The sequence below is a fragment of the Ovis aries genome, chromosome 18, assembly GCF_016772045.2.
Source record: "Ovis aries strain OAR_USU_Benz2616 breed Rambouillet chromosome 18, ARS-UI_Ramb_v3.0, whole genome shotgun sequence".
Taxonomy (NCBI): domain Eukaryota; kingdom Metazoa; phylum Chordata; class Mammalia; order Artiodactyla; family Bovidae; genus Ovis; species Ovis aries.
Window position 1 is genome coordinate 65,905,270 of NC_056071.1, and position 278,493 is coordinate 66,183,762.

Genomic DNA, 278,493 nt, shown 5'->3' on the forward strand with positions numbered 1-278,493 from the left:
TGAGCCCTGCTCTCTGCATCTGCTTGTTCTGGCCCAGAGGCTCTCGACTCCCTCGTGGTCTGGCTGTTCTCCAGGGCTTGCCTGCCTGCGTGAGCCCGGCTCCGGCTCAGTGCAGCCCCCGGGGCTCGGCCTTACCCAGTGGGGCCACCTCGGCTGTGCACATAGGGGCTGGGCTCCGCGAGGTGACCCTGTGCCCTCCAGCTTGACCTCAACTCTGCCTCTGAGCCCAGGACTCCTTGCCGAGGCTGAGATGACCAGGCCTCAGGGACCTTTCAGGGCTGTCCCCAGGCACCTTCCCTCCCCCAGCCTGGCTTCCCCGCCCCTGCCCTGCAGGGGAGATTTGGGATGGGCCAGGGGAGATCTGGGATTGGGCCTGGGCCCGGCTGGGGGAGATGGCAGGCAGGAAGGGCTCCCACCCCCTCCCCCGCCCGTCATCCCTGAGCCTAGGGCTGGCTCTGTAGGCGCCTCCAGTTGCAGAAGCCAGGACAGCCTCTAATTTTCTGTGACAGCAGCCCCCGCCCCAGGCCACTCCTTGTGGCTGGAGCTGTTCTGGGCTCAGCGAGCGCTCCAGCAGCTGCCGTGGGGAGACTCCACCCTGGCGCCAGCCCTCGGCCGCCAGTGGGGGTCGGGATGGCCGTGCCCGCTGGCGGCCCATGGAGTGAGGTGGTGGGCTTGGTGCAGGCGGCCCCTTCCACGTGGGCCCTGCCGGCTCCTCCGCTCTGAGGCCTCAGCTCCTCGTGGCCGGAGGGCTTGGCCGTCCTCGGAGCCCGGAGCGGGGTTCCGGGCGTCCACGCCTCGCACAGCGGCGTCCCTCCCCACACCCACTCCTGAAGGGGCCCGGCTGCGTCTCCTCTGCGCTGAGGTCCAGGCCACAGACCCCTGGGCAGAGGGACGCCGGCGGGGGCGGGTGGGGGTGGGCTCTGGGGTGGCTGGGGGCGGGGCTTGGGGACCCGCCCTCTGACCCGGCCTCTTGCTCCCCTCCCCCCCCTCCCCGCGCAGGTGGGCGCTTCTGCTCCTTCTCACCCTGCATCGAGCAGGTCCAGCGCACGTGCCAGGCGCTGGCGGCCTGCGGCTTCTCGGAGCTGAGCACCCTGGAGGTGCTGCCGCAGGTCTACAACGTGCGCACCATCAGCCTGCCCGCGCCCGACCTCGGCGCCAGCCCCGGCCCCGACGCCGGCCCCTTCCGCAGCGGCACGCCCATGAAGGAAACCGTGGGCCACACCGGCTACCTGACCTTCGCCACCAAGACTCCGGGCTAGGGAGCCGCGCCCGGAGCTCCGGGGAGCTGGGACGTGAAGCTCGGGCCAGAGACTGCCTTGTATGGTCAGCTGCCGCCTGCCGGGGCTGGTGTTTAGAAATGGACTTGCAGCGGGGAGGGTGGGGCGAGGGGGCCTCCCCGGACGGCTGGCTGGGTGACGGGTAGGGGGGCTGCCGCCGTGTGCAGCATCGCGGCCCTGGCAGGGAGCGCTCCCGCCTGCGGCCCCACGGGGTCAGCGTGCCCGCCCTGCCAGTTCGTGGCCTCGCGGTCTTCACTGCCGCGGGCTCCTCCGGGTGGGCACGTAGCCCCAAACAGGGAGGGTGGAGGCAAAGGCCTGGGACGGTGGCCTTGGGCCCAGGGCCCCCACCGCCCGGCTGCAAGCAGAGAGGTGGCCTCAGGCCCGAGCTCCCACTGGGCCGATGCCCAGGTTCCCTCCTGGCAGGCCCCACCCACCACCTGGCTTCTCCACCCGGGAAGCGCAGCCTCTGAGGCCCGGCCAGAGCCTCGAGTGCGTATCCGTGAGAAGACAGCGTCACGTGGCGGGGAGACCAGAGCCGGACTTGGGCCTGCCTCCTGGCGGGTGGCGGTGCTAGAGCTGGTCTGCGTGCCTGCCCGGAGGGGCCCCGAGGTCTGGCTTGAGCTCCGCCCCGCCCTGCCCGCCCTCCAGTTCCGTATGGCCTCCCCCTGCACCCTGTTTCACAAAGGGCCTGGGTGCCTGCTCTGGTCTCAGCCCGCCCGCAGGAGCCTCGGTCACCCTGTGTTGGCACAAGAGCCCCAGGGGCCCGTGCTGGCCTGGGGCTGCTGCCCAATCACGCGCAGCGGAGAAATAAATGCTGTTGCCACCGCGCCATGACTGGTCCCCTGGTGCCTCGAAGCCAGTCCTCCACTCCCTACAGCAGCATGCAGCTGGACCTCGCCACACGGCCGCCCGGCCCCTGCTCCTTCCTCTCACGGGGCCACCGCCACAGGGCTGTGGACTCCAGGACAATGGCCTGGGACATGGTGGACAAAGGGGCCAGTGTGTGGCCACCCCCATCCGGCTGCAGAGAGGGCCGCTTGTTCCTGGAGTGGGGGTGGGGGAGGGGAGACATCGCTCCGGGGCTGTGTGTGTGTGTCTGTCCATATCCGGCTGGGGTGTGTCCATCAGTCCGTCCATGTCCGGCTGGGCCCGACCTCCCAGGCCTGCTGTTCTAGCCCCAGGCCACCACCCAGGTTTTAGGGGTCCTTGGGGTTGTGCCAAATGAGGTGAACCTCCAAGAGGACCAGTCTCCTCTTTCATGACGGGGTGGGGGGGTGGACATCCTGTCTCCTAGGAAGACCTATGTCCCCTGTGAGACCCTAGGGTCCCCCGAACTCCTTGCTCTGTTCCAGGGGTCAGGTCCCCCTTTAAGAACCTGTGCTGACCTCTGATCACAAGCCTAATGTGGGGACAGGAAGGGCCTGGGCTCTCCTCGGCCTTCCAGAGAGGCCTGTGGGGTGTATGTGTAGGGGGACAGGCCCTGTGCTTCCTGGGGTGAGGCTCTGGGGCCTGCACCAGGGTCCCTGTGAGCCGGAAGGGAAACCAGCCCAGGATGGATGACAGGCGGAGGGCTACCAGGTTCCGGGTCAGGATTCCTGGCCTCCTGTCCATGCACATGGTTATGCTTGGCACAGAGCTGCTCTTTTAAGGATGGATGGTCCTCCAGCCCCTCGACTGGGCCCACATACAAGCCCCCAGAGCTCCACCAGACCTCGATCCCATCCCAGGGGCTTCAGCCTGGAGCCCCACCTGGCCCTGAGCCAGCAGTGAGCTCCCGCCCACCCTTCAAAGCCCCTCAAGCCTCTCACCCCCGCCCCCAGATGGTCTCCCACACAGCCCTTCCCTGCGCCCCCGCACCCCAGCTCGCGATCTCCCCTGCAGACAGATGGCCAGAAGCCAGGCGGTTCCCTTAAATCCTTCAAATGGGGAGCGTGCCACCCAGGGCCCCTGGTGAGTGAGTGACCGATGAGCAGGTCACTTGGTCACTCCCTCGAGGCAGCAGCCTGGGGCTGGTCACAGGACAAGGATTCACCGGGAAAGTCCCGTCCAGCCCCAGACGTGCACCCCTGACTTTCAGTTTTTCCTCAAAGTCCTGGACCCACGTGGCCCCGGCCCGAGGGGTGTGATGCGTCACCCTGCCCCCCACCCCACCCCTGCTCCTGGGCCCAAGCCCTGGAGACAGCTGGCCTGGGTATGAGACTCACCTGCCCGAGGGCCCCAGGTCAGGATCAGAGCCCACTTCTGTGGGGGCCGCCTCCAGCCAGCTCCCCTGGAAGGCCCCAGGCCCTCCCCTCTCAGCCCCAAGGTGAGCTGCCCGTGGCCCCCCGTGTCCCCCTCACCCCATCACCTACCTCAGAGGGGCTCATGCTCTATGCCCAACCTGGGGTGGTGCGGGGAGGGACCCTTGAATCAGTACCTGCCTCGCAGGGTGTGGTCAGGGCTGGGGTGGGCTTCCCATCCCCAGCCCCCTCCCCATCCCCTTCTCTCTGCCTCCGTGGCCTCTGTTCTCCCAGGAATGTATGGCGTCTAGCTTGTGTGGGAGACGGGGTGGGCTGCTTGGGACCCTGGCCCGGGATTGGGGGTGGGGATGGTGCGGCTCCTACCCCATCCCAGCCCAGTGTGTGGGGAGAGAAACAGGCCTGTGCTGCAGAGGCGAGACTTGCCAAGATCCGGCCCACCCGCCCAGGACCTCCCACATCTGACACCCTGCTCGACTGTGTGGTTGTCAGCGTGACCATAGACGCCAAAGGGCAGACATGGCTATTGTGATCCTAGAAGGCTCCTTGGAAGAGGTGACGGTCCTGCATGTGGAAGGGCAGATGGGACTTAGAGGCAGGTGAGCAGGCGGCCTCCCCAGGCAGAACAGCTTCCCACGACCCGGGAGAGGAAGTTGAAAGCGCCAGGAGCGACTGCTTTGGAGCAAGGTTGAATCAGAGCGCAGCCTCTGGCTGGAAACTGCCAGCCACGTTTGCAAGGCTTCTGAGCTCACGCAGGTTGCAGGACCAGTTCTCCGCTCTGCCCAGGGGCTGCAAGGCTCCCATGCCAGCCGGGGCGGGGTGGGGGGTGCGCCTTCCTTCCATTGGCGCCTCAGGTGAGAGGGTCCTGGGTTGGGGGGTTGCCCCTGCTGGAGGTCTTGGTTCCCAGTGCTCCCAAGAGGGAGCAAGCAAGATGAGTCCTCACGGCAACCACCTTCATCAGCCTTGGGCGCCCTCACCCAACAAACGGGCTGAGCACCCTGGGGCGCTGAGCACCCAGGCCTCCAGGGCAGTCTGTCCTGTCCTCAAGGGCTCAGGGGAACCAGGCACAGATGGTGCAGGCGAGAAGTGCCTGCTCTTAGCAAAGCAAGCAGTGGGGGCAGGGAGGAACAAGAAGGCCTTGCCAGGACGTGGCCTCCGCAGTCACAGGGGAACAAGGACTTTGGACAGGGCCCCACAGGCCTCCCGTCCCCAGCAGGGATAGCCAGACCCCACACTGCCCTCCCGAGGATGCACTTAAGGGTTCAGGCTTCCAGAACCACATCCTCCCTCCCTCCTGCCTGCCTGAGGGGTGCGGGGGGAGGGACAGCTGCCACGGGATGAAGCATCACATGGATGTGTGGACAGTCTGTGTCCACAGTGTCTCGGTGACGGTCAACACCCGTGGGAGCCACCACTGCCTCCAGGAAGACCTCTGATCTTGCATTTGCCAAGGCCAGAATTTGAGGACTGCTTCTGAGTCCATCTGAGACATGTCCTCTGCACTTTGTAGGACTTGAATAGCTTTTTGCACCTTCAGGGACACTTGCATGTGTATCAGAAGGCGTGACACTGAGACTCTTCTGGAAAATCCGGGTCACACAGTCCCTGTGCCTGTAGCCAGCTGTGTAACTAAACCAGGAACAGGCTCCTGGGCCGCACACAGGCAGGCAGCACGGCTGACCCCCAGGTTCAGAAGTAGGTGTATTAGTCAGCTGTCCCCACAGACGTGCTGCATAACAAATAATCACCCCCACCCCCCCTACCCCCGCTCCAAAAAAAAATTCAGGCTTAAAGCCGCAGCCAGCTGCTCTGGGCCTGTGGCTTGGCAGCGCTCGACCAGAGCCGGCTCTTCCCCGTGTGGGGCCCGAGCTTATGTAAACTGCCCCCCCCTTTCCTCCTGGCCCCACCCCCCCCCACCCCCCGCTCCTCTTGCGGCCCCAGGCGCAGCCCGAGGCCCAGGCGCGGTAGGGGCGAGCCAGGTCATGCAGGCGCTTTTCAAGCCTTTGGTCACATGGCCTAACCTCAGGTCCCAGTGGAGGGAGAGACCCTGTGATTTTAGGGGAGGAGCTGCAGGGCCGGGCCGGGGGGCACGCAGGGCCTCGCCCTCCCCCTGTGTGTGCGCACGTGTGCGTGTGTGTGTCTCCGGCCCGCCTCGGGACGAGGGCATTTCAAAGTCAGGCTGCCTGGGAAGCGGCAGCACCGGCGGGAGGGAAGCACTCACTCCCACCAGGCTGAGAATAGCGCGGAATTGGGTCACGCTCCCGGGAGCTCGTCACAGCTTCTAGCCCCGGACGATAATCAGCTTTCTCCCCGACAGCTGTCCCTTCAAAGAGCAGGGCAGGCCGGCTGCGGGCACCTGTTTAGAAGAAGCCGAGGGGGTCGAGACAGACGGGGTGGGGAGCCTCCGCTGACCTGCCCCTGCTTCCTTTGCCGTCCCTGCCTGGCCCGCCGCCTCCCTCCTTCCTGCTCTCCCCGCTGCTCCCCGACTCCTCAGGGCCCGGGCACTCCAGGGGCATGCCACGCCCCAGAGCCTGGCGCTGAGAGAAGGCTCCACGGTGCCCCCCACAGCCCCCCGCCCCAACTCCTTGCAGAATGAAGGTGTTGGTGGGCAGCGGGCGGCCCCACCCCTCCGAGAATGCAGGAGCCTCAGGTCTCTCTAGGCCCCGAGGCCTGGGCGGGCCCCGGCGCCCCCACACTCCCACCAAGCCATGAGTGTGCCGGCCCCTCACCGGCACCGGCGGGCCTCGGCCGGCCCTCTGCTCCCTTCCGGGGCGGAGTCCCCTCTTCCCGCACAGCCAGGTGTGCGCCCGGCCCTCCCTGTCTGCACACAGTGTCCCTCTCCTCTCGGGGAGGGCGGGAGGCGAGATGCTGGCCGGGCCTCGCCTTTGGCAGGATCCAAAGCTCCATCCGCCCTCCACTTCCTGTCTCGGTCGGTCCTCCCCAGGACGAATCCTGCCCCACTGCCCTCCCTACCCCCAAGAGGCAGAAGTGTCCTCCCACCGCCTGGCCTTTGGTTCTGTCTCTGCTGGCCACCCGCCCTGCCGACCGCTGAAGCATCCAGACGTGACCCTGCTGGAGAGGCAGAGATTGTGGGGCTGCTGCTGGGTGGGGGGCAGCCTCAGACTGCCCTCGCCTGCTGCCCTGCACAGGGCTGAGTCCTGCTCCCGCCACGCTCTTCCCCCCAGGGACACTGAGTTGTCCCCCAGATGCAGTCTGGGCAGCAGCCCCTGCGTGTCTGGTGGGGGTGGGGGTGGGGCGCACAGGACTCGGTAAGAATCTCAAGCTTGGCCTCAATCCCGAGCCTTGGTAAGAATCTCAAGGTGTGTTTTGGACAGATGTCCCAGGTGGTTCCAACTGTTAGCTACTCTTGTTCCCTCTGCTTCAGCCACTAGGACGTTCAGGGCCAAGTCTGCGGTCCATCTGGCAGGTGTGGAGAGAGCGTCACCCTCTTTCATCTTATTTCCCACCCAGCTTTTCCTCCCACAGTAGCCTTGAGAGGACTGAGGAGGGTGATGTCGCAGGTCCTCTGAGCCCACGTTCCCGTTGGCTCCTGGGGACCCTGCCACCAACTGGCACATTAAAATGCCAAACCCATCCTTGTAGCAATTCAGTAAGTCCCTCTGGCCTGCACTCGGTGGCTTCAGTCATGTCCAACTGTGACCCCATGGACTGTAGCCACAGACTCTTCTGTCTGTGGGATTTCCCAGGCCAGAATCCTGGAGTAGGTTGCCATTTCCTCCTCCAGAGGATCTTCCCGACCCCGGGATCAAACCTGTGCCTCCTGCTTCTCCTGCGCTGCAGGCAGACTCTTTTACCGCCGAGCCATCAGGGAAGCCCCAAGTAGCTCTGACTGAGATAGAGATAGAGATGTGACCCCCTGGAGGAGGACACTGCAACCCGCTCCAGCATTCTTGCCTGGGAAACGCAGGGACGGAGGAGCCTGGCCGTCCATCGGGTCACAGAGAGACACGGCTGAGCGGCTAATACTACGACCGTACATATATCGTGTCTTTCTGCTGTGGGCATGCCTGCCACTGTTTTTGGTTCTTGAATCGTTACAAAGGCACCAGGCAGTCATCACGTTTCAGGTGACAGAAACTTTCCTGAACGTAGACTGCGGGTGTGTTCAGGAAACGCTGGAGCTGCTAGGGAGCGGGGTGGGGCCTGGATCAGCTGCCCCCGCGTCACCTGGGAGCTCGGGGAAGTGCAGATTCCCAGGCCAGCACCTGACCACCTGCACCTGGAGCTGGGGTGGGTGGAGGGTCCAGGGACCCCCGCCAGAGGGACTGGGGCCTCTCACACTGCTCTTTTCTTTCTTAAACAGAACCTTGACTTCCATCAAACCTTGACGTGGTCACAACTCGGGAGCTTCCAACACCATCCACCTGGCTCTTTCCAAGGCCGTGCTGTTGTCAGTGAGAGGTTAATTTTGTTTCCTCTGGTTGGAATGTTTGTGCGCTCAGGCCCCAGGCCCCTCTGGGATCACCGAGTCTCCCAGCGGCTTCATCACACTAGGCCCCGAGATCCCGGAGAGCAGCAGGGACCTCTTTTGGTTCTGACTTGAACAAACCAAATGTTTTATTTTACAAAATAAGACAGTTGGAACATTGGAAGCCTGAGTGGATGTCTCCAAGGTTTGGGAACGACTTTCAGGCGTGCTAATGATACTGTGAAATGACAGGGTGGCTGCAGTCTGCCTCAAAATAACCTAGGTGAGGGAGGGGGGAGCGGAAATCCTGGTCCCCTGAGACCTGGCAGCCTCTGGGATTCTCTCTGCTTCTGCATTTCTTTGATATTTTCCATAGTAAAACATTTGTTTTCGACTTTTGTTTTTTTTAAGAAGCAATGCCCCAGGCAACCATTAAGCGGCCAGCTAGGTCAATGCCCAGGGTCACCATACTCCTCCTGAGTCAAAGGTGGTGGCGCGTCCGGGCTTCGCCAGCGCTGGGGCAGGGAGCCGCGGGTCACGCACTGTTTGCCACGAGAGACACGTACGGGGCTGGTGCCGGCCGGGCCCACAGTAAGACATGCACTCTGCTCCTCCCAGCACAGGTCCAGTGGCCGCTGACCCAGGAGCCCGCTTGCCGAGGAGAAGGGTGGCCCTCAGGAGCCGCCCCCCTGCCTTGGAGGGCGGGACGGGCAGGGCTGCGGGGACCCCTCACTGCCGGCCTCTGAGCTCCCAGGCAGCCCCTCTCCTGGCCCGTCCGACTCCAGATTCCAGCCCTGCTCCTCCTTCCAGAGCTTCCCGCCACCCTGGCCCCTGGCCCCTTGCTGCCACCAAGGCCTGACCTCACCCCTGGCCCCTGGAGAGTAGCTGAGGCCTCCACCCTCTTGCAGTGAGATCTGCATGCAAGGACGGACCAGCTTGGGGAGTCCTGGGCCCACACACGCACCCCTGGGCCCCGCCCCTCCCTCGTCGTCTCCTCCACGCCCACCCCCAACGCCACTTGTCTGCCTTCTGTCCCTGTCACTGCATTTGCTGAGAAGGTGAATCTGGGGGGGTGAGGGGGGCGGGGAAGGGCGTGAACCAGGGGATGAGGCGTCTACGGGCACCTACAGGGCCAGCAGCGGGCCAATGGCTGCCCAGGACCCAGGATGCACTGACGGGAAGGCTCAGAGCCACTTGACACGCTCAGTGAGCACGGCCTGGGCCCGCGGGGGCGAGTGCCCGGCTGAGGAATGCGGGTGGCCGGCTGTGGGGCGGGGGCGCAGGGCCCTCTGAGGCCTGTTGCTAAGCTACAGGCACAATGGACATTCCGGGCCCCGGGTGATGGACGGGCCGGAGACCTTCCTGGGTGAGAGGAGAGGGGACCCGGGCCGCCCCGCCCCCGCTCCCCTGGCCCCCAGGACACCGAGGCCCTTGGCTGCCTGGCCCTGAGACAGCCAGGGCTGTGAGCTGGGCACCCAGGGGGAGGGTGGTGGGCACGGGCTCCTGCGGCTCAGGCTGCCCCAGCCTCCTGGCTGGCCGCCTCCACTGGGCCTCTGCCTCTGCGGACCAGGCTTCCTGGCCGGTCCTTCCAGGTTCAAGCACAGGGCTCTCACCGGGTTACGAGCAGAGCTAGAGGCCTCAGTAGGACCCGATCCTCTGCCCTACCCGTCCCCAGCCTGGAGGCTTGGCACCCCACCTGGCCAGGGTCGGCTCTGCCAGCAGCCACGCCTGGCAGGGCCCCAGACCCCCAGCGGCTGGCCCCGGCGTCCAGCGCGGCTGCTTTTGTCTGGGACAAGACAGGGGCCGTGTTGGCTCCCTTCCGGCTCTGCTTCCTCCCTCCGTGGAGAGACTGCTAAGGAGCTCTGGGCAGGGCCCGCCGCCAGCTGGCACCTGGGGGAGGGGGCTGGAAGCCCCCGGCCCACCGATGGTGCCTGAGCTCCTGGTCCGGCCCGGCCCTCACCCTCACAGACCTGCCTCTACCTGGGCAGCTGAGACCCCGTGTCCCCCCCGCATCCCCCAGAGATGGGTGTCCAGGACCCCGCCCGGCCTGCCTTCTCCCTCTCCGTGGTGCCCGGGCTCTGCCTGAACTGGGCGGTCTTCGTGGGCCCCGAGGCAGCAGCTCCAAGTCCACAGGACCGGCATTGGTCCTGCCCTTTCTCAGCTTTTGTCCCTCTTCTCTGCTGAGCAGCGCCCCCAGGCCCCCCCACTGCTGGTCTCTGCCCGAGGAGGTGCCCAGGGCCGTCTGGAGGGGTGCCGCCCTCACTGTGGACGGTTGGCAGGAGTGTGGGGGTGTCTCTAGTCCCACCGCCCCTGGTGGCTGGGCGGTTTTGGACAAAAGCCTGCTAGCCCCTCCCCCCAGCTCACATATGTGCACACACATCACACACGCACACACACGCCGAGGTGAGCGCACACGCCAGGCATCATGGGATCCAGGGAGATAATGGACTCAGAGCCCCGACCCCCGACACCTGCCAGTCCTGGGGACCCAGACAGACAGCTGGACCCCCATCCCGCCGGGCCAAGACTCCCCCCAGCTGCCCACCCCAGCAAAGCATCCGGATGTGTCTGCACCTCAACAGGTGCTGTCACGGATCAGGAGCAAGGCAGTGGGGGCGCAGCGGGCAGGGAAAGGCTGCTCCTGTCCCCTCCCCGCCCCCCACCCTGCACTTCCCAGAGACCAGCCCGGGGCCTCCAAGGCCGAGCAGGGGCCCCTCGGGGTCTCTCCTCAGCCGAGAGTTGAACACAAAGAGGCAGCTGCCAGTGGGGCGGGTTGGGGGGCAGCGGCCTTTGTGAGCACGGGCCCCTCCTGGTGACCTCACCGCAGGCCAGAGAAGGGCCCTTTCTTCCCGAAGGCGGCCGGCCGTTGGGAATCTGCCTGGGGACAAAGCTGCCGCCCTGCAGGGGGCCAGCGAGTGGGGGGGGGCATGGGGGCCTCATGGAATAAATTAGGGGGGCAGGGGGAGGGGAGGGGAGGGCAGGGCGGCTGCAGCTGGTGCCTGGACTAAGACACACACGCCCTCGTGTGCAGACAAGCACCCCCCACGCACATGGGAGTGCGACCTGCCCCCTCAGGGCCTCACTCATTGCTTTCCGCTCCTTCATTCACTCCGCGACTGGGCACTGGCCCTGGGACGCAGGAGGGCATCTGGTGGATGAGGATGAAGGAGTGAGTGGATGGGGGGCGGGGCTCCCAGTCTTCGGGGGGAATCGGGACAGCGGGTCACGGTGGCCCCCAGGCTCCCGAGCTGGGTAGGGAGCTGCTGCCCCGAAGTGGGCGCTTGGACACCCAGAGGCACACGTCTGTGCCTGTGGGGAAGCTGAGGCCGGCCTGGAGAGGGCCCAGGCCTGAGGCCACAGAGCGGGCACTCCGCCCGGCGGCTCCGCAGGGGAGGCCGGGGAACACCTGGTTTTCAATTTGAAAACACACCTGGTGGGTGTCAGGTGACAGCCACCTTCTGTGGGGCCAAGGGCTTCCTGTCCCCAGGGCCCCGCGCTCCAGAGCTCCTTCCCTCTTCAGGGCACCTCCTGTGCACCAGAGATGACCCCTACATGAGGCCCTGCTGGGCGGGTTAGCCCAAGAAAGCCAGTGGTGCCGGCCACATGGATGTCACAGGCATGCCCCAAGGGTGCCCCAGATCTCCTCTGGGTTTGCTGAGCCTCCCTGGGCACTGGAGACACTTGTCCGCAGCCTCGAGGCTCAAAGTGCACCTGGTGGTCTTCCTGCAGGCAGAGGCAACCAGGGGGATGGCCCTGGATGTCAGACTGGTCCAGGAGGCAGGCCCGGGAGGCCTGGTACTGTCAGCAGGGCTGATGTCAGCCCTGGGGCTCTCCTTCAAAGAGTGACAGCCCAACACACCTACCCACCTGCTGTGCGCAGAACCCAGCGCCTGCGCCCTGTCTGCACCGAGGCCAGAGGCCAGGAGGGGGTCTGAGCAGGCAGAGGCACCAGTGTTCCTGGCCACCCCAGTGCTCCTGGCCGCCCCTCCCAACCAGACGCTGTCCTGACTTGGGGGCCTTTGCCCCAGTTGTTTGGTTGGGGTCAGAGAACTTTAGGGCTTGCGGTCACTCCGGCAGCACAGAGAGCTCAGAAATTTCTGGGCTGGAAACTTCCAAAGCCCTTTTGCAACCACTGGGGCCCAGCCCCCAGGAGACGGGGAGAGCCTTAGGGGGCTGAGCACCATCGGGTGCAGGACAGTTCTGTCCCATCACCCTGCCTGTGTATGAGCAGGCGTGGGGCTTCCAGGGCACTGAGCCCCCAAAGGCTGGGGCGCATCCTGGGAGCCGCGCCCCTCCCTGGGGCGGGCGCTAGCGGGCGGGGGCGGGGTGTAAGTAGGCCAGCGCTCCGTGCCGCGTTGCTATGGCGCCGCCATTGCTGCTGTGCAGGCTTCCTCCTGGGCCCTGTTCCCAGGACACCTCGAGCTGGTGGCCAGACATCCCTCCTCAGCCTGGCCCGGCCCGGCTCAGGGCCTGCTCCCAGTCTCCGAGCCCTCCTGTGTCCCAGGCCCCTCGAACACTCGCAGGCCTCCGGGGCTTCCGTGGTGGACTGTCTGTTTCACACACAACACTCATATGCATACACACACATGCACGCACACAGCACACACAGCACACACAGCACACACAAACACACAAATCACATGTATGCACGCACACAGCACTCACATGCACATGCAGAGCACACGCGTGTGCACAACAGCACTCACGTGCATGCACACACAGCACACACATGCACACACATGCACACACAGCACACACATGCACACACATGCACACACAGCACACAGTGCACACACAGCACACATGTACACACACAGCACGCACACAGGAACACACAGTGCCACACACCTGTGCACACACTCACAGCACACACATGCAGCCACACGAGGCGCCCTTCCTAACCCCAGCAGGAGCGAGGGGAGGCAGGCTGCAGTGCAGAGCTTCGGCTCCGAGATGCCCCTGGACCCTGAGGGGCTTCAGTGCCCAGGGTCGGACCCCAGAGGCCTTGGCAAGGGGCTGTCTCAAGGCCTCAAGGCCTCAAGGCCGGCGGCCCTGCTGATGGCGGGAGGGGCGGAGCTCCTCGGGCCTGAAGGGCAGACTGAGCAGGACCACAGCGATTCGCTTGGGGCTGCCCGGGCCCCTCGGGGCTCCAACACCACGGGCTTCTGCCGCGCCCGCCCTGGCCTCAACCCCACAGTGAAGTGGGCCTCACTGCCTGCTTCACAGACAGTGGCCCGTGGAGGCCTGTGGGCAGCTGCCTCGGTGGGGCCTCTGGCAGTGTCCCGGCCTCCGGGAGCTCACAGAGGCCCTGCAGCCCTGGGCGGCCCAGCTTGCATCAGCTGACGTCAAAGCCTCGGTGAGGGAGCTGACCTCGGGGCCCCTAAGGCCTGCCGGCCGGGACTCCATCAAGGGGAAGCGGTCAGGGCCAGGTCCCCTGGGGCAGGGCTGGGCAGGAGGAGCTGGCGGACTCCCAGGCCCCCTCTCAGGGTCACAGATGGGCTCATGGAGCCCCCGCCCACGTCTGACAGCAGGCCTGGCCCCCGGGGGCCCCACTCCCCCTTGTCTGTGGGCGTGCCGGCTCCTACCCCACAGTGGGGCTGCGTCCTTCCGGGCTACCTCCTGCGGTGCTCCCCCCTCCCGGGAGCACCTCCATCCTCAGGATGAGCTCTGCACCCATTAGAATCCCAAGGGCCCAGGGAAGGGCCTGAGCTCTTGGCAGTGGCAGGCTTCTGTGTAAAGGCCTGAGGGCCCAGGAGGCTGAGGCTTGTTCGTGGGGATCTTACCTCTGAGACCCCTCGGCCTCCCCAGTCCATGCAGCCTCTCTGGGTCACTCAAGACCCCCTCACCCCTCACGGTTCACTTGGGGCCCCAGGCCCCACGGGGCTCCAACCGCGTGGCTTCTGTGCAGGAGCGGGGAGAGGGGAACGGGGCGGGGCGCTAGAAGGGTAGGTGGGCCTGGGGCAGACCAAGTGGGTCTTAGGGCCGCCACCCCACGCTTCCTTGGGCAGGAGCCTGGTGGAGCAGTAGCAGAGGGAGGGGGTTTCATGGAGAGGTGGGCGGTGGGCTCGAGGCGGGAGCGAGCATCCCAGGTCCTCAGAGGGAAGGGCAAGGTGGGAGCGGCCGGTCAACACAGGGGCAGCGGAGAGGGCTTTGCTCCTGGTGCTGAGCTGGCAATGTCATCGAGAACTGCCTTGGGCACAGGTCAGTGCCACCCTGAGGCCAGGCTGGGGGCCAGGAGTTAAGGAACCCCTGCGCCCTGGGCCACCACCAGAGCCCGGGGGGCAGGGAGTGGGCAAGGCGGCTAGAGCAGGTGCCTCTGCCCCCACACCCACGGGCAGCACGGGGCCAGAGGCCCACCTCCCAGGGCGCAAGACCTCGGCCTGGCCCCCTGTCACCTGAGCTGCTATGGTTGCTGCGGAGACAGCCTGGGGAGGTCTGCAGCGGGGAGTGGGGCCCGGAGGGGAGCAGGCTTCCTTGGGCGCCAGGAACACAGGGGGATGCCCGGGCACGATGAGGACCAGCCTCCCCTCCCCAGTGCCCACAGCAGCCTCTCCAGACCCCGAGGGCCCAGGCCCCCAGCTGCGCTCACCCGCCTGCCGCTGGTCTTCCAGCTCCTGGGCCCTCCTGCCCTAGACCTCAAAATACAAGAGCCCCAGTGGGGGCCAGAGAACAGACTGGGATCACCCGGCTTGGTGCTGGGGGTGGGGGCTGTCTGCCCATGGCCAGAGCATCTGGGAGCCCTGAGGGCCAGCACACGGGGCACGGGGCAGGGGTGGTACTTGCAGGAAGTGGTGTTTGGCTTGGGTGTGAAGGTTGCCCTCAACTCCCCAGGAGGGAGGACCAGACTGCGTGGAGATAGATGCAGGCAGGGGGTGAGGCTGCCCTGCCTGCCAGGCCTCCCGGCTCCACCTGGCGGCATGGTGCCACGTGAGCCGTGGGTCGGGGGGCTGACCCCGGCCGGGGATGGTCCCGCTGAGCCCTCAGCTCTGAGGGGCGGGTCAGAGGAACCTGAGAGAGGCCTCGGCCTCTGCGAGGATTCGGCAGAGCTCAAGGTCGCCGTGAGACAGGTCATGGAAGCCGCAGGAGCGGCACGGCCAGCTTGCGGGCAGAAGCCGCAGCTAAGCGGCGCCGCGGCCACCTGTCCAGCATCCCGAGGGCGGGTGGGCCCGGCGGGGCCCCGGCCCGACAGCTGCGCGGCCGGCTGCTCCCCCGACCCGGCCCGGGCGGGTCCAGGGCTTCGCGATCCCGGCCCGCGGGCGCCGCGTGGCGGCCGCACAGAGAACAGCAAGCGGACGGGGCGCGGAGCGGGGGCGCGCCCGGCTCGGGAGGCCGCGCTCCAAGGGCCCGGGCCGCGCGGGAGCAGGTGCCCCGAGGTGCGGGCCCGGCTCTGTGGGGGCCCGGGACGTGGGGCGGGTCGTTCTAGGTCATCCCTTTCCACTCGCCCCAGCAGGCGCCGAGCAGTGGGGCTCACACAAGCGTCCAGGGGTTCATCTGGGGGGACCCCCAGCCCCAACACCCAGGGTCAGACAGCTGGCCCACACTGGCCCAAGCACACTCTGGCCCCTCAACGGCTGTCCAGGGCAAAAGTCCCCGGGCCAGGCTTGGCGGAGCTGCTGCGGGCTGGGCCTGGCGGGTCTCCCACCCCAGAGGCAACCCGGTCCCAGAGGCGCCTGAAAGTGGCTCTCTGTTCTGGGGTTGGGGGACTCTGGTCTAGGATGGAGTCAGGCCCCTCCAGGTGCCCTTAGCTCCCCAAGCCAGCGAGGCCCCGAGGGTCCAGTCTGCGGTCTCCCCCACTGTACCTCTGGGCCCGGGCACTAGCTGTTGGTTGGCTGGCAGCCTCTTCCCCCAGACCCACTGCGCTGGCCTGTTTCCTGGACCACCCCTAGCACACCTGAGGTCGGGGATGAGGGCCAGATGCCTTTTTCTGGAACGATGGAACCTGGGCCTCCCAGAGAAGACAAGGCCCCTGAGCATGGCCAGGGCATGAGGCTGCAGACAGCCGACAAGACCTCAGGCCCAGGAGCCAGAAACCGGGTCCTTGCTACCCCAGGACAGGGCTGGCTTCTGGGCCTGTTGGATTCGTTGATTTTTTTTTTTTTTTTTTTTGGCCACACCGTGCACCTTGGGGGATCTTAGTTCTTGGATGGGGGACCCAATGTAGGCTCCCAGCCCTGACTGCACAGAGTTCCAACCACAGGACCACCAGGCAATTCCCTCTTTGCACCTTTAATACCAGCCCACTTGGTTACTCAACTTGACCCAGGGGTCCCTGCACTGCTTATGTGACCCTGTCCCCTTGAGGAGACCCTCCTGCTGTTAGGCCAGAACGCTGGGAGCCCCTAGCCCCTGGTGCCACCTTTACCACCCCCTAAATCCTCCCCCAGGTCCCTCACTCTGCCTGCTTCTCTAGTCCCTCCTCCATGAGGGCCCCCCTTCCCTGGTCCATTGCTCCCAGTTCAGGCCCTTCTCTGCCACTGGGGCAAGCATTCAACAAAGCGCCAAGTCTTCAAAGACTCAAATCCTCCCACGGCTCACCAGCCCCCTGCTCCCTGCCGAGGTTCTCCCAGGCCCCCCGTTATGCCCGGCTCTAGACTTGGGGCCCCTGCACCGATGCTGCTTCGAGGTCCCCCACTCTGGGAGTCTCAGTGTGAAGGGCGGACCACCAGCACAGGGGCCCAGGGCATAAGCACACCCTCCCCACCAGCCTGGCCAGCAAGACAAGGTGATGGAGGAAGCCACAGGGCCCACCCCGGGGGGCCCCTCACATGGGGGCTGCCGTGTCCCTTTGGCATCTCACCCAGCTGGGTGCTCAGCCAAGTGTCGTTGCTCAGAGGCAAGACTGTTAGATGCCAAACTGGCCGTCCTTCCTGCCGCACCGGCGCTGGTGATAGCTGCCGGCGATACCAGGGTTTCAGCTGCAGGTGCAGGAGACCAAGGGTTGTGGAATCCTGATGAGCGAAAAAGGGTTGTTGATTTGATCTGGGTTTTTGGCCGCACCACGCAGCTTGCAGGGCCTTACTTCCCCGACCAGGGGCTGGACTGCACCCTTGGTAGTGAAAGTGCCAGATCCTAACCACTGGACCGCCAGGGGAGTCCCGATTTTAAACAGTTCATGAAGCGATGTAAAGATCTGAGACTTTCCATTTACCTGTGTGTTTTGGGGGACGCGTATATGTGCCAGGAGCCAAGGACACTTTCTAAAGAGGAGCGTGTCCAGAGGAGACTCGAGTGCCTCCCACAGCCAGGGCCTGAGGCAGCAAGGACGGAGAGACGGCTCTGCTGGGGAGGGCACCGCCTGGCCGGGGAGGGCACCGCCTGGCCGCGGAGTGATGGGCAGTGGGCCCTGGTGGGGGGCGGGTACCTGGCCATGCCCACTGGATGGGCAGGAGGCCGCAGAACCCACAGATGGCCCACCCTGGCGTCCTTCCCTCTGTGTCCTGAGTCCCCTGGAGGATGAGGTGGGACGCTCACGTGGGCGTGAGCACCAGGAAGCCGGAGGCTACAGAAAGGCTCAGGAGCTTAAAGGATTGTTATACAAAAGCAGCCTTCTGCTGTGACCCAGGAGTGGAGCCGCGGTGTGGCGCTCAGTGTTTCTCAAACAGGGAGTCAGGGGACCCGAGGTCTCAGGTCTGTGACTCCCCAGGGGGACATGCCAACCACCAGTTGCCGGGTCCTGACCCTCAGTGCCCCCAGCCCCTTCCTGCCCAGCTGGCCCTCGTGGATGACATCAGAGCCGGGGGTGGGCCTCTCTGGGTGGGCCCTGTGCTTGCATGGGCTGTGGGCTGCCCTCCCGGTTCACTGTGAGAGCTTGGGCAAGTGAAATACATTTAGTACCAAACCCCCCCTTAGGAGGGTTCCCAAAGTCTAACATGCATGTCAACTCTTTCTCACAGGGCCCAGCAGATGGAAAGGTTCATTCAGCGATGGCTTGAAGGATGAGGTAATGCAAAGATAGCAGAGGCCCCAGCAGACATGCTGACAGCCGGGTCTCCCCCCACACCTGCACCTGCCCCGCGCGGGCCCACAGCTGGCGCTTCTGCACCCAGAAGCCAGAGCCCGGCTTGGCTGTGCTGTGTCCCTCAGCCCCTGTGCAACATCGTTGCCCAGCCTGCTCTGCGGTCTCCGCTCTCTCGCTCCTGACCAGCCTCGGGGGTCCCTGAGCCCCAAACCTCAGCCTCCCTGGCCTCTGGTGCCCATGTTCTCTCTCCAACGCACCTGCCCAGTTCTGACCTCAGGTGTTTCCGCCTGAGACAGAGGCGGGACGACTGGTTCGCTGAGTTCTCCACCACCTCCGCGTCTGGTTGAGACAGTAGTCGCTCCGTTGGGCCTGACCCTTTGCCCTTTGCCACCCCATGGACTGTAGCCTGGAGGCTCCTCTGTCCACGGGATTTTTCAGGCAGGCAGAGTGGAGTGGGTTGCCATTTCCTCCTTCAGGGGATCTTCCTGACCCAGGGATCGAACCCATCTCCCATGTCTCTGGCATTGCAGGCGGCGTCTTTACCCGCTGAGCCATCAGGAAGCCTACAGGGCCGAGTGCATGGCAAGGCCTTGACAATGTTTTCTGACGTGTTGGTAACCCAAGCCTGATGGGACAGAGCACAGCCTGGCGGGTGGCAGGGGACGGAAGTCAAATCTCCCCCGTCTCTCTTCTGAACCTCTGTGACTTGCTTGTCCTCGCCCTGGCCTTGCACAGGCCACACATCCGCGGGCCAGGGCTGGCCACGTGGCTTCTCTGCTTCAATCACTGGAAGGAACATGGAGAAGACAGAGGAGGGCTTGCAGCAAGAGGCTGGGCTGAGGCAAAAGCAGCTGCTGCCCCCGGGTAATGAGCGAGGGCGACAGGTCCTCAGGGAAGCAGAGCCGGGAGGTGGACGAGGGGGCAACCGTCCGAGCGTCTTGGAAATGCTGGAAGGACTCACTGGTCAGAAGTGCCGCTGCCCAGCTGGCCGGGCTGGCGGAGCAGGAGACGCTTAAATGGTCAGAAGTAGGTCTCCGCTAATGAGTTTCCATAGCACACTAACTCAAACCTTTGCTCCAGGGAGACGTTCTTTCCAGAATGCTCCTAGAGGTTTCCCTCTTACATGTTAGGGCAACTCCTGTGCGCCACGGCTGGAGGGTACCCTCCTCAGGAAAGCAGGGCTGAGGCCACGCCTCCTGGGTTGTTTGAACGGGAACGGTTACCCCTTTACCCACCCCTCAACCCTGGTCGGTGCTCAGGGAAGCTGCCTCCCTGTGTCACTGCCCCCAACTAGAGTGAAGGCGCCCCCGGCTCCAGCCTGGCCCAGGACACACCCAAGTCAGACAGGACCTGAAGGTGAGAGCATGGGAACAGAACTCACACCTGACTCACAGCCTTTCTCCACTGCAAAGATAAGCTAAGAGATTTTTTGTTTATTTCATCAATAATTAAGGGTATACTAGTATGTATATCTCAAAATGATGCTGAATTATTTCAGACATGGTACTACAACAGTCAGATGGAGGGGGATGGGAACCACACACTGGAATGACACACCTTTATTACACATTGACATCAACGGCAAATATTTCTCCAATTATTCTTGAGAAAAACACTATGAGTTAAAAGCTAAAGAGCTTTGTTTAGAAAAACCTGTATGTACAGGATAAGCTTAGAGCCCCCCCCCCCCGCCAAAAAAAAAACAAACAGATTAAAAACTGGCCAAGTAAAACAAATGACAAAAATACTGGCTAAGCCTTTCAAATATACTAAACCATGTCAAATATCAATGTATTATACCAAGGCAGTTCAGCAAAATAGAGCATTAAATTGTACTTGAGACACATTCATTACACTTATTCTCGTAACTACTTCATTCCAGGCTGATCAGTCCACTTGGAGCAAGAATGGCCTGAAAGCAATGCTGAGGGAAGGTAAAGAAAGCAAACGTGGCCAGCCATTGTTTTTTGCATGAACACGTACAATACAGTTTAATGCAGGCCCAAGGCCAAACACTTTGAGGGGGTAGGTAGGTTTTACTTCTAGTACAGATTCTCTTCACGTAAGATCATAAAACACAATGCAGTGAGCCCAACGTAAACAAATTGCATGCAGCAGCCCATGGTCACACGCCGCGTCCCAGCAAGGGAGGAGAGCTAAACCCAGTGTAGCGAGGGCTCGTTAAGGGAAGAGGGTCACCAGGTGCAAGGAGCTAGAGCAGACTGAAGTCAGGAAACGTCACTCCTTAGCAGTCACTCAAGGCTGATCTGATTATCTCAGGGACCAAAATAATCCACGTGAGAAATCCGAGATGGCTGGACGGCTCAGTATCCTGGACTCACCCCGACGCTCAAAGCTGAGCCGTCTGAGCCGTCTCTGCGAGTCACGGGAAACTGCTGGAGATGAACGGGAGGGGAAGATGGGCTTTTAGGTAACGGTGGACAGGCAAAGGAAGTGCTGCCGGTGAACTTTCAGATCTGAAGTCACCGTGAGCAGGAGGCCTGGTGCAGGCTGTGGGTGCGTCTGAAGTGAGGTTACCGCCTTGATCGCCCACTGACATAACTCAAACTGTGCTTGAATTTAACAAGATTTCATTTGGTTGGAATGAGCTACCAATAAGGGGCATTGAGAGCCCACTGGATGTGCAGACGGGAGGTTCATCACCCAAAGACCTCCGACTGCCCTTTGACCCCACTATCGTATGAATCTAGGATATTTCTAGTAGGAAGGACACGTCAAGGCTTTTCATTATTGGGCAGTACTGAGACAAAGTGGAAATTCCTTAGGGCCACACATTTAATCTTTTAGGTATTTAGGGCTATTCCTTTATCCACCTTATTTTTTAGCTGTTTACAAAGTTAACAAATTAATATCTGAAAGAAAACAATGAATTACTTCAGAGTTCAAAAGATGTACTCTGATAGGATTGTTTCGTGAGGATGACTACAGAGCAGTTTGTTGTTATGATGCTGGGGCACCATGTTATCAAGGCACTTCAGAACTTTGGGAAATTCTCTTGTTCACATCAACAGGCAAGTGTAAAACTGGCTCCTCAAAATATACAGAAATATGTATACCCTTTAGTGGAAGAAGACCTTACTGGCCCTTTCAGGCACTAGAGAAACATCCATGTGCCAGGTACACGAGCTAAGGAGCACAGCAGGGGCCAGGAGCTCAACAAGCTGGCAGACCTGGTCCTGCGAGGCTGCTGACGGCCTCTGCTCTTACCTGCGTCAGGAATGTGGAGCAAGGCGGTCCATTTCGAGGAAGCCCATTATGCAATGTGCAGACTTTTTTGCTTATTTTAGCATAACCTGATAATTGGTAACTGATTCCCATTTCTCACTATCTTACTATGGGTGTGGGTGTTTTATCTTTTTTTTAAAAAAGTTCATTAGCTCATTTAAATGTTCTTACCCTTATTGATTTCTAAGGGATATTATAAGTTTAGATCTTATAAACGAAAACAACTTGGAAGTATCAGCTGGTGCTTCATCCCTTCTTCGCTGCAGTCTCAAAGGTGTTTTTGCTACTAATTTTCATAATTTTCTTATATTGCTCACAAAAATAAGACTCCCTCCCAAAGGCAGGGTATAGGGGAACATACAGACACTGTATTTTAAACAAAAGCATGTTTATCAAAGAACCAACCATCTAGAAAAAACATATTCCCACCCTATTAAATTGGGTGGGACCACTGGGTTTTATGAATGAAAAAAAATCCTGCTTTATTTAGCATAACAACAAAACATATCATTGTACTGTATTTGTGCTTGGACCTTACTTCTATTTAACCAAAAATTTCCTCCTTCCTCATAATTGTCTTAGTATTTATTATATATTTCTAGATTCTGAAATAGCTGTATTTTAATGCTTGAACCACCATTAAAAATGTTTTAAAAGCTAAAAAAAAAAAGGTTTAAAAGCTGCCCCATTTCATTTTCTGATTTTTAAAAAAACCCCAAAAACCACACCACAACATAAGGATAGCGATCCAAATGCAAAAGTTAATGCGCTGTAATATTTCTTTTGCAACATCAAAAGCAGCAGATACTGAATATAATTTGCTAAAATCATTAAATACTGAGATTGATAAACGCATGTATAAATCACATTCAGGCTCAGCGAACTGAAAGCTCTCTGCAGACAAACGGATGTGCGCATAAAGTGCAGAACCAGAGTCAGGAGCCGCGGGCTCTCTCTGGCTGTTCAGTACTCCCACTCGTCCGACTTCAGGTCCAGGTAGCTGAGGATGTTCTGCGCCAGCTTCACGGCCTGTTTCCGGGCGGCCTTACACTTCTCCTCACCCTGCGGGTCCACCGCATCCAGGGTGAGTAGCTGCTTGGTGAGCAGCTCTTCCAGGCGGATGTAGTTCTTGTCGGTTCGATTGCCGTCGAAGGAGAGCACTTCGCCCTGGATCTCCGACAGGTTTCCCAGTACGTCCCAGACCGCCTTGTGTGAGGGGTGCTCCTCACAAGCCAACAGCTTTCTTTTTTCCAGGGCTTCCTTCAAGTCAATGTAAGTGATGAGGGTCTGCACTTCAATCACTGCTCTTCTCCGGGCTTCCCGGATGCAGGGGTTTTTTTCAAGACTCACCTCATCCAACTGTCCGATCAGACCCTGTAGTTCTGTTTTGGCGCTCAGGTACAATTCAGGAGGATTCTGTGCTTGGAGAAGTTCAGTTTTGATTTCTCTCATTCTCTTGAGGACCTTTTCTATTTTCAGAATGGAATGGTTCTGTCCTAGGTCAAATGCGTACGTGGTGTCTGCTTCCTCTTCTAAGTCCAAGTATCTCAGTAACTGGTTGATATCTTCCACGACCTCCTTCCGATAGTTTCTGATCTCTGTGCGGCCGCACACATCGAGAGCATCCAGGTCAGCCATCAGCCCCGAGAGCACACAAGATAAGTGCCTGCATGTCTCCTTGTTGTTCACGCCCATCAGAAGGGCAATCAGTGTGCCTCTAGTCTTGTTCACTTCACACATCACAGAGTTGATCTTGGCCACAGAGGGGTGCGCGTCCTCAGAGAGCGGCAGGGAAGGCTGCCTCTTCGTGCAGTTCTCGATAATCTCCTGCACGGCACATATTTTGGTTAAGGTGTGATACCGTGCTTTCCGCAGGGAGACCTTACCTCCGGTCTTGACATGTGTCAGCCTCAAAATGACATCCTGGATGCCTTCCTCAAACTCATCAGTTACACAGTTGCCTCCACTATAAAACGGCACAACCTTCTCTTTCACCAGGGCCTGTGCTTCTTCAAAAATGTTCTGTATTTCGAGCCGGTGTGGGTGGTTCGCATTCTGCTCCAACTCTTTGAGAAGACGCTCTGTCTCTTGTGCCGCCCTCTTCCTGGCTTGCTGAATATCTCCTTTTCCTTCAGTATCTACAGAGTCTATTTCGAAAAGCTGTTTGGTGAGAATCCTCTCCAGTTTCTTGTAATTCTTGTCATCTGACAGACCACTGAAACCAAGTACTTGCTGTTCTATGCTTTTCACCTCCTTTTGAATTTCCTGAAGCCTGCTAATAGAAGGGTGTTGGTTTCCCATCTCCATACTTTTGTTGTGTTCAGTTTCACAAGCACTAAAAGATGACAAAAATAACTTGTTACACCACAAAGCCTGAAGAATGGTACTTGTGTATTAGTACCTCATTCTAAAAAGATATGCTTACGAAAGGGCCTGTTGTCACTGCAAGCCAAAGACCACACTTCAGGACAGAAAGCAGAGTCTATCAACCCCTCTCCCGCAAGCAACCTCCATATGGCAGTGACTGAGACTGGGTCATTGCAGTGTGGAAGGGAAGCTGGAGTGCTGGGCCTGGGAACCTCAGTTTTCCTCAGTTGTAAAAGAGAGCAGCGTGTGCCTACGTAAGTATGGCATGAGGTTGAGCTGTCAGCTTGGAAAAAGCACCAGCACCTTAGGTCTTCACAGTGGAAGCTGCTTCTTGGCAAGAGAAGGGCACCTTTGTGGAAAGTAAACCAGTAGCTCTTATAACCTTCCGGGCCTTTGGGGGGCATCTAAGCACTCCCACCCGGCCTGCTGCTGCTGCTGCTAAGTCGCTTCAGTCGTGTCCGACTCTGTGCGACCCCAGAGAGGGCAGCCCACCAGGCTCCCCTATCCCTGGGATTCTCCAGGCAAGAACACTGGAGTGGGTTGCCATCTCCTCCTCCACCCACCCGGCCTAGCTTCCCGTAAAAGGAACTGAGCCACTGAAACAAACAATGGGGTTCGCGGGCACTCGCGGAAGTCCCCGTTTCTACGTGCCTCTCCACCCGTTAGACACTTCCAGAAAGACGCCCTGTTTCTCGCCACACCCTTTGTGGACCTCATAAACTTCCTTGCAGAGGCTTGAATTCCACAGGGAAGGCGCCTGGCATTATGATAAAGGCACTAGCTTGGGCTTTGGAGGCCTGGTACCCCCTAGGCCCTGTTATGCTCCCCCCTCCAAAACACACCGCAAGACAATGCGACAACGATGACTAACTCATTCATCAGCCTCCCATTAAGGCTCGAGTGGCTTAATGCATTCCCCCCGCCCCACCCCCCGCCCACGTTCTTGGGTTTCTTTCAAACGCTCACGGGCGGGGGATGGATGCTCAATCGAAACTAATCCCCTGCCGGTGTCCGAGCCAAGAACGCGCCTCCGGAGAGGCCCGGAGCGGCGGGCTGCCTCGGTTCTTTCCTGCCCCCTCGCCCTGCCCTCCCGGCACTTTACCCAGACGCGGTCTAAGCGGGCTTGGTCTTGGCGTCCCGCGGGTGAAGTGGCCAGGTGGTAGGTCAGCCCTTTACGGGGTGCGGCACCGGCGCCGGGCCCCAAGCTGCATCCCTCTCAGCCCTCCCGGCTAGGTCTGGTCGGGGCAGCCGGTGAAGGGGCCGGCGGTGGCGGCGGCAGCTACTGGCCGCGGCGGCCGCTCCGGGCGTCTCGCCCGGACCCCACGACGCACCCGCCGGCCTGACCTCACAATGGCCTGCGGGGGAGGGGGCGGGCGCGCTCGGCCGGGCCGGGCGAGCCGACGGGGAGGGAGGGGACTCGGGCCCGGCCGGCTCCGGACCCGGGAGACGGGGATCGTCCGGGACCGCCCGCGCGGAGGGAGAGGGTCGCGCCGCGGCCGCCCGCGCTCACCTGTGCCGCCCGCGCCATGGCGCGCCTCGCCGCCGACGCCCTGCGACTCCGCAGCTCCCGCCGTCGCCCCGGGCCCGGCCGAACACCCGCCCCCCCGCCTCGGGAAAAACGTCCTCCGGCGTCCGCGCCGCACTTCTCCCCTGGCCGAGCCCGCCGCTGGCCGCCCGGCGCAGAAGCCGCCGAGGATGGCAGCTCCCGAGGAGCCGCGGCCCTGACGCGCCGTCAGTCCAACCCCTCAGCCTGTCAGACGCCGGGCGAGCGCACGGTCCGCCGCGCCGTGCCCTCCCGCGGACTTTGCGACGGTGCCGTAAGGTAGCGCCTCGCGACGTCGCGACTCTGCCGTGCGGCGCGGGAGTCGGCGGAGGGCAGCTATGGCGGCCCGGCGGCCGGCGAGGAGGCTCGTCGTCACGGCTCTCTGCCGCGCCTTCTCAGGCCGCGGCTGTCAGCTCGCCCCCGAGCGCGGCGCCGAGCGCAGGGATGCGGCGCCGAGCCGGGTGAGTGAGGTCCCTGGAGAGGCCGGGCCGCGCCCCCCAGGGACACCTGTGGTGGCGTCCCCCGCGTCGGCGGAGCTCCCCAGGAGCGGGGTCCCTGAGCCGGCGCGGGCCGGGCCCCCGGCGCCCCGCCGCGCGGACACAGGCGGCGGGGAGAGTGGGGCAGTCCCGAGCCTCCGAGGCTCCTGCGTCGCCGCCACCCCAGGGCTCTTGACAAGTAGGGGCAGAGTCCGCGAGCAAGTTGATTTGTGCCGAATTTCTCGTCGAGGATAATTAGTCTCTATGGTCAAAGAGCTCTTGATATGCACAGAATGTGCGCGCCAGCGCGTTTGGCTGCATGTAGACTATTAGTGCTTTTCTTCAAGTGGTGGCAGACTTTACTATCGCATTTCGTAGGCTCATTCAACACGTTGAACAGTTCTAGTTTGGAAACGGTGTGTGCATACATCCCTGTTCCTAACCAGAGGTCCCCAAAGATGAAGACCTGCAGCGGCAAGGAGTGGCAAGCAGTTTTTAGAAGTTGCCCCGCTCTGGGGAAGGATGTTTTAGTTTGAGGGAGCCCTAGACCTTCATTCCAGCTGTCATATGAAAATATGGGCTAACGGCTTGGAATGGGCTGCAGATAGAAAGTTTAAGCCAAGTTAAATCTAAATACTAACACTTCGTTTGCCAACAGGCTAAGGAGGGAGGCTGGAAAGCATCCTTTAAACCATCCTTAAAGAAGGACTAAAAAGAGCCTGTTAATTCCAAAGCATGCCTGCCTGTTAGCAGGGCAGCTGGTCACTGGGATCCCAAGCCTCTGGTTCAGTTCCCCGATTGAGTGGCCACAGCCCTTGACTTCTATTCCTAGAACATAAAATGCACTCAGCATCCCACTCTTTGGACAGAAAGATACTCAACAGGTATCTGAAAATGCTCCGGAAGGGCAGACAGCTGCCCGCAGGACGGGGCCTTAGCCCAGCTTAGTTTGTGAACAAGCACTGGAAAAAAGAAGAGCGCCCACACAGGTTTCTCCACTGACCCCCAACCTTTTGTTGAAGTAAGTCTTACCGTGGGTCTGCTCCTTGAGACGAGCTCCGTCTTAGGTTTTGCCGGCCGGGTGACAAGCCGGTGCACACCTGTGAGACTGCCTCCACCTGTGAAGGCGATGATGCTGAAAGGGAAGCAGCTGACCCATGAGTCACACCTTCCCAGTTCTAGCCTTATGACTTGTGTTTTTCTTGGGCTGTGTTCCCCATTATGCGAGGTATTGGCTGGGACATTAAAGAACAGTTCTTTCCTCAGGGAAATGTGTAATTCCTGTGTGTTTGGCCTCATCTTTCTATGCTTCCTGAGCACACGGCTAGTTCTCTAGGTAATTCAGTTCCTGCAGGCCAGAGAGACTGTTGATTTTAAATATGAGGTCTTCTTAGAAGTCACAGGCTGTAAATCTTTTTTTTTTTTTTAATCTAAAGAGATATATTTTAATCCTGTATTTCTACTTCATTCTGTGTATTTTTTAATTAATTCTTTGTTCTTCACTTGAGTTAGGGAGGTCTGCTTTTAGGATCTACAAGATTTATTTACCTCTCATCTCTAGCTACCAGTTTGTTTGTTAATTAGTTGATTAATTTATCTGACTGCATCAGGTCCTAGTGGCTTAGTTGCTCCACGGCATGTGGGGTTTTAGTTCCCTGACCAGGGATTGAACCTGTGTTCCCTACATTGCAAGGTGGATTCTTAGTCACTGGACCACCAGGGAAGTCCCTGGATTTTTTTGTTTTGTTTTTAAATTTTGTTTATTTATTGTCTGTGCGGGTCTTGTTACAGTGTAGGCTTTTCTCTAGTTGCAGCGAGTGGGGGATACTCTCTAGGTGACGGGGCTTCTCATTCCTGAGGCTTCTCTTGTTGCGGAGCGTGGCTTCCAGAGCACAGGCTCAGTGGTTGTGGCCCACGGGCTTACTTGTTCCACGGCACGTGGGATCTTCCCACAGCAGGGATGGAACCCATGTTGCCTGCATTGGCAGGATTCTTTGGCACTGAGCCACCAGGAAAGCCCCAGACTACCAGCTTTTTAAAAAATTATCATTATTATTATTTTTTGGCTGCACAGCACATCTTGTGAGATATCCGTTACCTGGACAGGGATTAAACCTGGGCCCTCAGTAGTGAAAATGTAGAGTCTTAACCATTGGGCTGCCAGGGAATTCTCTGACTACCAGTTTTCGTAGAGAAACAGTAGAGAACTCAGCGTCAAGCACCACTTTTCCTTCCAAATCCAACTTGAGCTCAGCTGTCAGATCACATGCTCCCCAGCTGTGCCATACCTGCTTATTCTTTGTCTTTGCTGTCTCTATCATTGTTTTACGCCTTTGCCTGCATGTTTGGAACCATCTGGAAGGGTAAAAAGTACCGGGACCCTCCCCCGGAGAGTCTCATGTGGCTGGTCTGGGCGTCAGGATATTTACTTATATTCTCCATTTGTCTAGTTGTTTTTCCCCCGGTTTTGTTAAGATTAATCATCAGGATTCTTTTTTAAATTTTAATTTATTTTTTAATTGGAGGAAAATTGCTTTACAGTGTTTTGTTGGTTTCTGCCATACAACAACGTGAACCAGCCGTGGAAGTGAAGTCGCTCAGTCATGTCCGACTCTTCGCGACCCCATGGACTGTAGCCTACCAGGCTCCTCCATCCGTGGGAACCAGCCATAATTATTCATATATTGCCTCCCTCCCCTCCCTCCCCTCTCTGTTTCCCACCCCTCTAGATTATCATAGAGCGCCAGGCTGGGCTCCCTTAAAACATCAGGATCCTTGGGTTCAAGTCTAATAAGTTCACAAGTTAAGAGAACCACGGCTACATGTTATATGTATCAATATTTGCTTATAGTCTGAATTTCATTGACATTTATACTTGTAGTTAACATTTCTCAAGCATTTGCATGCACTGTTCTGAAAGCTTTGCATATTTTAATTAAACGTCACAATTGTGTTCAGTAGGTGCTTTGATCATCCCTATTTACAGATGAGATTGGATAATTCAGTTCAGTTTAGTTGTTCAGTCGTGTCTGACTCTTTGCGACCCCATGGACTGCAGCACTCCAGGCCTCCCTGTCCATCACCAACTCCCGGAGGTTACTCAAACTCATGCCCATCAAGTCGGTGATGCCGTCCAACCATCTCATCCTCTGTCTTCCCCTTCTCCTGCCTTCAATCTTTCCCAGCATCAGGGTCTTTTCAAATGAGTCAGTTCTTCACATCAGGTGGCCAAAGTGTTGGAGTTTCAGCTTCAGCATGAAATTCATGTTCCAATGAATATTTAGGACTGATTTCTTTTAGGTTGGACTGGTTGGATCTCCTTGCAATCCAAGAGACTCTTAAGAGTCTTCTCCAACACCAAAGTTCAAAAGCATCAATTCTTCGGCGCTCAGCTTGCTTTATAGTCCAACTCTCACATTCATACATGACTACTGGAAAAACCATGGCTTTGACTAGATGGACCTTTGTTGGCAAAGTAATGTCTCTGCTTTTTAATATGCTGTCTAGGTTGGTCACAGCTTTTCTTCCAAGGAGCAACCATCTTTTAATTTCATGGGTGCAGTCACTATCTGCAGTGATTTTGGAGCCCAAAAATAAAGTCTGTCACTGTTTCCACTGTTTCCCTATCTATTTGCCATGAAGTGATGGGACCAGATGCCATGATGTTAGTTTTCTGAATGTTGAGTTTTAAGCCAACCTTTTCACTCTCCTCTTTCACTTTCATCAAGAGGCTCTTTAGTTCTTCACTTTCTGCCGTAAGGGTGGTGTCATCTGCATATCTGAGGTTATTGATATTTCTCCCAGCAATCTTGATTCCAGCTTGTGCTTCACCCAGCCCAGCCTTTCTCATGATGTACTCAGCATATAAGTTAAATATTGAGTAATTACTTTTCAGTAATTACTTACTTTTACAGTAAGATTGAATAATTTTTTCAAGATCATAATGCTTACACATAGGAATATGTATGTTTTAGTTCCTTTATTTAAAGGAAGATGAATTAAAATATTTCTTTTAGTAGTTTTTAGAAGAACAAGAGCAAAGGAACAGGCCCCCAGCAGAGAGAGGTAATGTGCACCACCGACAGAGAATGGGGACTTCTGGTGTCGCGTCTTGTGTCCCGTTTTCATCAAGGAGACTGAACTCCAGGACTTCCCTGGTCGTCCAGTGGTTAAGAATCTGCCTGCCAGTTCAGAGGACGTGGGTTCCATCCCTGGTTCAGGAGGACCCCAGATGGCGTGGGGCAACAAAGCCCATGCCCCACAACTGCTGAGCCTGTGCCCAGAGCCCGTGCTCCGAGACTGGAGAGTGGCTTCCTCTTGCTGCGGCTGGAGAAAGCCCGTGTGTGGCAGTGAAGACCCAAGGCAGCCAAAACCGAAGCAGAAGGGGCGCCAGGCTTCCCAAGGATAGGTCTGGAGCGAACTCCATGGGAAGAAGGTGAAACTCGGGACTCATGGGGAGCTGGTGAGAAAGCAGGCCATCGACTGTCAAGGTTAACGTGGCTATCTCTAGTACTTAAAAGACTTTCAATAAATAGTTGGAAAACAAGGCTGAGGTGGGAGGACTTTGAAGACCACGTAGTTTCACTCTCTCACCATGAAGGTGAGGAGACTGGGACCTGGAGAGGCAAAGGGACTTGCCTGGCATCCCAGAGTCAGGACTGAAGCCAGGGCTGGCCCACTCTTACTTCAGGGTCTAACGCTCCCAGATGCTTTTTCCTCACCTGTGGAGATGGTCACGTGAGTTCCCTTGTTCTGTTAATGCAGAAAATTATGTTGGTTTGTTGGGTGTCCCTTTTTTTTGTTACCAACGGAAAATTTAAAATGTGCGAAGGTAGAAGAATGTGGGTCTTCGCTGGTGGCTCAGCGGTAAAGAATCTGCCTGCGGTGCAGGAGACCCGGTTCTGATCCCTGGGTGGAGAGGATCCCCTGGTGGAGGGCGTGGCAACCCACTCTAGTATTCTGGCCTGGAGAAGCCCACGGACAGAGGAGTCTGGCAGATGGCAGTCCATAGGGTCGCACAGAGTCGGACACGACTGAAGCGATTCAGCAGCAGCAGCAGCAGAATATGAAGAATTGCTCTGTGTCCAGTACCTTGCTTCTGCAGCTACCCCGTCATGGCTGTTTATTTCATCCTTACCCCCATCCAGTCCCCACTTCCAGATAATTTTGTGGCAAACAGCAGACATCATATTTCATTTGTAAGTACTTCAGTATGTATCGTTAAAAGATACAGATATATTTCTATGAAACTTAATACCATTGTCACCTGAAATATTACAATAGTTCCTTAATCCCAGCAAATTTTGAATGTTCAGATTTCTTTGTCTTAGAAATATCAGAAATGTTTCCTTTTATAGTTTGCTTGTGTCAGGATCCACAGTAGGTCTACACACTACTATTGAGTAATATCCTTTTAGCTGTCTTTTAATCTGTAGGGTTTGCCTCTGTGCCTTTCCGATAACATTTTTTTAAAAAATTATTTATTTGGCTGCTCCAGGTCTTAGCTGCAGCATGCGAACTCTTAGTCGAGGCATGTGGGATGTAGTTCCCTGACCAGGGATTGAACCCCGGGTCCCCTGCGTTGGGAGCTCAGAGTCTTAGCCACTGGACCACCAAGGAGCCCTCCTTTTCCTTTTTTCAAGCAGTTTATCCGGGGGGCTCAGGGGATTTTGGATTGTCCTTTGGATTTTGCCGACTGCCTTCCCAAGGTGTAATGTAACTGTGTGTCTCTTGTAAAGAGACGGCTGTGTTCTAGAGCCCTGACTTCGTGCAGGTTTGACTTTTTTATTTTCAGAAGGCTACTTCATCGGTGACTGATTTTCTGATGTTAGACCAACCTTGTGCCCCCAGCGTAAACCCAGCTTTGGTTGCGATACGCTGGCCCTTCTGTGCTGAATTTGGAGTGCTGATCTGTCTAGCATCCATCTACAGTGGAAGGCTCCAACCCTCCAAAAGGTTTTCAGTCCCCACCCCAGAGGAGTTAGGACTCTAGGCCAGGAAACACACGGAAGCACACTGAATCTTGCCAATGTTTGTTCCTTTCACTATTGCCCGTCGATGTCCCCATGGCTGGCTGTGAAATGCTGACTCCGAGAAGCTTTGTGTTGTGTGCAGGCACTTCTGGGAAGGAGGGCGCCCTGCTCCAAGTCCTGGCTTCTAGAAGGTGAGGCCCGGGGTAGGAGTGTGCCGGCCAAGCTTAGGAGCCTGCTGTGATGCAGAGGGGTGGAGAGCCAGGCTGTGCCCGCAGAGCTGGACCAGAAGACGCCGGCGTGGGGCTGCTGGGCTTGGCAGTTTACAGCTGGAGAAAAAGCTGGAAGGTTCGCCTCCACCCCACCCCCAGTCACGAGAGCGCAGTGCGCCCAGGCGGAGCAGGCGGGTCTGACGGCTCGCGCGCGCCTTCCCACGCACAGCCCAGCCTCGGGAAGCTGGGCCTCGTGTGCTTTTGCTGTGAGAACTGTAAATTATGGTAATTAGTCAAACCTCAAAGGAATTCTTTTCCTCCCCGAAGCTGCTCGTCTCCTCCCTTTTAAATAGCAGTTTTGGGGGAACAAAGACAGAACGGATGTTTATAGGGGAGAGCAGGGGAACTGCTCCCACCAAAACTGAAGATGCGGCCTCTCCAGTCATAGTGGAGCCTGGGAATGACTGCAGGAGCCGGTCCACAGGGTTCCCAGGTGAACCGTGGGGCAGTGTGTCAGCCGCAACTCAGGGATGCCTGGGGACGGCCACCAACACGCCTGCGCCTCTTTGACCTGCTTCGTCACGTGTGGGCAGCTTGGGGTGGTTTCTTGAACATGTCTTCATAGGAAACCTGTCGGGACAAGTGGGGTACGGTTCTGCAAGGTAACCTTGAACCGTTAGGGTGGAACCTCTGCCCCGCACCGCCCCCCACCTGCCTGCTCCTCCCAGGCCTGCTCTGCAGCCTCCCCGGCCTGCTTGAAGGGGAAGGGAGCCCCCAGCCTGCGGGGGGAGTTCGCTGCGCAGGGCCCAGGCCTGTCTCTGCCTCCGCTCACTGGGCGCCTTTGTGTGAATCGCCCTTAGTTTCTGAGAACACCTGAGCATCACAGATGCAAAAGCTGTGTGGGAAAAGTCCAGAAATACTGGCATAAAAGTAGTTTGTGTTTTTTAAAGGGCTTTTTAAAAAGGAGAATGTGGTAACCATATATTGTTCTTAGAATAACGAACCGTTAAAGATCTGCGTTGCAGTCCCGCCTTTGCTAAAAAGGACTCTTTAGGCAGTCTGGTATCGAGTCGGCGTGTTTCGCCCCTGCTGGTGAGGAACCTAGTCTCGGTCTGAGGGGCAGATGCGGATGCCTTTCTGCCTGTCGGGGGCCCTGCTCCTTCCACACACGAACAATGAGTTCAGCCCTTCATGGGGACTGGCTGGGCCTTCATGTGAAACTCTCCACTCTGGCTGTGCCTCTTTATGGCTCAGCTTTGCTTCCCAGTGACACCAAGAGAGGAACCAAACGAAAATAAGAATGGTCACAGGTAAAGATGTCTTGAGTCTGCAAGAAGAAACGAATGCAGAGTGAAACAGCCGTGCCGAGCTAGTCTGGTGTGGAGGGCGCACCGGCCACGGGAGGTGACGGCTGTGCCTAGACGTGTCCTGGCTCCCTCTGCCCCTCGCCAGCAGTGTTCAGCCTGGCTTTCCCTCCCCCGCAGCTCTGACCTGCCCACCAGCGCCTGGGCCTCCCCGGACCTCCGCCTCACCTAAGCTGTCCTCCAGAGCACGCAGCTGGTCCGCGCGCTTCTGCGTCTGCGCTGTGCAGCCTTGGAGCGTGCGCCGGAGAACCCGCAGTTCCGTAAGGAGCAGCCTGGTGGCTGCGGCTTCCAGCCGGCTCAGAGCTGCTCAGCGCGTGGGCTCCTCACCGACCGCCGGGGCTAGTTACACTGGTTGGTTGTCTCTCCACCGGGCCTTCATACAAATCAGGCTTTTTGAAGATGAAGGGGTTTCTCTGTGTAATCGTAGAGCAAAGGAACAGACAAGATTTTTAGCAGCTGGGAAGAGCGTCCCTCCACACACACCTGTTCCTCCAGAGGGTGCAGTTCCTGCCCCCGTGGGCTTGCCGTCCAGTGGGAGACAGCTGTGTTTCCTCACCTCCCAGGGGGCTCAGGACACACTGGGGATGCACCCTGGAACGGACCCTGAGGCCTGTGGAGGGTCGAGGTCTGAAGTTGGCCCTGTTGTCATGAAGTTGCGTTCGGGCCGAGGAAGGAGAGGTGGGCAGGCCTGGCTGCTAGACCCAGGTGAGGATTTTAGACTTTGTCCTGAGGGGGATGAGTGGACACTGAAGGATTTGAAGGGAAAGGCTGGCACAGGTAGGGTGGGTGCTGCGGAGAGGTTGCTCTGGCTGCAGTCTGGGGAGTTGGCCGTGGGCACCTGCAGTCTGGAGGCAGTTGGCGCTGCTCCCGCTGGCTGAGCTCGGAGCTGGAGCCATCTGCCTGCTGCCCTGGGCCTGGAGACGCGGCCGCGGGAGGAAGCTGGTGCAGCTGGTGCAGCTGTTTCTGTCCCCACTGGGCCTGGTGTGAGGACGCCAGAGTTAAGTGTTGCTCGAGCCTGGAGTTCCGTAAGCTTATTCTCTGAGCCACAAAGAAGGAGGTTTCTCCAAAGATAGCGTGAGATTCCCTTTAACTTTCATCCGCTACAGGCTGTTACTGCTTCTGCAGCTGTGAGAAAAACTCATCTCAATAAAAATGCATCAATCATGAAGTCAGGTAGCATGAAATGGGTAGAAGGTTTTAGTTCTAGCAGCTTCATTCTCCAAAAGTCAGAAGATGATTAAAAAAAAAAAAAGTATTGGAGGCATTAGAACCTGCAAAGATTTAATATTCATTGCTCAGAAATTGAGGCTAATGGGACAATTATTATTCTTCAATGTATTTTTATTTATTTGGTCATGCTGTGGGGCATGTGGGATCCTGGTTCCCCATCAGTGATTGACCCCGGGCCCCCTGCACTGGCAGTGTGGCGTCTTAGCCACTGAACTGCCAGGAGCGTCTTAAGCTCCGTTACTTCTGGGTCAGTTTTGGTGAATTTTAGGCTGTATTCCACTTGTCATCAAATCTTTAACTTGTTACTCAATAATAGCTTCTTTTTAGTGATTGAACATTTTCTGTCAATCTTTTTTTCCCCACTCAAAAGCTTTTCTTTTTTTTTTTTACTTAATCTGTCAAGGGTCCTTAAAATTTTGAAAGTTTTTAAAAAGACACTTTCCTAGAAAACTTTGAAGGTCTGAGGGAATCCTATATACTTTTTAAGATTTCCTGCTCATTCACTTATTTTAGACTCAAAATAATTTTCTGAGAAGGACTGATGCTAAAGCTGAAACTCCAGTACTTTGGCCACCTCATGCAAAGAGTTGACTCATTGGAAAAACTCTGATGCTGGGAGGGGTTGAGGGCAGGAGGAGAAGGGGATGACAGAGGATGAGATGGCTGGATGGCATCACCGACTCGATGGACATGAGTCTGAGTGAACTCTGGGAGTTGGTGATGGACAGGGAGGCCTGGCATGCTGCGATCCATGGGGTCGCAGAGTCGGACACGACTGAGCGACTGAACTGAAGCATTCAGATGCTGAACTGAACCTACCACAGGTTTTAATAAAATACCATGAATTCCAGTGCCGTCCTAATACTGCATTCTCAGATGAGAGGGAAAGCTTTCCGCATGAGCAGGTGACCTGGGTGTTTTATAACCGGACCTGCGGAACCCTGGGTAGTGATGGCAGAGCAGACACAACCTCCTGCGACGCTCTCTGTGGTCTGAATTGTTCATGCTGAGGGGCTGCACCAAGCTTTGTAACCCACTTCCGACCAAACCTGATGCTATCCTGGTCGTGTTTTAAACTCTTCCTGTTTTTAGACTGCTTGGGAATTAGACGATTTAGGAAGGTCGTAGCTTCCGAGGGGAGTAGGATGCCGGCCGGTGGTGCTGTGTTTAGCTGTCTGCTTCAGTCAGTGCCAAGTTCTCAGGATGCTTGGTGTGGGTTGGTGGTGATTAGTGGAGGCCATCCAAGCGAAAACTGTCAGTGTTTCCTAAACAGTGACTTGGTTTCCTTTCTCAGTCTCCGCTTGGTCCTTTAGCTGTCAGGGGTTGAGTCTAGGGACCTAAGAGATGGTCAGGCCACTCCGTGGACAGAAGGCTGAGGCCCGCACGGAGAGCTGAGCTCCCCCGGCCTCGCCTCTCTCCCGCGCTGCTCCTTCCAAGGCGGCCGTTGCAGAGCACACGCGGCCCTGGCGACCTGCGCTAATCCATGCAATCACTGGCTCTGCTTGGGCAACAGACTCATCAGGGTGCGGCCTCCTGGTGCCGTTGAGAGCCGCCCATGCTGCCTGTGGCCTCCTCGCCAGTGGCCTCTGTCCCACCAACGCGCCGTGCTGTTTCCCCCTCATCAGCAGAAAGGCATTTGGGCTGCTTCCAGATTTTGGCGGTTATGCGTGAAGCCACTTTAAACAGTCGTATCTAGGTTTTAGTGTGAGCATATGTACTCACGCACCTTGCGTAAACAACCTGGGAAGGGGTTGCTGGCTTGTATAAGAGTGTGTTTAATTTTATAATGGAGTGCGGGCTTTTTTCCCAAAGTGGTTGTTTCAGTTTGCATTGCCACAAGCGATATTTAAGAGCTTGATTGTTCTACATTCTTGACAGCTCTTGTTTTGGCAGGTTCTATTTTTTTATAGCCATATTAATAGGTGTGGAGTGGCGTCTCGTGGTTCTGACTTGCGTTTCCCTTTTGACTGGTGATGCTGAGTGTTTTTGTTTTTTTTTAAATGCTTGTTTGCATCTTTATGTCTTCCTGGGAAGCTTTTATATATTTTGCCCATTTTTAAATTGGGTGGTATGTTTTCTTATTGTGGAGTTTTGAGACATCTTTGTATATTCTAGAAACAAGTCCTTTTATGGATTTGCATGTATATTCTCCCAGCCTGTGGCTTGTCTTTCGATTTTCCTAATAGTATCTTTAGGAGAAAAGACGATTTTAGCTTTGAAGTCCAGGTCCTTTATTCCTTGTTTTGTGGATTGTGCTTCTGGTGTTGTATGTGAGAAATCTTTGCCTAATCTAAGGGTGTAGGATTTTTACTGTGTTTTAGGAATTCTATGGATTGCATTTTTCGTTTTAGATCTTTGCTCCGTCTTGCGTTAATTTTTGTACATGGTAGAAAGCACAGGTTGACACTGTTTTTCGTCTGAGGTTGTAAACTCTTCCAGAGCCGTTGTTGAGCATGCTTGGTGGTATTGCTGTTCAGTCACTGAGTCGTGTCTGACTCTCTGTGCCCCCATGGACTGCAGCATACCGGGCTTCCCTGTCCATCACCATCTCCCAGAGTTTGCTCAAACTCATGCCCATTGAGTCGGTGATGCCATCCAGCCATCTCATCTTCTTTTGCCCCCTTCTCCTTCTGTCCTCAGTCTTTCCCAGCATCAGGGTCTTTTTCCAGTGAGTTGACTCTTCGCATTAGATGGCCAAAGTATTGTAGCTTCAGCTTCAGCATTAACCTAAAGGTTAATTTCCTTTAGGATTGACTGGTTTGATCTCCTGGCAGTCCAAGGGACTCTCAAGTCTTCTCCAGGACCATAGTTGGAAAGCATCAATTCTTCTGCGTTCAGCCTTCTTTATGGTCCAACTCTCATGTCCATACATGACTACTGGAAAAACCATAGCTTTAATTATACGGACCTTGTTGGCAAAGTGATGTCTCTGCTTTTTAATATGTTGTCTAGGTTTGTCATAGCTTTTCTTCCAAGGAGCAAATATCTTTTAATTTCATGGCTATAGTCACTACGCCAAAGCCTTTGTGTGGATCACAACAAACTGTGGAAAATTCTTCAAGATATGGGAATACCAGACCACCCGACCTGCCCCCTAGAAATCTGTATGCAGGTCAAGAAGCAACAGTTAGAAATGTACACGGAACAACAGACTTGTTCCAAATCGGGAAAGGAGTGCATCAAGACTGTATATTGTCACCCTGCTTATTTAACTTATGTAGAGTACATCATGCAAAACGCTGGGCTAGATGAAGCACAAGCTGGAATCAAGATTGACAGGAGGAATATCAATAACCTCAGATATGTGGATGACACCACCTTATGGCAGAAAGTGAAGAACTAAAGAGCCTCTTGATGAAAGTGAAAGAGGAGAGTGAAAAACTGGCTGAAAACTCAACATTCAGAAAAGTAAGATTATGGCATCAGGTCCCATCACTTCATGGCAAATAGATGGGGAAACAGTGGAAACGGTGAGAGATTTTATATTCTTGGGCTCCAAAATCACTGCAGATGGTGACTGCAGCCATGAAATTAAAAGACGTTTACTCCTTGGGAGAAAAGCTGTGACCAACCTAGACAGCATATTAAAAAGAGACATTACTTTGCCAACAAAGGTTCGTCTAGTCAAAGCTATGGTTTTTCCTGTGGTCATGTATGGATGTGAGAGTCGGACTGTAAAGAAAGCTGAACACCGAAGAGCTGATGCTTTTGAACTGTGATGTTGGAGAAAACTCTTGATTGAGAGTCCCTTGGACTGCAAGGAGATCCAACCAGTCAATCCTAAAGGAAATGAGTCCTGAATATTCATTGGAAGGACTGATGCTGAAGCTGAAACTCCCAATACTTTGGCCACCTGATGTGAAGAACTGAGTCATTGGAAAAGACTGATGCTGGGAAAGATTGAAGGCGGGAGGAGAAGGGGACGACAGAGGATGAGATGGTTGGATGGCATCACCGACTCGATGGACATGGATTTGAGTGAACTCCGGGAGTTGGTGATGGACAGGGAAGCCTGGCATGTTTTAGTCCATGGGGTCGCAAAGAGTCAGATGCAACTGAGCCACTGAACTGAACTGAATGAACTGTTTGTGTTAATGCTGTTTATTATAGTTCTTTTAATTTGGATATCTCTGGCACATAGTCTTAAAAAGAGGAAGCTAACAAGGGTCTTTAATAAATCCGGACTGTTCGTTTTATAATATGTTATATAATACTAGAGGTCCATTTAGTTGTATGTTAACTCCACGCTTTTTGTTGAAGGTCTCAAGATTCTGCCCTCCAAGAAAATCTCACCATGATTGGATAGGACCTCCGGATAAATATTCAAACCTTCGACCGATTCACTTTTACATCCCTGAAAATGAGTCACCATTGGAACAAAAGCTAAGGGAATTGAGACAAGAAACACAAGACTGGAACCAACAGTTCTGGGCAGACCAGAATTTGGCTTTTCAGAAGGTATGTTTAGGTTTCAGGTCAGAAAGTGCAGTAATACAGTTGGCCACTTGGGGGCGCTGGATCTTTAGTATCTGCTCTGCCTTTCAGTTCCTTGGTAGCTCCTCAGTCCCTCCCCTCCATACATACACGTGGGTATGTATACCTAGAGGTTTAAAATCAGTGTGTAACTGTAGAGAAGAAACATTGGTCCTTCATAGGCTCACAGGTCTTGAGACTCTCCAAGAACTAAAGGGAGTGAGTCGGAGGGCCAGAGCTCGGACCGTGTGCTCCGGTGCATACACGCCTGTGTGTGTGCGTGTTGATGACAGCCTGCGTGTGGTCTTTCTTCCCGAGAATTCAGAGTCCGTAACAGCATGCTCATCAGTAAGCTACGTGAGAAAGAAGTCTAACTAATCCGGAAGGGAGACTTGGGCGGTGTGTGTTTATCCATTTGGGCAGGCTAAGTCAAATGGAGTATATTTATTGTCTGTGGATTTCTAAACAAACAGTGTCTGCCTAAGTTTATTAAAGCTCTCATTTTCAAATCCTCTCTCAAGCCCGGAACTTTTAACTAAGCTGACATGGTTTAAAACGGGCTTTGAGATGGACTGCTTCTCAGGAGACCCACATCCAGACTTCTCCAGAGCGCTGAGAGCTTGTCCCAGCCAAGGGAACAGAGAGACGAAGAAAGGGAGTTCTGATAGCTGTCTTCTTTCAGGAAAAAGAAGAATTTGTTCGCTCAAGACTCGAAGCCAAAGGCCTGGATCTGAGAGCTGCATCAGGTCAGTCTGCTCTTCTCCTGCGCCCCCTGCCCTGCTGGGGTACCTGTACGGCAAGAGGAAGAAGAAAGGCTGCTGGGGGCTTCCGTGGCAGACTGCAGGGGGCGCCGGTCGGACCACTGGCCGAGGAACCGAGATCCTGCTTGTCTCTGCACGGCCGAGAAAGGAAGCAGGGGCCTGGGGGCTGTTGAATGAAGCAGCGAGAGCGCCGGGGACGGGTCTGGCTCCGTGGGGCGGACGAGTTCTCGGAGGGACGTGTGTCCGTCCTCCCCACGCTCCCTCTCCTCCCTCTGGGCGAGGTCAGCCCTCTCATCATTCTGGGTCCTTCCAGTCGGTGACTGCTTGCTGACCTTTGGACTTCCATCCTGAGGCCCCGTGGCTTCAGCAGCCTCTGTCTCCTGCTCTGGCCTCTCCTCCTGGTCCCACTGGCCGTGAGCTGGAGGCCACGGGGTCACCCTGAAAGCCTCTCCCCACCCTGTGGTCTGCCCCCCCAGTTTCCCTCTGAGGCGTTGCTCAGCGCTTTTGCTGCCCCCCGTCCGGGAGACAGGGCTGTGATTCAGGCCCCGGTTACTCTGCCTGGTGCAGGGTCTTCTGATTGGCTCCCTGGCCCCCAGGCTTGGAATCAGGGGTCTTCAAGCTTTCTGTAAAGAGCTGGATAGTAAATAGTTGAGTCCTTCCTGGCCATGATGGTCTCTCCTTCAACTACTCAGCTCTACTGTTGGTCTGTGAAAGCAGCTGTAGAAAATACATAAGTTAATGGGTGTGAACTTGCCCCAATAAAACTTTGTTTACAAAACCAGGTGTAGGCCAGGTTTGGCCTACAGGCTGTAGTTTAACCCCTCATGCCTGAAATCCATTCTTTGCAGTGTAGCCAGACTCTTCTACAAAACGCAGCTTTGACAGTAGCCCCTCAGCTTGTTTAGGCTTTTAGATTTCCTGTGGCGGCAGAAGGACAGCCATGTGGATCAGAGGCCGGCCCGGCCCCTGCCGTCTCGCCCCTCTCTCGCCCCCAGGCTGCGCCCCTGATGTGCTGGGCGCAGGCTGCGCTCGGCTCCCCCTGCTTGCTGTGCTGGCCTGCCTTTGTGGATGGAGAGTCTAGTGCTCAAAATAACCTTTCATCGTTTTCTCCAGATGTTGATGTTAGACCTGAGTGACGTTATGTACTGGTGGTTAAGCAGATGTCTCCTGCTTAACATTCTGATGGGAAACCTGAGACCACTGACCCCTAAAGCCAGGCCTGTGCTGGGCTGGAGCACCGTCACTGTCTGCTCACTGCAGGATCCGGGGCTGGGGAGGGTGGAGCCAGCCCAGGTGCGGTGTCCCAGCAGGTTTTATTTGTTGTTTGTTTGCTGGGCAATAAATGTATTTCTAAATTAATTTCTTTGGTTGCATCAGGATCGTCACTGTGGCATGAGGGATCTTCTGATCCCGTGCACAGGCTTCTCTCTAGCTGTGGTGTGTGAGCTTAGCTGCTCCTTGGCATGTGGGGTCTTAGTTCCCTGACCAGGGATCAAACCTGCATCCACTGTGTTGGCAAGCGGATTCTTAACCGCTGGATGACCAGGGACATCCCCAGCAATCAATATTTTAATTTTTGTTTTATTTTTTATGATGACAGTCTTCAAGTTTTTTTTCTTTTTTTTTTTTCAAATACAAAGCTAAACCACAAGCAGGTACAGCTGAGACGTTTTATCTCACATTTGCACACTCCCATCGAATCCTCCTCCAAGTGTGAGGCCAGGGCGGGGCCGTCGAGGTGAGGCGGGCTCTCCCAAAGCCTGGAGTGGTGGCTCTGACCCCAGGACTGCCCCGCCATCTGCACGCACTCTCTGCTGCTGCCCGCAGTGGCTCCTGGAGTGGGCACTGCTAGTCACTGTTATTCTCCGGAAGGACTGAGGGCGATGCTGAAGCTCCAGTGCTTTGGCCACCAGATGCAAAGAGCCAACTCACTGGGAAAGACCCTGATGCTGGGAAAGATCGAGGGCAGGAGGAGAAGGGGGTGGCAGAGAATGAGATGGTTGGACGGCATCACCAGCTCCATGGACGTGAGTTTGGGAGACGGTGAAGGGCAGGGAGCCTGGGGTGCTGTAGTCCAAGGGGTCGCAGAGTCAGACATGACTGACCGACTGAGCAGCAACAGCTGTGACTTTTACCGTTTTGTGGAGGAGGTGCCTGAGGGCAAGCTGCTTGACCACAGTCACACAGTGAGTAAGTGGAGGGGCCAGGTACCGTCCTGGAGAATGGGTCCCCGGCCACAGCCACGAGCCCTCTCCTGACAGACGGGGAGGTTGTTCTGGGTCTTTTGTTACTGTTGTGGATGGCGTGACTGAGTACTGAAAGATGGGCCTTAATTAGATTTCAGATTAGTCTGGTAAGAAAACGGGAAGGAATGTACTGAAGAAAGGCCTCGGGGAGGGGGCTGCCCGCCCTGTCGGCCGCTCAGACAGTCAGGAGCTTGCAGCGAGGGAAATGCGGTGTGTGTGTGTGGGGTAGCGGCTGTGTCGCCCCCTTGGGCCGGAACCCGCGGGTGTGATGCCTGAGTGTAGGGGTCCCACAGAACCCAGGGAAGAGGCGTTTGTGTAATACATGATGTTGGAGAAAGTAAGTGCTTTTAGCCCAAAAGGATCAATTTAGATTCATGCTCCCTGTAATTTGAGTATATTCCAAATGGATCAGGTTAATTATTAAGAATCAATTGTTCCTGGAGTAAAAAGCAAAGTGCATCACTCCCAGCTGTAGAGAGTCTAACAGGACAAAAGCTGCCGCCATTACTGGAGTGGCGGCGAGTCCCCGCGCTCATCAGTCAAGGCATGCCGCCATTACTGGAGTGGCGGCGAGTCCCCACGCTCGTCAGTAAAGGCAAAGGATTCTAGAAGGTCAGAACCAACAGTCTGGCTTGGGTAGCGTCCGCCATGGTCTCTCCTTCTGGAAGGAGAGTTTGCTGAGGATACAGGGAAGTGCTCAGACCCGGGCGCAGGCCTCACTGACCCCGGTGCCCCCTGCTCTGGTGTGCACTCCGCTCTTCCCCCGCTTCGGCCTTCTCTTGCTGTGAATGGGCTTTCTCTCCCAAGTCCAAGGAAGTCGCCAGCCCGAGGCTCCTCCCAGGCCACGTTCTGTCCATTGAGTGCAGCAGACTCGATGCCCAGGAGGCCTGAGGGCCGGGCAGGCAGACACGTTAGCAGTGGACAGCAGGCTGGGGGCATTTGTAGCAGAGGTGGGGAGGCAGTCTGGACTCTCTGAAATGAAGCCATAACAAATTCGCAGGAGTAACAGGACACCTACAGATGAATAATGTAACTCCAAGAAAAAAATTGGCTCAAACTCCGTATCTTGCAGTGCATGTTGAACCAGCAGCCAGCCCTCATTTGACACTTAACTGGACCCAACGCGAAGATGTTTTCCCAGCTCCCTTCCAGAAGGATTCAGCTGCATGGAGTATGCCTATGCTAGGAGGCAGGGAAATTATGGCCGCAGAACATCTAAGAGTTTACCCTGGAGAAGGGTTCTCCTGCCATGCAGCGTTCTCTCTCAGAGCCAACAGTGGGGAGTGTCTGCGCTGCGCCATGCTAAGTCGCTTTGGTCATGCCCGAGTCTCTTGCGACTGCAGCCCACCAGGCTCCTCTGTCCGCGGGACTGTACAGGCGAGAGTCCGTGAGAGTGGGTTGCTGTGCCCTCCTCCAGGGGATCTTCCCGACCTGGGGATTGAACCCACGACTCCTGCAGCTCCCGCATTGTAGGTGGATCCTTCACCATCTGAGCCAGCAGGGAAGTGTCTGATAATTTTAGATAAGGCCATGGGGGCCCACTGGCCCTGGGTGTTCTCTGGAATGTTCTTCAGCAGTAGAGAAAGCTTGTTGATTTAATTTCAAGTGCAGTAAGCAGAACACCATGACGTCACCTCGGCCTGTCCTGATTCTACCTCGTTTGTAGGGCAGGTGTGGCGGGACTCGCGCCCCTGGCTCCCTTCATTGCAGGAGTGTTTGTGCGGGTGTGGGGGTGCTGTCAGGATGGAAGCGCCCCCTCGGTCCTCAGTGAGAGTGTAATGAAGTGGGTTGTCCCACCTCCTTCGTTTACTAGTTCAGTGTCGCACTGCAGTGTTGATGGGCGTGGAATCCGAACGGCTCAGCAGTTACGGCGCAGCTGCTTTATGCTGAGCGCCAGCCGGGAACGTCTGGGCAGGACCCCAGCCTCGACAGTGGCTGGAGGGCGCCCTGTCTGCCCTCGGCGCCCTGCCTGCCCTCAGCGCCCTGGGGAACGTCTGGGCAGGACCCCAGCCTCGACAGTGGCTGAAGGGTTCCCTGCCTGCGCTCAGCGCCCTGGGGAACGTCTGGGCAGGACCCCAGCCTCAACCAGTGGCTGGAGGGCGCCCTGCCTGCCCTCAGCGCCCTGGGGAACGTCTGGGCAGGACCCCAGACTCGACAGTGGCTGGAGGGCGCCCTGCCTGCGCTCAGCGCCCTGGGACTCCTGCTCCTCGGCCAGCAGCAGCGATGGGTTTCCTGCCCGGCCTGCCTGCCTCGCGGCCGTGACTAACTTTGTTTCAAAGCAGCCTTATGAGGTGTGCTGTGGCGATCCGGGTCCTGGAGACGGGAGACGCCACAGGCCGGCCACAGGCCAGTGAGGGTCAGAACTCCGTCCCAGGGAGCTGCCACCTGCTCTGCCCGAACGGCGCTACCCTCCTCTCCGCTCCTCCCGTCCTGGGAGCGGCTGGGGACGCTGGAGGAGGGCGCCCACTCGCCTCTTCCTGGAGGACCGCTGGGGCCCCACCCCCTGAGGCTGCCAGCCCCACGCTCCCACCCTGCCAGCCCCTCCCACCGGGCTCCCCACTTGCTGTCTGCAGACCCTCATTTGCTCTGCCGGGGCCGCTCCTCTTTCTCTGCCCTACAGGATCCTATTCATCCTTCAAGACCCACCCAGCTTGACCGTCACCTTCCCTGGATCCTTCAGCTTCCCTCTCCTCCTCGGGCGGCTGTTTCCCCTCTTTCCCTGGTTAGCATCCATCCATTGGTTGATTTCCAGTATTTATCCAACAGCTGCCACATCCAGGCTAGTCTAGGGACTGGTGGGGACAAGAGAGCCGTGGCCCCGCCTCTGTGGGGCTGGTTTCCTTGGGGGGGCTGGGGCCCCACGCAGTGACTGTGCTCTGCACTCCTGGGTCGTTGACCCCTGGAGGAGAGGGAAGCTGGGAGGGCAGAGGAAGAGGTCGTTTGCACAGGGGCCTGGGGCGGCAGCGGGGGAGGTTGGGGAGGAGCTTCTAGATGGAGGTTTTGAGGAGCAGCAGGGGCCTGGGTCAGAGGAGCGAGGACTTCACCAGGGCAGGGGGTGTCCAGGTGGCGCACGGGCTGCTCGGCAGGCTGGCGGGGATGTGGCCCCCGTCTCCTGACTGGGGACGGCCACGATTGTGCTGTGCGCTCTGTGTTTGCCTGTGTGCTGTGTGGACACAGCGTTGGCCACGTCCCTCCTGTTTCTGTAAAGCTGTGCCCGGGGGTTGCCTTCCTGGCTCTGGCTCTGTCTCCCCCAAATCCTGGTGGGCTGGAAGCGTCAGCGTCTCCCCCTGGAGACGGCGCCCGTCAGGGGCGGGTGGGCTCGCCCTCCACGTGGGTGCACGCTGCAGGTACAGGCGCTTGGGCCTCCCAAGCCGGAGCGCCCCTCCCGCGCGGCCTCCTTCCCGGGCCCGGAGCCCCGTCTGCTGGGCCGTCCCGCGTCACGGGAGCGCCGCTGCGTGCCCCGGCAGGCTGTGGCCTCTGTCCTGAGTGGCCTTGCACGTCTGGTGAGCATGTAGGGGGGCAGGGGGATTCCTGAGAGTAGGCGCCACGCTGGGCATCTCCTCCCGTGAGGTGACCAGGGTCTAATGATAGAGGAAGATAGTCTTTCCTTCCTAAGTCTGTTTTAATCGCTGAGATGTGATCCTCACACCATAGAACACACCGTCTAGAAGTGTGCAGCTCAGAAGCTTCGCTGCTGACAAGACTGTCCACCCATCAGCACTGTCTGAGCCCCGAGAAGAGAGTCTGTACCCATTGGCGGTCATTCCCAGCTGCCTCCTCCCACTAACTCCCGGCAGCCACCGCTCTACTTCTGTCTCCGTGGATTTATCTATTCTGGACATTTCCAGATAAATGGCATCCTATACAGGCATCCCTTATTTGTACTTTGAGGATGCTGTGGTTTTTTTTTTTTTTTTTTACAAATTAGATGTTTTATGGAGCAAGTCTGTTGGCGCAGTTTTTCCAACGGCGTTATTTTGCAATTAAGTTTGTGTGTTTTTTGAGAGAGAATGCTGTTGCACGCATGGTGGAGCACAGTGTGGTGTGAACGTGCCCCTGGGAGGACGGCTGCTTGGCCACCTTATGTCTCAGTCGCAGCACCGGGGCCTCGTTGCAGCAGGCAGGCCCAGCTGCGGCTCAGGAGCTTAGCTGCTCCTCGGCACGTGGAGCCTTAGTTCCCGACCAGGGCCGAACCCTCGTCCCCGGCATTGCAAGGCCAATTCCTAACCCCTTGGACCACCAGGAAGTCCCTAGAATGGTTTTAATTTTATTTTCAAATGGTTTATCGCCCGTGTATCAGAATACAGGTGGTGTCTGTGTATTGATGGTGTACGCTGCAGCCCTGCTGGACTCCTCCGTTATCTCTAGTGATCGTTTGTAGAACCTTCCCCTTGGGTCTTAACGTTTCAGTTGTCTTCAATTTTCAGGTCAGAAAGCGACGCTGAATGCAGAAGAAATGGCTGACTTTTACAAGGAATTTTTAAGTAAAAATTTCCAGAAGCACGTGCATTATAACAGGTGGGTGTCTATTTTTTTCCTGAAAATCTGAAAATCACATCCATGTTGGCAAGGATTGTTTTGCTACCTGAATTTAACATTCTTGTCTATGTTAAAAGTAGACGTTGCTGTCAACTTGGTTTTTGTCCTTTTAAGTAAAGTGGCCGGCTCACAGTCACTGCGCGGCCGCCCCTCGCGGTGTGCACCGCGCGTGGACGGTGAGTTCTGCCCACACTCTCGCTGCCGAGCGGAGCACAGCCCGGGGTAGGGGCAGCCGGGGGGGTCACGGCATCTCGTGTTTGAAAGTGGGGAGGCTCGGAGCCCAGTGGGGTCAGGGAGAGCGGCCCAGCAGGCAGCACCAGGGGCTCCCGCAGGCCAGAGACGAAGCCGTTTCAGCCGTGCGAGGATGGCGGCTGCTGACAGAGAAGGGGCGGTGGGTCAGAAAGGGACTGCTTTCCTGGCGCAGCGCGAGATCTGGGCACCGTCACCTGCAGCCGCCGAAGGCACTGGGCAGCGAGGCCGACGGGGACCCCGCCGTGGCTGGGCCTGGCTGATGGCGCCTGGTCTCCCGGGGCCCCTTCATGCCGTGCGGGGCGAGGCCCTGGCCTGGGCGCGAGGCTGTGAGACGCAGGGAGGCCGCCAGCAGTGCCTGTGAGGTCCTCGCCCGCAGAGGGGCTGCCGTCGGCCCGGCCCTGGGTCTGACGCCAGGTTATTGGGAGGAGACCAAAGGGTGTGTGCGGAGAGTGCGGTTCACAGGCCGTGCCTCAGTCAGGGTTTGAGGACACAGCTCCCAGATCTGGAGGTGCTACGAGACAGCTGTTGCAGTTTCAGCAAGTAACTGGGATTGAGAAAAATGAGCGAGGAGGGGGCACCGTTACAGAATGAGAGAGACTTCATTCCGGCAAACCCCTGTACAGGGATACTCCTTCCTGACAGAGGAAAGCCAGCAGCGGCTGTGAGTGAGGTCGCATTAATACACAGGGACTGCGAATGGTGAGTTACCGTTCACTTCATCGGAAGGAGTGATGGTGTTGCGGTCCTGTGTGTTAAGCGTTTGGATGATGCACAGTGACACGTGTTCCCAGGCAGGGTGACAGGGTATGTTCCGGGGTTTGCTCTGGCATTCCTGGAGCAGTGACCATGCCAAGCAGGCAGGTGGGGCAGGGCCTGGAGAGTGGGCTGGTGGTCGAGGCTGGAGGAGCTCTTGAGTGACGCTCGGACGGGAAGCCCAGTCCTGCAGCGTCCAGAGGCTGTTGCGGATGCTGTCATGCGTCACTCTGAACTGGAAGAATTGCTCAGTCAAGCCAGGTTTCCCTGGACCTTTGATTTCTGGCCTGAACATAGCAGGCCGGCATCCTGCTCCCTCTCGGGCCAGCTCCCTCTGTTGTTGCCTGCGGCCCTCTGAATAGAGAGAGGAGCAGAGAGCGGGGTGGCTGTTGTGGAGCCTGAGCACCCCTCCCCGTGGGCTCACCTCCTTCCCTGCTTTCTTTATGGAAACAGGGAGCGCTTAGTCTGTCTTTCCCACTGCACTTTATCAGTCGGGTTGTCTGTATGCTGCAGTGGAATCTGGCTTTCCCTTAGCAACATGAGAACTTTCGTCTCCATGGGATACCAGTTTCCTTTTTCCCAGAAGCCTTTGTTATTTATTTCGGGCGTTGCTTCCCATTTATCGTGTCACTTGTGGAGAGGGATTTCTGTCTGGTCCTGTGAAGGCTCCGGCAAGCTAGCGTTTTCACCTCTCGCCTTTAAGCCCTTGGGTATTCTGTGTCTTCCATGCTGATCCAGTCCGCCCTTTGAGTCCCATGTGGCCTGGCAGTTCCATGTTCCCTCATTCGCTCATTTGGACAAAAAGCATTGGCGCTTGTTGCATTCTGCTTCCAAGGGCTCAGCACTGGGAGTCTGGAATGTGCGTGTTCCATTGTGGAAACCTGCCAAGTGCTGCCCATTCAGCTGCTGACCCCGTGGTGAATTTGCAAGTTTCGACATGTTCTGTAGAGTAACTCACAGGCGAGTGTGCCTGTGACTGCCTGTAACGCCATCCTAGTATTTCATTTCAATGAGAAGCTGTAGAGACACAAGTTGCCCCGAAGTCCAGATCACCTAGAAAAAGAAGACGCAGAACTCTATGGTGTTGGCATTTGCGACAAGCTAGTGTCTCAAGGTGGAGTGCTTGTGGCATCTGCGTCCTATGCACATAAGGGGCCAGAGCCAGGAGGGTCCGCACCGCTCCTGTTGCTCAGCGGTTGCGCCCGCATCACTCTGTGCTGTTTCCCGGAGAATGCCACAGGGCTCTGGGGGCTTCAGGGCTTCTGAAGGCTCTTCTGGAGCTTCTAGCAGAATCAGAGGAGGGCTGCAGCGGCCTCCAGGAGTGGGAAGGGGGGCCTCTGAGCACATCAGCCTGACGACAGCCGGGGTGCACGGAGAGCAGGCTTTTGTGGACAGTTGGACCTTAGTGAGGGTGGGAGAAGGCAGAGGTGGTGTGGTGGGGCGGGGCGGGGGCGGGGCGGTTCAGATGCCTGGTTGCTGGCCTCGGGTCCCGGGCGCATGCCACCTGTACTCATCTTGTTCCCCTGCAGGGACTGGTACAAGCGTAACTTTGCCATCACCTTCTTCATGGGAAAAGTGGCCCTGGAGAGGATTTGGAACAAGCTTAGGCCGAAACAAAAGAAGACCAGCAGTTAGGAGCCCACCCTCACCCATCCCGCCGGTTCCTCGTCTGAGGTGCCTCGAGAAGCAGCTGCCTCTGGGACTCGTTTCACAAGGGTGCTGAAACCTGTGAGCTCAGGGCAGGCTGGAGGACGCGGGTCCTGGTACTGACGCCGAGGCCCACGTGGCTCTGTCCTGACTGTGAATTCGACACTGGCTCTTGGCCACTGAGGTGATAGCAAATAAAACGCAAGCACTGTCTTCTGAGTTTTTGAATTACAGCAGTTTGAAAGAGAGGGCTTCCCAGGTGGCTCAGTGGTGAAGGAATCCACCTCTAACGCAGGAGGCGCACGTTTGATCCCTGGGTTGGGAGGCTTTCCTGGCGAAGGAAATGGCAACCTGTTCTAGTATTTTTGCCTGGAGAATCCCATGGACAGAAGAGCCCCCGGGCTGTAGTCCACGGGGTCGCAGAGAGTCAGACACGACTGAGGGCGCACACACAGTTTGGAAGGGAGCAGCGTAAAAGCGTTACGAACTTTCACACAGACGTTCGGCTTCACTGACGGGGACAATCTGGAGGCTGGGTGCGGCGTCCCCATGGCCTCCCCAGCCAGTGGGCCCTGGAGACTGCAGTCCCGGCTCCAGGCCCTGAAGACACGCAGCTGTCCTGGGAGTTGCACAGACCCCAGGGGCCCAAAGGGGTGCCTCGGAGTTTTCTCCCTTTACCCCGGTGAGACGGAGCCTGTTCCCCAGGTTTTCCAGAGCAGATTGCTATGGGTCATGTCCCTTTCTCTCAATCCTTATGAAAGCAGTATTGTTGGAAGTAGGGTTATGTGGTTATAAAATGATGAGGCTCCCTCTGTGCTGTGTCCTGGAGCCGTGGCGGTGGGCGGGGGGCTGTCCTCAAGGACAGACAAGACATCTGGATTTTACCGAAAGGCAGAAGTTTTTGTTCCAAAATGAGGTGTGAGAGTGGTCGACAGGCTAGGTTTCTTGTAGCTTACTAACTGCCACTGAAGATGGTCTCCAAGGAAAAATTCCGGAGACCAGGGGAAGCACACACATCCGCCCCCCTGTACCCCAGGCTGCTAAGGGCCCCACGGGCAGATGTGGGAATGTCGAGGTGCCAGGCGAGTCTTCGCAGTCCGTCAGCTCCGTGGGCTCTTAACCCAGTGTCCACAGAGCCCCCCACAGAGTGGAGCGCGTGCACCAAGCAGCCTGAAACACCAGGCCTCCCAGGAATAAGCCCATCTCATCATGCCACTGCGCAACACAGTCCGTTGCCAGCCCGGTGACACCGCCGGTCTGCAGAGAGACAGCAGCAGGGTTAGGGGGCCAGGCAGGGCCCTGGTTCCACGTGAGCGAGCCTGGAGGGGTGAACTGTTCTTCGGCTTTTTTTTTTTTTCGTTCTCTGGCTTTTAATTCTTGCTCCCATCCAGTCAGACTCACTGACTGGCTTTCAGATTATTTAAGTCTTAAATGGGAAAGATTGAAGACAGAAGAGGGCAGCAGAGGATGAGATGGTTGGATGGCACCACCGATTCAATGGATAGGAACTTGGGCAAACTCCAGGGGATGGTGAGGGACAGGAAGCTTGGCGTGCTGCAGTCCATGGGGTCGCAAAGAGTCAGACACGACTTGCCAACTGAACATAATCTCCCAGCAGCTTCAGTGATATGGTTCCTAATTCCTTTTGTGCATCAATTTTTAGAGATTTTTGAGGGTCTTTTCACAGTAACCAGTTGCAAACAGTTAAAAGATCCCTCTTGTTATGAGTTCCCATCTCTGTGAAGACGAGGGAGAGCTTGAGAACGGTCACCTGTGGGCTGTGAGTGGCCGTGCAGACGTGGGTGTGTCCTGAGACACTCTGAGATGCTGAGGTCCCGGCAGTTAGCCTGGACCTCCCGACAGCGGATTTATGGGCTCACTGAGCAGGTGCACTCTGGGCCTCAGCTGGTGGCCGGTGACCCACTCCCTGTATTTGTTTCGTCCAAGGACGTCTTCCCTCTACAGCTCTTGCTCGTGGGTCGTAACCTGCCTCCTCCGGGCAAGCCTCCTGAGGTTCCAAGGGACAGAACCTTAGTCAGGTAAGCTCTGGGCAAGGGTCAGGGGCAAGGCACAGGTAGGAGCCAGAGGTCTCCAGGAACGGGCCCCGTGGGCCTCCACACTGGAGAACACCCGACCGCCAGGGCTGCTGGGGCCTCGGGGTGGCGGGGCGATGTGGGCCCGGGCAGAGACTGAGGCTCTGGTCCCGCCTGAGCCCCTGGGGGCTGGGGCCAGGAGATGCTGCTGCCCCCATGGTCCTAGGATGCTTCAAGAGTGACTTCGTCACAGTGAGAGAAAAGCGCGTGCGCTTCATCAGAGAAGCCCGCACCCCCGGCAGAGAGCCCACACACCGAAGCTGAGACCCGCCACCGCCAGATAAAGAGGCTTCAGGATGAGCCAAAAGCATGTTCTGTGTTCAGACAAAAAGCGTGTGTGGCTCTTAGGTTTTGTAATTAAAAACTGTGAAAGGCAAGTTTGCTTTGAGAACCATCTGAAGCAGCAGTGGCCGCGTCCTGGGCCGGGGGGGTGGGGAGGGGACGACGGGTGTCTCAACACCCCCGTGACAGGAGGCCGGCAGCGGGGGGTGCGGTGCAGAGCACCCCCAGTCCTGGTGCCCAGAGTCCCGAGTGGGCTTCCAGGCATTTGCACTTGACAGAAATCACATGGCAGTTAGACAGTGGGGACTCGAGAGGCGCTTTAGCAACGCGGGTCTTAAGCGTGGTTGGAATGCAGTAACTGTATGTTGTCTTTTTGTAATAATTCCATGCCAAGTGGCTACTTGACTAATGGTGTGAACTGTATTGTTAGGTTCTTAAATGCTGAGTGAATTATCAAGAAATGTCAGTGCTATTTTCCTCTTTCTTCAGTTCTTAAACATTTAAAATTAAACGACTATGTTAAATGTTACTTTAGGTCACAAATAAATGCAAATAAAGTTTTTATTGAAGTCCAGTTGATTTCGAACGCTGTGTTAGTTTCAGGGATACAGCAAAGTGATTCGACTGTACATACATATATGTAAACCTGTATTCTTTTATTATTTCCCACTATAGTAAGTCCTTGTTTATCAAGCAAATTTTAATTACGTTTATTTACATGTGGCGCTAGTGGTACAGACTCCACCCGCAATGCAGGAGGCCCCAGGTTCAATCCCTGGGTTGGAAAAATCCCCTGGAGGAGGAAATGGCAACCCACTCCAGTATTCTTGCCTAGAGAATCCCATGGACAGAGAAGCCTGATGGGCTACAGTCCAGGGGGTCACAAAGAGTCAGACATGACTGAGCACACACACGAATTTGGCTCTAAATTTGTATGCTCAGTTTAAAAAAATTAGGTTGTTTTAAGATGATTCTGTCAGCCATATTTAAATATTTTGATAGACTTTTAAATAATTACAGAATAAAAGTTATCTCAGTGATGTATTTTATTCTGCTCTTCCCAGAAAACATCTCTGATAAGATTTAATGCTTCTGTTCTGAATTAAAAAGTCAAATAAAATTGTCTCTCTCCCCCTCTGTGTGTGGGTGCTGTTTGTTCAGTTTAATCGCTCAGTCATGTCCAACTCTTTGCAACCCCATAGACGGCAGCAGAGCAGGCCTCCCTGTCCATCACCAACTACTCCCGGAGCTTGCTCAAACTCATGTCCATCGAGTTTGTGATGCCATCCAGCCATCTCACCCTCTGTCGTCCCCTTCTCCTCCTGCCCCCAATCCCTCCCAGCATCAGTGTCTTTTCCAATGAGTCAACTCTTCGCATGAGGTGGCCAAAGTACTGGAGTTTCAGCTTTAGCACCAGTCCTTCCAATGAACATTCAGGATTGATCTCCTTTAGGTTGGATTGGTTGGATCTCCTTGGCAGTCCAAGGGACTCTCGAGAGTCTTCTCCAACACCACAGTTCAAAAGCATCAATTCTTCAGCGTTCAGCCTTCTTTACGGTCCAGCTCTCACATCCATACATGACTACTGGATAAACCATAGCCTTGACTAAACAGACTTTTGTTGGTAAAGTAATGTCTCTGCTTTTTAATATGCTATCTAGGTTGGTCATCGGGTGCTGTTTATAGACACTGGTTTTTTAATTGCTCATATTTGCTGCCCCCCAACGCTGGGCTGGAAGAAGCACAAGCTGGAATCAAGGTTGCCAGGAGAAATATCAATAACCTCAGATATGCAGATGACACCACACTTATGGCAGAAAGTGAGGAATTAAAAAGCCTCTTGCTGCAAGTGAAAGAGGAGAGTGAAAAAGTTGGCTTAAAGCTCAACATTCAGAAAACGAAGATCATGGCATCTGGTCCCATCACTTCATAGGAAATAGATGGGGAAACAGTGGAAACAGTGTCAGACTTTATTTTGGGGGGGCTCCAAAATCACTGCAGATGGTGGTTGCAGCCATGAAATTAAAAGACACTTACTCCTTGGAAGGAAAGTTATGACCAACCTAGATAGCATATTAAAAAGCAGAGACATTACTTTGCCAACAAAGGTCCGTCTAGTCAAGGCTATGGTTTTCCGGTGGTCATCTATGGATGTGAGAGTTGGACTGTGAAGAAAGCTGAGCACCAACAAATTGATGCCTTTGAACTGTGGTGTTGGAGAAGACTCTTGAGAGTCCCTTGGACTGCAAGGAGATCCAACCAGTCCATCCTAAAGGAGATCAGTCCTGAATGTTCATTGGAAGGACTGATGCTAAAGCTGAAACTCCAGTACTTTGGCCACCTCATGCAAAGAGTTGACTCATTGGAAAAGACCCTGAAGCTGGGAGGGATTGGGGGCAGGAGGAGAAGGGGACGACGGAGGATGAGATGGTTGGATAGCATCATCAACTCAATGGACATGAGTTTGAGTGAACTCCAGGAGTTGGTGATGGACAGGGAGGCCTGGCGTGCTGCGATTCATGGGGTCGCAAAGAGTTGGGCACGACTGAGCGACTGAACTGAACTGAACCCCACAAGGAACCAGGCTGATCATCGGAAGTGCAGGGGACTCGACCCATCTGGCGAGGGTCACTGACAGTGCGGCTGAGTGAACTGTCTTTCCCTGTCGTAACCCTTACCGCATACTGGACTGGCTGCCTCCGGAGACCCTGAGGAGCGGCTGTGTGCCGGCCTGCACTGAGGAGCCTTCCGGGGAGACCAGCCCGGCCTCAGCCTCCTTGGCTGCAGTGACTCACCTGGCAGAGCCCCCGGGCATGTTACAGTTGTGTGTGGGGGGACAGTGCCCAGCACTGACCAGGCTCCTCACAAATGCAGAAGTTAGCGCCTAATAACATCTGAAGGCCCAGTTCCTGAGCATCTCCTGCCTCCATGGGGGAGGGGGACAGGCAGCCGAGCCCCAGCACCAGTGGGAGTTTCAGCGGGAGGTGCCTGTAGGTAGCTGTCACGTACGGAGTCTTCCACGGTCACCCCTCCTTGAATGAGCCCGCGCTTTGATCCCCGCCTTCCCTGCCCTGAGGAGACACCTCCGTGACCTCCCTTGTTGGAAGCCTGACCGCTGTGCAGAGCACCCCCCTCCCCCGGAGTGGACAAGCCTCATCTCAGAGCTCCGGCCACAGCTGCGGGCACTGGCTTCTGACAGCGGGGCCCATCTGCTGGGAAAAGCAGGAGGCAAACAAGACTTCTGTTTTCGGAAGAAAGGAGCATCCTAGTGTGTGCTGGCTCCCCAGGCCTAGCCATAGTGGTCAGGCAACAAGTACAGCCCTGGCTGGGGGGGGGGTCCCCTCACAGGACACCTGCTGAGCCACCTGCACAGACGCAGCTCCCCCACCATGGTGGGGGCCCTCCCGTCAGCCAGAGCCCCGCTGCATCTGGGCCCAAACTCCAGAATCTGAGACGTGGGCCCAGAGGTCACCAAGGGACGTGACTGCCCCGTGCAGGGCAGGAGGCCTTCTTCCTTGTCGTTGTGCCCAGCCCCTGCCTGGCTCCCCACGCTGTCTGGTGCAGGGTCGGCTTTGGACACACAGATGTGCTAACGAGAGTAATGTAGCCCTGGACCCCTTGACTGAGTAATGACAATAGTGAGCCGTGTTACTTCCTGCTGGGCAGGGCTCTTGGAGCTTCATTCAGATGGCTGCCTGGCATCCTCGGAGCAGCCCTCGGAGGGCCTCAGCGGCCCCTCAGGGCACAGGGTCCAGGCGGGGCCCTGCACTCAGGGTGCTCTGGAATCAGACCTGCTCTGATTGGCCCGGCCAGGTCCTGGGCCCGCCCCCCAGCAGGGAGGAGGAATGCTGAAAGCCCAGGTTGGAGGTGTCCTGTTCAGTGCCTGGTGCACAAGGCTGCTGCGGGGAGGGGGGCTGTCCATGAACAGAGCTGGCAGGAACCCTGGAGGAGCAGACATGTATGCAGTAAGGTCACCAGATGCTCAGCGCTGGGAAAATAAGCAGGTGCAGGTTCGGGAGGGAGCGGATGGCAAAGACGCCTGACCCAGATCTGGGCAGAAGTGACAGGTCCTGGGGCTGCAGGGGGCCCAGCAGAGCCAAGAGCTGCAGGGTGGCCAGTGTGGTGGGGCAACGGAAACCACGGGGGGCGACGGTTTGGGGAGGTAGGCCAGGGCCTGGCAGGTCACCACACTGACCCGGGCTGTTCCCTTGAGTGTGAGAGGGGAGCCATGGAGGGCTCTGAGCAAGGAAGGCCATGGCCTGATCACTCTGCTGGTGGCCAGGGCCGAGACCCTGCTCAGCTCCTGCCAGGACTCGGGGTGGCAAGGACGGCGGCGTGAAGTAGCCTGTCCAGTCCAGGAGCCACCGGCCGTTCGTGGCTTTTTGTGTTTGTGTGTTCATTGCTCAGTCGTGTCCGACTCTGCGACCCCGCGGACTGTAGCCTACCGGGCTCCTCTGTCCATGGAATTCTCCAGGCCAGAACACTGGAGTGGGTTGCCATGTCCTTCTCCAGGGGATCTCCCTGACCCAGGGAGGGAACCCAGGTCTCCTGCATTGCAGGCAGATTCTTTACCATTTGAGCCACAGGGAAGGCCTTTGATCTTAGCCAAAAGGCGGAGAAGCGAAAAGTGTGGCTCTTTGCATTTCAGTAAATATAAAGTAAAGTTAAAACTCAGCCCCTCAGTTGCACTTGTTCAGTTGCTCAATCTTGTCTGACTTTGGGAACTCCTGGACTGCGGTGTGCCAGGCTTCCCTGTCCTTCACTACCTCCCAAAACTTGCTCAAACTCATGTCTACTGAGCGGGTGATCCAACCACCACCTCCTCTGTCACCCCCTTCTCCTCCTTCCTTCAATCTTTCCCAGCATCAGTCTTTTCCAGTGAGTCAGTTCTTCGCATCAGGTGGCCAAAGTATTGGAGCTTCAGCTAGTACTCGGTTGCCCCAGCCCTTGTCGGATGCTCCTGTGTCGAGCATCACAGCTTTGAAACATTTCCATCATCACAGGAAGTCCTTAGTGCCAGGCCAGGAGGTGCGGTGCGCAGTGTTCTTCCTTCTCTGGTCCCGGGGGCTGGCGGTCAGAATGTGTGAGTGTGGGCTCAGCAGCGTGTGGGGCAGGACAGAGCTGAGAACTGAGGAGGGGAAGCAAGAGGCTGTGTCCCTGGGAGGACAGGTGGGCTGCTCAGGGGAGTCAGTACCTGGCCGAGTGGGGCGGGGATCCAGGAGCTGCTCCGAGCCAGCCACAGCCACTCAGCTCTTCCCAGGATGTCTGTCTGGCAAGAAGCGCTGCAGCTGAGGCCACAGGGCCACGAGCATTTGGAGATGTGGCTTTCTGGGCTGAGCCTAGCTGTGCTCTGAGCCTGCGCTGCACCCCAGACTCCAGACTTAGCGTGAGAAAAGGAACGCAAACCATCTCGTAGCTTTTTATCTGTCCAGTAGATTACGTGCTGAAATGGTGCTCAGATATATTGGGTTCAGTCAGTCGTGTCAGGCTCTTCGCAACCCCCATGGACTGCAGCACGCCAGGCTTCCCTGTCCTTCATTATCTCCCGGAGTTTGCTCAGACTTACGGACTTACGTCTCTTGACTCGGTAATGCCATCCAACCATCTTCTCCTCTGTCGTCCCCTTCTCCTCCTGCCTTCAATCTTTCCCAGCATCAGGGTCTTTTCCAATGAGCTGGCTCTTTGCATCAGGTGGCCAAAGTATTGGAGCTTCAGCTGCAGCATCAGTCCTTCCAATGAGTATTCAAGGCTGATTTCCTTCAGGATTGACTGGTTTGATCTCCTTGCAGTCCAAGGGGCTATATTAAACAGCCTTAAAGGAAATTCTGGGACTTCCCTGGAGTTCCAGGAGCTAAGACTGTGAAGGTTGAAGGTCCCATGTGCAGCCAAATACATTAATTAAAATTTAGAAAAAGAGGAAATTCTGACAGAGGCTGTAAGATGGACAAACCTTGAGGACAGGGTATAAAGTAAAACACGCCAGACAGAAAAGGACACATTCTGTGTGATTCTGCTTATGTGAGGTGTGTGCAGTCTTCAAACTCCCGGAGACAGGAAGTAGAGCTGTGACTTCCAGGGGCTGTAGGAGGCGAGGTTATTGTTCAGTGGGTACAGGATTTCAGCCCGGGAAGATGAAAACGTTCCATGGCAATGTCATACAATAACGCGAATGTGCTTCATATTCCTGAACCGTACACCTACGGTAGCTAACAAAATATTTTAGTATGTCTATTTTTCAAGGAGATCAAATCAGTCAGTCCTGAAGGAAATCAACCCTGAATAGTCATTGGAAAGACTGATGCTGAAGCTGAAGCTCCAATACTCTGGCCACTTGATGCGAAGAGCCGACTCATTGGAAAAAGACCCTGATGCTGGGAAAGATTGAAGGCAGGAGAAGGGGGCAGCCAAGGACGAGATGGTTAGAGAGCATCACGGGCTCAATGGAGATGAGTTTGAGCAAACTCTGGAGCTAATAGAAGACAGGGGCGCCTGGCGTGCTGCAGCCCACGGCGTGTCAAAGAGTCAGACACGGCTGAGCGACTAAACAGCAACAACGTGTTTTGCCCCAATTAAAAACAATTATTTTTTCCTGATAAAATTTGCTGAAGAAAGAACAATAGTGTATCTATCTTAGTAAGGTTAGTTTCCCCTGCTTCTTTTCACCTTTTTTTTAAAATTTTTTTGACTGTGGCTGCCAGACAATTTTAAAAAACAGTGTGGCCCACTTGAGTTTCCTGGTTCTGTGAAGAGCCTGACTGTCCTGGTGGCCCCCAAAAGGTGCGTCCACCTCCCAACCTTTCCTACCTGGGATGGTGACCTGATTTGGAAGTAGAGGCTCTGCAGAGGTCATTAGGATAAGGATATCAGGAAGAGATCATCCTGGATTTAAGGGTGTCCTTAGAAAGGGGAGGAGAGGAAACCAAGACGCACAGGAAGGCTGTGCACAGACAGACGGACTCAGAAGCTGCAGTGACGCAGGGTCTTCAAGCAGGGGCCTCGGGAGCCGCCAGAAGCCGGGGAGAGGCCTGCGACAGAATGCGGAGGGAGGCAGCCGCGCCTGCACCTCAGTCCCAACCTCTGACCTTCAGAGAGCACATTTCCGGGTTTAAAGGCCCCCGGTTTGTGGCCTTTTGTTCTGGCCACCACAGAAAACGTACTCTGACGGGCTCCAGACTTATGGTGAGTAAGGAGACGAGCAGGAGAACGCACTGCATTTTGGATGAGATTGGGTCGATTTATAACCCTGAAAAGGACAGGGAGATTTATGTCTGATGGATCAGCAGCTTCTCGAATGAATCAATAAATGAAAATTTCCAGAGGCCCTACCAGAAGCCTCTTCCTGAATCTAATCTTCAGAGGCAAAAACGTGGGCAGAGGCTTCAGTCTTTCTGACTGCAGCAACCAAGTGGGCACTCGACTTGGGGTCCAGGAACTAGATCTCAGCTGAGGCTTTATGGCCAGTTTCCACTCTTGAGCCTCAGCTTCTCCATCTGTGAAGTGGGATCGTGCTTCCTGCCCTGGCTGGCTCTTGGGGAATGGGTGTGCCAGAACACGGCATGAGGTGGTCTGTGGTTTCTGAGCTTCTCTGCAGACGGGGTCACGGTGCTGGATGAAGCGAGAGGCCTTGGGTGTGGCTTAGAGGGGCCGGCACAGCCCAGCCCAAGTGAGCGCACCTCGGCTCTTCTGGAGGCCGGTGTGTTCCCTCGCAGCCCTTGCTGTGACGTGCCCCTTTGCAGAGTTCCCTGTTCAGCGCCCGTCCCTCCCCGGCTCTGTCCTGCAGAGCTGCGTGGGGAGGGGGCGGCTGGCGCAGACAGAGGCCCATCCCGGGGCTGAGAGTCCTCCATGGGCGCGGTGGCTGGGCCTGCTGGCTCCAGGGTTTCTGCCGGCCTGGGCTTCCCCTCTGCGCTCGGGACCAGCGCGGCGGCCATCGTGGAGGGGCGGGGGGTGCTGCTCCTCTAGGTCCACTCCGACTGGCCTCTGCCCCCCGTGCCCCATGCCCTTCGTCCTGGACATTTCTCAGGTCATGTGGTCCCAGCTGGGCCAACCAGCAGGTGACTCTAGTGGGACGGGATAACAGGCCCTCTTCTCCCAAAGGTGATGGTGAGTCCACCCGGTCAAGTGGGGACCAAGAAATCTACAAAGAGAGAAAACCTTCGTCAACGGCGCCTGCAGTCTCACTTCATACATAGTCAGGCACGTCTGGCAGCCAGGGGTTTGGGGATGGAAGGATGGAAGCCAGTCTGGAGGCAGGGACATGGGGCCTGAGGGTCCAACAAAACTGACTGGCTGAGCCAGAGCAGACGTCTGCTTGGAGGTCTGCTTGGCGGTTCCTCACTGCACCCCACCCCCAGAGGGAAACGCCTGCGTGAGCTCAGAGAGCCCCCTGCACAGAGGACCTGCCCCCAACCTCCATTCTGTCCCCCGTCTGGTGGCAGCAGGCTCCCATCGTCTTACTCTGCCTGCACTGCAGGAGACCTGGGTTCTCTTGCTGGGTCAGGAAGATCCCCTGGAGGAGGGCATGGCAGCCCACTCCAGCATTCTTGCCTGGAGAATCTCATGGCCAGAGGAGCCTGGTGGGATACCGTCCATGGGGTCGCAAAGAATCAGACGCGACTGACACTTTCCCTTTCAAGGCGAGGTGTTCTCCCAGAGGTTGGTACCAGGGAGCTTGGGACCTGGGAGGTGGAATCCTGCTGAAGCCTGGGCCAGGCGTTACGGGTGGGTGAGAGCCGGGGTCCAGCCCCGGTGGATCCAGGGAAATTCGAAGCGTGGACGGCATAGGCGAGGAAAACTCATTTGTTTATTAATATAAGATTAGATTAGGAAGGAATAGTGTAGTAGGAAAATTTAGTGGAGAAAGAAGGCTGAATAACTTGGCTTATGAGGAAGACCAATAAAATCTCAGGACAAGAGATTTGCACCATCTACATTGGGCCACTGGCGCCCACTTGAATATTGAAGGGTGCCCCGCCTTAGGCTCCCTTTCACGCGGGTCTTAGAAGCAAGACAAGTAAGTAGACATAGTGAGCCGCCCTGCTCCAGATGGGAATTCAGCCTGAAATTAGAGTAAAGAGGAGACACGGGGAAAACCAGTCCAGCGACTTGCCCGGCCTCTATTGTCTAGAAAGGCCTTTTATACCTTTTTGATGGTACATAGAGATCAATGGGTAATACAAAATTATGCAGCGTTAGCAGCCCAGACTCTTGTCAAAACCGGACTTTTCTCTCTGCATACCTAGTTGTATACACAAGTCTTAGGTAATTTACATCATCTTCCGGCCAAAGTCTGGTGCCACTCTCAGAAAGCACTAAATAAAGTTACATTCTTACATAGCAAAGATACAGCAATTTATAACAAGTAAAAGGACTACAGTGATTTATAACCAAAGAAAGTAATTAACTCAAAAGTCTAGCGTTGCTAACATCAAAACTACTATATATCTTTTTCCATATCCCGTTTACATTGATTAACATCCTCCCAGGTGCCTAAAAGATGAAGAATATGGAGGCCTGGCGGCAATCATTGAGTCAACAGTGAAAACCCGTCACCAATATGATCTTTAGCTCTTTAGAAAAGGCTCTGTATCTTGAAGATGTTTTAAGCTTTGTGCCTCTCGCGGTTGGGGGGCTGCAAGCAATTCACAAGCTGTAAGAGGTCCGGGGAACCTGTTAGGCAAGCTAGAGAGCTATCAGAGGGGGTTTAACTGAAACATCCCTTTCAAATGCGGAAGACTAAAGCCCTGATTTGACTTTTTCCAGAGAATATCAGAAGAGTGGAAAAGCAGGCAGATTCTTATTTTGGGGGCGTGGATGCTCAGGAAATTCCAGGGGAACCCCTGAAGCCTGATCACGTCCTTACATTTTGTCAGGCTTCCTTCCTTCCTCATGACCTTGTCACGGGTGGGATTCCTCACGCTGGCCCCCGGCAGATGAGAGGTAAGGGGCTCTTTCACGGCCACTGGTCAGCGGTGCCCAGGGATCAGGGTGAAACACAGGACTGGCACCCTTGAGACCTCTCCCACCCACGGGCTCCACCCAAATTTTGCAGGGGCAGGTGGGCAGCGTGATTATCTCCACCTCACAGGCGCAGCTGGGTCCGGATCTCTGGACTCCAGCAGGAATCTCCTGATCACAGAGGTGGGTGGGCAGCTCAGGACTCCTTGCAGCGCCTCCTCTTTCTCTCCCTCCCGCCCTCTGCCTTTAAGGCTCTGTGTCCACCAGGAGGGCCTCACCACAGCTGTGCGCAGGAAGGGGCCTTGTAGGCGGTGCTGAGGGCCCTCAGGGCCACCCCTGGCCGTCCCCGGGTGTCAGGGCTCCCAAAGGGCCGTGAGCACTGGAGGAACGGAGTCCTGCTGGGGGAACGGACCACCCCGAAACTCAGCGGCGCAACACAGTGCTCTGTGCTCACGGCCAGCCTGGCCAAGGGTCTGGTCTGGGCACACACACATAGGGTGGCTTGTCCATGCTCCTGAACGGCTCAGGGGCTGGGGGACACCAGCACTGCGGCCTGCACCGTCCGGAGGCCTTTGCACTCAAACATCTGAAGGTGATGCTGGCTGTCAGCTGACCGTCTACGCAGGCTGCTCTGTGCAGTCTCACCTGGGGAGCGCTCAGGCCTCCCAGCTGCATGGTGGCCAGGTGCTGAGAGTGAGCTTCCCAAGAGAGCCAGGCGGAGGCAGGATCAGCCCACGAGAGCTGGCTTCTCAGAGTCACACAGCGTCACTTCCACTGTAGTGCAGTTCAGTTCAGTTCAGTCGCTCAGTCGTGTCCGACTCTTTGCAACCCCATGAGACGCAGCACACCAGGCATCCCTGCCCATCACCAACTTCCGGAGTTCATCCAAACCCATGTCCATCGAGTCGGTGATGCCATCCAGCCATCTCATCCACTGTCGTCCCCTTCTCCTCCTGCTCTCAATCTTTCCCAGCATCAGGGTCTTTTCAAATGAGTCAGCTCTTCGCATCAGGTGGCCAAAGTATTGGAGTTTCAGCTTCAACATCAGTCCTTCCAATGAACACCCAGGACTGATCTCCTTTAGGATGGACTGGTTGGATCTCCTTGGAGTCCAAGGGACTCTCAAGAGTCTTCTCCAACACCACAGCTCAAAAGCATCAATTCTTCTGCACTCAGCTTTCCTTATAGTCCAACTCTTACATCCATACATGACCACTGGAAAACCATAGCCTTGACTAGACGGACCTTTGTTGGTAAAGTAATGTCTCTGCTTTTAATATGCTATCTAGGTTGGTCATAACTTTCCTTCCAAGAAGTAAGCGTCTTTTAATTTCATGGCTGCAGTCACCATCTGCAGTGATTTTGGAGCCCCAAAAGAGAAAGTCTGACACTGTTTCCACTGTTTCCCATCTATTTCCCATGAAGTGATGGGACCGGATGCCATGATCTTAGCTTTCTGAATGTTGAGCTTTAAGCCAACTTTTTCACTCTCCTTTTCACTTTCATCAAGAGGCTCTTTAGTTCTTCTTCACTTTCTGCCATAAGGGTGGTGTCATCTGCATATCTGAGGTTATTGATATTTCTACCAGCAATCTTGATTCCAGCTTGTACTTCATCCAGCCCAGCGTTTCTCGTGATGTACTCTGCATATATGTTAAATAAGCAGGGTGACAATATACAGCCTTGACGCACTCCTTTTCCTATTTGGAACCAGTCTGTTGTTCCATGTCAAGTTCTAACTGTTGCTTCCTGACCTGCATGTAGGTTTCTCAAGAGGCAGGTCAGGTAGTCTGGTATTCCCATCTCTTTCAGAATTTTCCACAGTTTATTGTGATCCACACAGTCAAAGGCTTATTGCCAAATTCAGGCTGATATTGAAGAAAGTGGAGAAAACCACTAGACCATTCAGGTATGACCTAAATCAAATCCCTTATGACTACACAGTGGACGTGAAAAATGGTTTTAAGGGACTAGATCTGATAGACAGAGTGCCTGATGAACTATGGATGGGGGTTCATGTCATTGTACAGGAGACAGGAATCAAGACCATCCCCAAGAAAAAGAAATGCAAAAAAGCAAAATGGCTGTCTGAGGAGGCCTTACAAATAGTTGTGAAAAGAAGGAAGTGAAAAGCAAAGCAGAAAAGGAAAGATATACCCATTTGAATGCAGGGTTCCAAAGAATAGCAAGGAGAGATAAGAAAGCCTTCCTCAGCGATTAGCGCAAAGACATCGAGGAAAACAACAGAATGGGAAAAACTAGAGACCTCTTCAAGAAAATTAGAGATACCAAGGGAACATTTCATGCAAAGTGAAAGTGAAGTCGCTCAGTCGTGTCCGACTCTTTGCCACCCCATGGACTGTAGCCTACGACGCTCCTCCGTCCATGGGATTTTCCAAGCAAGAGTACTGGAGTGGGTTGCCATTGCCTTCTCCAGAGGATCTTCCCAACCCAGAGATCAAACCTGGGTCTCCCGCATTGTAGGCAGATGCTAGAATTCATGCAAAGATGGGCACAATAAAGGACAAGAAATGGTAGGGACCTAACAGAAGCAGAAGATATTAAGAAGAGATGGCAAGAATACACAGAAGAACTGTACAAGAAAACCAAGATCTTCACTGTAGTGCAGGCCTGCCCTGATTCAAAGGGAGGGGGCAGAGACACTATCTTCATTGGGAGGAAAGTCAAAGTCAGTTGGTAAGAAGAATATGGTGGTAGTGGCGGTGGGGTGGGGGTGGGGGTGGGTAGAGACTGAGGCTGCCATCTTTGGAAACTGTAAGCTGGGCCTGCAGGGGGGCTGGTCCTAAGACCACCCAGCTGCCACCCATCTTCTCCCCTGAGATGATGGCTCATGCCCCTTCCTCACTCTGCGCCACACCACACCTCCAGTTCCCGCAGCTTTGGAGCACATGTTCCAGTGTTTATAATCATTTAAAAAATATTTACTTCTATTTGGCTGCATTGGGTCTTAGTTGCAGCCCTGGGGATCTTTCAGTTGTGGCCTGTGGACTCCTGGTTGTAGCAGGATCTTGTTCCCTGACCATCAAACCCCAGCCCCCTGCACTGGGAGTCTGGAATCTGAGCCATTGAACCACCAGGGAAATCCTTAATCGTTGGTTTTTAACAGCAGAATCTGTGGCCTACAGGATGTCTCATGAAGGGAATTTGCACCTGGGGGCTGGCTGTCCCTGAGGAACTATGGCCCTTCCCGCAGGAGGCCTGAGGCCTCCCAGCAGCCATCTCTGCTGGGCCAGCATCACCCCACCGTAATCCAGGTGGGGCGCCCCTGGGGATTCCTGCCGGGAGGTATGACTGCCCTCAGTTCCAAGCCATCTTTTCAAGGGCGCTAGACTAGCAGATTGCCACGTGTGGAATGCTCTTACACTGGGGTGTAAAATGGCCAGTCACAGAGGAAGGAGGTCTGGAAGTTTCTCATAAAACTAAACACGCCCCTTGCTCTGTAACCCAGCAGTTCCAGTCCCAGGTATTCACCTGAGAAAGGAAAATGTACATCCTCCATTGCTTTCCAACTGTGGTGCTGGAGAAGACTCCTGAGAGTCTCCTGGACTGCAAGATCAAACCAGTCTATCCTAAAGGAAATCAACCCTGAATATTCATTGGAAGGACTGATGCTGAAGCTGAAGCTCCAGTACTTTGGTCATGTGATACCAAGAGCTGACTCATTGGAAAAAACCCCGATGCTGGGAAAGACTGAAGGCAGGAGGAGAAGGGGACGACAGAGGACAAGATGTTTGGATGGCATCACCGACTCAATGGACATGAGTTTGAACAAGCTCTGGGGGAGAGTGGAGGACAGAGGAACTTGGAGTGCTGCAGTCCATGGGGTCTCGGAGAGTTGGACGAGCCTGGACGACAACAACATGTTCCCCAAAGACTTGCAGGGGAAAGGTTAGATCAGAGTCATTCACAGTAAACGACGTGGAAGTGGCCCAAGTCCCATCAACAGGAGGAAGGCAGCCACAGGGGTGCACACTACTCACTGCAAGAAAGGTGCCGGCACACAGGCGGACACCCTGTGGCTCCCTTTCAGGCAGAACGCTTGAGCACCCAAAGCTCATCACAGTGAAACCGAAGGAGACAGCAGAGCGCAGTGGGGCGATTGCTGGGAAGGCCCGGGAGGGCATTCTGTGCTGTGATGGGAGGCTTCCATTTTCCGATGGGGCTTTCAGTGGCGCAGCTGTGAGCATGTACTAGAACGCACCACATGGTCTCCTTAAGACGCGTGCGGGCACTTCCCTGGAGGTCCGGTGGCTAAGACTCCCCGCTCCCAGTGCAGGGCGTGAGGGTTTGAACCCTGGTCAGGGAACTAGGTCCCGCTTGCGCTTGCGTCAGGGAAGACCCCTTGTGCAGCAACTAAGACTGGGCAGGCCCAAATACATAGGCAAAATAAGATTTAAAAAACTATGTGCACATCCTACGTTGTATAGGTTTTTCCTAAAAAAAAAAGAAAGAAATCATGAACCGCACTCAGCATTCAGGAATGCTGGGAGCCCAGGGCACTCCCACGGGCTCGGACTTCTCCAGCAGAACCCAGGCTTCACATCAGAAAAAAACAAAACAAAACAAAAAAACAAAACGAGAGGGCGGAGCTTCTCCCTGCAGCTCCCCTTGCCTCCTCGCCCCCTGCCCCACCCCGGGTCCCTTCCCACCCGGTGTGCCCGCTGTTTTCCCATTTGTCTGAGCGAGCCGTTCCCAAAGCTCAATGAAGGCTGGCAGCGCCGGTTCTTTAAAGGAAAAGCCCCTGAAAATCTGATAAATACCATTTTCAGAACCGAAGCCCGAGAGGGTGTGGCCTTCCGCGGAGAGCGAGGCTGGCTGCTCAGGGATCAACCCGGTGGGTCTGGATGCCAGGCTGCCCCGCTGCACGGGGGCGCCGGCTGGGAGAAGGCCAGAGAATGCCCAGGCTGCTCCGGCCGGGCTGGCGGGCAGTGCCCAGGCTAGGGGTGCGCGCGGTGGGGCCGGCGGGGAATTGAGGGGTCCTGGCTGCACGGCCTGTATATACCCTCCCCGCTCCCTGTCCCTCCGGGGGAGCAACGCCCTTACGACCTGGGCCGGATCGCCACCCAAGTACCGCTTCCCGGCCCCTCCCAGGCAGGCTGGCTTCCTAACCCCTTCCTCCCTCCCTCCCTTCCTCCTTCTCAGGCCCTCACAGGACTGGGGCCGCTGCCTCCTCCCCCCACCTCTGAAGACCCCGCAGGATCAAAGGGAAACCCCTGATCCTGGTCTCCCCCAAAGGGCTGCCTCTGGACACAGACAACCACAGACATTTCCAATAAAAAGATGGATGCTTCAAAACCATGGTAAAGGCAGGTCCCACTGTCCACTGGAGACGGAAGGCTGTGTGGTGTGTTGGGTACCACGCTTCTCTTCCTGCAGTTCCTCCACCGGGGCGATCCCAGCTGCCATGTGAATGCCCCTCTTGCAGGGGTCCCCTGATCCCTGGCTCACCTGGTCCACCCTCCTCGCCTAGCTCCCTGTCTCAGCTGCTGCAGGCCCTGGGCTCCCCTGTGCAGGGGCGTTCTCCCATTGCCCAACCTTGCACCGGACATCGGTGGTTCTCAATAAATCCTGGCTCCAGTAGTCGTGTATGGATGTGGGAGTTGGACCGTACAGAAAGCTGAGCGCTGAAGAACTGATGCTTTTGAATGGTGGTGTTGGAGAAGACTCTTGAGAGTCCCTCGGACTGCAAGGAGATCCATCCTAAAGGAAATCAGTCCTGAATATTCATCGGAAGGACTAATGCTGAAGCTGAAGCTCCAATACTTTGGCCACCTGATGTGAAGAACTGACTCATTGGGAAAGACCCCGATGCTGGGAAAGACTGAAGGTAGGAGAACAGGGTGACAGAGGATGAGATGGTTGGATGGCATCACTGATTCAATGGACATGAGTTTGAGTAAGCTCCGGGAGTTGGTAATGGACAGGGGGGTCTGGTGTGCTGCAGTCCATGGGGCTGCAAAGAGTCGGACGTGACTGAGCGACTGAACTGAACCAAACCCTCCTAGCCTGTGATGCCTCAGTGACTCCAAATAGCAGGAGGTTAGCATTTATCGTGGTTCCCCCCGCACCCCCCACTTCACTGACCAGGGACCTCAGTCACTGCTCCATCTGGGCCCTGGGGGCTGTACAGCAGGCGCAGCCACATGGTCCAACTCCTCTGTCTCGACCTACAGGCTGCCTGTTGATGTCTCAGGTGTTAGAACAGGGGCGTGGAAGGTGGAAAGGAGACAGAAGCAGACGAGGGCAGAGGGCAGGGCAGGAGGATGAGGCAGAGACGGGTGGAGAGGAGGAGGCAGCGGCCAAGGCTGCCTTCCTGGAACAGATCACTCACCCAGGAGTGAGGAGGGAGGAACCCCTAGTCCTGCCTTTGGGGTGGGGTGCCTGCTGGCCCCCCAGGCACAGCTCCACCCCTCCAGGACCCAGGCTGGTCCGGCAGGCTGATGGCTACAGGGATGTGCAGATTTGTTGCCTGTCTCCAGGTTTATGGGAAGGACAGATGAAGGCTTCACTGCCCCTGCAGAGGCTCCCCCACCACAAAGGCATCAACTCCTGGCTCTGCGGGTGCGTGCACGCGGAGACCCAGGGCTGCCGTTTGTTCCTAAAGATGAATTAATGCGTCTTTCCCAGCAGCAGGGAGGCAGCAGGCAGACCTCAGAACATGCAGGGCCTCAGCTGCAACATCTGTAGAAGGGAGACAGCGGCACTTCTCTTGGGGGTCACTGTGGCAGGCAGAGGACTGAAGGAGATGGGATGCCCAGGAGCCTCAGCGAGGACAGACAGAGGGACAGACGGATGGACAGACAGATGGACAGACAGACGGACAGACAGATGGACAGACAGACGGACAGACAGACGGACAGGCAGATGGACAGACAGAGGGACAGACAGACAGACAGGCAGATGGACAGACAGATGGACAGACAGAGGGACAGACAGAGGGACAGGCAGATGGACAGGCAGAGGGACAGACGCTTGCTGGTCTCAGTGGGAGACCCTGGTGAGGATGGGTGCTCTGCCCCGCTGCCCAGAGGAGGGTGCCTCGACGTGCTTCCGGGAGGCTCCCCGGGTATGGTGGGTGATTGCTCTTTTTTCCTTATCGCTTCAGATTCATCCCCGCCTGAGGACTCTGGCCTGGAGTGGCCCCTGTGTCCGCAGCAGTTTTGCAGCTGGCCCCTTCCTATTGCTTAGATCTCAGCCCACTTGCCTGCCTGAGCTCACTGCCTCTGCCAGTGGTAATCGTGTGTGCCTGAGTCCTGAGTCACTCAGTCATGTCCGACTCTTGCAACCGCATGGGCTGTAGCCCGCCAGGCTCCCCTTGGTTGTGAGATTTCCCAGGCAAGAATACTGGAGTGGGTTGCCATTTCCTTCTCCAGGGGATCTTCCCGACCCAGGGACTGAACCCGTGTCTCCTGCTTGGCAGGCGGATTCTTCACCGCTGAGCCACCAGGGCATCACTGGGCACTGCACAAGCGGGGGCAGGTATCTTCTGTGTCCTGCTCACCAGTGCTTGTTGGCTCTTATGTTGACCACTGGCAGTTCCACAGGTATTTGCTGAGAGAATAAAAGAGCTAGATAATAGGGCCTGAACAGCTTGGCAGCAGTGGGGATGCGGGGGATGTGCTTGAGCAATTGCAAAGACGTCCACTCTTGGCCACCCATCGGAAAAGGGCGTGAGCAGCCCAGGTCCCTCACTTGCTTCCGTGACGGGTGAGTGGAAGGAACAGTCACTGAGCCTAGAGTCACAGACAGAGGGGAAGCCTTGCTCAGCCTGCTCCTCCTTCTCTGTAGCACTGTGGTCACAGCTGCCCAACAGGCCGAGTCTAAGGCGGTTGTTGAGGAGCAGATCACATCCAAGCTGCAGTGTGGCTGATCCAGTAAGGGAGTGTGGAGGGGTTGACTGATTAACTGCTGGTCTCTCTCTGCCCAGTGATTGCTGTCACCTTGGGAGCATCCCCTATTTTAGCTCAACTTCACATTTACAAATGAAAGCAAAGGAGCTGGACTTCCCTGTGAAAATCTAGCAGCATTTACTTCCTCCTGGGTGACTCAGTAATTGCAGGGTTAAAATGGCTGCTGGTGCTGGGGTGGTAACATCTGAAAAGCTCAGCAGTTCAAAAGCAAGTGTGTAGGGGGGTTGGGGGCAGGGTGTGGGGCTGGCACCGAAAGCCCTCCTGGTTAATCATGCCACTTGGGACCTGTGCAGGCACAGGGGTGGGGTTGGGAGGATGGGGTTCTCTCAAGCTGGTGGCAGGCAAGGAAAGCTGAGCCTTGCCCACTGAATCAGCACGTCCTCAGGGCTGGCTGCTGAGTCAGGCCCGCAGAGCCGCGATGCAGCAGGATGGGGCCCAGCAGCGTGGTCTGACCTGGAAGTACTGCCCTTCGGGCTGGGCTGGAGGTCGTGGCACCGCGCGGCCAGGGGTGTGCCCTGGCGATGGCTGCCGGGTGGGGTCCGACAGCAGAGGTGGCATCTCTGCTTTCGGCAGGAAGTAGGGGTTAAGTAAGCAGCCCACCCCGCTCGTGAGCCTGGGGTGCGGTTCCTGCCAGGACTTGGAGGCCGCGGGGAGAGCCTGGACAGTGCCTTTGAGCTCGGGCCTTCTAAGACGCGATGGCCCAGGGGCGAGGGAATGAGACCATGAGCAGGGCATGGGGGCTTGGGAGCCAGGTCTCCACCGAAGACTGGATTTTCCTGGCCGGCGGCCTCCTGGCTTATCCCAGCGCCTCTGGACCCTTTCCTTTGCTGTGGCTGGCGAAAGCTCCCCCAGCCCACCCCGCCTCGAGGGTTCTGGAAAGATTTAAATGAGCACATAAAGCATAAGAATAAACATTATTCCTGCTGCGTGAGCGCGCGAGCCGGCCGCGCCCAGGAGGGAAAGGCCCAGGCGTGGTGCTGACCGGCCGTACTCGGCCAGCGCCTTCCTCGAGCGCCCCTCTGCCCCGTGCCCCCGCGGGGCCGCCCTAGGAGGGCCCTCCCCGCCCCCCGGGCTGCCCACGGCCGCCGCCCGGGGACCGCATCTCCATCCCCGAGGCGCGCTCCGCCCGCCCCGCCCCGGGCTCCCGGGCCGCCCCGCCCCCCGGCGGCGGGGCAGGTGACGTCACGGCGGCGCGCGGCATGATGGGGCGGGAGCGCCGAGCCGGGGGAGGGACGCGGAGACGCCATTTTCGGCGGCGCGAGCGGCAGACCCGGAGCCGGCCGGGCGCGGAGCTGCAGCTGCGAGGAGCAGCCGCGGGAGACAGCGCGCGGGGGCGGCTGAGGATGCTGCGGGGCGGCCGCGCCAGCGCCCCTCGCTCGTGACCGCGGCGCCGCGCCTGAGGCGGCTGAGGCGGCGGCCCCCGGCGGCCCCGGCTCCGCGCACGCGCCCGCGCCCTCCCGGTGCTGACAGCGCGAGCGCGCGGCCCCGTGGGAGCAGCACGGTGAGTCGGCGGCCGGCCGCGCCCGTGTCCCCTCCGCCCGCCGCGGTCCTCGGGCAGGCGCGTCCGCTTCCCCCCCGGCCCCGGCCGCCCCGCAGGGCGGCTGCCCCCGCAGGCCCCGGCCCCTCCCGCCGCGGCCCCTGCGGGTCCCGGCGCCCTCCGCCCGCCCACCTCGCCCCGGCCCCGCCCGGCCAGCATCTCGGGCGCGGCCCTGCATCCCCAGCCCGGCCCCGCCGGGGGGACAGCTGGGGTCCCGGGAGCCGCCCCGGGAGGGGGCCGGGGGGCGCAGGGAGGGGGCGGCCGGCACGGCTGGCTTTGTCCGAGCCCGTCCCCTTCCTTCCGGCCTCCGCCCTCTCCCGCGGCACCGCCCTGGGCTGACGCGCCTGTCACGCTCTCGGGCGGGCGGCCGGCGGCTCGGAAGCGTGCGGGGTCCCTCCGGAGAGGCCGGCTGGACCCCGCCCGCCCGCGACCCTTTTCTTCCAGTGACGGACCCTCAGTGCCTCGTCCACAGCATCAGCCTAGGCTGGAGTTGCCCCTGCTTAACCTGCAGCATCCCTGCCCTGCAATACGTACTCGGGTCACATTTGCGGTACCTCTTTCTGTAAAAAATGAAAAGATTTGTAGAGGCAGGCAGTTTTGTATTAAAGATTATGTATTGTTGCTGGTTTTTTTTTTATTTTTTTTATTTTTTACTTAAGCAGCATATTCAGAGTTTTCGTATTAACCGTTTGATAAGGAGTTCTTGGAAAAAAATGTTTTTCTAAAAGTGTGAGAGCAGAACATTTGCGATACACCATTTAAATTGCTGTGTGAAGCGGCAGTTGGTTCTTTGATTCTTTGCATGAGTTAAATTTCTAGACTTTCTTTGTAGAGCATGACTGAGGCATTGATCAGAATAATTAGCTCAGTGTATACATTGTACTAGTTAAGTGAATAGTTCCATTAGAAATTGGAACAGCGTCCTTCAATCTCATAGTTTTATTTAGGATGACCCTCTTTCACAGACCGGCAGCAAGACTTGTCAAGGTGGGAAATGTGACCCATTGTTCTGTTTCCTAGGTACTCTAAGAGTACAGACATACTAAATGCTGAAAATTCCAGATCGTGTGGGAGTGTATGTGGGGGGAGGACCCTCTCTTAAGAGCCAGTTTCTCCGAGTCATCCAAGGATGCAACCTCATGTTGCAGACGCGTCTGACCGCCCTGTGCTGTCCTGACACGACAGTGGGGTGGTCACTTCACTGTGTCCTGGCTCGGTCACCTGGCTTGGCAGTGTTTTCTAAGAGCACTGTCGACCGTGCATAGTGAAGAAAGACATGCACGGGCATCACCAGCGAGGAGGGGGGAGGAGAAGGCAGAGGAGAGCCACATGAGTGAGTAAAAGCTCAACTGCAGTGACTTAAAGTTTACATTTTTAAAAAAAATTATACCTTCTTAAGCGTGTTTCATAATGTTGAAAAATAAGTCAGTGCATAGCTTTCCATGTAGGGCTATAAACTATCTCAGACTAGAATTCTATAAAAAGAAAACTAGGAATTGAAAAATGAGAAGTTAAATAAATTGTAGGATTTGTATGACCTGGAATGTAAGTGAAGTATGATAAGAAAGCAGAACTTTATTAACAAATATACCATCAGTACAGAAGTGCTGGGAAGTTTAGATGTCAGTTTTGTGGCCTGGGATAAACAGGATTAGCCTGTTAAGATGTGAAGGCACGGTCTTACAGGTCCACTGAGAACCAGCTGAGTGGTGTGTGCTCTGCTGAGGCGTCGCTGTCCTCGGGGGCAGCTTGAAGTCTGGACCACGGATGACAGTACGCCTGTGCTGAGTGCTCTGCGTGAGTGAGTCTGGCTGTGAGGCAGGCCTGGGAGTGGCGATGCTGCAGGTTGGGAAGGGGCGAGGTGGAGGGGCAGCGTGTCCGGAGCGCAGCCTCAGCGACAGGAGCCGGGAGCAGAGTTAGAGAGGGACTGGGGGCGGGTGGACTCGGGAGGGCTTCAGCCCGCCGCTCCTCTGCTGAGGCTCTCGCAGTGTTCTGGAAGTGCCACAGCTCGACTAGTCCGCTCACCTTCCTGTCTTGCACTCACTCGGGTGCGTCCAGGTGCGTCTGGGTCCGCTTTTCTGGGTATCTTCGTGCCCTCAATTGCCCGGCACTCCTTGGCACGACTCACTATTTCCGTTTTACTTATTATTTTTTTCTTTATTTTCTTTTGCCATACCGCTTGGCTTCTGGGACCTTAGTTCCCTGACCAGGGGTTGAACTGGGCCCTTGGCAGGGAGAGCATGGAGTCCTGACCAGTGGACCACCAGGAAATTCCCTACTTAGGTATTTTCTTGTTTAGTTTATTGTCTGTCTCCTCCACCTACATTTGCAGTCTCCACGAGGGCACTGGTGTGTTGTGTCGGTCCTTGGCATATAATGCGAAGGAATGCATCGATCATTTCCTTGTCTTTCTCGTGGGTGACTCACTGGCAGGTGACGCCCACCACGATGGGAAGAATGGGAGGAGGAGATGGTGAGTGTGGGTTTGGGTCGGTTTAATCCACAGTGCTTACGGTGGCCAAGCGGATTGGTGGTCAATCGGAGATCAGGTCTGGAGTTAGGCTGGAGATAAAGATTGGGGAGCATCTGACATTTGGTAGTGATCGCGGAATACCTGAGGGTAGGGAAGCCCGGGGACACGGAGGAGGAGGAGGGCAGTATCCCGTTGGCTAAGGGGCAGAGGAAGATTTGGACGGAAGAGTACTGGATTTGGTTCTGGAGGGCTATTAAGACTCTTCAAGTTTTCCTGAGACTGTCCTGCTTGCCGAGGCAGGAAGGCCGTTGGAGGGATGATGAGCGTTTTTTCTCCCAGGGTGCTCTTGTGCCATTCTGTCCGGTAGCTTACGGGCTCATGTACTCTTAGATAAAAAATGAACTATGATTTTGTCTTGTATTTAGATTTAAGAATATTTTTAAAACTAATTTCTATTTCTGAGTGCTCTGGGCTCGTTGCTGTGCTCGGGCTTTCTCTGGTTGTCACGAGTCGGGGCTGCTCCTTGTTGCCGGGCCCAGGCTTTCGATTCGGTGGCTCCTCTTGTTGCAGAGCTTCGGCTCTGGGTGCACGGGCTTAGTTGCCCCTAGGCATGTGGGATCTTCTCGGAACACAGATCGAACCCGTGTCCCCTGCGTTGGCAGGCTGATTCTTAACCACTGGGTCACCAGGGAACACCTCTGATTTTATTTTTAACTGATTTTTGCAGGCAGATGAGAGCTTTTAAATACGCTTGGTGTGTTGTGTTGTTGATAACTTAATAAAGCAGATGTAAGTGACTATCAAAAGAAGAAACAATTTAAGCTAAGTGCATCTGTAAAGTAGAAGTTATTTCCTTGGTTCTGAACTATCCCAGTCACCTCAGCTCCAGCCTTGGGTTGTCCCTCCGATGGTGGGTTGTGGAAGCCTGTGCTCCGCCTCTGAAGTTGCCCTGCTGCCGCTGGCAGAGCTGGAGTGGCGAGCGTGTCCCTGCACCAGGTGAACTCGGTGCGGTAACGCGTCCATCCTGTCACTGGGGAAAGTGAGGATTGGAGACACTGGATAAGGTTCCATCAACCAGAGGTCTACAGCTGGGAAGTCAGGCTTCTCACTTTCTTTTTCTTGCGTGTTTCAAGTTTTGAACCAGGGTCACAGCAGTACTAAGGTCAGCCCTCCAGTTGCCTTCCCTGGGAAGCGCCTGCCGGTTTCTTCCTTTTCAGAAGCCCAGTGGTGCAGAGGGGTCACGGTCACTCCTGGGAGTTGCTGTCTCAGGTGTAGTGCTTTGGGCCACCACGCTGGTGTGTTTGTGTTCTTCACAGAGGCTCACGCAGGCCGCGTGGTCAATGAGAGCTGATTGAGTCTTCATTCTTATGGTGATTATGGTGTTGTGTTTTCTCTTAAATTCACTTATTCTGTTTAAAAATGACTTGTGTTATTAACCAAATGGGAAGACTATGTTGATTTCTGTGTTTTTTAGATTGTGATTTTAACCCAATTTACCATCTTAGTCATTTTTAAATAAGTTCAGTAGTCTTAAATATATTTGCATCATCGTCCAGTAAGCCTTGAACTTTTCATCTTTTAAAACTAAAACTCTGTATCCATTAAATAACTCGCTATTTCCTCCGTCCCCTTAGCCCATGGCAACCACCATTCTGCTCCTGTCTCTGTGGCTTTCTCTGCCTTATTCTGCTCCTGTCTCTATGGCTTTCTCTGCCTTATTCTGCTCCTGTCTCTATAGCTTTCTCTGCCTTATTCTGCTCCTGTCTCTGTGGCTTTCTCTGCCTTATTCTGCTCCTGTCTCTATGGCTTTCTCTGCCTTAGGTACTTCACATAGCTGGAGTCATGCAGTTTTTGTCTTTTTGTGACTGGGTTGTTTCTCTTGGCATAATGTCTTTAAGATTCTTCTATAGTTTCTATCCTTTTTAACTAAAACATCATTAAGTTCTAAAGCTTTTTTGTGTGTGAAATTTATATTAGTTTTCTATTTACCATATAATAAGTTACTGCAAATTGAGTAGCTTAACATGATAACCGTTGTTGTCTCAGAGTCTCTGGGTGAGGGGTCCAGGCGTGGCTTGGCTGCAGCCTCTGCCCAAGCTCCCGGGGCTGCCATCTGTGCTGGGCTGTGGTTCTCCTCCGGAGCTCAGGGTGCTCTTGTAAACCCTTTTGGTTGTGGCACAGTTCCGTTGTTGTGTTTGTAGGGTTGACGTCCTGGTTTTCTCGCCGACTGGCTGTCTCTTGCTGAGGGCTTTGCTCTCTTAGCTCCTGGAGGTGGCCTGCACTCCCCTGCCAGCAACACTGATTTTCTGCTATAACTCCAGATTAGTTCTGTCTTTTCTAAAATAACATATAAATTGGATTAAACAGTATGTACATTTTGCATCCAGCTTCTTTCCCAGCATAACCATTTAAAATTCAGCACTTGGAAAGGCGTGTATCAGTGGTCTGTCCCTTTCTGTTCCTGAGTAGTGTCCCCGTGTACAGATCTGCCGCGGTCTCGCCGTTTTCCTCCTGGTCTGTGTCTGGGGCAGGGAGCACTCATTCTTGTGAGGATTGTGGACGTACATTTTCTTCTTTGTTTTGACCTGGTCATGTGGGGTCTTAGTTCCCTGAAACCCATGTCCCCTGCGGTGGAAGCTCTTAACCACTGGACTGCCGGGGAAGTCCCACATTTTCATTTCTTTTGCATAAATATCGAGGAGTGGGATCGCTTATAGGATAGGTGTAGGATTGATCTCGAAGACACTGCCAGCTTTCCAAAGCAGTTGTGCGCTTTACACTCTCCTCCAGCTTTTGGTGTTGTCTGCTTCATCATAGCAGCTGCTGGCTGGTGGCATCCTGTGATGGGTTTAGGGCGCCTTTCCCAGATGACTAATGATGGTGAGCACTTGTTAACATGCGTGCCTTTTATATACCTGCTGTTGTGAAGTGTCTGTTCAATTCTTTTGCTCATTTAAAAACAGTTTTTAAAAAAACAGTGACTGTAGGCGTTCTTTAGGGATTTGGATTTGTCTTTGGCCACGTATTGCAGACATTTTTTCCCAATCTGGGGCTTAGCTGTTCTTTGCTTGTGCCTTTAGAGAGTCTGCCTGCCATGCAGGAGACCCCGGTTCGATTCCTGGGTCGGGAAGATCCCCTGGAGAAGGGAAAGGCTACCCTCTCTGGTATTCTGGCCTGGAGAATCCCATGGATGGTGCAGTCAGTGGGGTCGCAAAGAGTCGGACACAACTGAGCGGCTTTCACTTTCACTTTCACTTTCACTTTTGAATAATCAGTAGTTCACATTTTGGTGAAGTCCACAGTATCAGGTGTTTTTCCTCATGGTTCCTGCTTTCTTTTGTTTCGTTTGAAAAGCATTTAAAATGTGTGCTCTTTAGGGGAACTTAGGATACAGAAAGATGTGAAGGTTTAAGTGAGTTGTCTGTTTCTCTTTTCCCATTTTCTTTCTTTCAAGAGAATTCAGATTTTTTAAAATTCTTTTTTTTTCAGTTAAGAAAGAAAATTATTCCATATGTGTGTTACTGATTAGCACTTAAGTACATAAACTTTTAGACTTACGGTATTATGCTAATAAGCTGACATTTTTCATTTTGAAATAAAAATGCTTTTTTAAACCACAGAATGAATACTCTGTATTTATACTTGTTTGGCCCGTCCCCCGTAACACCCTCCTATGTATTCTCTTAGTCACACTGTCTGGTGAAGTGGTTTTTCCTTTTCACTTGCTCAACCAAGGACTTGTAACAGAGACAGCCGCGTCGTTTGGGCTCACTCATCCTTGTTTTAGGAAAACACGTGTTCTCCTGTATTTTCATGTAGTACCTTTCCCTGTAGTTTCTCATGCTTAAAATTTGCATCCAGGGAGATGGGCCTGTGATCCCATGTCACACTGAACAACCTCGGTGCGCTCTCGGCCCTGGCCTGGAGCCCTGTGTGGGGAGAAGGAGGCACGACACCTGCTGGTGAGGGACCCGGCTGCATTGTAAAATTCTTTCTACAGGTGGTGTGGTTGGTTATCAGAGTCAGAGGGTCTCTGCACAGAGGTGGCCGATTGCGAAACAGAACCACACTCAGTCAGGTTCTGAGCAGGGCTGGGGGGATAAGTGCCCAAAACTCTAATTCTGCAGGAGCGTTTATGGTAGACTCACCCGGGAGGACCCCGCTCAGTCAGGTTCTGAGCAGGGCTGGGGGGGATAAGTGCCCAGAGCTCTGACCCTGCAGGGGCGTTTATGGTAGACTCACCCAGGGGGAAAACACATGCTTTTGTTTTATCTAGTGGCTTATAGCTTCTGGATGGAAACACGGTCAGATTAGATGCTGTAATTGTGGAGACTTTAATTTTAAAGCATTTCACTTTATAGGTTTTTCTGATTTTTAATCCAGCAGGGTTGATTCATTCAGTTCACCCTTGAGATTCAAGTTTGAAAGTGAAAGTGAAGTTGCTCAGTCGTGTCCAACTCTTTGTGACCCCATGGACACCAGGCTCCTCTGTCCGTGGGATTTTGTAGGCAAGAGTACTGCAGTGGGTTGCCATTTCCTTCTCCAGGGATTCTTCCCGACCCAGGGGATTGAACCCAGGTCTCCTGCATTGTAGACAGACGCTTTACCGTCTGAGCCACCAGGGAAGTCCAAGTGATTCAAGTTCAGCAGAGGAAATAAAAGGATTAGATAAAGTTAGATCAGAGGAGATGCTGTGGTTCTAGTAGAAAATGATGGAGTCAGTCAAGTCTCCATTCGGGAACACTTCAGACTCTGGACTCATGCCTGTCAGTTACCTCTGTCTTTTCCTTTCCCAGAGGTAAGGTTTCCTGGTAGAGTACCTCCTCCCGTGAGGAGATTACGGTGTTTCTTCATGGGTGAAGTGTAGGCCATGTAGAGCTGGATAAAATATGTTTATCGTTATAATGTGATATTATATTTAGGAAACAAATTCACTATTGTAATACAAACCGCGAGAGGGCGTGACATTTGCATTTTTAGCCATAAATGTCATGGTGTGAAAAAGATTGAGACCCTTCAGGAGACGTTTTTGAATTTTGCTTCAGTATGAACCTTAACTTTATTATATAAACTGAGAGGGACACACCTTCTCCCTGCTTATCCTTCCCTGCCCCCACCAAAACAAAACCAGCCATCCCGTGGAGATGCTTGGATTACTGTTTACTTTTCAAGTAAGTTCTATTCTCCCTTGACTCCACACTGTGTAATTTTCATTTTGAAATTTCAGAACCAAAAAGTTAATGTATATTTTCTGCCAGGGTCCAGCCCCAGTGGATCCAGGGTAATTCGAAGGGGAGACGGAGTAGGCGTCCTAGGAAAGAACTTATTTAATTATAGATATAAAGAGAGATTAGAAAAGGATAGTGTAGTAGGAAATATTAGTGGAGAAAAAGAGGCTGAGTAACTTGGTTTACGTGGAATACCAATACAACTCCAAGACAAGGAATTTGCACCACCTATGTAGGCCACAGGCATCTTTCCGTTCTTCCGAAGGAGAGGAGACACTGAGGCCTCCCCGGTCAGATCTTAGAAGCCCAGGCAAAATTAGCAGGCTTGGAGAGTATCCACGCTCTAGATGGGAATTCAGCCAGAAGGGGAAAGAATGACACAGGGGAATCAGTCTTTCCAGAAACTGATCTGTTTTCTTTATTTTCAGGTTTGCTTATATACTTTTTGTTATACATAGGGATGAATACAGAGTCACGTGGGGTCAGCCGACCTGACCTTTATCAAAATCAGGTGCTTCATATAAAAGTATACAAAGGTCTTAGGGGTTTTACATTATCTTCTGGCCATGAGGCCTGCTGGCATTTTATGGCCCTTTCTGATAACGGTCAGTCAACCAGAAAACTTACTTTTTCCAGGGGTGATTTTTTCTTAAACCAGGCGCCACCCTCCAAAGGTACCAGATAAAGTTGCATTCCTATAGGGTGAGGGTGCAGGGGGTTATAATCAAGAAAAGGAATTTACTTAGCCTAACGTTTAACATGATTAATGTAAAAGGTTAATACTTATTTCTCCCATATGCTAGTTATATTCATTATAAAGGCAGGGAATATGGAGATTTAGCAGCAAATATTGGCTCAACAAATGAAAAACCCTTCACCAATATAATTTCTAATCAACCCACTATACTATACTAATAATTTTCTAACTTCTCAAAAGAGTCTGTATTTAGGAAGTTTACAGCGTCTCGTGCCTCTCATGGTTGGGAGGCTGTAAACAATCACATGTGGCCAGACGAGCCTGCTCAGGCAGGCTAGAGAACCTTCAGAGGAGTTTGTAAGTTGGAACACTCTTGTCACGCCCAGGAATTTTTATTAACTTGGAGCTGCAAGTTAACTCCTTCCCTGAGAGAGGTGGTGGGCAGCCCCCGTAAAGTCAGACGTGTAGGTGAGAGCATAAAACAGTAAAGTAGGCAGACTCTGGTTTTGGGGGTAGATGCTCGGGAACAGGGGGTCTCCTGAGGCTCGATCCCGCCTTTGCGTAATGCCGAGCCTCCTTCCTCGTGACCTTTGCCACGGGCGGAGTTCCTCACGCTGGGTCCCGGCAATTTTTACCTCTAACATTACTGTTGATTACTTTGCTTTTCTAATAGCAGTAAGTAAGGAATTGTGTATTAGAAATTTAAAATACCTTGAAAAGGGCTTTAGATTTTTCTTGTTTGTCAAAAGAGGGCAGAGGATAAAAAGATTGAGAAATTACGCTTTCTGTGACTCCCTGACAAAGCTAAAGTAGGTGAGGTAGGTCTCAGAGTGGGGTTTTGTGTTTCTGTTTTCTGTGCTTTGTATCATTTAATTAAAAAAAAGTTCTGGTTGTCCTTGCCCTCCAGCCTTTGGCCACTACTGATCTGCTTTCCAGCCCCGTGGGCGTTTCATGTAGTGGAGTTAGGCAGCGTGAGGCCTTCTGTGGCTGGCCGCCTTCAGTTAGCGCAGGTTGGCTGTGTAGTAACATGTATCAGTGCTTTGTTCCTTATGATTGCCAAATAATATCCCTCTGTATGGTTAGACCACACTGTGTTTATCCATTCGTTAGCTGAAGAACATTTGGGTCGTTTCCACATTCTTACTGTTACGATTAATGGTGAAATTTTTGTTTACAAGTTCCACAGTGTCGGAGTTTTATTGTTTTGGACCATTCTGTGTAAGTTTTTACATAAACATGTTTTCAGTTTTCTTGGTATATACCCAGGAGTGGAATTGACGGGTCATTTGTGTATTTAAATTTTTTTAAATTTTGTTGCTCTGTCGGGCTATGTTAGTTTCTGCTGTGCAGCAGAGTGGATCAGCTATATGCATAGATAGATCTGCGCTCTTTCTATATCTGACCTTCCCAGTTAGGTCACCGCAGAGCACTGCATAGGGGTCCCTGAGCTCTACAGCAGGCTCTCATTGGTTACCTATCTCATATATAGCGTCCAGAGTGTACACGCGTCAGCCCCGGTCTCCCAGTTCATCTCTCCCGCGCTCCCCCTTTGGCGTCCATGCATTTGTTTTCTACCTCTCCGTATCTATTTCTGTTTTGCAAATAAATCATTTAATTTTTTAAGTTTTGACACTTGTATCATCTTACCCACAAAACACTGTAATCTTGGGTTCCAGAATACTGAAGGTCTTAGTCTGTTCAGGCTGTTATAACAAAATACAATGAACTGAGTGGCTTATAAACAACAGGAATTTGTTTCTCATAATTCTGAGGACTGGCAGGTGCAAGGTCCTGGTGATTGGAGGTTAAGCACCTGGTGAGGGCCTGCTTTCTTTCAGAGTCATCTCCCTTGGGCGTCACTGGGGAGGGGGGAGGGGGCCTCTAGGGTCTCTTCTGTGAGAGCGCTCGTCCTACTCATGCGGGCTCCCCTCCACCCTCAGGGCCTCCTGAAGGCTGCCTGTCCATGCCATCGCGGTCAGGGCTGGGTGTCAGCGAAGGATTTGGGGAGCACAAGCATTCAGATCATGGGACTGAGCTTCCCTGAATACCACTTGGGTTGTTTCTTCAGACCCATTAGAGGCTCCCCCCTGTTTCTCCCCATCCCCTCCCTTCCCCGCTCCCCCCTCCCCTCCCCGCTCCCTCCTCCCCTCCCTCCCCTCTGGGCTCCTCCTGCATCAGGACCTTCCTGCCTCCTGTCCCTCCGCTTGTGTAGAGAGATGGGCCATGGATCTGGCTGGCTGCCGGTTTCTCACCGGGTCAGCTCTTGGAAAGACATCTTAAATATGGTTTTCTGCTATCAGTCTTTGCAAGGCAAAGACTTCTATGTTTTCTCCTCCATCTTATTTTTATTTCTCTATGCTATCTTCTGTGTTTATAGGAAGTTCGGTTTGCACCCGAGAACTGTCAGACTAACTCACCTTTCTTGGCTGTGATTCACTCTGCATAGAGACCTGTTGCCCCCCCCACGCCATTTCTTTGTTTAAAAGTTGAGATATCAGTTCATAATAACATAAAATTAACCATTTTAAAGGGTATAATTCAGGAATTTTTTAAAAAGTATATTTTCTATATACTTGGGCAAATACTACCACCGCTAATCTAATTCTACACATTCCTTTTGGAGTGCTTGGGTGTCTTTGTTTATATTTTAACTTTCTTTACCTTGAGCTTTTTAACCCCTTCCTAGTGGAATTTCACATCGTAAAACCTCAGGAGGTGCGGTGACCAAGGTGGTGCTGGTTCTGTCTCTGGTCTTTGCTTGTCTTTATTAGTTTTTGAGAGGGGGGAGTTTGTGGTGAAAGTTGTTGGAATATTGAAAATTGTGTTGCCTGTTAATTGGTAGGGTATTTGTTGTGTATAAGCTCATTTCTGTGGTTCGAAGGAGGAGAGAGTGAATACATGGTCAGGTGGTAGAGGGGAAACAAGACTGTCGCATGAAAAATGATAATCTGGTGTGACAGAGCCTCCAGTCTGTGTGATCTGGAGTGGGCTTCAAAGAGTGGCTTTAGACTTTTTGGTCTTACGAAATATGCAGTGTGTTCACTGTTTCTGTTCTTGTCTCAGGGTTAGGTTGGCCTATTTTTACCGTGGCAGAAGTGTCAAACCCTTTCTGTTTGAGGTCTTAAGAAGTTCCATTGCCTGCGGCTCCAGACTGTCGGGGTAGGTATCACTGTTTCCTGAGTGGTGAGCCGCAGAAGCACGGCAGCCTGGTGCTGGAGCAAAGGCGTGCCTCAGCAGAGTGGACGGGCTTGGATTCGGTTCCTGTCCGGATAGTGTGAGCTTAAATCCCGTCAGCTGTCTCCTCCGTGGTGAATAGGAATTACAGTGTCAGTCGACTAAACTACCTACTGGCGGTTGATTGTTTTTGTTCTTTTAAAACAACACACATATGAAGATGCTCAAAAACGAAATTGCTTGGTTGATGTCAGTCCTTAATACACATATTGCAGATTTACTTTTTGGTTTTATTTTTCTCAAAGCTATACCTGTACTGTTTGTATTGCTTTGCTTACTGATTTTGAAAATAACCGCTTTGCTTTAGAGTAGTTCTGGGTTCGCAGGAAGGGAGCAGCGATGGTCTGGAGCGCTCCTGAGGCTGCAGCGTCCCTAGTGGGGCCCGTGCACTGGGCTCCCAGCGCTGACCTGCTGTGTCTTCTGCCTTTGTGCCAACTGAGGAATCAGCAGCGGTACATAGTTGCGAACCAAAGCCCACGTTTTATTTGGGTTTTACTAGTTTTCTTCTTCTGTCCTGGGACCCCATCCAGGGCATCATATCCCGTTGAATCCAGCTCTCTGACAGCTCTGAGTGGTGCGTGCGTGTGTGCTGAGTTGCTCAGCCGTGTCTGACTCTGCAGCTCTATGGGCTGTGGCTCCCCAGGCCCCTCTGTCCGCGGGACTCTCCAGGCAAGAGCGCCGGAGTGGATTGCCGTGCCCTCCTCCAGGGGGGTCTTCCCGACCCGGGGTCACACCTGCATCTCCTCTGTCTCCTGCGCTGGCAGGCGGGTTCTTGACCACCAGCGCCGCTTGGGAAGCCCTTGGAGCAGTACTGGCCAGCCTCTTACAGGGTGCCCCTCAGTTTGTATTTGCCTGGTGTGTTTCTCATGGTTAGATTGGGTTTATGGGTTTGGGACGAAGACCACTGGGCCCAGGAGTGGTTTCTAAACCATTCTGTCAAACAAACCGAGATTCCTTGGACTAATGGCTGATTCTAAGGCTGGGGTAGGGAGAGTACAAGATGGGCCTGGACCATCCTGTGGTGCCGGGTAGTGCTCCAAGAGCGGAAGGATGGGCATGTCAGGGGCTCAGAAGCACTGGAGCGCCCCGTGGCCAGAGCTGCAACAGTGTGAGCAACACAGTGAACAGTGTGGTATCTTTAATGATTAGTATTCTTAGCCGCTGCCCTGACCTCGGACACGGGGTGTCTCCTCCCGGCCGCCACTGACCTCGGGCGCAGGGTAGCTCCTCTCGGCCGTTCCTGCGCCGTCGCAGCCTGGCACTCTAGGCCGCTGCCCCTGACCTCGGACGTGGGGTAGCCCCTCTCAGCCGCGCTTAGTGAGCCGGCTTGCAGCCGCCTGCGCTTTATTGACTATGCCAAAGCCTTTGTGTGGATCACAATAAACTGTGGAAAATTCTGAAAGAGATGGGAATACCAGACCACCTAACCTGCCTCTTGAGAAATCTGTATGCAGGTTAGGAAGCAACAGTTAGAACTGGACATGGAACAACAGACTGGTTCCAAATAAGAAAAGGAGTACGTCAAGGCTGTATATTGTCACCCTGCTTATTTAACTTCTATGCAGAGTACATCATGAGAAACGCTGAACTGGAGGAAACACAAGCTGGAGTCAAGATTGCCGAGAGAAATATCAATAACCTCAGATATGCAGATGACACCACCCTTATGGCAGAAAGTGAAGAGGAACTAAAAGCCTCTTGATGAAAGTGAAAGAGGAGAGTGAAAAAGTCGGCTTAAAGCTCAACATTCAGAAAACAAAGATCATGACATCTGGTCCCATCACTTCATGGGATATAGATGGGGAAACAGCAGAAACAGTGTCAGACTTTATTTTTGGGGGCTCCAAAATCACTGTAGATGGTGACTGCAGCCATGAAATTAAAAGACGCTTACTCCTTGGAAGAAAAGTTATGACCAACCTAGATAGTATATTCAAAAGCAGAGACATTGCTTTGCCGACTAAGGTCCGTCTAGTCACGGTTATGGTTTTTCCTGTGGTCATGTATGGATGTGAGAGTTGGACTGTGAAGAAGGCTGAGCGCCAAAGAATTGATGCTTTTGAACTGTGGTGTTGAAGAAGACTCTTGAGAGTCCCTTGGACTGCAAGGAGATCCAACCAGTCCGTTCTGAAGGAGATCAGCCCTGGGATTTCTTTGGAAGGACTGATGCTAAAGCTGAAACTCCAGTACTTTGGCCACCTGATGCTAAGAGTTGACTCATTGGGAAAGACTCTGCTGCTGGGAGGGATTGGGGGCAGGAGGAGAAGGGGATGACCGAGGATGAGATGGCTGGATGGCATCACGGACTCGATGGACGTGGGTCTGAGTGAACTCTGGGAGATGGTGATGGACAGGGAGGCCTGGCGTGCTGCGATTCATGGGGTCGCAAAGAGTCGGACACGGCTGAGCGACTGACTGAGCTGGAGGGACAGCCTCTGTGGACGGGCTTTCCTGGGGGCTCAGTGCTGAAGAGTCCGCCTGCAGTGCAGGCACCTGGGCTGGAGAGAACCCCTGGAGAAGGACATGGCAGCCCAGCCAGCGCTCTTGCCTGGAGGAGCACACGGACAGCGGGGCCCACAGTCCATGGAGTCAAAAAGAGCGAGACGCGACTCAGCCATGAACAACAACAAAGCATAAAACGAGCTCCCGCGGTCGACACTGGCACCAAGAAATGGGTGAGGAAGGAGGCCCTCTCCCAGGCAGGAGAGGTACACAGAACTCAACACGGTCTCTGGAAGAGTCCTTAAGGCCCCTCCCCACCCCTGAGCTGCACTGAGGGACTTGCTGGCGTGTGGGGAGGTGACCTGCAGCAGGGGCCCCTGCAAGACGCCGAGACCCACATGGCTCAGGCGGGGCCCGGGCTCCTGTGGGATGCGCCAAGAGTGGTGCGGTCCGCTTTCAAACAGTCTCAGAGTTCTGTCGCGTTGGGTCTTTGTCGCGCTTCTTTCCCTCTCCCCAGAAGTAACTGTTTTCACTTGTGTTAAGTGAGATGATGGTTTTTCTGTGATGACCACCATTACTAAAGAACATGTTTCTATTGCTGTCGGATGGTTTTCTTTTTGACTTCCTGCGCTAGATGTTCAGAGCTTGCTGTGTTCTCGCCCCTCCTGACTACACAGGTGTGTCCTTTGCATTGCCACAGGCTCCCCATAGACAGTTATACTTAACTTGCTTAGGTCAGTCTTTACCTTTATCCGTATCCCTGTGGAAGTGCCGTAGCTGAGTCATGCGGTAAACTGCTTACTCTTCCCTCTCCAAGCTCTTGTTTTGTTCAGAGTTGATACTTGTTTTTATCTCCTTGCTCTTAACATTAGTGCCGACGTGCCCCCGGAGTCTTGAGTGTGGGTCCTTGTGTTGGGTTGCAGGGCTGTCTTCCTGGTGCTTGTGCCCTCCCCCTGCGGACCCCCCTCCCCGGGGTGCCCAAGCCCCCTCCCGTGCCGGAGCCCCCTCCCCGTGTGGACCCCCTCCCCGTGCCTGCGGAGCCCCGGTGTCCTCTGCTCTCTCGGTTTGCCTTTGTCTTGGTTGTGCACACCTCCCAGTAGCCTGAGGAGGGCTGCATGGGGGGTGACATGTTTTAAGACCTGTGACTGAAAATGTCATTCTTCTCACAGACTGAGAGTTGGCCGGCTGTAGAGTTCTGAATTGGAAATAATTTTCTTTCAGAGTGCGGAAAGCATTTGTTTATTGCCTTTTGCTCCCAGGGTTGCTCTCAGCAGTCTGCAGCTCTGGTGGTTTCGGCCTCTCCCCGGCCCCCCGGGCCCCGGTGTGTAGGACATTCCTTTGTCACCCGGTGTTTTCTTGAGCAAACAGCCCTTTGGTAAAGTCTGACCCCTAAGCCTAGAACAGCGGCTGGCGTAGAACTGGGGGCTCGATAGATGTTTACTGAGTGAAGGGCTGTTGCTGTCTTTGGGCTGGTTGGGGGCGGGGCCGGGCTGCCTGGTCTGCAGGCTGGCGGAGGCTGGGGGGTTGTCCTCCAGCGTCTCCCTGGTGTGGCCGAGCTCGGTTCTCACGTTCCCCTGCCAGGCTTCATTGGACCTGGCAGTCTTCCTCAGTTGAGAGCCCCGAGCTAATATCGTACCAGATTGTCCACTCTAAATTGTCCCATTCCCGTCGTTCCTAGCAGGAGTTAGTTGTAACTCTGAAGAGCTCTCTTCTTATCCCTGGTGTCTTAGAGAAAGTGAGAAACCACTCTTGTCATAAAGGGCAAGTTACGTTACAGAACAAATGGAAAGAAACAGTGAGCTGCAGGGTGTGGTGTGGGCTGTTTTCTGCTGTGCGTGTCACCTCTCAGATTAGTTCAGAGCAGAGGTGAAGGAGCGGAGTGTGCAGGTCAGTGTTTTGGTGTACTCAAAAATGTCTCTGTGCTGGTTACCTGGCTGGTCATCGCTTTCAGCTACTGTCGAGGCCCAGAGCCTCGCCCTGCCCGTGTTACATGAAGTGGGTGCGCTGCTGACGGCGGTGAGGCGGTTGCCTTGTCCGTCTCGTTTCAGGGTTGAGTGTGCAGTGACCTAGTCCCTTCCTTCTTAGTGAAGGGCCTGTGTTTTGGTTTCCTGTGTTTCCCAGGGGCAGGGCAGCCTTTCAAAAGGAGAACCTGTGTTTTTCAAGTGGCATTTTAAAAAGAAGTAAGAATTATTTTTAGGTTACAGAATGCTCCAGGCAGGATTTAGTTGAGGGTCTGAATGTGGAGATAAGCTAGATTCTTATTACTTCTCAATTTCTGACCATAGTGTGGTCAGACGAGTAAATGATTGCAATAAATCCTTGGACATGAGACTGGTGGTGTGTATGTGTGTGTGATTTACTGAAGTACAGTTGGTTTACAGACACACACACACTTCTCCACTGTGTGTGTCACAGGATGCTGAACGCAGTCCCCTGTGCTGTACCGGAGCGCCTTGCTGTTTATCCATTATTCTGTGTATAATCGTTTGCGTCCGCTAATCCTGAACTCCCATCCCCTGCCTCCCCCAGCCGCCTGACAGCCACAAGTCTGTTCTGCGCGGCTGCTGAGACCCCTCTGTATTAGAACTGCCCATCAAAGCTGTTATACTGGATCTTCCCTGGTGGCCCAGTGGTTACGATTGTGCTCTGCAATGCAGGGGACCCAGGCTTGGTCCTTGGTTGGGGAACTAAGTATTCCCTAACTCATGCCATGGGGCACCTAAGCCTGCAAACCACAACTCGAGAGTCAGTGTGCCACAAGGAAAGAGCTGCTGTGCCACAGCTAAGACCCGATGCAGCCAAATAAATAAGTATTTTAAAAAAAACTGTTACATGCACTATTGGATAAAAATTACAAAGATCGAATCAATGTTTCAAGTAATGGAAACAAAAATAGTTCTAAAGTCAAATAAAACTTATGCTTTAGGATTATCTTTGTCTTCATTATTTTACTTAGCGACTGTATCATTTGCAGTGAGAGTAGAGAATTTGTTGGGGACTTGAATTCTGAGAGTTGGAAGTTAGTAATAATAGCTTTGCCTGTTGAACTGTGGATTTAAGAGTTTTGATATGAAGAAGGGCTTCTTGTGTTTTAGGAACTTAATTAAGATGTTAGATTTCTCAGGTTCTGCCTTGGAGATCGTGCAGTTAAGTATTTAGTTCCGTTGCTTTCCCAGAGGAATCATGGGACTTTAAAGAGTTCTCTTTTTGGAAATAAAAGCACAGTAAACAATTGCACAGTGAGAGACTTTACTTTTTGGGCTCCAAAATCACTGCAGATGGTGACTGCAGCCATGAAATTAAGACGCTTGCTCTTTGGAAGAAAAGTTATGACCAGCCTAGACAGCATTTTATAAAGCAGAGACATTACTTTGCCAACAAAGGTCCATCTAGTCAAAGGTATGGTTTTTCCAGTAGTCATGTGTGGATGTGAGAGTTGGACTATAAAGAAAGCTGGGCACCAAAGAATTGATGGTTTTGAACTGTGGTGTTAGAGAAGACCCTTCAGAGTCTCTTGGACCGCAAGGAGATCCAACCAGTCCCTCCTAAAGGAAATCAGTCCTGAATATTTATTGGAAGAACTGATGCTGAAGCTGAAACTCCAATACTTTGGCCAGCTGATGTGAAGAACTGACTCACTGGAAAAGCCCCTGATGCTGGGGAAAATTGAAGGCGAGAGGAGAACGGGACAACAGAGGATGAGATGGCTGAATGTTATCACCAACTCAATGGACATGAGTTTGAGCAAGCTTTTGGAGTTGATGATGTACAGGGAAGCCTGGCGTGCTGCAGTCCATGGGGTCACAAAGAGTTGGACGGGACTGAGCGACTGAACTGAAACAATTTCACGTGGTTAATTAGAATAGCCTGAGGCCAGATGTTGTGTGTGTCACTGAGGGGAAGGGGAGGGGAGTATTTCTGAGCCCTTAACCACGTCCCAGGTCAAGTGTGTATCCGTGCCACTTGACATCGGAGTGAGATCGAGGCTCCGGTTGACAACGCAGGTGCGCGGAAGCAGGGTGTCTGATTGGACTTGGATGCGTTGGCCCTGAAGCTCGTCCCCGGGTGCCTGTGAGCAGTGCCAGGCCTGTGCTGGCCGAGTCCTCCTCCCGCGTAGTCTCCTCAGGGCACACTCCTCAGCAGGGCTGGAGGGAGGGCTGACAAAGAGGGTGTCTGAGATCGCCTGGACGCCAGTGGTTTTACCTTTTAGACGCCTCTGTGTCCTCTGCCTTACATCTTTGAGCTCTTCACTGTGATGGTCTGCAAAATAGTATTTGCTCAGAAAGGTGGTTTCCAGATCAGTCTTTAGCGGCAGATTTTTATTTTTTGGCTGCGTCGTGTGTCATCACGGGATCTTCGTTCCCTGACCAGGCACTGGACCCAGGCAGTGACAGCAAAGAACCCTGGCCACCAGGGAACCCCCTCAGAGCTTCTTAGTTGCATAGACTCTCACCAGTCTTGTTTTCTAGCTCTCTGCTGTTATTCATAGGGCGCTCTTTACCTTCACCTGTGTGTGTATAGATCTTTGCCTAAATTTTATTCTGGATTCTTGTGGGTTTTTTTTTTTTTTTTAACTTTTAATTCTTTATTCAGTATGGAATTTATTTTAGTGTATAGTGAGGGTAGGAATGCACCTTCTTTCCTCCTAGATAGACAGTGGCCTCATGTTATTTTTTTATATACCCTACCTTTGGTTATAATGGCCTGGCTTGCAGATGAGAGAGATACTGAACAGACTAAGTCCAGGCGCCACTGTGTGCTCTCCTGTGATGAAGCAGCGAGCAGGGCTGTGTCCATGTGATGGTGACCCTGACGGGAAGTATGGAGCTGCTGGGATAAAGGCGTGTGCCTGAGGAGTAGCGTGAGGTATGAGCTGGGGAGATGGGCAGTTTGGGGAGTCTTGTTCTTGTAACACAGTATTTGAAAAGTTATCTTCTGGATGAGGCAGTGAAGGTATTCTGTGTTTATTGTAGAGGGCAGAGGTTGGCTCAGTGGGTAGAAGTTACAAGGGGCGGTGGTATCAACGTAGCAGAAGGACTCACTTCCTAACTGAACTCTGGAGCAGTCTACCACGGAACTGCCCAGCAAAGCGCCGAGCTGTAGGCCTGTGTCTGCAGGCCTGGTGGGGTCATTTGTCAGGGGCGTTCCTGACACCTCCGCTCCCGGGAGGGGTGGTGCTGAGTCCTGCGTGGCTGTTCTCTGGCCACTGTCCTCAGTGCCTCGCCTGCCCCCCCTCCATGCACCAGAGCCTGCAGGGCCCTGCCCCCCCTCCATCACCAGAGCCTGCAGGGCCCTGCCCCTCCTCCATGCACCAGAGCCTGCAGGGGCCTGCACCCCCTCCATGCACCAGGGCCTGCAGGGCCCTGCCCCTCCTCCATGCACCAGAGCCTGCAGGGGCCTGCACCCCCTCCATGCACCAGAGCCTGCAGGGGCCTGCACCCCCTCCATGCACCAGAGCCTGCAGGGCCCTGCCCCTCCTCCATGCACCAGGGCCTGCAGGGCCCTGCCCCTCCTCCATGCACCAGGGCCTGCAGGGGCCTGCACCCCCTCCATGCACCAGAGCCTGCAGGGCCCTGCACCCCCTCCATGCACCAGAGCCTGCAGGGCCCTGCACCCCCTCCATGCACCAGAGCCTGCAGGGGCCTGCCCCCCCTCCATGCACCAGGGCCTGCAGGGGCCTGCCCCCCCTCCATGCACCAGAGCCTGCAGGGCCCTGCCCCTCCTCCATGCACCAGAGCCTGCAGGGGCAGTCTGCCACCCACAGCACCCAGGAGGGTTGGGCTTTGCCATGGTGTGGGGACGGCTTGTGGCAGAGCCAGGCCTCGGGCTGCCCACTGCACCGTGAGAACTGTGGGCCCAGGAGTGTTTGGACTCTATGCTTAATTTTCTTTTAAGAGTTTTAAAAAAACCTGCCTTAAGTGAGTTTTTTGGGGGGCTGGGGTGTGTGTGTGTGCACGCACGCCTGCATGTGTCCACGTGACACTTGTGCTCATTATTCTTGTGTGTGGTTAAAACTGTTAACAGGAGTGTGTGAGCACGCAGTGCCCTGTGGCTGGCTTTGTTACATGTCCCTTAAGGAATTAAAGTTGGGTTTCTTTAAGTGGATTTACTCAATTGAGGCATCTCCTTAATTAAAGTGGCCATTCTTTTCTTTCTGTTTTGTTTTTTTGCATTTTTGTTTTCTTCCTGTAGTAACGTCTACCTTGTGTGGTTTTCCTACTTTCATGTAAACACTGTGTTCCCCTTTCTCTTTTTCGTGAACTAGACTGTTCCCCCTTCCCTTTTCAGCCACTGCTACAACCTGTAGAGGTGCGACACTGCCCCTCCTTAGACCCCGACATGGCTTTCTGGGGAGAGGCCGGGCACCTGAGGCCGTCGCGGGCTGGGAAGTGAGCGCAGTGGGTCTGTGTGTGCCCCCAGTGTCAGTGAGGGGCGTCTCTGGCCTCTGCTCCTGCCCCACCCCTGTTCCTGCTGTTAGAGCGCAGGGGTCTTCGCGCCTCACTCCCGAATCCTGGAACGCCTGGTCTGTATTCCCTGCCTCCACACTGCTCCCTGGGAGTGCCCGTGGTGAAGACTCTGCTTCCACTGTTGTGCCTGAGTTAAGTCCCTGCTTGGGAACTGAAAGTGAAGTGTGTCCAACTCTTTGCGACCCCGTGGACTGTAGCCCACCAGGCTCCTCTGTCCATGGGATTTTCCAGGCAATAGTACTGGAGTGGATCGCGGTTTCCACCTCCAGGGGATCTTCCCAACCCAGGGATTGAACCTGGGTCTCCCGCATTGTAGACAGACGCTTTACTGTCTGACCCACCAGGGAACTGAGATCCTGCCAAAAAGCCCTTTCCCTGTACCTGGCATCTAGCAGTCCATGCATTCACAGGGTGGTCTGTGGGCACAGGAGCTGTCGTGGGTGGCGTGCACCCGGCGGGCCACAGGGTCGAGCCCTTCTGCCTTATAGAGAGCGCTCACATCCACAGGGACGTAAGATAACGAGAGAACAGAGATTCTGGCGTCGCAGGTGCTCTGCGGGAAGTCACCCTGACACAGTGGATTCTGATTTCCATCCCTGTCACTCTCCTGAACAGGCTTTCCTGATGGTCCCTGTTTATGGCCTTAAAACAAATGAATTATAGGGTTTAAAGGCAGACAGTGAAAGCTAAGAGACGGTAGAAGAAAGAGCCGCTGCTTCGTTCGCTTCGCTGACGTCGTGTCGTGCTGTGCCCTTCTTGTTTAATTGTTTGCCTTCTCGGCTGTGCTGGGTCTTGGCTGCTGCCGGTGGGTTTTCTCTGGTCGCAGTGTCTGAGCTGCTCGTGCTGCGGCTCCCGGCTCTAGAGCGGGCGCTCAGTCGTGGCCCACGGGTTCAGTTCTGCAGCCTGTGGACGCTGTGTCCCCCAGGTTGGCAGGCAGATGCGTATCCACTGGACCACCAGGGACGTCCCCTCCGGAGTCTTCCCAGCTCTGGTCACGCTGCGTCTCCCATGTCCCCAGGCTGCGGTCAGGCGCAGTCCTCTTGCCACTCTGGTTGCTCTGCGTTCCTTTGCTGGTTTCTCTTTTTGTAGCCATGACTCCTTCTCAAGGTTTTATCTGGTAAATATGTGATGGAATTTACTGACCCTCTGCATTTCATTAGGGAGAAAACAGCTGGTAAACATTCAAGGGAAAGTTTGTTCACTGAGGCCATGTGTCTTGGAAACGCCACGTGGATGCTCTGCTGCTTTTAATGCTTGTCATTACTGTCATTTCTGTAAAAGAAAATTCAGACACAAGCCAGAAAAGTAATTAATTCGGCCTGCAAAGGAAAAACCAGAAACAGTGTAGATATAGTATTTCAAGGGAACAAATCATAATATTCTTAGTTTTCACCTGTTAAAATGTCGATGTAAAAGTCTTCATATGTGTCCTTTGCTAAAGGTGTAACATAAATGGAGCCTGTAATGAGATGTCCAGCTCTTCTCTTTCTCCATTCTAGAATGCATGACGACATGTCCACAATGGTGTACATGAAGGAGGACAAGTTGGAGAAGCTCACGCAGGATGAAATTATTTCCAAGACAAAGCAAGTGATCCAGGGGCTGGAAGCTCTGAAGAATGAGCATAATTCCATTTTGCAAAGTTTACTGGAGACACTAAAGTGTTTGAAGAAAGATGACGAAAGTAATCTGGTGGAGGAGAAATCAAACATGATCCGAAAGTCACTGGAGATGTTGGAGCTTGGCCTGAGTGAGGCCCAGGTATGGCCTCATGACATGACCATGAACTTGCCAGTCTGGGAAGATGGAGACTTTGTTTGAAATATGAGGTTTAAACTAGAGGGCAGATACTCACAGGATAATCGAAATCAGCTTATATGTGGGTTGTGTATGCTAGGCAAATGATGATTGATTTGGGCATGCCTCAGTTTTAAAAAGTAGAGTGGAAAATTGTTCGTGTCAGTTAGGGTTTGATTCGGCTGCACAGAAAGCAAAAGCAGCGGCTCAAATGTCGAGTCGAGTGTAGACTACATAACCGAGGTGGGCCGTCCCTTTCCAGGAGCGGGCGGGGACGCCCCTCAGCGACACTGGGGACACACAGACAGGCCGCACTCGCTTTCCAGCCCGCGACCGCCTCAGGTGCCCTGCCTCTCCCCAGAAAGCCGCGCACGGCGCCAGCAGCTGCTCGGTCGTGTCTGTACAGACCAGCCCCCAGCTGAGCCCAGGCTCTAGGGCTGCGTGGCTGTCGGGTCCCTGCCCCTGCTGTCCTGCACGCCAGCCCGCCCGTCTCGTGGGCCAAGACAGAGTCCGGCTGCAGCCATGTGACTGTCCTGGGGCTGCGAAGGGCGCAGGAAGGTCGTGCCTCCCTCTGCTTCCTTGCACTGTGCCCGGCACTCTGCTTACATTTCACTGACTCCACGGGCTCATCTAGTTGTGAGGGACACTGGGGAATGGTGCCTCTCCCCTTGAACTCCCAGGTTCCTGAGCCGAGGGAAGCGGGATGAGAGAGAGTCAGCCCGCAGCTCGCTGTCTGTGAGTGGGAACCTCCTTGGTCAGGCTGGCAGATGTTGGCGTTAACAGGAGGAGGAGGAAAGAGCCCCCTATCCTAGACTTCCAGGTTTTAGACCTGGGAGGGTGATAAGAAGGCAGGGCTGGTAGACAGACTGCAGAGGACAGACTGACCGAAGCTAGCCTTCCTCCACAGCCCTTGTCCTCCCAGGAGCTTGTCTCTGCTCCAGGCAGGCCCTTCCCTGAGGCCCATCAGTGTACCTCCGCAGAGCCCAGCGGGCACCTCCGCCTGCGAGTGCATCAGGGCGCCCTGGCTCTCACTGTGGCCACAGAGCCTCCGTCCCTTCCCTTGCCCCGTCACCAGTCCACTCCGCACATGTATCTGGTGTGTGTGCATGGCATTTGCTCACGGCAAAGAAACTCTCTTGGCACCACCTGGATAAAAAGTGAGCACGGCTTCATCCGAACAGCAGCTGCCTGCCCATCGCCCAGTCCATTAGAGCTGCCTCCAGGCAGAAACAGTTGGAATTGGTTTGTAGATGTTCTGAGCACGCCAGGGTTCTTTTTTTCTTTTCTTTCAAGAGAGGAGGAAGAGGCGTTTAATTCAGCTGTTGTTTCAGTCAGATCCGGCCGCTAGAACAGAATGCCATCAGGCCAGGGCTTCAGCAGTGGACGCTTGTTTTCCACAGCTCTGGAGGCTGGAGTCCGGAGTCAGGGGGTCACATGGTCCACAGCTCTGGAGGCTGGAGTCCGGAGTCAGGGGGTCACATGGTGGCCTCTGGTGGGAGCCCTCTTGCTGGCTTGCCAATGGAGCCCTCCGTGCTGCGTCTTCAGCCGGCTGGGGAGCGGGGTGGGCAGCGAGGCAGAGGCAGGGAGAGAGAGGAGCGTGTGCCGTTCTTGGCCATGCCCTGCACGTGGCCGGAGAGTGAAGGGTGGGAGTAGTCAACGGCCAGCTGTGCTTGTGCGTGCTCTGGAGCGTGCGTCTGCGAGGGCAGCTGGAGCTGCAGCCCCAGGGTGCTGCTGGAGGTGGGAGGTGGCGCTTGTTAGGCTGAGCGCCGCAGTGCCATCAGCGTCTCTGTCGGTCCAGGTCATGATGGCGCTGTCAAACCACCTGAACGCCGTGGAGTCGGAGAAGCAGAAGCTGCGTGCACAGGTGCGGCGTCTGTGCCAGGAGAACCAGTGGCTGCGGGATGAGCTGGCCAACACTCAGCAGAAGCTGCAGAAGAGCGAGCAGTCTGTGGCTCAGCTGGAGGAAGAGAAGAAGCATCTGGAATTCATGAATCAGCTGAAAAAGTACGACGACGACATCTCTCCTTCGGTGAGTGGTCCCACAGGAGTGCGGGAGTGACGGTGGCGCCTTCCCGCCGCCCTGCTTGTAGTGGAGCCGGCCGTGGTTCCTTCCCCTCCAGAGCCTGCGTGAAACACGACCGGGGTTAAGGGTCCTGGGGCTGAGTCCCTGGGCGAGTCGTATACGTTCTCTTTGGAGTACTTTTCTCATACGTGTGTTTTTTGAACAGTGGTCAGAAAATGTAAAAGTGCTTGGTAAATACAAAATAAATGCAGAGAGGAGCCATGGCCTTCGGGGAGGGCTGTCCCGGCCTGAGATCTGCTGGGCGCCCCGGCGCTTGCCGTCGGCTCCCTGCCCAGCCCGCCGCTGGACGTGCCGTCAGCAGTGCCCGTCCAGCCCCCTGTCGTCCGGGCTTGAAATGCCTCTGTGGCCTGTGGTGGATCCTGGCTTTGTCTTTGAGACGCCCCCTCCCCCAGGACACCGCCTGCTCCTTCTGCTCGCTCGCTCGTGCGTCTGCCTTGGCCTGTCTTGGGGTTCCTGGAATGTGAGGGCTCCCTAGGGTCTTGGTCCTTTTCTCCTTCTCTTGGTGCTCTCTGGATGTTCATCCCAGTCTCTGTTACTGTTGTTTCTGATTCAGTTAACTTTTTAGACGAGTAACCTTTTTTATTTTGGAATGATGTTAGATTCACAGAAAAGTTGAAATGGTCCTGTGAAGAGAATCCCCATATACTCTTCACTCGCTTTCCCTGGGCTGGGAAGGTCCCCTGGAGAAGGAGATAGCACCATTCCAGTGTTCTTGCCTGGAAAATCCCATGGACGGAGGAGCCTGGTGGGCTGCGGCCCACGGGCCACAGAGCGTCGGGTGCGACTGAGCGCCTCCACTCTCACTCTCCTCCTGCTGCGTCCCGTGTCTCCCAGCACATGTCTGAGCTGACTCTGGCCGTGTGTCTCCAGAGAGCAGCAGGCTGCACACCTCAGACAGCAGATGCTTGTCTCTCCTGCTCCTGGAAGCTGGAAATCCGAGACTGTGCAGGGTGACAGCTTTGTTGGAGTCTTGGTGAGGGCCTTCCTCCTGGTGTGTCGCCACACGGCCTCGTTGGTGCTCGTCTCCTCCTGTTGCTGTCACGGCACTGGTGTTATCACGGGGGCCCCGCCCTCAGGCCTGCATCTGATCCACGTTACCCTTGGATATCATCATGTTGAGCTTTAGGGCTTCAGCGTATCAGTTTGGCGGGGCGGGGGTGGGGGGGAACAGACGTTCCGTCTGTAGCAGTGCCTGTGTTAAAAGCAAAACAGTGCTGTTGCCGCGTTGCTGTGGACGAAACTACAGCCTTTGTTTGAGTTCCCCTGTCCCTCGTTAGTGTCCCTTTTCCTCTCTAGGATCCGGTCCTGGCTGCCACGCTGTGTTCAGAGCTGAGATTTGCTTACTGTCTGTATAGTTCTGGTGTGATCTCTCTGTGATCTGTGTGCCGCTGAGAGGCCTGCGTCTGTGTCTCCAGTCCGAGCCCACGTCCCCTCTGTTAGAGTAGTCTGCATTGCCCCAGCAGACCTGCACTCACTCTGTGTCTTAGCCCGGGCTGCCGTGCAAAATGCCACGGGCTGGGTGGCTTAGAGCACAGACCACGGGTTCTGCCATAGGTCTGGAAGCGGGGAGTCAGAGGTGAGGGTGCCGCAGGGCTGGTTTCTGGGGGACTCTTGCCCGCTTTCAGACAGCTGCCCTCTCACTGCCCTCACACCGTGCGGTGGGCGCACAGGGCAGGGGAGCTCGCACTGGTGTCTCAGGGCCCAGCACCAGGGCCTCAGCCTGGTGGTGTTTCTAACCAGTTCCCTCCCAGAACCCCGTCTCCACACGCGTCACATGGGGTTGCGGCTTCACCGTGACCTGGGCCGTGGTTAGTCCAAAGCGCCCTATTTCATTAAACCTGCTGTACTTCTCTCTTGCATCTCTTAAGTCAGGAGCAGCTGATGTTTCGATTTAAAAAACACCCTCCTGTAGGCTGTTGTGCCAATAAGAAGAGAGTAGTTGATTCACCTGGAAAACGAGGTAGCGCTGAGCAGTGGAAGGCTGTCTCTCAGATTCAGAGACGTTTACAACTTTCTAATTTGGAAACATGTCTGGCATGGAGAAGAGATGCAGTAAGCCAGCCCCGCCTCCCCTTTCAGGGTGCGCCCGTGATGCCTTCCTGCCCTGTCCCTGCTCCTCCTCGCACTGCTGGTGCATCTCCCTGGCCTGAGGGGTTTCCTGTGGGGGCCAGGGCCACACCCGGGAGGCTGAGCAGGCCGCTGCGCCTCCTCTCCTCTGCAGCCCAGACTCCACTTCGCCCATGATCTCTGCAGAGGCCTTGGTGGCGTTTCCCACTCGTCCCAGGATCCCGCTCAGGACCACTCACTGCACGTAGTGGTCACGGCCCTTCAGTCGTCTTTCATCTGGAACAGGTCCTTTCACGGGGAGAGGAAAGTCTTTTACGACACCGGTATTCCTGAAGAATGTAGGCCAGTTACGTCACGCGTTGTTCCTCACGTGTGTGTTTGGGTTTGTGTCCTGGTCGGGAGTGTTGGAATGCGACGTGTGCCCCTCAGGATGTCCCCTCTGGAGGAGCCTGCTGTCCGCCTGTGCCAGGGTGATGCCGAGTTCTTACCTGCTTGATCTGCTGTCCGTTCACCCCATCGTCTGGTCGCTGTCTCTGCCTGAGGGCTCCTCTCTTGGGGACCCGGTCACAGGCTGTCACACGGCTCCTAGGGGTCCTGTGTGGTGCTGGGTGGGGAGGGGGTGTCCAGCCTGCCAGTTCCACAGTCTTCAGAGATTCGCCATTTTAATCACTTCCCTCCAAATAAGATGAGAAAGCGCTCCTTGCTCTTTGCACTTCCTGGGGCCCGGGTGGCGACTCAGGCACAGAGGTGCCTGCGTGGTCTGTTTGTGGCTCCAGCCTGCACGGGTGCTTTGAGTTCAGGTCAGCAGGCTTCCCACTGCTCTTTCCTAGACCAATGGATAAAGCAAACTGTGGCTAATCCTAGATATGATCTGGAAAGAGAACTGTCTTTTCTGTTTTTAATTAAAATGAAATTTATGTCAAAGATATCCAGTGTAGCTGTTATAATATTCGTGAAACTAATACTGTCCTGGGTTGGTTTCATAGGAGGACAAAGACGCTGATTCCACCAAGGAACCTTTGGATGACCTCTTCCCAAATGATGACGACGACCCTGGTCAAGGAAGTGAGTTGGGAGTGGTGGGTGAGTGGTGGCCAGTGGGCGGGAGGTGGCCTCTCCTCTTGGGGGTAATTGCTGTTATTAGTGGGTGCTGGCGTGCTTGTAGCCTGCCTTGCAAGAGCGCGAACATACACCCAGACTGCCTCGCAGGTCGCCCTCTCTGAGATACAGTCGCGGGCTCAGCCGGCCCCTAGTAAAGGGGCGTGTGCTGCCAGCTCCCCCCGGGATCTGGGTTCTCTGCGCGCGGAGGAGGGGGTTTTTCCTGGGGCTGCGGCAGCCTCGCTCCGCAGGGTGGGTGTGCGGAACCCCGGCCCGACAGCCTGCAAAGGAAGCTCTGGCCGGTGTCCCGGGCGGCCTCCCTGCGTCTGAACTGGCCTTTCTCCGCAGTTCAGCAGCAGCACAGCAGCGCAGCGGCGGCCGCGCAGCAGGGCGGCTACGAGATCCCCGCGCGGCTGCGCACCCTGCACAACCTGGTGATCCAGTACGCCTCGCAGGGGCGCTACGAGGTGGCTGTGCCCCTCTGCAAGCAGGCCCTGGAGGACCTGGAGAAGACCTCGGGCCACGACCACCCCGACGTGGCCACTATGCTCAACATCCTGGCGCTGGTGTACAGGCTAGTAGTCTCGTCTTTTCCTCTTCACCCCACCCAGACGGCGCTTCCAGTGAGCTTGCCCCGAGGGTGTGCTTCCATAAATTGCTCTGAGCTGCTTCTCCAGCCTGACCGTCCAGTTGTCTTCAGAACAGTCAGGGGTTCAGTTCAGAACACGGAGCTGCTGCCTGGCAGGAGGTCGCCCTGTAGAGCGGACGCTGCTTGGGACGCCCAGGCCAGCCTTCTTCCATCGGGCCACCCTAGACTGGTGGTTATTTTTCCCCTCAGTACTTGGCGTACCAGGCTCCCTTTGCCCAGAACAGCCTCCCACTCCTCCTGCCTGGCCCCCGACCTCTCTGATCCCCATCAGCCCTCCTTCCTGACTCCAGGGCTCCACGCACCCGTCCGCTGTTGGCCCTGTAACCCTCGGCCCCGCCTCTCTCATAGCTCCTGCTCTGTGCTTGGCATCCTCGTTTGAATTTTGTCGTCTCTTCTTCTGGAATCCTGATTCTTTGACGTTAAGGACCAGGTTGTCTCGTCTCTGCCTTGAGTTACACCCTTGAGCGTGTTTCCTAACTCAGAAGCCCTTGGTGAACTTGCTGAATGGAGTTCAGTAGTTTGCCTGTGGCCCTGGGCAGCGGTCCACCAGAGCCCTTTGCTGAACTGAGCTGAGAGGGAGCGGGTCGGTGAGTGGGGGCCTGTGGAGGGGCAGTCACTCCCGGGACGGCTGGTCTGTGGTGGCTGCTCCGCATGGCGGATCTCAGGGAGCTGCACCCTGTTCCTTCCTTGATTGTTTACAGTTCAGCAGGCATTTTTGAGACCCAAGTGTGTGTAAAACTTTGGGCTGGTTCTTGTGAAGCTGCACAGATGAATGCATAGCACCTGTTCTCAAGGAGAAGCAGGATACTGGACTGGAAGTCAAGTGGCCACTAGACTGAAGGTGTTGTCCGGAGCCCTTAGCTTTTCTGAGCCTCAGGAGGGTTGCAGGGGTTATGAAATGTGACGTTACCTGGCAGTGTGAAGTAGATAGCATTCCCTAGATGTTTCTAAAGGAACTTAGCCCCTTGTTTAGAGAATAGGCTGGTTATGTTCGTGTGTAATTACAGAGGCAAGGAGACTGTCATCAGTAGACTAGCACAGGCGTCGGGATCCCACGGCAGCCCAGGGCTCAGTTCTCAGTGGTTCCACTGCCGGGGCCCACGTTCAGTCCTTGGTCGGGGAACCAAGATCTTGCAAGCGTTGCAGCATGGCCAGTAAGTAATAAAATAAAATAACACCGAAGTGTTGATGGAATTGAGAGATGCCTTCTAGTTGAGAGGATTAGGGGAGGCCTAGTGGAGGGGTGCGAGTGCTTTCAGGGGCCTTGCAGGATGTGTTGGGGACTGACTCCTCCTTCCCACGGGGCAGAGCAGCGGGAGTGTGGTAGGAGTGGGCGATGGGGCTGCAGGGGACGTGCTTGAACGTGCCTGTGCCCAGGGGCTGGGTCTCAGAAGAGAGCTGTGGGAGAGTGGAGGACACAGAGCGGGGTGGGGGCCGGGCCACAGGATCTGCTGGGCTTGGAGCTGAGCACCTGAGTGGGGTGCAGACGGGAGCCGGCGGGTCTGTGAAGAGGAGTGAAGAGACAGGAGCGAACCATCGAGAGCGAGAGACTGTTTCTGGCTAACCCTGGATATTTTTCTTGTGAGTGAGTTAAGTGAAAAACGCACGTAGAAGGCATGGTCACGTGGATGTGCTAGGAATCTGATGGCGCCTCTTTCCCTTGGTGCTGTAGCGTGGAAATGTTTGGAACAGCAGCTGTGTCTGTGTTCAGTGCTGAGTCCCAGAGCTGAGCCATGACTCAGTATTTCAGCTTTCTTCTAGTAAGGGACATTTAATTTTAAGCTCTTTGTGGGGAGGGGTATTAATGTTATACTGATGAACATCTTTTGCTCAAGTTTTGCGCAAAAGATTGTGAGTTTTTTCCAGTGTCAGTTCCTAAGTGGTAAGATTCTACACCTTACACGCTTCCTGATACAGATTGCCCGGCAGCTCAGGAAGGTGGTGCCAGCTCACGCTCCCCGACCGTCGCCAGCCTGGGGCGGGGCTGGCCATCTCCTGCTCTTTTATCACTGAGACGCACAGCTTTGTGTGTTAATCTGTGTTCTGTGATTCTGCGTTCTTAGTTACTTGGGCCTTCTGTGATCTTGCCCACTTCTGTACTGGGATCTATTTTAATGCTGGCAAGGTGTGCATTGGTTTTCATTTGAGTTTGAGTTTTTGGATGGGCTTGTGGGATGCGTGCTGAACGCCCCCCCCCCCCCAAGTTTCTGATTCAGCAGGTCTGGGGAAGGGCCGGGTTTCTGACTGGTTCCAGCTGGTTTGGAGCACCTGCTCTTGGCGTGGCCGCCCTCTTGGCTGATTGTGGTCCCTGGCGTCTTATGACAGGCCAGTCTCACAACAGCGCCCAGTGTGCCTGCCTCATCTGAGCCGTCTCTCTCGGCATTGGGGGATGGCTGTGGCTGTGTTTAACTGGGGCTGCTTCATACCTGCTGACTTTCATAGGACGTTTGAGTCAGTTTAATATAAGATGTTAATAGTATAACATAGTATACGATGATAATATAAGTTTAATATAATAGAAAACCTTTACTTGGTGCAGTCAGTGCCCTTTGAGGACCCAGCAGCTTCAGCCGTCTTCCAGGGCCGCGCGGGCAGAGCCTTGCTGGGTGGCTGTCCTCGCGCGCTGGAGCTGTGTGTGCGCTCCGTTTCACACAGCGCATGACTGCTTTGCAGCCCTTCGGTCAGTCGGTAGCACTTAAACCCAGGGGGCCGGCCTGGGCCCCAGCTGCTTCTGTCTCCTCACCGTTAGCAGGCCCCTCCACTCCGCCCTGTGTCAGCGGGCACAGCTGTGTCTGTGTGCGCGTGCCCCATCCTGAGCTTCTGCTTTGGCAAATCAGTTAGCTTCTTAGAGCGGCTCTGTGAGTTACGTCCTTCCTTTGCAGTAGGCTGGTTGAGGAGGCCACGTGACACGCCAGGCCATGCGGCCGGCAGCTGGATCTGCTCTGCCTGCCTGCACTGTCTGTACGGCCACACTTAGCTGTGCGGGGCAGGGCACACGCAGGCCCCTCGGCACATGGGGCGGTATCGTCCCAGCGGTCTAGCTTAGCGGGTCTGATTCCCAGCTCTCCTTGCCAACGTGTCTGTTGAGGGAGTCTTTTCTCCTACTGTTAGGAGCGTTTTTAATAGTTGTAATAGCTAACTTTTAATTTTTTTTAATAATTGAAACTTTTATTTCCTTAGTTTCAGAATTACATTGTAAAAAGCTGTAGTAAGCTGTGTCTAAACAAATAATTGTGTGTTTCTAATTTAGAGACCAGAATAAATATAAAGATGCAGCTAGCCTGCTGAACGACGCCCTGGCCATTCGCGAGAAGACCCTGGGCAGAGACCACCCTGCGGTTTGTATACTGGCTCTTCCATCCTTTTCAAGCTTTATTGTCCCTAATATGTTTTTTTTACCCAACTCATTTCACTGTTAAACTCAACAGGGAAGATTTAAGAGCTGCCCTCTCACTGGATGGCGCAGGTAGGACTTGCTGGCTCGGAAGCAGTGCTGAGCCCCGGGGTGGGTGGCTCATACCGAGCAGATCTCAGTGTTCACCTGTGTTGTTGATCACCCACCTCAAATGGATCACGTGCGGTGATTTTGATCCTGGATCAAATTGCATGTACTTCTATAAATTTTTTCCTAAAGATTTTGTATTGTCTTTTTATCTATTTTGGTTGGTTTTGTGGCTTCCAAGTGAAATTAAAAAAAAAAAAATTAAGATCATGTTGGTGCTGCTTTGTTAATGGTCTATGGTGTTACTTTATGGCCCACCGTGGACAGCGATGTTGCTCTCTCACCTCTGAGTGGAGTCACGGTCCTCCATTGGCTGGAGAGCACTTCCGTCGCGCACTGGGGGTCGTGTGTGTGTGTGTGTGTGTGTGTGTGTGTGTGTGTGTGTGTGTGTGGCGTCTGACGCCCCCTCCGCCATGGCGCTTACCGTTCTTCCTGGTTCCCTCTGTTGGTAGGTGGCAGCAACTCTGAACAACCTCGCAGTGCTTTACGGCAAAAGAGGGAAGTACAAAGAAGCCGAGCCGCTGTGTAAGAGAGCTCTGGAGATCAGAGAGAAGGTGCGCCCAGGGTGGTCCTTGTTCCCCAAACGCCGCACTTTATGCTTTTAAATAATTCACTCTACGTTTTGAGATAGGACCATGGAGACACACCCTCACTGGCCAAGCACCAAAAATAGGCCCTTCAGTCCGGCGTGCAGGCTGAGACGCAGCCAACGGGCCCTGCCTGGGAGTCTCGGGGGAGTCGGGGTGCAGAGGGTGGAGCCTTGAGTTCTGGGCCCTCCCAGCCTGAGGCCTAGAGTGGCCTCAAAGTGACTCAGCTGAAGAAGGAATTTCTGAGGCCTGTGAGTGCCAGGCATGGGGCATTTCATTTACAGTGGGGCATGTGCCTGTCAAGAAGAAAAACATGAAAATTAAGTGGTCACCAAATACGCTTATAAAACTTAATGCAAACTAAAAAATAACTCAGAACACAGATGAAGGCACTGTCGTGGACGTTTAGTGTTGGTTCGTGCAGTGTATTGGAGAAGGAAATGGCAGCCCACTCCAGTCTTCTTGCCTGGAGAAGCCCAGGGACGGGGAGCCTGGTGCGCTGCTGTCTGTGCGGTCGCACAGAGTCAGACACGACTGAAGCGACTCAGCAGCAGCAGCAGTAGTACAGTGTATGGTGATTAGGTGTTTTTAAAATGGATCTTGTTAATTTCCACAGTACTCCATATAACTGTGTATTGAAATGTTGCAGACACTGGGCAGGTCCACGTCATGATATTTTCATTTGTGTGTGTCATTGTTATCAGATGTTGTCATATTATCAAATGTTACTTATTGAGAGATTAATCCTTTAATTTCGAGTCATAATGGCAAGGACTTGGGAGAGGGAAAATGAAAAGAAGCTCGTCATCAAGTCATACAGGAAGGTTTGTCCATGCTGTCATTTGCGTGATATTTATCAAGAAATGAGATTTTTATTTTTTATTTACCCACTCAGGTTTTGAGAGGGCTGGGGTTAGAATCAGGGAGAACCGCAGATGTCTCACGTTGTGGACTATGAACTCCGGATGATGGTCTGTTAGGCTCTTCCGTGTTTATTTGCTCTCATGCACTCATCTGGCAAACATGGATTGAGGACTTGGGACCCTCACTTGATTAGAGGGGATGATTTAGAATTAGCCACAGCCTCTTCCCTGGGAGCACGGTCCACCAGGCAGACGCTGGCTTCTGGCCGAGAGCTCAGGGAGAGCACAGAGCAGCGGCTTCTTCAGGTCCAGGGCTGGGGCTGTGCTCACATGGCCTCCCGACATCAGTCGGTCTGGAGCCGAGTCTTAGGGCTTCCCAGCCAGGGAGAAGAGGGCGACGCAGAGGGTCGGGAGGCGGCTGCCTCATGGGGGCGCAGGGCGAGACCGAAGGCTTGTTCAGGTCCTGAGCGGGAAGCTCGGTGCTTATTCTTTGCCCTGTGTGCCAGTACCTTCCTAGGTGCTGAGATAACATTGCATCTAGACACGGAGACAGAGCTCTCTGAGGCTTGCATTTTAATAGCGGAGAGTCAGGCGACAAACAGCTAAGTTGATAAATAAGGCAGTTTTGAGTAGTAATACTAGCAAAGAAGGAAAAAAACCGAAGTGGTGTACTTGTGAGTTAACTGGGTGGGGACGGACTCACTGGTCCCTTAAATTGGATATAAGGAGGTCCCTTCTGAGGGGACCTGAGGCCTGCAGGATGAGTTGGTGGGAGTGGGGAGCTGGGTGGGGCTGGGAGAAGACTTTTGGCTGTCTGAGACAGCACATTCGAGTTTGAAGAGCCCTGCAGTGAAGTTTGAAGTGTGAGGACCTGGTTTGTGATCACAGAATCTGATTTTAAAGAGGGGATGTGTAGGATGCTAGCTGAGGAGCTGGAAGTTCCCTTTGAGGCTGTTCTTCACAGGAATGCGTGTAATGCCATCAGAGTCAGAAAGGGCTGGGTATGAGTTTGGGCATGTTTAGAACTTGGCAGTCTTACTAGATAGCCTTTATAAAATCCGGTTTCTTCATCTTCAGAATGTCCATAATACTACCTACCACGTAGATTATTGTAAAGATTCAAGACTCCAAAGCTTGGGAAGGAAATCAGCACAGTTTCCTCCCTCCCCCAAGAAGAAGACTCAACTAATGCTGGTTATTTTTGTACTGCATGGGTGGCTGTTTAAGTATCATAAGCCTGGAAGCAAGGCACAGTCCTCTTGATGTTTAGGAAGAGCCTTCTCATGGTAGGGTAGGGAGTGGGTTGGATGGTACCCTGTGAAAAAAATAACAAGTGTTTCTAATGCTATTTTTTATTCCTAGGTTTTGGGAAAAGATCACCCAGATGTTGCCAAACAGTTAAATAACTTGGCCTTACTGTGCCAGAACCAGGGCAAGTACGAAGAAGTGGAATATTATTATCAGAGAGCCCTCGAGATCTACCAGACAAAACTGGGGCCTGATGACCCCAATGTGGCCAAAACAAAAAATAACCTGGTATGTTGACGGAAGGTCAGCTCTGTAGATAGATTCCTTTCTTCCTGAAGCCTCAGCGCTGTTTCATAGCCTGTAGATGAGAATGTGTGCTTCCCCGCCGTATGAAGAGTAGTAAGTGCTTTGTTTTATTTTAAGGCTTCCTGCTACCTGAAGCAAGGGAAATTCAAGCAAGCAGAGACCCTATACAAAGAGATCCTTACTCGCGCACACGAGAGGGAGTTTGGTTCAGTGGACGGTAAGAGATGCACTTTTGTTTCTAAGCAGATTAACTGTAGGGTGCGTTAAACATGGGGATTTCCAGTTTAAAACTCGGTAATACTGAGGTCATCACAGTCAGTGTGATGGCCCACTGCCTCATGTGTTTCCAGGTTGCCCTCACCCAGAGTCTGCGCTTGCTTTAGGCACAGCCTGGCTGCAGTAGCTCCAGAGAGCCTTTCTGGAGTCCTTAACTGCTTTCTTGAATTGTTCTGTGGTCCAGTGGCTCTCAAAGTGCCGGCAGGAACCCAGCAGCTTCAGCACCACCTGGGGCCTGTCAGAAATGCAGACCCTCCACCCTCCCAGTCCTGCTGGGTTGTCTGACGACCATAAGGAGCTGAGGCCTGTCTCCTTTATAGTCCTTAAAGTGCTGTAGGTGCTTAATACACAGTTTTGGAAAAAATATTTTGTCAGACTTAAATTGCTCAGTAAAACAGGATCTGATTACTTGAGGCATCTGCCCCCCTTCAGTGGCCGTGACAAGAGGGGCTGAGAATGTCGACAGTTGTTACCCGTGTGTTGGAAACCTTAGGATCCTTGGGGGAAGGAGGATGTGGTTAATAAATACTTTTCTTTCATGGAGAATTTCTGGAAAGCACTTTTGAGAGCCTTTTAAGAAGTGTCTTCGTTCTCCTCTGTCAGCAAGTGGAGCGGTGTGCCTATCTTACTGTCAGGAGATGGCGATGCCTCTGGCTTGTCGTTCTGGAAACGGACCCTGTCCTCCTCGGCCCCTGCTGGATCACAGCTCACCTCCCTGGGCTTCACAGTCCATAGGGGGCTTCCGTGTCCTCTCCCTGCAGAAACCTTGCTGGGTTTCGGTTGATTCCAGGCCATCAGCTTAGTGCTGCTTCAAATAAGTTTTACTCAGGGAAGTGATTTACTGACTTTCCTTGTGATTTGCTAACTTCTCTCTACTAAAAAGAGTAGCATGGAGTGCAGTTAATTGGGTTCTAGTTAGAAGCGGTTTTTCTGTACTTGGATTTATCCTCCACACGAACGTTAGGACACAGGACAGAAAGGTGCAGGTATGCCCTGACTGGCGGCTGGGGCGTGCCTCTCAGGCCACAGGCCGCCTTTACTGTGGTGCAGCATTGAAAGCGTGACATGGCTTGTTGTCAGGAAATCCATTTCTCCTAACTGAGGTGGATTCTTGTCTAACAATAGGCTAAAACCTCAGTAAACAACAGTGTTGGTTCAGTTCAGTCTCTCAGTTGTGTCTGACTGTTTGCGACCTCATGAACTGCAGCACGCCAGGCCTCCATGTCCATCACCAACTCCCGAGCTTGTTCAGGTTCATGTCCATCGAGTTGGTGATGCCATCCAACCATCTCGTCCTCTGTCATCTCCTTCTCCTCTTTTCATCAGTCTTTCCCAGCATCAGCGTCTTTTCCAGTGAGTCAGTTCTTCGCATCAGATGGCCAAAGTATTGGCGTTTTAGCTTCAGCATCAGTCCTTCCAATGAATATTCAGGACTGATCTCCTTTAGAATGGACTGGTTTGGTCCCTTTGCTGCCCAAGGGACTCTCAGGAGTCTTCTCCAACACCACAGTTCAAAAGCATCAATTCTTTGGCACTCAGCTTCCTTTATGGTCCATCTCTCACATCTGTACATGACTACTGGAAAACCATAGCTTTGACTAGAGGGACCTTTATCGGCAAAGTAACATAATATCTCTGCTTTTTAATATGCTGTCTAGGTTGGTCATAGCTTTTCTTCCAAGGAGCAAGTGTCTTAATTTCGTGGCTGCAGTCACCATCTGTAGTGATTTTTGAGACTAGGAAAGTAAAGTCTGTTACTGTTTCCATTGTTCCCCAGTCTATTTGCCATGAAGTGATGGGACTAGATTCCGTGATCTTAGTTTTTTGAATGTTGAGTCTTTCCCTCTCCTGTTGCACTTTCATCAAGAGGCTCTTTAGCTCCTCTTCGCTTTTTGCCATTAGGGTGGTGTCATCTGCATATCTGAGGTTATTGATATTTCTCCCGGAAATCTTGATTCCAGCTTGTGCTTCATTCAGCCAGGCATTCCACATGATGTACTCTGCATATAAGTTAAATAAGCAGAGTGACAATATACAGCCTTGACGTACTCCTTCCCCAGTTTGGAACCAGTCCATTGTTCCATGTCCGGTTCTAACTGTTTCTTCTTGACCTGCATGCAGATTTCTCAGGCGGCAGGTCAGGTGGTCTGGTCTTCCATCTCTTTCAGAATTTTCCACAATTTGTTGTGATCCACACAATCAAAGGCTTTGGCATAGTCAGTAAAGCAGAAATATGTTTCTCTGGATCTCTTGCTTTTTCAATGATCCAGTGGATGTTGGCAATTTGATCCCTGGTTCGTGTGCCTTTTCTAAATCCAGCTTGAACATCTGGAAGTTCACGGTTCACGTACTGTGGAAGCCTGGCTTGGAGAATATTGAGCATTACTTTGCTAATGTGTGAGATGAGTACAGTTGAGCAATAGTTTGAACTTTCTTTGGCATTGGCTTTCTTTGGGTTTGGAATGAAAACTGACCTTTTCCAGTCCTGTGGCCACTGCTGAGTTTTCCAAATTTGCTGGCATATTGAGTCTCCTTGTGATGATAACAGCATCATCTTTTAGGATTTGAAATAGCTCAGCTGGAATTCCACCATCTCCACTAGCTTTGTTTGTGATGATGCGTCCTAAGGCCCACTTGACTTCGCATTCCAGGATGTCTGGCTCTAGGTGAGAGATCACATCATCGTGGTTATTGGGCCGTTAAGACCTGTTTTGTACAGTTCTTCTATGTATTCTTACCACTTCTTCTTTGTAGCTTCTGTTAAGTCCATACCATTTTCTGTCCTGTATTTGTATCTTTGCATGAAATGTTTCCTTGGTATCTCTGATTTTCTTGAAGAGATCTCTATAGTCTTTCCCATTCTGCTATTTTCCCCTATTTCTTTGCATTGTTCACTTAGGAAGGCTTTCTTATCTCTCCTTGCTATTCTTTGGAACTCTGCATTCAAATGGGTGTGTCTTTCCTTTTCTCCTTTGCCTTTTGCTTCTCTTCTTTTCTTAGCTATTTGTAAGACCTCCTCAGACAGCCATTTTGCCTTTTTGCATTTCTTATTCTTGGGATGGTTTTGATTACCACCTCCTGTACAGTGTTATAAACCTCCATCCATAATTCTTTAGGCACTCTGTCTGTCAGATCCAGTCCCTTGAAACTATCTGTCACTTCCACTGTGTAATCATAAGGGATTTGATTTAGGTCATACATGAGTGGCCTAGTGGTTTTCCCTACTTTCTTCAGTTGAAGTCTGAATTTGGCAATAAGGAGTTCATGATTGAGCCACAGTCAGCTCCTGGTCTGGTTTTTGCCAACTGTATAGAGCTTCTGCATCTTCGCTGCAAAGAATATAATCAATCTGATTTCAGTATTGACCATCTGGTGATGTCCATGTGTAAAGTTGTCTCTTGTGTTGTTGGAAGAGTTTTTTTTTTTTTGCTATGACCAGTGCGTTCTCTTGGCAAAACTGTTAGCCTTTGCCCTGCTTCATTTTGTATTCCAAGGCCAAACTTGACTGTTACTCCAGCCATCTCTTGACTTCCTACTTTTGCATTTCAGTCCCCTATGATGAAAAGGACATCTTTTTTTGGTGTTCTAGAAGGTCTTGCAGGTCTTCATGAATCGCTCAAGTTCAGCATTAGTGGTTGGGGCATAGACTTGGATTACTGTGATACTGAATGGTTTGCCTTGGAAACGAACAGAGATCATTCCGTTGTTTTGAGATTGCACCTAGGTACTGCATTTTGGACTCCTTTGTTGACTATGATGGCTACTCCATTTCTTCTAAGGGATTCTTGCCCACGGTAGTAGATACAATGGTCATCTGAGTTACATTCACCCATTCCAGTCCATGTTAGTTCACTGATTCCTCAGATGTCAGTGTTCATTCTTGCCATCTCCTTCTTGACCACGTCCAATTTATCTTGATTCATGGACCTAACATTCCAGGTTCCTATGCAGTATTGCTCTTCGCAGCATTGGACTGTGTTTCCATCACCAGTCCCATCCATATCTGGGTGGTGTTTTCACCTTGGCTCCATCTCTTCATTCTCTCTGGAGTTATTTCTCCACTGATCTCCAGTAGTTTATTGGGCACCTACCGACCCAATAAATAAGGTGGGGAGTTCATCTTTCAGTGTCATATCCTTTTGCCTTTCTACACTGTTTGTGGGGTTCTCAAGGCAAGAAGACTGCAGTGTCAGTAAGTTTTAAATACTCTTCAGTCTTTTTTTAAAAAAGATTGAGATTTAAAATGTTTTTTCAGATATTTAAACAGTTTTTGTGCCAGCACCCCTAACTGAATAATCCATCTGTTCCCACCACTAAGTCTTCAGGTCTTATTGGTCATATTCTAAATTCTTTATCGAGTCAGAGGTTTTATTGCTGCTGTTAATGGTGGGGGTGGTTTTTGTGTTGAGCTGTTTCTTTCCACTGATGCAGATACTGCTTCTTGTGTCTGTCACACATCTTCTTGGGCGCTGTGGTGTGAAGTGAGGCAGGTGTGGGGGGGTGAAGGCAGAGTGTGTGATGTGTCACGGGCTCTCTGGTTAATCTTCCTTTGCAGAATTTCCTTGGCTAGTCTCACCGTCTTTCTTTTGCTTTATTTTTTTAATTGAAGTATAGATTTAAAATATTAATTACTGCTTTACAACAAAATGATTTGGTTATGAGTGTATGTACATTCTTCTTAAAGTGTTCTGCGCTGTGGTTTATCTCAAGACGCTTACTGTCTCTGTGCTGCTCAGGGCCTCGTGGTCTGCCCATCCTCTGTGTGGTCCTTGCGCCTGCTGACCTGGGCCTTCCTGTCCGCTTCCCCCGCCCGCCCGCAGCTCCCAGTCTGTTTTGTCCCCGAGTCTTGTTTCTGTGTCATGGGTAGGCTCCTTTGTGTCGTAATTTAGATTCTCCACACACGTGGTAACCTGTGTTATTTGTCTTTCTCTTTCTGACTTCACTTAGTATGATCCGCCGAGCTGCATCCATGTTGCTGCAAATGGCATTATTTCATTCTTTATTTTTTCATGACTGAGTCGTATCCCATCGTGTATACGTTATCCGTTCATTTGTCGATGGACATGTGGTTTGTTTCCAGCTCTTGGCTGCTGTGAAAGTGCGGCTCTAAGCGTGGGGGTGCCTGTGTCTTTTTGCGGCGGCGTCCTCTCTGGGCGTGGGCCACGGCGTGGAAATAGTAGGCGTTCAGTAAATGTTTGGCGAGACAAGTCAGCGAACAACAACAGAAAGTCTCCTTACAAGGACTCGAGCGTGTGTCCGTGTTTTTGACAGTAGCCTCCCTGTCTGGGTAGGCACCTTTGATTCCATGTCTTCTGTTCCCAGAATGGGGTGTAAATGGCCATTTCCTCCTTGTTTCTTGGGTCTGGTTCTGCCGTCAGAGTCCTTATTCTCCAGTGTGAAGCCTAGTCTGTCCTAGTTGTGAAAAGTAATATCTGCGAGGAATCATATGGAAAACAAAACGGAAACCTTGCGAACGCTGGAACTTGACGGCTTCTGCGTAGTGGACTGTCTTGTGCCTCAATTCATAGCATGTTATTTTTTCTTCCATAGATGAAAATAAGCCCATTTGGATGCATGCTGAGGAGAGAGAAGAATGCAAAGTAAGAGCACTTTATTTTGTGAAGTTTTCTAAACTGAATATGTTGCTTGATAATTATCTACTTGAAATTCTTTGTTGCAATTTAGGGAAAGCAGAAGGATGGGACGTCTTTTGGAGAGTATGGTGGCTGGTACAAGGCCTGCAAAGTTGACAGGTGCGTCTGCTTGCCTGGGAAACAGGCCTCAGCTGTGGGAGGCGCTGGTGCTTCAAGGGCAGCCTGTAAACCACCTCGTGTGTAAAGTTCCGCAGGGTGGTGTGGCTGCACAGGCCCCTATTTGCCCCAGATTCCAGTAAAACTCCATGACTTTGTAAGTGAGATAATTTATACAAAACCCACCTTAATAGGATCCCATGGGCAAAAACACGGGCCCTGTTCATTAGTGCTGTGTCTTAAGGCTAGCTCCCAGGTTGCAGGAGGAGAGATGGCTAAGCGGAAACATAGCCTTTAAGGCCACAGGGTGGACTCGCAGGAACAGGCCGGCAGCCTTGTGAAGCCCCCACTTGGCAGCTGTGTCCAGGTGCACAGCCCATCTCCTGCAGCCTCAGGGCCTCCTGTCTGCAGAGGGCAACGTGGCTCCTCCACCAGCAGCCCGCCAGCCTGGCCCAGTGCTGTTTCTTCTTCTGACTGGAACGCTTTTCTTGTCTGTGGTTTTTTCCTGTTTTAACTTTCACTTATCCTCTAAGACTCAGTTTACTAGTCTCCCATTCAGTTCAGTTCAGTTCAGATCAGTCGCTCAGTTGTGTCCCACTCTTTGCGACCCCATGAATTGCAGCACGCCAGGCCTCCCTGTCCATCACCAACTCCCGGAGTTCACTCAAACTCACGTCCATCGAGTCAGTGATGCCATCCAGCCATCTCCTCTGTCGTCCCCTTCTCCTCCTGCCCCCAATCCCTCCCAGCATCAGTCGACTTTTCCAATGAGTCGACTCTTCACATGTGGTGGCCAAAGTACTGGAGTTTCAGCTTTAGCATTATTCCTTCCGAAGAAATCCCAGGGCAGATCTCCTTCAGAATGGACTAGTTGGATCTCCTTGCAGTCCACGGGACTCTCAAGAGTCTTCTCCAACACCACAGTTCAAAAGCATCAATTCTTTGGCGCTCAGCCTTCTAAACAGTCCAACTCTCACATCCATACATGACCACTGGAGAAACCATAGCCTTGACTGGATGGTCTCCTATGACTCTTTCAGGAAAACTCTTTTATTCTGAACTCCTAGTTTGGAATAAATCCCTCCCCTGACTCCCGGTAGCACTCACCATACGTTCTGAAAGTCACGTGCTTCCCCCAGCACCGTGCACACTGTCTCGAAACACGGAGCATAGCTGCTCTGCCATTCGTTGTTGAACTGCTGCTGGCGTCTTTTTGCTGCTCTGGGTCTTAGTTGCAGCGCACATGGAACCTCTTTTGGATCCTGCAGTGTCTTTTTGGCGGCACACAGGTTCTCTAGCTGTGGCCCTCTGACCTAGCTGCAGTGCAGCATGTGGGATCTAGTTCCCTGACCAAGGAGCGAGCCCAGAGCCTGTGCATTGGGAGTGCAGTCCCAGCCGCTAACTGGACCACCAGGGAGTCCCCAGCTTACTTCTAAAGCTCCAGTCATCGATAAGAGAAAAGGCTCCTGGAGCATATCTGTAGTGACGTGAGCTGGGTTCATTTCTCATTGTTAACGAGGCTGCTCTGTGAGCAGCACAGCAGTGCAGTCTGTGTCACTCCGCTTGGCCTTCTTTGGCACACACAGCCGTCATTCTCTGCCTCGGGTCCCGCTGGTGATGGTTGTGGCTCCGCTCTGCTCCCCCTCCTTGAAGGGGAAGGGGGAGGGTGGAGGGCAGCGCTAGAGCGCATGTCCTCCGCGCCGCCTGGCACAGTCAGCTCTGCTTCCGGGGGAAGCCGATGGCCACCAGGCAGCCCCAGCGCAGACCTTCCTGCTGAGACGCCCAGGAGGCTGTGTGAGTGGAGAGCACTGGGGTTTGTCCCACCAGCCGCAGGCCTCAGTGCCGTAGGGAGGGGATGCATGAGCTAGAAGAGCCTTTTAGAGTTTTACAGTTACAAAGTACTGTAGAAATGTAACTGTAGCCAGGCCTAAGTATGTTTGTCCTTTAGATGAGGTGCTGTTGATAGTGGCTGCTCCGAAACGTACGTTGAATCGGTTTGTGAATCATGTGCTTTCTCGCAGTCCAACTGTCACCACTACTTTGAAAAACCTCGGGGCGCTTTACAGACGTCAAGGCAAATTTGAAGCGGCAGAAACGCTGGAGGAAGCGGCCATGAGGTCGCGCAAACAGGTCAGTCAGCAGCCTTCTGCTTGTAGCTTTGAGTTTGATTCTGTTCCATGAGACTTGTTGAAACACTGGTTTAGAGCGAGGAAACACTGACTGTTTTAGTTTGCACAGATAAACTTGGGCTGCTCAAGTGACGTAGACATGACACCACAGGCGCAGGCAGCAGGAGTGGGAGCCAGTCAGAGCCCCAGAGCCAGAGACGCCTGCGCCTTCGGGGACGCTTCCAAGAACACAGAAGGGCGCCCACAGAGTGGGCGGATGGGTTTGCAGACCACATCTCTGACGCGGCCTCACATCCAGAACGTACAAGAAGGAAAGGAGCAGCTCACGGCAAAATGAACACAGGCCCTAAGTCGACATTTCTCTGAAGATGCTGCACAGCTGCCAGCTGCACGTGGAGGGACACTCCAGGTGGTTAGCCATCTGGGGCTGCAGGTGCACACGGCAGCGAGGCGCCGCCTCACGCCCTCCAGGATGGCTGGAACGAAACCCAGCAGAAATAGCGGGTGTCGAGGAGGGGGTGCAGGGACTGCAGCCCTGCGCGCGGCTGGTGGCGGCGTGGACGGCCCAGCTGCCAGAGAGGGCAGTTGGGAGGGTCCTCTGGGATCGAGGCCTGGAGCTCCTGCCTAACCCCGCGCACCCACCCCTGGCACCTGCCCGAGAGAGGGCAGCCGGGTGCTGAGGCGGATGCCGCTGGCTCCCCTCCCTCCACACCGGGTTCCGTGAAGCTGCTCTAAACGCCTGTCCCCGGGAGGCACAGCCAGGTTCCCGCGAGGCTGGTCACAGTCACCAGATCAGCACACAGCCTGTCTCCGCTGGGCTCCTGTTCAGAGACACCCTCTTTAGTGTGTGTTGTTGACTCAGTAATGTTGACGTCATGGCCGGCAGCACTGACTCCTGCCTGATGGGAGCTCGGTGTCTCCATAAGGCACGTCCAGAGGCGCCCTGAGCACCACTCGAGGGGCCACCGACCAAAACGCAGACAGCACGGTTCTGAGTAACTGAGGCTGGGGGCAGGGCACTGTCTGCAGTGAGGGACGCAGCAGGAGAGCAGTGTCGCCTTCTCCCGTCTTAGTGCGGACGTGCGCGTCGACTGACTTGAGTTTTCCTCCACTCCGCGTGTGTCAGTGAATCCCCACGGAAGCACTGAGAGTGTGGATTTGGGATGACAGATCCATTTTGGCCAGTGGGTGAATTGGCAGGTATGGCCTCCGTGAGTGATGAGGAAATACGTTCATGGCAGCGTTGGTTTCAGTAGGTTGAACGTCCAGACAGCTGCACGTTCGTCAACAGATGAATGGATACACCATGTAGTATATCCATGTGATGGAATGTTATTTGGAAATAAAGAGGACTACTGAAGCACGTTGCTTCATCATCTGAGGTGTTTTAGTTATGCTGAAACACGGTCTGTAAAGCACATACAAGGAAAGGGCCTGTTTTGTGCGCTTTAATTGCCAGTTTTCAGACGTCAGAGGTTAGCGTGTCACTGTGCCCGTGTACGTGTGCAGTACAGTGCGGATGGCAGGTCTTGTTTCCTGTTTCTAGGACGGGAGGGGCTGATGTGGTTTTTTCCCCAGAATGGTGTATGTGCAGGCTATCATGCAGTTGTTGGTTTATGGCGACTTTTGGGCTGGGGTGGAAGTTACCTGTCGAGATTCTGTGCAGAGGGATTAGAGGAGGCCTGGCAGAGGGCCTGTCCATGGTCCTCTCCCTGCCTGTGCCCCTGCGGGCGCCCCTTCTGCTGCCCTCCCAGGGTCTCCGACTGAGGCGCTGGTGTTCTGTGGAGGGGGACTCTGAGCACGCGCCCTGAGCATGCAGCGTGGGATTCTGGCTCTTGGTCTGTGGCGCCCTTGGGTCATTGGGCCTTGCTGTGATCAGCACTGTTGTGAGCCAGCAGTGTTGTGAGCCCGGAGCTGAGCTGCAGACGTTTGAGGAAGGGGTTGCCGGTGTTTTACTGAGAACGGCCTCTCCTGCCAGGAAGGCCAGGGTCCACTTCACTGAGGCCGTCACAGCAGCGTGTGGTCTGTTTGGGGTTGTGCCCCTCGAGGAGGAAACTGTGAGGGTCAGTGAAGGGATGGTGTTTGTGTGCGCCGTCTGGGTGGAAGTTCCATCTGGAACATCAGGTGGGCGCTACCTGGCCATCAGGTGGCTCTGGAGCACACGTGGGAAGCTTGCTGCCAGGCGCTGGCGCAGGGAGCTGCCCTTGGGTGTGCGCTGGTGATCCTGAGGGTAAGGTGTGTGGCCTGTGCGTCCAGTCTCTCTCAGGAGCTGGAGAGTTTGCCCGGAAAACGCCTTTCATAAGCCAGGGGCTAATTTCTTAAAGCGTTGTACTGAGAACAGTGTAATCCGTGAGTCTTCACCTTATGCTTGTTTTGGAGTTGCGGAGCACCAAGCAGTTGACGTTAAAGTGTTAGAGCCTGGGTGTTTCCCCAGCACTTTGCGATGAAGCTTCCTAGACATCGTCCCCGTGCGCTCACCAGCTAGACTGAGTATGAGCGTCTCTCCCCATCCGTCCTTCAGGCCTTTTTTCTGGATGCCTTTCAAAGGTGTATACCTCGGTACACTTTCTTCTGAATACGTCAGCATGCACCTCATTACCTGAAGCTCAGAGTTCGGTCATGTTTTAAAATTTGAGGTAAAAATCTATATATGGTGAAATGTACAAGTCTGCACGTTCTTGAGAATTATTGTTCTCACTTCCCCTCCAAGGTTTAAGAGCTTTTCCCCCCTACTATATGTTTAGTCATCTCAGAAATCCACAATAGACACTCAAAACTAGAGTCAGACGGTCAGAGTCCCAGGATGCGTGGAGGACAGAGAAGGCCGGTGCAGCAGTTCAGCAAGAGGAAGGTCGCCTTCCCCCACACAGGTCTCTGAGGCTGGGGACCGTCTTCCCAGTGGACGCACAGACAAAACCCATGGCCCAGTGCTGGTGGGAGGAGGGGAGGTCGGCAAGAGGCCAAGCCCTGAGCCTTTGGGGTGGGAGCCCTGACTCCAAGACTAGACCACCAGAGAACTTGCCCTGGGGAGCATCAGGTAGCGAGAACTCACACAAAGGAGAGGCCGCTTGAATGCACGACCTGGCATCACCCATGCACCAGTAGTACCCTGTGCGGGACGCCTCGTCTAAACAGCAAACAAAAAGCAAGCTGCCGTCAGCAGACAGGACTGCCGCCTCACTCAGCCTCGCCCAGCGGAGGAAGAACAAACGAAAAGCTCGGCACAAGTTTCACCCCACGAAGCTTACACAGACCGCGGGACCCCCATAGGAGGGCAGAGACAAAAGGGAAGGAAGAGCTCAGCCTTGAAGCCTGGGGAAAGGCGACCTCAAACACAGTAAGTAGAAAAAAGAAAAGAACGTAAAGGCAGAGGAATACTACACACAGGAAGGAACAAACGGGAAACACAGAAACCCAAGTAAATGAGGAGGAAACAGGCAGCTCCCTGAGAAAAGAGTCCGAATAATGACAGTAAAGATGGTCAAAACCTTGGAAACAAAATGGAGGAAAATGCAAGAATCAGTTAACAAAGAGCTCGAAGAATTAAAGAATAAATATGCAGAGACAAACCACACAATTGCTGAAATTAAAAATATTCTAGAAGGAGTCAATAGTAGAATATCTGAAGCAGAAGAACAAATCAGTGAGCTGAGAGGTGAGATGGTGGAAATAACTTCTGAAGAGCAGAGTAAAGTAAGCAGAATGAGAAGAACTGAGGATGGTTTCAGAGCCCTCTGGGACAACATCAGACGCACTAACATTTGAATTATAGGCGTCCCAGAAGAAGAAGAGAAAAAGAAAGGGTATGAGAAAATTTTTGAAGAGATTATAGTTGAAAATTTCCCCAGCATGGAAAAGGAAATAGTCTATCAAGTCGTAAGAGGTGCAGAGTCCCATACAGGATAAGCCCAAGGAGAAACACACCAAGACACATACTAATCAAAGTAACAAAGACTAAACTCAAAAAAAGAATATTAAAAACTGCAAGGGAAAAGCACCAAGTAACATATAAGGAAAACCTCATATACTTAACAGCTGATCTTTTAGCAGAAACTGCAGGCCAGAAGGGACTGGCAGGATATATTTAACGTACTGAAACGGAAATATCTACAACCACGATTACTGTACCCGGCAAGGATCTCATTCAAGATTGATGGAGAAATAAAAAGCTTTTCAGACAAGCAAAAGTTAAGAGAATTCAGTACCACCAAACCAGTTTTACAATAAATGTTAAAGGGATTTACACAGTCAAGAAATACAAGAGAAGAAAAAGATCTACAGAATCAACCCCAAACCATTAAGAAAATGGCAGTAGGAATATGTTTATCAATAATTACTATAAATGTAAATTGATTAAATGCTCCAATCAAAAGACACAAAATGGCTGAATGGTTACAAAAACAAGACCCATATATATGCTGTTAACAAGAAACTCACTCCAGACCTAACGATATATATAGACTGAAGGTGAGAGGATGGAAAAACATACTCCATGCAAATGGGAAGCAAAAGAAAGCTGGAATAGCAACCCTCGTATCAGACAGAGTAGCCTTAAAATAAAGCAGATGACAAGAGGTAAGGAAGGACACTGCATAATGATCCAGGGATCCCTCCAGTGGGAAGACAGAGCCGTTGTAAATATCTACGGACAGGGAGGCCTGGCGTGCTGCGATTCATGGGGTCGCAAAGAGTCGGACACGACTGATCGACTGAACTGAACTGATGAACCCAACACAGGAGCACCTCAACACATAAGACAGACACTGATAGACATGAAAGAGAAATTGGCAGCAACACGATAATAGTAGGAGACTGCAGCACCCCACTCGCACCAGTGGAGCTCGTCCAAGCAGAATTCATAAGGAAACACAGATCTTAGATGATACTTTAGATGAGATGGATCTCATTGATATCCTCAGGACATTGTATCCAAATGCAGAAGAATACACCTTCTCACATGCACATGGAACATTCTCCAAGATAGACCACATCTTGGGTCACAAATCAAACCTCAGTAAATTTAAGAAAATTGTCATAAAAAGGAATGCATTTGAGTCTGTTTTAATGAAGTGGATGAACCTAGAACCTGTTATACAGAGTGAAGTAAGCAGAAAGAGAACAGTAAATGTTGTATTCTAACTTACATATATGGGATCTAGAAAAGCGGTACTGAGGAATTTATTTACAGGGCAGCAGTGGAGAAACAGAACAGACTTAGGAACGTGGGGAGAGGGGAGGAGAGGTGAGAGGCGTGGAGAGAGTAACAGGGAAACTCACATCACCATGTGTAAAATAGAGAGCCTCGGGAGTCTGCTGTGTGGCCTAGGAAACTCAAACAGGGCTCTGAATCAGCCTAGAGGGGCGGGATGGGGCAGGAGACGGGAGGGATGTTCAGACGGGAGACACGTGTACCTGTGGCTGATTCGTGTTGAGGTTGACAGAAAACAGTGGAATTCTGTAAAGCGGTTATCCTTCAATAAAAAATCTAAAAGAGGAAAGAAACCCGCAGTAAAACTTCAGCGCTGATGGGTCAAACCCTTGTCCCCCTGCCTGCCTCCAGGGTCTTGACAATGTTCACAAACAGAGAGTGGCCGAAGTGCTGAACGACCCTGAGAACACGGAGAAGCGGCGGAGCCGGGAGAGCCTGAGCGCGGACGTGGTCAAGTACGAGAGCGGCCCTGACGGAGGGGAGGAAGTGAGTATGAGCGTAGAGTGGAACGGGGTAAGTACAGTGCACAGCGCGCCTGCCCGCCCGGCCGCGGCCCGGCCTCTCCCGGCTCACCTGTAGGCAGCCTCTCTTTCTCAAACTAAGTACAAATTAAGCCTTTTGTGAGTCCGAATCTTCTGCTAATACTGCAGTCTGTTCCTTGTTTGAAGAGATTGTCTTCTCTTTAGGAATCTGTGAGAGCTGTTGGCTTTCTTCTGAGCACGTAATGCTGATTGAGTGTCCTGGTTGTTTTAAGCATACTCCATCATCTGGTTTGATTTTAATGTTAGGATTAGTGTGGCAGAGAACTAACTCGCTTTTTTAACTTAACCCATTTTCATTGCTAACTTCAGTGCTCCTAATTTCACTGACGAGGCTGCTGTAGATTTTGTTAGAATTAATCAAGCCTTCAAAGGAAGATGATGATCCAAATAGAACTTGTCTGTAGAAGAGAACAGGACAGGGCCTCCCGCGTGGTGCTGGTGGTGAAGAAGCCGCCTGCCTCTGCAGGAGACGCAAGACACGCAGGCTCAGGCCCTAGGTTGGAAGATCCCCTGGAGGAGGGCCTGCCGGGGCCTTTGGGTCGCGAGCTTGTGCCTGCTTCGGACACCTGCCACCTCCCTGGCAGACTCTGCCTCCGTGGGACGTCTGCCCCTTGCTCTTCTCCAGGGCTGTCAGAGAGCATGCGGCCTTCTGCATGTTTTCCAGTGAGGTGTAACATACTGAGCTGGTGTTTTTGAAATTTCACTTTTATGGGAGAGGGCTGAATGCAAGTTTACTTCTAATACAGTCAGATGTGGTGTTCATTTTTGGTTTTGGACGTCATATAATGCAGTTTGATGAGGGTTTCCCAGGTTGCTCAGTGATAAGAATCTACCTGCAATGTGGGAGACCTGGGTTCTGTTCCTGGGTCGGGAAGAGTCCCTGGAGAAGGGAATGGCAACCCACTCCAGTATTCGTATTCTTGCTTGGCGAATTCCATGGACAGAGGAGCCTGGTGGGCTACAGTCCATCGAGCTGCAAAGAGTTGGACTAAACAACAACAAAGAGTACAGTCTGACCAGTTACAGCTGTGCAGATGTTTTGCCAAATAGTTCAGGGTCTTTCTTACAGTCTGTCTTTTTGAATCTATTCTTTGGGATTTTCTCTGGCTGTAGCAGTTGGGCAAGGGTCAGCATTCTAGGTTGACGTTTTACACGGAACATTACTGGCCAGACTTTGCGAGAGAGCGCCTTTTACTGTCTTTATCTGGCAGCTTCCTGGCTGTGGTTCTTCCTGTGCCAAGACAACCAATCAGCATGTGCTTTGGCCACGCGCCCGGTGGGCCTCGTCCGGGGCGCAGCCCTGCGGGCGTCCGCGTCCAGCCGCGCTGTGTACCGTGCTCTCCCCGCGCTGGCTACTGTCCGCGCGCTCTGTGTGGAGGGCCCGCCCTCCGCTAGTCCTGAGAAGCCGGGGGCGGGGTTTGATCCTTCAGAGTGAGGTTCTGGGGGAGCTTTCTCTTGAGACAGTATTTCTAGGTCAATGTTTGAGTGACATCATGGGATGATAAAATCATTGACACCTCAGGGCTCTCTTAGAGTCTTCCAGACTGAGACCCGGGCTGAGGAGAGCTGCTGCTCACTCCCCATGGGGGTGAGCCGTGGAGTCGTGATGCAGAGGGTGGAGGCTCCCCCCTCCCCGCCCAGTGCCTGCCCGCTCCTGCTTCCGTGTCACGTTTCCGTTCGCTGGGACAGGCTGTCACTCAGGACGTGCACACAGTGGGCACTGGGTACTTTCTTACTTAACTCCTAGACACCAGCAGCTCTGTGTCTTTGACGAAGTCCATTCCAGGGCGTCTGGCGTGGCAGTGGGTTCCCTGGCTGAAAAGAATCTAGACTTTAGGTCATCCAGTGCAGTGCCTAAAATCACTTTGGGCATAAGGACACACCCCACCCCCCCACCCCCCCGCAAATGGGGTCTTCCGAGAAGCAGCAAGTAAGCAGAGGGTTCACCAGGGCGGGGACAGTGAGAGCCCGCTGAGACCACCCCATTCCCGTGGGCCTCGCTCTCAGACTGGCTCCCCCCCGGGAGTGCTGAGGTTCGGGGGCCATGCTGCTTTCCCAGCAGTTGGCTTGTTTTAGTTTCACTGCATATGTTTTAAGAAGAGGCGAGAAAGCCCTATGCACCCTTAGGTGTTCTTTCATTTCAGCTTTGCTGAATCAGATGAGCCTGTTGTAAGTGTCACCTGGGTTTGGGGCTCACACACGCTGTCCCCACCTTCTCTGCCCAGGTGTGAGGTTAAGTGCCTGATGCCATCTCGGCGTGAGTGCAGGCTTCCCTGGGGCTCCAAGGCAAACAGATGCAGAATTGTTGCTGTTTGCAGCCACTTTCCTGCTGGCATTAAGACTTTCTCAGTGTTACGCGGTCAGGATAGAAGATAGAAATCGGTTGAGAGTTGAGGCGGCGCCGAGGCTGGGCCTGTCCGTCACTTCACGCTTCAGATCACAGGCCCTGCGAGCCGCCGCCTCTGTCTTCACCGTCATAAGGACTTGGCGCACACTCCCAATGAGAAAATGCTGTTTAGGTTTCATTTTATATTGGGGTTCTACGTTAGACTTTAATTTTTTAAAAAAGGATTTCACGGGTTAAAAGAATTTGTCCCCTAATAAATAAAGAAATGTGAGCCAAGTGGACAAAAACAAAAGGGTTTCAGTGCTCCTTAAAACGTTTGGAAGGCAGCGGGAAAGCGCTGGGCAGCCCTCACTTGGGTTTTCACAGGAGCCCAGGCCCAGGCCTTCTCCGCACCCAGAAGCAACACTGACCACGAAGGGCAGTCACAGAGGACGAGGGGGCTACGGTCACGGCGCCTGCAGACACTGCCCGGCTGGCTCAGCGCCCAGCTGAATTGCATGCTGTTCAAATGCAAGAGCAGCAAGCCTGCTGGACATGTTTTAATAATTCCGGTAAAGTTTCTGGATCAGATTCTCAACATGGTAGATAGTTTGTTTAGAGAGGTACAGTTCTTTTCTTTTTTAATGTACCATAAAGATAATAATTGAAGTACCTGGAAAGGTAACTCCATCAGGCGTTGGTTTTAGGTAGACTCTTCAGGTCTAGCAGTCACTCTCAGGATAAGTCTCTATGGCCCTGCCTCTGAAGACACAGACGGTCCGTGCACAGAAGCCCTCCCTGGGTGACGCTGGCCTCGTGGGTCTCTGCGGCCCACGTGTGTCCGTCCTGGACCGGTTCCCCAGCGGGCCATGCAGAGCTGCAGGGCTGCGCTGTGACTGAGGGCTAATTGCATTGGCAGTGGCCCCACCAGGCTTCCAGGAAACCCCGCACGCCTCCCTTCTGGGTGGAGCGCCAGCATGGGGGCCGGGTGCTCGGCTGGGGTCCTTGTGAAGGAGCCCCGCTCCACATCAGCATTCTTGTCAGGCTGCCCCCCGTGTTAATGATTCCGAAAGATGCTCACCCAGTAAGCTTTTCCCTAGGATTACTGGGAATGAGATATACTGTCAATCACAAATAGTTTAATTTTTATTTTTAAAAAATGACATTAGGAAGACAACGAGAACATAGCAAAGGAAAAGAGTTTAAAAGTTTAAAAGTCACCTGAGTCCGTAGCTAATATGCACTGCTGTGCAGCTCTTGACCCCTTCCTTGTTCTGTTAGTGTCTGTTCAGAAGCCCACTCTTTGATGCAGGTACCCTTCCGTGGCAGAATAGAGATCCAGACTGTTTTCCAGGTTGAATGCAGGGCCACTTCCCACCTGTCAAGTGTGTGCTGAGTAGAAACCCACTCAGTTTGGGTGGGTTGGTTCTCTCAGGGGAGGGTCCCAGGGGGTGGTCCCAGGGGCTGAGAGCAAGGAGGGCGGGCACCCCTCCCCAGGTCTGTCCCCCCCAGCCTGCCCTGTGGGGGCCAGGGAGAGAGTGTGTGTGTGCGTGTCTGGGAGAGGCACTTCTGGAACCTGAGTGAAGTGACTCTTCCGTACTCGAGTGTCTAGGACAGGAGTATTGTAAATGACACTCTGTGTAGCGTAGCACTGAATTTTGAAGTGAACAGAACTTGTACTGTTTACAGAATTATATTAACATTTTAATAACATTGTTTTTCTGAAGAGCAGCAAGAACTGATGTTTTCTTGTCCTCCCAGCACTGATGGGGAGTTGGTAACAAGTTTTATTTTTCCATTTTAAAGATGAGAAAGATGAAGCTCGGGCTGGTTAAATGACTTGCTCAGCATCGCATGGTGAGTCAGCGCGGGTGGGCGGGCGCAGGTCCCTGCGGGCGGGCTCCCCGCCAGCCAGGACCAGGATGCGCGCTGCCGCGGAGATCCGCTTCCATAGTTACTTTAACTTTGGATTATCAACTGCATGTTTAAAATGTGCTATAAACTTTGAAAGCCAGTGTGTCTTAAAATGTCTGAAATGCCAGTGTATTTTAGAGGAAGTCCTGCCCGAGTTTAGGGGTCCCTGTGTAGCGCAGGGCTGCAGGGTCCCCGGGTCACGGCTGGCGTGAGTGCACTCCTCGCCCACCTCGGGGGCTTCCTGTGGCCACTGTGCTTTTCGTTTCGGAATCTCCTTATGCACAGTAACTCGAAAGACGTTTCATGGTTGCATATCAAGGGGATTTCTGCCACGGTGCCAGTCCATGCTGTAAACTGTTGGATTTTATTCTGATGACGATTCGCCGTGATGAGTAGATGAAGCAAAGGTAGCCTACAGAAGGCCCAGGGCCTGCTTTCCCCGGGGCTGGCGGGAGCAGGCAGCAGGCAGTCCCAAAGATGGGAGCTGCTGGAACGCCACCCTGGAGCTGTGACCTAGAAATACTGTGGGCCGGGCCGCGCTTCGAGGGCGTGCTCCGCCCGCTCACGGGCTCTCTCTCCGTTTCTGTCTGACAGGCCTAGCCGCCCTGCGCGACACCCGCTGTCTCCTGCATGACGGGCTCCTCCTCTCTCTCCAGTGCTGACCGCTGTCTAGCATCCCTAGGATTCTCTCTCTGACTGGCCACTCCTTCTGGTGCTGCTGTCCTGTCGGGGGCTCCTTATCTCTGTATACATGTAGCTTTGCCAGATATGTACTTAGTAATGCAGACTGTATTAATACACCACCTACTGTGTGACACACGAGTCAGACGACAGAGCGTGGCTCGCCGCCCCCTTTGTGAGAGGTAGTTGGTAGTCCCCTGTGTCCCTGCCATGGCATGAGGTGCCCGTGACCCTCCTAGGCTGTCAGAGTAGGGCATGTGCTCTCCCGGGCGCTCCCCTTTGGATCGTGCTCAAGTAGAATCTGCTGTGTAGTCTCCATGTGGAATTTTGGCAATTCTGCTTTTCTCTACTAATCTTTAAGTGTTCAGTGATTTGTGTATTTGTGTCTTTCTAACTTCTAATAAACTCACTCCAACTGACCTGTGTCTTGGTGTCTGTCTGCCTCATAGAACTTCTCACGCTTTCCATGGAATGCGGCCTTGCCGGAGCTTCTAGAGGGGGAGGGATGGGGCTCCTGTACATCTAACCAGGTGGTTCCTTCTGAGAATAAAAGTTGCTGTACACATCTTCACTCTTGAGTGTTTGATTTTCATGTCCAGATACTGCCACGTGTCTCGGTTATTACTGTCTGAATCGAGAGTGCGAACGCTGGGCGCACTTTCCCTTGCTCCCTGCACAGGCCCACGGGCTTTTAGTCGAGTGTGTAGGGTGAATGTTTTGTTTCCTTGTCCCACTACTTTCTAATCTCAGGTAATAGAGCAGTCCTTTAAGCTGAGCGAAGGGGCAGTGTGTCTGCCGCACGCAGGAGGCGCTGCTGGAGGCACTGCCCGTGTCGGGTCCAAGTGCTTTGGGCCCTGCTCCGTTCTGTGGACCCTGTGCCTCCGTATTTATTACACATGGAGTTTGATTTTGGTGATATTTCTAGAAGCTGCCTTAATTTCCTTGAGACTTTCTGTGTATCTTTTGTTTTAAAACAGTAATTAATTTTCTTTTGGGGATGTTATTATTTTTGTTTGAATAAGCTTTTTCATGTTCAAAGGTTTTCATATTCTTTGGGTTATCTTTAATGAAATTTACAATGGGAAGACTTTGAAGTGTATTTGCATACCTGGTAAATTGGTAATTTCCGTAGGGGTCATAACCAGCAGGTCACAGACCGGCAGGTCGACCGTGATGTGGATTCTTGGAAGGAGAACCCCCTGCAGCTTCACATTTGTTCACGTTTCTTTCAGGACGGCACCGGGTCTTTAAAACGCAGTGGTTCCTTTAGCAAACTCCGGGCTTCAATTAGACGCAGCAGCGAGAAGCTGGTTAGGAAGCTGAAGGGAGGAAGTTCACGAGACAGTGAACCAAAGAACCCCGGGTAACTATCTCCAGCCCCGCCCCCCCCCCCCCCGCCACGCCCTCCTCACCCCACCCCCCCCCACCCCCGGCCTCGGCGCACACTCCAGCCTGCGCCCCACATGGTAGCCATGCAGGTTCAGTAATTGCAGTCTAATTATTTGCCAGGACAAGTTGAGAAATAATTGTTAAATTTCCTGTTTAAAGGCTAAAAGAGCTGAAGGCTTTAAAAGAAATTTATGGAATCCTTTAGTTTTGTTACATGCTCAAAGAAAGCCTTAGCAGTGAAAAGTAAGAATTTAATATTAAAATACTGAGTATACTAACTTCTTTTCTTTTATCATGCATTATTCAATTTTAAAGCTAGTTTTAATCTTTTGAAATCAACTGCCAGCTATGAGTATATTAAATCCCATCATACAGGTGTTACTGTAAGAAGAAAATGGTTTGACAAGACTTTTTGTTATAATGAGTTTCTTTTGGAGATTTAAAAAACCTTAGCTTTTGCCATGCGTTTAGAAAAGGGTCTCAGTGATGGACCCTTAGGGTCTTTTGAACAAGAGCTTTTAAATTGTCCGAGGACTTTGTTTCTAGGGTGCCCCTTGTCGTGAGGGTCATCAGGGAGGGGCTCACCGTCCTCTCGTCACTGTTGGCGAGCCGCCGGGTCTCTGCGTTCTTTCTGGTGTAGACGGTGTGGGGTGTTTCTGGTGTAGACGGCTCCCTCTCTCTGGACGCGCCTCTTGCAGAAGCACTGTGCTCTGCTGTCAGCTGCTCTGTGAGACTCAGCCTCCCTAACACGATCCCTGCTGTGTGAACGTTGGTTCTTAGTGTGCCTCAGTTTTAAAGCATTTCACGCTGAGTGCTGTAGTAACTCTGACCCGTTACTCGTTTGGGTGATGTGTGGGAATGTAAAGCTGGGTCCCTTTGCTGTCGGGCATGTCCCGTCTCGTTCCTCCGTCCTCGGGGAGGGTCCGGGTCCCGAGGCCCCTGGTGTCGCCAGCCCCACCCTTGGGCCCAAGCTTCACTGGTCGGGAGAGGGGCCCGCCTTAGCTCTGCCCCGCCGCGGCTCTGCCCCCGCCTCAGCTCTGCCCCCGCCTCGGCTCTGCCCCGCCGTGGCTCGGCTGCCGGAGGACTTGCTTCCCACTGGCTTTGAGGCCAGAGGCCAGAGGGACGGTTGGACGTCTGGATGCTGCCGTCGCCCTACGTCCAAGCTTCTCAGAAGTGTCTGCAGCCGCGTCTGCACAGGGAGTTGCGTGAGCTCCACCGACAGCCACTGGGAAGCCGCTGCAGGGTTTGGACGCGGGGGTTGTCGAGCAGATGGCGGTCCTGCCTGGAGGAGACAAGCGCGGTTAGGGAAGGAGGTCCTGAGGGGCCCCTGTTTGAGTTCCAGAATTAACACGGTGGGGTGCTGCCTGCCCCTCTGATGTTTGGAAGATTGAACCTCTTGTTCCCAATGCTGGGAGAGCTGAGCCACTTGCTGGGCGCCTGCCGAGTTTCCACTCCTTCCGCAGCCGGCTCTGAGGCGGGCGGGGGCCGCCCAGCACGCACTCGGTGTCTACAGGCCGCCCCCTGGGGTGGCCACGTGTCGGCCCGCCTGAGGGTCTGGGCGTCTTACAGCCTGTCTACAGTGCGGAGCCCAGTCCCGAGTCCCTGGCTGTGGCTGAGCTCATAGTTTGTCTCTGGTGCGGCCTGTTCATGGCGTTTAGGGCCAGGCAAGCCCAGGCTGAGGCCTGATAAGGATGAAGCCCGCATCGGAACAGACCAACAATATTCATACATAGTATAACTTGGGATGGCATCTTACCGAGCTTTTGAAAAGTAAAAATTTAGAAGGTTTAGTCCATCAAATCCATAAGACAAAGTAATCTTTCCAGATAAGAGTAACAATCTTAGTTCACTGGGCGGGTAGCTCTCCAACCTGAGCGGGCCTCAGGGTTTCCTGGGCCAGGGCCCGCCCCTGCGTTTCTGATGGGCCGGGGGCACACGAGGGGGTCTTGCCCTTCCAGCAAGTTCCTGGGTCGTGGCAGTGCTGCTGGTTGGGCCACATTTGACAGAGAGGCACCGAGCTGGGGCTTGTGGGAGCAGGGTCTGTGGCCTGCAGTGGGCACAGTCCAGGAGGCCCAGGACGCCTTGGCATTGCAGACCCCGAGGGTTTAAGTCAGGGTGAAGATGGGATTCAGAGGAGGTGTGGACAGGCATCAAGTCACTCTTTCATCTCATCTTGTAAAGAGAAGTTTGAGCACAAAGGTGGTGTATCTTAGAATCATGAAGCTTGCCCAGATGTCCGCGCTTTGCTCCTGAGAGGTTCTGGACAGAGGAAAAGCCGTGCAGGCCTCGGGGTTCCTGGGGATGTTTCTGTCCTGTCCTGGGGGGAGTCTGGGGAGCGAGTTTTACTCTGTCCTGTCCTGGGGGGAGTCTGGGGAGCGAGTTTTACTCTGTCCTGTCCTGGGGGAGTCTGGGGAGCGAGTTTTACTTGGGGGATAAGTCAGTTAAGGCTTTGTTTCCGGTGTAGTTTGTTCGGTGAGCTGCCAGGACGTGCCTGCTGTGTGCCTGGCACCCTGCCTGAGCCCCTGGTGGCCACTCGGCTGTCCCTGGGCTTCCGGTGCACTCAGCCTCCACACCTGTGCTTCAGCCTCATGGCCACACGCTCAGCACAGTGGTCCCTGTTGACGTCAACAGGTCAGATGCAGAGTTACTGATCCTATTAAAAACACTTAAAAATCACCCTTCCTGTTGGTCCTTTTAGCTTTTAAAGCTAAGGTGACTTTCTGTTTGAGGTCATCCATAGTGGCAGTAAGCAATGCATTATTTTATAACTATCCATAATTTAAGTTTAGATTGTAGGTAATTTGCAGGATACATTAAGTACTTTAAAGGTGTCAAATCGAAGAAAAAAGTAAATATATGCACAAAGCACTATGTTTTGTGTAAATCCAAAGCCATGAAATTTGTTTTAAATTTTGGTTTCTAGGCAGAGAAACCCTAGCCTCAGAGTTTTACTAATAAAAGATTATTTGTTTTTCCTTAGATTTAATGTGGAAAAATCTATGAAATACATAGTATGTTCATGCATTTGATCTCAGTAGTGAGTTTCGCGGGGCCCTCTTTGGCCTAGTTGCTCAGGGCCGCGTTTGTGGGCCCACGGGCGGCACTGGCAGGGCCTCTTGGCTCCCGGAGGAGCTGGGCTTCAGAAAGGGAGGCTCTGAGGACGTTGAGGTTTATCCGAGACAGGCTTTTTGCTGAGGAAGTCAGAGAAACTGCAGTTTTTATCTAACGGGTACGGAATACGGTATATCTGGGGCATTCGTGCTGGGAACTGGACGAGCTGCAGGCCTGCTCCTGGTCAGGGACGGCCCAGGCCCCCGTGGTGACAGGCCGTGCAGGGGTGGCCTGGCTGCGCTCCCCGCTGCTGGCGACTCACACGCCGATGGTTTGTCCTTGCATGTCCGCCGGCCCGGTGCAGCAGGAAGCGAGCCAGTTCTCTGAATGTCCTTAACGTGGGTGGCAAAGCGGCCAAAGACCATTTCCAAGTAAGGAGCCCCACCCCGCTCTAGCACGCTTGGCCTTCCGGCCCATGCTGGCCGGGCCTTGCTCCGCACCGCTGCAGTCTCAGCACAGCCTGTCAGCGTTTAGCCTTCCTGATCCCAGATGAGTGGGCACCATGGTGCCGCTCTCACCGTCGGCGTGGACCGAACTAGTGAACTGTGGCAGGGCTCCCTTTGGGCACATTCTTGGCGCATGAATGGTCTTTGGAATGCCGATTGACAATTAAAAGCCAAATGATAAAGTAAGAATAAGGCTTGACCAGGTGTTGATGTGTGTTATTTATGGTTTTAGCCTCCAGCAGTGCCGGAGTGTGTAACTAATATAACATCTGGCTAAGCTGCTCAGTGTTTTAAAATTGCCTGAAACTTTATGAAGATGAATAGTCACTATGTCACCTGTCCACGCCTCACGCGAAGCGGCCATCTTTGCATTAGAGACTGTTGGCACACCCCTGTGCATCAGACGTGGCTTCTTTGTCTTCCATGTGGGGCCGGGCCCCTGGCCCCTCTGTGACCTGGGGTGGGCAGCTGTCCCTTGGACCAGGCGTCCTGGGCACTGCACCCAGCCCCCAGTTGCCTCAGTCCCCTGGTGACTGTGATGTCCTTAGGCGGTGGAGGGCCAGCTGGTGTGCTGAGCCCCGCTCCCCCAGCACCCGGGGTGGCTGTGTACAGGCCTCTGGTCAGGGGTGCTGACCCCCCACTCCCCCCAGCACCCGGGGTGGCTGTCCACAGGCCTATAGTCAGGGGTGCTGACCCCCCGCTCCCCCCAGCACCCGGGATGGCTGTGCACAGGCCTCTGGTCTGGGATGCTGACTCCCGCTCCCTCTGGTCAGGGGCTGGGGGCCTGGAGGATACGTTCCTGGTGAGGACGTGAAGGAAAGACCCTTTGTTTTCACAAGGTTGGGAGTTGATACAGTCCTTTCACCTGATTCCTGCTTCTTGCACATACACGTCTGAGCGGCAGGACTCCTGTGACGTGAGTCAGCGCCAGGACCACGGAGGTTGGGGTCTGTGAGGTGCTGGGGAGAGTGACCTCTCCTCTTGCTCTCATGCAGGAACGAAGGCGTTGTCTGGCAGGCTCGAGGGCTCTGAGTGCCAGGCCCCCGGGAGAGGCAGAGTTAAGCCCCGAGGCTGATGCCCAGACCCTCAGCGCTTGGCCAGGGCCCTCCCCCTTCAGGGCCGCCTCCTTTCCTGAGTTATGTTCTGCAGCCCGTGCCCACGAGCTGCCCAGCCGACGGCCAGGCTGCTGTCCGCCGACTCTGCCCGGCTCTGAAGCCTGCTTTCAGCTGTGCTGTGTTAAGGCTGTTCACTGAGACGGGAGCCTTAAACATGCCCTTGGAGAACAGGAATGGCGGCTGGTGGCTGCGGGCAGGCCCTTCGCAGCCCTTGCCCCTCCTGGGCCCCGGGTACGTGGAGATTCGTGTTCCCCTTTTCAGAGCTTTTCTTTGGAGGCTTAAGTAACACAGGGTGGTTCTGAAGCGTTTTCAGATCAGCCCTGAGATTGCTCAAGGGGATCATGAGGGCCAGCTGGTTCGCTGAGGGCGACTCCAGGTGATGCCCACTGAGCGCGGTGTGCGTGCTCGCTGAGGCGGGTCTGGGGGGTGGGCGTCCTGGTGCCATCAGATTCCAGGTGTGGTTCATCTTCTGTTGACCAGGTGGGACGCTCCCAGCCGCTTTTCCCTCATGAGCCGCCTGGGTCAGCTGGTGGGCCTCCCTGGGGCTCTCCTAGGGCTCCCTCTGGGGGTGTCCTTCACCCCAGCAGGGGAGGGGGTAGCAGCAGCCCCCTGGGGTCTTGTCACAGCGATGTGGGGCTTTAAACTTGGGGAGTTTCTCTTACAGAGGAACAGGCCACCCTGCACAGAGCCTGCTTGTGAGTGCCTCTGCGTCCCCGGAGGCTGGGGCTCCTGACCCCACTGTGCGCTGCAGCCGCTCAGGGGTCAGGGCGTTCCTTCTGCGTGCTCCCCAGAGGTGCTGGAAAGGAGAGGACGAGCAGGGCCGTGACCCCACGTGGGCACCGTGGCCCTTTCAGGTGCCTGTCGAGGTGGGGGGCGATGTGTCTGTCACCTCACAGCCTGGAGGGGCCACGGGGCCGTCACAGCCCCTGCCTCCACTGCGTTCATGCTTTCTCCCAGCCGCGGAGCTGATTCAGGATGTGTGAAACCCACCCAGGTTCCCTTAGTGACCGCGGTCTCTGGAAAAACAAAGGGTGTTCAGAAAGAGCGAGCATGGGGCTGAGGACAGAACGCTCCCAGCTGGTGGAGACAGACCTCCTCTGCAGGGCCCTGGGGTGACCCTGGCCTGGCGTGGAGCCCGCTGGCCCCTTTCCTAAGGGTGTGGTGGCTTCTGCAAGGCTGCGTGGAGGCAGTGTTTGGGTGAGCGGGCCCGGGCTGCTGAGAGCGGCTGTTCAGTGGGGGGTGCCCTGTTCTGATCTTTGAGGGAAGCCCCGTGTAGTTCTCAGAGGGCAGCGGGGGGGCCGCCCGCCCGCCCTCCTTTCCTGGTGAGGGGACCCTTGAGGGCCAGCACCCAATTCTACATCATTTCTGACAAGTCAGACTCGCCCCAGGCTGTGGAGGAGCTGAGAATGTCCGCGGGCATGTGAAGGCAGGCGGGTGTCAGGGCGAAGGTCGGGGGACCTGCCTTCCAGCCTCCTGCCCCTCCCAGGGGGCTGCAGGGATTCAGCTGGTTACTTTCTGAAGCTTAAAAGTATTCCTGTCTGTTGGGTCAGAAGACTGCTAGGAATAGTGCATCCCCAGGCGGCGTCCCCACAGGGAGTGGCAGCCTCCTCACAAGGAGTGGCAGCCTGCCTGAGGACTGGGTTTACAGCGCGTCAGTTCCTGGGAAGGCCTTCTGTGTGGGGCCAGCCTCTGGTGGGTTTCTATTTGCGCTTGTGTTCGAGCGATATAGTGATCCTGGGGTTTCTGGAAACTAAAGCGGCACTCAGCGCCAGCCCAGGTGAGGTTCAAGTCAGCGCAGTCACTGGACAGGCAGACACACCCTCCGTGGGATCCCCGACCCAGAGATGTGCGTGCTGTTCCCCTTAACTCGCCAGCACGTCGGGGGACGCGGGTGGTTCCCACGGTGGTGTGGGGCCACCCCTCGGGGTCGTGGGCCTGTGAGGGCCGTCTGGCTGTCCCTGGGGTGTGGGCGGCTGAGGGCTGGGGACAGGCGGGCTCCCTGGGACGTCCGTCAGCTGGGCGGATGGATGTGGTCCCCGGGGCGCGTGTGGGTGCGAGCGTGCAGGTCCGCACCTCTGCAGCGTGGGGCGGTCTGTATTCCGACCGGGGCGGCCGTTCCCGTTCTTTTTTCTCACTGTGGCTGTGACTTGCCTAGGAAATCATTTGGAACTGTTCATAGTTAATTACAAACACTTTTATTTCCTGTTGTAAAGTCCCTGTACTTGGCAGAAAGGCTCTTCTGTGAAACTCCAACCCTGAAAGCAGCTTTTCGTATTTAACACTAGCCACTCGGCCTTTTAGGGTCACAGGCTACTTTGAAAACATGATGAAAGCTGGAAATGGATCGTCCTGTCCTAGAAAAACACACAACAGTGCTGGTGGCCCAGCCGTAACCCTGAGGGGCGGCCCGTGTCGGGGCAGAGGTCGGCCTGCACCCTGCGAGCAGAGGAGTGAGAGGGTGGCCTTCGGGTGAGGGAGTCCCAGCAGAGAGCCAGTGCTGCGGAGGGCCCGGGACGGCGGGCGCCTTCACCCGGTGTGCGTTCGTCCGCAGCCGCTGGGCCGGCTGCCTGGCGGAGGTGGGCAGAGGCGTGGTGAAGGTGACTCAGCCCTTCCAGAACTGGGCCTGCGTGTCCTCGGTGAATGTGGGGCCTCGTGCTTCCAAACCGGATGGTTGTGGCCAGGCTGAGCAGAGGACCGTGTTGCAAGCAGAAGCGCCGGCCGTGGTGGGGGAGGCAGGTGCGTCTGGGCAGGAGTTCCTGCCGGAGTGGACCCCCTGCCCCCAGCAAGGCCAGGGCCGAGGCCCCAGCCACTGCAGCACACTGGACTGGCTGCCCTTGTAGATGAGTCCTCATGGGCCCAGAGGGGGTTTCCGCAGACGGGCCGAGCCAGCTTCGGCAGCAGGGGCAGCTCCCCACTCCGAGGGGTGTCCTGGACCCTGCGGTCAGCTGCACACAGTCCCAGGCGTACCCCGCACGCCCTCGGCGGTGATCGTGTAGGAGCAGGATGAGGGTGGCAGGTGGGGGGCAAAGACCACCCTGAGGGTGCGGCCAGGCGGGACAAGAGGCACCTCTTCAGGGCACTGCCGGTCGGCCAGCAGCCTCACGAGCAGCTGGTTGGCCCAGGTTATCCCCAGGGCTGGGGACGTCCTGAGATGGGGAACACCACGTGTCACCTGTGGCACCAGCACCTCCCGCCCCCCGAGCCCCCCGTTCTCAGGGCATCGCTCACCCTGGCGGCCCAGCCACCGAGTCCTGCTCCTCTATGGCCTCCGTCACCTGGAGGGTGCAGAGCAGTCAGTGACGGGACCCCGCCGGCCCGGCCCCGCGGGGGCTGGGAGGAGGCCCACCTGGTTGACGCACAGCACGGGGCTCCGGAAGGCGCAGCTCAGCCGCCGCAGCTCAGCCCCCAGCGCCAGCAGACGCTGGGCCCTGAGGGCCAGGGCTGCCCCGTCGAACTCACAGCGGAAGGGGGCTGCCACGGAGTCGATGACCACCAGGCGGGCCATGCCCCGGGCCAGCAGCACCGGCACCTTCTCGCTCACGCACTGCAGCAGGGTGTCCTGAGGGCCGGGAGGCCCGTTAGCGCCAGCTCAGAGGCCCCCTGTCCGCCCTGCCCTGCCCCTCTCCCCGCCAGGGCCGTCTGTGGCCCCGAGCCAGGCACGGCCTGCCGCCTGCACCCAGCGGCATCACCAAGGCTGACCTGTCGCCACACCCAGCCAGGGGGGCGCGGCGCAGGGCCTGACCACCCTGCGTCCGGCGTGCAGACCCCCGGGCTGGGCCCAGCGACGCACCAGGACGCGCAGCGGGGCCCTTGGCACTGTGCCATCCTCGGGGGCCAACCCCACTAGGACTGCCGGGAGCTGCGTGCCCGTGTCCCCGCCCCGAGTGAGGTCCGCTCTGTGCTTCACCCGCAGGGCGCCGCCGGCAGAGCCCCTCGCTGTGGACAACGACAGCAGCAGCAGTGGCCTAGAAGACGCCAGCCTGAGCGTGAGTCCCGTCACCCAGGGGGCGCGGGGTCGGGACTCCCCCGAGCGGCCGGGCACGGAGGCCCTGTCCCCCGGGAGGCGGAGGGGCCCTGGGCCCGAGGCCGCTTGTGCAGGGGTGTCGGCCCGGGCGTGTACAGGGCAGCGGCTCTGCCTGAGCCACTGCCAGGCGCAGCCCCGTGGGTGGGGGCCTTGACCCCAGCCCTGACCCTCCGCCCCCTCTGCAGTGAGGCGGCCATGGAGGAGTCCAGCCTGAGCTGCTGTGTGCACCCCGAGGGCCCGGTGACACCGTGAAGGTCACGAGGCTGGAGGGCCTGGGGCAGTGCCTGCAGTGCTGACCGACACCCCATCCCAGCGCCCTGCCCCCGCTACGCCTCACACTGCGGGGCCCAGGACAGCCCGCATGCCCGCCACCTGCCCGGCCTGGGCCGCTGCTCTGCCCCTGCCCCGGGCTATGTGTGATCATGGACTTTACTGTAAATTTCTAAAAATTAAACTTTATACATCTTACCCTTTACTTGACATTCTTTCTAGCGGGGGAGGGCCCGGGGGGGCATGCTGCTCTGCTCTCCACCGCCCGGCTCCCTTCTGAACCCTCCACCTCGTTACTCAGCCGCAGATGACGGCCCCATCTGGCTGCCCGCCCCCTCTCCAGGCACGGCTTCCAGACATGGTGGCACCCTGGCAGCCCAGCCCGGCGGCCAGCAGTCTGAGGGGCTTGTCCGGCTGGGGCCCCAGGGCTGCGAGGGGGCCTTCACCTCCTTCAGAGGTGTAGAACTCCACTCGACTCCGGCCGGGGCAGCGGGCCCCATTCTGCGGGCAGTGGGCATCTCTGCAGCCGGGTGAATGGGAGCCGGAGGCACTTGCCCGGTGGGGACACGGGGGTTTGCTCAGGGCAGGAGGTGGTGTGTCTCCTCGGGGCCAAGGTTGGCAGCAGCACAGAGGATGGCCAGTTAATCCCAAGTCCAGGCACTGCGTAACGCTGGCCTGAGTGGGACCCATGGCCCCAGGCTGTGACCCCCCGCAGGCGGGCATGGGGCCTGACCGTGGTTCCGGGCTTTGTGTACACGACCCGCCGGCTCCCCCTCAGACACTCACCACGTCGGCCGCATGCTCGATGAAGATCTGGTGGCCGAACTTGATCTTGGAGATCACGTCCGCCGGGACGTCTGCCCGCAGGCGCTGCTGTTGGGCGATGAGCTGCTGCAGACGGCGGCTGGGGAAGGCGTCCTCTGTGCACACGTACACCGCCCCTGGGAGGCGGCGGCGCGGTCAGCGGCCAGCACACGGCCCCCTTCCTGCGCCGCCCTGTGGGCCTTCCCTCTGACCCAGGGCCGGGCTGGCCGGTGCCTGCCTGCCACCTGGCCAACAGGATGTCACCCTGGGGGTCTGCCCCCTAGCCGTCTCAGGTGGGAGTGGGTGGCGTTCTCAGGGGCCTGCACTTTCAGAAACACCCCTTCCTGCAGACACGGGGGGCCCCTCCCAGGCCCCGTGGATCAGAGGTTCCCAGATCCCACTGTCAGGCTGCTCCCACAGTTCCAGGCTACGTGGAGGGAACTGTCTTTGCTGTGCCTGGAAAAGCCAGTCTTCAAAATGCTGGCGATACATCGCCGGGGCCTGAACCCTCTCCAGAAGATCCAGGCTGAGTCCCGCAGCTGGAAAGAGCGAGGGGCCACGGGTGCTCCACAGAGGCCCCAGGATAGTCCAGTGGGAAACAGCAGTCTTTTTAAGAAAGGGCAGCGGGACAGATGGACAGATGCCCACATACAAAAGGACGAGATCAGACTTGTGCTTCACACCACATAAAAAAACGGAATCACACTGGGTCAGCTACAAGGGCCCAAAGCACAGCACCGTTAAGAGAAACTGCAGGCGTGAATCTCAGACCTCAGGTCAGGCAGTGGGTCCTTGCCCATGACACGAAAAGCGTGGCAAGAAAGACCAGGGAAGCTGGACACCATCAAAGTGAAGAACAGCTTCAGAAGTCCATCGAGAAAGTGAGGAGCAGCTTCCAGAGAGCACTGTGAGCTGTGTATCTGATAAGAGCCTAGTGTCCACGTGACACAAAGATCACTTATCAGTTCAGTCACAGAAAGACAGATCATCCAAGGGTTCAGATGGGCAGAAGACGGGAAGAGACATTGCTCCAGACACGCGGGTGAGCGGCAGCTCGTGGCGAGACGCTCAGCACCACTGCTCACTAGGGGAACGCGGCTGGGGCCACAGTGACGATGCTCCCATGCTGGGTCAGAGGGACAAGGGCCAGCTCGGATGCGGGGGGCTGGGGACCGCCTCCAGCCTTCCTGGGAAGGGAGACGGCGCAGCAGCTGCTAAGAGTCTTTGGAACCACGGAGCTACCATGAGACCCAGCACCACTCCTAGGCATCCACCCGGAGCCACGTGCTAACAGAAGGCGTGAACAAGCCACGTGACCGTCGGATGGAAGGGTGGTAACTAAGTCAGGGGCTTCCCTGGTGGTGCAGTGGCTCAGAGCCACGCCGGGGACACGGGTTCAAGCCCTGGTCCTGGAAGACCCCACGTGCCCTGTGCTCTGGAGCCTCTGAGCTGCTGCTGCTGTGCCTGAGAACCACAGCTAAGGAAGCCCTGGGCCACAAGGGCTGAGCCCAGGTGCTGTGTGCCCAAAGCTGCGTGCTCACAGCCCACACTCCGTGGCAAGATGATGCTGCGGCCAGAGGCCCTCGCGCCGCAGTGAAGACAGGTCCCTGCTCGCTGCAGCTCGACAAAGTCCGCCCGTCTGTGAAAGTGCAGCCCGCTGTGACCTGGTCCTGCTCCCACAGAATTTCAGACGGCAGGGGCTGAGGAGCCAGGAGAACTGCCCTGAGTGGTCAGGGCTGCCCATGCGCCCTGCACCCCGGGTCGTCCCGGAGCCGTCTGTGCGCTCCCCACACGGCCGAGCCCCTGGTGCCCACATGGTGCCTGTGCACGTCCAGAGGTGGGTACATCTTTCAAAATTAGGGCTTTTGGATCTGATTCGGGGAAGCCGCTTTCTCAGCAAGACGTCCAACAGACCCATGTTTAACGTGGTCACGGCGGCCATGGGCCAGTCCCCTGTAGGGGACGCCCATTTACAGGCACTGCAGGCCCGCTCATCCTCGTGGGCAGGTCCCGGGCTCTGAGCTCAGCTGGCAGGGGGGCCCTCTGGGCGTGAAGAGATGGGAAACGTGGGAAACGGCCCCCTGGGGCCAGCAGGTCGGGACCCCCACCCCTGGCACTCACCAGCCCCCAGGCCTCCGTGGCACTGCGGGAGCTGCACAGCCAGGCAGAGCTGCAAGGCCAGCTGGGTCTTCCCAGCCGAGCTGCGTCCGGCTAGCTCGGTGATGCCGTCCAGGGGCAGCCCACCGCGGAGCAGCACGTCCAGCACGGGGCAGCCCAGGCTCAGGCGCTGGCACTGCTCGGGGAACGGCCCCTCCTGCCGGAGCAGGCGCAGCGCTGGGGGCAGAGGGGGCGGAGACAGGTGAGCCCAGGGCCCCAGCCCCTCAGGCACCCCGTCCAGGCCCCCACGCCGGGGCCCCAGCACCTGTGCACATGCTGTGTCCCCGCAGGAGCACGGCAGCCGCCCTCAGGAGGAGCCGCACGTCAGGGCTGGAGAGGTGGGTCCGTCTCTGCAGATCTGGCCCAGAAAGATGCAGGACCTCTTTCACTGATCTGAGTTTGGCTGAAATCACAGAACCGGTCACAGGACGCAGTCAGACGCGGTGCCCGTGGCAACAGTGACGCGGGGACAGTGGGTGACCCTCAGCTCTGGGGGCCTGGTGAGCAGCAGTCGGCCCACCTGCTCCCTGAAGCTGTATGGACCCCTGGACTACAGGTCAGGGAGGAAGGGGCCTGTCCCCAGGGCGGGGAGCAGTGGCCTCCAGACACATCTGAGACAGGCCTGCGTGTGCACTGCCAGGGAGGGGCCGCAGGAAGGGACCCAAACGACGTCCACTGCGCCCAGCGAGTGAAGAGGGAGACTGAGCAGCACCATGCGGGGCTTTACGGGGTGAGGCCCGAGAGCTGGCGTTTGGGAGGAAAGGGAGTAATTCTGAGTTTAGATCAGTGTAATATTTTTAAACTAGCAGGAAAAAACCCCGCTAACAATCCATCCAGTCGATCCAGAGAAAGGCAAAGAAGAGCACACACACACACACGAAAGACAAACAGCACAGCATACGGGGGCGCGAAAGCCGGCTTTCCTGAACGGCCTCAAAGACACACCCTGCTCTGCTCTGCTCACTGTGGATCAAAGGGAAAGACGTGGCCTCAGGAGTGAGGAGCAGCCCAGCCCTGTGCACTGCCCACCAGTGCCGAGTGCCTGACCCCCCAGCATCCTCACAGCCATGGGGGGCGGAGATGGAGGGCGTGCTGGGACGGGATGGGGGATGGGGGGGTGTGGGGACCACCAGGCAGTGGAGGAGTCGGTACAGCCTGGGGACGGATGTGCCCAGACGCCAGCAGACTGGGTGGGCCGGCCTGACAGACATCCTGCGAGGTGTGGGAATGACTGGAAGGCACAGGAAACGCGCCCATGAGAAAGGAGGCAAGCACTAACTTTGGGGAAAACCAAAGATGGTCAAGAAAGGAAACGGCCATGAGCCCAGGTTCTGTGACAGCTGTGATGTCCCGGTGACAAGTCTGATGACTGATGTGGCCCAGGCTGCGTTCCCACACGGGGGTGGGTGGACCAAGTCAGGGGAGAGGGGGCACAAGGAAGCCAGCTCTCACCCCCGAAACGGAGGCCTGTGAGGAGCCGAAAGTCAGACCCAGCAGAAGCACAGCGTTCGGAACCGACGCAGATGCAAACGCAGTGCTGAAAGGCTCACGAGGGGTAGCCAGCCCCGTCTCACTGCAGACGCCGTGTGCGCCGCTGCAGCGAAAGTAAACTAAGACAGCACCCGCACAGGCCAGCCTCGGGCGCCGTCTGGGGCCGGGAGGCAGAGGGCTCCCAAGGCTTGGACAGGCCACCCCGTAAACCGCTGACCATAAAGTGTGCGCAAGTGCACGGCACATTCTCACAATCACATAAACATAATCACGCCACATAAACAGTGGCAAACACACCTTTCTTAACTGCAGCGATGATTCTGGGATTCAGGTCGAGCCGATCCAAATCCATTTCTTCAGCAGGGACAACCAGAGAACTGGGAACTGCCCTGGGAAACGAGTTCTGACGTGCCGGCCTCCCCCTAGAGCGGCTCGGGAGGCCAGTGCAGCAGATCCACTGAGCCTGGGGGCAGCGGCCAACTGTGGGGCCCGGGGCTCGGGAGGCCCCCCATCCCAGGGACAGCGCTGAGATCAGCCCCAGGTTCTACTCAACAGGAACTCAGAAGCCTGGGCTCAGCCCACCCTGGCGTGCATTTCAGGAACCCCCGAGCACCACCCCCCCGAAGGTCACCCTGCTTCATCCACTTTGGGAAGGTGAGAAGCGGGCTTGTGTCCCAGCCCTGGCCCCCCTGACCCACCTCTCTGGGGCGCGGGTGCTGGGCCCACGCCGCACTCCCTGGCGTACGCTCCCCCCGAGCGCGTCTCCGTGGGGATCTGGAGAGAGCAGGAAGGCGAGTGGTGGATCCTGCGGGCGCCCGGGAGGTCAGAACCGCCGTGACCACTGAGCCGCTCCAGAAAGGACAGTGGACACCTTGCCCACCTGGCCTGCAGCTCACCCTGGCCCCCGGCCCAGGGCTGCATGGTGGGCGGGGTGGCAGCAGGGCGGCCATGCCAGGCTGTGGCCACTCGGCTGAGGCCGTGCCCAGCGGCCAACAGCAGCAGCAGGAAGGGCCCCCCGGGGCTCCCGACGCCGAGGGGTGCAGCACAGCGTGGATTTGGCCTTCCGCACGGACACTGCTGGCCCTCACGGTATGGGGTTCCCCCGAAGGTTCGAGAGACGGGCCACCCGCCCCCTCATCCAGTCTGGTCAGGGGCGAGGGCCTGGCTACCCAGCACCCATCAGCTGTCTTGGGGTGGCCCCGAGCCCTTTGAGGCAGTTCTGGGAGCAGGAGGTCCAGATTCTGAATGACCGTGGGAGGCAAGCCTGTGCAGGGACTCGGCCGGGAAGTGCCTGGATGTAAAACCCGATCCCGAGAGCAGCTGGACACACAGGAGAGCCAGCAGTGACCACCCACGGGGCCTCGAGCCCAAGTAGAGTGCCCGCTGACAGAGCGCCTGCTGCTGCCTGACACGGGCCCAGGAGCCCCACCGAGGGCCCTGGGAGGGGCCCAGGCGGAGCCGCCAGGGACACGCGTGTGCCCTGCAGCACCCAGCGTGGGCACGGGCGGGCCTGGGCAGCCCCTGGAGCCTCGCGTGCATGGGTCTCAGGGAACAATCAGCAGCAGGTGCTGCTGCTGAGCGAGCGTGAAGGCATGTGAACCCCTGGGCCAAACACGAGACTCCTCCCCAGGTGGAGCCACTCTTGAGTGCCTCTGGGGCTCTCAGGTGGCCTGAGGACTTCTGTGCCGCCTAACAGGCTGGGATGGGCCCACCCCAACTCTGGGGACAACAGTCAGGTTCCTGGCGTCTTTAACTGATTCACACTAAGAACTCAATGGGAGGAGGAGGGAAGATCTTTCTGAACTGATGCACTAAGCGCCTCTCCCACTCCACCCAGTACCAGGCGGGGTTGGGTCGCGTGGGAGGAGCCCTGGGGGAGGCAGCTGGCCAAATTCTCACAAACTGAAACTGTTATTCTTTCTCTGAATTCAGGCAAAGGATCAATACACACAGCTCCAGGCTGTTGCTCTAAAATCATCAAAGGTTGAGGGCTGACATTTACCAAGCAGTCCAAGTGTGTGACAGGCATGAACGTCACACCAGAAGTATTACAACCCCTGTATTGCTGGCAAGAAAACGGAAGCACAGAGTGGTTAAGCAACAAGCTTCAGGTCACACAGCCAGCAAGTGGGTGGCCTGGGGTGCAGGTCCAGGCCTGGGCTCTAAGCCCCTGACCCTGCGTTTGCACTGCCCATCTGTTAACTCCAAAGGGAACTGTTTGGACCGCAGAACTCGGTAATCCAGAGGCTAACCCGCCTGATGGTGTCCAGCTCCCTCTCAAGACGTTTTTTTCTTTTCTTTTCCTGCTCCCCTCCCAGAAAGGGCGCCAATGAGCAGGCCTTCATCCCAGGGCTGCTGGAGGGAGCTTTCACCGGACCCCATGGGCGGCCACACAGGTCCTCCCCTGCCTAGGCCAGCACTGTTGTTTCTCTAGAGCCGGCCAGCCTGGACTTCCGGTCCCGCTCCCTTCGCAGGACCCTCTTGCTCATCTGGGAACCTCTCCTCTTTTCAGCCCCTGCGGCTTTGAGCACTCATTCATTCCCCAGTCCCCCGGGCCTGCATGTCCAGCAGGCCCCCGCCCGGGCCGTCCTGACAGACCAGGGGACGCTGCAGCCGCGCCCTGCCACCCACGCACACCTGCGCTTCCCACCTGGCACGCTCTGAGCCCGACCCGACCCCACCCTCCGCGCCCCACCCCGCGCCCCCGGCGCGGACGCACAGCCCGAGCAGGCCCTGCAGCTGCGCGGGCTCACCGCCCCGGGACCGAGGCCCTCTGTCCCATCCCTGCTCGGCATCCGCCCGGCCCCCTCCCACCGCCCGGGACCCGCGGGGGCCCTGGCTCCGCGGTCCCTCCTGCCAGTCCGCGGCTGCGCACCGCCGATCGGGGCACTGGGTAGGCGCCAGCCGGCCCCCGCCGCGAATCCCAGCAGCAGGGCCGCGCGGGCGCCCAGCCGGGCCCTGCCCGCGCCCCAGCGGTCTCTGTGTCCAAGGCCACCCCGGCCTCCGGCAGCTCCGGGACCGCAGCGGCCACCCCGCGTCCTCACCTCGCCCGCGCTCCGCGAGCTCCTTCGCACCGCCCCACCCCTTGCTGCCTCTCCTCCAATGAGCGCAGGGCGCCCCGAGCCGGATGCGCCAATCAGAAGAGAAGAGGAGCCCACGTCGCCGACTGACTGGCCAATCCGAAGTCTCAGTCGCCCCGAGGGGGCGGGGCGTGCTTGGGAGGGTTCTCGCTGACCATTGGTGGCCGGCCGCAGGGGCGGAGGAGGTGCCCTTGCCCCGATTGGAGCACGCGGCGGCGGGGCGGATCCCGAGCACCGATTGGCCCGTGCTCTGAGCCTGGCTTGGCGACTGGACGCGGGCGCTGTCAGCCACGCTGGCGGGGCGGGGCGGGGCTCCCGAGGGGCTCGGGCCGGGCTGCGGGCCGCGGGCGGCGGGCAGCGGGCGAGCGCTCCGGCGGCGTCATGTCCTCCGAGGTGGCCGCGCGCCGCGACGCCAAGAAGCTGGTGCGCTCTCCCAGCGGCCTGCGCATGGTGCCTGAGCACCGCGCCTACGGCAGCCCCTTCGGCCTGGAGGAGCCGCCGTGGGTCCCGGACAAGGAGGTAGGTCGCGGCCGCCCGCCAGCCCCGGGACCCCGGCCGCTCCCCCGGCCCTCCTGGAGTCCGCGCCGACTCCCCGGGCCCGCGCAGTGCGCCCCGCCCTCGGCTCCCCGCGCCCCCGGCCCCGGCGGACCGCCCCGACGGACTCCCGGCTCCACCCCCGCCCGGGCGCTCCGCCTGGCCCTTTTCGCGGGTGCGCGGCCCCCCCACCCCGACATCCCTCCGTGATTCCGCCCGGGCCCTGACCCCTGCGCCGTCGTCTGTGGACCGGCCGCCTCCCGCGGTCGAGCTGCTGGGCTGGAACTTTTCTGACAGTTGCCACCCTCTCCCCGCGCGGGGACCGGGGGCGGGGGGGCAGCGTTTCTCTGCGATCGGCGCTCGGGCAGGGCCCTCGCCGTGGCCTGCGGTGCTGGGGGGTGCTGGGTGCGAGCGGGCGTCGCCAGGCGGCGTGTCTGCAGGGCGTCCTGCCTGGGGAGTCGCACCTGCTCCCGCAGAGGCGGGGCGGCACCCCTGTGCCCTTGTGTGCTGCGCTCAGGAGTTTGGACCGGATCCCTTAAGCTGTGCGAAGGCTGGCGGAGAAGCCTGGTGCGTTCCTGTCAATCTCGAGCGTCTAAGAGACGGGAAAAGACCACGCTTTGGAAACAAGCTTTAAGTTACAGCCCCTCGTGTTCTAGCTGACCGCTTTTCCTCCCTGCCCCGGGAATCGCGGTGGCAGGTTTTCCGCAGGGAAGGGTGGGGAGGTACGGGAGGAATGCGATCGGGTGTTTTCCAGGCACGGGAGAGCTCAGAAGCTAGGGAGGGCCGGTTGGCCCGCTGGGAGGGCGGGGGGAGGGTTCATTCCCTCCGCCCCCTGGTCACCGAGCCCAGCCCGCGGCGCTCCAAGAGGGCAGGGCGTTGGGCGAGGGCCGCGGGGGTCCCTGGGCCGCGGGGGTCCCTGGGCCGGGTCGTCCCCTCTTGGGCCTCTCGTCGCCCCAGTTTCTCTCTTCCCTTTCTGCGTTTGTCCTCCGGGTGCTTGTAGGCTCTGAACTCGCGGAATGTGCTTTTCCTCACACGGTCCGCTTGGTTAGTGCCGCTGAAAGGTGGTTAAAGAAAGAAGAGGGTACCATCACAGCTCTCATTCTCTAAGCCAGCGCGTGTCCGGGAGCTCGTTTAACTGAATCGGCGAGGGAGCCTGGCGGGTGTCATTACGGCTCAGAGGGAAGTCACAGCAGCACCGCCTGGCCTGGGAGGCGGCAGGTGAAGGGGCCGAGGTCCAGCCGGATTGATCGTCTCCACCGTGGGGGGCGGAGCCAGGACGGGCCAGTCCCGGGGCCCAGAGCATCTCCACCCGCTCAGCCCAGGCCAGCGAGTCAGCCTCTGGTGCTGTCCCCGAGGGCCATTTTAGACATTTCTTCCCTGACTGATCCCCATGAAATGCTCACAGCAAGGACGGTGTGTGAGTGGGAGCCGCCTGGCCGCCCTGCACTTTGGCTCTTGAGTTCGCTCTGGGGCCCCACTGTCCGTCTTCCGGGCCCTTTGTTCTTTCCTGAAATGACCCCGTCGCTGCCTCGGGTGTCCTCTCAGAGCAGTGGGGCGTGGGGGCCTAGCCTGGGGTCTGCAGGCTCCCGGGAAAAGTGGAGGAGTCAGGCAGAGGTGCTGTCCCCCTTGGCGCGCCCTCCCCAGTGGAAGTTTCTCGTGCTCTCCAGAAACACACCCGTTTGCCGTCTCAACAGCCAAAGAAGGCGGAGGGAGCTCTGAGGAGGGGAGGAGGCCTCCCACGGGCAGTGACCCGAGTTTGAGGAAGTGTGTGTTGACATGTACTGGGCAGGGGCCCCGTCTGCAGTGGCCGAGGGGAGTGTTCTGGAGGAGAGCTGGCTGGGGTGGGGCAGCGCGGGCTGGGAGAGTCTGATGGAGGCTGGCTTCGATCTGATCTGAGGCAGCTCGGGGGAGGTGGGGGTTCCCCTGCTGCCCTCCCGGCTCAGCGGCGCTCAGCCCACCCTGTGCTTCCGGGGCCACGATCCCGGTGTGTTTGTGGTTTGGAACACAAACAGGGGAGGGTGTAGGGAGAGCGTGGGGGGGACATGCTGTCCCGCTTCACCCGCCTCCACTCGGCCTCACGGGGACGAGAGTCCAGTCGTGTGTGGAGTGACAGGCCCATCGTTCCTTGGGGTCTGTCGACTGTTGACTTGGTGCTCGGCCCACGGGGCCTCCCCTTATAGATGCTGGAGAACCTGGGGCTGTGCGTTATCTGTGACTCTTGGCTTCTCAGAGGGGTTCCTGCCCCCAGAAATAACGGACTCGCTCTTCTATGTGCCTCCAAGAGCTTGTGAGGTTGGGGGGGCAGTGCTGGGACATGGGGGGAGCGGGAGGAGGCCTGGGCCTAGCTCGGGCCTCCTGTGACTGTATCCGCGTGTCCCCCAGCAAGGAGAGTGGGTGTGCAGCCGTCGGAGACTGCTCTGAGCCGTGCACACATGCCCTTTCCTGCCGTCCTGGGTGCTGGGTGTGGCGGCAGCGCCGGTGGCTCCGTACTATTGTTTCGATGTCAGCTCTGCCTCTCATTCGTGTCCAGCTCTTTGTGGCCCCATGGACCGCAGCACGCCAGGCCTCCCCGTCCATCACCAGCTCCCGGAGCTTGCTCAAACTCATGTCCATTGAATTGGTGATGCCATCCAACCATCTCATCCTCTGTCGTCCCCTTCTGCCTTCAATCTTTCCCAGCATCAGGGTCTTTTCAAATGAGTCAGCTCTTCGCATCAGGCGGCCACAGTATTGGAGTTTCAGCTTCAGCATCAGTCCTTCCAATGAATATTCAGGACTGATCTCCTTTAGGATGGACTGGTTGGATCTCCTTGCAGTCCAAGCGACTCTCAAGAGTCTTCAACACCACAGCTCAAAAGCATCAATTCTTTGGCGCTCAGCTCTCTTTATAGTCCAACTCTCACATCCATACATGACCACTGGAAAAACCGTAGCTTTGACCAAATGAACCTTTGTTGGCAAAGTAATGTCTCTGCTTTTTAATATGCTGTCTAGGTTGGTCATAACTTTCCTTCCAAGGAGTAAGCATTATGGCTGCAGTCACCATCTGCAGTGAGTTTGGAGCTCCCCCCCCCCCAAAATGAAGTCTGTCACTGTTTCCACTGTTTCCCCATCTATTTCCCATGAAGTGATGGGACCGGATGCCGTGATCTTCGTTTTCTGAATGTTGAGCTTTAAGCCAACCTTTTCACTCTCCTCTCTCACTTTCATCAACAGGCTCTTTAGTTTCTCTTCACTTTCTGCCATAAGGGTGGTGTCATCTGCATATCTGAGGTTCTTGATATTTCTCCTGGCAATCTGGATTCCAGCTTATGCTTCATCCAACCTGGAATTTCGCATGATGTACTCTGCCTGTAAGTTAAATGAGCAGGGTGACAATATACAGCCTTGATGTACTCTTTTCCCAATTTGGAACCAGTCCATTGTTCTGTGCCGGTTCTAACTGTTGCTTCTTGACCTGCATACAGATTTCTCAGGAGGCAGGTCAGGTGGTCTGGCCTTCCCATCTCTTTCAGAATTTTCCACAGTTTGTTGTGATCCACACAATCAAAGGCTTTGGCATAGTCAGTAAAGCAAAAATATGTTTTTCTGGATCTCTTGCTTTTTCCATGATCCAGTGGATGTTGGCAATTTGACCCCTGGTTCCTCTGCCTTTTCTAAATCCATCTTGAACATCTGGAAGTTCAGAGTCATGTACTGTTGAAGCCTGGCTTGGAGGATTCTGAGTGTTGCTTTGCTAGCATGTGAGACGAGTGCAGTTGTGCGGTGGTTCGAGCAGATAGTAGTAGTCTTGACGTCTGCAGAGGCGAACGGGGGACACAGGTGTGTCAAACAAGAAGCGAAGGTGGGCTTGGGTGGGGAGAGACTGTGTTTCAGAGGGCCGTTGTGGGGTGGTTCCAACCAAGGGATCTGCAGGCTGTCCAGGGGCAGACGGCAGGGGGCTTCTCCATGGGGGCGCAGCCCAGGCTTTGGGGAGCAGGGTGGGAGGGGCAGGCGGGGGCGGCTGGTGTGATCTGACCGTGGGCCGGGCGCATCACCCCTGGACTGTCTCAGGCCAAGAGGTGGGTCAGAGTTCAAGGGCCTGAAGGAAGGAGGGATGAATGAGCGTTGCTCAAGTGAGGTTCGTGCGCATGTGGGTCAGGGAGGGGACAAGCAGGCCCGGGGGCCCCGCCTGCGGCCCGTCCGGCTTGTGGAGGGTGGCCGGGCTGTCTGTGCGTCTCCTCCAGGGCACGTGAGGAGGGGGCTCTTTGCAGGACGCTTTCCGAGAACACTGCCCGAGGGGTCCCCGTCTCTGGCCTCCGGGATCCCGGGTGGGTCCCTCGTGGCGGGGGCGAGGCCCTGCAGGCCCGCCCGCTCACTCAGGAGCTGCCCTCGGCCTCCGGGCCCTGCAGCAGAGGCGGCCGTCCTGGGAGGGGCCCGGGCCTCTCCTCAGCCCCGCCCCGTCAGCCGAGCTGTCAGGCCCACCTCGTCCCTGCGGCTGCTGTGGGTCTGCGCCTCAGATTTCCCTGTGAGCTTGTTTTTTTAATATTTCATTGCTTGCCTCAGTTAATTGAGTTAAATCTTTGACATGGGTTTACTTTATATTTGTCGGAGTTTTTTTACTCTTTAAAAATGGTTGCTTTTCAACAAAGATGCTTTAATACATGTAACTTTGAAACTTACCTATATGATTTACTTCTTGAGGAGCCTGAGAAGCTCTCCTGTGGGAGCCTGGCATCTGGGAGGACAGTGTGGGCGGCGGTCCTGTCGCTCCAGCCTCAGAGGGCCGCCGTCCTAAGGCTCCATCCTTCCCTGTCGCTTCTCTCGAAGCTTTCCTTGAACCTCTCCAGTCTCTGTCTTTATTGCGCTTTGAAGGGGCCCCCTGAGCACCCCAGGGCTCCCGGGGCAGCCGGTCGGCACAGACTGCCGTCTCCGAGCAGTCCACCAGGGCCTCTGCGCTGGGCTGCCGAGGGGCGGCCCACAGTCCCCGAAGGCCTCCTCTGTTCCGGCCTGGCTTCCTGTGGGCCTTTCTGGTTTCTTCCTTTATCTTCCTTGTCGCCTCACTTACCCCCCGCGTTGTCGGAAGTCTCCTGCATCAGCAGGGTGGGCGCCAGTCAGCTGCTGGCTTCCTGGAGCAGCGAGGGGACTGGTCGGGGCTGCCCGGCTCTGACCCCTGGCCCCCCACCCCGTCCTCTCGTGGGGATCTGTGGAGACCCCTGCCCCTTACCACCGGCTCCCTCCCCCGTCTGTGGGGTAAGAGTCCTGGGGGGCAGCACAGGGGCCCTGAAGGTGGCTGGCGGCTCGATGTTGACCTGGGGGGGGCGCAGCCCAGGGAGGATCCGGCAGTGGCCGCTTGCCCGTGCATCTGTGTGTGTCTGTGTGTGCACAAGTGTGTGTCTCGGCTCACCGAGCTTCTCCCCTGTGAGACTGCAGCCCCCCCCGCCCCCGGGGGCGCTGTGGGGACAGACCTGGTGCGTGGCCTCAGGGGCAGGTGACTCCAGGGCCTTTGGCCTCGCGGGGGGGACAGGGGGCAGGCTGCTGGTCCCTGGTTTTCGGACGTCTCCTCGGATGGCGGTCCCCCACCCCGGGGCCTCTCCTCTGGGTCCAGTCAGCTGCTCAGGCCGCAGAGCTGGGCCCCAGCCTGGGCTGGCGTCTCCTTTCGGTGTAGCTGGTCTCAGACCAGGTATGAATTCTTGACTCATGTCTTCATCCGCTACTCTTATTCATTTAACTTTATTTTCATGTCAAATCATTCTCTTCATAATTTTAAAAGCTTCTTTTCTCTTATATAATCCGTAGGAAAATTACCTTATTTAAAAATCTGTTTTCTGAATAACCTCATTGGTTTATTTAGACTAATACAAAATGTCTAGCTCACTAATATTTTTCAGGGAGTGTATTTTACCTTCTGCTGTGGTCTTAGTTTAGAACTTGCTCTCTCAGTTGCTCAGACATGAGCCTCCTGGCAAGGGGGGAGCAGGGTCAGCCTCCACGACTGCACCCTCATCCCGCGGACTCTGCGGCGGGCGGATGTGTGAGGTCATGGGAGAGTGTGGCACACAGAGGCCCTGCCCCAGGTGGAGGCCTGAGTGCCAAACACAGAAGGTTCCAGAAGTGACGGGGAGAGGCAGTGGCGGGGCTGGTGGGGGCAGCAGCCCTGGGATTCGCCAGCTCGTGCCCGAGGTGGGCACTCTGCGGGTGATTCTGGAGGGCCAGGCCCTGTGTCCCGGGAAAGCCGCTGAAGAACAAAGAGAAAACAAGAAAACATCACGGGATCACGTAAAGCTTAGTCGGGCGCTCAGCGCAGGGTCCTGGCAGCCTGTGGCAGGGGGCATCTGCAGACTGGCCTTGCCTACCACCCACCCCTGGAGAAGGCCGACTGGGAATGGTGGGCCGGCGGCCCTGAGTTGGGTCTGGGGGGAGGGGTGCGGGTGTCACGGTCAAGCCCTGTCTTGGGAGCAGGAGCAGAGCCCGCCTGGGTTCTGGCTGCCCCGAGTGAAGCCGGCAGAGGACGGCAGGGTTGGTCCTGCTGGCCAGGACCCACGGGGGGCGGGTTAGGCGAGGGTCACACGGTCAGGGCGCCTGGCCCCCTGCCCGGTGGCGGCATTTCCCGTCCCCCATCTTTGGAGTGAGCGGCTTTCCCACTGCAGAGGCCGGGCCTTGCCACGTGGGGGCAGCCCGTCCCCACTGCCAGGCGACCCGTCTGGGCGCTCCTGTGGTTGTGGCTGGGTGACGACGTGGCCGTCTCCAGGCCGGTCCCGGGAGCACTGTCCCCAGGCTCCCCTCCCGAGCCCTGGGCGGCTGGGCCTGGCACCACCTCCGCCGGCTGGCCGCCGCGCCGCTGCGGTGTCTCCTGGCCGGCCCTGGGTGCGGGCGGCCGGCCGGGCCGCGCGGCCTGACCCCTGTCCCCTTGTCTCCTAGTGCCCGAGATGCATGCAGTGTGACACCAAGTTTGACTTTCTCACCAGGAAGGTGAGCTGGGCGGGGCAGGAGGGCGGCCCCGGTGCGGTGTGTGGGGGGGTCCCTGGAGGCGTTGCGGCGGCCGCTGGTGCCCGCGGTCTGTCTGCGGGGTGCTCACGCCGGTGCCCGCGTCCCCAGCACCACTGCCGCCGGTGCGGGAAGTGCTTCTGCGACAAGTGCTGCGGCCAGAAGGTGGCGCTGCGGCGCATGTGCTTCGTGGACCCGGTGCGGCAGTGCGCCGGGTGCGCGCCGGTGTCGCGGCGCGAGGCCGACTTCTACGACCGGCAGCTCAAGCTGCTGCTGAGCGGTGAGCGCCGGGCGGGCGGGGTCGGTGGGTGGGACTCCGCCGGGTGTGGTCCCAGCCGCCTCGGGGCTCCGGGCGGGCGGAGCCCCCAGGACCTGGCAGCCCTCTCCCCGACCCCCCGCCCGCAGGCCCGCCTGGCAGCAGCGGGCCGGGCTGCCCTGGGGGTTCCCTGGGGGCGGGTCTGCGCCCTGCGATCCGGGCCTGGGGGAGCCCCAGGCGGCGCTTCTGGCCTCCGGCGTTGCACCCCGACCCCGTCACACCCTTCCCGCCGCCGCCTCGCTCCTTTCTGTCCTCTGCGCGTGTCCCTGGCCTGGAGAGGGCGGCGCGGGAGCTGCCGCGTGCTCACGTCTGGTCCCCTCCGCAGGCGCCACCTTCCTCGTGACTTTCGGTAACTCCGAGAAGCCGGACACGATGGTCTGCCGTCTTTCCAGCAACCAGAGGTGAGGGCGGGCGCTTCCGCCTGGCACTGGGCGCCCGGAGCCTCGGAGGGCCGTGGCACGGACGCCTCTGTCTGTTGCAGGTTCCTGCTTCTGGACGGGGACGGGGACGATCACCGCGAGGTGGAGGTGGCGCGCATCGCCGCCGTGCAGATGCTCACGGAGGGCCTCCCTCCCGGAGGTAGGCGCCGCGGGCCCGGGGGCTCCGGGGCTCCGCTCGCGGGCGTGTGAGGCCGAGAGGAGGTTCCCTGGACGTGCGCTCCGCGCTCTTCCGTCCCGTCCCTCGTGGCTGGCATCACCTGGCTCCCCAGGGCCTGCAGTGGGGCTCCCATCGCCGCCGCCCCCCAGGGTCTGCGGAGACGGGCCTCCTCGGGGAGCTCGGCCCGGCCCGGCCCTCTGCCCTGAACCCCACTCCTGGGCCTCGGGTCCGAGCGCGGAGGCTGACCCGAGCCCTCTCTCTGATTTCTGACCGGCCTTGCTGTCCTCTTCTGCCTGCCTGCCGGACGTAGACAGTCTCTCTCACACCAGCCTCCCCGCCAGCCGGCCCGCCGCCGAAGGTCAGCGTGTCTGCGGGGCGGGGAGGGGGGCTCCCCGTGACACACTCGGGCCTGAGGCGGCCAAACCGTGAAGCCGTCTGTCCCTGGGCTCGGCCGTCCTCTCCTGAGGGGGAGCCCTGCTCCGCGGCCAGTGTCCGCCGGGCCCGGCCTGGGGAGGAACGGGAGCGGGTGGCGGCCGCTTGGGGGGCGGGCTTCCCCGGGGCCGGGGCCGGGGCTGCTGGCGCCGCGCCCCCTTGTGGCGGCTCCGGGGGCGCAGGGAGCCCTGCTCTGCCCGGTTTCCTGGAACCGGTCAGTCCGTGCCCAGAACCGTGTTCCGGAGCGGAGGTGCGCGGGGCGGGGGAGGGCAGGGAGGGTCCCCGCGCCTGCGCTGTCCGCAGCAGGGTCGCCCATTTTCTGTCCAGGGTCGGGCTGAACGTCGATTCAGCCCTGCCGGCTACAGGCTCTCAAAATTCAACAGTCCCAGGAATCGGGAAAGCCCCCTTCCAGGAGCAGGTGGTGGGCAGAAGGCAGGGGGCTGCCCCAGAGCGGGGGTGGGGGTGAGGGTGGCGCCCCTTCAGAGAGCCCAGGCCGGGGTAAGCCGGCTGACACAGCTGGGACCGCGGCTTGTGAAAGCCTTGGAGGCATGGCACTTCGGGCTGGGTTCTGAGCTGCGGGGACTGGCGTCAGGCGGTCCCCCAAAGACAGCCGTCCAGGAGCTCGTGTCCTGCGGTGGCCTGGCTCCTCCACTTTGACCCTGGCGCCCAGCGGTGGGGTGGGTGTGAGGCCAGCACGACAGGCAGGTGTAGCCTGGCGCAGGGTCTTAGCCATGGGGTGCGAGTGTTTGACCCGGGCTCCTGCCCACCCTGTGAGCTCAGGGTCGGCCACCAGGCAGCCGCTGCCCTGACACAGGCCCCCTGAGAGGCCAGCACCAGGGCCAGGGAGGGGCGCCCGGGCCGCTGCTTTGGGGCTGCTGACACCCTGGTGTTCAAGGCCGCTCGGGGCATCCTTACCTTGTTCCCACTCCAGGAGGCAACGCGAGGGCCACAGGCATGACCCTGCAGTACACGACCCCGGGGGCGGAGGGGCTGACGCAGCTCATGCTGACAGCCGGCGAGGACGCCGAGGGCAGCAGGAGGCAGGCGACGGCGTGGCTGGCGGCCATGCACAAGGTACCTCCTGTTCCACGCTCCTCCCCCGCCCAGCCGAGGGGCCTCCTTCCGCCTGAGCCAGGCACACGCCTTTCTGGTCACTTTGCAGGCGGCCAAGCTCCTCCACGAGGCTCGGGACCAGTAACCCCACGCGGGCTGGACGGTCCGCTTGGGGCAGCAGCACCTGCTCACAGGCGCACAGGCACGACTGACCCTGCAAGCGCTGGAGCCGCCGCCGAGCCCTCGGAGCCTGCCTAGTGCAGTATGCACACACCGGCCAACGCTCCAGCCATTCACGCTTTAGAACCTGTCACTTGGTGATCCCTAACTGCGAGGGAGAGGCTGAGCTACACTACTGCTAATGCTCTCTGCCTTGTTTTTACGAGTGCCCATGTTTACTAGAAGGTTCTGGTACCCTGGTTCTGGTCCACTGGTTCTTCCACAGATGTGATCCGGGCAGCGGTCACCTGGCCTGATTTGACCTGGTGCGCTTCTCACACTGCCCGCTCAGCATGTCACTAACCCAGGGCCACGAGCAAACCTTTGATGCTTCACCGGGGAGGGAGCAGGCTTTACCTTTTCTACTTTTCACTTTAAAATAACTGTACAACAATTTGTATATAAAGCTTACAATTAAAACTTATTTTGAAAGTAAGGGTCAGGCCTTGCCTCTCTGTGTCCAGACAACCCGAGCTTCCCGCTCAGCTCAGCTCCGGCTCCAGAACACAAGACTCGAAGCCGCCTGTGAGAGACAGCGGTTTATTGCGTGCATGCACACAGCCTCAGCACGGGCTGCCCGCGGGTGCTCCTTTCTCGTGAGCACGCTGTGTACAATCGGTGCCCCAAGGATATATACATGTCTATACGTAAATTACACACGAGACTCGTACATGGAAAATAAAGCTCAGGGCCTGGACTTTAATGAGAAAAAAAAAAAATTTCCAACATGGTTCTGATAGTTTCGAGTGGTTTAGTCAAAAAATACTTTTGGTATATAAAAGCCTGTACGTACAGTTCAAACCTCGGGGAAGCGCCTCACTGTAAGTCTGGAACCGGGACAGAGGGACCGGGGATAAGTCTGGAACCGGGGCAGAGGGACCGGGGAGTCTGGGCCCTGCCCTGAGACGCACTGGCGGGCGTCTCCCATCCACCCGCCCCCCGCCCAGGCCTTCAGTGCCGGGAATGGCAAGGGCGCTGGGGCATCGGGAGGCTGCAGGAAGGCGGCGCCGTGTTGGAACTTCTGACCCGGTGGTGTCACTTGGTCCTAAGGTTCCTTGTGCCTGTGGCCTGTTGGTGACCTAGACCGAGGCCTGGAACGGGAAAGGAGCCCACACCTCAGACCCCCCGCCGCTAGACAGGCCTCCACACAGGGCTCCTTTGGTGAGAAGAAATGCACGCGAGGACGGCGCCGGGCTTCTGACTTCCAGGGGACAGGAGGGCGGGCTCCAGCGAGGGGCACACCTCACAGCGGGCAGGCTCTCTGGGGAGGCTGGGGCAATGCCGGGGGCGAGGGGGCCTTGGGGCCCACGTCCGTAAGAGCATCGTCTTCATCGGCAACCAATCGGGGGTCAACGACAGGGCTTCTTACTGGCAACAAGGGTGGTGGTTTAGAAAGCTGGGTATTTATTTGGATTTACAGTAATTAGCAAAATTCAGTCTCCTTGGAGGTGAAGGCCTCTCTCTGAGCCGAGGGCAGACCCTCACCCGGGGGCCCTCACACCGCGGAAACGGTCTGCTGCGGGAGCCCCTGAAGCTGCGTCCAGCGTCCACTTCCGGGAGATGGCTGAGTCAGCCCGAGCCGCTCCCCGCCGCCGGCGGACCTGTGCGGTGCTGCAGGGGGCGCTCAGGCCAGCGTCCGCTGTCGGGGTTTGATCCGCGGATACAACTGGGAGGCAATGGACAGGGCTTAGGACGAGGGGACAACCGCTGGGCAGGGGCCCTGTGCCAAGGCCAGGCTGACGCTCAGAGGCCGCCCTCTGGAGACACCCCCCTAACACCCAGAGGCCCCGTGCCTTTTTCTCTCAGGGCACTCGGGACCGCCTAAGATACCGGTACTGTCTGTAAGGCCCCCAAAGGTGCCTGGCAGGGCGACAGCAGCTGCCAGCCCACTGGGCGTGGGGCAGAGGGCAGAGGGAGGCCCAGGGCCTGACGGGCCATCGCTGCAGAGGGCGCAGCCTCAGGCCCCGGGAGCAGCTCACGAGGGAGCAGCCCCCATCGAGGGGCTCCAGCCTCCCCACAGGCCTCCCCCAGAGCAGATGTCCCCGCTCCCCGCGTTTCCCAGGAAGCACGGAGAAAGGCAGTCTTGCCCCCGGGGTGGGGTCTGAGCCGGCCCCCCCCACCCCCGGAAGTAGGAGGGCCCCGCCCCCGGCAGTAGGAGGGCTCCACCTCCGCCTTACCCCCAGCAGGTTCCTGGGCACGTAGCCCTCCCGGTCCCCGAGGCGAGCCCACCACCAGTCGGTCTCGACCTCGTCCTTGCGCCGCAGAATGGTGAGCGCGTCCCCTTCGCGGAAGGACAGCTCGTCGCTGTTCTGGGCCTCGTAGGCCCACAGGGCGTACACCACCCCTTTGTTCATCACGCCCAGCTTCTCCTGCACGCCTGGGACAGGAGAGCCGACAGTCAGGTCTGCAGGGCCGGCTGCTGAGGGCCGGCCCGCGCCAGGCTCGGAGACGCCGCTGGCCTCGGGCAGCCCGCTGGGGCCACAGCAGAGCGCTTAGAGGCTGGGCCGGCTGCCACCCCTCCCCCCCCATAACGCCACGAGTCCCTTCCGTGTCCCAGCAAGAGGCCCGCAGCAGAAGCTTCATGTCCAGAAGCAAAGGTGCATTCATGCTAAGTTGCTTCAGTCGTGTCCGACTCTGCAACCCTAAGTAACTTGGCCCACCAGGCTCCTCTGTCCACGGGATTCTCCAGGCAAGAACACTGGAGCAGGCCACCATGCCCTTCTCCAGGGAGAAGAAAAGGTGGTGTTTCTTAGGGTGAAACTTACAACCCACAAGCCCACGACTGAAGGCCTGTGTGCTGCTCTCGGGGGTGGGACGCATACTCCACCAGAACGGCCGGCCACCGCCCCCCAGCACAGGCGTCCCCCGCCCCCTGCCCTGGGGACTGGGCCTGGGGCACTGCCCTTCTGTGCATCACTGTCCACAGAGTGGGGACTGAGCCCACCCGGGACACCGCCCTCAAGGCCTCGCTCTGGCTGCGTGCCCAGGGCATCCTGGCCGCCCACAGAGAGCATCTGACAGAGAGGGGAAGACTTTGTTTTGAGCAACCTGGTATGGAATCCTGACCATAAGATGTGACAGGTCTTCAGGGATGAGCCCAAGGGCTGGGGTGACCTCTGGTCCCAGGAGACAGACTGGGCTTCCCCAAGGGTGAACTCGGGGCTTCTCTCGGGCCAGGCAGTGGCATGGCGCACGCCCACCGTGGCCCAGGAACGGCGCCCAAGGGCGTGTGCCCACGCCCCTACCGTATAGAAACTGGGAGCACTGGATGTAGCCCTCCTCCATCTCCTCGCACTTGTCCGCGGCCGTCTCGATGTCGCTGATGGTGGAGGCAAAGATGGCAGCGCCGCTCTCCACCAGCTGCTTGCAGAGGTGGACGCTGTTGCAAGAGGCGGCACAGTGCAGGGGTGTCCTGGGGGGACACAGGGAGGCCTCACGCCCTGCCGGTGGCCCGGGTCCCAGGCGGCCTGCAGGGTGCGCACTCACCGCCCAGCCAGCTGCTGTGTTGCTGCCTTTGCAGGGGCCTGATTCTACTCCCACTTTTACGACGGACACACAGACCATACACACACACACACACCGCCCCCCCCACACCACACCCACACCTCAAAAGGCTGGGTGGTGAGTGGACCAAGAAGCAACCTGTAAACTGCGTGTTCGTGGTGTGACATGAACACGCCCTCACAGCAGCTGTGATGGTAACGGCTGTATGTTACCACAATATAAAGAAACAGATGTTCACAGGCGGTGGCGAAGACCGCGGCCTGAGGCTCACAGTCAACGGCACGGGTCCCTCCACACAGGCTTTCTGGCCGCTTGAGAACAAACGGTTCCGTGGTCAGCCGTGTGACAGGCGTGATCACAGCAGCGCCTCTGGCAAACCCAGCGCGAGGACGGAGGTGGCTGGGAGGAGGCGCGGCCCCGGTGCGGCCGTCCTGTCTCCTTCCCTCCTCTGCCCCCACCCACCCCGGGGCCTCACCAGCCGTCACTGTCGGCGGCGTTCACGTTGACCCCGAAGTCCAGCAGGAACCGCACGATGTGGTGGTGGCCGGCGCAGACGGCGTTATGCAGGGGGGTGATGCCCTCGTCGTTGGGCTTGCTGGGGTCCTCCACCTACGACACGGGACACGGCGCGTGAGCCCCGCCGGCCGCCGCCGGGGCCGCCGCCCCACACAGGCATGCGCTCACCTCGTAGATGACCCTCTGCACCAGGTCGAACTCGCCCTCCAGAGATGCGTCCAGGAGCAGTGCCAGTGGGTTGAAACGGACCCGCAAGCCATGCCCCGTCCGTTCTGAGTTGGGCTTCTTCAGGTTGGTCCGCTTGCTCTATGGGGAGGAAGCGTGCTTTGCATTTCAAAGCGACCCCACGCAAGCAGGCTGGGAGCGGAAGAGAGGAGGCAGGAGGAGGGGTCCCTAGAGCCTGAGGCGGAGCTGTACCCGCAGCGCCTCCGCCTGCAGCCCCAGTGAGCAAGAAGGGGGCCCTGCAGACCAGCCTGCGCCTGGCTCTCACGGGTGGCTCTGCCTTGGGGGCTGGGCTGTCCCTGCAGGTGCCCGAGGGAGGCAGCGAGGGGGACCTCAGAGCTGAACTGCCCCTGCCCTGCCAAGGGGCTCAGGGCAAGAGGCTCCCCCCTCCCTCTGCTCCTTCAGCACCACTCTCCCCCCAGTGCTCTTGTCTAGAAGGGTCTCCTCCCCTAGCTGCCTGCCCTGATCCCAGCGACGCCCCCTTTCCTCAGGAACCCTTGGGCCCCCAGGGCGAGGCTGGCTCCACTGCCCGGCACCACCCGACCCAGGTGTGTCCCCGACCAGCTCTGGTTGGCTGGCCAGGAAGCCGGTGCTCTGGTCTAGGGCGACACCCACCGTAGAGGCCGAGGACAGTGGCACAGCTGGGGGCGCCTGCTCCTCCCCTGGAGAGGGGGCCTCAGCCCCAGGGCTGGGGACCTGCTCGGTGGACGGGGCTGTGGCCACGTTGTTGTTGTCATCCTCGGCCGGCTCAGCCATCTGGCGGGTGTTCGGAGGACAGAGCAGGCCCTCGGGTTCAGGGGAAGGGAGCCGGTTGTCGTTGGCGTCGGAGGCTGGGGGGGGCTCTACGGGGAGCGGGGCGGTGGGCGGGGCGGGGCCGGCCTCGCCCAGGTTCCCGTTGGCAGTGGCGTTCCCATTGTCCACATCAGCCAAGGAGCCCAGGAAGTCCTGCGAGGGGCTGGGCTGGTAGAAGGGGGCGCCCTCCATGCCGCCAGCCAGCGTGTTGAAACGCTGGTACAGCAGCTTCTGGATGTTGGGCCCAGCAGGACCCTCGGGCTCTGTGATGGAGCTGCGCTTCTTCAGGGGCCGCGGCGCGTTGGCCAGCTTCCTGCGCAGGGCCTCCAGGTCGGCGTCGCTCTGGTAGCGCAGCGGCGAGTGCACGATGGGCGTCAGCTTGGTGGGGCTGAGCGGCCGCGGCAGGCTCTCCACGGCCCCGTCCCCAGGCGGCGCAGGGCTTTCGGGCTCTGGCTCCTTCTCGGTGCTCTCCCCGGGAGGCGGGGGCTGCGCGGCACCTGGGGCCAGCGAGCCGTGGAGGAAGGGCAGCGGGGACGGGGACGTGGAGCCCGACGGCAGAACCGGCTTCCCGTATACTGGGGAGACAAGCCTAGCGCTCAGAGGCCGCAGGAAAGCCACGGGAACCCGCCAACTCTTCCCTGGGGAGGGGGACTCTCTACTTGATTGGTGTGTAAGGAATCAGGGCTTTTTCAGATGCAGAAAAGAAAAAGGCTGCGAAGTGGCCTACCGACTGTAAAGAGGCACTCGCTGTTTGCTAGCCGAGGAGAACCACGTGACCCTGGGGCTACGCCACATGGCAAAGACCACAGGCTGCCTCAGGAAGGAAGGGCCCTGGTGGCCCTGGTGTTCCTTGTCCCCAAGGCCAGAGCCTGCCGCAGGTCAGGGCTGGCATGTCCACCTGGGGCCCCCTGGGCCCCTGTGGGGACCCTGGAGAGTCTCAAACTAGATTCTGGAACCTGCAGCCCACAGGGGAGAACTCTGAGGAGACCCCAGACTTCCCTGAGGCCCAGATCCTGCCGCCCAGGAGGAACCACCATCAGCCTCCACACGCGGGAGCCGAGCTCTGTTCTCACACCTGCCTCCCCAGGAGACCAGGGCGGACTTCCCTGCACCCAAACCAGAGCTCTACGTCCCTGTGGGCTCTGCGAGAGGACCCCAAAGCAGCAAAACCCTTCCCTCATATCACCCCAGGGGCCTGGTTCGGCGACTGCTAGGGGGCCAGGGTATCAGGTCCAGGCAGACCCCCACGACACCAGCTCCTAGATAAGTCCTGCACAAGTGACTACAAAGCAGGAGAAAAAAAGAGAGCAAATTCTGAGATGTCAGCCTTCTACAGCCTGGATTTCCGGAGTAACGTGGGCAGGTGGGCGCTCAGACGGGAAGTCAGGGAGCTGGGGTCTACCGGCAGGACCGCTCTGTGAACGTCATCTTTATCCCCGCTCACATAGACGCCCACAGCCACATGTCACTAGGAATCAAGTCTAACCCTAAACAGCCTGTGGCCCAGAACTCAGGGTACAGACTGGCATTTTCTGAAAGAGGATTTCCCAGCCCCAGGAGGACACGCCCCCCATACCTGCTTTAACCGACTTATTCGCGGTGCCGTGCGCGGCCGGCTGGTAATTCTTAGGTGGTGTGGCTTGCTGGAGGTACATGGAGTATATGGAACTTGAATTCACCGTCTGGGGTCCTTTCCTGGGGGACTGTGGCCTCGACCCTTTATCAGCCAGGAAGGGCCTAATGGCCACAGTCAGCGGGAGTTCGGGTTTGCCATCTCCGGCTGGAAACGCAGGCAGCCCTGCAGGCGGGTATGTGGGACTTGGGGGCACAGAAATCCTCTGCTGAATCTGCTGCGAGGAGCCCGGCTGGTGCGGGCCGCCCGCAGGGGGCAGCGGGGCGGGCTTCTGCCGACCGGGAAGGCCTGCGCTGGGCCTGGGCAAGCTGCCCTCCTTCCTTCTCTCCAGGGAGTTGGTCGAGCCCGGGCCCACAGGGGCAGGACTTGGGTACGTCCCATAGCTTGGGGGCAGCGGCTTGCTTACACCAGGCAGAGGGGGCGGCACTTTGCCAGTCTCCATGCCCTAAATCAACATATTAGAGAGGAACACAGAGTCAGCTTCTGACAAGCTCAGCACGTTTCCACCCCTGGTCACAGGAGTACAGAGTAGGACTGTCCTTCCAAGGGGCCCGTGAGCAGGTGCGGCACGCTGAGAGGGTCGCACAGCAGGGGGACAATCCTGACCACAGGCCTCCCACGCACGCCCAGCCCACGTGCTCAGGGCCGTGAACTCCTTCAGACTTGGGTATGACGTGGACACTAACAGGATTAGTTTGCCTCATGACACCTCATACCCCTTAGATGAAGACGAAGGCTGAAGAAAGGTGTGGTCAGCTACAGGCTTGTTTGTGTTCTGGACAAAGACGGATGACCTACCAGCTTCTCCGGAGCACTCAGGGCTGACAGGGGCATGGGCTGGCTAGAGACGGGCCCCTGCTTGAGCGGCCCCTCGGCACTCGTGTCCTTCCAGTCCACGCTGGCAATCTGCGGTGGTCTCACCGAAGAGCTAGAATTCTGTTTTAAGGTTGGCCAGTTTCCATCATTGACTTGAAAAGAACACAGAATTTAAGTAAAATTTTTCTTGAAATTAATTGAAGCAATGTAAGAATAACCCTCTGCCAGAAGCAAAAAAATCACCTCTGAGACAGCACGCTCTGATGGAGCCACACGGGCAGCCGCAGAGACTGCCGAGGGGCCTCGCCAGCACCCACGGGGCTCTCAGGTGCGCAGAGACTCATCGACCGAGCACACAGATGCGCCAGCCCCGGCGAGGGGCCGGGGGGCTGGAGAGACATTCTCAGCTCCCATCGAAATACAAGTCAAACCCACTACATCAACACCGACAAGCAAAGCGAGGCTGGCACAGGGCTTTCAGACACTGTTCACAAATACAGTGACACGCAGCAGTAAAAAAGATCTATCTTTTGACTTCCTAACAGGTTTGACTTGTACTACTTCTGGGATTAGAAGAAAAATTTGGCTTTAGTCTGTTAGAAATTTCCATCCTCTGAAAATAATTCATGATCACAGGAGAGCGGTACAGTTCCCAGTGATTGGAGTAGCGGGCCATCAATCCGCTGCAGTGATGAGAAAGCCAGTGAGCCCAGGTTCTCAGGAAAGCCACCGAAAAGGCACACCGTTCAACAGCGTTTTCCAAACTGAGAGAGGCTGCAGAAGCATCCCCTGGTGGCACAGGCTGGCTCTCAGGGAGGGAGGGCCAGGCCTCCCCGCAGTGGCAGGGGCTGGACTGCAGGGGAAAAGGGACGCCTGGGGCACTGTCCAGACCCTCCTGCCGCCTGCCAGCACAGCGGGGGTGGCTGAGGGGCGGCTGGCAGCGCCCCTCCCGGACAGCTGCTCTGCTGCAGCTCACACCGCCCCTGGTGAGGGGGAGGCCTCGCGCGTCCTGGAGAGGGCCAGAGGGCGCCGGGCAGCGGCCCCTCCGAGGCAGAGCCCGCCTGTGGCTGCAGCACTGCGCGCCCGCTGCCTCCCTGCTCAGCCCAGCCCGGCTGCCAGCCCTGGCGAGCACGCCCAGGCCTCAGGCCAAGCCACCCCTTTGCTCACTGTGGGCCATGCCGCTCCCCGTCTGGAGGTGTGTGCGCTCTCACGCCGCCCCTTGGTGCTCTCAGGCTGGGCCGTGTGGGCCACAGACGCACAGTCTCACCAGGGATGCACTGAGAGCAGACCCCAGGCTAAAGGGCAACAAACAGAGCTGACGCAGGAGAGGTGGCTGGCCTCGCTAAGGGTCTCAGGAAACGTGGCTGCCAGCCGCTCCTGAGATGGCAGACCCACAGGAGAGTTCATGGAAATCAGGCACACAAAGGCACTGGAGAGGGACTAGGACTACTCTTTCTTCAGAATGAGGCAGAAGATAAAGAAGAAAGACCCATTCATTCTTGTTAGCAACGGTCAACCATCTGAAAGTGTGATGGGAGATTCCTGCACGAAGCAAGAACTCAAAGCCTCATAATGAACTCAGAAAATCATCTTCATTCTGTAAAAACAGAACCAGAACAGCCCCTCTGGGCTGACACCTGTCAGGCCCCTCCTAGGCGCCACTCCTGCCCGGGAGGTGGTGGTCGGGTCTGAGCGGGGAGCAGCCTTTGTCAGTTTGGAAGGACTGCAGATTTGGCAGGGTCACCAGAGCTCCCCAGCGGGCCTGCCGGCCGACATACGCTTTGCAAACGGGCTCGCGGGGCGCTGCGATAGGCCACGGCCAGGCCCGGCGTCAAGGTCCGACACTGTCCACAGACGGGTCGCTCTGGGTTGACCATGGCCATCTGTGCGACACGGAACCAGAAGGACAGCCGAGGGCACGTTAGAGTATCCTGGGAGCCTTCTCGCTGAGGCTCTCCACCCGGGCTGTGGGCTGGCATGGGGCCCTTGCGCCCACTCACCCTGCAGCACGGAGGGGGCAGGGCTGCAGCCGAACCCTGGGGACACGGCCTCCCAGCCCCTGTGAGGGGCTCCTCCTGGCGGCTCTGGCCAGGCAGACCAGCACATGCATGCCCATGAAGAGAAGGGAACTGCGAGGCACCAGCAGCTCGGGCGGGCTGGCAGCGTTTAAACTGAGCAGGACCTGGCTGTGCTAATTACCTGCCACTGGACCCGATGATCATCGACCCTCACCATCGGGTGGGTCAAACGATAAACAACAGCTTCTCGATAAAAGCTGCAGCTCAAGTCTCATGCAGATTACGTGTGCCATGTGGCTTCTGAGACACGGCCAAGAAGGGACCTGTGCCAGGGCACGTGGCCCAGGAAGGCTAGGGACGCCTCATCCCGCCGGGGTCAGGGCGAGCCCCAGGCCCTCCAGCGGCGTGGCCACTCAGCCCAGGTGCCAGGCAAGCGACCGCCACCCGTGAAGCCCCCAGAATGGAGGCCCGGCCTGCCGGCGGTCCTGCTGTGGCAAGCGACGAGTGGCAGCTGCACCTGCGCTCCGTGACCCCCGTGACGGGCAGCCCCTGCCGTGACATCTCCCTACCCGGCACCGGATGCATCAGGGTCAAACGGGGCATTCTGAATGTGCTGTCTTCCTCTGAAAAAGGAGTGTGGCCTCTCCACGGAGACCAGGGCTGTGCTCGGCTGGGAAGCCGGGGTGCTGCAGGGACCCCATATCCTCAGGGAGGTTATGCACCGCATGGAGCCGGAGGCCTGAGTCTGGTCACACCGCCAACTCAGGGTGGTGAGGGCCAAAGGGATGGTTTGTGGACTTTTTGATGGACGGAGCCCGTGCTGGCGGGGAAGGCAGAGCAGCTGCAGCACCGATCCCCGACCTTGGCAGCACCAGGGACCAGTGTGTGGGAGACAGTGTTTCCATGGACCAGGAGCCAAGAGGTGGTTTCGAGATGATTCAAGTGCATTACGCTGATTGTGCACTTGTTTCTAATCTCATGCCACCGCTGATCTGACAGGAAGTCCCGGCCCATGGCCCCGAGCTTGGGGACCCCTGAGCCACAGGGCTCTGCCTCTGGGGAGGCAGCTGGGTCAGGAGGACGAGCAGCATCCCAGCTGCAGGGAGGCGCCCTGCTGGCCACCGAGTGCCCTCAAGGGAAAGAAAACCTTGGTGGGAGAGACCCAGGTCTTAACTAAGCTGTGTTTTCAGAAACCAGAGTTAAGGATGCTGAGTCCAAAAGAGGGCCCCTCCGGTCTCAGGATTGTTGTTACCGTGGTGGCGCACAGCTCCCTAAAAGCTGCCTGAGACGACGATGTGCCTCAAGGGACACTTCACCGGGGCTGGAGTGTGAGGTGGGGCCCTTCTGAGGCCTCTGCCCCCCCAGTTCTCCTCCCTGCCCCCTGTTCTCCCTGGAAGAGGGCCAGGGCCACTCACCAGATTTGGACCTTCCGTGGGCAGCACTCGAGGCGCCGGTGAGGGACTGGGGCTTCGCTGGGTCTCCGGGCGCAGGGCAGCTGCCGGTGCTGGGCACCTGGATATACGGCCCCACCGCCGCCACCCTGCCGGGCGCGCTCAGGGGTGACTGAGGCGACGACGTGCCGTTCACGCGGCTCAGCTGCAACACGGAAAGGAAGAGTCAGGAGAACTGTCAGCCTAGTATGACGGACGGCTCAGACCCGAGCCACACGTAGGAAGCTCCACCAGCCTGGGAGCCCAGCGCCTAGAAAGGGTGAGACCTCCGGAAAGGGCCCTGGCCCAGCCCTGTATGGGCGATGCCCTGATAACACCGACCTGGGTGGGAGTGGTAAAGGCCAGGAGCTGAGTGGAGACACCTGGGCGGGCAGAGAGGCACCGTCCCAGCCTGAGCTCTGGGCCTGGCCTCTCCCACTCAGTCACTGTGCTACCTCGGGCAAGTGACTGACCGTTTCCGAGCCCCTGCGGCCCTGTCTGGAAAGCTGGGGGAAGGGCTGTCACAGGACTGAAGGAGACGCGTGGGACACAGTGACAGGGTCTGGACGGGCAAGACTCTGAGCAGCTCCCTGAGGCAGTTCTGCCCTTCTCAGCAAGGACACAGGTCTCGTGACACTGCCCCACCACAAAAGCATGCCAACCAGAGATCTGACGGGAGACGCAGACCCTCAGAGCTCCCCAGACAGGCTCAAGGTGAGACACCCATGCCTTTCCTCCAGCTGCTCGCAGAAGCCCACATGCGTGAGCACTGGTCCCCTGGAGACACGGTCCACGAGATGAAAAGCACCCTTTATCTTTGTTGCTGCGTGTGGGCCTTCACTCGTGGCATGCGGGCTCAGTTCCCTGACCAGGATCGGACCTGGGCCCCCTGCACGGGAGCGTGGAGCCCTAACGCTGGGCCACCAGGGAAGTCCCAGGGTCCATGATTCTGACAGCTGCTCAAAGGTGCCAGAAACCTTTGGGTTGGAGACGCATCTCTGCAGGAGCACCAGCCTCTTCAGGGAGATGCCCTGATGTATCGGGTTCAATAAGCAGTAATGTCTGTATAGCCATTTGGGATGGTTAATTTTACCCATCAACATGGCGCGGCTGTGGTGGTATTTTTAACATTTAAATCAACAGACTGTGAGTAAAGCAGATTGCCCTCCATAATGTGGCCGGGACGGCCCATCAGTTGAAGGCCCTAGAGGAAAAGACTGAGGCTCTTGGAAGCAGAGGGAGTTTTGTGGGCAGACAGCCTCAGACTCAGGCTGCAACACCAGCAACTCCCTGGGTTCTTCAGGCCGTAGGCCAGCTGCCCAGAGCTGGGGGGTGCCAGTCTCCACACCCGCATCAACAACTCCTTACAATGAGGTGACTGACTGGTCCATCTCCACACAGGTTGAACAGAGGACTGGCCCACCATCACTAAGACTGAAACGTAAGCAAGTGTGGAGCAAGGGCACGCCTCCTCTCCCATGGTCTCTGGGAGAAAAGGGAACCATTATCTGAAATCAGGGCGTTCAGAGAACCACTGACCTCTAGGCACCCTGGTTAAAAGAAAACAGTGCAGCTTTGTAGCCAAGAGCCTCTGCAGCTGAGAACACTGAGCTGAGGCCCCTGGCACCTGTCCTCCTCTGGGCTGCCTCCCCCACCCCACCAGGGGAGCCCCTGACGCCCAGCCCTCGCCTCCTGAGCTGCCCCAAGGATGCTGGCCCACTGCCAGAGCAGCGTGCACTGAGGACGAGGGACTCCTGGGGCACTGTCCCAGCTGCCGGCCCCCGCTCCCCTTCCACTGCTGAGGGGCGGGGCCAGTCAGCTCTGCACTGAGGCCCTGCTCCCCCGGAGCCCGAAGCACCGCTGGGGGAACATGGGGCCAGCCAGACGCCCCACACAGCAGTGCCCATCCCCCCACACGTTCCCTGTGATACAGACACTCATGAAGTGCTGGGAGTCACATCAAGACTCGGGGAGCCCTACTGACAGCAGGGCTGGAAAACGGGGACACGGGCCTGGGACACAGAGAGCCACCAGAAGTTACACAAGGAATGAAGTGCTGACCGGAAATACACCCCCGTCACAGTTAAACAGAAAGAGACCAGCCGCAGAGCAGTGCAAATGATGGGAGTGAGTGAAAGCGGCTCAGTCGCGCCCGACTCTGCGAGTCCATGGACTATACCATCCATGGGATTCTCGGCCAGAATACTGGAGTGGGTAGCCTTTGCCTTCTCCAGGGGATCTTCCTGACCCAGGGATCGAACCCAGGTCTCCAGCATTGCAGGCGGATTCTTTACCAGCTGAGCCACAAGGGAAGCCCAAGAATACTGGAGTGGGTAGCCTATCCCTTCTCCAGCTGATCCTCCCAACCCAGAAATCGAACCAGGGTCTCCTGCATTGCAGGCGATTCTTTACCAACTGAGCTATGATGTAATTCCTACAATTCCATTTTCAATTAAACACTGAATACTTTTCTGTCTATATTAAGCAAAAGACTGGCACCACTAACAAGTGTCATCCCTGGAGAATGAGGAGGCCAGCATGCTGTCCAAGTCTCCCTAAACATTTCTGTTCTGTTCAGGGGGCTTCCCAGGGGGCGCTGGCGGTGAAGAACCCGCCTGCCAATGCAGGAGGCGTGAGAGACACAGCTTCGACCCCTGGGTTGGGAAGATCCCCTGGGGGAGGGCACGGCAACCCACTGCAGTATTCTTGCCTGGACAATCCCATGGACAGATGAGCCTGGTGGGCTATAGTCCACAGGGCTGTAAAGAGTCAGACATGACTGAAGCGACATAGCATATACTGTTTTAACTTTCTTCCAGTGAGTATTCATTACCTTTGAAAGTCAAAATACTAAATAAAGATTTTTAAAAAGCACTAACTCCTTATACAGCCCTTTGCTCAAGAGTTTACAAAGCCCTTCCACATGGGTTACCTCTAAGAAGCTTACAGCGGCCCTCAGCTCACAGTAAGTGCATCAGGCACAAAAGGTCAAGGACTCCAGGGCCCAGGGCTCCCCAGCGGAGGGAGGCAGAGCCGCCTGGGGAGGGCGCACGGTGAGCAGCAGCAGTCTGGGGTGCAGACGGGCTGGCCTGATCCCACACTCCAGGAAACAACTGTCTTTGGGAACAAGAACTTTCTTCTACTGTCATTTCTTATGGTTTACGGCCAATTCGTGTTCTACCAGCTACGGCAGTGCTGGGCAGCAGGAGGGCCTTACAGCAAAGACGCACACTCTGAGGGCGAGCCACTCTCAGTGTTCCATCTCACGGAAATACTCCCTCCCCCACATGCCTGGAGCGTCTTCCCGTGAAGCCGCTCCCGCAGCGCGCTGATCCGCTTGTCCATCACGGCCACCTCCATGTTGCGCTTGCTCAGGAGCTCCTTCTGCTGCTGCAGCTTTGAGTTCTGCTCCTGGTTGAGCTGGTTACGAATCTGTGGAACAGAAAAGACAATGCTGATGATTTGTATTCATTAAAAGGTCAAATTCTCATTGTTAGGGGGATTAAAAAAAGAAGAAAAAAAGCAACATTTGGTTCTTATGTGTATTTATATACAAGCATCATCCCAGATGCTAAATATTTTACAGGTACAGCATGGATGAAGCCGGAACGTACTTCTTACGGAACAAAAAAAGAGCAGACATCTGCAAATGTGTCTTCCGAGCGTACAGAGGACTAGCGCCTGTAATGACAGTGGGAAAGAAGCCTGTGGTCCTGGGGAGCTGGGGTGGGAGGCCCGTCCTGGACACACCAAGGGACCTGGGGAGAGGCGTCTGGTTCTGTCCCACGCAGGAGACCCATGGACAGTCCGAACACCAAACTGAATGTTCCTGTATCACTTTTTAAAAATTGCTGCACACAAACTCTAACTGCGGCATGTGGGATCTAGTTCCCTAACCAGGGATTGAACCCACGCCCTCTGCACTGGGAGCTTGGAGTCTCAGCCACTGGCCCACCAAGGAAGTCCCTTTTATGCTGTTTTAATGGGTTAGCCAGAACTTTAAAAATGTGAAGCAGAGAACAGAAAGCGTCACAGTGCACCGTGCACGGGAGGTGGACGCGCGCTGCCACGTCAAACTCTTTCAGACGCACACAGGCGCCCGCACACACGCCGGCACCAAACAGGAGGCGACGTGTGCTTTTTAAGTCTGACTGCACTCAAAGAGCTAGAAATGCATGTAAATACATACAACACACTCATCACATTTCACCGAAAGAATTCTTAAAAACTGCACTTTCTAACAACTGCTTAAAAACAGAAAAAGTAAAAATTCTTATAACACTTTATTTCATGCCATTTTAATATTGTAATATTTATATTACAGACCTTAGCGGCAGCCATCAGCCGGTTTACTCCCTGTGACTAAAAATCCCCATTTCGTAGAGTGACAGAACCCTTTTCCTGGCAAGTGCTAACAGAAGCACAAAGCTCGCTTCTGGCTCCAAAGCACCTGCAGCACAAACACCTCCTGAGGGCCGCTGACGACTGTCCTCCCGAGACCCACCCTGGCCCCGTGCGACTGATCAGTCAGGAGGCTGGGGCCTGCACGCTGGGGTTGTAGGAGGAGGGAGAGAAAGCAGAGCAGGCGAGGACACAGCAAGAAGGCCGCCAGCAGGGCCCCGCCCCCACCGCGCCCCCCGTGAGCGGAGTCTACCAGCTCTCTGCTCTGGGGCTTCCAGTCTCCAGAATGGAGAGACGGGCCTGTCTGCAGTGTTAAGGCAGCCCATGCTGACAAACACAAGGATTCAACAACAGAGATCTATCTTGTCAAAATACAGTTTACACAAAGGCCTTAGGTATTATCTGAAGCTTAGTTCTTTACCTGTTCATTACATTGCCAATTAAATTCATATCAAATTTCTGTACTAAAAACATGCTAAGTGAAAGAAATCCCTCACAAAGAACTACAACTGCCTGATTCCATTCATATGAAATTTCCAGAACAGGCAAATCCAGAGAGACGGAAAGTAGAGTCATGGTTGCCTAAGGCTAGAGGGGTAGGGAGTTGTGGGGTGACGGCGAAGAGGCGTGGGGTTTCTTTTGCAAGTGGTGAAGATACTCTAAAATCGACTGTGGTGGTGGACACAGAACTCTGTGAAGATACTGAAAACCACTTACTTGTAAACTTTAAATGGGTGTGTCATAAACTGTATGAATTATAGCTCAAAGCTGCTCAAAACACGCTTTTGTACTGAATACATCTGGTGCCTACTATTAAATTAGAATTCATTCATTTTCCATTTCTGAGGTTTACAGCCTACACCGAAAGGACACCCGAAATGAGGAAGTTTTAACAGAATCATTCCTCAGACTCAGGGGAGTCACCTGAAGCTCCTGGTACAGTCTTTTTAGCTCCACTGCTGCCGGTCCAGTCAGCTTGCCATTGTAAGGCTGGAACCCGTTCAGTTTTCCCTTCTTTAAATCTTCCAATTGTTGACTGAGTTGATCAACTCTTAAAATCGCAGTCTGTACCTCCTGCTTCTTTTCCTGGAACATGGCACTGAACCTTTCTATTTCAGCAGCTGTAATTTCCATCAGTAAAGAAAAAAACATAATTAGTTGACTGAGTTTTTCACGGTATTTTGCTCTTTTTTGGGTGACATTTCTTCATTTCTACACCTTTAACTCAACTCTTGCATCATCCTTGGAGAGAAAACCGCAAGGGGCATAACCCAAAGCATATCTCAACAAGCCTGTGGAGCACGCGGCTACTCAGAAGACAGTCGTGTGCACGAATTATTGAATATTTTGATTTTGGAGAAATTCCTTATTTCATTGGCTGTGCTGGGTCTTAACTATGGCGTGTGGGATCTAGTTCTCTGACTAGAGCTTGAACCCAGGCTTCCTGCATTGGGAGCGAGGAGTCTCAGCCACTGGACCACCAGGGAATGTTTAAAAACTTAATGTCTTTAAATTAGGGCAATTGTCCCAAAGCTACTTTGGTCAAGCCACTTGGGAAGCTCAGTGCACCAAAGATACCACTCTGTGAGGGCGGGCACCCAAATCTATCTCGCTCATCACTGTAACATAAAGCAGGCACCGAGCTTCCCTGGTGGCTCAGAGTTCAGTTCCTGGGTTGGGAAGACCCCCTGGAGAAGGGAACTGCTGCCCACGGCAGTATTCTCGCCTGGAGAATCCCACGGAGTCGCAAAGTGTCCGACACGGCCGAGCGACTAACTCCACTCCTGCCAAAGTGGGCCCTAACTGAACTGAACAGTAAGGTGACAATCCACGCGCACACACACAGTGAGCATCTGTGGGCTTTAGCTTAACACACAGATAAAACTGGCTGTCCAGTTAAAACAGAACCTCCCTCGTGAGTTGAGTCTTTAGAGGACCCGAGTCTTAAGCCAAAGGGTGGCTGCAAGCGCGGTAACAGACGGGTCTCCCTAAAACACTACTCCCTAGAACACTACTGAGGGGGGTCTTAGAAGACCCCCTCATCTCACCACGCATCCCGGCAGCTGCAGATGGCAGAGCAGAGCTCCAGTGCTTCCCTAGAGCGAGCTCTGGCATCAGCCTATGGCTGAGGCTCCTGGAAGCAGCCTGTCTCCCCAGGCCTGCGCCCTGGGAGCGTGGGCACCCTGGGCCACGGCACGTACACAGATTGCCATTCATGATCTTGCTGTAGTCCACTTGTCCCCTCATGGCACGGATCTTCTTCAGCTTATTTTCCTGGGCTTCAACTCGCTCTTTCAGTTTCTGAAGCTTTTCATTTTCAGAAACAGACTGCTGCTGACGGCGCTCCTGCTGCTTCAGGAAATGTAAACGCTGTTCCTACCGAGAGAGGAGAATAGCTAGCTTTGAAAATCGAAATGCACAGTCACTTCTGTACACTACAAACAGTTTAAGCGGAATCCACAGGATCTCCTGTCTTCATGAATATTAGAGAAGCGCTGGACACCCCCTCATTGCCGCCCTGTGTGTGAAGCCCAGCAGCCCAAGCTTCCTGCTGTTGCTACAGGTTTCCTACACCTACAAAGCAGCTTCCACGGGTCCCTTGTTTAACCTCCTAAAGGAAATGAGCACTGACCAGCGGATTTTATACTGAAAAGAGAGAAGGTGATTAGTAAGGAGATGAACCTCTAATCTGCTAAGTGGCAGGGACATTGGAAGAAGTGCTTGTTTTCTTTAGGATTAGCTTCTTCAAAAGGAATCAAACATTTTCTCATCAAACAAGAACAGGACAGTCCTGCAGTACAAGCATCTGTGATGCTCTGCCATAGTTTTCCACCCGCTCATGGGAAGGCACACCGGCAGGACAACAGTACTACCTGTGGCGCTACCCGTAGGCATGAACATGCCTAAGGAGAGGCTTAAATGTCACTGCAGGCATGACACGTGCAACCTACGGAAGGGAATATGAGCTTAAATATGGAATAACCCGCATTAACTTGAGTTAATGCTGAAAATATCAATGATTCCTTTCAACAGCAGTACCCCTGAATCAATATTTGGAGAGAAAAAGAAAAGCAGAATTAGGAAAGCTTATGATGACATAATACCATGTACATTTCATCTTAGAAACATTATTAACGGAATGAATATATCTTCCAGTTTACTTAGCTTTTAATTGTTCTTTATCCTTGTATTATTAAAAAATCCAATAAACTTTGCAAGACTACTATCAAAAACAAGTCCAACTTAAACTGTTATTAACACGAGTGTGGACAGTCACATGGTCATTCAATACATGAACATAAGCTGAGCTGGACATCTGGTTGCTAAGATCTCTCTACAGAGAAGTCAGTAAGAACTTGGGCAGTGGCGTCTGCACGTTCTCTGTGTAGCACTGTCAGGGCATTTAAGATCATTACAGAGAGATGTTATGGGGAGGGAGGTGGGAGGGGGGTTCATGTTTGGGAACGCATGTAAGAATTAAAGATTTTAAAATTTTAAAAATAAAAAACTAAAAAAAAAAAAAGAATTCATATGTTTGTTTAAAATGAAAAAAAAAATAAAACAACATTATTTATTAACTGCTAAAAAAAAAAAAAAAAAAAACGATCATTACACCAAGAATCCTTCTCAGCAGGCATGGGAGATGGGTCTGATGTTTTAGTCCATGACTAAACCATTCTTCAGAACAGTTGCGAAACCAACCCATCAGTGTGGGGCCATCCCGGGTACAAAAGCCCTTCTGTGTCCCCCTTCTGGTTTATAGTTTATAGGAAAAGGGCTTCAGACTCCTACACCTTCCCTGAGTCCAAAAGGCAGACTCAAACAGTCACTAACCAGGGCATTGAGGGAACGCAGAAACAAAGCAGGAGCTGTCAGGAAACAGGGTCCTGGCCCCTCCGCCTGCCTCCTCGCTGCCCTCGGGGATACACTTCACAACGTATCTTGAGCTCCCCTGGTAATTCCAGGCTGAGCACAAGACTCCTGGACACTAGCCTGTTATCTCACCACCAACCTATCAGAAGATAGTCACACACTGCAGTCTTCACCTCAAATTTTGCCTATTAAAAAAAATACATTCCTGAGAACCATCAGTGAGTTTGGATTTTTTGAGCATGAGCCAACTGTTCTCCTTGCCCGGCCCTGCAATAAAGCTCTTTTCCAAACTCCAACATTTCCATTTTGGTTTCTTTGGCTTCACTAAGGGTGGGCAATAGTTTCAAATCCTGTGTCAGAGTTTCAGTGGCAAATCGAGCCCTCAGTGTTCACTGTGAGTGCCTACCATGCCCCAGACAGAGTCCCTGCAGGCTGGGGTACGGGGAAGCCACTGTCTTCGGGGCCCATGACTAGCGTCTCATCGAGGGTCGCTGGCTTCCTCCAGAACACTAATGCCAACCACGCCGGCTGAGCACACACCCAGAGGAAACAGAAGGGGGTGATGGAGAGCATCTTTTCTTTCCAAATTTTATCTACAATTGGGTTAAGTTCAACCGCTTCCTGTCCTGGGGTCTGAGTGTGCAAGTCAAGGGTCAGATGCTCTTGCCCAATGCCCCCCAATGTCAAGAAGCCACAGTGAGCACCTACTATCACAGGAGAGACCATGAGGAAGGACCCTGTCTGCCACTGTGGCAGTATAGTTCTACTTACGCTGATCGGCCACGGAATCTAAAATAGTGCGGAAGGACACTCGCTGGCCATTCCCCGCTGCTTAGTAACGTACCTTGGCCACCAACATCTGCTGCTGGTTTTCAATCTGCTGTTGCTGCCGAGCTGCCATATCTTGCAGTTCTGAGAGGGTAAGTTCAACACGTGGATTCCCAACCTATAGAGAACAAAACATGCTCAGAGGAATGGATGCTCGTCTGCGTCATCATTCTTCTCTAATGTCACAATGCACACACATCGAGATTTTTAAATAGGTTCCCTAGAAGTTAGGGGGCTTCCCTGGTGGCTCAGAGGTTAAAGCGCCTGCCTCCAATGTGGGAGACCCGGGTTCGATCCCTGGGTTGGGAAGATCCCCTGGAGAAGGAAATGGTAACCCACTCCAGTATTCTTGCCTGGGAAATCCCATGGACGGAGAAGCCTGGTAGGCTACAGTCCATGGGGTCACAAAGAGTCGGACACGACTGAGCAACTTCACTTCACTTCACTAGAAGTCAGAGGAACATAAGTCAGTTTACTTTCCCCTAAGAACCTCTCCTCATTGTTGACTGCTTCTATTAAATTCATTTGAGTAAATGGGGATGCCAAATGTTTAAGAGTACACAAACTAAAACACAAATGTGCAGGTGACACCTAAAGGCAAATGCCATTTCACTGCCACCGGGTCTCGAGAAGCTGAAATGCATCAAAGGCCCTGAAATATAAATGTCTCATTAGAACACCACTGGTGTGGCCTACACTGAAGACTGACCCACGATCGACAAAGCATCATCCACATCCGCAGGAGTGGCAACTGATGGGATCTGAAAGCATGTCCCCATCCCGTTCACGACAGGGTGCATTTTTTTGTGCTCATCATGAACCTTCAGTTCAGTTCAGTCCCTCAGTCGTGTCCAACTCTTTGCGACCCCACAAATTGCAGCACGCCAGGCCTCCCTGTCCATCACCAACTCCCGGAGTTCAGACTCACGTCCATCGAGTCAGTGATGCCATCCAGCCATCTCATCCTCGGTCGTCCCCTTCTCCTCCTGCCCCCAATCCCTCCCAGCATCAGTGTCTTTTCCAATGAGTCAACTCTTTGCATGAGGTGGCCAAAGTACTGGGATTTCAGCTTCAGCATCAGTCCTTCCAATGAATATTCAGGACTGATTTCCTTCAGAATGGACTGGTTGGATCTCCTTGCAGTCTCCAAGGGACTTTCAAGAGTCTTCTCCAACACCACAGTTCAAAAGCATCAATCCTTCGGCACTCAGCCTTCTTCACAGTCCAACTCTCACATCCATACAAGACCACAGGAAAAACCATAGCCTTGACTAGACAGACTTTGGCTGGCAAAGTAATGTCTCTGCTTTTGAATATGCTATCTAGGTCAGTCATAACTTTCCTTCCAAGGAGTAAGCGTTTTTTAATTTCATGGCTGCAATCACCATCTGCAGTGATTTTGGAGCCCAAAAAAATGAAGTCTGACACTGTTTCCACTGTTTCCCCATCTATTTCCCATGAAGTGATGGGACCAGATGCCATGATCTTCATTTTCTGAATGTTGAGCTTTAAGCCAACTTTTTCACTCTCCTCTTTCACTTTCATCAAGAGGCTCTTTAGTTTCTCTTCATTTTCTGCCATAAGGGTGGTGTCATCTGCATATCTGAGGTTCTTGATATTTCTCCCGGCAGTCTTGATTCCAGCTTGTGCTTCTTCCAGCCCAGTGTTTCTCATGATGTACTCTGCATATAAGTTAAATAAGCAGGGTGACAGTATACAGCCTTGACGTACTCCTTTCCCAATTTGTACCCAGTCTGTTGTTCCATGTCCAGTTCTAACTGTTGCTTCCTGACCTGCATATAGGTTTCTCAAGAGGCAGGTCAGGTGGTCTCTGGTATTCCCATCTTTCAGAATTTTCCACAGTTTCTTGTGATTCACAGAGTCAAAGGCTTTGGCATAGTCAACAAAGCAGAAATAGATGTTTTTCTGGAACTCTCCTGCTTTTTCGATGATCCAGTGGATGTTGGCAATTTGATCTCTGGCTCCTCTGCCTTTTCTAAAACCAGCTTGAACATCTGGAAGTTCACGGTTCACGTATTACTGAAGCCTGGCTTGGAGAATTTTGAGCATTACTTTACTGGCATGTGAGATGAGTGCAATTGTGTGGTAGTTTGAGCATTCTTTGGCATTGCCTTTCTTTGGGATTGGAATGAAAATGGACCTTTTCCAGTCCTGTGGCCACTGCTGAGTTTTCCAAATTTGCTGGCATACAGAGTGCAGCACTTTCACAGCATCATCTTTCAGGATTTGAAATAGCTCAACTGGGATTCCATCACCTCCACTAGCTTTGTTCATAGTGATGCTTTCTAAGGCCCATTTGACTTTACATTCCAGGATGTCTGGCTCTAGGTGAGTGAGCACACCATCGTGATTATCCGGGTTGTGAAGATCCTTTTTGTACAGTTCTTCCGTCATGAACCTTGCTCTAATGTGATTACTTTCCACTTATCAACTCATGTAAGCCTTAAAATAACACTATCAGGCAGAGATAATTGCAGCTCCATTCTATAGATGAGAAAAGTTCAAATAATGTGCCCCAGGTCAGTTGCACGGACAGAGAAGGATGCAAAGGGTTTGTTCCTGACCATCTCCTACCGCACCCCCTTCTAGACTGGCTGTGTGACACGCACTGTCTCACACATCTTCACAACAAACCTGTGCAGGCAGATGAGCCCGCACTGCGGGGGAATCCCAGGGAAAGGCAGAGGGATGTGGCCGAGGACACAGAGCTGGCAGAGGGCCGGAGCTCCGACCCCAGCCTCGCCTGTCCTGCTCCGGCCTCCTCCAGCCCCGTGGCCAGCCACGCAGGTGCACAGGCCCTCCCTGGAGCTCCACGGTCCATCTCTGGGCTCCTGTGTACTCTGGGCCTCTTGTAACTTTCCCCAAGGGTACCAAGCCCTGTTCCTCCGACTCCTGTCCTCCCCAAACCGATCATGTGGCAGTCAGCCCATTCTGGACTGTTTGTTAGAAAGTGGAGTCAGGGTTTAACAAACTGGAGCCCCCATTCTGTTTATCTAAAGTCCTGAGAAAGCAATGTGGGCAAGTTCCTTTTCTAAACCAGATTCTGTAAACTGCCAAATTACAGAAACTTCATTTGAGATTTGTTCATTCTATAAAAATGCCCCAACTGTCACAATGCACTCAAATTTCTGCTTTAATATTAATAAAGTGTTCTAATTTCCATCTACTGAGATGTTTGCAATCACCACAACAAGGAGTTTCTAAGCCACGGATTTACTTCGGTGCGCTGGGTCCTGGTCGCTGCGAGCCTCCTCTAGCCCGGCGAGCGGGGCCACCATTAGCTGCGACGCGCGGGCTTCCCCTGGAGGAGCCCAGGCTGCAGGTGCGTGGGCCACAGTAGCTGCGACTCGCGAGTTCAGTTTGTCCCGTGGCCTGTGGAAGCTCCCCAACCAGGGACTGACCCATGTCCCCTGCACTGGCAGGTGGGTTCTTAATCAGGGAAGGTCAACAGAAGGTATTTTTGAAACTTTCAGAAACATATTCTCGATTAGAGAAAAATGCAGTTCCTGTAACAAATCTTTCAATTTACATTAATTTCATAATTTTACAACTTGAAGAAAAAAACCAAAAACTTAGCTCTTTGGTCTCACCTCCTCACCAAGGGCTTAAAATAACATGAAAAGACGGAGGAGAAACTGAACGGTTGCGTATTCTGATATTTACACTGTGAACAAGACAGAGCTCTTTGTATGTGTTCTGTGTGTCTCTAATTATAAAACTAAGATATATTCTATTGACATAAGTAATTCAGATATTATATCTTAGGTATATACTAATATATATTGTACTTTAATAGAAATTTTCCCTGGTGGCTCAGACGGTAAAGCGTCTGCCTACAATGTGGGAGACCCAGGTTCAATCCCTGGGTCAGGAACATCCTCTGGAAAAGGAAATGGCAACCCACTCCAGTTCTCTTGCCTGGAAAATTCCACGGACGGAGGAGCCTGGGAGGCTACAGTCCATGGGGTCACAGAGTCGGACACGACTGAGCCACTTCACTTTCAAAACATCTGTATGTCACATGGGCTAGCCCAACACAAAGCTCTTAATCTGAAGTTGAATAGAAATTTTATTGATGTAGATATTACAGACAGAAACCTGTATAAATCTGTTCAGCTCAGTGAATTATTTCAAAGTGAACACACCTGTGTAACTTAATTTTATTTTAAATGGGTTATAAACACACAAGCCACCACAAACTTGTAAGTCAACAGACAGGCGACGTTTTATACTTTAGTAGAGATTCCCTAATTTGTTCAATGTGAAAATTCAGCAGAAGCATCTTTTCAGGGCTTTTTTTTAAAAGAAAACAAAAACCCCTGATGCAAATTTGATCCTTTTATGACAGGCCTAACAGCATGTATTCTCTCCATGTAAACTAAACCCCAGAGGAATAATTTTAAATTCTCCATATGAACTCAATTTATTCAGACAAACCTATGACCTAATTCCTCACTTATTTCTTTCCATTGCATCTAATAAGAAGAAATCAAATCCTGCTCCCTTGGGCACTTTGAGGTCCCTCATTATGGTAGTTATCTGATGAGTTCAACTCCAGGTTACAGAGAGGACAAGTCACTTCCACGACCAGTAAAATAAGTGGGAAAGTTCTCTGGGGACAGCTTGGCAGGCCTGTGGAAAGGACGCAGCTCCCCAGCCTTGACGTGGTGGAGGGGTCAGGGGAACCGGAGTTATTTCTTTGTTTGAGCATTATACATGTTTGAAGTCATGGTGAGTCACTTACCCTTGAGATGCCAGATAGAATCCCATACACTGTGAGTGATAAAAAAGTAAAATGCAGTTGCTCCCTGGTTCCAACAAGCGAGCCTCTCTTCTGCCGAATGAGGTAAGACTCTCACATGGGAAGAAACTAGGTTACCCATCAAGTTCAACCATGAGGAATGGCACCTGCGCTCAGTCCTCGATCCTGATATTCTCGCTGGGAAATGAAACGAGCATTCTCCCAGCGCAGCGGTGCGGGCTCACACGTCATCGTGCACTCCTGCGCAAACTGCACTGTGCGGCCGGCTCCATCCTGGAAAGCCTGCGAGCAGCTCAGAAAAGCAGGACCACAGTCAGCTACCCTGGTCCACCGAGACCTGCAGGTCTGAGAGCACAAAGCGCCTCGTAAAGCCTCCTACCCCAAAGCGATGAAGGCAAATGAGAAGCCGAGCCCTCTTTACATTACTGTTCCTGACTTTACAGAAATTCCGCGTAAAAATATTATCTTATGGGCTTGAAAACAGATCCTCCAGCCCAGTCAAGCTCTGGATGACTGTGATCCTGGCCAACACCTTGATTGCAGTGCCGCAAGAGACCCTGAATCCAAGTCACCTAGCCAAGCCCTGACTTCCTGACCCCTAGAAACTTCGTAGATACTATAATGTGCTGTTTAAATATATATATATATATATACATAAAATTTCACAACACTGTTAATAAAAATCCCATGATTTTCTAATTTTTTCTCTTAATGTTCCTAAATTTAAGATCAGCAACTTTAAAAAACTGATAAGTATATATTCCAATCCATTTCTGATACAAAACTTCAACAACATACATAATGGTAGTAAGTTAACAAAACGAAATGGCAGGCTAGTATATCAAACACACAGGTTCACATTTACTTTACCTGAGGCGTAATCCGCAGATCATAGCACACCGCCTGAGGTACACTGCTGCACTGGCCGACCACTGCGCATCACAGTCTAACCGCCACCCCAGTCAGCACCGTGCTCCCATCATCCCAGAGAGCGCCCCACTGAGCTTCCCAGTCAATTCTATCCCACCTGTGGGGATGGGGGTGGGTGAGCCACGATCTCCAAGTCCTGTGTGCTCAAGAAGTTCCGTGGACAGGGTCACTTCCTTGAGTCTGGCTTCCTTCCCTTGCGGCAGCGTTTAGAGGCCCATCCATGCTGTTACCTGCACCAGGAATCCGTTCCTTCCTGCTGCAAGCAGTACTCACTTGTATAAACAGTTTTATTTTCCCGCTCATCTGCTGATGAGCATTCAGGTCATTTCCACTCCTTAGCTATGAGGAATTAAGCCATCTTGAACATTCATGCACCAGTATTTATGTGGACAAATGTTCTGGCTTCTCTTGGGTAACTGACGTCAAGAAGTGAAGCTGGGGACCGAGCGTTGTGTGGTTCAGTGCTCGTTTCACTTACACAAACTGACAAGCTGTTCTCCAAAGTGAAGCATCATTTTACACTCTCGAGCAATATACAGAGCTCTAGCTTCACCTCATCCTTGCTGACATTTGGTGTTGTCAGGGTTTATATTTTAATTATCCTCTTTTTAAAATAAAATGTTAACCTCTTGATGAAGAAAGAATCTCATATAATGGTATTTTATTTTGATAAGAATGAAAAAGGTAAGCATAAAAATGTTATTAAGCCATCAACCCCAAATGCACTATAACCAGGTTTCCAGTAACTAAGCTAGCTCAAGTCACTAAAAGCTAGGCGTAAAGGGGGACGTGTTGGCTAATGTCTCATGTGTACTAATTATGTTGAATCACAACTAAGAAAGCTGACAAAATTAAGTATTCTTGACAAACAGGCTATCAGAACTGTATTTTCAACATATTAACTGCAACTCACTTGATAGTTATGGTTAAAAGCTTAGATCACAAGTCAGTTGATGACACGGCTTTAGTCCCATGTGTTTTCATCTCCTCAAGTAATTTGTTTTATACATAATTTTGAAATCGGTGCTGCAATAATTCATTTATTAAAAACATATAATAAAGTTTCTCAACACAAACCATTGTAGACAATTACACAATACACTTGTCTTCCATCTTAAGCCTCTAATTATATGTTTTTATAGATATTTAGTCTTTCAAATATTAGTAAAAAGACTTAGCTTTATATCCCACTTATTGCACTATGAAAACATTCTGCCACCATGTGCTAAATGCAGTTTTCCAGTATGTGCCAAAAACTATCAAAGACCGCAAATCTGTCTATGAAAACAAAAGGATTCCTCACCGCACACAGTATCTGCTCAGTTAACGACTCCTCACTACCATGCTGCTGCTGCTGCTAAGTCGCTTCAGTCGTGTCCGACTCTGCGCGACCCCATAGATGGCAGCCCACCAGGCTCCCCCGTCCCTGGGATTCTCCAGGCAAGAACACTGGAGTGGGTTGCCATTTCCTTCTCCAATGCAGGAAAGTGAAAAGTGAAAGGGAAGTCGCTCAGTCGTGTCCAACTCTTAGCAACCCCATGGACTGCAGCCTACCAGGCTCCTCCCTCCATCCATGGGATTTTCCAGGCAAGAGTACTGGAGTTGGGTGCCATCGCCTTCTCCGCCTCACGACCATAGTTCCTAGAAAATGACGCCGTTTTCCAGACAACTTTCTTTTGGTATAATGACTCGTCCAGAAACACACTAATAAGCACTGCGTTGCTGCTCAGTCGCTAAGCGGTATCCGACTCTTTGCAGAATAAGAAGCGATACTGTGACTCTAGTCTCAAGCAAGCAGCTGGTTTGGACGCAGCGCGTCCCGTGTGACTCCGCTGGGAGGGACCCCTGGGAGCTGGGCAGCTTTCCCCAGACGCCACGGCCCGCGCCGCCTCTCCCCTCAGCAGCTCCTGCGCTGCCTGCTCTGGCTGGGGCCCCCAGCCGTGACTACGCCTCATGCTGAGTCCTGTGAGTCCTCCGGGCAAACTGCTGACACTGAGGGTAGTCCTGGGACCCCCTGATGCAGGCACGCACAGTAAGGATAAATGAATTTGCCTTTATACCATAAAGGCAAACCAGATCTTCAAAATTCTATTGGACAAGAGAGCTCCGAATGCTTATGGCAGTGTGTACATATAACCTGGACGTTCCCAGACTGGCAGAGCAACAGTGTCACACGAGGGTCTTCCAGGCCCACCTCACACTTACTGAATGAAAAGTTCTGCCAGTGGGGCCGAAGCCTTTATTTCTTAGACAGCCGAGTCTGTGACCCGCACTTCGGGGAGAGCAGCCGCCTCAGCAGGTGCCAGCAGGCATGGGGCACACAGGCTCAGGCGCTGTTAGTCTAGGTCCAGGGTGCACAGCAAAAACATTTTTGGAGACGGACATTTTTAACATCCTATTAACTTTAAAAATGCACATAAAAGTGCTTTGTAGACAATAAAGTGCTTCACAAAGGTAACATATTATTAGGCTTAAAAGGCAGATGTGGGTGTCATGAACACAATAATCTCTTAGATGTCACGCTTCCAGCACAAGAGTCACGCCTCCTCACCAGCTCTCAACCTTCCTCTAATTGCAAGCTCGCATACAGGATGCAAACACAGTTTCAATTTAGGTCTCAGGTTTCAGTTTTGTTGAACTTGACATGTAAACATCATCTCCATGTTAACAATAAACAACTTCATCCTGGAAAGATCAAGGACCCACTGCATCGAAACTCACCATACTGTTACTGGTCTCCGTTCCTCCTAAGTCCCTTCCGTTTATACACACACACAGTCCCCGCCTATTTGATATACTTATTTCACTTCCCCTGAAGTTCAGGGGAAATCTTACAAGACAAAGGGATCTTCAAGATTCTGTTGGACAGGTAAGTTCTGAATGCTTTGGACAGTGGGTACATGCATTCTGGAGGTTCCCAAACCTGGCACGGCAACAGTATTATATGAGTTTTCCAGGCCCATCCCAGCCTTACTGAATCAGAAGTTCTACCTATGGGGCCTGGGCCTTTATTCCTTCAGACTTTCTGAAGCACATACGCCTGCCAGAACCCCACAGAGGCTTCAGACTCAGAGCACCAGCAAGTCAGAAGGCAGGAACAGGAAAAGGATTTGTGGAGTGATCTTTAGCGACTGGAGGGTAAGGAAGGAGAATCCTTAATCCTGACAGGAGGAGGAGTTTTCCCTGAGTGGCGCTCAAAAGAAGGAAATATAATCTAGTACACCACTTGGCCCTACAGTGGCTAGCATTTGAAAAACCTAAACACCATTAAATGCTTCCAACTTTATAACTAGCGTATAAACAAAGTATTCAGTTCAGTTGCTCAGTCATGTCCAACTCTTTGCCACCCCATGAACCACAGCACGCCAGGCCTCCCTGTCCATCACCAACTCCCAGAGTCCACCCAAACCCATGTCCATCGAGTTGGTGATGCCATCCAACCATCTCATCCTCTGTCATCCCCTTCTCCTCCTGCCCTCAATCTTTCCCAGCATCAGGGTCTTTTCAAATGAGTCAGCTCTTAGCATCAGGTGGCCAAAGTATTGGAGTTTCAGCTTCAACATCAGTCCTTCCAATGAACACCCAGGACTGAGCTCCTTTAGGATGGACTGGTGGGATCTCCTTGCAGTCCAAGGGATTCTCAAGAGTCTTCTCCAACACCACAGTTCAAACGCATCAATTCTTCGGCGCTCAGCTTTCTTCACAGTTCAACTCTCACATCCATACATGACCACTGGAAAAACCATAGCCTTGACTAGATGGACCTTTGTTGGCAAAGTAATGTCTCTGCTTTTTAATATGCTATCTAGGTTGGTCATAATTTCCTTCCAAGGAACAAGCATCTTTTAATTTCATGGCTGGAATCACCATCTGCAGTGATTTTGGAGCCCAGAAAAATAAAGTCAGCCACTGTTTCCCCATCTTTTTCCCATGAAATGATGGGACCTGATGCCATGATCTTCGTTTTCTGAATGTTGAGCTTTAAGCCAACTTTTTCACTCTCCTCTTTCACTCATCAAGAGGCTCTTTAGTTCTTCTTCACTTACTGCCATAAGGGTGGTGTCATCTACGTATCTGAGGTTATTGATATTTCTCCCGGCAATCTTGATTCCACCTGTGCTTCATCCGGCCCAGCGTTTCTCATGATGTACTCTGCATATAAGTTAAATAAGCAGGGTGACAATATATAGCCTTGATGTACTCCTTTCCCAATTTGTACCCAGTCTGTTGTTCCATGTCCAGTTCTAACTGTTGCTTGCTGACCTGCATGTAGGTTTATCAAGAGGCAGGTCAGGAAGTCTGATATTCCCATCTCTTTCAGAATTTTCCACAGTTTATTGTCATCCACACAGTCAAAGGCTTTGGCATAAACAAAGTATAAAAGTCTTCAATTATACTCAGATAAAAGTACACAAATATTATCAGCACTGACAACATAGAAGTACAGCTGAAAAAACTAGAAGGTAGGAGGGAGAGGGAGATGGAGAAAAGGGGAGGGGTGCTGACAGCTTCGTCTTACGAGAAGGGAGGTCCAGAGACATGGTTTCAAGGTGATTGTACAAAGAAACTGAGATAGAAGTATATCATTTAAAGTCACAATGGTAACTGATAAAAGCAAGCCAATAACATGAAGCTGGAAAGTAGAGGGGCAAAGTGACTTGCTCAAATTCAGCTAGTTAGAAAGTTCTGGAGCCAGTGTCTGAAGATGGGCCCTCCGCACTGAGGCCCGTGTCTCTCACCCGTGTGTGGTCGTGCCAAGCACTGTGCTAGGCAGCAACCTGCCAAAGCTACACATCCAGTGAGGGCAGAGCCAGAAAAAGAACTATTCTTCAGCCTGAAAACTATTTGGAGAAGTTGCTACGAGAGTTTCCAGAAAAGATCATGATGAAATCTCTCTCCTTCTTTATTCTCCTCTCATTCACTCATTGTCATTCATGCATTTCTGCTCTTTCAACACAGATTTCTTCAAAGAATCCATCTGCTTGGACAAACTTCTTCCCCTATAACCGATGTTAGGCCTTTTCTCCAACTCTACACCAGATGACAAAGGAAGCCCTCTCTCCTGGAGACACCTATGATGACTTCAGCCCAGCAGCCCTCTTGTCTTTTCAAACCTGATGGAAGGCTCAAGACATCAACACTGAAGACACAAAGCAAGTCTGCACGCCCGCCTCTCAGTCCGGAGATGAGCCCATCTGCCTCCAGGGGACCGAGGCCCGCGGCTGCGGTTCCAGGATCAGCCATGGCAGCAGCACGTAAAGAGCACTGGAGGGCACTGCTCTGCCGGAGCCCACCCAGTGCACGGGCACCGTGAGGACGATGAGACCATGGCCGCTCAGGCTGCCGGGTCACACCTTCACAGAAATGAGTGAAATACTCGACAAGGATGACAACTTCCCCTGTGAAAATACACAGGGAAACCCAAGGAAATGGGGCTGAGGCCACAGCGGGGCGCTCTCACACACACAGCTCTAGACACCAGTGCAGATCCCAACCCAACAGGAAGAGGCGTACTGGGTGTCCCCAGAGGAGGAAACTCCACCACTCACGGCCACCGGCAGAAGGAAGACCCACCTCCCCCTCGCGGCAACAATGCAGCTCAGGAAAGGCCACCAAACGTCAAACTCCCAGTTTCCTCCAAAAGACTTCTTGTTGATAACAGCCCCTCCCAACCGCCCCTTCTCCTCTACAAAAGTGTTTCCTCTTGTCGCAGAGTACTTGCACGTGGCTGTCCATAGCTGCCTGTCCTGAATTACAGTTCTTTGCTGTTCCCAAATAAACTTGTTTCGCTGGTAAATAACTGGTAGTTTTACTGTTTTAGGTTAGTACTAGTCAAAAATAATTCTTTAAAAATAGATCACACAGCTTCTCTGGTGGTCCAGCGGTTAAGAATCTGCCTTGCAACTCAGGGGACACCGTTTCCATCCCCGGTCCAAGAAGAGTCCACAAGCCGTGCAACAGCTAAGTGCGTGAGCCACGCCTCCTGAGCCCTGGTTCTAGAGTCCACGTGCCCCAACTACTGGCGCCTGTGTGCCCCAGAGCCCGCGCTCTGCAATGAGAAGAGCCACCTCCACACCGGAATGAGAGCGCAGCCCCGACGACTGCAAGCAGAGAGAGGCTGCGCACAGCAGTGAAGACTCAGCACAGTCAAAATGAATATTAACAGTTAAATCATAACCAAAACGCATCAGTGCCTATAAAAAGCAAGTAAACTTGTTCAGTAAAAGCCACCATCACTCACCCCATTTTCAGTGCGTTTTTCTCCAGGTACATTTGTTACATTTCTCTGAGTCCTTTGCTCCTGGGTCTGACGGCCACCTAGAGAAATGAGAGTGCCAGACTTACTAAAAGATGTCGTGCTGCTGCCAAGTCGCTTCAGTCGTGTCCAACCCTGTGTCCAACCCCAGAGACGGCAGCCCACCAAGCTCCCCCGTCCCTGGGATTCTCCAGGCAAGAGCACTGGAGCGGGTTGCCATTTCCCCCTCCAATGCATGCAAGTGAAAAGTGAATGTGAAGTCGCTCAGTCGTGTCCGACTCTTCGTGACCCCATGGACTGTAGCCCACCAGGCTTCTCCGCCGTGGGATTTTCCAGGCAAGAGTACTGGAGTGGGGTGCCATTGCCTTCTCCGATATCCTAGAAAAAAATATTTCATAATTTCTTCACTTATTCAAATACTGAGCACAAGTACAAAATACTAGGCTGGTCAGCTCAAAAATTAGTACAGTTGAAAAAATGTTTTATAATTAACCCGTATACATAAAGTTGTTTAAATGAAATTTTTTTCTATATTCTATTTCAGAATATTGAAACTGATTTATATCAAAAAGTTTCTAACACTTAAACATGGTCAAGATGGTAAATTTCATGCTGTGTGCATTTTATATATCTTATCTATTTTTATTAAAAATTCGAGCTCTTATTATTTTAGGAGAGACTAAAACAATGACCTATATGGGAGAATAACCCATAAAAAGAATGGATATATGTATGTATATAACTAATCCACCTTACTGTGAATCCGAAACTACCACAGCACTGTGAATCAACTATTCTTCGATAAAAATTTTAAGAGAGACAAAAATAGAACTTATAATATCCAGTCATTCAAAGCCTGATGCATAAAACTGATCTTCACTACTAGGGTTAAAACTGAGATGGGACACTACCTTCTGAATTCTCCTTTGTTCTATAAAAAAATATATATTTTTTTTAATTTTTAAGGGTTTCAAATTTAAACTGGCAAAATTCTCCTGTCATCATTTTATTAAACCGAGTGTGCGGCACAGTCCTGTGGCAGGTGAGTCTCAAGTCACGTAAGCGGCTGCGCTGGACGCCTGCTCCTACTCTGCTCGTCGCCCACCTGACACTGTTTTGAGAATTTCCACACCCCAGAGCCTGCTTCATTACTAAGAAAACATGGCTTCAAAGGGTCATTAACCTAATGTTAAAATGAAGAGAAAAGAATACCATGTTCTCTTCTATTTCTTTCCTGCTACTTTGAAAATTTTGAAGAAACATTATATTATGGAAAATACTGCCTCACCTTGAGCCATACATTCTCAGAGAGTGCTATCACCCCCAAGGAAGCAAAGACTGGCTCTTAGGAGATTAAAAAGTCTTATTCTTTTTATGTACAAAGCAAAGCTACTGAGGACATAAACAGACACACAGTGCATCTGATGGGGAAGACAGGGCAAATAAGAATACAATATCCAATCAGGGCCCTTGGGGAGGCCATTAATGGAAAACGAGGTTAAATGAAGAGGAATGACAGCGTGCAACCACACACAGTCACATGACGCGCAGAAGGCGCTTCACAGAAGCTACTTTCTGTTGGCAGAAATTCCATGGACACACATTCTGGAGTATGGTACCTACCAGTTTACAGGAACAATTAAATTCTTTACTAAAAGCAATAGGACTTTTATGAAATAAGGTGCTCGGGTTAATTTAATATTGTATAATTGCTGCTTCTTCCAAACAGTAAACAATCAAATTAGAATACCATAAAACACAGAGAAATTATATCCAGTGTCACTTAATCTTTGGTGGTGAAGAAGAAACGTGATGATTTTGCACTCCAAAGTCAGAAAGCAGTGAGAGCTGACATTTAGTGAGCACCGCACCAGGACATCTCATTAACTGCCACCACAGCCCTGCGAACCACACACATAGGGAAATGGAGGCACAGCGACGTGAAGTCAGGCACCCAGGGCCCACACTGAGCAAGCAGCAGGACTAGTGTTGAACCCAGGCGGCTCCGCTCCCAACTCCATTCCATCAGCTCCGCACTCTTGCTAACGCTCTGCACACGACCTGCGTCGACTCCTTCACACACCAAGCTCCTGTTCCCCCAAGGGTAAAGGTGACGGGAGAAACGTCCTCCACGCTCCCCTTTCGCCTCCACAGACAGAATTCCGACTCTGAAGCGCGGGATGTCCTCTACTTCTGCCAACGCTGTCATCACACTCTAACTTTGCTGACCTGATAGGTGAGATACAGTATCTCGCTGGGTTCCCTGCACTGCTTTCTTTAGGAGTTTATGGATGAACGTCTTTCCATATATTCCCAGGCCATATATATTTCTTCTTTGCTATGAACTGCATGTTTGTATATTTTGCCCATTAAAAAAAACTGGTTTTAAAAAAACTCACAAATAGGGACTTCTCTGGCAGTCCAGTGGTTAAGACTCCTTGCTGCCAAAGCCAAGGACCTAGGATCGATCCCTGGTCAGGGAACTAAGATCTCACGTGCTCCATGGCACGGCCAAAAACAAAACAAACAAAAAGAAACATACTGGGGATAATCTGCAATAAAATAATCTTCTTTTGACAAAAAGATGTCCTTCCAATTTTTTTGTTTTAATACCAGAAGTAATCCACGGTCACTGTTAAACAACAAGGATTTTTTCTTAACTGTACAGTGTATATGCTTTCCAAAAAAAAAAAAAAAGATTCCCTTATTTAAATTTTCATTAAAAAATGAGAAATTCATGGGAGATTGGTATTAGCATATGCACACGCCTGTATATAAAGCAGGTAACTAATAAGAACCTACCGCATAGCACAGGGTGCTCTACTCAGCGTTCTCTACCGGCCTATACGAGAGAAGAATCTTCAAAAAGCGGACGTGTGTACATGCACAACTGATTCACTCTGCTGTAAAGCTGAAACTAACAATAACATTGTAGTTCAACTATACTCCAATAAAGTTTTCAAAACAAGCAGTATATTCCCATTGTTCAAAATTCAAAAGGAACAAGAAGGTATACTTGACCCGTTTTCCCTCTCTCCTTCCCCCGAGGCTTGCTATGTGACCAGTTTCCTACTGATGGTTCCAAAGATACTACTCACACACACACCAGCCGACGCAGAACACGCCACTACGCTTTCATCTGTTACACAGAAGGCAGCACGTGTGTACACTGTGCTTACTCAGGGGGCAAGTGTAGGAGGTGGTTTGAGGCAGGGCACGACGCAGACGCACTCCGGTCCCTTCAGCCGACACCCCTGGAGGCGCTGGCGGCTGCTCCCACCAGCAGCGCCCGTGGGCAACACTGCGGATGCGTCATCCCATACGTGTGCAGACGCAGCTATGGGAAAATTCTCAAAAGTGAAGCTGCCGGGTAAAAGGTTTCATGCTTTCGTACGTGTAATAGATATTGCTAAATTGCTTCTACAGAAGCTGCCAACAGTGTGGAAGACTGCCTGCTTCTGAGCGTCCTTGCCAACACTTCTTAAATGCTCTAATCTTTGCCGATATGACAGGTGAAATACAGTATCTCAGTGTTTGCTCTGCATGCCTTCTTTAGGAGTATGGCTGGACACCTGGCCATGTGTATTTCCTTTGCTATGAACTACATGTCTGCATATTCTGCACATTTCATTTCACTGGCCTTATCACTTCATATAAAGGTAACTAACCCTTTGCAGTCTGAGCTGTAAACGCTATTTCCCGGTTTATAACCTCCTGACTTTGCTTTAGGGTGGTTACTGCCATGCAGGTTTTTGCTGTTGTTTTTTAAATAACTGTCTTTTCTACTATGGTTCAGCGTCACACTGAAGTCTCACATATCCATACATACATATATATACCTTAGTTTTGTTCCTGTACCACGAGGCTTGCAGGGTCTCAGCTCCCTGACCAGGGAGTGGACCTGGGTCATGGCAGTGAAAGCCTGGCGCCCTAACCACCAGGCCACCAGGGCACGCCCCACTTAGGTGGTGGCTCTTGCTCTTTCTTTCTCTCTCTTCAAATGCACATATAGGCATTTCTCAGAATTTTTATGATGCTTTCATGGTTTCATTCATTCTTAAAATCGAGAGATTTCAACCATGTGATATTTATCAAGATCAGTCCCTTCTGGCAGCAGGTCCACGCACGTATTTCACGCATTATGTGACTGACTCAGGATCCTGAGGAGGCAAGGGCTGGGAGGCAGTAACAGGGGTAAAACCCCTTGAGACACCAACTCTCCCTCTCACCACTTGCAAGTGAACAGGGGGATAATTTAGCATCTATTCCTATTTTCCTTGAAGTAGCTTATTTCACGGCAAAAAGTAAAGCGCTGATCTACCTTGCTCACTGCTCTCTGTTGGGGAATCTTCATGTCGAAGGAAAAACTTCACTTCTTCCCTTCGTGGCCCCCACTTCTGAAGATGTTCATACATCATATAATCAAAGGGTATGGGACGCTCTAGGAAAAAACAAACAGAAAAATTCTTACTTTTCCCAGAGACAAACAAAATGAATCCTATCAAAAGTAAAAAATGAATAAAAATAAATTTAAATAAACATACACATATATATACATCAGAATTCAAGGATATTACTAGCACTAAATTTTAACTTTAATGAAATAAAAGCAAGACCATAAACACAAAGAAGTAATCATAAAAGCAATTTTGCAACATTAAATAGGGAACATTGGAAAAAATGTCCTTGATTATATTCATCATGAAGCAGTGTACCTCCCACTCTTTCAAAGGAACACATTAACAAACTGCCCAAATTTTAGTATTCACTAAAATGTTACAGGTGGCAATCAGATGCACAAAGGCTTGATACTCACTTCCTGGCAATGCAGCTAGCCCACACAAACACTTGCAAGAGAATGCTCACACCAGCCAAAAAGGGGAAACAAACCAAATCTCCACTAACCGATGAAAGGATAAACGAAACGCTGCGTATCAGACAGTGGGCAATTTCAGCCAGAGAGGAAGTAAGTACTGCTGAGTGCTACAACAGGGATGAATCTTAAGCAAGCTGAGTCAGAAAAAGCCAGATCAGAGTCACATACTCTATGATCCAATTTCTATGAGGTACCTAGAGGAGTCAAACACACAGAGCCAGACAGTAATACAGTGGTTGCCAGGGGCTGGGGTGGGAGAAACGGGAGGCAGCGAGTTCAGAGACGGCTGCACAACACTGAGAACGTCCTAAAAGCCACGAAGTTGTACCCCGCAATGGGGATGTCTAGGCTACGTGAATTTTATCTCAATGTAAAGGGAAAGAAAGGAAACCTTGAAATGTTCCCACTGCTGCTTGTGCTTGAAAGTGAGGACGGATACTGGCAGGTCCCGAGGCTGGTGCAAAACGCCTGCCCTGGGAGGAGCAGGACAGAACTCAACCGCACTTCTCCTCTCAACGCAGGAGCAGGGCTGGTGAGAGACACCTGCTCAGGCCAAGTTAGGAGAAAGAGCCGCGCGTGTGGCAGCCTCATCACACACACAAGATGTGATTTAATTTTCACCCTGAGAGAAGGGCCAGACTTCCACAAGGAAGAAAACCCCGCCATTCGCAGAAACACAATGCACACTACGCTGCTGCCGTTTCATCTTCCTACATGTGTAGGCAAGCCCTGTCTTATTCAACAGACCTCAAGGGCAAGGACGTAAATCGTCTCATCTCGGTCAACCAACTCAGAACGGAGTATCTGTACAGCAAGAAGCAAGCACAAATTGAACACTAAAGAAGTATCCAACGTTATCATTCCACATTTGGTGGGGCTTGTTTTTTTTTTATTGAAGGATAATTGCTTTACAGAATTTTGATGTTTTCTGTCAAACCGTAACATGATTTACTTTTTCAAAGTAACAATTTTTGTGTTATAAAAATTTTTTTTAAAAACATGTATATTCTAAAAAAAAAAATGTATATTCTAATGCTATAGCTGTGGAATTTAAGATTAACCATGTCCATCAGTTTAACATAAAATTTTATCTTAGGCCATATTTTTATTAGTATTGCTTTGACTTACAAATTTGTTTCACGTTAATTAAAGTCAACTTATAATCTTCACTTGGGCTTCCCTTGTGGCTCAGCTGGTAAAGAATCTGCCTGCAATGCGGGAGACCTGGGTTCAATCCCTGGGTTGGGAAGATCCCCTGGGGAAGGGAAAGGCTACCCACTCCAGTAGTCTGGCCTGGAGAATTCCATGGACTGTATAATCCATGGGGTCCCAAAAAGTCGGACACGACTGAATGACTTTCACATAATCTTCACTTAAATCTGAGCATAACTTCACCAAGTCTGAGCATAACTTTATAAATATTAAATCTAATTTTCCCTTAAGCCAGTTATTAAAAAAAATTTGTTTCCTTTACAAATAAAAAAATTTTTAAGAAAAGATTAACTTTAAGAAAAGCAAACTAAGCTTCAGTAGCTTTTTAAAATAAAGGTTAACTAAAATGTTATTTCTGTTTTAAAGTGAAAACAAAACTACCCTGCACATACCATGTAATAAATACTAACCCTCATCAACACTGTATGTAATGGAGAAATCTATAATACGACTTTCAGGCATTCTTGGAAAAGGCAACAAAAAACACCAAGTAGGAGATTTCAGAAAAAGAAAAACTGAAGGTCTTGCCTGATTTGCATTAAAGCTGACACCCTGTGTAAGGAAGGGGCCAGACGAGAGCAGGGTGGTGAGCGGGCCAGATGAACAGGCTGTTATGGGCTGGCCTGGGTCCCCTCACACAGGAACCCACATGCTGAGTCCTGAACCTAGTCCTCCATAAGAACAGGACCTTATTGGGAGACAGGATCTTTAAGGAGGTAGAAAGTAAAAACGAGGTCATTGGAGTGGGCCCCAATCCAATGTGCCTGGTGTCCCTTTAAGAAGAGATTAGGACACACACACACAGGAGGAAGGCCACGTGAGGACACGGGGAGAAGGCATGGCCATCCACACACCACGCAGAGAGACCTCAGGAGAGACCGGCCCTGCTGACACCGTGAAGTCAGACCAACAGCCTCCAGAACTGTGAAAAGACAGGTGCATTTCTGTTATTTGAACCGCCCAGTTTGGGGTGCTTTGTTATTTGCCTGAGCAGACCAACACACAGATCCACACAGAAACGCTCTCCTCTCAACAGGGGACTGACAGGGACTTCCCTGGTGGTCCAGTGGTTAAGAACTGCCTTGCAACGCAGGAGACTCGAGTTCGATCCCTGGTGGGAGAACTAAGAGCCCACGTGTGGTGGAGCAACTAAGCCCTCGGGCCACAACTACTGAGCTTGTGCATTCTGGGCCACAGTGAAGATCCCACATGCTGCAAGTGAGCCCCGACGTGGCCAAATAAAAATTAAAATTTTAAAAAAGCATTGACAATTATACTGGAGTATTCTATTTATGAACACTGATGACATGAGTATATTGTGAGTAACGGATGCAGTAATTTTATGCAAAGGGTTCTCCGAAATCTGAAAATCACTTGAATCGCTCCTCCAGGGTCAAAAGACTGAGAAAGGCCGTGCTTTCTCCCTTCCTTTGGAGCTCATCCGCCACCATCTTGCCAAGACTTCGCTCTGCAGCCCCAATCTACTCAATGATGCGTTTACTCAGGGCCTCTATGAGCACCAGGCTGGGCACTGCATGTGTGACGGTGCACAAGTCCCCGCCTTCACCAGTTTTAGTCCAATGAGAGAGGAGGGGATGAAAGCCACTGTCCTGTTTTGATAAACACAATGACAGTACTGAGGCAAAGAGGAGAGACACGTAACACCCTCCAAGATTCGAGGAGAGTGAAGGCTCGGGGGCCAGGTGCTCGGGACTGCTCCAGGCAACAGGAGCGGCAGGCTGTGACCATCTGCTCTGCGGGGAGGCAGGCCTCATTCTCGATGAGGTAAAACCCTGGGTCACGCTTTCAGATGGCCGTGGAGCCAGGGACAGCACCAGCTCAAGACTCACGTAAGAGACTAGCATCCTCCAGCAGCTGGGACCATGGGGGCTCTCCCAAGCTACTGTATGAGGCCAACCAGGAATCAGTAGTGATAACAAGCAACAAAGACAAGAGAGCTGAGAGGCTAGAGATGATGGAGCGACCAGGCTCTAACAGTCACCCCCTAAAACCCCCATTACTTCACCCCCCTCCTGTTGGTCAGACTGACGCCTGAGGACCTGGCCTCTTCCTGCTACTTTGGTGACGGTCCATCCACCATTTATCAAAGCCAAGTTTCTCTCAATGTGTCCTTAAAGTTTTTACTCCAGATTTGAAGGATAACACAGACAATATTTATAAATCATATACCTGATTAGGGACTTGTATCTAGGATACATAAAGAGCTCTTACTGGGGATGTTGCGTACAGCATGGTGACCACAGTTAACACTGTAACTGCAGGTGTGAAGTTGCTGAGAGCAGACCTTAAAAGTTCTCATCACAAGAACAAATGCTCTGTGACTGTGTGCAGCAATGGAAGTGAGCTAGACCTACCGTGGTGATCATTTCACAACACACAAAAATAAAACCATTATGGGGTGCATTTCAAACAGAATGCTGTACGCCAATTACACCTCAGTTAAAACACTTCTTAAAAACCTGTTTTTAAGAAGCGTTAAGAATTCACTGATTATCCCTGAGAGTCCTTTAAACACATCCACCTGGACACCTATCTCAAACGCAACATGTCCAGCTGGCTGCTCTCTTGCTCCCTGACGCGGAGTGGTGAGTGCACACCGCCCCTTCTTCCACTCGCTGCTGGAGCGGAGGCCTTGCCCATCTCAGCGACCCACCCCCCCACACCACCACCACCACAATGCTGTCTGAGGGGCACACCCTGGCCATTCTCTTCTCCAGTCCTTCCCTCACACTGCTTCTCTCACCGAGCATATCTCATCCCAGCTCAATTCAACCCCTCCGTTAGAGTCTATGTTATTTTGCAGATTTTCTGCATTCAGTAATCATATTACCTGCACTGATCTTCTCTGCCCAGCTAGCATGACAAATCCTTAAATGTAAGAGCCAGCCTTAACTCTTCTCAATTTAATAAATATTTATGAAGGGCTTACTATCAATACTTAAACATACGTCCCCTTCCTCTTAAACGTCCCTTCCAACCCACCCCTCTAGGTTGTCACAGAGCACTGGGTTGAGCTCCTTGCTGTAACACATTTTTTTGAAAACAGCATTTATACCATCCTATCCCCATGTGATATAACGAGTTTTTAATTTCCCAGTTCCTTATTACCTCAGATAACAAAGAACCAGAAACAAAATTCTGCATTCAACAAACATCGGATTTCATGTACTTGGTCACTGTTATAGAGCCTAATACATACCATTTCCCCTCCACACTTCAGCTAAATGGCAACTGCCTTCTCCAGGTTCTTTGCAAAATTCGACAACATCACGACATGTTGTTTCTGGTGTTATAGGAACCTCTGTTAAAATCTGTTCATTGTTGCTCAAGAACACGGTTAATATCATCTGTAAGAAAAAAGATTATATTAAAGCTACAACTTACAGTCATTAAGCAATAAAAAGATTAACTTGCAAATCAAAAGTGATTGCCCCACCTTCCTACCACCAATCCATCCCCATCCGGCCAAAATGCTTACAGGACAGGTTAGGCTCACTCTAAAGTTCATGTTGAAAAATTAACATGTAAGACAAGTCAGGAAAATGCCCAAAGAGGATTATTAGAAGGGAACCAGCACTGCTGGACATTATAAAGCCTCAATCCGGTAAGGCGCCAGAACACCAACAGATCAGTGGCACAAACTATGGAGTCCAGAAACACAAACTGGCCAATGATGAAGGAGGCACCTCAAAACTCACGAGGGGAAAGACTGTTCAGTGAACGCTGCTTGAATAATTAATATGCCCAACTGGAAAAAAAGGAATTTATATTGCATATTACACATAAGCAATAAGTTCCTAATCAAATATCTTAAAGTAAATCACAAAATTATAAAAATTCTAAACTAAAACTGGGTAAATTTTTTTGTAACCTTGGAGTAGAGAGGCCTTTCTTAACTACGACTGAAAAGCCATTATAAGATATATTCAAGTAATTAAATACAAGAATCTTTTACAAAGCAAAAAAGACAAACTGGGGGAAAATATTTGCAACTAGCACTACATGTAAAAAGTAAATCTCAATGTCTAAAGGGAAAGTGACAGTCGCTCAGTCGTGTCCAATTCTGTGACCCCACGGACTGTGCAGCCCATGGAACTCTCCACGCCAGAATACCGGAGTGGGCAGCCGTTCCCTTCTCCAGAGGTTCTTCCCAACGCAGGGATCAAACCCAGGTATCCCACATTGCAGGTGGATTCTTTACCAGTTGGGCCACAAGGGAAGCCCTCAAGATCTAAAGAGCTCCTAAAATTTGGTACTAGAAAGACCAAAAATCCAATTTATTTTTTTTAATTGAAAAAATAATATAGCAAAGTAAAAAAAATGAAAATGGTTCTTAAATGAAAGCACATTATAATTTCAAAAAATAAAAATTGTCCAGTATTTTTTTTTAATCTTTTAAAAAAAAAAACACCAAAAACCTATCACTTTGACCTAAGAATTCAAGAGGTCCTTTGAGAATGGATTTTTAAAAATATTACTCCTAAAGTAAAATTTAAGCCAAAGATTTTCTTTAATCAGACAATATCATAGAATGTTTAATCTTTGATCAAAGTCAGAAACAAAATCTGTATTTGTCCCCAAATTCCCTTCTCAAAATCTCAGCTGTCAAATGAGCGTCTTAGCACAGCTTACTGGTACAGTCTCTTCTCTTAGCAGTGCCCTGCATTCCTGTCTATTGAGATTCAAGCATCTTTGTGCTGGCGGCCAGGTTCCATTCGACCCAAACCAGCCACAGTTATGGAGCACTCCCTGGGCCCCGACTCCTCTCACCCCACCTGCCCATGGCGGTCACCAGCTCCCTCTCTAAACGTGAACCAAGTGAAGTCACTTCCTGGCTTAAAACATCCAGGGGGCTCGTACCGCCTAACAGCCACCCTCCCCAAACACTTCTTCCGGTGTATAAACAGGAAACTGGCCTCTTCACGGGGCACTCAGAGGCTATCGTCGCCATGCTCATGCGGGTCTCTAGCTTTCCCCTGCCAGGGACTCTCACGGGGCCTGGGTCGCCACAGAACAGCCTTCGAGAAAGCCTGGACGGCGGGACAAGCTGCAGGCCCCTACCAAGGGGAACGGGCCTCACCGCCTTCCTGGCCTGCCGGCCCTGGCGTCTTCCTGTGCTCCCCCTCGCTCCCCCTCCCCAGCTCTCTCAGGGCCCCGGCCCTCTGCCCCAGTGCCCTTCCTGTTTGCCTATCAACTCCTGTCCATCCTTCAAAACTCAGCTCAGATGCTACCGCCTTTGCAAAACCTCCCTTCACCACCTTCTCTCACCAGGGAGGCCACGTGTTCCTTCCTCTGTGATCCAGTAACCCTCCACACACATTATTACATCACAGCGCCAGCCTGTCTACCTCCCTCCCCAGGCTCCAGGCAATTCACTTTGGAATCTTTCACTCCACTTCCTGATCGGGATCTGACGCCTGCGAGGCTCCCTGAAATCTGGTCGACTCCAGGAATGGCACGCAAAATGCAAAGTCCCCGCCGCACCCCAGAACCGGAGAAACACTGTCCAAGTGCTGAGTGAGACACATCCAGTCTGTTCGGTAAACACGCATTTTCACGCAGTTCTTCTGGAAATTATAAACACAGCTCTATTTTACAAGAAATAAAACAGTTCTTTCTGATCCTTGATCCAGACAAATTTTTTTCCTGTCGGGGGTCTTAAACACATAACTGGTTGGAATCTGTATAATTTGGAATAAAACAGGTAAATCCTGGATCTACTACAAACAAGTCCAGAACTTGAAGGGCCTTAATGCTATACCAGTTTCACAAGAACAATCAGAACAGATTTTTATTTTTATTTACACATTTATTTTACAATTCTAATGATAAATCTGGAGTGGGAAATGGCAAACCCACCCAAGAATGGAATATTCTTGCCAGGGAAATCCCATGGACAGAGGAGTCTGGCTACAGTCCACAGGGCCACAGAGCTGGACACAACTGAGCACGAATCCACACGTGGCAAATGTCCTCCCATGTGGCGTCACAGGCTATGCTTTTTAAGGTCTAACAATAGATTTTCCCAAGCCACAGTTTATAAATCGAAATTTCAAGGCAGCGAAAAATTTTTTAAAAATTATCTTCTGCTATAACTACAGCTCACTAATGACCAGGAGAGGGTCCCGCTTCTCTCTGTTCCTCAGCCCTTGCAGCCTCATCCTACAGCCCCACATCCGCTACAGGGTCCATGGCTTGTTCTCCATACTCTGAGCTAGTGAAGGTTTGCATGACCATGTGCTTCGCGAAGCCGGGCCTCTGGCCAGAACCAGTCTCGCGTGCTCACACCCACCACAGGCACAGGGTGGCGTCCATAAAGACACGGATTGTGCTCCTCTGCTCAGAAAGCAGATTTCTTTAGGAACCTGTTGTCAGAATGAATGATGGCGTGACACTCTGGGGATGCTTTCTGAATTACCGAGCCGTGTGAATAAGTTCAACATGATGGGAGAAGCAGAGGAGAGGCAGAATGGCCAAGTTGTGAGTCTGAACACTAATTCTTAAAAGTTAAGAACTCCCAGATAACTGATCCAAAAGTCACTACACATTCTTTCGGTTTTTAATTCTATTTTAAAGTCTTTACTAAAGCCTATCTTTCCTAACCTTAGCACAATCCATTTCCTCTAATCTCTATCACTCAGTCAAAGCTAACTTTATTACAGTCATGAGAGTTAAAAGCTTTTGAGATACATTAAGCTGGCATTGACCTGGATGCCATACTTCCTAAAGCATCTTCTAAAAGTAGAGCTGGAAAGGCATGGGGCTGCTGCCATTATCACAGCAAGGTTTCCCCAGATTAAGAGAGGTGGAAGGATGCTCAACACAAGCAGCATGTGCATCCACTTTTAAAGGTGTCTTCAAAGAAGCCACAAGGTGCCTTACAGCTGGCAGCATGTCGCAGTCTAAGGGGCAGCGCTGTTTCTTTCTTTCTTAATAGTATATATAGAGATGAAATCCAATAGAGTTAAGGGTTAAGAAGACAAAGAAAAAAAAGCTATTGCTCATTCTTCCTAGAAGGTTAATCTATTGAAAATAACAGGTCTGGCCGAGCACACTTAGAGAAGCACACGGGTTCACACTGCGCTGCCACAAGCAGAGCGGAGCGACCGGCGCTCTGCATGCCTCTTCTCACCCCGCCCCCTCTGCCCAGACAAGCCTCGCTGCCAGGCTCCCCGGCCTGTCCCTCCCCCTCCATCATCCGCAGTCATCCACCTCCTCGAGGAGCATTTCCTGACACACTGTCTCCCCATCCTGGCCTGGTGAGAGTCAGAGCTTCCTCCTTTGCTCTCCTGTAACAGACCGTGGCTATTTCTGGCACAACATTCTTGCACTAAATTATCAATGGTTATCATGATTATATCCTCTACTAAAATAGTGTGACTCACAGGGGTGAGCTGTTGACCCCATTACTTGCTCTTAAAATTATCTAAGTGTGTCCCAAGTTGCACATATTTTTACGTTTTAAAAACTTGTTTAAAAACCCCAAAAAGCCACAGGCCGCTGTGAGCAGCACCTGTGTTCTCAGAGCTGGTGGACTATTCTGATGAGCGGTGCCTGGTAAGTGAAAGACAGAGGCAGCCTAGCAGGCAGCCACCAGCATAACCATATCGAATCCCGCAAGAGGGCACCTAATCCTCACTCCTAAGGTCATCTGAGCTCCATAAAGAAAGCCACTAGGATCGACCACTGATGTAAGGAACCGCCTGGGGGGAGCCTGTAAGGCCTCTGTCCGCCTCACCGGCCCGTCTGAAGCGGCCTCCCTGTCTCACTGCAGCCTCTCACCACTTCGTTCTCTTTGCACTCCCCACCACCTACACACCTGTGTAAGCTGTGTATTTATTTGTTTATCCTCTGTCTCCTTCCACTAGAACTTAAGCTCCTGAAGAGTAGGGATTTAGCTAATTCACTGCTGTATCACTACTGCCTAGAGCAAAGCCTGGCACATAGTAGGCACTCAACCAACTCCCCCAAGTATATGAAATAATTATTTTTAAAGTAGGTGGCGTCACAAAGTCTGCCTTCTTATACTATCTTCAAAGTCTCAAACAGGAAAAAAAGATCAATACTATATCCCTCTAGTAGCCGAGTTACTCCACACTAGGAGGAGGAAAAGAACCTCTTAAAAATGCTAGTGTGAAAGTCAGAAGCCTGTACACACGTATGTGATATTTGGCAGATTCCACTCAAACCCAGACATCGCAACCATCCCTGGGTAAAGCCTTCCCGCTTTCCACAGGTGGCACTGCAGGGTGCCAGGGTGCGAGCTCCACCTCTCCCCCCACACACACACGCCTGCAAATCTGGGGGAAAAGAATTAACTCCAAAGAAGAATGAACAGTTTAGTAAGATCATATTAAGTTCAATCCCCATGACTAGAACTTGCATTATTTTGGCAAAGAACTAGAACTAGCCTGTGAACAATAATGAAAAATTTTTTCTAAATAAGTGAGAAACATTTAACACTCTTGAGAGGACAGATACATTTAAATATTTGAGTTGCATCTACTTATAAGAAGAAACTAATACAGCTACTGCTGCTGCTAAGTCGCCTCAGTCATGTCCAACTCTGTGCGACCCCACAGACCAGGCTCCTCCGTCCCTGGGATTCTCCAGGCAAGAATACTGGAGCGGGTTGCCATTTCCCCCTCCAATGCATGAGAGTGAAAGTGAAGTCGCTCAGTCGTGTCCGACTCTTCGTGACCCCATGGACTGCAGCTCACCAGGCTCCTCTGTCCATGGGATTTTCCAGGCAAGAGTACTGGAGTGGGGTGCCACTGCCTTCTCCATAATACAGTTAAGTGACCTTTAAATTAGATCCTCAAAAACCATATCAATTATGTTTAGTTCAAGTCACCGTTTTTATTTGCTTTAATAATTTAGCTTTTTAAAATATATATATTCCATCATATGAAAACTTCCTCTCAATAGCCTGAACTGGTGAAATCTGGTTATACACTATTCCTGGGAACACAAAATACACATCTCAGCTTCCCTCCATCTAACTTATTTAGTTCCTCCAGTATTTAAAAGCATATGCATTTGGGGGGAACCTGTCTAAAGCCCTCCAGAAATGCAAAACTCATGAGCCTTCTCATAAAGACTAGGTCTGCCGTAAGTCCATAGCGCGCGTGGGGGTGAAGCAGCTGAGCAAACCTAGTCTCCAAGACTTAAAGGGTCCCTGAATAGGAAAAGGGCAGTACCGACCCTCGACACCCCTACTCGTCGATGTTGGGAACCACTGCCCAGAATGTCTGCTGCTTTACTGACTCTGTTCATGGAACATTATGGAAACAGAAGAGACACTGATTTTCAACCACAGCTTGTGACCTACTAACATGCTGTGTAATCAGTTAGTGCCCTCGGGGCCAGTTTTATTTTTAATGGAGCAGAACAATATAAAACAGTATTGTAATACACTGCAAATCCACTATACTTCAGTATAAAATAAAAACTTAAACACCACCCCCCCGCCCACACACAAATTATTAAGAAAATGAAAAGACCAGCCTGGGAGAAAATATTTATAAAACACATAACTGATAAAGAACTTGTATCCTAAATATACACAACTGAAAATTCAGTAATATGAAAACAACCCAATCAAAAAGTGGATAAAAGATCTACACACCTCATCAAAGAAAGCACCGCCCACCTAACAGACGGTCCAAACTCCAGAACACTGCCGATGCCAGGTGGTGGGGAAGAAGCCGAGCACCGCGGCACAGCCATTCTGGAAGACAGCCTCACAGCTTCTTCCAAAACTAAACGTACTCTTACCATGGGGTCTAACAATGAAAGATTCTTGGCATTGATCTAAGTGAGTTGAAAACTCATATCTAGACAAAAAGCTACACATGGATGCTCACAGGAGCTTTATTCATAACTGTCAAAGCTTGGGAGCCACCAAGACATCCTTCAGTAGGTGCATGAATGGATGAACTGTGGTGCATCCAAAGGACACCAAGCGGCGATAGAAACAGCTATCGAGGCACAAAAAGACACAGGAAACAAACCCATACGGCTAAGCGAAGACAGCAGTCTGCAAAGGCCACACGCTGTATGGCTCCAATGAAATGACATTCTGAAAAACAAAACACTGTGGAGACGTTAAAAAAAAAATCAGTGGCTGCCAGGAGTTGAGGGCGGGAGGAAGGATGAGTAAATGAAACACTCAGAATTTTTTCGGGCAGTGAAACGACTCAGTATGATCCTCTACTGGAAGATAAAAGATGCTCGACATTTGTCCAAACCCACAGAACTGTACGACAGACACAGTGAACCCTCATGGAAACTACGGTCTTCAGTTGATCGTGTCTGCCATCTGCACTTCACACATCCTCAATCCTCACACCAACTCTATGGGACAAACACCGCCCTTCATTTTACACATTAGGGAAAGGAAACCTGGAGAGGTTAAATAACTTGTCCAAGGTCACCGAGCTAATGAATGCCAGGCCAGGATTTAACCCTGATCTGACTGACTTCAAAGCTACAGTCTGAATCACTACTCTAAACCACTCCAAAAGAAAAAAGAAAAACAGCGAAATTTTAATAAATACCTTCGTACTTAGAATATACTTGCCATTACTATGTAACTTCTCAATTAACCAAGTTTTATCTAGTGTCTACAGTTGAAAGAATCTGAAATGTACAAGTTAATCATATAAGGGAACCAGAATAAAGAATCATGCATTTTTTTCTAATTATTCAACTATAAAGATGATCTCCTAATAGATGTTCTAATTACATTTTACTGACCTTACAAAATTTTAATTCAGGTATATTAACAATTCTCAGAATAAGGCTTCCTTTTCCTACATATTTTTTTGGAAAATTCAAGAAAATATATTCCTATATGTATTTTTGAAAAACACTGATCTAACCCTAGGTATATACCCTAGAGAAGTATGTCTACACAAAAACGTGAGCAAAAAATTCTAGCCTAACTACAGTCACAGTCATAAAACTCTAGCCTAACTACAGTCACAGTCATAACAGCAAGAAAGTGGAAGCAGTCAAGACCAATGAATGGATAAACAGATGTTGCATGCCTGTCTTCACCACGGACTATTACTTGGCCATGAAAAGGAATGAAGAGAATGCTGCATTCCTTAGATGACGGATAAATCTTAGAGCCACGATGCCGAGTGAAAGAAGCCAGATACTGAAGGGCATACGCTGTTGTGACCCCACCTGCACAAGACGCCCAGAGCCGGCAAATCCACACAGAAAGCGGATGAGTGGCTGCCAGGGGATGAGAGGAAAGACGACGAGGAAGTGACTGCTAATGGGCACCAGGGTTCTTCTTGGGGTGATGAAAACATTCTAAACTTAGCTAGTGGTGATGGTTACACAAATCTGTGGATATATTAAAACCACTAAATTGTATACTTCAAAGGCATGAATGTGATAGCATGTGAATTATATATCAATAAACTTATTTTTAAAATATCTAGCTATACCAGTTATTCAACCTATTCAATCAGTATTTTTCCTAATGGAAATAACTTTAAATAAATATTAAATCATTTCTTTGTATTTATTTTTCTTCTCTCTAGTAATAAAGATTTATAATTAGACAAATCCTGTTTTTTCATGTCTGCTAATACCAGAAGTCAAGTACCACTAATCCTCTGCCAGCAGGAAAAACTCAAAACAGAAATAATAATTAGCAATGTCTCTGAAGAGCACTTTAATATAATCATGTGTATTGACAATACTATCTATCTGTACAAAATCAGAACACAATTTACACAGAAAAGTAAGTCCAATAGCCCTCATATCTTTTTACAAATGACTCTATTTTGTCCTTCAGGTTTGAGCCATCTCTCAAAAACCATGATGCTACTTTGAATTTGCTTATAATGCTCTGAGTTACCATTTTCAAAATGTTTCTCCTCCTTAGAAAACTAAGCAAAACTCAAGTGTAGAAAGCAAACGTCTCAGTGCCTGGAGATTATCTATGCCATTTACAAAGAAAAAAAATACTTCAAAAGCTGTCTCTTGGGCTTCACGGAATCTAAATTCAGGCTCTAATGGCACGGACCATGATAAGACGTCCTAATGAAACAAGACAGACCACAGTTGGTACAGCAGAGTGATATGGTGGATAGGGTTCCACCTCATCAGGGGAGGCCCACGGAAGACAGAGTTCAATGTTAGCACCGTTCAGTAACAACTGTAACCAGGATCTGGAAATCACTATAAAAGGAAAACTAAACATTAAGTTACTAACTTCCACACAAAACCCATTATTTTTTCTAAAGGCTTGCCTAAGTTTTGTCGGTAAAAGACCAAGATCTCAGGGTTTTTAAATAAGTTTTCATAATAAATGCCTTGTCTATAGCCTATGGTTATGGAAACTGCTTGTTGGAAGTAGGAGACATACAGAGGTCCGCTGTTTCTTTTTAAATTCTGCTAGTACTCACATAGCTCAGAGGTTAAAGCACGTGCCTGGAATGCAGGAGACCCAGGTTCGATCCCTGGGTGGAGAAGATCCCCTGGAGAAGGAAATGGCAACCCACTCCAGTCCTCTTGCCTGGACAGCCCCATGGAGCGAGGAGCCTGGTGGGCTGCAGTCCACGGGGCCGCAGAGTCGGGCGCGACTGAGCCTCATTCACTTTGCTTAGTACTGACGTATCTAGGTGCTTAAAGTGAGAACTGAAGTTTCTAGCCAGATACTTAACTTCAAAGGACTTTCACAATTTGTTAATAGCAAAAACGGCTATGATTTCACCGCTTACTATGTTCGCAGACAGGCTATTTACCCACATCACATCACTGACCTCTCCCAACAGTCCATGGAACTAGGTGCTGGGATGACCGGCACCGCAGACAGAGTAAAGGACTGCCCGAGGTCATGTGACTAAGGAGCACCAGAGTGTCTGACCCAAGAGTGTCTGACTCCAAAGCTTAAGTTGCTACCTGAAGAGTTCAGGAACAAAGCAGTGAACACCTAAAACAAGAAAAAGCCCAGAACCATTCAAGCTCTTCTTCCCTGTGAAGCTGTAGGAGACAATCTCCATTCAAGAGTTACAAGATAGTGACAAACCATTGTGTTTGTAACTGAAGAACTCAAATGCATGACGCACGTTTCCTTGGAAAGCAGAGCACTGTAAGTAAGAGCCCAGAGGAGAAAATCAGCAGAGACTCATTACAGAACCCAGAGGTCAGCCTACTCCACAGCCTGGATGGCCTCTGGGCAAAAAATCTTATTGCAAAATTCACTTATGACTGTACAGTGAAGTGACTCAAGGGATTAGATCTGACAGAGCTCCTGAAGAACTATGGACGGAGGTTCGTGACACTGTACAGGAGGTGGTGACCAAAACCATCCCCAAGAAAAAGAAATGCAAAAAGGCAAAACGGCTGTCTGAGGAGTCCTTACAAATAGCTGAGCAAAGAGAAGCAAAAGGCAAAGGAAAAAGGAAAGATATACCCATCTGAATGCAGAGTTCCAAAGAATAGCAAGAAGAGGTAAGAGAGTGTTCCCAAATGATTAATGCAAAGAAATAGAGGAAAACAATAGAACGGGAAGGCCCAGAGATCTCTTCAAGAAAAATCAGAGATACCAAAGGAACATTTCATGCAAAGATGGGCACAATAAAGGACAGAAACAGTAAGGACCTAACAGAAGCAGAAGAGATTAAGAAGAGGTGGTAATATTACACAGAAAAACTGTACAAAAAAATGTCCTAATGACCCAGATAACCATGATGGTATGGTCACTCACCTAGAGCCAGACATCCTGGAGTGTGAAGTCAAGTGGGCCTTAGGAAGCATTGTTACAAACAAAGCTGGTGAACGTGATGGAATTCCAGTGAGCTATTTAAAATCCTAAAAGATGATGCTGTGAAAGTGCTGCACTCAATATGCCAGCAAATTTGGAAAACTCAGCAGTGGCCACAGGACTGGAAAATATCAGTTTTCATTCCAAACCCAAAGAAAGGAAATGCCAAAGAATGATCAAACTACCGCACAATTGCACTCATCTCACACACTAGCAAAGTAATGCTCAAAATTCTCCAAGTGAGGCTTCAACAGCATGTGAACCGTGAACTTCCAAATGTTCAAGGTGGATTTAGAAAGGCAGAGGAACCAGAGATCAAATTGTCAACATCTGCTAGTTCATTGAAAAAGCAAGAGAGTTCCAGAAAAACATCTATTTCTGCTTCATTGACTATGCCAAAGCCTTTGACTCTGTGGATCACAATAAACTGCGGAAAATTCTTAAAAGAGATGGGAATCCCAGACCCCCTGACCTGCCTCCTGAGAAACATGTATGCACGGCAAGAAGCAACAGTTAGAACCCTGTATGGAGCAACAGACTGGCTCAGGATTGAGAAAGGAGTCTGACCAGATTGTTTACGGTCAGCTGTTTATTTACCGTATATGCAGAGTATATCATGAGATATGCTGGGCTGGATGAGCTACAAGCTGGAATCAAGACTGCCAGAAGTATCATCAACCTCAGATATGCAGATGACATCACTCTAATGGCAGAAAGTGAAGAGGGACTGAAGAACCTCTTCATGCAGGTGAAGGAGGAGAGTGAAAAGGCCAGCTTAAAACTAAATATTAAAAAAAACTAAGATCATGACACATGGCCCCATAGCTTCATGGCAAATAGAAGGGGACGAGGTGGAAGCAGTGACAGATTTTCTCTTCTTGAGCTCTAAAATCACTGTGGATTGTGGGATGGTGACTGCAGCCATGAAACTGAAAAGACAACTGCTTCTTGGCAGGAAAGCTATGGCAAACCCAGACAGTGTGCCAAAAAGCAAAGACATCACTTTGCTGACAACGGTTCATATAGTGAAGGCCAGGGTCTTTTCAGTAGTCACGAATGGTTCTCAGAGCTGGATCATAAAGAAGGCACAGTGCCAAAGAGTTGATGCTTTTGAACTGTGGTGCTAGAGGATCCTGGGCAGCAAGATCAAACTAGTCAATCTTAAAGGAAATCAACTCTGAATACCCATTGGAAGTACTGATGCTGAAGCTCCAACACTTAGGCCACTTGCTATGAAGAGCCGACTTACTGGAAAAGACCCTGATGCTGAAAAAGACTGAAGGCAGGAGGAGAGGATGACAGAGGATGAGATGGCTGGCTGGCATCACTGTGCAATGGACACGAACCTGGGCAAGCTCCAGGAGACGGCAGGAGGGAGACCGGGAGGCCTGGCGTGCTGCGGCCACGAGGTCAAGAAGAGTCGGGCACGACTCGGCAGCTAAGCGATGACTAGAAGCTCTTGTAGGCCTTCACAGAGGCGTTCAGCCTCAGCTTCTCCAGCATCAGAGGCCGGGGCACAGGCTCGCTTCACTGTGACACTGAATAGTCTGCCCTGGAAACAAACTGAGATCATTCTGTCGTTTTTGAGACTGTACCCAGGTGCTGCATTTAGGACTCTTGTTGACTATGAGGTCTACTCCATTCTTTCTAAGGGATTCTTGCCCACAGCAGTAGACACAAAGGTCATCTGAATTCAATTTGCCCATTCCTGTCCACTTTAGTTCACTGATTCCTAAAATGCTGATGTTCACTCTTGCCATCTCCTGTCTGACCACTTCCAATTTACCAGGATTCATGGACCTAACATCCCAGGTCCCTACGCAAGACTGCTCTTTACAGCTTCAGACTTCACTTTCACCACAAGACACACCCACGACTGGGGGTCGCTTCCGCTGTGGCCCACCGTCTTCATCCCTCCTATAGCTATTTCCCTCTTCTTCGCCAGCAGCACACGGGACACCTACTGACCTGGAGGCTCACCTTCCAGTTTCGTATCTTTCTGTCTTTTCGTATCATTCTGGTCCCATCACTTCATGGGATGGGACACAATGGAAAATGCGATAGACTTTATTTTCTTGGCTCCAAAATCACTGAGGACAGTGACTGTAACCATGAAATTAAAAGACCCTTACTCCTTGAAAGAAAAGCTATGACAGACCTAGACAGTGTATTAAAAAACAGAGACATTTCTTTGTTGACAAAGGTCAGTATAATCTAAACTATGGTTTTTCCAATAGTCATGTAAAATATGAGAGGGGGACAATAAAAAAGGCTGAGTGCTGAAGAATTGAGGCCTTCAAACTGTGGTGCTGGAGAAGATTCCCGAGAGTCCCTTGGACTGCAAGGAGATCAAACCAGTCAATCCTAAAGGAAATCAACCCTGAATATTTATTGGAAGGACTGATGCTGAAGCTCCAATATTTCGGCCACTGGACTTGAAGAGGAGACTCATTGGAAAAGACCCCAATGCTGGGAAAGATTGAAGGCAGGAGGAGAAGGGGACGACAGAGGACGAGATGGCTGGATGGCATCACCGACTCAATGGACATGAGTTTGAGAAAACTGGGAGATGGTGATGGACAGGGAAGCCTGGCGTGCTGCAGTCCGTGGGGTCACAAAGAGTCAGACACAGCTGAGAACTTACCATCAACAATACCGTTCACGGGCTTCTCCAGGCAAGAAGGCTGCAGTGGTTTGCCATTCCCTTCTCCAGCAGTGCACGTTTTGTCGGAACTCTCCACCGTGACCCGTCTGTCTTGGGTGGCCCTGCATGGCATGGCTCACAGTCTCTGAGCTCCGCACGGCTGTGGTCCGTGGGGTCATTTTGGCTGGTTTTCTGTGACTGTGGTTTGCTCTAGAGGCCATGGGGCTGCAGCCCTTGCTTCTTCTGTGTCCTCTGATGGGTAGAAAGCTTGTGCGAGCCTCCTGATGGGAGGGACTGGCTACTGGGGAAACCGGGTCTCGCTCTGTCGTGCAGGGCCATGCGCATGCTTTCGCGCACGTGTGCTAAACTGCTTTCGTCCTGTCTGACTCTTTGCGACCCTGTAGCACCAGGCTCTTCTGTCCATGGGATTCTCCAGACAAGAACACTGGGGTGGGGTGCCATTTCCTTCTAGGGGACTGAAACTGAGTCTCTGCATGGGCAGGTGGGTTCTTTACCACTAGAGGGCTCAGTACATCTTTAATCCAATTTTCTGCTGACGGGTGGGGGCTGTGACCCCTCCCTGTAGTTTGGCCTAAGGCGGCCCTGTCCTGCAGTCTGCAGTCCCTATGGTAGCATGCCAGGCTCTGTGGAAGGGCTAACCGTAACCTCCTCAAACAGGACTTACTCCAACACGCTGTGCCCCCCAGGCCTGCTGCTGCCAGCACCCTGGCCACAGGGCAGGCCACCGGTGACCCACGCCTCCCCAGGAGACTCCCAAACACGCGTGGACAAGTCTGGCACAGCCTCTTACGGGTCACTGCTCCTTTCCCTCAGGTTCTGGTGCGCACAGGGTTTTGTTTGTGCCCTCCAAGAGTCTCCTTCCCCTAAGCCTACGTAGCGGAACTCTGCTGCTCCATACACTGCTACAGAACAGTCTCCTTCCCTCTGCTGCAAAAACAGTTACAATTGCTGGCTCAGCACTCGGTGTCTCACAAGAATCCATATTTTAACACAAAAATAAAACAATGTGTCCCCTAAGGTAATATTCACGCCAGTCCTGTTAAACGCATACATTTTAAGCTGCAAATCTGAGAGGACGGTACACAGGTGCCTCCATTTTCTTTTCAATAGTCACTAAAATTGTTTTGGGAAAAAGATAAACAATATTTTTTGGTAGTCTGAGTTAGCATAAGTGACCATTTGCTTTTTAATCCATTTGTAAAGGCATTCAATTCAATTAAAAGAAATACATTGAGAATTTAAAATTTAAGCTATCAGAAAGATCAGTCATCAGATCCTGGAGCCAGAAAGGAGCCTTATCTATGTTAACCACCCCTCTTTCCCCATTTACAGATGAGGAAGCAGAAGCCCAGAGAAGGAAATAATTTGTCAAGGCTAATAAATCTTGTTAGTAACAAAACCAAGACTGAAATCAGGTCTCTTGATTCTCAGCCAGACAGGCTTCCTCTCCCTCAGCAGTTTATTTAGTTACACTGTTGACTTAATATTGAACGAGAAGGTCTGTGAACTGTCCAGCAAGAAGTCTGACATACAATATTCTCTCAAATCTAATTTCCTCCCCTTTTATTTAAATACCTGGCAACAGCTTTGGGCACTGTGAAAACCAGAAAAACCCCAGAACTTAAAAAATTACAGAAATGAACTGAAATTAAATTACAAAAGAGAATCATGAAACAAACTGACACTGGAATACACCACCACGAGCAAATGATAAAGGGCAGCTGATCATAAATCAGCCCTGTAATAAAATTTGAAAATGACTCCATGACCATCAACAGGATCCTGAAAAAGAAAACTTGGTGACCCTATTAGTTAAAAATAATGAAGTCCAAGGAATTCAACTGGAATGTAACTGAGGTGACCATTTAATTAAACACATGGCCACTGCGAATGAAAATAAAGGCGCTAACAAAACAAACCGCCAGGACAACAAGCAACAACCCAAGGCTTTCTCTTGTACACCTGGATGTATAGGCATCAGTGTAAATCACACCTAGGGAACCACACTGTTTCATCGGCAACAAAACCCTCTGAAGGGAAGAGTGCCACGAAGCAGCAAGTATTTTAAAAATCAGGACTAAAGAAAAAACAAAAACTACAGAAACAGATATATATATATATATTTTAGTGAAGATTCATTCCAACTACCTACTTCACCAGCAAGTGAAAAGCAAGCCTTATAAGATGACTCATCAATCCTACCTCAAAAAAATTCATATCCACCCTCATCCAACAGAAACAAGGAAAAGAACCATTTATGCCATGTCAGTGAGAGCAGCGGGAGCTTCATCCCCATTCTATGGGAGGAGGAGCAGCGTCCAGAAAGGATTATATTGCTCAAGGTCGGAATCTAAACCCAGGGATGACATCGAAAGCCAGGCTCCCAGGTCTCTTTCAGGATAACTATCATAGCTTGGCAGGCCACCTTTCTCCTTCCCTTCAAGATGAGGCAGGCACTGTTCTTATCCTCAAAAAAGAGAAACAGGTGTGGAGAGGTCTTCACATGGGCTTAGCACACTTAACCCTTCTGAGGGTCCTCCTCTTTCAGGACCACAAGGACCCTCCTCCCCAGATCTGGGCCTTAGGGGACAATCAAGGACCCCCACACACAACCAAGATCCTACAGTCAAGCAATCAGCTAATCTTGGAAATTCAAGCCACAGAACCCAGCTTCAGCCTTCAAGGGTTCTGCCGCCCCCCCCCCCCACTGGCTGCTCTGTCCAGCAACAGTGGTGACGACACCCGCTTCCTGACCGACACTCACCATGCGCTGGACCTCGCCTGAGCATTCTCCGGGCATGATACCATTCAGTCCTGCCACATATCCTGGGGAAGAGGTTTTTCTTTTTTCTTTTTGCTATTATTCTTATTTTTTAGGTGGTAAATTAACACACATGTAATCTTCTTTAATCTAACAACAGATATAAAAAGACCGCTCCCCTAATGACTCACACTTTTAAACAGCTGGTCAGATGGTAAAGGGTTTGCCTGCAGTGTGGAGACCCGGGTTCGATCCCTGGGTCGGGAAGATGCCCTGGAGAAGGAAATGGCAATCCACTCCAGTATTCTTGCCTGGAAAATCCCGTGGATGGAGGAGCCTGGTTGGCTACTGTCCATGGGGTCGCAAAGAGTTGGAGACGACTGAGCGACTTCGCTTCACTTCGTATACCCTTGCAGACCTTTCCTTCACCACAAAACTCTTTTCTTTTTCCCAGTGAGACCACATGGAGTAGAAAATCGGTTTTCCACCAACAATTCATTTGAGGCATTTTCCACAATTTACACAGTTCTGCCTGTTTTTTAAAAAGGCTGTATATTATTTCTCCCTATGGCCACAGCAGAATTGACTGAGCGAGAGGTGCTGTTACTTTCAGATGAGCAGATAAAGCTCTGGCAGGTGTGTGACTTAAGGTCACACAGTAAGCGGCAGGGACAGGGCTAGACCCAAGCCTACCTGATTCCAAAGCCTGTGTTCTCAAACACTGGGTCCCACAGGACACCTGTTTTGAATGTTTCTGTCAACTAGACTATAACCCCTTTCAAGATAGTGAATTAGTGTCTTTGAGTCTCCAATGCCCAGCACTGCATTGGCATATAATCAAAGTTAGTGCATGCTTGTATAAATAGCTGCTGAATGTCAGTTTTCTGGTGCCACGTTTACCTTCCCTCCCATGCCATTCTTACCCTGCACAGGGCCCTGGCGCATCATGGAGGCACGAACGTACCTGCTGAAAGCACAGCTCTCCTGCCCAGAAGAGAACTGCCTCCTGTTCTCGGCTGGGCCACTTGGCCCCTCTCCGCCTCAGAATTCAAATGCAATGCAAGCTCAGAGCCCACCTGCTTCTCCAGGAACTTCCCTGAGAGGGCTTTCACGTGCAGACCCCTCTGTTCAACTATCACAACACCGCCAGAAGGTGGCCCTAGAAAGGACCTCAGCAGTTATTCATCCTGGACTGCTCCTCACTTCATAGTAATGGGGAGAGTAATCCACAGTTTTATGACAAACTGGTAAGGCTTTAACCTACAAGAAGTTGAAAATTTCAAAATAAAAGGAAAGGCACTTAAAGGAGAGTTTGCTACGTACCACTCAGGGAGGGAGATGGCAAGATAAGAAGGCAGTGAAATTTTATTTAATATAAAAATCTAAATGCGCATTTGAGCCTCCAAAAAATTACGGCTCCTAAGTTTGCAGTCTTGACTCTTCAGTGGTGCAGAATTCTGACCTTGGCAACCTCCAGCATCACACTGCTCTGAATATTAGCCAACACCTCACTGCCTATTGCATCACTAACCATAGAGCTGCAGACTAAGAGGCTTTAATGACAGTTCTGCATAACAAAAAGCTGGCAAAACAAACACAAAAGATAACTTTCCATCACATTTAGTCATGGGACTCAGCTACTTTGACTTGACTACTGACAGCGTAAGTGGCTGCTATCACTGATATAAAAACAGCCCACCTTTCCCCTCAGTTTGAGCGTTCTTTGGCACTGTCTTTCTTTGGGAATGCCAAAGAATGCTCAAACTACCGCACAATTGCACTCATCTCACACGCTAGTAAAGTAATGCTCAAAATTCTCCAAGCCAGGCTTCACCGATACGTGAACCGTGAACTTCCAGATGTTCAAGCTGGTTTTAGAAAAGGCAGAGGAACCAGAGATTAAATTGCCAACATCTGCTGGATCATCGAAAAGCAAGAGTTCCAGAAAAACATCTATTTCTGCTTTATTGATTATGCCAAAGCCTTTGACTGTGTGGATCACAATAAACTGTGGAAAATTCTGAAAGAGATGGGAATACCAGACCACCTGACTTGCCTCTTGAGAAACCTGTATGTAGGTCAGGAAGCAACAGTCAGAACTGGACATGGAACAACAGACTGGTTCCAAATAGGAAAAGGAGTACGTCAAGGCTGTATATTGCCACCCTACTTATTTAACTTATATGCAGAGTACATCATGAGAAACGCTGGGCTGGAGGAAGTACAAGGTGGAATCAAGATTGCCGGGAGAAATATCAATAACCTCAGGTATGCAGAAGACACCACCCTTATGGCAGAAAGTGAAGAACTAAAGAGCCTCTTGATGAAAGTGAAAGAGGAGAATGAAAAAGTTGGCTTAAAGCTCAACATTCAGAAAATGAAGATCATGGCATCCGGTCCCATCACTTCATGGGAAATAGATGGGGAAACAGTGGCTGACTTTATTTTTGGGGGCTCCAAAATCACTGCAGATGGTGACTGCAGCCATGAAATTAAAAGATGCTTGTTCCTTGGAAGGAAAGTTATGACCAACCTAGATAGCATATGAAAAAGCAGAGACATTACTTTGTCAATGAAGGTCCATCTAGTCAAGGCTATGGTTTTTCCTGTGGTCATGTATGGATGTGAGAGTTGGACTATAAAGAAAGCTGAGCACCGAAGAATGGATGCTTTTGAACTGTGGTGTTGGAGAGACTCTTGAGAGTCCCTTGGACTGCAAGGGGATCCAACCAGTCCATCCTAAAGGAGATCAGTCCTGGGTGTTCATTGGAAGGACTGATGTTGAAGCTGAAACTCCAATACTTTGGCCACCTCATACGAAGAGCTGACTCATTTGAAAAGACCCTGATGCTGGGAAAGATTGAGGGCAGGAGGAGAAGGGGATGACAGAGGATGAGATGGTTGGATGGCATCACCGACTCAATGGACATGGGTTTGGGGGGACTCTAGGAGTTGGTGATGGACAGGGAGGCCTGGCGTGCTGCGATTCTTGGGGTGGCAAAGAGTCGGACACGACTGAGCGACTGAAGTCCCTTTCAATTACCTCATATAAGCCTTCCTATCTGATTATCAGCAATTCTGCAGGAGGACTCCTACCAGAAACCCACTGGACCATGAGGTATTCACTGTTAACAGCATTTGAGGATCTGTTCCATTCTAGAGGCAGATAACCATGTAAGGAGATTAAAACTAGACTCCCGAGTTTGTTTTATGACGAGACACTGCAGTGTGATAAGACACACAAAACAAAAACCGAGTGTAAAGCAAAGGCTGACAGCACATATAACACAGATTGGACACACTTACAGGATCACTCACTCATTCACGAGTATCTCACTGAGACCAACAAGGCGCTGCACCCTGTCAACACTGCCCCCTCAGAACCTGGAGCTGAGACAAAGAGATACCTGGAAACTCCAGTGGAAAACTGCAGGTGCCGCGAGACCCACAGGAGGACTGCCTGATCTGGATGGCCAGCTCGGCAAAGACCTGCCGAAGGAAGCAACGTGCAGGCTTGAGACTGAAGGAGTCAGCCATGACGGGAGTGGGAATGCCTGTGCGAGGCAGGAGGCGGGCAGATGATTGGTTCTTTATTCTTCTTTATTATTGGTTTTTTCCCCATTTCTTTAACTGGAGTGCACACTCAGCTGCACCCGACTCTTTGTGACCTCAGGGACTGCAGCCCACCAGGCTCCTCTCTCCATGGGATTTTCCAGGCAAGAATGCTGGAGTGGGCTGCCGATTCCTCCTCCAGGTTACTGAAATGTAGCTGATTTTCAACACTGTGTTAGCGTCTGCTGTACAACAGTGAGTCAGTGATACATAAACACACAACCATCCTTTCTGGCTTCTATTCTCATGTAGGTCATTAGAGTACTGAATAGAGTTCTCTGTGGTGTTCAACTGGTTCTTATTAAAGACCTACGGTCTACATAGCAGTGTATATATGTCAATTCCAACCTCCCAATTTATCACCTTCCCCGCCGTAACCACGTTTGTTCTCTACATCTTGACTCAACTTTTGTTCTGTACATTTGTAAACGTGTACCGTTTCCTTAAATTCCGCATATAGGCAGTATCATAAGGTGTCTGTCTGCCTTCACTCAGCGTGACGATCTCCAGGTCCACCCACGTGGCTGTGAACGGCACGGGCTTGCCCTTTTTTATGGCTGAGAGATCCCACTGTAGTTGCGCACCACATCTTCTTACCCACTCCTCTACTGATGGACATCTGGGCTGTTTCCAAGCCCTGGCTGTTGTAAGCAGCGCGGCAGTGACCACGGGGGTGTATGTATCCTCTCGAATTATGGTTCTTTCCAGATATATGCCCAGGCACGGCACTGAAGGTTATGGCAGCTCTGTTTTTAGTTTTCTAAGGAACCTCCACGCTGTTCGCCGTGGTGGCTGCACCAGCGTACATTCCCACCAACGGTGCAGCAGGGTCCCCTCCTCCACACCTTCTCCAGCACTTACTGCCTGTAGACCTTTTGATGACGGCCTTTCTGACCAGTGTGAGCTGATGCCTCATTACAGGTCTGATTTGCACTTCTCTAATAATGAGTGAGGTTGAGCCTCTTTTCTTGTGCCTCTAGGCCATTTGGATGTCTTGTTTACAGAAATGTCTACTTAGGTCTGCCCATTTAATTGAGCAGTTTGTTTCTTTTATTTTGAGCATGAGCTGTTTGTGTATTTTAATCCCGTTGGTCACTCTGACTACGAATATTTTCTCCCATTCTGTGGGCTTTCTTTTTGTTCTGTTGATGGGTTCCACAGTTGTGCAAAAGCTCCTAAGTTTAATAAGGTCCCATTTGTTTTTATGTGTGTGCTAAGTTGCTCTGTCATGTCCAACTCTTTGCAACGCCATGGGCTATGCAGCCCACCAGGCTCCTCTGTCCCTGGGATTTCCCAGGCAAGATACTGGAGTGGGTTGCCATTTCCTTCTCTAGGGGATCTTTCTGACCCAGGAACAGAAACCACATCTCTTGCACTGGCATTCTTTACCACTGTGCCACCTGGGAAGTCCACTCCATTTGTTTATTTTTGTTTTATTTTCATTACTCTCAGAGGTGGATGAAAAAAGATCTTTCTGCGATTTATGTCAAGAGAGTGTTCTGCCTATATTTTCTGCCAAGAGTTTTATAGTATCCGGTCTTACATTTAGGTCTTTAATCCATTTTGAGTTTATTTTTGTGTATGGAGATTACGTTCTAAGCAGAGAGTCTGCTTAACTGTTCCACAGACCACCAATCAATGGCAGATGAAAATGGCCATGATTAAATCGCCCCCATTAGGCACTTCTCTCTTCTGTGCCAAAAACCTGGCATTTAAATAGCCACACCCGAATCTGGTTATGTTTCCAGTCATATTTCACTCTTAAAGGTGATAAAGGACCTCCTCTTAAACATCTTCGACATGCTAAACAGTGATCTTTTTATATTTTGGTTTTACTTTTGCTATTCTTTTCTATTTTATTTGCAAATAAGAGTAGAAGATGAAACTCTCAAAATAATTCAGTGCTGAATATACCAAAGGAAATAAGTTAGAACCAGGTAGTCTTCTCAGACATAGTAGGGCTGATACAGTATTTCTGAGAGAGAGTAGTTTAATTTTAACAGTGAAAGTGAAGTCGCTCAGTCCTGTCTGACTCTTTGCGACCCCTACCATGCTCCTCCGTCCATGGGATTTTCCAGGCAAGAGTACTGGAGTGGGTTGCCATTGCCTTCTCCAGAGGATCTTCCCAACCCAGGGATCGAACCTAGGTCTCCTGCATTGTAGACAGACTTTTTACCATCTGAGCCCTCAGGAAGTCTAACAGTACTAGTAATTAAATATTGATAAAATCATCCTTTCAAATTTTCCTATTTTATTCATAATCCTAAATCCTTTAATTATTAATTATACTAGTTCTGTGGTTGTTTGCACCCTCAGTGTTGCAGCAAACAAAGTTATTTACCCAAAGACATCAGTTAGAACGTATCCTCACAAAATTACAGTTTAACCTGTTTTCATCTGTGAAAATACCTATCGAAGCAATCTTTAAAGCAAAAATGTCTTTTAAGTCTACTGAATTAAGATCATTTAACATTTTGGAGATACCAAACACGTGGGGGATAAAAGCACACATCTATAGTGATTGTTATACACCAGCCACTGTTATAGGTTCTTTACATATTAACAATTCATTTAATCTTTACAAAACCTAATAAGGTAGGTACTTCTATGACCTCCATTTTACAGATGAGGACAATAAGACGCAGAGAGATTAGGTAACTAGCCCAAGATCAAACAGGTAGGAAATCAAATAGCTGAGATTCAAACCCAGTCATTCCCAAATCCGTGCTCTTTAACTACTGCGTTACACTGTCTCTCAACAGTTTTTCAAACATAAAAGCAAAAATCAGTTAATGAAAACTGCTACAATAAAACACCAGCCATGTATAATCCTCAAGGAATTAATTCTTATGAATGGTAGCATTCTCTGAATAGCTGAGGCTCTAGCCCTTTTGTCTGAGCCCCAAATCTGAAACGGTTCTGTCCATTCGATGTGGCCACCAGCACACGTGGCTATCAAGAACTTGAAACATGGCGAGTCCAAAATCAGATGTGCTATATGAATACAATATGTTCTGGAATTTGAGAGGCTTAGTATGAGAAAAGAGCATAAAACACCTCACTAATCATGTTTTAATATTAACTGCATGTTTAAATAATTTTTGGATATAGTGAGTTAAATAAAATATATTATTAAAATTATTTTCACTCATTTCTTTCCACTTTTTTATGTGGCTACCAGAAGATTTTTAAACTGCACTTGTGGCTCACCTTATGTTGCTACTGGACAGAGCTCATCTAAACGTGTCCAACTGATGTCTATGTTACTGATGCTATTTACCCTTTTCTTGATGAGTCAGTCATCATGAGGACTTTAACCACCACCCTGTGTGTAGTCTGTAAACTGTCATCATGCTATCTTTGGTGGTGACTGAGGTCAGGATGCCCACCCTCAGACCACAACCTTGGGGTTTCTTAAAGCTGTTTCTTTCCGTGGTTTCCAGCAGCCTGTCTGCTGATAGTTACACCCCTCCAGCAACCTTGACTATAGCCTCTATGAAGATTTAAAAGCTAGGTAAATTAACACTGTGCAACATGCTAGAGTCCAGGGTAAGCGAGGGCTGAGGAGGGTCCTCTGCAAGCCGCCTTCAACGCATGACTCTTTGACAACTGTTTTGAGCGCTCAGAGACCTTTCCTGTCTCAACTATCCCACAGACTCTTCTCATGGATTCCAGACACTTAACGACAACTTTCACTTAAACCGGAGCATCTACAACTCTGCTTAAAATCCTGCAACAGTTTCAATTTGAGATGAAAAGTTCTGAAGATGGATGGTGGTGATGGCTGCTGAACAACGTGAGCGAACCTGGATGGGGCAGAACTGTATACTTTAAAACGGCTGAGATGGTGAGTTTTATGTATATTTTAACACAATTCAAAAACAGACAAACTTCAGCAGTTCCATGTTTCTCAGGATGAAGTTCAAACTCGTCTGCAGGTCACACAAGGTCCTCGGAATCTGACCTCACCCGCCTACCTGCCCAGCCCCCCTGCTGCATCAGGCCTTCCACTCTAGGCAATTCCCCTGACACACCACACCAATTCAGATCTCAGTGCCCTGAAAATGTGAAGTGAAAGTTGCTCAGTAGTGTCTTTGACTCTTTGCGACCCCTCCATGGAATTCTCCAGGCCAGAATACTGGAGTGGGTAGCCTTTCCCTTCTCCAGGGATCTTCCCAACCCAGGGATCGAACCCACATCTCCTATACTGCAGGCGGATTCTTTACCAGCTGAGCCACAAGAGAAGCCCACAAAAGTGGGCCTCTATCTAAATCCCTTGCCCACCCCCTCTATCCCTTCTTCCTCATCCTTCTCAACTCCACTCAAGTGTCACCTCCTCTGTGAAAACTCTCCTGACATCCCAAGGGCAAGAAGACTCCTCTCACCTGCACCCCGCCGCAGCTCGCACTCTGCCACTCATACGCTCTCTGTCTCCCAGAATGGCACTTTCTGTTCATAGGCCTGTTCCCCACCGTGAGCTCACCGAGAGCAGGGACTATGCCAGTCCTGGCCCTACATGCCTGCTGAGGCCTTTCAGTGAACAAGCACTTAATGAGTGTCGACTAGAGACACTGGGGATGCTGCCGTGAGAAAAGAAAACGGAGCCCCCCTTTCACGGAGCCTCCACAAGTGACTGCCAGGTGGCCATCAGCACGATGAAGAGACGTGAAACGCAGTCAGGGAGGGCATTTTATACAGGGCGCTCGGGAATAAGGTAGAGACCAGAAGGAAAGGGCTGGCCCTCCCACTCAGGGACTGAGCACTGAGTGAAGGGAACGCCAGCTGGTTCTGAGCTGTGGTCTCGATGACACAGGGCAAACTTTCATTTCTAAGAAATGCAAACCGTCCCTCTCTGACCTAGCAACTGGACAGATGTCACAGTCACCACCTAGTTCTCCCAGGTGGGGTACAGTGCGTAGGATCCTCTGCCATGAGGCCTTGCAGCTACTGGAGAAAACATAAGAGGAGCAGGTATGACTGAGTGCTATTTTACATTAACAGGATGCACTAAGCACCTGGCAATCCTCACAACCGCCTCTGAAACATACTCCTACTAAATCCATTGTAAAGAGGAAAGTAAGGCACAGAGAGGTGAAATAATTTGTCCAAGGCCACCGAGCTGCTAAGTGGCAGAGCTAGACTTTGAAACCAGACAGTCTTGGCTCCAGAGTCTGAGCTGATAAACACTAGGCCCCCTGTTTTACATCTGTCTCTCTATCACAAAACTCTTTGTTCCTATCATTGGGCTTTTTCACTATTAACCCTAAAGCCATCAAATTTCACTTCACCTGTCTTCACATTTTGATCATTCCAGAGCTCAGCTGTCATTCACTGGCACTGTTCTCAAGACTGCCATTAGGCAGGCATATAAGCATGCAATGTAAACAGCAAGCAGAGCATGAGCAGGCAATGCGGAGGCGCAGATTCCACTGCTATAGACCGCGTGCGGATAAACTCCGTGCAGATGGCGGAGGCCCAGGCCAGCCACTGCCCCAGGCAGGCGGTCTAGTGGGGTCTCAGGGTGGAGCTGATCAGGCCAAACAACAACTACCAGGAATGCCACAGGCGCGCGGCGTGCCACAGATGCCCAGAAAGCAGATACCAAAAACGCAACACCAGAAATCAGTTAATATATGAAACACGATTTAACTTAACATACTCATTTTACTTGAAGAGCAACATCTTTCTGGATACAGCAGACGTCTCGAGCTCAACACACTCCGCATAAACCTCGCTCACCCCCTACAGCCCTCTAAACCTATTCCTGCTACGCGTTCTCTAGCTTAATCGCAGGAAAGGCAAGCCCGGCTGCTGGAGCGATCAGCCTGTTATCCTCAGCTCCAGCCACTGTACTTCCTTCCTCTCAGCCACACACACTCGCGTGCACACACATTCCACACACCCTCTCGCTCCAGCCGATCTCCTTTACCTCCTCCTGGATCTTTCCCTTCACCTTCCGGTCGAGTCTGACCTGTGCCCACTGGGCTCCTAACTGTTTTTCCTGTTTCTTTTAAATTTGCCTTACCTCATGGTCCTCCCTGACAGCTCAACTGGTAAAGAATCTGCCTGCAATGCGGGGGACCCTGGTCCAATTCTTGGGTAGGGAAGATCCCCTAGAGAAGGGATAGGCTCCCCACTCCAATATTCTGGCCTGGAGAATTCTATGGACAAGTCCATGGGGTTGCAAAGAGTCCGACACAACTCAGCGACTTTCACTTCACTTCACTCCATGGCCCACTCCTCCAGTCTTGGTTTCAGAATTGCCCCTCCACCACACAAATCTGACTGCATCACTCCACTTCTTAAAAACGTTTGGCGGTTTCTGATCACCCACAGGACCAAGTGCAAACCCCACCAGGGCACACGCACACCTCTTCACAAAGGGATCTGGCACTGCTTTCCACGTCGTACCTTCTTTCATTCAGCAAATGGCCACCAAGCACCAACTATGTGGCCAGTCACTGGGACAGGCACTGGTGAAACAGTAAGAAGCTCCTGCCACGATGAAAATTACAGCCTAGGACAAAAAAGGACATTAACCAGTCACACACACAAATGTTTGAGGCCACAACTACAAGTACTGCAAATGTTCTGAGAAGACAGTGGCAAAGGTTGTATTATATTACAATACAAAGCAAGGCAATACAAAGATTGTACTACAACACAATCTTATAAACTTAGAACTTCTTCTAAACTGTACACATCAAAAGGTGAATTTTATGGTCTGTGAATTACATCTAAAAAAAAAAGGCACATCAGGTTGAATGCCTCTACTGATGTATCTGGCTGAGGCAAAGATGAGAAAGCTTCCCAAAGGAAATTTAACTTATTACATATAACATTTGCTGAACACTGACTGCACAACAGGCCGCTTTCACTGTAATAACCCACTGATCCTAACAACCCGAGGGTTACTATTATTAGCATCCTCAGTTTAAAGGCAGGAGACCTGTCGGAGGGTCAACTGGTGATGCCAGAATCCACACCATGCCAGGGCCCATACTCCGACCTGCTACAGCGAGGTCCCCCAGGCAATGACTACTGATTCAGAACAACTTATGATGCAATAAGTAAACCACTGTGTTTCATTTCTTCCAAAGGAAATTTCTCTCCGTGTCCTCTGCCCTTATAGTAACACACAAGGCCCTGTAAGATCCTAACCCATCCCCTTACCGCCAACACCTTCCTACTTCATCTCCTCCAGTCTGCCCTTCACATACTCTGCTCCAGCTACAGAGCTCCCTGCTTCTCCAGCATGCTGGGCCGGCTCCTACCACAGGGCCTTTGCATTTGCTTGAGCTACAAAGATTACAATCACAACATACGTTATAAAGCATGATTCAGTCAAAACTTCAGTTAATATTTTCTCTGGACACACAATACTGCTAGCAAGACCCTGTTCTGAACTGTACACTAACATTCTGAATGTCATTTATTAATTTTAATCAAAACTACCTCATTTTCTAGTCTTTTATTGTTCTGTATGATATCACCTAGCAAAGATTTTTCTTTTACAAAATATAGTAACAGCAGCTTTTGCTTACCAATTAGTATGAACAACAGTCATATGGCTATCTTTGCAGTGAAATAAAACAAAGCAATTAAGCCAAGAAAGTGTCACAATACAACCTGAATACCACCATTCTTCTGTTCAGCCTCAGAACCACAGTTTGCGAAATAACTATGGCAACAGCACTTTCAGACATCAAAATCCCACTGAAATTTTGCTGAGAAGTTATTGCCCATCTGTGCAAACACACAAAAAAGCACACTGACAACCAGTTACGTAACTTCAACACAGCAACCTGGTGATATTTTAAGTTTTTATCTTGCTAAAAATTATAAGTAGCTCTTAGGCATATACACTGACATAGACTTTTCAAAGTAGGATGCTGAGAAAGGAAAGATACATTTAACACGTCTGCGCATGCTGTCGCTCAGTCATGTCCAACTCTTTGTGACCCCGTGTGGACTGTAGCCCTCCAGGCTCCTCTGTCCATGGGATTTCCCAACCAAGAATACTGGAGTGGGTTGCCATTTCCTACTCTAGAGGATGTTCTTAATCCAGGGATCGACTCTAAATCTCCTGCGCTGGCAGGCCAATTCTTTACCACTGAGCCACCTGAGAAGCCTTACATTTACGTTTAAAACAGAGTCGTCCCCAAACTCAAGATGGCAAAAACTATCGTCTTTTATCAGATAGGTTCACCACAAGATCCGTTAAAATATTAAGCTCCAACTGAGCTAGGCATCAAAGGTAAAAGTATTTAGCTAGGTAAAAGTATTTAGCCTAATTCAATTTACCAGCACCACTAGCAAAATGCCTTGACTACAGCAAACTCCTGTAAGTGACTGGCACAGAGGCCAGGAGCAAAGACTCTTGAGTCAGAGAGCTTGTTTTCAAGCAGCACTCTACCACTCAGTAGCTGGGGGCCCTTAGCCAAGTTTCTTTTCCTCCTGAGCCTCAGTTCTCCATAAAAATGAAGACATCACCACAAAACCTATAGGGTGCAACTGCCCTTGTGCAGCCTGCCAGGATCCCCACCCACGGGATTCCCCGGGAAGAAGACTGGGGTGGGGTGCCATTTCTTCCTCCAGGGGATCTTCCTGACCCAGGGATCGAACCTGCATCTCCTGACTGGCAGGTGGGTTCTTTACCAATGAGCCACCAGGGGAGGCCCATAGGACACAGCGTTTTAGCACATAATGACAAACACCATTCATTGAGTGCTCATTACTACAAAATTAAATCGTAGCAAGTTAAACAGCTGGAAAACTTTACTGCTATACTTAATACTGTAGCCTTCAGAAGAGTTATTCCTAAAGATTGTTTTTAAGTTCAATAAAACTGTAATAATAAACCTTTCATATTTGCATCTTTGTGTGATCGAAGCTTTCCTTTTCCTTCTGTGAACTTCCTGGCACTCCAAAGGTTAGAAATAGTTTGATTATCTTAAATGGTAACAGTATCTTTGAATTTTTGTCTCAAAGAAACCAGAGTTTAAAAAAGAAAACAAAAAACATCTCCAGTCCTGAGTGTTTTGTTTACTGAGTTCGGCTATAACATAAAGCCGGTCAAAATGACTTAACTGGGTTTCTGGTGGTGCTAGTGGTAAAGACCCACCTGCTGATGCAGGAGACACAAGAGACTCAAGTTTGATTCCTGGGTCAGGAAGATCCCCTGGAGAAGGAAATGGCAACCCTCTCCAGTATTCTTGCCTGGAGAATCCCATGGACAGAAAAGCCTGGAGCAGCCTGAAGGGCTACAGTTCAAGGAGTCACTAGAATTTTTTTTAAAAAACCTTCTCCAGTCCTTAGTGTTTTGTACAGGGAGTTAGGCTAGAAATTAAAGCCGATCAAATGACTAAATTATTAACAATACTAGTGAACATCCATTGAGCTTCTTCTATCAGTTCTATCATACCAAAACACTTAGGCAGTCAATGCATTTACTAAAAGACTGCCAAAACTAGTGACAGGTTGTGTAAACCTCCGCTGCAGCCAATGAGAATATTACTGACCCTCATTAAAGTATCTGCCACATACCTACTATTAGACCAAGCACAAATACTTGGAAAAGACCAGGACCAATTCATTTTACAGGTGAGAAACGGAGGCTCAAAGAAATTTAAGTCCAAAGGTCGCAGAGTTACTTACAAGTGGGGACTAGAACCTTAGCCTCTCTGCTTCCAGTTCACTGTTTTGTCAATTACATGAAAGCTGATGGTTTCAAAAGGAATCTATTTCAGAACCTCAAAATGTCTTCTACATCATCAAAAGTGAATACCTGAAATAACTGAATGTTTGTTTAATGAGAGCTAAATATTGAGCACAAATTACTGTAACCCACAGCCCCTAGTGAATATGCTGAAAGAGCTCCTAGGACAGAAACAAGTGGAATCAACTACTCACACTGCATGGTGCCTACTGGAGGTAAGGAGTCCCACTGCTAACCTGACCGAAACACTACCACCAGAGCGCCTTTCTTACAGATAACACACACTTCAGAGCCACAGAACTTCCCTTACCCAAGTCAACAGTCCTCTGAAAGAGAAAAAAGTACCCTCAGCACCATGCTCCAGATACATTTCACCTGTGCACAAAAAGCTCCACAGCTGCAAAGTGTTCATTCTGTAGAAAAGAATGATGCTAATGATCAAGGCAGTTTTTCAGCCTTTTCATGCTCTGAACCAGGCTACTTTTATTAAAACCTTATTTCTATCAAAGTTGTTTAGGTATGGCCTAAATGATTTCAGGTCCAGACGTTAGGGATCAGCCAACAAGTCATCTTTAAACTGTGGTCCTTTTTTCCCCCTGGGAAACTGTTTTAAAATGTCATCCATTGAAAAAAGGTGAATGACCACACATACTAGAATGCAATGATATTTTAATAACAGAAAATTCCAAAATATAACTTTGTTTAAAATTGACAGTTGTGAAACTTGATGTAACCAGCAAATTGAAGACTTCTACAAAGACCTTATTGTGTCAGATGAGAACATGGCAAGATACTCATTTCCAACAGCTGAGAGGTTGGCTGCTGCAGTAAATCATCTGATCAATTAAAAGTTATTCCAGACACTACACACTAATTGCCAATTCTCAAATAAGTAAAATACCATACACTCTAAACCTGTGCTGTTCAAGACAGTAGCCACTAGCTACACGTGCTACCGAGCACTTGAAATGTCCTAGTCTGAACGGAGGTGTGCTGTATCCATAGAACTTCACTGGATCCACACTGGATTCACACTGGATTCAGCATCTTAGTACCCAAGAAAAGTAAAGTATCACATGAGTAAATTTTTCATATTGATTATATGTTAGTCATAATATTTTTAATATATTGAGTTAATAAAATATTAAAAATAATACTAGTTGCTAGACAAACTGAACTGCATCTGTGTGGTTCATTACATTCCTACTGGGTAGTGCTTCTCTATAAACTGCAAAATATGATCTAATCTTCCTTCAATGATTTACGATGATGATGAACAACAAATATATAATAAAGAAAAATCTTATTTATATCTTGGGTGCACAGTTTAAGATTGTACCAAGTAAGAATGGCATGTCCTTGAAACGTCTATGAAATTTACAACCAACCCCAACTACATTTACAGAGGAAGGGCTCAATCTTAAAAGCCATACTCAGGGAGCAAGAAGGAAATACAAAAGAAAAGACATTGAAACTGGGACTAAGAGAAATACCATCTGTTTCTAGAAGGCATTTTAAAATAAAAGCAGCGTGTTTCAAATACTTGATAGGCCTGTTTTTCAATAACAGTATTTGATTATTATGAGTATCACAAAGAAACTTCCCAACTGCCAGCCAAGCAAACTCTGAAAAGGAAAACCTGGTAAGGTAAAGACTAGAAATGCTAATTATGTGGAGCAGAGAAATAAAACATCTGAATGTATCATATGGAAAACGCAAGCCAAATTCCTTAACAGAGTATTTGAAATGAAACATCATACAATGATGAAATCAGTCAAAACTTTATAGGCGTGCTTCAATATTACTATAGTATCAATTACAGGATTTAGCTAAAAGTGGTTTCAAAATTCCAAAACACCATAACGCCTTTTCCAAATCTAGCCAGTGAGAATTAGGGAGAGAACTATTTCCAAATCCCTTATCTTGCAGAGGTTAAAATTAGAAATTGACAATTCAGAGCCATACTAACTATAAAAAATATCTGCATGGCATTCTGTTTAACAAGGACTTCTGGACACATCATCCTTTTTGATCCTCAGGACAGCCCTCAGATATTGTTCTGTTTTTATCCCTACTTCAGAGGTAATTCCAGGCTTGGAGACCTTGACTTGTTCAAGGTCACATTGCTAAAAAGTAGCAGAACCAGTACTGGATTCTGGATCTTCTGATGCTGATCCAGTTCTTTCTTTACAAGACAATCACTCATTTAAAACCAAACATTTAGAAATACAAGCTCTGATGCCAAAGAAGGATCTAAGGATCAACTAGGTCAAATCTTAAGACTCTGCAAAGGCAATGCGTTGGAATTAGTTCAAAAAGGCCAGAAGAGATTACCAAGAGACAGGAAATGATTTGAAAGATCAGGGAGAAAAAAATGCTAATCTAAATGTCCTTGGGTGCAGCACGGTGGAATAATAGTATTCAAGCAGAAAATGCAGAGAAATGGTACTTTCCTTCTGAAATGGATTTTCAAATGTAGAAATTTAGGCTAAATTGTTACTTTACTACAAATGCCTTTGAGAATTGTACTTAATATACAGGCACTCAGAAAACCAACACATCCAACTGGGTACCACCAGCCCTTCATTTTTTTCATAAATCAAGACATTTACTTCACAAAAAGCCAGAATAGAAAAATTATAATTCAGCACTCACGGCTCTTTAGATGACAGGTAAAGGAAAAGCTCCGCTAGGAGTCTGGCAATCTAACGAGCTCTGTCTGCTAGTAGAACGCACCCTTGAGGGCAGGACAAGGCGGCACCGCACCACAAACGAACCTGGCTCAACCTTCAAAACGGCGGCGACAGGCCAGATAACGCCAAAGGTACAACTCTCGAAGGGACGGTAAAAGGGAATGCCTAAAATGGCTCTCAAAATCCAGTCCCCAAGCAAATTCCTAAATACAACAGGATTTCAGATATCACGAAAAGGACTACGGAGAAATGTGGGTTTCCAGCGTGGGAACACCACACGGGGGCACCCACACGGCCGACTCCAAATACGACACCAGCAAATTTCAGGCGGGGTGGGGGGGACAGAGGCGCCGCGAGACCCTGCAACAGGGCGAGCGCTAAACGACACCCCGGCCTCCCCGCCCGACCCCCCGCCAGGTCGGACGGGGTGGGGAGGGGGCAACTGACCGGCTCCGATCCCACCTCCGGCTTCCCCTCCCGGGCAGCCCGGCCGCGGAGGCTCGGGAGGAAAGGGCCGCGCTGGGGGCCGAGCGGGCGCCGGCCAGGGACCCCCCCCCCCGCCCCCGGACCCTCGACCACGGCGGCCCCCGCTCCTGGCCCCCGCGGCAACCCCCGGACCCCAGATCCCCGGACCCCCGGCCCAGCCCGCGCTGAGAGCCGGCGCCGCCCCACCTGCCCACCCGCGGGGGGGGCGCCGAGACCGGGCGCGCCCGCCAGGCCACTTCCTTCCCCTCCCGCCCGGCCCGCCGAGCTCGCGCGGGCCCCCGGGGGCCGGGAGGCGCGGGAGGAAGGAGGTTTGGCCGGCCGCCCGCGGAGGAAGCCGCCGCCGCCGCCCGCACCCACCGGCATCATCGCGGCGCGGGTCCGCGGCGCCCTCGGCCGCCTGACAGGACGCTCGGCGCCGCGCCGTGCCCGCCGCTCCGGTCGCCCTCACAGGCCGCGCGCCCGCCGCCGCGCTCTCTGGCCTTCACGGGGAGGCGGCGGCTGCGGCGGGCTGCAGAGCCTGGCCGGCCCTGTCGCGGCCGCCGGCGTCCTGCGTCGCTGTCCTGGGACCGGCTGCCGCCGCCGCCGCCGCCGCCTCCGGCCGCCCGCCTCCCGCCGCCTGCCCGCGGACTCCCCTCAGCGCCCGCAGGCCCCGCCCCCAGCGCGTCGCCCCTCACGGGGCCCGCCGCCCCCTCCGATTGGCCCGCCCGCGCCGGGGGCGGGGCATGCTCGCCCCGCCCCGCTCCGCCTCGCTCCCGAGCGCGGCCAGGTACGAGCGCGTCCGCGCTCCCGCGGGAGGCGGGGGGGCGCGCGCGCTGCGGAAGCCGGGCCGCTGCCCCGCCCCGCGGGCCGGCCTGTGGCTCCCTGGCGGTGCGCCGCCGCGGTCTCGGCTCCTCCGAGACCTCGGGCGTGGGGGAAACCGAGGCCCAAGGGAGGGAGGACCTGGCCGGGGCACCGCAGCGCGTCTCGGCGGGGCCACGGCTCTAACCCGGGCTCCGGGAGGCCCGGCGCGGGCGGGGCGCATACCGCGGCCACGGCGCGCGCGTGCCCCTGCGACCGCGGCCTGACCCCGGCCTCCCGGAACCCCGCGGGGCTGCAGGGCTCGGGCTGGAAGGGGGTGGGTGCGCCCCAGACCACGCGTGTGACCTGGCTCCGCAAGGCTCAGCACGGACCCACGAGCCGGCGTGGCGCTCGGGCCCTGGGCACCTGTTCCCCGCCACCACCACCTGCCCGCGGCTTCTGCGACCCTCCCGGGGCCCTTTCCCCAAGGCCAGCCGACCTTCCCGGGCACGTGGCGGCTCTTCAGCCTTGGCACTTCCTGCAGGCGGTACCCCTGGCCTAGGATGCCTGCAGCACCTGTGCCAGCATCCTTCAGAGGCACAGACGTCCCGGGCTGCACGCAGTCTTCCTCTCCAGGGTCCTCTTCTCTCCTTACAGCCCTGTCTCACCGGCACCCCGGTCTGAGCGCCTGAGTAACAGAGGCCAGGGCTGGGCTGGGGCTGAGCGGACCCTCACTGCCCAGTGAGTGCGCGTCCTTTCTGTGCCCGCCACACTGTGCCATTCACTTGAACCCTGACGGGAGATGAGATGGTGACCTGTGCACTCCACAGGCAACGCTGAAACTTCTGGAGCATCTGGAGCGCAGGGGTCTGTTTATGGCCCCAAACCCACCTTGGGAATGGACCATAGAGACGACAGCAGGTGATGTCAGAGGGACGTCTCCAGGGACAGATGATCAGAGTCTGTCCCTAGCCTGTCTGCCCCTTTGAGGGGCCTGAGCCGCTGGGTGGGGTTGAGGGACAAAGAGGGGCGAGGCTGGGGAGCCACTACCATCCTCTTCTTGGCTTCTTCAGAGGCCAAGGTTGTTGGTTAGTGGTTGAGAGTATAGACTTTCCAGTCAAACAGACACTGCCTTGGCCACACCGTCAAGTGTGATCTTAGACAAGCTGCACCTTCTCTGTTTATCTCAATTTGCCCATCTGTAATGGGAGATTAGAGAAATAATAACACCTGCCTCATGGGATATAGGGAGATTCGGATGTGTATGAAAATCTCCCAACACAGTTTGTGGCCCATGGGATCGGCTCTATAAATAGTAGTTTCTGTAGTTATGCTATCCTTAGCAAGCAGGCTTAGTATACAGAGGTAACCCAGGTAATCCCCTAGGAGAGGGATTACGCAGAGATTTTTAAATTTATACACACTGGGCATCAATGGCTAGTGGCACGTCTCTTCTGGGAGAGAAGAGAGAGCTCTAGGTAATAACAGGAGATCCCAGGTTGAAAGTCAGAGACCTGGTTCTCACTCCAGCCCTGCTTCTGACTCCCCGTGTGGCCCTATGCAGCTTGCATCTCCTCGCTGGGTCTCAGTTTTCCCATGTGTAACTGGGGCAAGTCTAGAGTCCGTGATTGCTGAGGGCCTTTCGGCTCTGACATGCTCCAGTCCTGAGTCGTGAAGGGGTGGGTACAGGCAAAGAACAGGCTTTGTCAGCGCACATCAGAGAAGTGCCACCTGGGATGAGGTGGTCAAAATGAGCTCACTCTCCTGAGAAGGGGAAGCTAGGCCACTGGGTGCCCACTCTTGCCGGCAGGACCTGTGGGGACAGACGGAGGCAGCTGCCCTACCCTCACACCGAGGTACCCTCTGTCCTCCAGGCAAGCACCCATGTGAAGCCAGGCTGCTTGGTGGCCGGCCACACAGGCTCTGGCTAGTCCTCCTCCTCTCCATTCAACTGCAACCTCCAAGCACCAGGCCCCATCGCCTGGTCCGTCATCTGGCATCTAGACCAAGGGCGTGCATAATTGGCCTCCTAGCTCTGACCTCCACACCCAAACCATCCCACACCTGGACATAATTGGGTCAAGATAAACACCCTGCCAAGCTGTCTATGTTTCCACATCACCCAGATTAAAGCTCACAAGAAGCCCTTCAGGAATCTCTGTTGATGGTGAGATATGATTCTTAGGGTGGTAGAAGATGACATCTGGGTTGTCCAAAGATGCACAATGGTTCAGCAAAAGAGAGCGAGCCAGGCAGGAGATCCTATCCAGGCTAAGCGCACTCGGCAAATCCTCGATAACTGTTGAATGTGGGTGATGGGTCCCTGGGATGTGCTTTTCTCTCTACTTTTTATGTTTGAACTATTTTATATTAAAAATGATTAAATATTCTTTCAAGCAAGTTAAAAAGCCCATTTGGGGAAAAGTATAGAGTCAAATTTGCATAAAGGAATTCTTGAAGGAGCAAGAACCCTAATAAAGGATTGCAGGCAGGAGTGGGAACTGGGTGGATTAGGTCAGAAATCAGAGTGAGCATTTTCACTGCTACTTTTAAAAATAAACTTTGGAGCAGCTTTAGAGGTACAGAAAACTTTCAAAGATAATACAAAAAAAAAAAGATTAATACAAAGTCCCCATATGCCTCCCCCCAAGCCCACTGTTTCCCCTACTGTCAACATCATATATTTGTGTGGTGTATGCATTCTCAGTCGCTTCAGTCGAGTCCAGCTCTTTGCGATCCTGTGGACTGTAGCCCACCAGGCTCCTCTGTCCATGGGATTCTTTAGGCAAGAATACTGGAGTGCCTTGCCTTGCCCTCCTCTAGGGGATCCCTGACCCAGGGATTGAACTCCCATCTCCTTCAATTCCTGCACTGCAGACATATCCTATACTGCTGAGCCACTGAGGAAGCCAGTTAGTGTGGTACATTCATTTAAACTAATGAGCCAAAATCGATACATTGTTTATTAACTGAAGTCCACAGGCATCACTGACTCAATGGACATGAGTTTGAGCAAACTCCGGGAGATGGTGAAGGACAGGGAAGCCTGGAGTGCTGCAGTGCACAGGGTTGTAAAGAGTCAGACAGAACTTAGCAACAGAACACAATACCTTATTTGGGCTTCCCAGGTGGTGCTAGTGGTAAAGAACTGCCTGCCCAAGCAGAAGACCTAAGAGACGCAGGTATGATCCCCGCGTCAGGAAGATCTCATGGAGGTGGGCATGGCAACACACTCCAGTATTCTTGTTGGGAAATCCCATGGACAGGGGAACCTGGTGGGCTACAGTCCATGGCATTGCAGAGTCAGACATGACTGAAGCCACTTAGCACACACACGTTAGTCTTACCCACTGTCCTTTACTCTGGGATCCCATCCAGGACACATTACGTTTAGTCATCATGTCACCTTCAGTTCCTCTTGGCTGTGACAGTTTCCTGAACCTTCCTTATTTTATATGACTTTGACAATTTTGAAGAATACTGGTTAGGTATTTGGTAGAATATTCATTGGAAGGACTGATGCTGAAGTTGAAACTCCAATACTTTGGCAACCTGATGTGAAGAATTGACTCACTGGAAAAGACCCTGGTGCTGGCAAATATTGACGGCAAGAGGAGAAGGGGATGACAGAGGATGAGATGGCTGGATGGCATCACTGACTTGATGGACATGAGTTTGAACAAGCTCTGGGAGATGGTGATGGACAGGGAAGCCTGGCGTGCTGCAGTCCATGGGATGACAAAGAGTCGGACATGACTGAGCGACTGAACTGAATCGAACTGAGAATATTTCTCAGTTGAGATCTATCTGATATTTTCTTCATGATTCGCTTGAGTTTATGGGATTTGGGGAGGAATATCACAGGGATAAAATGCCATGATCACCACACGCTATCAACATGCAGTTTCACTGATTGATGACGACCTGCTCATCTAGTCACTATGACTTTTTCCATTTGATTTTTGAACCAGGTTAATATCGTAGGATTTAAAATTCAAAAATTTCGATCTTAAGACCTATGTTAGTCTGAACAGCAGAAATTTATTTTCTCACAGTTCTGGAGGCTGGAAGTCCCAGCTCAAGGTGTTGGCAAGTCTGGTTCCTCTGAGGCTTCTCTCCTCAGCTTGCAGAGGGCTGCCACCTTGCCAGCCCTCACATGATCTTTTCTCTTTGTGCGTGGTGTCTCTTTGTGCTTGGTGTCTCTCCCTCTTTTTATTTATTTGTAAAAAAATCTTTCTTTCTTTGGCTGTGCCAGATCTTCGCTGCAGCCTGTGAGGTCTTCAGTCTTTGCTGTGGCACGAAAGGATCATTAGTTATAGCATGGGACCTAGTTCCCACACCAGGGATCAAACCTGGGTCCCCCACACTGGAAGCTCGGAGCCTTAGCTACTGGACCACCAGGCAAGTACCTCCTCCTCTTTTTGTGAGGTCTTCAGTCTACTGGGGCTTCCCAGGTGCTGCCGGTGATAAAGAGCCCTTCTACTGATGCAGGAGACACAAGTGACTCTGGCTCAACCCCTGGCTCAGGAAGATCCCCTGGAGGAGGGCATGGCAACCCACTCCAGTATTCTTGCCTGGAGAATCCCATGGACAGGTGCCCGGCAGGCTACAAGTCCACGGGGTCACAAAGAGTCAGACACAACTGAAGCCACTTAGCATGCATGCTCAGTCGACTGGATTAGGGCCCACGGTAGGATCTCTGTGTAATCTTGATTACCTTTTTAAAGGCCGTATCTTCAAAGACAGTCACATTCAGAGGTGTGTTAGGGGTTAGGAGTTCAACATATGAATCTTGTGGGGACACAATTCAGTCCCTAACAAGACAGTTCATAGCCTGGCCCCAGTCTGTCTTTTCAGGTTAATCTCCTTTGCCCCCAGCACCCCACACCTGGTGTTTATTGTTGTTGTTTGGGGCTTTTTGGCTGCTCAGCTTGTAGAATCTTAGTTTCTCCAATCAGAGGATGAATCTGGGCCCCAGGAAGCAAAAGCTCTGAGTCCTACCCACTGGGCCACCAGGGAATTCCCACATATCTGGATCTTTTATGTCAGCCATCCAGAGGCCGGGCCCTCCCCTTATCCAGGACCCTACTCCTGCAAAGGTGCTTCTGCCAATTTCCTCAGGAATTATTACCTGCTCTTGTCACAAATCAAATCCTTCTTCAAAGTTTTTCCAGATTCCCTCCAGGAGGACTCAGCTCTGCCACCTTCTCCCAGACTGCTTAGACCTGGCTCACTCATCACGACCTGGAGACATATCTGTCTCCCCCAGGGGCCAGCAGGCTCGCCTGGGTAGTGAGTGTTCACTGTCTTCTCCCATATGCCCAGCACTGGTCCAGGCCCCGGCAACCTAACCTTGAGTAACACAGACATGGTCCCTGTCCTCAGGGAGCTTATATTCTGGTCTGGGAGAAAAGGATAAACAAGAACACAAGTAAAGTAACTCTTCAAATGCTGGTAAGCATGTAAAGAAAATGAAATAAACCCAGATTCATGTAACAGAGATGGCTGCTTCTGCCAGGAGAAGGTGACATTTGAGATGGGGCTTGGATACTGAGCAGGCAGCCTTCTGGGGCTCCCGGGGAGGGGTGTGTGAAGGAGGAGGAGAGTGGGTGAGAAAGGAAGGAGCTAAGGGGAGCTCTGGGGGCAGCCTGGGGGCAGAGCGGGCAGAGCAGGGGAGCATGGAGGGAGGTGAGGTCAGGTTGGGGTTTGCGGGCCATGAGTCTGGCTCTTATTCTGGGTGGAGAGAAAGACCAGATCGGTGTTTTTCAATGCCCATTGGCCACCATGGGGAGGCTGGCTGGCATATGGCAGGAGGAGGGGGGAGGCCCTTTAAGGGGACTAAGGTGGAGGTGCTGGGTGCAAGGAAGGGGTCCCCTTTGGAATGTGCTTTGAAGGGTGGGATTTGGGAAAGAGAAAAAGGGACCTGGGACAGCCCGGTGCTGGGGCGCGGGGTCAGACCAGGCCCTCTGGTGCCCACAGAGCCCCCTGCAAGTAGGAGCCAGTAGGTCTCGTGGCGACATCCTGCTTTGTCATGCCCACCGAAGGGCCACACACAAGTCAGGACTCCCCTTCCTCTGAGCAGGCCGAGTCCGCACCGCCCTGGGCCCTTTCATTGACCCAGCACTGCAGGCAGTCAGGCATGGCTGGGGCCTCTCCCCTTCCCGCCCCCCCCCCCCCCCGCCCACAACTGCTGCCCACCCCGTCCCTTTTCTCACTGCCCTACTCCCAGCTGGAAACACCCTCACCATTCCTCTCCATTCAGACCCTTCTCCACTAAAGGGGTTTTTCTGATGTGGAAACCATACCTGCCCACTGCCTCTCAGGGGCCCCGCAGTGGCTCCCTCAGGGGGCAGAGACAGGAACATCACTTTGCTGACAAGTGTGCTAAGTCGCTCAGTCGTGTCTGACTCGTTGCGACCCCATGGACTCTAGCCCACCAGGCTCCTCTGTCCATGGGATTCTCCAGGCAAGAATACTGGAGTGGGTGGCCATTTCCTCCTCCAGGGAATCTTCCCAACCCAGGGATCGAACCCCTCAGTCTCCTTGTCTCCTGTACTGGCAGGCAGATTCTTTACCATTAGCGCCACCTGCGAAGCCCGAGGTGGCGGGGGATAAATGAAAGCTCTGGGGATTTAGACCTTCCGTGCCCAGGCTTACTCCCCTCTGCGGAACAGGCCCTCCGACCTCCACCCGCCCCAGGCCAACTCCTACCCCTCGCACTCTGCTCTCAGGCAGCCCTTCACCCGCACAATCCCTGCCTCTCCCCTCCCCCACCCCGAGTGTGTGGGAGGAACCCGGGGGGAAGGAGGCTCGTGTTCCGCCCCCGCGGTTCCCGGGGAAACCGGTTTCCACAAACCTTGGCTGCGAACCAATCGTGGTTCCGTTCGCTCCTCTGGGGCATCAGAATAGTAATATTTTCGGTGATCAAGGTTAGAAAAGAACTTGATAGGAAGGCAGCCAGCAGTCTGTTTCTCCGTTTCGCTCTGCTGGACGCGGCCCTGCGGGGGCGTATCCGCCACCAGGTCCCCCGCCGCCCAGCACCGAGTGGCGCTCACCGCGCGCCCCAGCGCCGCCTCCATCTCGGGAGCGCACGGCAGACCCCGCAGCTGCAGGCCGCCGAACCTCAGCACGGGGGCAGCTGGGGGGCTGTGCCCATGCCCACACAGGCCCCTGTTGCTGCCACTGGGCCGAGGTGCTGGGTCATCGCCCCGCCGCGGGCGGGGGCGGGGGCGGGGGCGGGGGGCGTCGTTGACGGAGGGGCGCCCCTGCCCAGGACGCGGCCAGCGCTATATACACCGAAGCCTCGGCTCATCCCTGCGGGCACCTCGTGAGGCCGGTGTCGTTTCAAGCCCAGAGAGGGTTCGTCACTCGTGCAGGGCTAGGGCGCGGGGACCTATAGTGCCCGGGGCTCGAACCCGGCAGAACAGACGCCCGCCCCGCGGCGGCGGTGCCAGGCGCGTTCTCGGAGCCTCGGGGCTCGCTGCGCCGCCGCCTCCGCCTCGAGTGGGCGGGGCCTCCAGATGGGCGTGGGCCCTGGTGGGCGGGGTGTCTCTGTGGGCGGGGCCCTGGTGGGCGGGGCTTCACCCCAGGTCCTGGGGTCCACGCGGTACCTTGCCTTGACGGACAGACGCACACATATCACCCTACACCACACTAGATCACACACCCCACACACCCATCTCTCTCTCTCTCACACACACACACACCCCTCGTCCTGGTGTGAGGCCTAAATCGCATTCTCCTCTCTTCTTGGGGTCCGCCTAGGGCCCCCGTGGGAAGAAGAGAAGACAGTGCTGGGCCTGGACACTCATTCCGTCGTTTATGGATTCACTCATTTCCGACCTCGACTGTTTCCTCCGTGCTGGCCTCAAGGCCCCCAGGCTGCGGTTCGCTGCCTGCAGGAAGCTCGTCGGAGGTCGCGACCAGAGCAGGCTGCGCAGTTCCGTCTCCAGGTTTCTGTTCTTCCCCAAGCGTCCTGCCCTTGGCGTTCCCTCCTCCACTCCCGCAACGTCCTGGCCTCCGCTCCCGGCCAGCTGCGGTGCAGTGGCCCCTGGTCAGCCAGCCTTCCCCGCCCCCCACCCCTGCTCTCCCACATTTCAGGTGCTTCCAGTTCCCCCATTACTCATGACGCTGTCACACCACTCAGGGGCCCGTGGGAAAACAGATGGCTTCCGCGAATCAGGGAAATTCCAGGAGGATTATTTACAAAGGGGACTGCTTACCAAATGGGCAGAGCCACGGGGGTTAAGGGAACCAGCGGAAGAGTCCAGCCCTCCAGGACCAGCGCACGGGGGACAGTCACCAACCCCAGGGCTGGAGGGAAGCAGCAGGGGAGGTCCCCAACAAATGAAAAAGAAGTCACCAAGGGGGCACCTGACCCTGACCTTGAGAGCAATGACATTCCATCAAGTACCAGCCTGTCCAAGGCCCCCTGACCTCCCACTAGGGCACTTCACTGGGCCAGCCCACTGAGTTCTGAGTGCCAGGAGGCTGTGGATGCAGGCCGTGGGGGTAGGCTTCCTCTGGCAGGAGACAAGATTCAAACATAGTTGTGATGCTAAATCCTGTGCTCTATACACACCTTGCCTTATTTTATGAGCTTAGAATCCATTTCACAATTACTGCTTGGATATTTTGTAGCAAGAAGTTAACCAGATGAGCTTTCAGGCAGGACCTGTACTTGGACAGTGGAGCTCTGCCACCTGCTATATGGTCTGGCTGTGTAATTTTGGGTAAGTTATGTAAACTTTCTGTGCCTCAGTTTGTTCATCTGTAAAATGGGGATAACAGTGCCTTCCTCAAGGATTTTTGTCTGGATTACACACAGTGATGAGTGTGGCACACAGTGAATGCCAAGCGGGCATTTGCTGTCACCCTGAACCCGGTAAGGTGCTGCTGCCAGATCAGGAGGGTCCCTGGCTTCAGAGCCACTGTCCCCATCCACAGTTCTGCAGACTTGGGTGCCTAGGCATGCCAGCCTAACCTTAAAAAGCCCTCACCGGCTGAAGAGTGGAGCCTTCTCTTCTCTTTCTCTCTCCCCCCTGCCCCCCGCCTCAGCCTCCTCCGCACAGACACAACTCAACACAAGCTGGAACGGGGTGATCTGTCCTTTCTGCCAACCCCAGAGAAGACAGCTGGTGGCACTCCTCTTGGTACGTGGGGATAAAGTGACTGACTGCTACCACTTGTACCCAGCTGCCTGAGACGATTCTGTACAAGTCCCAGAATTTCCTCCAGTGAATAAGGACACCTGACGTGCCTCCAAGTGACCCTGAAGGGTAATTGGCAACCCTTAGTCTGCCTGGCTGAACAAGGAGGGCGGCGCTGCTGCTGAATGAGGTGTGAAAAGCACGGCAAGGCCACGTGGGAGCCTTGCTGGAGACCATTGGTCTTGACAGATGGGCCCTGCTGGGCCAGAAGGGGGATGTACACGGCACGTGGGCACACACACACACCCTCACACACACGTATAGGTCACAGCCCATCACTTGCTTGTCACCTCCCCAATCAGCTTCTAAATCTCCCTGCTCATAACAAGTGATTACAGTCAGAAAGATCTGATTCAAATTCCAGTTAAAAACCCCAGTTTATATTATTATGAAAATAATCTGTGGACTTGAGTTCTCAAAACCTGTACTTATCTGTTCAATTCCGGCTGCACTGGGTCTCTGCTGCGGTGTGCCGGCTTCTCACGGCGGTGGCTTCTCTCATGGAGCACGGGCTCTAGGGTGTGGGCCCCATAACTGTGGCACGCAGCCTCAGTCGCCCCATGGCACGTGGAACCTTCCTGGACCAGGGATCGAACTTGTGTCCCGTACACTGGCGGTCAGGTTCTTATCCGCCGTACGACCAGGGAATTACTCTCTGGACTTGATTTTTCACCAGATTTTTAACTATTGTAAATAGAATGCCAGTACTTCTGATGGACAACTCACAGGCCCATCTCTGACTCACATGCCCCAGGGAGAGCCTCTTTCAATTATTTTGTGTGTGTGAGAGAGACCTTCATAATTATGAAAATTATGCTTATGTTGTTATTTCTTGAGTTTTCAGTTTGACGTATTATCAACTGTCTCCCTACTATGGCAAATGACAATGTAGCAACCTTACTTGCCTCTCCCAAAACATCTTTTCCCTTTTCAGTTCAGTTCAGTCGCTCAGTTGTGTCTGACTCTTTGCGACCCCACGAACCGCAGCATGCCAGGCCTCCCTGTCCATCACCAACTCCCGGAGTCCACCCAAACCCATGTCCATTGTGTCGGTGATGCCATCCAACCACCTCATCCTCTGTTGCCCCCTTCTCCTCCTGCCCTCAGTCTCTCCCAGCATCAGTTCAGTTCAGTTCAGTTGCTCAGTCATGTCCGACTCTTTGAGACCCCATGAACTGCAGCACGCCAGGCCTCCCCATCTATCACCAACTCCCAGAGTTCACTCAGACTCACGTCCATCGAGTCCGTGATGCCATCCAGCCATCTCATCCTCTGTCATCCCCTTCTCCTCCTGCCCCCAATCCCTCCCAGCATCACCGTCTTTTCCAATGAGTCAACTCTTCGCATGAGGTGGCCAAAGTACTGGAGTTTCTGCTTTAGCATCATTCCTTCCAAAGAACACCCTGGACCGATCTCCTTCAGAATGGACTGGTTGGATCTCCTTTCAGTCCAAAGGACTCTCAATAATCTTCTCCAACACCACAGTTCAAAAACATCAATTCTTTGGCGCTCAGCGTTCTTTATAGTCCAACTCTCACATCCATGCATGACTATTGGAAAAACCATAGCCTTGACTAGATGGACCTTTGTTGGCAAAATAATGTTTCTGCTTTTTAATATGCTGGCTAGGTTGGTCATAACTTTCCTTCCAAGAAGCAAACGTCTTTTAATTTCATGGCTCCAATCACCATCTGCAGTGATTTTGGAGCCCCAAAAAATAAAGTCTGACATTGTTTCCACTGTTTCCCCATCTATTTCCCATGAAGTGATGGGACCAGATGCCATGATCTTCGTTTTCTGAATGTTGAGCTTTAAGCCAACTTTTTCACTCTCCTCTTTCACTTTCATCAAGAGGCGCGTTAGTTCTTCACTTTCTGTCATAAGGGTGGTGGCATCTGCATATCTGAGGTTATTGATATTTCTCCCAACTGTCTTGATTCCAGCTTGTGCTCCATCCAGCCCGGCGTTTCCCTTTTCACAGCACGGCTCTATCATATTTCTGGCTTAAGCAATATTCAGAATTTCAGCATTTTACCTTTATACATACTGTTCACGGCTGAGCTAAGCTGCGTACGGACTGTTTTGCTAGCACCCGTGTTTTGTTAACGCCTATTATCTCACTGGTGATTGGTGGGCAGGGCCTTGACGTCAGCACAACCCGGGTCTCTCTTACACAATTTTCCCCAGTGTGTTAATGTTTTTGAGGTCAGCAGAGACAAGAATTCCAACAATTAAAAGAGGTCCTTAATAGTATATGAAGGCCTTAAAAAGTTAAAGTAAGCTGGAAAATCCCATAGGAAAGTCTTCCCTTAGTGCAAGAAGAGTACTGCAGGGCCATCTCACTCCTCTCTCTGTTCAGTCTGGCTGGGGAAGCTGAGCGTGCCGACGGAGGAGCTGCAAAGACATGCCCTTCTATTAAAACATTTCTTTAACAAAAAATTTATTTGGCTGCCTTGGGTCTCCATTGCCTCAGGCAGGCTTTTTCATCGCTGGGCACAGCCTCTTTAGCTGTGGTACTCCAGCTTAGTTGCTCCCGGTCGTGTGGGATTTTAGTTCCCTGACCAGAGATGGAACCTGCCTCTGGTTTCTTAACCACTGGACCACTAGGGACGCCTCAAAACGTTTCGTTTTGATAAAAGAGCTACCTCCAGGTTGCATCTTTCCTTAAAGGTTTCTTTATTTTTGGCTGTGGCGCGTGAGGGCTTCTCTTGTTGCAGAGCCTGGGGCCCTAGGGCTTGTGGGCTCAGTAGCTGTGACGCATGGGCTTAGTTGCTGCTGGGAGTGTTGGATCTTCCTGGACCAGGAATCAAACCCGTGTCCCCTGCACTGGCAGGCAAATTCTTAACCACTAGACCACCAGGGAAGTCCTCCAGACTGTATTTTCATTGTTGATTAAACTAGTCTCTTTTAGAGGCTAACATCTTCAAGGGTCAACATCTCTGAGAAGGAAGCAGAAGCCTGAAGGCTAAGACTGCGTAGGGAGACTAGATGCTGATGCCAGAGGGGACATGACTGTGCTGGTATCTTTATTAGTATCATCGTTATGTGTGTTAGGGTTTCACTTACAAAGTTGTGCAAAATATAATCTTAATAAAGGACGTGTATCCAGAATATAGAAAGAATTATGACTCAATAATAAGACAAACAGCCCAATAAAAAATGAGCAAAACATTTTGAAGAGACACTTCAGCAGAGATAGAGATGACATAAGCACATGAAAAGATCATCCTTGGTCCTCATCATGAGCTATCATCACACACCAGCTATAAAGACTGAAATGAATGAAAGACAGTGTCAACTGTTGGCAAGGAAGTGCGGCACATGGGACTCGCACACAGGGCTGCTGGGAAGGCAAAAGGGTTCACCCCCTCGGGAAAAGTTGTGTCTTTTATTTTCTTTCTTTTGTAAAAAACAGTTATTCATTTTTTATCGAAGGATGATTGCTTTACAGAATTCTGTTGTTTTCTGTCAACCCTCAACATGAATGAGCTGTAGGTGTACATATATCCCCGCCCGTTTGAACCTCCCTGCCATCTCCCGCCCTTCCCTCCTCTCTAGGTGGATTCAGAGCCCCTGTTTGAGTTTCCTGAGCCATACAGCAAATTCCCATTGGCTATCCACTTTACATATGGTAATGTAAGTTTCCATGTTGCTCTTTCCCTGCATCTCACCCTCTGTATTTTATTTTCTTAAATTGAGCAAAGGTCCGTCTAGTCAAAGCTATGGTTTTTCCAGTGGTCATGTATGGATGTGAGAGTTGGACTGTGAAGAAAGCTGAGCGCCAAAGAATTGATGCTTTTGAACTGTGGTGCTGGAGAAGACTCTTGAGAGTCCATGGGACTGCAAGGAGATCCAACCAGTCCATTCTGAAGGAGATCAGTCCTCGGTGTTCATTGGAAGGAATGATGCTGAAGCTGAAACTCCAGTACTTTGGCCACCTCATGCAAAGAGTTGACTCATTGGAAAAGACGGTGATGCTGGGAGGGATTGGGGGCAGGAGGAGAAGGGGACCACCCAGGATGAGATGGCTGGATGGCATCACTGACTCGATGGATGTGAGTTTGAGTGAACTCCGGGAGTTGGTGATGGACAGGGAGGCCTGGCGTGCTGCGATTCATGGGGTTGCAAAGAGTCGGACACGACCGAGCGACTGAACTGAACTGACTGAACTGGACTTGCCTGTTGGTATGGTGGATAAGAAGCTGACTGCTAACGTCGGGGACATGGGTTTGATCCCTGGTCAGGGAAGACCCTACATCCATGGAGCAACTAAGCCCATGCATCACAACTGCTGAGCCCACTGTGGGCGCTAGAGCCCTAGGGCGCTGGGTAACAGGGGCAGTCCCTGCTCACTGGGACTGGAGCAGCCCCGACGCAGCAACGGAGACCCAGCGCAGGGAAAATGAAGGTCGCTAGTTAAAGCGCTGAGGCAGAGCTGATTCACAATGTTGTCTTAGTTTCAGGTGTGCAGAAAAGTGGTTCAGACACACACCGTCACGAGCCTCCGCCCACGGGTCATCAGGCACCCTGTCTACCAGATCTAGGCCCTTAAATCTATTTCTCACTTCCACTGTATAATCATAAGGGATTTGATTTAGGTCATATCTGAATGGTCTAGCGGTTTTCCCTGCTTTCTTCAGTTTAAGTCTGAATTTGGCAATAAGGAGTTCATGATCTGAGCCACAGTCAGCTCCCGGTCTTGTTTTTGTTGACTGTATAGAGCTTCTCCATCTTTGGCTGCAAAGAATATAATCAATCTGATTTCAGTGTTGACCATCTGGTGATGTCCATGTGTAGAGTCTTCTTTTGTGTTGTTGGAAGACGGTGTTTGCTATGACCAGTGCATTTTCTTGGCAAAACTCTATTAGTCTTTGCCCTGCTTCATTCCGCATTCCAAGGCCAAATTTGCCTGTTACTCCAGGTGTTTCTTGACTTCCTACTTTTGCGTGCCAGTCCCCTATAATGAAAAGGACATCTTTTTTTGGTGTTAGTTCTAAAAGATCTTGTAGGTCTTCATAAAACCGTTCAACATCAGTTTCTTCAGCGTTACTGGTTGGGGCATAGACTTGGATAACTGTGATATTGAATGGTTTGCCTTGGAGACAAACAGAGATCATTCTGTCGTTTTTGAGATTGCATCCAAGTACTGCATTTCGGATTCTTTTGTTGACCATGATGGCTACTCCATTTCTTCTGAGGGATTCCTGCCCGCAGTAGTAGATGTAATGGTCATCTGAGTTAAATTCACCCATTCCAGTCCATTTTAGTTCGCTGATCCCTAGAATGTCCCTTGCCATCTCTTGTTTGACCACTTCCAATTTGCCTTGACTCATGGACCTAACATTCCAGGTTCCTATGCAATATTGCTCTTTACAGCATCGGACCTTGCTTCTATCACCAGTCACATCCACAGCTGGGTATTGTTTTTGCTTTGGCTCCATCCCTTCATTCTTTCTGGAGTTATTTCTCTACTGATCTCCAGTAGCATATTGGGCACCTACTGACCTGGGGAGTTCCTCTTTCAGTATCCTATCATTTTGCCTTTTCCTACTGTTCATGGGGTTCCCAAGGTAAGAATACTGAAGTGGCTTGCCATTCCCTTCTCCAGCGGACCACATTCTGTCAGACCTCTCCACCATGACCCGCCGCCCTGGGTTGCCCCGCAGGCATGGCTTGGTTTCACTGAGTTAGACAAGGCTGTGGTCCTAGTGTGATTAGATTGACTAGTTTTCTGTGAGTATGGTTTCAGTGTGTCTGCCCTCTGATGCCCTCTTGCAACACCTACCATCTTACTTGGGTTTCTCTTCCCTTGGGCGTGGTGTATCTCTTCACGGCTGCTCCAGCAAAGCACAGCCGCTGCTCCTTACCTTGGACAAGGGGTATCTCCTTACCACCGCCATTCCTGACCTTCAACGTGGGATGGCTCCTCTAGGCCCTCCTGTGCCTGCGCAGCCGCCGCTCCTTGGGTTGCTCCTCCCGGCCGCTGGCCCTGGCCTCTGGCGTATGTGGCTCCTCAGGGTCACCACCCCTGGCCTCGGAAGCGTGGTAGCTCCTCCCAGCTGCCTCCACTGACCTCAGACACGGGGTAGCTCCTCTCAGCCATTCCTGTGCTGTTGCAGCCTGGCACTCTAGGCCGCTGCCCCTGACCTCGGACGTAGGGTAGCTCCTCTCCGCCGTGCTTAGTGAGCCGGCTCGCAGCCGCCGCCTGCGCTTAGACCATCCCCATGGAAAAGAAATGCAAAAAAGCAAAATGGCTGTCTGGGGAGGCCTTACAAATAGCTCTGAAAAGAAGAGAGGCGAAAAGCAAAGGAGAAAAGGAAAGATATAAGCATCTGAATGCAGAGCTCCAAATAATAGCAAGAAGAGATAAGAAAGCCTTCTTCAGCGATCAATGCAAAGAAATAGAGGAAAACAACAGAATGGGAAAGACTAGAGATCTCTTCAAGAAAATTAGAGATATCAAGGAAACATTTCATGCAAAGATGGGCTTGATAAAGGACAGAAATGGTATGGACCTAACAGAAGCAGAAGATATTAAGAAGAGGTGGCAAGAATACATGGAAGAACTGTACAAAAAAAGATCTTCACAACCCAGATAATCATGATGATGTGATCACTAATCTAGAGCCAGACATCTTGGAATGTGAAGTCAAGTGGGCCTTAGAAAGCATCACTACGAACAAAGCTAGTGGAGGTGATGGAATTCCAGTTGAGCTGTTTCAAATCCTGAAAGATGATGCTGTGAAAGTGCTGCACTCAATATGCCAGCAAGTTTGGAAAACTCATCAGTGGCCACAGGACTGGAAAAGGTCAGTTTTCATTCCAATTCTAAAGAAAGGCAATGCCAAAGAATGCTCAAACTACCCCACAATTGCACTCATCTCACATGCCAGTAAAGTAATGCTCAAAATTCTCCAAGCCAGGCTTCAGCAATACGTGAACCGTGAACTCCCTGATGTTCAAGCTGGTTTTAGAAAATTCAGAGGAACCAGAGATCAAATTGCCAACATCCACTGGATCACCGAAAAAGCAAGAGAGTTCCAGAAAAACATCTATTTCTGCTTTATTGACTATGCCAATGCCTTTGACTGTGTGGATCACAATAAACTGTGGAAAATTCTGAAAGAGATGGGAATACTAGACCACCTGACCTGCCTCTTGAGAAATCTGTATGCAGGTCAGGAAGTAACAGTTAGAACTCGACGTGGAACAACAGACTGGTTCCAAATAGGAAAAGGAGTACGTCAAGGCTGTATATTGTCACCCTGCTTATTTAACTTCTATGCAGAGTACATCATGAGAAACGCTGGGCTGGAAGAAACACAAGCTGGAATCAAGATTGCCGGGAGAAATATCAAGAACCTCAGATATGCAGATGACACCACCCTTATGGCAGAAAGTGAAGAGGAGCTAAAAAGCCTCTTGATGAAAGTGAAAGAGGAGAATGAAAAAGTTGGCTTAAAGCTCAACAATCAGAAAACGAAGATCATGGCATCTGGTCCCATCACTTCATGGGAAATAGATGGGGAAACAGTGGAAACAGTGTCAGACTTCATTTTTGGGGGCTCCAAAATCACTGCAGATGATGACTGCAGCTATGAAATTAAAAGACGCTTACTCCTTGGAAGAAAAGTTATGACCAACCTAGATAGTATATTCAAAAGCAGAGACATTACTTTGCCAACAAAGGTCCATCTAGTCAAGCCTATGGTTTTTCCTGTGGTCATGTATGGATGTGAGAGTTGGACTGTGAAGAAGGCTGAGCGCCGAAGAATTGATGCGTTTGAACTGTGGCCTTGGAGAAGACTCTTCAGGGTCCCTTGGACTGCAGGGAGATCCAACCAGTCCATTCTGAAGGAGATCAACCCTGAGATTCTTTGGAGGGAATGATGCTAAAGCTGAAGCTCCAGTACTTTGGACGCCTCATGTGAAGAGTTGACTCATTGAAAAAGACTCTGATGCTGGAGGGGATTGGGGGCAGGAGGAGAAGGGGACCACCCAGGATGAGATGGCTGGATGGCATCACAGACTCGATGGACGTGAGTCTGAGTGAACTCTGGGAGATGGTGATGGACAGGGAGGCCTGCGTGCTGCGATTCATGGGGTCGCAAAGAGTTGGACATGACTGAGCGACTGCACTGAACTGCAGTGCATGGATTCAGACACAAAAGACCACAAGTTGGATGAGTCTGTGACATTCTGAAAGTCACAGGCACTGAAATAAGGACATCGGATCAGTAGTTCCTGAAGCATGAAGGGGAAATGACTGCGGTGGGGTCTGAGGCAGCTTTTGGGGATAACAGAAACGTTCTATATCTTGATGTTGGAGGAGGTTACATGATTATCTACATGTTTAACAACTCATTGAATTGTACACTTTAAAAGATTTAATTGTGTACAGATTTTACCTCAATAAACTCAACTTCTTAAGACAGTTTTTATTTTTAAAAATGTTTATTCTGGGTTGTTCTGGGTCGTTGCTGCGTGCAGGCCCTCTCTAGCTGCAGTGATTGGGGCTTGCGTTGCGGTGCCCAGGCCTCTCCCGGCAGGGGCTCCCCTGTTGCGGAGCACCGGCCCTGGACGCACCGGCTGCAGTGGCTGCAGCTTGCAGGCTCAAGCGTGCGGGCTCGGTAGTTCTGGCGCACGGGCGTAGTTGCCGTGCGGCTTGTGGGATCTTCCCGGACCGGGGATCAAACCTGTGTCCCCTGCATTGGCAGGCGGATTCTTAGCCACTGTACCACCCGGGAAGTCCTTTAAATAGCTTTCGTCTCTGTTTTGTTTTACTCTTTTGGCCATGCCACATGGCATGCGGGATCTTAGCTCCCTGACCAGGTTGAACCTGTGTCCTCTGCAGTGGAAGTGGAGTCTTAACCACTGGCTCAGCAGGGAAGTCCCTTCTGGGAGGTTTTCTTAAACATGTCTTTGATAATTTTATTTTGTTTTCTCTTTCTCTCTTTGTGTGTGTTAGGAATTCCTGACATTTTGGATGTGGGACTCACTGGTTTGGTCTTTTAATTTTCTCCTTAAATTTTCTCTCCTCATTTCTACCTCTGTCTTTTGGGAAATTTCTTCAGCTCAAGGAAATGATGATCCTGAGACGATCTTAATCAGTTTCACGGCTTTAAATGCTGTTTACACACTCATGACTCCCAAATTTGCGTCTCCAGCCGGGACCTCTCCCCTAAACTCCATATTCTTTTATAGAACCGACTTCTCAGCATCTCTCGTTGCATATCTAATAAGCATCTTGGCTTAATATATCCAAGGCTGAACGTCTAGTTTCTAACTGCCTGTGCTATGGCGAATAATGGCTCCCCAAGGATAAACACATCCTTATCCCAGAAACCAGTGGATATTACCTTTTATGGGAAAATGGACTTGCAGGTGGGATTCAGTTCAGGCTCTGGAGACGGGGAGATGAGGTGAGTCCTAAACGCCATCACACGCGTCCTTGTGAAAGGGAGGGGAGAAGGTCAGAGGAGGAAGTGGGAGACGGGACTGCAGGAGCACGTGGGTGGAGTGAAGTGAGGGAGGGGCCTCCAGAAGCCGGGAAAGGAAGGACACAGCTTCTCGGAAGAAGCCAGCCCTGCTGGCACCTTAGGTTTAGGCTAGTGAAGCTGGTGTCAAACTTCTGGCCTCCAGAAATATGAGAGAGAAAAAAAAACCAGTGTCGTTTTAAACCACCGAGTTTGCAGTCATTTGTTATAGCAGCAATCAGAAACGGGTACATTTCGCACCTCACTTGCCTCATAGCCTTCCTCAGGTTGGCTGAGGGCACCCCCATCTTTCTAATATCTCAGGACAAAACTGCCAAGTGGTCCTTGGGTCCTTTTTGACGCATACCCTACATCCAGTCTACCAGAACACTCAGCTCTACCGTGAAAGCATCTTCAGAATCTGGCCAGGTCTCACCCCCTCCATGCAACCCCCTGGCCAGGAAGGCCTCACCCTTCCCTTGCGTCACTACACTGGCCTTCAAAATTATCCCCTGTTTCTCTGCCTGTGCTGCCCACTGAACTACCCACCCTCCACCCTAGAACCCATTCTCAACCTACCACCCAACACGATCCTTTTAAAATGAACCAGATCATTTCACTCCTCTAAACTCTCACTGGCTCTCCACGTCACCCAGCCAAAGTCCCTCCAGAGCCGACAGGGTGGGCACAAATGCCACCTTCCAACCCCTTTGTCACCTCATGCCCAGCAGCTCTCCCCTTGTCTAATCCAGCCACACGGCCGCCTTGCTCAGTTATGCCAACCACCCCATCCCAGGGCCTTTGCACGTGCTCTTTCCTCTTCTGGGAAGTCCTCCCAGATTCCACAGGACCAGAGCTGGCTGTGTCATTTGTAGGGACCAGTGGGACTCCTCATTTAAAAAGCAAAAAAAAAGAAAAACAAGTATTATTAAGTGGCCCAAGGCAGAAAACGTTTTCCTTTCTTCCAAGAGACAGTCTCTCTCTCGATCTGTCCTGATCTTTTTAATCTGTCAGTTAATGTTGTGCTCCGTGTAAGGGCTGCTTGCCGAACTTGCAGACCCTCACGAGAACCCGTGGGACCCCAGGTGTACACTCACATCACCGGCTGCTGAGTCCCCTCTGCTAGGAAAACAGTCTCCCCTTCCCGTGGCAACCCCCCAGGGGTTACCACCTCTGTTCAGGAACTATTCGGTACCTTGACCCTGCCAAACCTCCTACAGAACATGCCTCGCAGCTGCCAGCGCGGGGTAGGGACCGCCACCTCCATGCCCTACCCTGAGACACCCTGGGGCATGCGTGACTGTCCCTGAGGCTCCCTGAACTCCAGTTCCCACTGGGGCAGGTGTTAGCCGTGGCTGGGCTTGTGTGTGTGTGTGTGTATGTAACTCTGATGGGGTCTGGGGCGCCAGCCAGCAGAGGAGAGGGCAACTGAGAGGCAGAGAAACAGTGGGCAGGAAGACTGAGCCCGGCTCCAACTCCGGGGCATCAGACTTCACTTGTAACACACATTCAAGGGTAGAGTGATCAAGACTCTCAGGACAGTGGGCAGAGCGTACGCCTGGGGGGCGGGACCCCGTGCTGGTCCACGAAGCGGGCCCTGGATGTGTTTTTCTTGCTCACCGTCATCAGGGAGGCCCGCAGACCCCTCCCCCATGCCCGGCACGCCCTTTCCCTGCACTCCAGCTGGCACTGTACCCATCTCTGGAAGAGATGCTTGGTGGGGCGGAGTGGGGGGACTCCCCCGCACCTAGAACGCCGCCCAGCATGTAAGAGGTGCTCAGTGCATCGACTGAGCACACAGCAGAGGGAGCGAGTGCGCGAGTGGCTGCGCGGGCTCTCTCCCCACGGGCATGCCTCTGCAGCCTCCTGGGCCTGCTGGCTCGCCCCGCTGCTCTCTGCGTTCAGAGCCGGGGCTGCACTCTTGGCCCGGGTCCTGGCCTGTTGCTGCCCTTGCGGGCTTGCAGCCAGCCCCTCAGTGCTCCGGGCTTCTGGAGGGTGGCACCCGGGACCCGCTGCCCACTCTGCCGGTCTGACTAGCCCTGGCCTTTCTCAGTGCTGCCCCTCCTCTGAAATTCAGATTTTTCAGCCCTCAGGGCCAGGCTCCTTTGTAGGCACTTGCCAGCTTGGTAAAACTATGACTCTCAGACAAAGATACCATCGGCGCTCCCACTGTTCGGGTGGGAGAGGTTGAGCAACGTGCCTGAGGCCGCACAGCTGTGAGTGTCTGGGCGGGACTTGAACCTGAGCCGCCAGCCCGCAGAGTCCCCGGCTCTAACTGCTCCCTTGCCCCTAGCCCAGCACTTGTCCAGATTAGACAAGTGGGGTGGGGAGCGCCCGCCCTGGCAGAGCCTGTGTTGTCACTGGGATTAGACTCTGGGGCAACTGAGCTACAGGCCAAGCGGTTGGAGCCTGGCACCGGAACCTGCTGCTCTTCCCCGGGGCTTTCAGGGATGTCCACTTCCCTCATCCTCAGAGGAAGCAGCCTGGGGTGCTTCCAAGCTGGGTGGGAGGTGCAGAGGGGTTCATGCCCGCCCCCGCCCCCCCGCAAGTGGCACAGGCCCCAGGTTAGGGGCTGTGCAAGTGACCTCGTCCCCTGAGGGTGACAAGCCAGACCTGGCAGAGAGCAGCTCCAGCCATTGGGTCCCAGAGGCCCAGGTCAGCGCAGAGAAGGGGCCAGGACCCACCACCCGGAGGAGAGGAGGAGCCAGGGCCTGTTCTGGAGGCGCAGGGAGCATGGGGGCGCTCCACGCTGTGGGGCCTCTGCGGAGGCCGGTGCTCCAGGAGCTGCCTGTGGGAAGCCTCCCAGCACCTCGGACTCGTTGGGTAACTCTGACAGGGTTTCGCAGTGTGCTCACTGTCTGAGTCTGCCTCTTGTTAGCTCCGAGGGCGCTTTCACACACAGCATCTTTTACCCTCACCTCTTCCCGCCCCTGGGAAGCGAGTGCTGCTGCCACGCACCCAGTTGATGGATGAGTAGACTGAGGCCAGAGAGGACAGGTAACCTGCCACCCGCGCTCGCACCCGCGGGAGGGGGCCTAGAGCCCACTGCCCACACCTGTGCGCAGCGGTGCCTGTGGTTCCAGCAGCAAAGGCTTCTGCCCGGGGCCCAGCTGAACACAGGTGCCAGGCAGTGCCCGGTGGGGTGGAGCTGGAGGGTGGAGTTGGACCTGGGCCTGCGGGCAGAAAAGGACCCATCTGCTGACAACTGGACCCAGACTTCTCATCACAGAGGGACTTTCATCTCCTCCACCAGCCCGCTGGGGCCCCTGGTCCCCTCGCCACCTATACAGCCTCCTGGCCAGAGCCCACTGACCAGGCTGGATCCCAGACGGGCCCAGTGTACTGCCCTGGGGGCTGGCCTGGCAGGCAAATGGCAGTGGTGTGTGGTCTGGAAGGGAGTGATGCTCCCAGGCCTCCCCGGTGCCCCTCAGGGCTCACACAGAGGTCACCTGCCGCTGACTTGGCGGGGCGGGCGGGGGGGGGGGAGTGGTGCTGGGCAGGGCGTGTGCCGAGGGGGCCTGGCTCTCAATCCCCGGGGCCCCCACTCTCGAGCCTCTAGGGTGCGGCCCGGCCCCTCCAGCCTGCCCTCGGCCTCTCCCTCCCCTGCCTCCCCCGCCCCACCCCATGCCTCTGCTCCCTCTGTCTTGGGGCCCCAGCGTCCCCCTGCTCCCATTTTCCCTACTCGGCAGAGCTGCCCCCAGCCCACCCCCTCCTCATCTGGTCTACCCGGGGCATCCGCCTAAGCGATGGCAGGCTTGACCTCAGGACGTCCTCACAGCACCAGACACAGCCTGCTGGGCAGGGCGGGTGTGCGCCTCAGTCGAGGGCCGCTTCCTGTCCCGAAACTCAGGGCAGGCCAGAGGGAAGGGTGTGGGCCGGGCTGGCTGCCCAGGCCTGCCAGGAGGGGTTCTCAGCCCCCCGTCCACTCAGGCCCGCGGCACTGTACTCCTACCCCGTCGAGGCTCAGGGCCGCCCTACACGGCCACTCACCGACACGCACCCCGCGAAACCGCTGCCGCCTCGTTTCTCAATTAGAAGTGACCTGGACTTACCTTAAGGCCCAGGTGTGCACTGCTGAAAGGTAGGCCCCGTTGCGGTGAGTCAGGCCTCTGTAACTCAATAGGCTTCGCGCCTACTGGTGGTGGCTGGTAGCTGCTACTAAGACAGCTTATCTGTTCATCAACCAGGCCTGTGGGCAAGAGCTGGGTGCTGGGTGCTGGGTGCTGGGTGCTGGGTGCTGGGTGGGGAGGGAAGGGTGGGCCCTGCCTCACCCCAGCCTTCGGGAGCACTCGGACGTCCTACCCTGGACGCCTCACCCTCCTTCTTCTCCATCGTCACGAGTGTCACCCTCCTAGGACCTGTCTGTCCCTCCCTGACGCCCTCACCCTGCAAGGAACTGGCGCCCAGAAGTGTGGGGGGTGGGAGTGAGGGTGAGCGAGGCATCTCGGGCCCCTTCTCATCTTACAGATGCGAAAGCCAAGGCCCCAGGGGGTCAGGGGAGGCCCGAGGACACAGAGCAGTGGGTCAGTGTCGGGAGGCTGCAGGCCAAGTGAGGGACCAGAGCCAGGTCTTTGGTTTGGTCTCAGGTGGGGATCTGGGCTCTGGAAGCCTCCAGAAGCTGCAGTCACAGATCAGTTCCAGGCCAGTGAGCATCCTGGAGACTCTGCGGTGGTGTCCTGCACCTGCCCTGACAGCAACTTGGGTGTCCGAGTGTCCCTGGCAGCCTCCGTGGCTGGGGTGGTGGTGGAGCAAGCCACACTCCGCAGAGGGCTTCTGGAAGGCTGGGTCTCCAGGGAAGAGGGCAGGGGCCGCAGAGATTCCTGGAGGTATGTGCCATTCCCAGGCATTCTGGGGAGAGTGTCAGAGGCCTTTTGGCTTTCTCCAGCCCCCAGCCCCGTGGCCGCAGTCCACTAGTTCCTGAGCCAAGGCCTCTCCGTCCCCTTGACAGACAGCAGGGCCACTCACAGTGCATCCTGTCCCCAGCCCCACCCCTCCCGAGGGCTCACACAGCAGCCTGACACCCGCGTTTCACCAGGCCCCTGACCCCTGCCTGCCCGGAGGATAAAGTCTGACTTTCTGCTCGTGGCGTTCAGCTCCCCCACCTTTGCCTCCAGCGTCTGGACTGCCCTTAAGAGGGAGCAAATGCTGCCCCAGGCAGGAGGCGGTGGCCCTGGGCTTTGTCCAGAGTGGATGGGCTACCAAGACAGTACGGAGAAGCTGGGCCTTTGCGAGTGTGAGAGAGGGTATCTGTGAGTGTGGCTGGGTGTGAGACGGCGTGCCCACTGGTGATGCCCACCGCTGTAGGGTATTCCCGAGAGCTTTACTGCTGGGGACACATCCTGGGACCAGGTTCTGCTGCGCTGCTCTCCCCACTCCACCCCACCCCCGCCACCAACAGCCACCCCCTCTCCAATCCCGTGTCCTAGACTTGTGGACAGTGACAACGTGGATGATAAGGAAAGCTTTGTCCCCCGCCTGTCCCCGGCTCCCGCCCTGGGAGGGTCCTCAGCAGACATCCTGCATGTCCACAGGTCCGGGTCTCCGGGAGAAAGGGGTGCACCACACGCACCCCCAGCCCCTGCAATCGCGAAGTCCTGGTTGGAGGGGCTCCAAAGCCCCGGGGCTTCACTGCTGTGCTGTCCTGGAGCTGGAGGGGTCCCCTGAAAACAGAGCGCCCCCAAGGGAGCTATTACAGCTGGGAGCACCTTGCTCCCATCCTGAGCTGACCCCTGGGTGGTCTGGTTTGGTCTCCCTGCAGAGCAACCCCCTTTCGCCAGCTCTCTGCTGCTTTGACTCCAAGGCTGTTGATTTCAGCGTCTCCCTCTCTGGGTCCCTCAAGCAGAAGCTCCACTGACGCTCCCAGGGCTGACCTCTGCCCCGGCTCCTCAGCCCAGGCGGTTACTGCTGGCTTACAGCTGTGTCTGGTCCTCTCACTGGACTCTGAGGACGGAGCCTGGGGGGCTGGCTCTGAGGAGACTTCAGCAAGTCATGGGGGATGCATGGAAGGACGGATACATGGATGGGTATGGGGGTGGGTGGACAGGGAGATGGATAGATAGATGGATGAACAGGTGGGTGAGAGGGTTTCGCAGGTGGGTGGATGGATGGGTGAGTAGCTGGCTGGAGAATGGGCAGATATCATGTTCCTTACGAGAGGCCAGCAGACCATCCCTGCCTCCCTGCACACCCTGAGTGCCCCAGGGTGCCTGGCCAGGAAGGAACCATAGAGGCTGTTCATTAAACAGCTGGGAGGTGGGTGAAGTTCAGCCTGCAGCAGACAAGCCTCAAGGGAGCAGGAGAGCAGCCTTGGAGGGTTTGCAGGGCTCTCCCCTGGGAAAAGGCAAACACACACACACACACACACACACACACACACACACACACACAGACACAGACACAGACACACACACACACACACACACACACACACCCCTCTCCTGAGCCTGTGGCTCTAGCCGTGGTCCCAGGCCTGGTGGGGAAGTGGGAGGGAGGCAGATGGTGTCTTGAGGCAAAGCCGAACGCTGGAGCCCGCCTCCTCTCCGGCTGTGTTCCTGACAAATGGTAAACGGAACCAGTTTTCCTGCTAACTTACATTTTCAGTTCCAAAATTTGTCTGTGACTCCAAACATGTTCTAATTAACAAAGCATCTTTCTGTTGCAAACAATACCCTCAGTCCCAGAAGAATGACACAGAGGTGCCTATGGTGCAAATCCGCGTGGTCCCCACTCACCTCCCCAACTTGGCTGCCCCCCCCGGGGCTGCTCCTCTCTCCCTGGGCTTAGCGTGGCCCCTGCAGTCCTACACGCTCTGTCTCTGCCTTTCCAAATTTCAGATACTATGGTCTCCTCAATAGGAAAGGAGAAATTCAACTACGTTACAGCTGATCCCTGAACAATGAAACCGGGGAATGAGCCCCTTGCAGTCAAAACTCTAAATATAACTTTATAGGTGGCCCTCCTATCTGAGGTTCCACATCGGAGGAGTCAACCAACCTCAGATCGGGTGGTGCTACGGTACAGCTCCAGTACTTTGGCCACCTCATGCGCAGAGTTGACTCATTGGAAAAGACTGATGCTGGGAGGGATTGGGGGCAGGAGGAGAAGGGGACGACCGAGGATGAGATGGCTGGATGGCATCACGGACTCAATGGACGTGAGTCTGAGTGAACTCCGGGAGTTGGCGATGGACAGGGAGGCCTGGCGTGCTGCGATTCATGGGGTCGCAAAGAATCGGACACGACTGAGTGACTGAACTGAACTTCCCAGGTGGCGTTTGTTGTAAAAGAACCTGCCTGCCATTGCAGGAGATGCAAGAGACGCGGGTTCGCTCCCTGGGTCGGGAAGATCCCCTGGAGGAGGGCACAGGCACGCACGCCAGTGTTCTTGCCTGGAGAATCCCGTGGACAGAGGAGCCTGGCGGGCTACAGGCCATGGGGTCATGAAAGAATCGGACACGACTTAGCGACTAAACCACAGCAACAACATTCCCTCTGTGAACAAGCTGCGTTTGTCTCACCATTCATTCATCAGCTGCTGGATATCCGAGTTGTTTCCCCCTTTTTTTACAATTGTGAGTCATCCTGCTATGAACGTTGGTGTACAGGTCTTTATGTGGACACATGTTTTCATTTCTCTCAGGTATATACGTAGCAGGGGAATTGCCAGGCTATATGGTAGAAAGAAGCCTTCCCAGGGGGCACTAATGGAAAAGAACCTGATTTTACCCTACAGTCCGTAAGAGGCAGACAGGGCTGAAGGGGCTTAGCACACCGCGCACAGGGCAGGCACTGAGTGAAGGAGAAACCACCACCTGGGGATCAGTGAACTCACAAAGTTCACACCCGCGCTGTTCAAGAGTCTGCTTTACGAGACTCTCAGAGTTACTTTTATTCTTCTACTGCTTTTAGGGCGACTGTATCTTTTTTCCCTTTGAACCTTTCATGTTGTATTGGGGTGTAGCTGGCTGACAACGCTGTGACAGTTTCAGGTGACAGGGAAGGGACTCCGCCTACACACACGTGTGTCTGTTCTCCCCTCGAACCCTCTCATGTCTGGGCTGCCACGTAACATTTAGCAGAGCCCCATGCGCTAGACAATAGCACATGGTTATCCGCTGTTGGTTATCCACTCTTCCTTGGTGGCTCAACTGGTAAAGAGGCTGCCTGTAAAGCGGGAGACTTGGGTTCAATCCCTGGGTCAGGAAGATCCCCTGGAGAAGGAAATGGCAATCCACTCTAGTATTCTTGCCTGGAGAATCCCATGGCAGTTATCCATTTTAAGTGTAGCAGTGTGTACTTGTCCATCCCAAACTCCTTAACTATCCCTTCCTCAGTTCAGTTCAGTTCAGCAGTTCAGTTCAGTCGCTCAGTCGTGTCCGACTCTTGGAGACCCCATGAATCGCAGCACACCAGGCCTCCCTGTCCATCACTAATCCCGGAGTCCACCCAAACCCATGTCCATCGGGTCAGTGATGCCATCCAGCCATCTCATCCTCTGTTGTCCCCTTCTCCTCCTGTCCCCAATCCCTCCCAGCATTAGCGTCTTTTCCAGTGAGTCAACTCTTCGCATGAGGTGGCCAAAGTACTGGAGTTTCACCTTTAGCATCATTCCTTCCAAAGAACACCCTGGACCAATCTCCTTTAGAATGGACTGGTTGGATCTCCTTGCAGTCCAAGGGACTCTCAAGAGTCTTCTCCAACACCACAGTTCAAAAGCATCAATTCTTCGGTGCTCAGCTTTCTTCACAGTCCAACTCTCACATCCATACATGACCACTGGAAAACCATAGCCTTAACTAGATGGACCTTTGTTGGCAAAGTAATGTCTCTGCTTTTCAATATGCTATCTAGGTTGGTAATAACTTTCCTTCCAAGGAGTAAGCGTCTTTTAATTTCATGGCTGCAGTCACCATCTGCAGTGATTTTGGAGCCCCCCAAAAATAAAGTCTGACATTGTTTCCACTGTTCCCCATCTATTTGCCATGAAGTGATGGGACCAGATGCCATGATCTTCGTTTTCTGAATGTTGAGCTTTAAATAACATTCTTTCTGCCATGTGCATGCGCGCTAAGTCGCTTCAGTCGTGTCTGACTCTTTGCGGCCCCATGTGCTGTAGCCCTCCAGGCTCCTCTGTCCATGGGGATTCCCCAGGTAGGAACACTGAAGCGGGGTGCCATTTTCTCCTCCAGGGGCATCTTCCCCACCCAGCGATCTCTTATGTCTCCTGCGCTGGCAGACAGGTTCTTTTCCATTAGCGCCACGTGGGAAGCCTTCTTTCTACCATATAGCCTGGCAATTCCACTGCTATGTATACACCTAAGGGAAATGAAAACACGTGTCCACATAAAAACTTGTGCACTAATGTTCATAGCAGGATGACTCACAGTTGTAAAAAGAGGGGGAAAGAACTCGGATATCCAGCAGCTGATGAACGGTGAGACAAACGCAGTTTGTTCACAGAGGGAATGTTGTTGCTGGTGTTTAGTCGCCAAGTCATGTCCAACACTTTTATGACCCCATGGACTGTGGCTTGCCAGCCTCCTCTGTCCATGGGATTTCCCAGGCAAGAATACTAGAGTCTGTGGCCATTTCCTTCTTGAGTTGGGACTGGACCGGCATCTCCTGCGCTGGCAGGCAGATTCTTTACCACCGAGCCACCTGGGAAGCCCAGAGGGAGTGTTACTCGATCACAGGAAGGAAGGTAGTACTGAGACAGGTTCTGCCCATTGAATGCCGTGTGCTTGGTGAAAGAAGCCAGACGCACACAAAAACGTGTATTGTATGATTCCATTTATGTGGAATGTCCAGAACAGGCAAATCCATTGAGAAAGAAGGCAGAGCAGTGGATGCCAGGCCTGGAGGGGAGGGAGAAATGGGAGAAACGGACCGCTAGTGGAATCGTGTGTTTTAAAAGGGCGTGCCTTATGCTAGATGAGTTACATATCAATAAAGCTGTTATATGTAAAATATGTAAAAATATGTATTCATTGGATGAGGGAGACGTGGTACACACATACAACGGAATACTCTCAGTCACAGAAAAGAAAAGAGCGGAATGATGGACGCACCTGGAGACTAGCATGCTAAGTGAAGCAGGGAAGGCAGATGTCGTCCGAGAGCACTTACACGTGGGATCCAAGTAGGACACAGACGATCCCATCTATGCAACAGGGAGAGACTCGCAGACACAGAGAACACACTTGTGCTTGTCCAGGGCGAGGGCACTGAGGAAGGATTAGATGCAAACTGTTCTGTGTAGGATGGATAGACAAGGCCCTCCTGTAGAGCACGGGGCGCTGTACTCAGTATCCTGTGATAACCACGGCGGGAAAGAGTGTGACACAGAATGTGTGTGTGTGTGTGTGTGTGCGTATTACATATATAAGGTGCATGTGTGTATAATAGATAGATACTTGTTTACAGTCACTTATGAGCCCACCTCCGGGAGGCAGGGTCACTAATGCCCTCTCATCCACTCCCCCAAACCGCCTCAGTCAGCCCCAAACACTGAACCTGAACGCTGTCCAGTATCCGTCTATGGACTCACGCTGACAGATGGTGGGAGGCCGGGGTAGGGAGAGGATCTTGCAAAGAGGCGAAATCCTGCTGTGATCGTAGCTGTGATTTAAAAACAGCCGCTGCGCATTGAACACTCACCCCGTGCCAGGGGGCGGCGCTGTGCGCTTCACAGGCATCCTCCTGTCAAGCCTCAGGATGACCTGAGGTCAGGCACCATGTCCCCATTTATGGAGGAGGAAACCGAGGCTTAGAGACCTCACCTGACTGCTGGACTGTGGCAGAGCTGAGATCGGAGCCCGGGCCTCTCGGAGTGCCAGTCCGAAACTCTTTACCGCTTGGGAGAGCAGCCCACATTTGCTTTCTGTCTCCGAGTCTGAGTTTCCTTATGCCAGAGCTCACGTAGGCCTATTCATTTTCTGTGGTTTAAACCCTTTGAAGGACGCAAGCCACACCCCCAAGAATGTCCCTCGGTGCAGAGGAAGGCAGTGGACACAAGACCCCCCACCTTCCACCCCACCATCTCACCCCCGTCCTCCCCACCGGGTACCAGGATGCTCCAACCTCCCTTGGCCTTCATCCTGACCTCAGGTGGGTGCAGCCTGGGCCATGACTGTGACCTGCTTCCGGACAGACAATGGGAGGCCTGTTTGCTGCCCCGGGGGCTGGATTAGACAATATTCAGCTTTCCCTCGGTGGAGAAGTGCTGCCCCTCCCCCACGGGGCTGGCCCCTCTCCCTCCCGTAACCCCTCCCCCCCAACAGAGCCTCTCCCTGCTGCTCTGCGCCTCGGCGCCCACTCCAGAGGCTTAATCATTAACGGGTACATTTGGCCTTTGGTTTCAGACTGGAATTTGGGAGCTGTGCCCAGGAGCAATTACCTCCGACACTTTATTTTGTGTAAAATCACTCTTAGCTGCCATTAGCTGATAAAGCTGGCCTAAAGAGAGGTCCCTTAGCCACAGTGGCCTCTTGGCATCTGGGCCTTTGTGGGAAGGACTGAGGGACCCACCGTTTGGGGGCTGGGAAATGGTTTCTATTTCTTTTATTTTTTAAAAGCAATGTTTCCTTGGTTTGTATGTTTTAAATTTTTAATTGGCTGGCTTTGGCTGCACCGAGTCCTCACTGCTGCTCGCGGGCTCTCCCTAGTTGCTGCACGTGGGCTCCCCATTGCCGGGGCCTTTCTTGGGGAGCACGGGCTTTGTTGCTCTGCGGTAGGTGGGCTCTTCCTGGACAAGGGATCGAACCCGTGTCCCCTGCATCGGCAGCAGAGTCTTCTCACCACCGGACCAGCAGGGAAGTCCCAGAACATGGCCTGGTCCTGTGGCTGTGTGGTGGCATCCCCCTCAGTGCCCCGACTCTGGGCAGGCCTCCCAGAAGCAGGGAAAGTCGGCGCCTGCAGCTTCAACCCCTCTGCTGTCGGTTCCCAGAGTGAAAACCCATGGGGATTAACGGCTCCCCCATCCCCCCAACCCAGGCGGGGGCCCAGGCAGCAGCACCCGCCTCTCACCCCTCCTGGGATTTGTGGACCCTGCAGGGTGTGGGAGTGAGCAGACTCCAGCTCAAGGTGCCCACTCAGGGCTCCTCCGGACGCTGGTGCCGAAGCCCTGCCTTGTCCCCCTCCTCCTCCCCTGACCCCTGACCTCTGACTCCCACCCAGGCCCCATTCCCCGCCCCACCACGCTGAGAACAGCCGTGGGAGCCCAGATGCCTCCCGGTGCAGCCCCCACGTGTTTCCGCTGCTCTGGCATTTAGGGAGCTGGGACTGGAGGGCGCGGCTGGCCAAGAGGAGCCCGCTTGGGAGGAGGTAGTGCTGTCCCTGTTTCCGAGGGGCCCTCCACCTCCCCGCTGGGGTCCACTCTCCACTCCCTCCCAGCTAAGCCCCCATCATCACCGGAAATGCTGACTGCCCGACGGTCGACATCACAAGGGGACCCCTTACCTTCTGCCCCAAGAACCACCTCCCTGCCCAGGATTTGCCCCACCCCCAGAACCACTGGACACGCCCCCTCCTGCACCTCTGCCCCTGGAGCCGCCCCCAGGGCTGCCCAGAAACCCAAGACTGAACCCTCAGAACCCCCGCCTGCCCCTGCTCTGCAGGTCCCCAGGGAGCTGGCGGTCCCCCGCCCTCTGCCACGGTGCCCGTCTGGGGGACCAGGTGGGCTTGCTCAGGGGTGACCACGTGGTCCGCACTTGGCTGGGGACAACCTCCAACCCTCGGCCAGCGTGTCGGCAGGTCTCAGCCCCAGGGGTGCCATGGGGACCGGGGCCACCGAGAGTTGGGCTGGAGCCTGGGTGCGGCCGCGGCCACAGCCTGTTTCCCCAGGCAGCCTCAGGCCTCCCCTGGGGCTCCGCTTTGTGACCCTGGTCGGTGGGCGTTGTCTCCCTGCTGTCTGGTGAGGCTTCGGGGCCTCCCCCAAACCCAGTTCCAGTGGCCGGACACTTGCAGAGGCTCCAGCTGGCTCTGCACGTGGTGCTGGAAAGGCCGCCTGGGGCTGCAGACCACTGGGCATGCCCGGGGGTGGGGGTGGGGGGGTGTGTCTACTGCCCCCAGGAGCCTCCCAGAAATCCAGGAAATTAAGAGCTCGGGCAGGACCCCCAGGGCCCTGCACCCCGCCTCTGTCTTGCTGCAGGACCTGGGCCCTGTGCTTGGTTCTGCCAGGGGAGCCAGAACCCCCTGCCCCAGAGTGGGGGTGCTCACAGAGAGGCCAGCGGGCACCTCACTGGGAGCAGACCTCCCACCCAAGACCCCTCCACGCCCACTCTCTCTTTGGTACCCCTGCTGCGCCAGGGCCCCTGGACCAGAGCAGCGGCTGCCTGGCCGGCTGTCCTGCTTCTTGCATTTGAGTTGTTCACTCATCTCTGTTGCTTTAGGAACAGATTGAAAATCTTAAAGAACTTGACTCACCAAGAAGTGGCTGCAGGGATAGGTCAGAGCGGGACAGGCGGACTCTGGTGTCAGCAGGGTTTGCAGGACGCTGGTTGGTTATTCAGCAGTTTCACCCACAGATACATCCCCGAGGGATGAAGGCACTGAGCGTAATCGACAAGCTGGACGCATTTGGAGGCAAGTCCATGAGCGCGGACCTGCCCGGGGAGGGGCGTCCTCGCCCAGGGCCAGGTGTCCAGAGAAAGCGGCCCCACGTGCCCTTCTGCCGGTCCCCCCACGCAGGGTCAGGGACCTGCGTCTCCCCAAACCAACAGGCTGTTATGGCCTGTGGTCTGGCGCCGCATGGCCAAGGAGCCGATGTTTCCCGATGTTGGGGCGCTGCCTCCTGCTCCCCGCACTGCCCCAGCCTGGCTCCAAGGGCTGCTGTGTGCAGGCCCCACAGCAGCGCGTGGGCCCCGGGGCCAGAGGGGGTCGGGGAAGCCGCAGGCCTGGGTGGGGGCCCTCGGACCCTGCTGACACCACGTGCGGGCCTGGGAGGACCTGTGGGACCAGCGTTGTGTGCTCCCCACCAGGCCAGGAGGCAACAGACCCGGCGGGGCCCACCCCAGTTCAGCGCCAAGTGGGATGGGCGGGGAGGCAGCCTATGAGCGGGAGGCCAGGCAGGGGAGCCGTCAGCCCTTCCCTGCTTCCCTGATGCCCCCTCGATGGCTGGGATGAACCGCCGCCCTCCCCCGCCCCCAGCCCCGGAGCCTTTAAAAGGCCAGCGCGACGCAGGCTCTGCAGGAGCTGCTCAGACAGGATGAGGCATCTGCAGAGGCAACGAAGCAGACCCATGAGTGCCTCAATCCCTGGAGCCTCAGTCTCTTCACCTGTAAAATGGGGGCGAGGGTGCTCAGGGAGGACGGAAGCGACATAATCCAGGCGCCTGGCCTGAGGTCAGTGCTCAGGACGATGTCTGGGTGCAGAGGGGTGAGGGGCTCCCTGGGTGGAGAGGGGGGGCTTGTCATCTTCTCATCCTGCGTCTTCTCTGGATGAGCCAGACTGACCACGAGGACGGGGGCACCTTGGCAGAGGGCCCGGGACGCCTGGAAACTAGGAAGGCCCAGGAGGTCTGTGTGCCCAGACGCTGGCTGGGGAGGCAGGGAGCTGGGGAACGAAGGAGGGCAGAGAAGGGCCAGGCCAGCTGGAGGCCAGTCCAAGGCTTTCCTCCTGGGTGTTCCCTGCCCTCTGCTGCCTCTGGGCGGTGCAGACCAGCTGGCTGGGGGCCTGAGCTAACATTTCCATTGAGAATTTCCATGTTGCCCCCAAAGGCGCTGGCAGTGCGCACAATGAGGGCTGGAAAACATTCCTGAGCATCTGTCCTGTCCCTGGAGCTCGCCTGGCCCCCCCTGGCCCTCCTGCCCCTGCAATGCGGAGAGGCCTACTCCCTGCAGTCAGTTTCTCTACAAAAGAGGAAAATGAGGCTGAGAGAGGAAGGAGCTGAGTCCCAGTGCTGCCCCGAGGCCAGGTTGGCTTTAAATCCCAGTCTGTTTTCACCAACAGGGCCAGAGGGGCCCAAAGAAGGCCACGCGGCCAGTAAGGATGGCCCGTCCTGTGCCGTGTCCCAGATTCCTTTGGCCCAGAGTCCCTCCTCACCCCAGCAATCGGGGGCCCTCACCGTGGTGGTCCTTCCAGCAAACTCCAGAGGCTCGGGAGTAACCCTGAGGCTTCCCCCAGCCAAGGTCAGGGCTGGCAATGCTGACCTTGAAAGGGGTCCCGGCCACGGTGGTCTCCGCGGGGCTGCTCCGAGGCAGGAGACCCAAAGCTGGTGGGTGCAGCAGCCTCCAGCCCCTCCCGCGGCCCCGCGGCCCCGCGGCCCCGGCGCTCAGGAGCTGACAGCGCCCCCTGGCGAAGGCCCGTCTCTGAGCGCGGGAGGCCGCTCAGAGGAGGGTGCGCGGTCCTGAACCCGCGGAGGGTAGCGGCGGCCCCTGGACTGCACCGAGGCCGCTCCTCCCCGCGGGGGCATCCGGGCGGCCGGCTTCTCCAGGAAGGGCCTCGACACCGGCTGCCCCGTGGCCGAGTCTGGACCTGGTCGCCCTGCCCGCTGGCCTCGGTCGTTGGTCCTGACTCAAGCTGCGGGTCCGCATCTCCTCCCTGGAAACGTGATGGGGATGCGCCCAGCGAGCCACATCTGGAGGCGGGGCCCCGGCCTCCTCCATGAACGAATATGGAAAAGGACCTTTTATAGCTGTGTTGGGATAAAGATGAGTATGTTCATATCAGACATGGAAACATTTTCTTCCACCTAAAAGTTTATTTATTTTTTCCTTCTGGTTTGGGAAGAAATAAACGCATCTCCGGGGGCACCGAGCCAGCTGTGCTCCATGGAGGCCCCTGAGGTCAGCGGAGGGTCACGCTCCGCGTGGACCCGGGAGGCGCCTCACCTCTCCGGTCCGGCTCCTTGCGGCCTGAGTTGCCCAGAACTGGCGTCTGAGTGCTGGCGGCGCAAGGACTCATACAGCCCTCCCGCCACGGCCGTGGGCCACTCGTCAGCCCTGCAGTCGTGGGTCCCACTTCACAGGTGAGGACACGGGGGCCTGGAGAGGGAGCCGCCTTGCCGGGGCCCCGCTGTGGGTCCTGAGCCAGGTTCGGAGAGCCCGCGCGCAGTTTGTTGTTTTTCGTAAGAAAGGTAAGCAGCGTCCTGTCCAGCCTGTCCTGCCCACGCGTTCCTTCCTCCCCGGTTCTTCCGGCGTCTGCTCTGAGGTCAGGGGCATGGCCGGATGGGGCTGGAAGGATGAGTCTGGGGGTGAGAGGAGGGCGTAGGCCGGGCCCCCCAGACAAGTGGGCAGCGGCTGCGCCAGACCCCTCTGAGTGCCCCGCCTCTGGGCGCAAGGCCAGTTCCTGCAGCATCCGAGAGTCGCCCAGCCTGCGAGGCCCTGGCCAGGAGGGGTGCCCCCAGGCCGCCCTGCAGGGCAGAGTCCCTCTGGGGATGGCTCTGTCCCGAGAACAGCGCCAGGACAGGGACACTGCCTGGCTGCCTCCCGCCCCAGGGAGCGACCCCAGGCCCCCCTTCTCTGTCAGCTTTTCCTGAGGACAAGAAAAGAAGTGGGAAGTGTGGATGTAAAAATAGAAGCTCCAGCCAGTCAGGACAGGCCTGGAGGTGGCCGGCCCCACGTCTCCTTCTGTAGGCGGGGCCCAGGCATGCCTGGTGTGGGCAGGGTGCCCACTGGGCCCCCCTCCCCTTGAGCTGCACGGGCACCCCCGGGGCCTCTGTAGCGGGAGGCACACGGCAGGGGCCACGAGGCTTCCGGGCGGGCACTGCGCTGAGGCTGCTGTGTGGTTTCCGTAAACTGGAGCCTCCACCTGCTGGAAGGAGCTTTCTCCCAGGGCTTGCGGAGGCTGGGTGAGCCACACACACGGCATCCGGCGGGTGTGCCCCCATCCAGCTAGAGAGGTGGTGTGTGTGTGTGTGTGTGTGTGTGTGCTCAGTCGTGTTGGACTCTTTGGGACCCTGGGACCCTATGGATTGCAGCCCCTGCCAGGGAATTCTCCAGGCAAGAATACTGGAGTGGGTTGCCATTTCCTACTCCAGGGAATCTTCCCAACCCAGGGGTCAAACCCGGGTCTCTTGCATCTCCTGCACTGGCAGGCGGATGGACTCTTTACCCCTGTGCCATCTGGGAAGCCCCCATCCAGTTAGAGAGGTGGAGCCTCCCTCACTTCTGCCCAAACGCCCCCTCAGAGGGGTGACCTCTCTGGAGCTGCCTCTGACCTCTAGCCTTTCCCAGGTGGGTTAAGTGGGAGGTCTGGGAGGGGGTGGGGGCAGGCGGATCTTCTGAAGATCTTTCCAAAGACCAGCAAGCGCTGTGCCCCCAGCCCAGCCTATCCCCCCTGCCCCCCTCGGCCCTGGGCTTGGGGCTGAGGCCCCGGGATGGACAGCTCCGGGTAATGCATAACGCAGCAGGAAGGTACTGCCCGAGGCTGGCTGGCTGGCTATCTTGACTTGTTGCTCTCTGGGAAATCAAGGCCCCTCTGCAACCTGTTTCCCCATCAGCCAAGGGGACATTTGGCCTCTGCCTCCTTAACAGATGGGAGAGGGCGTGTGTGAACTGCGCAGTGCGGCGCGCACACAGGGCTGCTGCACCTGTGGGAAGCGGGGCTCCTCCTGAGGCCGCAGCACAGAAGCCCCTGAGCCCCTGCCATTCCCTCCCCACGACGTCCCCCTCCTGCCCCTGGTCCCCACAGCGGCCGGCATCTTCCGGCCTCGCTCAGCTGATGCTGAAGGTGAGTCAGGCGTGATGCTGACCTGAGAGCAGGTGAGTCACAGAGCACGAGGAGGAAGTGGGTGATTACCGGGACTGTCTCTCTGAGAGGCCGAGAGCAGGAGTGACCTCAACCGCAGGAGGTCCCAGCCGGAGCCCCACCGGCCCTTGGTCCCCTTACACCTGCTCGGTGCCCTCAGCCTTCGCTGGGCCCTGGCGGAGAGGGCACAGGCCTGGGCTGAGTGCCCCGTCCAGGCTGCGTGGAGCTGGGGAGCGGGATGGGAGTTGGGGGCCCCACCTGCCCGGAGCACCCTTTCAGAGGACTGGACCATGAGCCTGTAGCACCCGCTCCAATGAGATCCAGTCAGGGGGTTCAGAGCCAGTGACGGGGGACACTCAGGGAAATGTAAGCTTTAAACTGCATCGGAGTGTTTGTAAGTCGCGTTTGGCATTTAAAAATTTTACCCAAGGGAACTGTACTCAATAGTTTGTAATAACCTACAAAGGAAAAGAATCTGAAAAAGAATATATGTATATATGTGCAGTAGTTTGAGCATTCTTTGGCATTGCCTTTCTTTGGGATTGGAATGAAAACTGACCTTTTCCAGTCCTGTGGCCATTGCTGAGTTTTTCAAATTTGCTGGCATATTGAGTGCAGCACTTTCACAGCATCATCTTTCAGGATTTGGAACAGCTCAACTGGAATTCTATCACCTCTACTAGCTTTGTTCATAGTGATGCTTTTTAAGGCCCACTTGACTTCACATCCAGGATGTCTGGCTCCAGATTAGAGATCACACCATCATGATTATCTGGGTCATGAAGACTAAGGTCCGTCTAGTCAAGGCTATGGTTTTTCCAGTGGTCATGTATGGATGTGAGAGTTGGACTGTGAAGAAGGCTGAGGGCCAAAGAATTGATGCTTTTGAACTGTGGTGTTGGAGAAGACTCTTGAGTGTCCCTTGGACTGCAAGAAGGTCCAATCAGTCCATTCTGAAGGAGATCAACCCTGGGATTCTTTGGAAGGAATGATGCTAAAGGTGAAACTGCAGTACTTTGGCCACCTCATGCAAAGAGCTGACTCATTGGAAAAGACTGATGCTGGGAGGGATTGAGGGCAGGAGAAGAATGGGACGACCGAGTATGAGATGGCTGGATGGCATCACGAGCTCGATGGATGTGAGTCTGAGTGAACTCCGGGAGATGGTGATGGACAGGGAGGCCTGGCGTGCTGCGATTCATGGGGTCGCAAAGAGTTGGACACGACAGCAACTGAACTGAACTGAACTGAACTGAAGATCCTTTTTGTACAGTTCTTCTGTGTGTTCTTGCCACCTCTTCTTAATATCTTCTGCTTCTGTTAGGTCCAGACCATTTCTGTCCTTTATCGAGCCCATCTTTGCATGAAATGTTCCCTTGGTATCTCTAATTTTCTTGACCAGATCTCTAGTCTTTCCCATTCTGTTGTTTTCCTCTATTTCTTTGCATTGATCGTTGAGGAAGGCTTTCTTTCTTTTTTTTTTGAAGAAGGCTTTCTTATCTCTTCTTGCTCTTCTCTCGAACTCTGCATTCAGATGCTTATATCTTTCCTTTTCTCCTTTCTTTATTGACTATGCCAAAGCCTTTGATTGTGTGGATCACAATAAACTGTGGAAAATTCTGAGAGAGATGGGAATACCAGACCACCTGACCTGCCTCTTGAGAAACCTGTATGCAGGTCAGGAAGCAACAGTTAGAACTGGACATGGGACAACAGACTGGTTCCAAATAGGAAAAGGAGTCTGTCAAGGCTGTATATTGTCACCCTGCTTATTTAACTTATATTCAGAGTACATCAGGAGAAACGCTGGACTGGAAGAAACACAAGCTGGAATCAAGATTGCCGGGAGCAATATCAATAACCTCAGATATGCAGATGACACCACCTTTATGGCAGAAAGTGAAGAGGAACTAAAAAGCCTCTTAATGAGAGTGAAAGAGGAGAGTGAAAAAGTTGGCTTAAAGCTCAACATTCAGAAAATGAAGATCATGGCATCTGGTCCCATCACTTCATGGGAAATAGCTGGGGAAACAGTGGAAACAGTGTCAGACTTTATTTTTTGGGGTCCAAAATCACTGCAGATGGTGATTGCAGCCATGAAATTAAAAGACGCTTACTCCTTGGAAGAAAAGTTATGACCAACCTAGATAGCATATTGAAAAGCAGAGACATTACTTTGCCAACTAACGTCCATTTAGTGAAGGCTATGGTTTTTCCAGTGGTCATGTATGGATGTGAGAGTTGGGACTGTGAAGAAGGCTGAGCGCCGAAGAATTGATGCTTTTGAACTGTGGTGTTGGAGAACACTCTTGAGAGTCCCTTGGACTGCGAGGAGATCCAACCAGTCCATTCTGAAGATCAGCTCTGGGTGTTCTTTGGAAGGAATGATGCTAAAGCTGAAACTCCAGTACTTTGGCCACCTCATGTGAAGAGCTGACTCATTGGAAAAGACTCTGATGCTGGGAGGGATTGAGGGCAGGAGGAGAAGGGACGACCGAGGATGAGATGGCTGGATGGAATCACTGACTTGATGGACGTGAGTCTGAGTGAACTCCGGGAGTTGGTGATGGACAGGGAGGCCTGGTGTGCTGCGATTCATGGGGTCGCAAAGAGCCAGACACGACTGAGCGACTGAACTGAACTGAACTGAACTGAACTGAACCTGTGTGAATAACTGAATCACTTTGCTGTACACCTGAAACTAACACCACATTGTAAATCGACTCTACTTCAATTTAAAAAATAAGTAAATTTACCTAAATCCTCTGGCGGTGTCATGGGCCCTTAGAGTGGGCACCCCTTCCGAGGGGTGCCCTGGGCGCCTCACTCCCCTGACCCTAGTCCCAGCCCTGCAAGCTGTCCTATTTCTGCACACGTGGGTCTGGGAGGGGAGTCGGGAGCCGGCTCGGTGCACAGACCTTGAGGGCCGCTGAGGGCAGCGCTGGGAGCGGGGTCTGTCTGTCCTTCCTGGCAGGAGGCACCAGCTTGCCTCAGCTGGTGACCAAGGGGCAGAAACACTCCTGATGGAGGATGATGAAAGGGCGGGGCTGGGGAGCTGAACCGTCCTGCCCCCTCCTGGGGGTCAGGCAGCTGGGGTGGGACATCTGGACCCTGAATGGCCCGGAGCTCAGGAAGCCCCACCCCACGCTGCCTCCCTGAGGCCGCCCAGGCTGGCTGGGCTGGGGGATTATTGCCTCATTGTTTTTAAAGTGCCCTGTTGTTATTTTTGATTACGGAAGCGATACACACTCACGATGAAGACCTGTGAGCCCTGAGTGGGTGGCGTTAGCTCGGTTCACAGTTCACGAATGGGGAGGTGACGCTGCCCATGGCAATTCATCGGATCAGCAGCAGGATGACAAAAAGGCTTTAGTCACTGTCCTCTGGGACACAGCTGGGGAAGGCTGCTTGCTGGCAGACAGACAGGGTCTGCACAGGGGCCCTCCCAACCAAAAGCTGACCAAAGCGAGGGTATTTTCTTCACAACCCTGGGGAGGTGAGGCAGGGAGTCTCACAGCAGATGCTGGCCACTGGGGCCCATGGGGTGACTGTCCATCTTGCTTCTCCAGCTTCTTCCTGCTGCCGGATCTGGGGCTGAGGGAGGACGGGACAGGGCTGCTCTGGCACTTGGGTGCTTCCTGGGGGTTGGGGGAGGTCACTGAGAGCTGGTGGGCGTGGGCTGACCTCCTTCTGTCATGTGCGGGCACCTGAAAACTTATCCAGGCTGTGGGCGTGAGGCTCCTCCAGGGAGCCCTGGAGGCAGGGGTCACGCGGAGGAGCTCTGTGCTGACTTTCTGTGGCCCTGATTTTAGGGAGAAGCCATTCCCCCACCCCAGACCATCCCCTCCTGAGGCTCACAGGACGCCTCGTTCATTCCCCGGCAGTCTCGTCAGAGTTGCTGGTGGGGACAGCACAGCCCCATCTTTCAGGCACGGAGGCGAGGCTTGGGGACAATGCCCGCAAGTCCAAAGCTCCCCTAGCTTCCCACCCACACTGGGCTCCCCAGGCCCTGACCCTGTGGACACGATGCTGCTGTCTGTCTTCAGGAAGCAGGAGCTCCCAGAGCCCAGCAGTGACTTCCCGGCAGCAGGTGTGACTTCCTGGGAGGCCAGCTCTGGAACTTGTTTTCCCTGGTGCCCTGCTGGGAACTGCATTCCACTGAATCTGACACACATTTTTTCAGGCCTAGGTGTGAACCTTCAGGCAAGGGTGGCCACACCTGGGGAGCCTCCCCGAGCCCCTGGGGCAACCTGGGACGCTGGGCTTGTGTCTGGATGCTGCGCCCCTGGATCCTGCCGAGCAGGTCTTCTGTGTTTGTCAACCCTGCCCTGGGGACAGGTGGATCGTGGGTGCACTCGGTTTAGAGGTGCCTGGGCCTGGCTTGGGCTGAGAGGAGGGAGTGGGAAAGGGTTTCAGAAGGGGTGGGTGCCCAGGCGGGGCTGGTGGTCGGTGGTGGGGTGGGGAAGGGCAAATGCAAAACGCCTGGGTGCGCTGCAGTCAACGCTGGTGCCCGAGGGCCCCGCTAGAGCCGGATCTTCGGTGGCTCGGTGGTAAAGGATCTGCCTGCCCATCAGGAGACAAAGGTTCGATCCCTGGGTGGGGTAGATTGAATGGCAGCCCACTCCAGTATTCTTGCCTGGGGATTCCCATGGACAAAGGAGCCTGGTGGGCTACAGTCCCTGGGATTGCAAAAGAGTCAGACACAACTTAGCAACTAAACAGCGGACAACAAGAAGAGTCTCAAGTTCAGAACACCTTGCAGGGGTGTCACAGGTGCTTGGCGAAGCTCTCCAAGCCGCCTGTTTCCTGTAACTTCACTGGTCTGGGTGTTGGGACACGACGGAGCACACACACATCCCATCCCTTACTAATACACTGAGTTGGCCAAAAACCTCTTTTGGGTTTTTCCAGAGAAAAACTTTAGTTTTGTTGTGTTTTACTGTTTGGCTAATCAATCTTAGTCTGACGAATTTTCTTTTTCTGTACCTTTTGGTCATGCTGAGAGGCACTCAGGGTCTTAGTTCCCTGACCAGCGATTGACCCCATTCCTCCTGCAGTGGAAGCTCGGTGTCTTAACCACTGGACTGCCAGGGAAGTCCCACATTGTCTCTTTGGAAGAGAATGTTTATTCATGGGTGTTTGGCATGAAAAATACTGTTGCTGGTGTTTTTTGGCACCTCCAAACATTTAGGAGACGCGTGTGGAAGCCAGGCTGGGCGTCAGGTGCGCCTGCCATGTCCCCTGGGGTCGGGAGACTCCATGCCATGCCAGGCCCACCTTGGAACCGCCTCTGACCCAGAGTCCAGGCCGAGGCCAGCAGAGGAGCAGTAGCACCAGCTCGCTGACGAATAAACGGCCTGGCTCTGGGCTGGTTCCTGGAGCTCAGGTGCTGAGGAGGCACAGGGTAAGAGGGCAGGGCTGTGCCAGGCTCTCAGGGTGTAATTCTCCCCACGCCTTTGCAAGAAGGGTGCAATTTACATTTTTATTTGAGATCACACAGTAATTCTTGAGCAGTCTCATAAAAATCAAGGTGTTACCAATAAAATCCAAGTCCATCCTGATTAAGCCCCCGACTCCTGGTGTACTTGCTGGTTAGTTTTGGCATCCACCTTGGCAGACATGGCTTTCCAGCTGGCTCAGTGGCAAAGAATCCACTTACCAGGGCAAGACACGCGGCAGACTTGGGTTTGATCACTGGGCCGGGAAGATCCCCTGCAGGAGGAAATGGCAACCCACTCCAGAATTCTTGCCTGGAACATACCATGGACAGAGGAGCCTGGCGGGCTACAGTCCATGGGGTTGCAAAGAGTTGGACAAGACTGAGCAGGCACACGCATCTCATCCCTTACTTGTATATTGAGGTGGCCAAAAAGTTCTTTTGTTTTTTTCCAGAAGATGCTACAGAAAAACCCGACCGAACTTTTCTGGTCAACTTAATACAAGCTCGTGCTTATATAAATGCACAATTTGAGTGCTGTGCCCGTGGCGTGCTGAAACTCAAACCAAGTCGCTCTGTGTGTGCCGTCCTGCGGCCTGCTTTTCCTTGAGCAGACTAAATCCTGGAGAGCTGGTCCGTGTGCAGAGGTCTTCTTTACAACCTGTGTCTGCTGCAGAGGGCCCCGGACTGCAGCGATGGCCACCACAGGCGTTAGCGCCCCGTCTATGGAGGAGGAAGCTGAGGCTTCCTCCTGTGCAGGCTGTGTGACCTGCCCCGGGTCACGTCCAGCTGTGTGAGGATCAGGGGCTGGGAGACGGGCGGGCGGGACTGCTGAGTGTGGAGCACGAGGAAAGCGGCGGCAGCTGAGGGGGACACCGGGGCCAGGGCCCAGGACGTCCGCGGGCCCCCGCGGCTCTCGGCGAGGCCAGGTGGAGCGCCGGAAGGCGGCCGCGAGTCCAGAGGGGGCGCCGGAAGTTGGCCTCCGGCCCCGGAAGCCAAGGAGCCCCTCGCCCCGCCCCCGCCCGCGCTGCCCGCGGCCCCGCTCCCCGCGGCCCCGCTCCCCGCGGCCCCGCCCCCGCCCGCTCTCCCCGCGGCCTCCCCGCGGCCCCGCTCCCCGCGGCCCCGCTCCCCGCGGCCTCCCCTCCGCGGCCTCCTCCGCGGCCTCCTCTCCGCGGCCTGCTGCCGAGGGCTGGGCCCTGGCCCCGGGCCCTGCCCTCCAGGTCTCCCACGCCCTGTGCCGCCAGCGCTAGGTGGCCTCTGTCGGCCCGGGGAAGGCCAGGCCCCCGGGTGGGCCCGGGTGTGGCCCGCAGCGCTTCCCGCGAAGGCCCAGGTGCTAATTGGGGCGCGCTTCCCCTGAAGGCGGAAGGACGCGGGGAAGTGGCCTCCAGCCTCCCCCGGGCGCTGTGTCCTCCTGACTCGCTGCGGGCCCGCCCGCCGGCCGCCGGAAGTCCCGGGACCGCTGAGGGACCGTGCCCTGTGCTCCCGGGATGGGCCTGCCCCAGCTGCCCCACTTCCAGGCGTTTGGCTGAAAGAGGCCGGGGCCCCAGGGGCTGGGGCGGCGTGGGTGCGGCCGGGCTGTGTCCTCGGTGCCGGTGCCGTGCAGCGTCCTCGGCCGGGTTTCCCCACCTGCCCACCTTGAGCCTATCTCCTGGGAGGCCACCGCCCTGGTCACAAGGCCACTTGTGCCCAGCGGCCCAGGGGCACCGCCGGCAGCAGGCTGTCACTCGGGTCTTCCTGAAGGGGTCCCGGGGAGGAGCGTCCCACCCCACAGGACCTTGGCTTGGCCTGCAGGTTGGGTGCGCCCCAGTCCCTCCTGCTCTGCTTGCTGTATGACTGGCCCCGCAGGCCTCCTGAGCCACAGCGGAGACGGATTCTGCCTCACGGGCTGTTCCCCGAATCTGACTGGAGTCTGCTGAGAAGGAATGGAGCAGGCTGGCGGCAGGCCGCTGTGCTGGAGGCGCTAGCATGCTGGGTCTGTCTGCATCTTGAGCAAGCCGGCTCATTCCCGTCGAGGCCCATGGGGCTCACTTTTGGGGTTCTCAGTCCCACGGGGCTCACTTTCGGGGTTCTCAATCTGGCTGCAGAGGCGAATCTCTGCATTTAAAAGTTTTTCCTCATGTGAAGCATTGTTAATATTTTCCCTCAGGCTTGTTACAGGAGACGGGATTTATAGTGAACATTCATATCCCCATATCAATGATCAACTCTATTCATGCCCATCGTTTTATTTATACTCTGCACAATTCTCCTAACATTGTTTTGAATCAGGCAAAGAAAGTTGTTTTTTCTTTTGTTTTTTTTTTCAAAATACAAGTCCCAGACTGTCACCCCTAGGAATTTAATTGAGTCATCCAGGCTGGGGCCCAGAAAAAGTGTATTTTAGCAGCACTCCCTCCTGGGAGGTACAGAGATGCAGCCAGTGGGGGGCAGGGTGCTCAGCGCTGGCAGATCTATGGTGCTGCCTCCAGGAGAGGCTAGGTGACGCCGTGAGCCCCCAGAGGTGAGGCCCAAATGGCGTGTCTGGGTTTGGACGGACCACTCAGAGGGTGCATTATACCTTCACTCCAGATGAGGGGAGAGACCACACATGGACAGGGATCCTGTTCAACTTGGACCTGAGGGGCCTGCAGGGGCTGCTGACAGCCCTATTGACTTCTCAGGGAGAGCAAAGACGGCAGTGTGTAAACCCACTCGGAAAGGTTAGCTGGTCAGCCACAAGGCTGCATGTTCCCAGGGGACTGCGCCAGCCAGTTCCTATCTAAGGAGGTCCGGGCGTTGGCGGAGCTGGCCCACAAAGGATGCTTTGTTCCCTGTTAAAATAAATACTTCCCCTGGATATTTACTCCCGGGACTTGAATGTAATATGGGGTGTAAGTTACTCTTTAACAGGAGACTTGATCCAGGCCACCAAGCTCTCCTGAACTAATTTCCTGGAAGAAGGTAGCCCTCCGCCAGCCCAGGTGGTTATTAACCACTCCCTGTGGTGGTCAGAGAAGCTAGCTGTGGCTGTCCCTGGGGCCCCAAGTTCCCCCCAGAACCCTAGTCCTGCGTGGGCCACCCTCAGCCTTCCCTGAAGAAGAGCAGAAGTGAGCAGAGTCCTCACTATCTGGGCAGTGAAACCAGAGGCTTAGCAAACTTTTCCCCTGGGAGGTGAGAAACCTGTCCGTTCAGTTCCCACTGGGAGTGAATGTGAGCTGACCTGGGCTCCTGGCTGGAGAAGGGGGCACTGTAGACATCTAGGCTGGCTCCTGGTGCCAGGGCCCAGCCCACAGCCACAGCAGCCGCCCCCAAACCTGCACTTCCAGGTCAGGGGCCTTGCTGACATACTGGACACATCCACTGGGGGATTTGCAGGTCAAAGTTTTCAAAGCCTACTCAGTGATGGAGTGAGAGATGGTGGCCAGAGCTGTCATGAAGGAAAGCCTCTTTCAGTCTCCACTTGACACCTGACGTGAAGGCAGGTCATGCGCGTGCCCGGTGGCCTGGTGCAGAAAGATGGGCTGGGCCAGTTGGATGTCCCCCGCAGGTATTTGGACCCGGAAGAGAGGGAGATGCCCCGAGGAGGAGGGCGATGCAGCAAAAGCGTCACATGGGCCCCTCATGGCATCTCGGCCGAGAGGAGTGGAGTGGGCGGCTCAGGCACCAGGGGGAAGACGTGCTGTGGGGCCTGGGGGGATGCAGAGAGTTTCCAGCTCCCAGATCCAGTTCTGGTTCCAGGAGGTCCAGGGGCCCCTGTGCTTTCCTGGGGTTTCCAAGGAGCCCCCGTCCCTCCTGGGCCGACATGAGTGGACAGGCCCAGCGAGAACATTTGGGATAGACATCTGTGGGCGCCGGGCCTGCTCTCCTTCCGGCCTGTCTGGGTTTACAGGAGGGGCAGGGCTGGAGCTGGGCTGGCCCCACACAGGAGGGCAGTTCTGGGCCAGTCCAGTGTGGGTCTAGTGCCCACCTCCTGGGAAACACAGGTCAGCTCTCCCTGGCTCACAGGCTGGGATGTTGGTACCTGGCGGTCAGTGTTGGGTGTTGGGTGTGGCCCACCTGTGAGAGAGTTCTAGCAAGCACAGAGACCTCGCGGGCGGGAGGGGCCTTGGGAGGCTCTGGTCAGTAGCGATACTAGGTCCATCTTTGTTAGAGGCGTTTTTGACCACAAATCGGGGACTGGAAGATAGTCGGTCTCCCAGAGGGGATGGAACTAGGCAGGACCTCTGATGCCCAGCTTCATGCTCAAATCAGGGCTGGGGGGCAGACGACAGCCCAGCTTACTGCCTGGACACACTAGGGGCTGGAGGGGGGATGACACTGGGCCTAAAGCCACCAGAAATGGAGTCTAGGGCCACAAGACTGACTGTGGCCCCCGCACTGGTGGGTGGGGCTCCCAGCCTTGGCCAGGAATGGGGGGCAGGGGAGGGAAGGGAGACAAGTGCTCGGACCTGCAGCTGCTCCCTGGGGACATCTGGGTGCTGAGTGAAGGGGCCCCGTGTTAGGAAAACCTGGTGTGCCCGCTGTGACTCACTGCCTGGGCAGAACTGCAGGTGGCTGACGGCCCTGCCACAGCCTCTGCTCCAGGCTTCCTTCAGAGGCGGGCTCTTCCAAGGTCTTGAAAATTCTGACTGTGATCAGAATCTCCTAAGACAGGGAAGCCTGGCATGCTGCAGTCTGTGGAGTCGCAAAGAGTCAAGTATGACTTAATGATTGAACAACAAAAACAACACAGAAGGCCCAGAACTGCCAAAGCCACCCTAGGAGGAAGCGCAAAGCCGGAGGCGCGGCCCTCTCAGACTGCAGGCAAGACCACAGCGCCACAGTGATCAAAACCGCACGGCTGTTGCGCCTGACTCTTCTGTGGCCCCATGGGCTGCAGCCTCCTCCGTCCATGGGATTTCCCAGGCAAGAATACTGGAGCTGCCATTTCCTTCTCCAGGGGGTCTTCCTGACCCAGGGACTGAACCTATATCTCCTGCATTGGCAGGCAAATTCTTTACCACTCAGCCACCTGGGAAGGCCAAACAGCATGGTACTGGTACAAAAACAGACATACAGATCAGTGGAACAGAATAGACAGCTCAGAAGTAAACCCACTCACTACGGTCAGTTAATCTTTGATAAAGGAGGCAAGAATACACAACGGGGAAAAGACAGTCTCTTCAGCAAGTGGTGCTGTGAAAGTTGGACAGTTGCATATACATGTATAAAGTTAGAACATTCTCTCACATCATACAGAAAAATAAAATAGTAAAGACTTAAATCTAAGACACCATAAAGAAGAGAACATAGGCAAAACATTCTGTGACAAAAATCATACCAATATTTTCTTAGGTCAGTCTCCCAAGGCAATAGAAATAAAAGCAAGAATAAATAAATGGGACCTAATCAAACATAAGCTTTTACATAGCAAAGGATCTAAGGGCTGCGAGAAAATATTTGCCAACAATGCAACTGACAAGGGCCTAATTTCCAAAATATACAAACAGCTCCTATAATTTAATAACAAAGAAACAAAAACGAACAACAGAATGAGAGATGGACAGAAGACCGAAGCAGACATTTCTCCAGAGAAGACGTCAAGATGGCCAACAGGCAATGAAAAGGTGCTCATCACTGGTGATTACTAGAGAGGTGCAAATAAAAGCTGCAGTGCGGTACCAGCCTCACATCAGTCAGAACGGCCATCGTCAGAGAGCCTACGGGGACTTCCCCGGTGGCCCAGTGGCTGAAACTCTGTGCTCCTAGTGTAGGAGGCCCGGGTTCAACCCGCGGTCAGGGAACTAGACCCCACACGCTGCAACTAAGGGTTCGCATGCCGCAAAGAAAAGGTCCTATGAGCCACAGCTAAGACCTGGCGCAGCCAAATAAATATTAAAGAGAAAACACCCGTGGATGGACCTAGAGATTGTCGTACTAAGCTAAGGCACAGAGAGAAGGACAAGCACCATGTGACATCACCTGTCTGTGGAGCTTACAACCTGACAGAGACGAGCTTATTTATGAAACAGGGACAGACTCGCAGACACAGGGAACAGTCTTGTGATTGTGGTGGGGGGGAGGGGAAGGATGGGGAGGTCGGGATTAGCAGAGAAACTATCACACAGAGAATGGGTAGAACAGCAGGGGCCTCCTGCAGAGCGCAGGGCGCAGCGCTCAGCATCCTGTGATGACCCACAGTGGGGGGAGATGAGAGAGTGCGTGCGCAACAGAGGCGCTTCGCTGCCGAGCAGAAATTAGCGACACTGTACATCAGCTAGACTTCAGGAGAACTTTTTTAAATTTTAATTTTTACTTTATTTTGCTTTACAATACTGTATTGGTTTTGCCATACATTGACATGAATCAGCCACAGGTGTACATGAGTTCCCAATCCTGAACCCCCCTCCCACCTCCCACCCCATATCATCTCTCTGGATCATCCCCGTGCACCAGCCCCAAGCATCCTGTATCCTGTATCGAACATAGACTGGCGATTCGTTTCTTACCTGATAGTATACATGTTTCAATGCCATTCTCCCAAATCATCCCACCCTCTCCCTCTCCCACAGAGTCTAAAAGTCCGTTCTATACATCTGTAGAGCAGAAATTAGTAACACTGTAAATCAGCTACACTTCAGTAAAACTTAAAAAAAAAAAAAAGAAAAGACTGCAGGGCCAAAGCCTCTCGGAGAAGACATTTAGGCAGGACACCTGGCGATGCCTTCCTACTCCGGGAGGAAGGGGCCTCCAGGCCTCACACAGCTGGGACACCCTGGGGTAGCCTTCGAGCTTTTCCCCTGGGAGCACTCAGTCTTGAACGGGATCGTGGGCACTGCCACTGTCTCTCCAACAGAGGGCGCAGTTTCCAGGGCTGCTTCCCCACCGGACCCGAGCGCTGTGGTGACAGGAACCCCCTATGTATGTGACGACTATAGACTTTGTTGTGTTTATTCTGAGCACATTTTGCTCCCAAATCAACCCTAAGTGAGTTGTTTTGAATTCAACCTGTGACTGTAGTGAAACCTACCCACTGTAATGAAGAGAAGTCTCAGTCATGAAAAGCTGCTAACACGTTTCAGGTTTACTGACAGCTCACTTCTCAGCTTCGCCAGTTTTTGCCGTCTGCAAGTCCGCACGCATCTTAGCTCGCCTCGCCGGGTAAGGACTGCGCACATCGCCCTCTCATCTACTTTATGAATGTGCACTTCTAAATGCGCATGGGTATGCAAATCTCAGGCCCTCACGCATTGTAGTATCACTCTTGCATCTGAAAAACCCGCGTCACCTCCACCTGCTGAGACACGCCATGCCCAAGTGAAGGTGAGAGGAGGCTGAACTCATGCGGCTTGGTATGCCAGCCTCTTCGGTTCATTCACTGAACCACATCTTTATGTTTTGAAGCGGTCGGACTAGAAACTTTAAAATCCTTCTCACAGCTTTGCACGCGCGCTCAGTTGTGTCGGACTCTTTGCGGCCCCATGGACTGTAGGCCGCCAGGCTCCCCTGTCCGTGGAATTTTCCAGGCGAGAATACTGGAGTGGGCTACCATTTCCTCCTCCAGGGCTTCTTCCCACCGCAGGGATTGAACCCAAGTCTCCTGTGTCTCCTGCACTGGCAGGCAGAATCTTTACCACCGTGCCGCCTGGGAAGCCCGTAACAGCTTTATTGAGATATAATTGACGCACAATAAACTTCATGTTTAAAATGTACAATTTACGAGTTTTGACACATGTATGTACTCGTCAAACCATCACTGTAATCAGGGAAATGAACTCCTCCGTCAACTCCAGCCTCTGCCGGCCCTTTGTGCCCCACCCTCCCACCGCAGGCAGCCACTGCTCTCCGCAGGTTGCTGCACATTCGCACACGCTTTCTGGAAACGGATCCTAAGTGGAGTCACACCGCATGTCTTCTCTCCTAGTTCTTTCGTCACTCGGCATAGTGGTCCAGAGACTGACCCAGGCTGTGTGTATTGATAATAGATTTCATTGCTGAGGAATCGTCCATTGTATGGATATTCCAACTTATCACTCATTTGCTGATAGACATTTGATCTCCCCTCCTCCGTTTTTGGTTATTATTAAGGCAATTGTTATGAACAATCATGTATATATACATTTTAGGATCTGCTTGGAAATTCCTATAAAAGCCTCCTGGGGATTTGACTGGAATTGTCTTAGGTCAATTTGAAGCCGCTTGACATCTTAACAAGACTGAGTCTTCGTATCTATGAGTGTGAGAAAATGTTGGTTGCTTCAGTGGTGTCCGACTCTTTGCGACCTCATGGACTGTAGCCTACCAGGCTTCTCTGTCCATTGGATTCCCCAGGCAAGAATACTGGAGTGGGGTGCCATTCCTTTCTCCACGGGATCTTCCCAACCCAGGGATTGAACTCGGGTCTTCCCAAATACAGGAAGATTCTTTACTGTCTGAAGCAACCTGGGAAGCCAGGGAAGCCCTACCCGCGACTACGTCTCCCCATCTACTTGTCTTGGTTTCTCTCCGTGACGCTTCATAGCTCTCACTTTCCGGGTCTTGCACATCTTTCATCAAATGCACCCACACATATGGCCTTTCCCCAGAGTAATGTTATAAATGGCATTTTAAAATGCTTCATCTCCACTTGTTTCTTGCTCTGGTGTTCAGTTGGTAAGTCGTGTCTGACTCTGTGACCCCATGGACTGCGGCACACCAGGCCTCCCTGTCCATCACCAACTCCAGAGCTTGCTCAAACTCATGTCCAGTGTTTCAGTGATGCCATCCAACCATCTCATCCTGTCATCCCCTTCTCCTCTTACCTTCGGTCTTTCCCAGCATCAGGGTCTTTTCCAATGAGTCAGCTCTTCGCATCAGGTGGCCAAAGTATTGGAGCTTCAGCTTCAGCATCAGTCCTTCCAGTGAACATTCAGGGTTGATTTCCTTTACGATTGACTGGCTTGTTCTCCTTGCTGTCCAAGGGACTCTCAAGAGTCTTCTCCAGCACCACAACTGGAAAGCATCAGTTCTCTGGTGCTCAGCCATTATGGTCCAGCTCTCACATCTGTGCATGCCCACTGGAAAACCACAGCTTTGACTAGACGGGCCTCCGTCAGCAGCGGCGTCTCTGCTTTTCATGCACTGTCTATGTTTGTCGCAGCTCTCCTTCCAAGGAGCGAGCGTCTTTTAATTTCATGGCTGCAGTCACCATCCACGGTGACTTTGGAGCCCGAGAAAATAAAATCTGTCACTGTTTTCACTGTTTCCCCAGCCATTTGCCATGAAGTGATGGGACCAGATGCCATGATCTTAATTTTGTGAATGTTAAGTTTTAAGCCAGCTTTTTCCCTCTCCTCTTTCACCCTCATCAAGAGGCTTTTAGTTCCTCTTCATTTTCTGCCATAAAAGTGGTATCATCTGCATATCTGAGATTGTTGCTGTTTCTCCCAGCAATCTTGATTACTGCTTGTAAGTCATCCAGACCAGCATTTTGCATGATGTACTCTGCATAGAAGTTAAATAAACAGTGACAATACACAGCCCTTGACATACTCCTTTGCCAGTTGTGAACCAGATTCTTGTTCCATGTCTAGTTCGAACTGCTGCTTCTTGATCAGCATACAGGTTTCTCAGGAGGCAGGTAAGATGGTCTGGTATTCCCATCTCTTTAAGAACTTTCCACAGTTTGTTATGATCCACACAGTCAAAGGCTTTAAAAGTATAGTCAATGAAGCTGATATTTTTCTGGAATTCCCTTGCTTTCTGTACAATCTGATGGATGCTGACAATT

The 278,493-nt window shown here is 53.5% G+C and overlaps 7 protein-coding genes and 1 long non-coding RNA gene across 41 annotated transcripts in view; 4 read left to right on the forward strand and 4 right to left on the reverse strand.

Annotated features, from left to right (window-relative positions):
* The window catches only part of TRMT61A (tRNA methyltransferase 61A), a 6,383-nt gene extending 4,277 nt beyond the window's left edge, over nt 1–2,106 (forward strand). For both annotated transcript variants that reach the window (XM_042235572.2, XM_027957446.3), the window contains exon 4: nt 1,000–2,106. In XM_042235572.2, the coding sequence (XP_042091506.1) occupies nt 1,000–1,259 (260 nt within the window). In that variant the 3' untranslated portion in view covers nt 1,260–2,106. The remainder of the gene's footprint in view (nt 1–999) is intronic.
* A 17,191-nt stretch (nt 2,107–19,297) lies between these two features.
* Nucleotides 19,298–26,655, reverse strand: BAG5 (BAG cochaperone 5). 3 transcript variants are annotated; one of them, XM_042235573.2, is made up of 2 exons: nt 26,566–26,655; nt 19,298–23,482 (listed from the first exon to the last, which is right to left on the reverse strand). In XM_042235573.2, the coding sequence occupies exon 2, from the start codon at nt 23,452–23,454 to the stop codon at nt 22,111–22,113; it is 1,344 nt and encodes a 447-aa protein (XP_042091507.1). In that variant the 5' UTR covers nt 23,455–23,482; nt 26,566–26,655; the 3' UTR covers nt 19,298–22,110. The 3 variants fall into 3 exon arrangements, with proteins under 3 accessions (XP_042091507.1, XP_014957551.1, XP_014957550.1); XM_015102065.4 differs by lacking the exon at nt 26,566–26,655 and adding an exon at nt 25,025–25,276; XM_015102064.4 differs by lacking the exon at nt 26,566–26,655 and adding an exon at nt 24,617–25,092.
* Nucleotides 25,363–49,192, forward strand: LOC101102428 (cytochrome c oxidase assembly factor 8). 2 transcript variants are annotated; one of them, XM_027957448.2, is made up of 5 exons: nt 25,363–25,518; nt 38,569–38,766; nt 39,464–39,527; nt 46,216–46,306; nt 48,862–49,192. In XM_027957448.2, the coding sequence occupies exons 1-5, from the start codon at nt 25,396–25,398 to the stop codon at nt 48,965–48,967; spliced, it is 582 nt and encodes a 193-aa protein (XP_027813249.2). In that variant the 5' UTR covers nt 25,363–25,395; the 3' UTR covers nt 48,968–49,192. The 2 variants fall into 2 exon arrangements, with proteins under 2 accessions (XP_027813249.2, XP_060257478.1); XM_060401495.1 differs by lacking the exon at nt 25,363–25,518 and adding an exon at nt 36,314–37,716.
* Nucleotides 49,193–65,959: 16,767 nt separating this feature from the next.
* On the forward strand, nt 65,960–134,897 carry KLC1 (kinesin light chain 1). 18 transcript variants are annotated; one of them, XM_060401489.1, is made up of 17 exons: nt 65,960–66,163; nt 66,472–67,156; nt 92,817–93,078; nt 94,913–95,143; nt 98,251–98,329; nt 98,711–98,936; nt 102,262–102,349; nt 102,966–103,067; nt 105,326–105,499; nt 105,635–105,734; nt 111,344–111,393; nt 111,479–111,546; nt 113,565–113,673; nt 119,233–119,394; nt 125,577–125,707; nt 134,319–134,391; nt 134,615–134,897. In XM_060401489.1, exons 3-17 carry the CDS (start codon nt 92,818–92,820, stop codon nt 134,615–134,617), a joined length of 1,857 nt encoding a protein of 618 aa, XP_060257472.1. In that variant the 5' UTR covers nt 65,960–66,163; nt 66,472–67,156; nt 92,817; the 3' UTR covers nt 134,618–134,897. The 18 variants fall into 18 exon arrangements, 14 of the variants coding, with proteins under 14 accessions (XP_060257472.1, XP_027813250.1, XP_042091515.1 ...); XM_060401491.1 differs by lacking the exons at nt 65,960–66,163; nt 66,472–67,156 and adding exons at nt 71,117–71,326; nt 89,566–89,716; XM_027957449.2 differs by lacking the exons at nt 65,960–66,163; nt 66,472–67,156 and adding an exon at nt 70,449–70,740.
* XRCC3 (X-ray repair cross complementing 3) lies at nt 132,585–142,221 on the reverse strand. 6 transcript variants are annotated; one of them, XM_042235588.1, is made up of 9 exons: nt 142,196–142,221; nt 139,850–139,925; nt 139,449–139,535; nt 137,926–138,063; nt 137,625–137,837; nt 135,486–135,640; nt 133,752–133,964; nt 133,634–133,680; nt 132,585–133,551 (listed from the first exon to the last, which is right to left on the reverse strand). In XM_042235588.1, the coding sequence occupies exons 3-9, from the start codon at nt 139,501–139,503 to the stop codon at nt 133,347–133,349; spliced, it is 1,026 nt and encodes a 341-aa protein (XP_042091522.1). In that variant the 5' UTR covers nt 139,504–139,535; nt 139,850–139,925; nt 142,196–142,221; the 3' UTR covers nt 132,585–133,346. The 6 variants fall into 6 exon arrangements, with proteins under 6 accessions (XP_042091522.1, XP_042091520.1, XP_042091519.1 ...); XM_042235586.1 differs by having other exon boundaries at nt 139,449–139,540; XM_042235585.1 differs by having other exon boundaries at nt 139,449–139,614.
* A 327-nt stretch (nt 142,222–142,548) lies between these two features.
* Nucleotides 142,549–152,784, forward strand: ZFYVE21 (zinc finger FYVE-type containing 21). 4 transcript variants are annotated; one of them, XM_027957457.3, is made up of 8 exons: nt 142,549–142,750; nt 149,666–149,716; nt 149,843–150,011; nt 150,373–150,448; nt 150,529–150,626; nt 150,955–151,002; nt 152,008–152,150; nt 152,239–152,784. In XM_027957457.3, exons 1-8 carry the CDS (start codon nt 142,613–142,615, stop codon nt 152,272–152,274), a joined length of 759 nt encoding a protein of 252 aa, XP_027813258.1. In that variant the 5' UTR covers nt 142,549–142,612; the 3' UTR covers nt 152,275–152,784. The 4 variants fall into 4 exon arrangements, with proteins under 4 accessions (XP_027813258.1, XP_027813259.1, XP_042091524.1 ...); XM_042235590.1 differs by lacking the exon at nt 142,549–142,750 and adding an exon at nt 142,961–143,332; XM_027957459.3 differs by lacking the exon at nt 142,549–142,750 and adding an exon at nt 147,178–148,427.
* Nucleotides 152,785–153,020: 236 nt separating this feature from the next.
* On the reverse strand, nt 153,021–226,821 carry PPP1R13B (protein phosphatase 1 regulatory subunit 13B). 5 transcript variants are annotated; one of them, XM_042235575.1, is made up of 19 exons: nt 226,541–226,821; nt 219,698–219,803; nt 193,659–193,806; nt 188,672–188,791; nt 184,336–184,412; nt 172,398–172,499; nt 169,882–170,056; nt 168,605–168,801; nt 166,571–166,711; nt 163,265–163,445; nt 161,610–161,714; nt 159,814–159,983; nt 158,959–159,460; nt 157,206–157,957; nt 156,537–156,674; nt 156,328–156,461; nt 155,594–155,760; nt 154,526–154,725; nt 153,021–154,014 (listed from the first exon to the last, which is right to left on the reverse strand). In XM_042235575.1, the coding sequence occupies exons 3-19, from the start codon at nt 193,804–193,806 to the stop codon at nt 153,973–153,975; spliced, it is 3,351 nt and encodes a 1,116-aa protein (XP_042091509.1). In that variant the 5' UTR covers nt 219,698–219,803; nt 226,541–226,821; the 3' UTR covers nt 153,021–153,972. The 5 variants fall into 5 exon arrangements, with proteins under 5 accessions (XP_042091509.1, XP_042091510.1, XP_042091508.1 ...); XM_042235576.1 differs by having other exon boundaries at nt 219,658–219,803; XM_042235574.1 differs by lacking the exon at nt 219,698–219,803.
* Nucleotides 226,822–230,981: 4,160 nt separating this feature from the next.
* On the reverse strand, nt 230,982–234,462 carry LOC121817139 (uncharacterized). Its single transcript, XR_006056944.1, has 2 exons — nt 233,817–234,462; nt 230,982–231,250 (listed from the first exon to the last, which is right to left on the reverse strand). It is a non-coding gene; the product is annotated as an uncharacterized LOC121817139 (long non-coding RNA).
* Between the last annotated feature and the right edge of the window lie 44,031 nt (nt 234,463–278,493).

What these genes read in the sequence shown, in the direction of transcription:
- BAG5 (XM_042235573.2), bottom strand. Translation starts at nt 23,454, where the DNA reads ATGGAGATGGGAAACCAACACCCTTCTATTAGCAGGCTTCAGGAAATT.
- LOC101102428 (XM_027957448.2), top strand. Translation starts at nt 25,396, where the DNA reads ATGGCGGCCCGGCGGCCGGCGAGGAGGCTCGTCGTCACGGCTCTCTGC. An exon ending in GGGATGCGGCGCCGAGCCGG is followed by an intron (nt 25,519 to 38,568) that starts GTGAGTGAGGTC and finishes TTTTTGTTGAAG; the next exon opens with GTCTCAAGATTCTGCCCTCC. An exon ending in AAGCACGTGCATTATAACAG is followed by an intron (nt 46,307 to 48,861) that starts GTGGGTGTCTAT and finishes GTTCCCCTGCAG; the next exon opens with GGACTGGTACAAGCGTAACT.
- KLC1 (XM_060401487.1), top strand. Translation starts at nt 82,203, where the DNA reads ATGCAGTGTGTTCACTGTTTCTGTTCTTGTCTCAGGGTTAGGTTGGCC. An exon ending in ACGACGACATCTCTCCTTCG is followed by an intron (nt 95,144 to 98,250) that starts GTGAGTGGTCCC and finishes TTGGTTTCATAG; the next exon opens with GAGGACAAAGACGCTGATTC. An exon ending in ATCCTGGCGCTGGTGTACAG is followed by an intron (nt 98,937 to 102,261) that starts GCTAGTAGTCTC and finishes TTTCTAATTTAG; the next exon opens with AGACCAGAATAAATATAAAG.
- XRCC3 (XM_042235582.1), bottom strand. Translation starts at nt 140,072, where the DNA reads ATGCAGCCCTGGGCCGGGGGCCAGGGTGAGCTGCAGGCCAGGTGGGCA. An exon ending in CCACGGAGGCCTGGGGGCTG is followed by an intron (nt 135,641 to 137,624) that starts GTGAGTGCCAGG and finishes GCCGCCTCCCAG; the next exon opens with GGGCGGTGTACGTGTGCACA. An exon ending in TCGGTGGCTGGGCCGCCAGG is followed by an intron (nt 133,552 to 133,633) that starts GTGAGCGATGCC and finishes TCCCCATCTCAG; the next exon opens with GACGTCCCCAGCCCTGGGGA.
- ZFYVE21 (XM_027957457.3), top strand. Translation starts at nt 142,613, where the DNA reads ATGTCCTCCGAGGTGGCCGCGCGCCGCGACGCCAAGAAGCTGGTGCGC. An exon ending in CGTGGGTCCCGGACAAGGAG is followed by an intron (nt 142,751 to 149,665) that starts GTAGGTCGCGGC and finishes CTTGTCTCCTAG; the next exon opens with TGCCCGAGATGCATGCAGTG. An exon ending in CGTCTTTCCAGCAACCAGAG is followed by an intron (nt 150,449 to 150,528) that starts GTGAGGGCGGGC and finishes TGTCTGTTGCAG; the next exon opens with GTTCCTGCTTCTGGACGGGG.
- PPP1R13B (XM_042235574.1), bottom strand. An exon ending in GATCATGAATGGCAATCTGT is followed by an intron (nt 168,802 to 169,881) that starts GTACGTGCCGTG and finishes TGGAAATTACAG; the next exon opens with CTGCTGAAATAGAAAGGTTC. An exon ending in TGCCCAGGAACCTGCTGGGG is followed by an intron (nt 154,015 to 154,525) that starts GTAAGGCGGAGG and finishes ATTGCCTCCCAG; the next exon opens with TTGTATCCGCGGATCAAACC.